General features: G+C 39.4%; 13 protein-coding genes, 3 long non-coding RNA genes and 1 pseudogene across 21 annotated transcripts in view; 8 read left to right on the plus strand and 9 right to left on the minus strand.

The window, feature by feature from the left end:
- LOC146476522 (uncharacterized) overlaps positions 1-669 on the plus strand; it is an 11,917-nt gene extending 11,248 nt beyond the window's left edge. The window contains exon 5 of the mRNA XM_085114393.1: positions 1-669. This exon is cut by the window's left edge and continues 3,966 nt beyond it. The gene's annotated coding sequence lies outside the window, so the exon portion shown is untranslated.
- A 10,705-nt stretch (positions 670-11,374) lies between these two features.
- Positions 11,375-17,151, minus strand: LOC146476523 (uncharacterized). Its single transcript, XR_014865594.1, has 2 exons — positions 16,946-17,151; positions 11,375-11,907 (listed from the first exon to the last, which is right to left on the minus strand). It is a non-coding gene; the product is annotated as an uncharacterized LOC146476523 (long non-coding RNA).
- A 172-nt stretch (positions 17,152-17,323) lies between these two features.
- LOC146476524 (ATPase MORC2-like) lies at positions 17,324-43,634 on the plus strand. Of its 2 annotated transcripts, XM_085114401.1 has the most exons (43): positions 17,324-17,376; positions 17,461-17,639; positions 18,147-18,200; positions 18,739-18,773; positions 24,582-24,650; positions 25,518-25,608; positions 26,508-26,552; positions 26,822-26,885; positions 26,965-27,039; positions 27,130-27,220; positions 27,296-27,354; positions 27,709-27,779; positions 28,691-28,769; positions 28,852-28,901; positions 29,695-29,774; positions 29,987-30,023; positions 30,117-30,159; positions 30,592-30,677; positions 31,110-31,202; positions 32,241-32,288; positions 32,425-32,444; positions 32,590-32,657; positions 33,306-33,375; positions 33,546-33,567; positions 33,732-33,835; positions 34,279-34,384; positions 34,957-35,089; positions 35,798-35,869; positions 36,290-36,346; positions 36,458-36,520; positions 36,827-36,868; positions 37,280-37,321; positions 37,498-37,542; positions 38,265-38,427; positions 38,880-38,925; positions 39,014-39,109; positions 39,798-39,834; positions 40,406-40,632; positions 40,933-41,026; positions 41,759-41,797; positions 41,951-41,992; positions 42,992-43,150; positions 43,253-43,634. In XM_085114401.1, exons 2-43 carry the CDS (start codon positions 17,569-17,571, stop codon positions 43,346-43,348), a joined length of 3,084 nt encoding a protein of 1,027 aa, XP_084970527.1. In that variant the 5' UTR covers positions 17,324-17,376; positions 17,461-17,568; the 3' UTR covers positions 43,349-43,634. The 2 variants fall into 2 exon arrangements, with proteins under 2 accessions (XP_084970527.1, XP_084970528.1); XM_085114402.1 differs by lacking the exon at positions 41,951-41,992.
- Positions 43,635-43,980: 346 nt separating this feature from the next.
- LOC146476525 (putative E3 ubiquitin-protein ligase HECTD4) lies at positions 43,981-91,721 on the minus strand. The gene is made up of 49 exons (XM_085114399.1): positions 90,514-91,721; positions 89,006-89,323; positions 87,714-87,852; positions 86,555-86,915; positions 85,945-86,082; positions 85,589-85,693; positions 85,213-85,353; positions 84,005-84,554; positions 83,167-83,287; positions 82,862-82,963; positions 80,142-80,213; positions 79,672-79,893; positions 78,982-79,203; positions 78,199-78,423; positions 76,368-76,528; positions 75,186-75,352; positions 74,486-74,817; positions 73,862-73,950; positions 73,211-73,425; positions 71,948-72,207; positions 71,515-71,687; positions 69,679-69,989; positions 69,213-69,372; positions 67,594-68,025; positions 66,508-66,786; positions 64,891-65,254; positions 63,924-64,079; positions 63,364-63,530; positions 62,129-62,504; positions 61,129-61,280; positions 60,333-60,558; positions 59,639-59,879; positions 58,988-59,242; positions 58,645-58,901; positions 57,898-58,159; positions 57,108-57,498; positions 55,550-56,351; positions 53,227-54,599; positions 52,444-52,634; positions 51,184-51,450; positions 50,308-50,463; positions 49,584-49,687; positions 49,148-49,216; positions 48,728-48,880; positions 48,084-48,211; positions 47,758-47,953; positions 47,142-47,225; positions 45,933-46,074; positions 43,981-44,680 (listed from the first exon to the last, which is right to left on the minus strand). The coding sequence occupies exons 1-49, from the start codon at positions 91,191-91,193 to the stop codon at positions 44,538-44,540; spliced, it is 12,630 nt and encodes a 4,209-aa protein (XP_084970525.1). The 5' UTR covers positions 91,194-91,721; the 3' UTR covers positions 43,981-44,537.
- A 133-nt stretch (positions 91,722-91,854) lies between these two features.
- LOC146476526 (general transcription factor IIH subunit 3-like) lies at positions 91,855-103,626 on the plus strand. Its single transcript, XM_085114416.1, has 13 exons — positions 91,855-91,899; positions 92,001-92,101; positions 93,575-93,681; positions 94,338-94,489; positions 95,054-95,116; positions 96,755-96,784; positions 97,177-97,205; positions 97,575-97,649; positions 98,433-98,486; positions 99,795-99,863; positions 101,005-101,140; positions 101,974-102,010; positions 103,517-103,626. The coding sequence occupies exons 1-13, from the start codon at positions 91,890-91,892 to the stop codon at positions 103,593-103,595; spliced, it is 942 nt and encodes a 313-aa protein (XP_084970542.1). The 5' UTR covers positions 91,855-91,889; the 3' UTR covers positions 103,596-103,626.
- On the minus strand, positions 103,583-112,626 carry LOC146476527 (uncharacterized). The gene is made up of 5 exons (XM_085114400.1): positions 111,499-112,626; positions 110,274-110,751; positions 108,632-109,111; positions 105,909-107,460; positions 103,583-105,325 (listed from the first exon to the last, which is right to left on the minus strand). The coding sequence occupies exons 1-5, from the start codon at positions 112,222-112,224 to the stop codon at positions 105,136-105,138; spliced, it is 3,426 nt and encodes a 1,141-aa protein (XP_084970526.1). The 5' UTR covers positions 112,225-112,626; the 3' UTR covers positions 103,583-105,135.
- Positions 112,627-113,573: 947 nt separating this feature from the next.
- On the minus strand, positions 113,574-117,836 carry LOC146476528 (vitamin K epoxide reductase complex subunit 1-like). Its single transcript, XM_085114395.1, has 4 exons — positions 117,767-117,836; positions 116,524-116,707; positions 115,664-115,773; positions 113,574-115,215 (listed from the first exon to the last, which is right to left on the minus strand). Exons 2-4 carry the CDS (start codon positions 116,685-116,687, stop codon positions 114,995-114,997), a joined length of 495 nt encoding a protein of 164 aa, XP_084970521.1. The 5' UTR covers positions 116,688-116,707; positions 117,767-117,836; the 3' UTR covers positions 113,574-114,994.
- Positions 117,837-117,880: 44 nt separating this feature from the next.
- LOC146476529 (NFATC2-interacting protein-like) lies at positions 117,881-126,567 on the plus strand. Its single transcript, XM_085114394.1, has 6 exons — positions 117,881-118,281; positions 120,685-120,846; positions 122,165-122,357; positions 122,866-123,010; positions 123,118-123,239; positions 124,581-126,567. Exons 1-6 carry the CDS (start codon positions 118,013-118,015, stop codon positions 124,740-124,742), a joined length of 1,053 nt encoding a protein of 350 aa, XP_084970520.1. The 5' UTR covers positions 117,881-118,012; the 3' UTR covers positions 124,743-126,567.
- A 691-nt stretch (positions 126,568-127,258) lies between these two features.
- Positions 127,259-128,814, minus strand: LOC146476530 (ectonucleotide pyrophosphatase/phosphodiesterase family member 5 pseudogene; annotated as a pseudogene).
- A 1,819-nt stretch (positions 128,815-130,633) lies between these two features.
- Positions 130,634-165,931, minus strand: LOC146476531 (heterogeneous nuclear ribonucleoprotein L-like). The gene is made up of 22 exons (XM_085114396.1): positions 165,498-165,931; positions 162,024-162,219; positions 155,286-155,334; positions 154,877-154,915; positions 152,947-153,014; positions 149,307-149,403; positions 148,180-148,267; positions 147,396-147,490; positions 146,331-146,406; positions 144,359-144,412; positions 143,855-143,923; positions 142,767-142,838; positions 142,631-142,690; positions 141,608-141,760; positions 141,273-141,373; positions 139,632-139,753; positions 138,685-138,792; positions 138,497-138,525; positions 137,684-137,757; positions 137,208-137,262; positions 136,650-136,748; positions 130,634-136,069 (listed from the first exon to the last, which is right to left on the minus strand). The coding sequence occupies exons 1-22, from the start codon at positions 165,841-165,843 to the stop codon at positions 135,804-135,806; spliced, it is 2,316 nt and encodes a 771-aa protein (XP_084970522.1). The 5' UTR covers positions 165,844-165,931; the 3' UTR covers positions 130,634-135,803.
- A 4-nt stretch (positions 165,932-165,935) lies between these two features.
- On the plus strand, positions 165,936-177,148 carry LOC146476532 (uncharacterized). The gene is made up of 8 exons (XM_085114397.1): positions 165,936-166,252; positions 166,396-166,446; positions 167,746-167,955; positions 170,120-170,436; positions 171,235-171,317; positions 171,794-172,008; positions 173,062-173,210; positions 173,636-177,148. The coding sequence occupies exons 1-8, from the start codon at positions 166,082-166,084 to the stop codon at positions 174,255-174,257; spliced, it is 1,818 nt and encodes a 605-aa protein (XP_084970523.1). The 5' UTR covers positions 165,936-166,081; the 3' UTR covers positions 174,258-177,148.
- LOC146476533 (ubiquitin-conjugating enzyme E2 G1-like) lies at positions 175,732-182,723 on the minus strand. The gene is made up of 5 exons (XM_085114398.1): positions 182,572-182,723; positions 182,365-182,467; positions 182,159-182,256; positions 180,498-180,676; positions 175,732-179,750 (listed from the first exon to the last, which is right to left on the minus strand). Exons 1-5 carry the CDS (start codon positions 182,618-182,620, stop codon positions 179,673-179,675), a joined length of 507 nt encoding a protein of 168 aa, XP_084970524.1. The 5' UTR covers positions 182,621-182,723; the 3' UTR covers positions 175,732-179,672.
- Positions 182,724-183,020: 297 nt separating this feature from the next.
- LOC146476534 (uncharacterized) lies at positions 183,021-200,052 on the plus strand. Of its 3 annotated transcripts, XR_014865593.1 has the most exons (22): positions 183,021-183,506; positions 186,831-186,914; positions 187,320-187,357; positions 187,883-187,917; positions 188,744-188,859; positions 189,379-189,464; positions 190,302-190,397; positions 191,253-191,366; positions 191,955-192,052; positions 192,533-192,573; positions 192,794-192,869; positions 193,379-193,435; positions 193,945-194,055; positions 194,649-194,697; positions 194,807-194,850; positions 195,150-195,229; positions 195,592-195,697; positions 195,981-196,068; positions 196,811-196,954; positions 197,685-197,804; positions 198,378-198,906; positions 198,962-200,052. XR_014865593.1 is itself a non-coding variant. In XM_085114403.1 (21 exons), the coding sequence occupies exons 1-21, from the start codon at positions 183,148-183,150 to the stop codon at positions 198,596-198,598; spliced, it is 2,163 nt and encodes a 720-aa protein (XP_084970529.1). In that variant the 5' UTR covers positions 183,021-183,147; the 3' UTR covers positions 198,599-200,052. The 3 variants fall into 3 exon arrangements, 2 of the variants coding, with proteins under 2 accessions (XP_084970529.1, XP_084970530.1); XM_085114403.1 differs by having other exon boundaries at positions 198,378-200,052; XM_085114404.1 differs by having other exon boundaries at positions 188,747-188,859; positions 198,378-200,052.
- Positions 199,698-206,237, minus strand: LOC146476535 (uncharacterized). Of its 3 annotated transcripts, none has more exons than XM_085114409.1 (3): positions 206,067-206,237; positions 205,916-205,990; positions 199,698-202,567 (listed from the first exon to the last, which is right to left on the minus strand). In XM_085114409.1, exon 3 carries the CDS (start codon positions 202,536-202,538, stop codon positions 201,411-201,413), a length of 1,128 nt encoding a protein of 375 aa, XP_084970535.1. In that variant the 5' UTR covers positions 202,539-202,567; positions 205,916-205,990; positions 206,067-206,237; the 3' UTR covers positions 199,698-201,410. The 3 variants fall into 3 exon arrangements, with proteins under 3 accessions (XP_084970535.1, XP_084970533.1, XP_084970534.1); XM_085114407.1 differs by having other exon boundaries at positions 205,916-205,994; XM_085114408.1 differs by having other exon boundaries at positions 205,916-206,237.
- A 5,611-nt stretch (positions 206,238-211,848) lies between these two features.
- Positions 211,849-215,131, minus strand: LOC146476536 (potassium channel, subfamily K, member 16-like). Its single transcript, XM_085114294.1, has 2 exons — positions 214,647-215,131; positions 211,849-213,300 (listed from the first exon to the last, which is right to left on the minus strand). Exons 1-2 carry the CDS (start codon positions 214,969-214,971, stop codon positions 212,597-212,599), a joined length of 1,029 nt encoding a protein of 342 aa, XP_084970420.1. The 5' UTR covers positions 214,972-215,131; the 3' UTR covers positions 211,849-212,596.
- A 2,964-nt stretch (positions 215,132-218,095) lies between these two features.
- LOC146476537 (uncharacterized) lies at positions 218,096-221,727 on the plus strand. The gene is made up of 3 exons (XR_014865556.1): positions 218,096-218,249; positions 218,385-218,555; positions 220,043-221,727. It is a non-coding gene; the product is annotated as an uncharacterized LOC146476537 (long non-coding RNA).
- Positions 221,728-229,217: 7,490 nt separating this feature from the next.
- On the plus strand, positions 229,218-233,420 carry LOC146476538 (uncharacterized). Its single transcript, XR_014865557.1, has 6 exons — positions 229,218-229,681; positions 230,047-230,162; positions 230,505-230,611; positions 231,812-231,897; positions 232,299-232,428; positions 232,723-233,420. It is a non-coding gene; the product is annotated as an uncharacterized LOC146476538 (long non-coding RNA).
- Positions 233,421-235,880: the final 2,460 nt, after the last annotated feature.

Genomic DNA, 235,880 nt, shown 5'->3' on the forward strand with positions numbered 1-235,880 from the left:
TTGTTTGTTTTCTACTGTGCTTCAAGGGTTTTTCTCTAGGGCCTGCAAGTCAACTTGAGCAGTTGTTAGACTTTTATTTCCCTGCGACTTTCCCTAAATGTTAAGGGTCGTGCGCAGTAAACGGAATTGCTTTATAAACCACAAAGTCAATTCCATCCAGTCTACAGCCTAACATGTTAGAAGTATCTCGCAGAGCATAAGCAGTACCACGGGAAAATACTACTCAGTTTAAACGTTCGTTTGAATGGTTCACCGGATTACTAAAACAATTGAACCTCCTCGTACAGAATTAAGAACAGTACCACAAGAATGAACTGAGCAGTAGCTTTCACGAAGCTTTCACGTAAACCATAGTTTTCTACAGATAGTTGAAGGCTTTACTAATAGAATCGCCAAATTTGAGTGGCACTATATATGGGCTAGTGTTGCATGTCCCAGGTTGTTGGTCAGACGGCCTTTTTGCATGGTGTAGCATCCAAAGGTCGTCGCATTTTGTAGACCATGCATGTATATCTGGGTTTGGTGTATTTATGCGATAGTATACGTTATTGTGTACGGTTCTCGTAAGAGCTAGAGAGACTAATAGTTGCTACTGTGTAGCTGTAAACAGATCGAGTGTTGTGAATAAAGGCGGTGTCGGTCTTGTCCATTTTTGGACAGAAAATTTAATGTGGAGTTGTATTGTCATTATGCACCAGTCAATTCCAGTAGCGCCTATCCCTAACCCGCCCCCCCCCCCCCCCTCCTCCGGTGTTAGTGCGGCATTTTTTCACATGTCTGGTTCCGGGGATCGGGCATCAGCCTACCCCCGGGGCTTTTGACAGCCTTGGGATTTTACGTTCCCAGGATCTCTCTTCTTCCCGCCCCTCAAGAGCTCTTGGGGGAGGGTTTTAAACCTTAAACACCTAATATCAAAGAACAAATTCTCCTATCTTGTCCCCATACTTTTCTTATAAAAGTACTGGGGAGACGTTATCCAGTAAAATAACAAGAAAATTCACCTTGGGTGATCATATCCTTAATTCTTATGACCTCTGGGATTGAATAAGCATTGATATTACCAGGAGAAATTTAATGCTGATCACTGTTAGGGCTTAAAGGGTTAATTGTACCCATACAACCGGGTCACACTTTTTCACATTGCCGTGATGGATTTGGAAAATGTTCGCCTCCCAATTGAACAGTTTTCTCCGACTATTTCACAAGTTGAATTTTTTTTTTTTATCCCAGAATCACGTTCTCTTAGCTTTATTAACGGCAATCACAATCTTCTCAAAAGTCATCTGTTCTTCATGCACCTTCCCCGTGGTAAACGTATCCGTTGTGGTTGAACAAGAATTTGGATGAAGGCGGACGAGCATCGCATGATTGGTTTTTTTAACCACTAATGAATTCATCGGACATGCCTACGCATACCGCAAATGGACGATAATTTGCAAAAATGACAGCGGTTTATAATCCCACTGTTTCAGCTATTTTGTCAACCTTTGTATATTGTCATGGGTAAAGCTAAAGAACAGGGTCAGGGTTTTGCTTAATTCGATTTCGTTCAAAAGTTACAGAACATTTTTAAAACAGCGAGAAAAACATGCGGAGTGAGCGCACAAAAATGGAGTTCAAGAAAAGAACGTTTTGAACTATCGAATTCTTGATGAAGTAATCCAAAAATGTACCGATTTGCACGGACTGCAATATAGTTGTGGCATTTGATTTCTCTTTTATCCGCCAGTTTTAATCCGCTTTCGACGTATTTTCTACACAGAGTGACTTCTTACATCTTTAATTTTCTTGCATTTAAATTTAGTGATTTTTAAAACAAAGCCTGAATCAACCCGTCCCTAGGGTTTTCCCCTTGTAAATTGGGGAGGGGCGCGTTTACAAGGGAATAACCCTCTTTTCGTATTTTGTATTTTTTATTTACTCCACATGATCGTTTTACATAAGGTTACAGTGCGTAAGAAAGGAGTGGAGAAGGGCATAATATAGTTAACTAATTGTATGCCCTTTAAAATTATGATACAATATTTGTTAAGATAAAAAAAAGAAAAAGAGAAAAAGGAAAACTAATTATAAATAGAGGAGAAGAAAGACAGAAAACGTTTTACAAGGTCGTGTATCAGTGATTAATACTGAGCAAAATAATACTGGAAGAGAGCTCGTTTAAACTGTTGTTTTATTGGTTTTTGACGAATCGATAAAGGAATATCATTCCAGTAATAGCATCCAATAATTGTTGGGCAAAATTTCCTAACATTTATTCTGAAAGGACTAGGATTGAGATGCTGTAGGGAAGCAATTCGAGTGGCGTAACCCTGGGAACGAGGTTGAGCTTGAATAAGTTAACGCTTGTTGTCAGTCAAGATTTATCGCAACAAATCCACTGAAGAGTTACAGATATTTTGACAATTTCTGGGAACAATGTGGGTTACCGGTTTTACAATAAACCGGTTTCTAAATATTTAGAACAATAGCAATTGTTTCAATAATAGAATTATCATACTAGTTTGTTTCAAAATTTCTCGTTTAGGCAATACCACGCCTATGCTGCAGTCAAACAATGCAAAGAGAGAACTAGTATGAAAACTTCATACAGAGTAAACCATTTTTCATTTGAAATTTTTGAAGAAAATAGTCTAGGTTAAGAAAGACCTCGAGAAAAAAACAAACCCGTTGAAGGTCGCGGGTTTTGAAATGTGAAGTGCATGTGTTAGGTCATGTAGCATACGTAAAGTGTTTCACATGTGAACGTAAAGTCGCCACGACTCGGATGCTCTAACTTAGACGAGGGGTGTGCCGCAGGTCAGGTGTTTACTCAACCCTCCGCTCAGTTCACCACGACTCGCCCTTCAGCTAAGTGGCCCAATAGGTGGTTTTCATTTCTTTACCGACTAGTGCGCGCAGTATATACTAGTCCAGTAATTTTCCACGGAAAGCCATCATGTAAAACATGACCTAGGCTTCCAGCCGGTAAGAAGTCTATTGTCCGCAGTAACACGCGCAAAAATGGAAAAGAACGAGGAGTAAGTTGGTCTTTTGTGGGATTGCGTCAGCTGTCGTCAAGACAAACCCGTATTCTTGCAAAAGGCATGCAACCGACGGGAGAAAATCGTATTTGTGGATGAGTACTGACAAATAATCATTTTCAACTTCAGCACACTCTTGAACACGAACAGGGAGTTATCACTATCTGAGGAATAGAATAGAATAGGAACTTTATTAGCGTGTCAGTGCCTTATAGCCTGGGAAAACCCATACTAATTTGGGGACACAAAATAAATGGCAATGTTAGCAATGTTAGTGCTTCCCAAATGGTCCTTGAAGGTATCTCTACCTCTCCAGTATTAACTGCACTGAAAGGCCTTATAGGTACCAGGAGCAGATCAGTGGAATTAACAGTAGATATCTAAACTGAAGAATAACTGGGGAACTATTGCAATAGCTGACCTGCTTTCATTGTAAACAGTGTTTACAAGAGAAATTTGAGATTGCCAATCACACGAAAGGTACTCCCTGGAAATAAATGTGGATTTCGAACAGGCAGGATTGCGAGTGTTCGCTTTCCATCATCTGCGCAAAAACAAAATGCCACGAGCATAACTGGGATCTGCACATGATGGTTTTTGATTGACTTCAATGAGGAAGCCTTTGACAGGTACGGAAAACCGGAATAGCCTCGAGAATATCCTTCAGTCACAAGTTGGTTGATTAACAAGCAGGTTTAGGAGTTGGGATATCATGTACATTGTAAACCATTTTATAGTCTATCGAATAAAATTTTATTTATACTGTAATATCATCGAAGTTTGGCAGCGAGACACAGCTTATACAGCAGTACGGTGTATCTCACTAGTTTTCTTTTTTGTTTCACCTAACAGCATGGTGGTTCCTATGTTATCCACAATGGTAAAGTAACCAATGCCTGACTGCCATATTTTTCTGAACATCGATCAACATGTCTCCTATGACACAAGTACTTCCAAATCCAGATCAAACAGCAGCAGCTAGCCCATCACCCTGAATGGAAACGATCTCATGCAGAGAAGAAGAAACGTTCACCTATCTGCAAAGTATTGTGTCTATCACTGAAGAAAAACAACTGAATAAAGATTGGTTAGCGGACTAGACGTTTGAGAGCTGTGAATGCCCTTAGCCTATTATGGGATTCTAAAGCTTTGTACTAACTGGCCAGAAACAAACTGAGGATCTTGAACAACAATGTCAAAGTCCCTCCGCCTTATGCTTCTGAGCCCCGAGATGTGTGCATTGCAACATTGCAACATACAACATAACTCCAAACCTTCCACAATAGATCATTGTTTGAATTTTTGAATAAACTTGTTTCACATAAATAAATGGAAATTGGCTATGCATTGGTTCAAACCTGTAAGGTCGTATTGGAACAATACATTTTGGTTTTGGTGGAGGAAGAAAACCTCAGTATCCAGAGAAAAACTCATGGAACGAAAACGAGAACCCCGTTGCGAGACGAGTGCAACTGCGCCATCCCCGCTACATGCAAAGATCTGGGCCCGGTTGTTCGACAGCCGATTAACGTTAATCCACGATTAAAAGTTAACCGAGGTTTTCTGTTCCAGCGCTCGTTAAAATTGTTTTTAACCTCTAATGTTAAGCTAGTGGCAAAGAATAGTCAACGTCAAAACTGAGAGACAAAAATATTTTTGAAAAATCTTTATGCAGTGTAATTAAACTCGAACCAAAGTTGTTGTTAATCCAGGATTAGCTTAATCGGGCTTTGAACAACGGGACCCTGGAGAGTGAACGTCGCAACATCCACCAAACATACTATGGGTTAGGTGGCCAGAGACCAACAGCAACGACAAAATTTGGGATAGGACTAACGCGGAGCCAATAATAGTACCAATTGCCGAAAGTAAATCCACTCTCAAACCCTATTTTTAAGGAATCTGGAATGCTGAAATTTCATGACATTCGCTTCATAGAATAAAGCAAATCAGTTCATGTATTCTCACAAGCACTCCATCCTACATTAAAGGTTTCATAAGTTATTTTTGCTAAACAGTACTGCTTTTGGATACAGTGGAAGAAATGCTCATACTTATAACTTACTCTTCATTAGAACAAATGCAAAACGATTTGCCATAACCTATCAAGAACCGAAGTATTTTAACTCTTTAGATGATTAATAGGTACTCGTCAGTCTAACAAAACTATGGAGTCGCGCTCCGGATGTTCAATCCGATACAGAGTCAGGCGTGGCTGGACAAGCCAATGCTCATGGCCCTCAGGTCTCTACTTGAAGACGTGCCAGTTCTTGTATCGGGGATGTCTCCAAGAGACTATGCGTCGATGCGTCACATTGAAGAATGTGCTGCTGATGTAGAGGCCATGATGGCAGCAGAATTCCAGTAGGCGTTGCCCGTTTTCATTCATTTTCCTAGTGCGGAACTGCCCTAAACAGATAGGGCAGGAGTTATGATCGACACCCACTCTGGCGTTGAAATCACCAAGGATGAACAATGGCCCTTTTGCGGGGATTCTTCTGATGGCAGTGCAGAGACGCATGCGCTGGCTTGGTTACCTGGTGAGAATGGATGACGGCCGGATCCCTGAGGATCTCCTCTACAGAGAATTGGTACAGGAGAAACGTCCCACAAGCAGACCCCAACTACGCTACTGAAGAGCCTACCCAGCATCAAGCTCACGCGCAGCTACCAGAGCGCTGATTGTGACACTGACCTCTCTTTGGTGTGCAGCAAGGTAAAACCAGGGAAAAGTGGAGGAATTTGCACGTGCGTTAGAGGATACTCTCTCAGGCTGGTCTAGTGCAAATGCCGGCGAAAGATGGGAAAACTTCAGGGAAGCTGTTTACAATGCCACCATGTCCACCTTAAGTAAGAAGGCTAGCAAGTCGACAGACTGGTTCGAGGCTCACTCGGTAGAATTGATACCTGTCACCGTGGAGAAGAGAAAAGCCCTGGCTGCATACAAACATGGTCTGCCCCAGTGAATGGAACCTGTAGGTTCAGATGATTACACCTTTAAATATTATCGAACTTCGCGTAACGTCCTTTATTAATTCCATAGTTAGTGTTATGTTACACGTTTGTAACGGGAACGGGGGACCCTAATTTCAACGTCATGGTTTCTTCTTACTCTTTCGTTAATGTCTATTTTTTGAAGGATCGCGAGGTGATTTCTAGAGACGTGGCCAGCTCGCGAAAGGAATTCCTTAAGAATTTTCGTCTTCGGCCATACGTCATAAATATTCTAGTCACTGAAGCTACCGCTGATTCTATGGGAAGTGGTCTTCGTTTGCAGGTGTTATTTCTTATCCGTTTTCAAGCCTCGACAGAGACCTTTGACTGTTCCTTTTGCATTCCTAGTTTGGTACTTTGGTAAATTTTACCAACATAGACCAACTGTTCAGAGTATTTTGGAAATGCAATGTAATTACAGCCGTTTTCGATTTGTGAGATTTGGGTACGAGATTAGTGACGTTTATCTCGATATGCTTGGATGTACTTATTGGAAAGCCGATAAGGAGATTTTCGTTCACCAGCTGGTGTATACCAATCAAATGAAGTGCCTCCCTTTTCTCACGTGTACAGAGAAAACTTTAAGTCCAATCAGGAGCTGCCTGCCTTGAGCTTGTGGTTTGAAGTCTTGAAATGGTTGTAGATCACCTTATTGTCAGTGTCCTTTCTTTTATACAAGAAGATGTTTGTTACCTTGGAGGTTCATTGTGATCTTAGCTGTCAGTTAGTGTGGCAAAACGAAAGACCGTGATTTTTCCCACAAGCGGCAAAGAAGGAATTCAAAACAAGTTGAAGAAATTATGTTAACCTTGATTTATCTCCTTAAATATCCAGGAAACGAAAACAAACGCTTTTAACCGCAAAACATGCAAATTTACTGCAAACAATATCACTAAGGTAAGTGCTTCAACCAGCTGAGGCAACAAATCTACTGCAATCAGCTACTTCAAACAATTCACTCCAACCAAAATACTGTAATCAATTCACTACAATCAACTGCACTGGAACCAAGTACTCCATCACATAAACGGTGAACGGAAGGTTTTTAGGTGAGGCGTGACACTTTAAAATGTATATCTAGTAGGACTGATATTAAAAGAATATCACAAGGTGTCAGTAATGGTTAAAAAAATCGCAGACGTTTCGGGTATAAGGGAAGAAAAGAAAAGAAGAAGAACCTTGCTTTGGGTCGGCAATATAAAGGGTGAAGATACTGCCAATCATACTGACTCAAGATCACGAAGAACGTACAATAAGGATAACCAAGTCTTGACAGCACCCTCCCCCTCCCCGCCCCCTGCTGAGCCCATCACGACTGCCAGCCTTGATGAGATCAACTAACGCATCGTATAGACCTATGGTCTGTTTCTTACATTCATCGGGAAACTATCTAAGCGCAAAAATGTTATCAATGGGGCCTCCGTTTGCGCAAATACCACAATAACGCTCTGGGAGTTTTTCCTCAGTCCACGAACACCCTGTACAAAAATGTTTCGTTAGTATAGGCACCTTGTATTTTTATCTGCTTTATTAGTATGTGGTTCATTTTAGGCGTCAATTTGTATTTTTATTTGAACGTACATTTCATTTTTATTTTCCCTTGATTTTCAGTTTTGAATGTTAATTTGTCAGATTTTTTCGTTTGCGTTGCTTTCGGCCGTATAAAAATGTCATAGTTATTTTGGGTGCCCTGCTACCAACTTTCTTGTTCAAATCAAAATTGATTGATTGTAATTCCTTTTTTTTGGTATAAATATATTGTTGTTGTTACGTTGCAAATCTCATTTACGAATGGAAAAGAAATAGAAGCGGAATCGTATGTGTGGTCTCTACCTCTGTTGGCCTTCATTTAGATCACTATAGCTGTTGGCTGTTGTTAAAACAGTCGGGGTTTACTATTTTAGCTGGTATATCAGGAAGCGATTACTGCATCTCGCCGGTCCTGGGGCACTGACATGTCTGTTAGTCTTATGGAAGTGGATTCCGCTGGGAATCAGCCACTGTAATTGACTACCCCAACTTATTACCTGTGACCAGTTCACTGCCACCAACCACCGCAACCAATCCAGTGCAGCAAAATGCTGCAATCTTTTAATTCATCCAATACAATCTAACCCACAAATGCAACAAATCCACTCCAACTGACTACTAGAACCAATTCACTGTAACCAACCCATTGCACGCAACCGAGCTATCGCATCCATAAATTGCAGCTCTCTACTCCAGTCAATTCACTGTCACCAACCACTACAACTCCTCCCCTTGTGCTGTTACCTTGCCGTGGTGGGGAGGCTTGTGTGCCTCTTTGACCCCTGTGAGCTATACCAGCGTGGCCTTTGCCCCTGGTAGCTCCAACCAAGAAAAAAAAAAAGGTTTCAGGTTAGAGGCCAGACAAAATTCAGTACCTGGTCCTCTAGGTTGGGGGTTGGGCGTGGTGCCAACGACTCCACCCCCGTTAAACGTCCATCAAGTTACGGAAACAACGACGAATACCAGTACCACGGACCCTGTAGTGGACGTAAGCTATTCGATTGGCAGTATGACTACTTATGATGAAAGCCTCCAACAGGAAGTCAGAGGTACGATGATAGTCTGCTCGGGCCCAAAAGTAAGATCCGCGTAGGAACGTGGAATGTCCGCACTATGACATGAAAAACAACGCAGGTCATTAGTGAGTTGAAGTATAGGTTGGACATTCTGGGGATTAGTGAATGCCGAAGGACAGGTTCTGGGCACCGAGTGAACAGCGATGGATCAGTCACCCTGCACTCTGGACACGGTATAGTCTCAAAAACTGTACAGAAAGACCAAGAGTCAGAGTGTGGTGCTGGACATCTCCCAAGCTTACGATGGCTTGGCATGCCTTCGGAATGGACCAGAACCGTATACCCAAGACAGCTCTGAGATGGACTCCACCTGGCAAACGCAAAAAAGGTCGTCCCAAAACAACCTGGCGATGAACTGTGACAACGGAGCTGAAGGAATGGATTGATTGATTGACTGATTCGAGTTTAATTACTAACCAATAAGCAATTTTCCAAAAGATTTTCGCCCTTCAGTTTTGTTTTAGACTTTTCTTTACCCTGAGCTTTTAAAAACATTTTTAACGAGCGAGATGAAAACCCCGGTTAACTTGTAAACGGGGATTAGCGTTAATCGGCTTTCGAAGAACTGGGCTCTAGCTTGTAGGAACAGCCTATGGACTGTACATCAGCGACATGTACCACTCCACAAATCCACATATCGTAATACCCAAAACCACGTTGCTTTTGAATTATGACTTAATTTTTGCAATAAAGACGTTTGCTAATAAAAAAACCTGTTAAGCAGGGTGTTAGAGGTTAAAAATTGTTTGAATGAAGATATTAAATACTGCTTTAAATGACTTCAAATGCGAAGAGGCCGAACGCTGAGAAAATAAAATGGCGGACAATCTTCAGCGCGACCTTACGCATTGAAAATCCAGGCGCCAGTTATTCAAAGAGCGGATAATTTTTATCCAGCGGATAAGTTGCTATCCAGCAGATAATAAAATATCATCCTGCGAAATCGCCCGATTCAACGGCCGAGTTGGCTAAAATCTGGGGATATTCCGCAAGATTGAGCAGAATAATTGTTTTTTTTTTTTATTCAACACATTGATAACAAAGCACAGTTCTATTTGCAGTAAAGCTGGAGACGATCTTTATTTTGCCATTTTTCTCCCTGACACACGAAATTACGTACATCGCAGGATATCTGTTGTGTACGGGCGACGAATATTGAGTACACCATGACCATATTTGGGCAGTGTTAACAAAATGTATTAATTGAAGCACATTTTATCCGCTGGAAAGTGATTTTTCTGCTGATCAGGTGTTTTGCCGAGAAAGATTTTTTTGTGTCGATCCTCGTTATTTTATACCCAGTTGACTTTTCATATCTCAGTGCGCGTTTTATGCCCGGTCCGTGTTTTACACTTACCGCATTAGCAACATCGCTTAACCCACCCCCGCTCCCCCGAAAAAGTCTGTACCTTCATCAGCGTTTTCTGCGCAAATTTTTTTTTGCCACAGGAGTTAGCGCAAAACATGTTTAACCGAAAATGTTTCGGGAGTTTAATGATGCCATGCAATAAAAATTTGGCAGCTTATAGTAAAACTAAAGGGAACACTCACAGCAAGTTTCCATTCTGAATTAGGGATTTACGGTATGATCGAGTTTACAACACAATGCGAACAAATTATCATACAAAATCATATAGAATATTGGCTATTCATGTAAGTCAATGATTTTAGCGGTCATTATACTGCATCTGTTCGGAACAAATGAAATCTCATTTTTTTTCGCGTTAATTGCCAAACGCCAGCGGCAAGAATCGTTGTTGCTCCGAACTAGTTAGTTAATGGATTTATATAACGTGGTATTTTGCTTGCGATTCACCGCGAGTGCACTAAAACTTCACAAGTGCCGTTATGCCACGAACAGGTGCAAACATCTTGGAGCTGGAGGAGGACCTACGTCATAACTGTTAAAAAGCAATTTGGGGGCAAAGATCTGTCAAATAGAACATATTACGTTTGATTGTGCGCAATAACAAATCAACAGATAAGGCGCCAACCAATCTGACATAATTCAACGCAATGACGCACAGACTCCTTAAAAGGTAAAATGACAGAGTGACAGCTGTTTATGCGAGAAGGCTGCTAACAGGTGATAAGTAAAGAATAGCAACGAAGCTCGTATGTAGCAGATGTTTTATGTTGGAAAATATCAAATTAAGGCCTTTATATTATAAAGGAAACGAGAAAACTAGCAACTTTAACGCTTTAAGAACAGATCCTCGTTATTCTTGTCGTTTGTTATTTTCACAATTAACGCTTAGTGTTTTCCCCCAGCCCTAAATTTCCAAAGTTAACGAGATAAGCAGTTTTCAAATTGCCGACGCTATTTCTATCGATTGTCCTCAAACAAATTGTCGTTTCATTGAAGGGGAAAACCGTTCAGCACAAAATAGACAATAGTCTTACCTTTATTACAAAGACTTCAATTAATGCGGCTTTTCATAATGTCCGTAATTAAAATGCGATCATAAACTTTCAAATTGCGAAACCGCAAGGCTGTAGTTAACAACTTTTAGCATGTTTTGAAAAAAAAACAAAGCAGAAGTGAACATTAAGTTTTCTCGATCCCAACTCACGTTTGAGAAGATTATCCATTAATATTAATAACAGAGACAAAAGAAAAACAAGAGAAGATACAACCGCCAGCGTAAGTATACAAGAAATCGAACAGAAACTCACGAAAACACTGGTCGCACAGTAAAGATGTGTTTCAGATAGATACAGGACCATCAGACATAACAAGTAGCAAAAAAATATGATAGATATAAGCGCCTTATTTTATTCACGGCGCACATAACATTTTAAGCAATACAAAGACGTCACTTGCACCAAAAGCTTTGGACGTCAACGATAACACTTAACGACCCATTATTTATCTTCACAACAGGCGGCCATCTTACCGGGGTATATGTTTTCTCTTTTTTCTTAATTTAGACGCAAAACCTTAAAAAATGGAAAGTAATAAAATTTCACCTCATTTATCGTACATGAAGTGGCATGAAAACCTCGATACAACTGACTTTTCTGCCAGCGATTCCGAACAGGAATCTTCAGTCAGCTCGACTGATAGCTAACAACACAGGTAATCATCCCACGGAGACAATACGCTATCCGCATTAAGGGGCATAGCGAAGCTTTATTAAGATGATTGACGTCTCTAAGAAGCAGGCAGGACGTTGACAGAGTGTAGAGGAGATCCACCTTTATCTGCCGCAAGTTGCCGTTTGGGGCTTGTCTTCCATAGTGCGACTCAGCTCTTGAAACTGTTGGTATTTTGTTCGCAAGAACTGGAAGGAAGAAAATGTAAGTCAGTCTTTTATTATTTTAACTCTCACTGCTTGGGATATACAGGTAATGTGGTAACAACTTGGCGTCTTGGTGAAATGCTTAGGTCTGGCAGTTTTAACTGTGAGAGACTATCGCCATACTTATCATTCGAAGCGTCAAAAAAGGAGACGAATTGGTCAGTGCGTAATATAGATCCTTGGGATGGTGGCTCTAAGCGAGTATAACACGCTACTTGTTGCGGCTTCCCTACTCAGGCAAACTACAATAACAAAATTTGTGACCAAACAACATGTGGCCGAGTTTGAAACTCGAAAGATTGTCAACTAACTCGTAAGTTGATTTATTATTTTAAATTTAAATTTCCTTTAACTAACACTGTTACCTTTGATAACTACAACTGAAAATTGAAAACAGGACGTGCTTAGTTAATTTTAAATCAGGTAGTTCTGGAAAAGTCAATTCTGTTTTAATCAACAATGAGGAGAAACGCTTGGAACGAGATAAGGTTATGGTAAAAGCTACTGGCAAAAGTCATACACTGATGAACTTACAGGTCACACCCTCTTCAACTAGCAGAAATGTGAAAGTGCTCGATTCGAGTGAGCACAAGAAACGTGGTGAACTGAATCCCGCGGAAAATCCCTATACAGTAGAAACAAACTATTTGACGATATAATGCCGTGCGGATGGATAAATCTATCCGCCGAGACATGATTTATTCACAGCATCGAGTAAATATTTTTCAAGGAAGACCAGAAACAGATCTAAGAATACCGAGTCACATCGAAGGTAATCGCTAATCTCATTTAATTTTCCGTGTTAACTGGGACCAGAAATCGAAACAAGAAACTATTTTGAAGACATTACAAACAAAGGTCGTGGTACTCCAACGCAGACGAGTTTATCCTTCTTACCATCTATGCCCTAGATTCTAAAACTTAACCGTTAATCTCGGATGATCCGTACAAAAGATAAAAGATAATAGACCGACTATGACAATCGACTGGTTCCCGTGCTTTGTCTTCCTTGGAGTATTCAAGTTTTCGCCATTTCCTGAACGTACTGCTTTTCCCACCATCGTCTCATTTGTTCGTTTGTCAGATGACGTTCGGCGCATTTATTCGTAAATGCGTCTCGGAAGCGTAATTGTTCAGGAAAACGTTTGTATGTTGCCCACATAATAAAGCAATTCATCTCCAAATATTTCAGAAAAATAAATTGAAATTTTAACTGCAAGGGGAAGAACTGAAAAACCAACAGTATGAAAATGAAACTACCAAGTGTTTTTAGTGGTCACACAGGCTCCAAAGTTGTGAGCTCCCTAATTGACACTAGGTTTGACTCCATAGGGGAAAGAGGTAGCAAAATGTACATTCTTCGAGTTTGGTAAGGCGGTGAAACTGATCTCAAACTAACCAAGACAAACGTAGAAACAAACAAAAAATACAATAAATATATAAACAAAAAAGTAAAATTTTCATATTACAGACCCTCATCTTTTGTGGGATGCAAGCAAGCAAATTAAATATGTAACTGGGAAACCAAAGATTCACTTTGTAAAACATTTGCTGTACATCGTCGGAATAACAATCGACGACAAGCTGCCCACTAATCTAGTGCCTAGCAAGTAATACGGACTTTTTTCAAACTGTTGTCACGGTTGGGCCGACATATTAAATTTTCTTTTGCATAAAAAGGCATGCAAACGAGGCGAAAAGGTCAATAGCATACACGGAGCCTCGTTTGCATGTCAAACCGCTGATGTACAACTTTTCGTCAGTCGTTCGGAAAAAGTGGCCATTCTGAACAAAGTTACAAAACCTACAACGCATAAACAGCTGACAAATGACATGGTTCCTTTTTGAGACCAGTATTAAATGAGAAAATCGTTCATTTTTTTATAAAACAGTTCGCTGAAACATTGAAAGGCTTAAATTTGGTTTGTAGCAAGGCATGGTTAGAAATCGAAATGTTGACATTGGCTTTAAAAACTATAACAGGACGTTTCGGTCGCAGCTGCAACCTTCTTCAGGCGTCCCTAGTGATATAAGAATAAAATTAAAAATATACAATAAATGTGACGTTCTTAGAAAAAACAATACATTTTAATTTTTGACGAGAGTTATGACGATAGCGTAACAATTTCGACGTGTTCTTAGAAATTCTTGAGGTTTTTTAAATACAAACTCCATATTGGCAAGGTGCATCAGGAGGCCTTGGAGCATATTTGATGGACAGGGCATTCGAGCCACAACACTGCTTCGCTGATGAACGTTTTAGTCTCTTTTCCACACTCCGAAGGTGTAAAACAGAGGTTCCATTCCTTTTATAGCGAAACGCCTTTTTGCACAAACCAATTTATCCCTTGGCTGTATTCAATACCTAACACGAGTAACACCTGCTGAGTGCCATATCTCGGTCATGATAAGAAAGTTTGAAAACGTTTAGTATACCTAAAACCACAATAGGGAAACCAAACTTTGGGTCAATGGTTGTCTTCAAAGAATTACTAAATATCAAGCAAAACACACAATCTACTCAGAAGCCCTCTGGTACATGCTAAGCCCAAATGGCGCAATAAGGTTGACTTAAATAAAAGGGTGCATCTGTTGTACAATTTACTATTACACAGTAATGGTTTCAACAAGGCGATCGTTTTCAACGCACTAATTCCAGGGAAACTGCTCTCAACGAGGGGTTGCCAACGAACGATTTTCTTTAAATTAATTAAACAGACGAAATCGCTCAAGGATGACCTTCGAGATAAAGGTATTAGCGGTAAAACTGATTTCTCTAACGCTTTGGCAGGAAATGTTTAAACTTATAAAAACTGACGAGAAGTCATGGCAGTTAACAAGAGTAAAGAATCAACTCAAAGTGAGATTTATTCTGTCTTGGCCTTTAATGAAATGGGTTTGAAAAACTATTCAACAATTCTTAGTCACCGCCTTCAATTAACCCTTGGCGCCACAATTCCACTAATAACAAGACACACTGAAACTGCAAAGGATGTATTGCTTTGTTAACAACGACTTCAACATGAAAGGGCAGATTAGATTTCATTAAAATTCGCAGAAACGAACGAAGCTTTTATCACCGATGACAAAAATCCACCATGGTAGTGAACGCGAACATAAACTTCACAACGACTCCTCCAAATTGAAAATAGTAAACATCAATGCATAACAGACATATCCATACCGCACAACCTAACGTCACCCTTAGGACTGATGATAACAAACTTAATCCCCTTTGGAGAAAAAAAAGATCCATTCAAAATTAACCACAACTTACAAGAAAAATATCAACTAAACATATTGGACACAAAAAAAGGTAATCTGCCTTTGCAAATCCCCATGGAAAGACCAGAAAAACCGGTTTTCTTTGCTCTTGGAACAGGAACTTCGTGCCTACTATTAAATTTCAAGAGGAAATGCTTCAACATTTAATAAGCCCTCAATCGGAGTAAGACGGAAATGTCACGATTTCCCCCGCCTGAGTAAGCACTAAACCTTAATTACTGTTAACACCACGCAACCGCTTTCACAAAGTTTTCATTTCACAAACTGTGTTTTAACGCTTTTACACTCCTACTTTGAACAAGTCGATGTGGCGCCAAGTTTTCCGAGGCTGTGAATTAAATCACTGAAGTGATGGCAATTGTCCAGCACTTTCTTGCAGTACATTTGTTGTATTGTACAGGGTGGATCTAATTTTTGAGCAAGAGTGAAATCCTGAAGTATGACCATTCACGGCTATTACGCAGTTCTTTACGGTAGAGGTGCTGTTTGTTGTATGTTACAGCATGGGTCCAACTTTTTGAGCTGTGGGTAAAATCTCAAACTGTGACCACTGAAATGAGAGCAAACAGGCAGTATATCTCGGCGGTACGGTTTATTATACTGTGGCGGACATGGTTGTTCTAACTTTTGAGTCTGTGGATGAATATTTTTCTGCGGTACCGTTACCTTATTTGTACAAGGTGGTTCTACATTTGGAGTCTACGGATGAAATCCTGAAGTGTGATCATTCAAATAACAGTTATTGACAAGTCCTTTGATACGGTAGTGTTCACTGTATAATGTGGTTTCAAGAGTCTCTGACTGACATCCATTCAAATGAAAGCCCTTCAGCAAGACGTTTTTTCTTTCCAGATTTTTCCAAAAACAAAATTAATTTTGTTTTCGCTTTCAGGAGTCAAAGGTTGACTCAGCTGTCAGACATGTGATTACCACGCACTGTGTAAGTGACCAACTCAAGGAGCTTTGGGATGACTCGGCAACAAATATCCAGACAAAACGAAAACGAAACCAACCATGGGGGATAGTGTTTTAACGATATTTTAATTACAGACATCTAGTCTCGAACATGAAAGGAACGATGACTTTATTTCAGTGAAAGAAAAATTGAGCCACTGTAAATCAATAAAAGCAAAGCTATATATATATTAAAGGCAATGTCAAAATTAATAACTTGCTTTGCAACAGACAATACCAATACCGTCAATTTAAGCAGGGGCTCGCTTTGTGTTGAAGGTTTATAAAGCTTAAAGTTTTTGTAGTTGAGGACTTTTGAATGGTGGCCCATAAACTAAGACAACAAACATCGTGCGACGAAAGTGAAAGCAATCGTATTAATATAAAGATGTCACAAAGTACGAAGTGAAAGGAAACAGATCGACACCAAGCAAAAACATGGCCGGAAAGAGGCGCTGCAAACTCGTAAACAAACAAGTTGGGAGCTATGCGCATTCGCTTTTGAAGGCCGCAATAAAAGGTTCCCTCGTTAAGCCAACAGCAGCTCATTAATATGCTAAACTAGACATGCATGTTTTGAACAATCAAGAAGGAATCCTTCGCTTTCGTCGTGGTCGCTTTCCACCGAGTTCAGCAGTTGATTTTCACCACAAAACCAATAACAAATTCTGTCCTGACATTTTCAATATAGTGTCATGACAAACATCGACACAAGAAACTGAAAATCTGTTCACAAAAGATATGACAACCAAACAAGAAGTGACGAACAATACAACCTTACCGTTTCATCTCGGATTTCAATCCGAGCGAATTCAAACGTTTATCCCGGCATAGCAAGCTCAAATTTTGGCTCCAACCGGTTCACCTCCTCGAGGATTATTATCTCGATGCTTTTTGTGGCTGGTGGGAGAAAAGAAATCGGGTTAAAAGCGACAATTTCTCACAACAATTCAATCTTTGTCCACCTAAGAACTGCCAACCGAGCGAAATATTTCCACAATAGAGGGTGCGGCAGGAAAACGCAATTGCGTCAGCCCCCTAAAAAGCCAATGAGAGCTCGAAAAAGACAATAGAGCTGTCAATTCTGGGTGTATTAGCCAATTAAATGGCGACAACTCTCTGCTTTCGCGCGCATAGGAGTCACGTTGGACTGGTTTGACACGGTATGTATTTCGGTACGCACGCATTTTTGCAGCGCCAACCTCCTTCGTTGTAAGTGTAAAATCTGGGCTTCAGTTTGCTATGCCGTTAGTAACGCTCTCCTTTCACAACCGCCCTAATTGTTTTCAATTATAGAGAAAAAGAGGAAATCTGTGGATGGGACCTCTTGTGGGGGATTGAACATTCGGCTCAAGTTTTGCTGACGAGAGCATCTAACTGTCCTGACTGCCGCGGCGACGAAGTATGTCAAGCGGGTCGAGTTATTCGTCTCTTCGCAGGGCGCAGCTGACGTACGACTATCTGCATACGAACAGGTAGTTAGCACAAAAGTCTGTTTTTAATTTATTGCTGGTAAGCTTTCAATAACTTCTCCTCCACAAATCGATAAAACCGCGCAGTGTAAGGGTATTTAGCATGGCATGGGTCGATTACAAGCACATGTTTGATCAGTACACTCCAAGGGAGAGAGACAGAGATTACTAATTGAGCTTTGCACGCATTAACGCTGAACAAAAGTTGAAAACTTCCTCAGTGAACCTAAGTTCCAAGATGTAGTGGGAGATTAGATATTTTTGGGTGCATTTCGGTTTTAGTGGACAAATGTTTTGTTATTAAAGGCAACACGTTTGACTTTACACGGTCGAACAGGCACAGTGACAACTCGGAAACTTCAGTGACTCGTGGTGCGTACAACTGTCCTTTATTCAAATGCTTTTCCCGCAGGGCTCGGCGTCCTGCTGCCGCTGCTAGGGTGAAAGCAATGATGTTATTAGCGGCAAGATCGAAATATTGACTGCTGTATTTCATTCTCTTTCTACTAGCACGACCCATGAGTTTCTCTTCGGAGCTCTTGCGGAGTTGGTGGATAACGCAAGGTGAGCTGAAGACTTTAATTTATTTGCTAGATGCACGGTGATGTTAAAAACTCATATTTCAAGTTTATAGCGGGGTCATTTTCTGAGAAAAGAGACTCACAAGGATGCACTTTGAGATTCTCAGTGGCATTTCATGTTGAGACACATCCCACAAAATCCCCTATTTAGAATTTTCAGCCCAGCTATGGACCGGCCGACGTATTTGGCAATTACAGCCGTAAAATGGCGTCGGCTTTAATCACTTCAATACGAAAATATACAATCGAGAGTACTAAACGAACGGAAATTACAGGTCCCGTTGTTTAGATTTGTTGTATGTTGCAGTTTAGCCCGTTATCAATATATGCTTCACCGGTTCGTGACATGATTATAATTACTAAGACTATAACTCGTGATGAACATATACCTGCTTTTACGAAATGAATGACATTGATCAACAATTATGTGCATATTAACTACTTCTATTCAAATACTATGATGCGTTTCGGTTTTGATACGAGCTAACTTCAACTGTATTTACATTTGTGTTTATTTTTAGAGATGCATCATCACAGAAGATTGACATCTATACAGGTTTGTGTCCAAGTGTTACAGGTTATAAGAAAAAAAAAACCTGTTCCCCACTTCGTAAGAGGTCATGTTCTAAGAACACAAATTCAGTTTTTATGGTGTTCCTTTCAAAGTCATGTTTGAAGTTCATATATTTCAAATATGGGGAAGTAACTGGGTGACATTACAGTCTATAATTTAATGGTGATAAGTAAGAAGAAAAACTATTTAAAACTTAGCTAATTAGGTATAGTACTGTAGCTGTTTTAGCCTGGTCTAAGACACTGATAAAATAGTAGTATTTTGTAAGGTGTATTGAAGTTTCATGTTGAAAACTTTACATGGTTAACCAAAAATTGTAATTCCAAAATCAGTGGTGAATCCAGAAATTTACGTAAGGTGAGTGTAGGTATTAAGGATGATACAGTCTGGAGTAAAAATGTTTGCACATGTATTTAAAAAAGATAGCGTAAATTGTACATATGGACCTTGTTTTCTTGACAGAAAATTTGTGGTCCAGGCCTTCTCCCCTGTGTCTTCCACTGGGCATTTACAGATAATTATAAAAAAGTTGTTACCATTGTATAAGGACTTTTATTTCTATTTCACAATACTGTCCACTTGTTTACATCTCATTACACATGGGGTTTTTTCACGTACATAAATTGCTTACAGCTAATTTTCACAATTTATTAGTTTACACTTCCAGGTATAATCGGGTCTAATTTCCCATCACACCCAACACTTTTCTTTTTATGGCTAAGAAACACCATCTGGTATTGCATCAATAAACACTTTGTTGTTTTGTTTATACATAAATTTTTGAAAATAACCTGGGGAATTATTGTTGTTGGTGACAACCCGTCAGTCCCACAGTGATGCAATCCCTGGTCAAAACTACTATTTCTTGCTGGTCAACCTCTTGGAGCTTGGATTGGGTTACATCCTGCTAAGAGAAGCTGTGTTTCATGACACCCCTCTAACCAGTTTGTTTGTCAGTTAGGCAGCATTTACATTGGAACTGAATGAGTCTCACCCCAGGGTGAAAATTCTTTCTTGTTGACATAAATGGTTTCATCCTGAGATCCCAGGATGAAGTAATCTTTCCCAACACCAACTGCTAAGTATTGTCTGATAAAGACCAGAATGACAATTTAAACAAGTTGAATATTGTGCAGTATTTTATCTGGCAACTGGAAATAAAATTATCTTTTTTTTTGAAGTTTCATCTCAGTATAGAGAAAATAATTGTTTTTAGAGGAATTTTTGACTATTTTTCATGCTGGTGCTGAAGTCATGCCGGGGTGAACACATTTCCAGAAATTATGTAAACACTAAGAAGCAAATTACCAAGAACCTGAGATGAAACTCGTCTCAGGACAAGATTACACATGTAAACATGCCCTTACTGATCCTGACCCTTTGTATTGGTCTTGTGGTTAGCTGGCAGCACTCAGGATTTGGACCACACTTCTACCCCAAACCTTACTCTTTACCTTTTTTGTTTTATGTTAAGTGAAGTAACAATTTCAATACAATAACTGTAAAGATAGAAATATATCGTGTTCACATGTTTGTTTTTGTTTTGTGCCATTTTCATGATGTCATCCCTTTACTGCAACTACTACAATTCTTAACTTTTTTGTTTTCTGATAAAGATGTTATTAATCATTAATAACATTATTATTGTTTAAACCTTTGTGGCATGACAGATTGAAATAACAATGAAAAATGCAATGAAAACTGGTAGTTGTTGCACAGCCCATTAGGAGATAAAAACATGTTTTGTTGAGGACTACAATGGATGGGTACATATGCTCTGTCATTCAGGTTGCCACTTAAGAGGTGTTATGAAAGAGAGTCCTGAATGTGTTCATAAGCAAATAAAGCTGCTGTAGTTTTGCAACAGCTGTTCACTTAGATATGGTTAGGTGTACTCAATCTTCTGTCCTGGAATGAAAGAACTGTGTGGTGTGACTCTGACAGTAGGGCCGGTCAGGCAGAAGTGTCAAGCTATTTTCCAGATTGCCTGGTCTATGCCGTGCAAATTATAGTCATGTGACTATTATTTGTTTCAGTAGTAGCAAAACATTGGCTTTCATTGGTTTATCCAACTTGGTTACTTCACATTTCATTTGCAGTCATATGCAGACACTAAATTGTTTCACTGTTTGTTGCTTTTGCTTTTGTGTGCTATCAGCTTTTTGCCTCACCCATCCACCCCTTGGTTTCTTCAATTGGGGTGGTTGGGACCTTCACTTCAACTTTACCTTCAACTATTTACCATTTCTCCATTGAGAAATAAGTGTGATAGGTGCCAGTTTTATTTATTATTATTCTTTTTCTGGGGGTGGGGGGTATGGAGAATTTGTTGCTGATCACAGAGGATAATGCTAAGCAGCGCTGCCCTGCCCTTGATTCTCATATTGCTTGCATTGACCTTGCACATTGGCTTCATGAATAAGGTAGAGCAGCAGTTAAAAACTTCACTACATAGTTCTTAGTCAAGTAACAACTTCACTCTTACAGTCAGTGTTTGTCCCTTGCTCTGTAATCCTTAATTGTAGACATGCTTACAAATGAAAGCCTTTGAGCAGAGTGCCAGCCACAGTAAAGGTACCACCAACAATCTCTGGTACTACTCAAGCTTTCATTAACATATGTCGCATAAAAACAAAGTCCAGACGTTGTGTGTTCAAACCTTTGAGAGGTTTAGTCGCCAGCCAGAAAAGGGCACCATGCCAGTTTCTTGGGTGTCCTGTGCTACCAGGCCCCTTTCAGGCTTGCAGGCGACAGCCTTGGGTACCTCTTTGGTGTTGTTTCTCTTGCAGTATTAATGCCTGTGTGGGATAAGTCGAGTCAAGGTTCACTTTATGAATGTTATGATCACATTAGATGATTAGATGAGAATGCACTTGGAATGTCCTTTATTGGACTAAGGTGGTTTAATATTGTTACAACTATTTTTTGAAGAGAATGCGTAAGAAAGAGAAATGTTCCCGTGTTGACTCAAGGTTTGAAATGAGGGTTGACAAAACTGATTGATTTTGGATGTTGAAACCTCAATCCTTTGTGATTGCTTGGGCTTGGTTAGCCATTTAGCTTAGCATTTCTTTACTTAATGCTTGAATGAGCTATTTTCGGCATTCACTGGTGTATTATTCAAGACCCAAACACCTCCTGAACCATTGGTTAATTCTTTATTCTCACTGGAAGTGGAGGCGTTTTCAAGTTCCTTTCGTTTAAAGACAACACACTTATTCTAAGCAATCGTTGAAGTTACCTAGGTCTAACCGTACCCCCGAGCTGGTTATACAGCATAGACGTCATCTTAATGTTGAAAAATGACAATCCTTAACAAGAACAATACTATACTTAACAACAGCAATGTAACAATATGCAGTGCTACTCCCCCTTATGAGCAACTTATTTATGTGATCACTGAAATCTCACCGTGGTGGATTGGAAAATGTTGACGTTTCGTTGTCGTATGTTAATACTGTCATACGAATAGCCTAGCTTCCTGTGTCAACTGTAGTACAAACATACAGTCCACACTCCGTCCCCTGCTCGCTCTGAAAGAACTATGAAGTAATGCACAGACTAGACAGAGACGAAAGACAGCGTCAAGGCGCTCTTACCCTAGGCCATTTTTTCTTGCAACTTGTCTCGCAATTTTGTTGTGACACAAGTTGCACGGATTGTTGACCAGTGTAAAACGCCCTGAAACGAACATGTCTCTCAGTTGTTTTGTTGCCGCAATCGTTGCAAGAAGTAGTAGTCGGTTCTACTTCGTGCAAAGGTGGCTGCAACAAAAACGTCGCTAGACATGTCCATTTCAGGTTATATTACACAAGGCAACGATCTGTGCAACTTGTGTCACAACGGCGCAACGCAATTGCGAGACAAGTTACAAGAAGTATTACCTAGTGTAACAGCGCCTTAAGTATATAGGTCTTTAAAGGCCAACTTGCTCCGAGTAGTCAAATGGACTACAATCTGGAGCTAAGTTGCTTGGAAGTTGTAAAAAGTCCGTATGAAATTGATACGTCTCTCCCATGCGGCGCCCATACCAAGGTAAATTACACTCTGAGCACGTTGTGTTTGAGAGTTGGAGCTTGGTCAACATGGGTACTAGTCACCGTAAATAAACACAAGTACGTACAGCTGGTAGTGAAACCTGTTAAAAAAACCTATTACGGGGAATTAGCTGGTGCTCGTCAACAAAAGGATTCAACTGTTTACAGTGACTCTACTTTATCCTCTATAAGACTTACACGAAGTCAGTTCACTCTGCTTTATACTCAATTCAGCGCCAAACCAGATTTCACCCATTTTTATACTGACTAAACAACCACCTGCTCAACACAAACCAAAGCTTACGTAATCCTTCTGCGATTGGCTACGGGGAGCTTATTTGCATCCACGCCTTCGATGTGTTAGCTGAGCCTACGACATTTTCTTAGTGAAAGTTCACCATGAAGCTTGGGTTGCCCAGTCAATACAAAACAGGGAGACCAATATAAAAATTACAAAGTTCAGACTTGTACAGTAAAGTTTCACAAAAATATTCTGAAAAACACTAAAAGTTGTTGTTTAAAAATTGTACAAGTAGGCGATTCGTTGAAGGTGTTAGCCTTCTTCATCGAAAATGATTGGCTAAACGTTTCCATAAATTAAATGAGTACGTGGCCATCAAAATCTTGAGCTCAAATTATATATTCAGTACGTGGCCGATGACAGAATTACAACAATGGGTATTTACCTTGACATTCACCCTAAAATCGTAAAATTTAAAAACACCTTAAAAGTACAGATATTGTTATTCAGATATCTTCCCCTTTAAAATGAACATCAACTGCCATGAATTCGGTAAAAGAACCCAAGAAAAACAACTAAAAAATGATTAAAAATAAGAGCAACAGTTTTTTTCTGGAAAGGACCGAAGAAAGGTCAAGTTGAGTAAAAACTCGTCAAAGTAAGGTAAACAAGGTGTTATCATTTGTGGGAAACTTAATTAAACATATCTTTGTGGTTGAAAGTGTTTCTGCGGAAACGAACGGCTGCTCAAACCGAATTCAGGACAAGATAATTTATACGTTTATCACACATTAAGAACAACCTAAGTCGAACTACAAGCTAGGTGAGACTAGGAATTGATTCGTATTGTTTTTAGAGAGCTGGGTAACGAAGGAAATGAGTCAACTGGTCTTTTTTTGTGATATTTCCCTTACCGAAATATAATTGGAAAGTCCCAACATCAAATAAAATTCCTTTAAGTAGTTAAACCCAAAATAATTGCGTTGTAAATATTTTTCACCACTGACAATTTTTATCATCTAACAAACCTATTTGTAAGACTACTTTGACACTCGAGGCATCAGATTTTCACATCCACCACAACGTTAACTGTGCGTATTCCTACCTATCGACCCGCATCTCTGTTGTTCTAGTAACGAACTACTAATTGTCTTATAACTGCAGTATCTTTTCGAGGTATTTACCGAAATTATCAAGAATTCCATTTGCTGTAATCAGACCCTTGAATATTTCCAGGGCTGAGTTGCTCGAAGCATGGTTAACGCTAACCATTGGTTAAGAGGTATTAAAACCTATAGGTTGTCATGGTATTTAACCCGGGTTAGTGCTAACCATGCTTCGAGCAACTGGGCCCAGGCTGTTACATTTTCTGGTATCGATCCATGTTCTAACGCTGTTGTAAACGGGAACTACTTCTTTTTCTTCTTTCTTTTTTGTACAAGTCCAGTGGAATGAACATTTCCGCACCAAATGTTTACATTAAAATAAATTCGTTTGCTTTCTACTTAACAGAGCCCTGTGAATCCTGCAGAGGGAAATTTATTTTATGTTTTCGCGATGATGGAGATGGCATGGATCCATGTAAGTGGCTATGAAATATAGACGTATTTTAAAGCGCGCGCCATATTATACTTTTAAAGACTTGTTTCACGAGCACAGTCGTTACATTACACTGGAGTCAGGCTAGACGCAAGGGTAAAAATCCAAATGCGGTCATTCAAGGGAAACTAAAGAAGTTGTCATTCCCCACTGCAGAAACTATGCCGGCGGAGACCGTAACGAGTGAGGGATTGTAGGATCGCTTGGATAGACGGAGGACTCGACGACGACGAGCAATGCATTTTCGGTGTTTTTACGGCTGGTAGAATAGCTCTCGTTTCATTTTGTTCATCTAAAACAAGTTTTCCTTCACAGCATTTTCCTCCAGTGCCATTTATAACTTTGCCGTGTTTCCCCAGACGATCAACACAATCCCTCAATCGCACCGCAGACCCCTCATAGTTTTTGGAGGTGGGACTACGGATGGGCGTTTTTAGAGTCAGTTTCTATTTTTCGAGCCCTTGACGAGCAAAAATACACAATGTTTCGCTGAATAAAATCCTTCTTCCTCTCTTCAAATCTTGGCTTTTACAGTGCTTGTTCCTGATGAGTAAAATACTGTCTCGTATTTCTACTCCTCTTGGTGCATTCTATGTCGTATTGTAAATTATTTTCTCGTGCTGTCTACATGTACGTTTCACTAGCCAAGTCGTGTGCTTGCGCTTGAAAAGCGGGGTGAAGTGATACAGTGAACGCTTTGTCGTTTTATTCACTGATCCCATTTCGTTGATAGGTTAGTGCTGCAGTGTGACAAGGAACGTTGTTTTCAAGCTAGTCTAAAACGATTAAAAAGCTCTCTCGTCGTCATTTGGTGTTTTAATAAATGGACTTCTTTGGGTCATTTTACAGCGGAAGTTGGGAATGTTGTGCAGTTTGGACGATCGGTCAAACGCAGCGTGGATTCGAGAATGATTGGACAATATGGCAATGGGCTGAAGTCGTAAGTATCAAAAGACTGCGATTGTGTCAAACCTTGCGTACAGAACAATGTAGCTTCCATTTGCAACTCGTTGCAAAACTTTAATGCAAAAGAAAAACAATATTATTTATACGATTAGTGTATTGCTTAACTTTACGCTAAACCAAAACACAAAAAATAATGTTTATTAAAAACACTGCAACGAATGTGAACAAGCGCACTTTCTAATCCACCGTACCGAGAAAGATGGCCACTGGTAAATTTACCCATAATTCTTAGTGTACGAAAACCCCGAAAACGCTCATAAAAAAGCACAGAAAAGTTCTAAAACTTCAAACCTAGCATACACAATGTTGTCAGTACAGAGACGAATTTTGCAAAAAAATGACTTTCTGTGTGTGCCTATTGGCTGTAATAGGCTCGAAACGTATTGTGGTAGAATGTTCAGTCGCCTTCTTTTCCGTATGGTGGATTAACTTCCTACTAAGAACGCGTTATTTGTAAAATATTGGAATGAATCGATGAGGAATCGAAACACAAACGTTCAAGCGCCTGGAGGCACTTCGGAAGCTTGCACGCAAATCAGTGTCGAAACCCACCTTGCGTCTCCTAAATTGTTGCGCGCAATCGTACGCTGCAACAATTTTGTTTTCACTGCGTGTTGGAGCTTTAACCACTGTCAGAAACATGATAATAGAAACGCAAGTCAGGTTCTCCATCAGGTTTACTGAAGGGTGACATCTTCGCTTCTTAGTTATCCGACGTGAAACCGAAGCGAACGTAACCGAAACTTTTGTATTCATCGAAAGAAATGGAACTATCTCTGAGCGTCAGTAAATATTTACGCCACGCTAATCGTGCCTCCTAGAAGTTCTGTGTATTAAAGTAAAGCAACTGCTTTTTTCCCCCTTGCATTACAGCGGCACGATGCGTATAGGAAAAGACATGATCCTGTTTACAAAAAAGTAAGTACTGCTTAAAAATGTGTTGTATTTCGTATTGTAGGTAAAGTCGCTCTCCCCGGCCCCACTTGATGAGCGCATAACTCGATTTTTGTAGCATGAGGCTACTAAGGGTGTTACTACTCTCCTTGGGTTACGCGCTGTGCGACCGATAATTTGACAAGGACTGACAATGATGATTTAAATAAAAAGTTCACAAACTCTTGACCAGAAAACGGGATAATTTCCATGATACTGTCGTTTAATAATTAATTATTAATTTTTTCCGGCAGAGGAAACACCATGAGCTGCCTGTTTCTTTCAAGAACGTTCCATGAACGAGAGAAGATTGAGGAAGTGAGTCATTTTTTTGTCAGTCTTCATTTTCATGCTTTAAAACAATAGTTGACGTTGTCGTTTTATCTCTTGTTCAAAGGTTGTAGTGCCTATGCCTTCTTGGGAGGTGTCCTCCAAAAAACCTCTGGCAAAATCCAAGCGTGAATTGGACAAAGTAAGCGTTGTTCCTTTTACTTTCATATTTTTATCTATTTCTGAGCATATCTATGCATTGTTAACGTCACTGTTGTTTCTGTATTTTTAGCACCAAGTCGAAGTTAACCTTATATTGAAATACTCCCCTTTCAAGAAAGAAGAGCAGTTATTTGAGCAGTTCAATAAAATCGGACCGAAAGGTAAAGACTGGATGCTCTGTTGATTGGTTTTTCTCGGGACAATACACTCAAGCTCTGACGTCTTTTATTTCCCAGGAACACTTGTTGTTGTGTATAACTTAAAGCTGATGGACAACGGCGAGCCGGAACTGGATGTAAGTGTTGGGTGACTTCCTTGCTAAAGATAATTTTACAGTAACTGTCAAAATTCCCTCGCGCTGATTGGCTTGTAGCCATTGTCTGTTAGAGTACAGCCAATAAAAATGACGTCAGATGTAACGCGCGCGCTTACTCAACGGAAAATAAAGCCAACTCCCCCCCCTTGTCTGATGCTGTTTGACGTTTTTGTCTCGTACTCCTAACAGGCATTCTTTGCCTGCTTTATGTAGGTTACATAAAGGGCGAAAATCGTGTCTTCGTTGTTTGAAAGGTTTTTGTCAATTTTGTAAAGCATTTTTCGTATTGTGTTCATCGAATAACTCGTAGCATCCTTGTGTTTACATACGCAGGTAGCGAGTGATCCATTTGATATCCAGATGGCGGATCCGTACGCCGGCGAGAATGTGGCGGATTATGACATGTACGTAATCCCCAACGGCAGCCTATTTACTTAGCTACCTTTAATCATTTTAAAGGGGCAGTGTCACCTATTTTTAGTGTCACTATTAATAGCCAGAAAACATTTGTTTCAATGGAATCGTTAAAATAATGGTTGAGGGTTAACAATAACGCTACTAGTGCACAGAAACTACAACTATTAATCATGTTTGCCTGCGGATGGCTAGGATGGAAGTGGATTACAACTTTTCAAGTTCTTCCTGTGTATTTTTTAAAGTTGATTATGGTATGTTCTTCCTACGAGAAAATTTTCATATTGTCTTCCCGATGTTGTAGGAGCAATGTCATGTTATAAAACAGGTTCTTTGTCAAATATTCGAGCAGTTTTGACCAAAATAAAGCAAAATCACCGTGACAGTCAGCTATCATAGTAGCGCAAACCTGTATTTGGTGCCCCTAACAACGGGCTGTTCGCCCAGGGAAAAGGTGTGGACGCTATGAGCAACTGTGATAAACACTGTAAGGCTACATGAACACGTGACTGTAGATGTCGCATGTTACGTTCTCGGTCAGTTTTAGCACCGTTGCAGTTTACCTCTACCTAGGCGTCCCAAGTGACTGAAGGTCGCGCATGGGCTCATTCGAAAGCTAGATGAACACAGAATGTGACTCAAGCATCAGCAAAGTCGACTGTGTGCGGCCTCTACACATTCTGAGAGGGCTGCTCTTCACCCATATATTTCACGTCGATTCGTAACAAGACGGATATCGGTCATGTGTGTGTGTGTTAGCACAGTACATTAAAAGTACACAGCTTGACGTGCTAGCAAAAGGGCCACTTTACGTTTTAGTTGTAACCATGATAATGGATTAAAACATTTTTTTGTTCTCGCTTGTAGTTACGTTTTCTGATCAACTGTCGTTGTTGTTTAGGATCATGCCTGAAAGAAAATCGTTTAGGGCCTACACTGCCATCATGTACTTGGATCCTCGAATGAAGATTTACATTCAGGTAGTAGAAGTGATAACCTCTTCTTTTGCTTACAAAAAGTCGCACCATTTCATTCACAGTTGTCATCAATCTCTTCGTTTAGAACAAAAAGGTCCAGACAAAGAGACTGACGACATGTCTATACAAGTCCAAGTAAGTGAACTTTTTATTTTTTACTCCGTTCCTGTTCGTCACTGGGTAATTTGAGAGAGATTTTTGGTAACCGATAACTCAGAGAAATATAAGCAAACTAGTTTACAAACTTCCCTATAACGTTGAACGACGGTTAAGGACGGTGCCTACTAATACCGAAGTATTTTTGTGCGGTTTATGACTATGCGGGAAAAGCAGATCTCAGCAAGGCCTATTGGAATCCAAAAAGAAAATTGGGGGTAACCACGCATTTTTCAGAGATAATTAAGCAATAATATCTCTAAAAAACGCCAAAATATAAAGCAATAAATGGGATTTTTCCTAAATTGAAGCTTAATTATCTCTGAAAAATGCATGGTTACCCCCAATTTTCTTTTGAGATACCAAAAGCATTTGGTAAGTTCTGCTTTCTCCGTATAGATTTAAACCGTGCAAAAATATTCCTGTATTAGTAGGCACCACCCATAGGAAACCCGAGTATCTCGCGATGCGCAGAACGTATGCGCAGTAACAATAGTAGGCACCGTCTTTAAGTGGTTCCAGCCACAGAGAAACCCCATTTTTAACAGAATTATGCGGACACCTAGAACTCATACGTGATGAGAAGGATGGTATTACGGGGGGGGGGGGGGGGGGAACTTGTTATAACATCGATGTTTGAAGTCTCTCTGATGCCTTATTTTATTTGGGGTTAACAAAGGTAGTATTGTAGTATTTTGTTAAATCCAGAGCAGACAAAGTTGTTTACTAGATGTGCAAGCTAAGGTTTACTCTTGTTCACCTATCTTTCAAGGTGTTACCATTTTACGTCCAAACGGTTCAAGACAAGATCGGAGAAGGAGGCCGAGAAAGCAGACCGTGAGGCTAAAATAGGTAAATATGATCAGGAGCTCCCGTTTATGAAAACAAGTAGTTTGATTGCGCGATAAGTAGCTGCATGTGTACAACAGACGCCTGCTATTTCTAACTAAAACCCCGTACCGAACGTTCAAGAAATGTCTGTTACCCTAAAAATATCGGAACAAATCACTGTTCAGTTCAATCTTCGTGCCGTGATTGGTCATCCATATTTCTTTCTGTTACAGCCGAAGAGAAAGCAAGGGAGCTAGAAACACAGGCCAGGTAACTACAGTCGAAAATTTACTCGAACGTGTTTCAATGCGTTGTAATCTCTTGCATTTCGTTACACTAAGAAGTTTTGCTATTCTTTCTCAGGGAAATCCAAGCACAGGCAGAACAGACGTCAAAGGATAAAAGGGTACAACTGTTTTCTATACACACTGTTGAAATAAAGATCAAGAATTCGTTTAAGTCTCTACAACATACTGACATACACTATCCATGGTCATTAATCTGGGAATCGTCGTTACACAACAGTCGTACTTCCGATGACAGCCATCTCGCATGATCGTGTTCCCAGCAACCTGCAAGCACTGTAGTTTTAACCTCCAAAAAGAGGACACCACACCCGAGTGAAAACTTGAAAGTGGTCCCAGGGATGACCATTTCAGTAGGTTCAACTGTGTAGGCATTGGGTACGCTATACAACGAAGAACGAAATTCAGTCAAAGAGTCGGCTAGACTAGAAGTCGCTCAACATTTTTACACAGTACACCAGTGCTCCATATATTCAATTATATTGACTTATCACCGTATTTCTTGGTTTCTGCGTTTATTTGCCATTCCTTAGGCAGAACTCAGGAAGGCACAAGGTTCTGCAGCAGAGGCACGGGCATCAGCCAATATGACAACAAAGATTGCCGATGCTAAGAAAAAGTAGGCATTTATTAGTTTTATCATTTCCTTCATTCTTAACAACCTCAGTTCGCCTTCGTTTTTAAGACACCTACACACGACAAGGTTAAGTCTACAAAGTCGTGTTACACACAACAAGTGTTGCCAAGAAGACAAACAGAACTAATCTCTGATCTTGCCAACTTTCTCAAAAACCTTTTTGGGCTTGGCAAACTTGCATTTGACGTTAGAACGTTTAATGTAACAAGTACTGTCTCCGCCCAACGTCAGAGAGAAGGGTTTACAAGCAGGAATTGCCATCCAACTCGGATTTAAGCACGGACATTTTGGAAGTTTGCTGTGTGAAGTTAACTCAATAACCGATTATTAAATTTATGGTATACCACCAACTTGATCGAGTCGTGGTTGAAGATCGAGTGATTAACGTTTCGCGCACTACATTACTTTCTGTAGGTCAATGAAGGAACCCAAAACACTCAACTTCACTTTTGGTTTTAGCATCGAGAACCGTCGGTGCTATGGAATGTTCATCTACAATTGTAGTCGGTAAGTCGTCGGAAATGGTATTTTTTCTGATGTCTTTGGTAGGTGGGTAATTGGAAAAAAGTTAAAGACGTTAACAGACTAACACAGAAAGTGGATTTATGACCCTATATTCGGAAGGTTTGGGAATGACTCAATACTCGTTGTTGTTGGTTATGCTTTTAAAAGTAAAGTCTGATTGCGAAGAGTTTGTCTGGTGAATAAAAACAGTTAAATATTTTCAAGAAGAGAACAACACTTTTGAATTTAAAATACTGTAATTACAGTTTCAAATGAGTACATTTTTCAGTTTGTAACTACTGATTTTCACGCTGTACGTACATAGTACTATTTTCTTTAACAATTATTCCACGAGCGCGCGTTGGATATGAGATGATAGCTAACGAAGCGCGAAGCGTCCAGTTGGCTATCTATCATGTCATATCCAACAATCTTGAGTGGAATATTTTTTTGTCAAAAACAACCAAGATCAGTACTATTTGTCGGGCATGGTATAATGGATGATATCTCATGGGCGCTAAGCCAATAAAACTCTGGAATTGCGTTATCTAATGATCCAGTCTTAAATAATCAGTTATTCCTACACTTCATGTAAAATATCAAACACGAGGAAGAGTGTTTCATCCGATTTTCAAACATCGAGAACTGGCGCCTCGTTTTGTAAACCAACTACGAGGTGTTAAGAAATCGGATGAAACACTCGAGTGTTTGATATAGCTTCTCAAACCATCAATAATTCTTGGGGAAGTTCAACGTAGAAGTTTTATAATAATTAAGATCACATTTCCAAACCTCCTTCACAGTAGTAATTTCCTTTCTTTTCTCTTCATGAATTATTAATGAGTTTGAAAAAAGCTTGTATGTTGTTTGGATTTGATTCATTTTTGTAGCTGACAATGAATGTTGGACATCCGAAACATGTTTTGTAAAATTATTTAAAAGTGTCGTTGTCCTTTTCAAAGTATTGCTTGTTGCTCCATCGCAATTTGATAATCACAGTTAAACAGTTTAAGTCAAAGTTCTTCTCAATTTATTCCGCAGGTTAATAAGGATGTACGAGAGAGTGGGACCTCAGCTAGAGGGAGGAGTGTAAGTGCTTAATTAACATCAATTTCATTTCCTTCTAGTTTTATTCTGTTTCCTCTATCTGGAGTGTTACTTTCTGAATAAAAGTATCGTCCATTGTTTTCCTCAATCCTGATTTTTAGCCTTTACTTTCTTGTAGGAAATGTTACGGAGTTATAGGTGAGTATTTATGGAAATGTTTGTGCGATCAGATAGAGGTAGTCCCTCTGGAGCCTCAGATTTTTTGTTTGTCCCATGATTAGTACAATTATCCAGTCTTGTAAAAAAACATCCTACATTTGTTTTCTGTTGTTATTTCCGCTAGGTGTTGTAGATGTTCCTTACCTTGTCCTGGAACCGACGCACAACAAACAAGATTTTGCTGATGGGAAGGTACAGCAGTCTAAACAGCCCCCTTTTACGCTGTTTCTTTCATTGCTGATAAGCAGATTTATTCTCATCTGATCAAGACGACCAATGCCAAGAATACAGAGAGTTTCCAGTGAATATTCAGGCCTTGTCCTGAGGTCGAGTTTGTTTCAGTGAAGGGCGTTAATCAAACGGACTCTTAAAAACGCTCTTTCTATGGTGTTCTAGTCTTGGTCGATTTTATTTTCGTTCTCATTTTGAAACTGAACAACCGTGATTCTAACAAGACGAATCAGTGTAATGCACGTTTATAGGATCATCCGTCCTACCTACTTACATGCTTGCTTAGTTACTTACTTACCTGTCAACCTACCTACCTAACTACGCACCTTCCTTCAACTTACTTCCATTTACTTACCTACCTACCTACCTACCTACCTACCTACCTACCTACCTACCTACCTACCTTCCTACCTACCTGCCTAAGTGCCTACCTACCTGCGTACCAACTTACCTACCTACGTACCTTCCTACTTACTTACCTGCATACCTACGAACCTTCCTACCAACCTACGTGCCTTCCTACCTACCTTCCTACCTACTTACTTACCTACCCACCTTTCCTACCTACCTACGTACTTACTTAGCTTCGTTGTTTTCTCTCTTCCACAGGAATTTAAACACTTAGTAAGAGCGTTAGGAGAACACCTCGAGCAGTATTGGAAGGATTCACAGATTGAATGTAAGTTAACAGCCTAATCCTTTTAACGAACGTAAACAGTGCTTTGACAAAATCATCCGTTTTGCTTTTTTGTTGAAAGTGACGAGAACAGATTCTAAACACAGAATACTTTAAAAGATGCAGCTTTCCTTTCATCGTTCTAACACACATCTTGTTTGTTTATTCAATAGCTCACGGCGTCACAAGGTTTTGGTAAGTTGCTCATTTGTGGTTATTGACTTTAAATAAATAGATCATTTTCTTTTGTGTCGTTATTGGCCTTGACTGTTTTAAATTTACATTCACCGCTTAAGCCTATACCCCTCAACTTTGAGGATTACTAGCCTTTCTCTTTATCGTACATCTATTTCTTCTAGGGAGAATTTCGGCTATGTCAGCAACAAATGGACAGATGGTCCTTCTACAGACCAGAAGTTTGTTAGAAAAAGAGCGATGCAGATACCCTTGAATGTGCAGTGTGGTACGTAAAGGACTTCAAGTTGCAGTTACAAGAACTTAATAGTCGGTATTGTGTGTGTTCTTATTAGTGCTTGGATAGGCCAGCACACAGTACAACCCTGAAACCCGGACATGTTATTTGCCGAACGTTTCTTCGCTTTACCTTCAGCAGAAATGCACGCTAATGAATGCATGAAGTGTATGATAAAGATCACAAGGTGTCTCCTAACCTTAACTCTTACTAAAACATAAATAATTCTGTCAAGCATGAAGTCATATGAAAATCACAAAAAGGTCTATCTTATATAAAGTACCCAAATTCAGGGTTAGGTGCATTTCTGGACAGAAGTGTATCGTCAGGCATAAATTGTCTGAGAGTTTCAGGAAAAGGTTTCCTTTTGGGAGCAAATACCGAACGAGAACTATCGAGTACGAGCTAATTGCACTTGTTTGGTATTTCTTCAGATGTATGTCTCAAGTGGCGGCAGTTGCCGTTCTCACAAAGAAACGTGGGCCGGGAATTGCCTGATGACTGGTGCTGTGCCATGAATCCGGACCCTACTTGTAACAGGTTTGCTTCCTAATGAATTACGATAGTTGAGGGCTTCGTGAGGTCAAACCAGAGTACATTGTACTCCTCGATAACTTAGGATTTCCTACTTTTTGCCGTGCAGGTTTATGAGCTTACGGGCTAAGCCTCGTACTTCTGATACATATTTTTGATATCAGCAGTGACCTCTCTAGGGATGGGGGCATCCAAATTTACAACTGTTCCACTCAGTGCGGTTTTGAAATACGTAAGGAAGTTAACACGTTCAGACTATTGTCCATAAAACCATCAGTTAAACGTAGTAGGTTAACGGCAAACGTATTCGCCAATCAACTGTATTTTGAACAGTCTATTTCTCAGTTGTGTGTTTGGTGACCTGTCCTTTGAGTAGAAGCGAGACTGGGGATGACTGTTTTGATACAAACGTCAGTACTTTTTTATATGTAAATGAAAACTAAATGTCATGAGAACGACACGATTCCATCTGAAAAGCAGCGAGGTTTACATTAAAACAAAGTTAACCCCAGTCTCGCTTCCACTCAAAGGCCTGGCCACCAGGTACAACTTAAAAGTGGGCTATGGTACTCTTTCAGCTGTAGTCGACCTGAGCAAAAGGTCGCAGTAGCCGTAGGGCAATTGCAGAAGCAGACGAAAAGTGCGGAAGAAAAACAGAAAGAGTTGCAAGAAGAGATCCGGAAAAAGCAAGAGGCGCTTGATCAAATGGAGGTACTGCTCCATATTTCTGACTTAATGATATCAAATACACGTTTGGAACAATATTGTTTGGAAAATTTCTTAAACAAGACGTTTGGAGTGAACGGGCCTGGTCTTGCTTTTGTAACTTCCACCATAGCATAGACAAGTGACAGAAACAAATATCATTACTGAACACGTTTGTCTAATTTTCGTACTATACTCATTCCAAAACAATTTGAAACTTGAATCTTGCAGTTTAGCAAAATTTCTTTCAGCGGAGGGCACCTGAGTCAACAACATACTATGACTGAAAGACGTCTAAATTTGCGTTCCCCACACCAAAGATGCGTTTAATAAGAAAGACGCTATCCCTTTCACAGCAGAACTATCTCGTTATTTTATTACAAATCGTGTAGTTAGAAACCCATAAAGAGGCTGTTCTTAATCTTTTGGCGTTTAACAAATTCAGCTCAGTGAAACGCGTGCCGGTTGTGGATTGTTCCCTCTGAAAGTTTTTGTGGCCAATCATTCCACGTTTGATTCTTTCAAAAGTTTTGTTTTCGCGCCATGTTTCAACGGTTACTTGCAACCGACTGTACGCAAGTACACGAGTCGCAGCCCATTTAAATTTCGGGAAATGCAGAGTTGTAATGGCACTGAGACATTGATACTTATCGCTCCCTCACAAGCGACGCCTGTGGGTAAAATCTTAAATGACCTTTGCGTTTGTTCCTTTAGCAACGCCAACGGACGACGCAAACCGCACCGGAAAGGAACAGAATACAACCGCAGGCAGCAGTGCACAAAAAGGTAGCTATCTTTTTTTGTTGACTGTTTCTGTTTCACCATTGCCTTATTTACTCTCTTTGGGTTTATTTATGTGCAAAATAAGTAAATTAATTAACCAAAGATGTGATTACATCTTTGAAGTTTTTTTTAGCCAACATTTGGTCACTGGCCCTACAGAAGGTTTGGTTAAGGCTGGCTCCACACTAGCAAGTTTTCCTTGTAATAATTTTTTTTTGATAGGTTTCACGTATTCGTGAGGTAAGGTTGATCAAGTGTCCATAATTTATCCGTGACAAGTTCAGTATAATTATTTGACTTTATTCAAAGTGTAATACTATTTGAAATAAAATATATTCGAACTTAGCTTGGTATTGTTATTGTAAAACGGAAGAGCTTCCATCATTGAGTTATTCACTGTGTACACATTTGGCTTTCGTGCAGGTTGAAAGGACATCTTCAGCGGAGAGCACCAACTCTACCAAGAGTGATACTTCCGAGGTAGGAAAGCTGTCATATTATAACAACAAATACATGACTCCGATCTTTGAAACGCCTTGACGAGGAATCTGCATATGTTTGAGACAAAATGCTTTGATTACATTTGTACAGAGGCGGCAGAGAACGGTAGTGGACAGTACCGAAGATAAAAGAAAGCAGAAAACTGCACACGAGGTCAGTCGAGATTGTGGTCATTCGCATATACAACTGGGCCCTGAAAATCTGTAAACTCAAGTGATGAAGTTTTCTTGAAGACATTGAGGAGCAGCCAGATGGGAAGATCCAACAAATTAAAAATACATCTAATGGTGTTATAGGTCCTGGAAAGCAAAAAAACTTTCCGAGGCTTGGAAAAGTTCTGGGAATTTTGTTTCTGAAAAAGGGTACGAACCCTGCGTATAGTAAGGCTGCTACGAAGTACGATAATTTAGTAGCCATCTAACGACCGTTCGAAAGTAACGTTCTTTCTTCCTTCCCCAGCCTACGAAGCGACGAAATGCAGAACCTCGACCTGCTGTAGAGGTAAATTGACTCATTTTGTTACTACGAATAAAAGGGATTTCAGTACTCTGTATCGTACTTAGACCAAGGGCAAGAAAGTGCTGTTCAATAGCTTTCATTTGACTGGCACAGAAAATTCACACACGTCGAGAGAGGTAGAACCACCTTGCATAGTGTAACAAAATATTACCACGCATCACAAGAAGAGCAAAATGAACGTTCTTATTGAGAGTACGGGCTGGAGTCTTTCAATGTGCATTACGGGTCCTGGAAAAAAAACTTTCCGAGGCCTGGAAAAGTTCTGGGCATTTGTTTCTGAAAAAGGCTACGAACCCTGTTTATAGTATGGCTCCTAGGAAGAACGACCAATCAAACAGTTTTAGTAGCCATCTCACGACCGTTCGAAAGTAACGTTCTTTCTTCCTTTCTCAGCCATTGAAGCGACGAAATGCAGAACCTCGACCTGCTGTAGAGGTAAATTGACTCATTTTGTTACTACAGATTAAACTGATGTCTAGTTTGATCCTCTGTGCACCTTGAGGAGTGTAGAGCCTCGACTCCTGATTACCAGCCATTCACTTGTTTGCACCAGAGATAACAAAACGCCCAAATGCTTGACTCTCATGTTAACAACGTAATTTCCCTTTTAGGAAGTACAACCCAAAAGGAAGAAGAACGATGTACAAACAACGAAGGTATGATTTAAAATATATTGCTCGCAGAAATATATGACCGCTCTCCAGTTAGTATGTGGCAAAACAAAAGATTTACTTCTTAGATTTCCAGTACTCTGTATCGTACCTGGACCAAGGACAAGAAATTGCTGTTCAATAGCTTTCATTTGACTGGCGCACAAAATTCACTAACGTCGAGAGGTAGAATCACCTTGTACAGTATAACAAAATAGCACCACGGATCACAAGAAGAGCAAAATGGACGTTCTTATTGAGAGTACGGGCTAAAGTCTTTCACTGAACGGATGATTAAAACTTGTTTTCATAAGACTGCAGTTTAGCACGTAAAACCTTTTTTCAACCAGAAGCCAGAATAACTTGAAGATCTCTGTTCTTCGCAAGATACAGCATCCATTCCTTCGATAACTAAAAAAAATATTGAGAATGATGTTTTATTCAATCAGTGACACAGGTATACTCGGAAGAAAGAATTCTGAATTCTTCCAACGGGAGTCGAACCTAAGACCTTCCTATTACTAGTTCAGATGCTCTACCATTGAGCTACAGGAGACTCGTGGGAGCTAAGGCCATTACACTAGGTTCATGAGACAAACATCCTGCATACTGCTAGGATTGGAATGTCAAGAATGTCAGTGTGGCACATGCGCAATAAAACAAATATGATGATATATTTTAATTCTCGGCTTGTGTTCATGTTACGGAACCCTTATTCACTCGCATAGGTCGTGGAGAAGAAAGAAAGCCAGGCAAAGAGACAAGAAGAAACGAAGGCGAGACAAGAACCAAAGGCGGAAGAATCTAAACAAGAGCTAACAGAATTACAGCAGATTCAACAAGAACAACTAATGGAGTGGAGCAGCGAGGGTGAAAGCGAGGGAGCAACACGTAAGGACAGCTTGGTCATTTTTAATCCTTTATATAACGAGAGATTTTGAATCGCGTTTACGGCAAACGTGTCATTCGCGTTTATGCTTAATTCCAAAAAAAAAAAAAAAGAATAATAAAAAAACAGTACACAGATGAGAACAGTGCAGCGGAAGGAAAGTGCTGGCAATGCATAAAATTGTCAATTTGGGATCGGCATATTGTAATAATTTACTGTTGATTGCAACATGCGTGAACCACAGCTGTTACAAACCGAACCTCCCCTAAGTGGACAACCTTCACCCTTGGGAGCGTCCTTGGGAGAAGTGTTGCTTTATAGTTTTGTATATAACGGGGACCATGACCAAGTATCCGCTAGGAAGATTAGTTGGCCTACCGAAGTGTCCATTAACTGAGGTTCGACTGAGTTAGGTAAATAGGGAACTTTAGAATTTTCCTTTTTCTCTTGTTAGTACCCAAGGGAACCAAAGTGGAAGCAAGGGTTGATAATTCGAAGTGGTAAGTTCTATGTTTCTTCAATTAGAATTCAATAGTCAACCAATGTGGATAATCTCGCGCTGAAATGGTCTCGTTTTGTGATCTTCAGGTATATCGGAACAGTATTTGCTGTTAAACCCAAGGGTTCATCGTGCAGGGTTCGCGTTAAGTTTGACATGTATCCCAAGGACAAGTATGATAAGTGGTAAGTACTTCAAAACTCATTAATAATTCATAAGCCCGTTAACCTATCAAATGGTCGATAAAACGTCACGTGCAGTGGTTTTAAAACCCGATAAAACCTCCTCCTTACTAGTATGCGGTGTTTTTCGTATGCTTATTCCTAACCTTCACAAAAGCATCATTGTTATGACCTCTCTAGTCTTGAAACGCTTTTCCCGGAATGTTTTTGACGCCGTTCAAAAAACTAGTAGCACGTATCGGGTCTAAAACCACTCGAAATCTCGATAAAACACTGCTGCTCGTGTTTTAAACATTACATAAATGTTTGTACCAGAAGAAAACAGTCGATGAATTTCCACTTTACCTACCTAAAATCAAAATGTACGGTACTAAAAGAAATTCATCTTCAGAAAAACTGAGAAACCAACGACAGAAGAGCGCTGCTCGAGAGCTTTTATTTGAATGTTTAAACTTCAGTATTTCGTTCCCAGAAGAAAGTGAGAGCCATATGAAGTGAGCCAAGAGGTCTGACTCTTGAAGGGAGAGGTTAATACCAAAAAACGTGTTTCTTGGCAGAGAAACTAATAGCTGAAATAAGCGAAAACAGCGAAACAAATAAGTGGAAAACCCGAAAGGGGATGGACTAGTATGCTAATTTTAATTCATTTGTTGTCATTAATCCGTTTGCCACAAATCTCTCCCATCTACAGGTTCGACCATCCCAGTGATGACTTGCGAGTTCTACAAGTAAGTATAAACTTAAAGACTTTCTCAAGGAGAATGACCTCAACCCGTGTTTATTGCTACCACGTTTTTATGAACTGTGGTACAGACCTGGAAATGCGTTTAAATAAACTGAACGCAAGCTACCCGGACTGTGAGGAAAATATTCATGTTGATGCTGATGTGTAAAGGATTTATTAATGCTGTTGCATCGTGTTTCCAACCGTTATATCAATCCTTGACAGATGGTCTCAGAACCTTTATTCCATAATATTGGAACTGATCTTGCGTTTTGTTGCCGCTGCATTGACTTTTTTTGTCAGTAAATAAAAGCAAATGGCAGGATATTTGAGTTTCCAAGGTAGTGCCCTCCTGAACTTTTGAATTTACTGAAGTCCATGCTTACGTAGAGTAGGCCATTTTCGAATTGCCTTCAACCTCCTTTCAAGGCGAAGTCTAGCGCAAGATATTTCCTTCACTTACAAGAAAATTAAACTTTTTTATGCAGTCTTGTACCAGGCATGGGTTGAAGGGTCTTTAAAATGGCCTATTGCTTGCTGCCGAGGGTGAAACGAGGTTTTCAATTTATTTACAGCCTGTGGAAACACCAGCTCCTAAGTCACCAAGTCCGTCACGAGAGGTGCCGACAAGTAGCACGCCGGCAAATGAAACACCAAGTGGCCAACAACAACAACAGCAGAAGAAAGAAAACCAGACTCCAGCAGCTGTTCAGTCCCCAGAGGACAACAGAGTGTCTTCTATGTCAGAAGAAAATAACTTGGAGGAAAATCCTGCTCTGCAACACTTTGTTAATATGTTTAGGTTTGACATCTTCCTTGTTTTCTTTTGTTTAAATCGCCCAGGAAGGAGCCAAATTTGTCTGTTGTCAAAATTAAGAATAATAATAATAATACTACTACTGATGACGGTAAAAAGGGCCCGTTAGTAAAGAAGGAGAACGAAGGTGGAAGAGAAGGGAAGAAAGAGTAGGAAGACGGAGAAAAAGACTCGTTGAAAGAAAAAGTGAAGGTCATAATATCAACTTATTCTGGACGGTTGGACCTGTCTGAGTACAATAGTATTGACCATATCCCTTATCAAATCGATTTCTTTTCATTTTAGACGTACTTTGTCTTACTTTGCCCCTCCTAAATTTCGCATCACAAAGGACGCTATAAAGCAGATGGGCAGTGACGAACTCAAGGAGTTTCCTTTGGTATGTAGTCTGTATCTTTAACCCTCCGCCGTTTTCATTACTACGCGACCTTTTGGTCAAAATACTCTCGGCAATAGCCTTCCATCAGTGATAACCAATATAGTAAACGGTTAGAATAGGGCAAATTGTGAATCGCTTCGATCGCGAGCGGTTGAGGATTTTTAACGCAAAAAAAACTAAAAAAGACAAGCAACCTAATACTCTACGATCTTTCCTCAGCATAATAGGAAGTACCTCTATTGCCGATTCCTTCCAAAAGAATTTAGCGGTTTATTGGTGATAAAATTATATGTTAATGCGTGCCTTAGTGTAGCAAACTTGGATTGTTTTGAAGCCTCCTTGTTGTCTTTCGCAGCCAGAAAGTCAAATTACCGCTAAGGTTTTGACACAAGCGCTTCAGAAAAGTAAAAAAAAAAAGTGGTTGTTTTTTTCATTCCTAAATAGGAAGCCACTTCGTGAACATTCCTTTGAAGATATTCCATTGGAAAAAGGCCATTTCCGAGTTACTTTGAACTTCATTAGGAAAGCGACGCTTAGTGCAAAGTTTTATTCATATGCAAACAAAACTAATTTTCGTATGAAAAGCTTTGCAGTCAGCATCGCTTTCATAATGAGGTGCACACCAACTCGCAAATGGCCCAATAATTGAACTTTTTCCAAATATCTGATAGGTCTCTAATGTAGGTAGTAGTAATATGCACATTGAGGCAAACCTGTTTTTATTGTTTCCAGGAGGACTTCTTCGATTGCTACGAGGAAGGCATTTCAAAGGTAAGTGGTCTCAGAACGATAGTGAATGAATGAAAACAAATAATACGCTATTTCCATTCCGTTTTCCTTTTCAAACTCAAATTTGCAATAGTAAGGATTGAATAACAATAGTTCCACTTAGCATAACAAACTGAAGGATTCTTGTTGTTGTAGTCAGATGACGCCACAATGAAGGTGTCCTACTCCAATTTGATGGTAAGGTCATGTCACACACAGTGATTGATGGACATTTGCATCTTGATTTGAAAAGAACTATCGCAAGATGACTTGCAGGGAAAGTAGAATCGTTTGATATTCTGCCTTCTCCCTTGCAAGTTTTCCCGAAAACGTTACTGTAGGAAAAAATGCCTTGTGTAACGGATGGTTCAAAATGTTACAGTGTATATGACCGATTTTTCTTATTTGATTGATCAAATCTTCATGTTATTCTTGCATAAGCGTCGAAAAAAAAATTTCCTTGTCAATTTTTCTTCCCCTTGTTTGAGGCGTATAATAGCGTCAACTTTCACTCCTCAACTGAGACTGGGGATAGCATAGCTGTGACGTCAATACAGGGTCACTACTTTCGCGGTTTCTCGATTCCTCAGTTGTTTCATTCTGACACAGTTTTCTTCCCCTGCACACGAAGACCATATAAGGAATGGAGAAACCGCGAAACTGGCGATCCTGTATTGACGTCACAGCCCTACTGTCCCTAGTCTCCCTTCTTGCGCGGTATTGTAACAAACCGGAACTTTTTTGTTTGAAAGATCTATCTGAAACCGAGTTAAAGCGCCTTTTTTGATCAAAATGAGATCCATATGAAGGATAGCCGGGAGAACAAGCCAAAGAAACAGGATAGTGTTCTACATCGATGAAATTAGTTTCGTTCGGGGACCGAACAAAATTCAAAATATTGATTCCAGACGCATGTGCAGAAACGTAACATAGTGGCTTTTACACAGTGACGAACATTCAGGTGATTATTTATTTTCCTCATCATTTCTTGGTACACTACTAACATCAGTTACATGTAAGTGGACGAACGTTTAGGTTATGATTTATTTTCCTCATCATTTCTTGGTACACTGCTAACATCAGTTACATGTTAGTGGACGAACGTTCAGGTTATGATTTATTTTCCTCATCATTTTTTTTCATGTCGGATTTCCCAGTACTCTACTAACATCAGTTACATGTTTCCTCTGATTTCAGTTGCTGGGCGGTTTTAAGGAAGAGAGGGACGAAGCCCTGAAAAAAGCCGAGGCTGCCGAGGAGCGTTTGAAGAAAGCGACTATCGAACAAGAAAGAATAACGTCCAAACTTCTAAATCTGAGAAGGAATTCAGCCAAACTGCTTCGTTGTATTCAGGAGGTTAGTTTTGATACCCATGTGTCAACTGTTGTGTTCTCAGGTTGTATTGTTCTTGTTGTATTTCCAGTGCGAATCTTCCAGCGGTTGTTGCTTTCTTTCCAGGATCCCAGTGAGTGTATAATAAGCGCGGACGATGTCTCGGAGAAAGTTGACGAAGCGATGAAAGAAATTGCCGATCAGGCTGAGGAGCGGTTGTAGCGAAGCAAGTTAATGGATTAAATTTCTTACGTGTCATTTCAAGTAAAGCATAATTTTGCTGTTCTTCGTTTTTTACAAGTCAGCTGATGTCCAAGATTTCGTGGACTCGACACTTTTGTATCATGGCGTTAATGTTCAGTTTTGTTTTTTTAAAAATGTACTCGCGCTGAGCGTGAAGTTATAAATTTGCATTCAGATAGAGATCCTTTTCTACGTGAGCTATTTAACATTGCAACGTGATAACATTTACTGTGAGTTGTAATTGTACAGTATAATGCTTTTTTTTTACAAAAAAATAACGAGAAAGCTTGTTTAGAAATTAAATTCTGGAGTACAAATGGCTGCGATGTTTGAGACGCCACTCCGGTATGAATCTCAGAAGAACAGAAGTCATTTCAAGAGACACTGTAACAAGAAAACGGATCCCCATTTTCACATAGCCACGTTACTTGGTAAAACCCGTTCAGCGCCTGGAAGGATGACGCCAATCTCCCCACGTTCGAAAGTAACAGGGGTTTACGTGGATGACTACACGGAATACACACAATTCATCGCGATAACAAAGACTTTAGCGAAATGATCAGACTAGTACGTTGCTATTAAAGAATATTTATCTTAGAAACGAGAGAGAGCTTTGTGCAAAAGATCCATTTTATTTCCCTATCATAATAATTGTAAAAATATTCATTGTTTTTGTTTTTCGGAGAAAATAGTACCACTTATTCAAAAGCTGTGGTGTATCATATTTAACCTTTAATTCCCAAATTAAGCATAAAAATCCTTAATTTTTTTAAATACATTTTTTACTATAATTCTCACAACTTCCAGTGCTTACGAATACCCAGTGCGGAAGGACTTGTTCAGAGAATTAAAGGATTAAAATGATAGACTAACGCTTTACATATAATTTATATATACACAACACAGTCATAACAGTTTGTACCGCTTTGCAAAGAATATCAACAACCTCGTTCACTCTGTAAGGCTTGACCAAGTAAAAATCTTCAAACAAAATGAAATTCGTACTTGTATTTGGTGTTCGCTCCAGCTAATAGGCTGGGATTGTGTCGAGTGACAACTGTCCTAGTATCAGCAATTGTGGTTAGCTGACAATTGTTTGGTGGCTGCTGCTTAACCTGAGTAGACACTAATGCTGTCTTTTCGTTTGGGATTTGTTCCCGTGATGACGTCATGTGATGTCTGTTAGTGGATCTTCACGGCAATTAATGGCGTATAAAAGTTTTTCCGTCATTTTTTCCTGGGTCGAGTACTGGGGAAGCTTCACCATGAACATGCACGTTTCCACGCGTATGTAGCGCGCATCTGACGGACCTGGAATTTGAAATACCCTGGATGTTGTAATGCCCTATTGTAATAATGTTTGAACAACAGAAAGCCAACGGGTGAAGTCAGTACATGAGCCAAGTGGCCGACATTGGTGGCGCTTATCTCTGTTTGTACAGACGGAAGCGACTAAACTGTTTCTCCCACTACCAGCATTGTGTCAGAATTTACCAACATTTTAAAGGTACCCAGTTAATCCCCTTGGTGGAGACATTTGTGGAGTAAAGTGAAAGTCGAAGAACGATAACATCTAAGTGATGTGTTCTCTGTGGGTCGTCGTTAACAGAACAAAAGCAGAAAGAAGCCCTTACCATGATAACTACAATCAAGGATCTACATATTACATGAAATAAAGCGAGCAAACAAACAATGCCAAAGAGACAAACGAGAGAACATAAGAGAACAAAAAAGATGAACATATTCAACACGCAGTTAATGGCCTGACTTGAAAGTATCCATAGATGCACAACTCATTGAAAAACACTTTCGAAGGTAAGTATCTCCCACACGGCCGGCCGGCGTTTAACCCGGTTTCTGTAGTATGAAGCAACTGGGAGTATTGCTACTCCCTCCTGGATAGCATGCTAGTCCATCACAGGGTTACCCCCAGCAGTATGTCGCCGGTACCTATTTATACACCTTGGCGAAGAGAGACAATGTAAGGCAACGTTTCTTTGCTAAGGAAACAACACAGCGATGAAGAGACCAACCTCGCCTCGAACCACCGACCCTACGATCTTCCGACCGAAAGCCCGATGCGTTGACCATACCACCACTGCGCCTCCTCCTCCTCTGTGAATGAAATCTCTTACAAATTTTCTGTCATAATAATAGACGGGTACTGGAAGTCCTGGACTTCCAGTACTTGAATTCTAGTCTGGTATTTCCTAGGACTGGAAAGTCCCTGAAAATGGTAGGAGGTCCTGAAAAATCCTGGAAATCTGCAAATTCGAGTAATAAAGTTTTCTTGAAAGACATCGAGGAGCAGCTAGATGGGAAGATCCAACAACTTAAAAATACTTAATGTACATTATGAACCCTGGAAAAAAATCTTTCTGAATCCTGGAAAAGTCCTGGAAATTTGTTTCTGTAAAAGGGTAAGAACCCTGTGAACAAGAGAGCGTGTTGAAAATCTACCGAGGAACCCACGTGACCGTCTCCACACCACCAGTACCACCAGGTACATGAAGGCTTACACTAATCACTGCAACTATTGGATGTTGTCAAACTACTTAGTTACCTCTTCCATCAGGCGGTCCAATCTTCATAGGGTATGGCGGCACATGGACATCAGCTGTATTGGGGTTGCCATCCTGACAAGTGCAACGGCTTGGTAATCGCTCCTGGTTACAGGCAAATTTCACAAATTTTCGTAGCTGATCCTGAAAACGAAAGCAGAACTTCGTGAAAATGACATTTTCCTTAATGCTGCAGTCAGACTTTGCTCAGTTGCTGTGGCTGAGAGTTGCAGTCTCCCAGCCTTGCCGTGCTTGACAAGTGGCCAGAGCATGACACCGGGAACAAAGGCAGCCATGTTTAAGTATTTCATTGACGATGAAGGCCATAGCTTCAATAGGGTCTTGAAGAAACCACGACGGCAACGCCAACAAAAACGTCGCTTGAAAATACAAGTTCGCGTCACTTTTCTACTTCGCGATTATTCCAATTCGTTTTACTTGTACAGTGTGACCTAACTATCCAGTAACAGAACCGGTGGGAACGGCGTTTAAGTTGAAACAGAAAATGAAAAATTTACCATCATGTGCTCACGTTCTCTTCAAAACCTTAAATTTGGTCATTTCACGTTGTTAAAATTATAACGGAAGTGTAGGGCTTTTGTTTTTCTCATTAAATCCTATTGTTTTGTAACGTTCTCGTTGCCGTCGCTGTAGTAGCTTCTAATCTATTGTTCTGAATGGCTAGGGCCCGGAGATAAGAGGCAGGAACAAGTTAGCCTATGTGGGTCCAGTTGTTCAAAGGCCGGATAACTTTATCCAGTGGATAAGTCGCTATCCGTCAGTTTCAATCTGTGCAAAGATTTCAGTATTTCCTCTTGCACAAGCGAATATGCACACTCTAACCACATTTAAGTTTGGGAGTGTACGAAAACCTTGGACAACGTTTTACGTGAAGTATATTTTAGACCCTGAATAGTGCCTTATCCAGCGGATAAAGTTATCCGGCCTCTGAACAACTGGGGCAAAGCTCTCGCCTTGCGGCCGTAAGTTTCCTCTTTTCCTCAACGATAAACCGCTTTTCTGGTGTGCGGATTCTAGATGTGACGTTGCTACGCCAAGACAGGGGAAATGCGAAGAACCTCCAGAAAGCAATCTCGACCTTGAGGGGTTACCATGGACATCTCGCTCACCACGACAGTTTACAATTCAAGGACGTCACTTTTTCGCGTTTTATCTGTGCTAATATGCTTTTAAAATCCAACAGTACATACCTGAGAAAAGCTTTCCATGGAGTTCCAGAAGTATTCGATGTGTACGTCTGTTTCTTTAACCCCAGCGACGTAAGCTGTGTGAGCCTGACGAAAAGACAAAGAAGGAAACGGACATTAGTTCGATTTATGCCGGTACAAAAACAAAGTGACAAATAATGTCCTTTTGTTTATTATTAAAAGAGCTTGAATGAACGAGGTTGAAAGAGAAGGAAGTTTCTCGAACAGTACTCGAAAGTGAGCAACACTGCTCACTATAAAAACACATACAACCCACACCTCCTTGACGAAGGGCTAATGCTTGAAATGTCAGCACTCGAATCTCTGTACGGTGGCCAATTTACCTTGAGTTATCAACTCTGTTGATAAACCAAACATTCGTTTCTACTCTCCACCAACGCAGCACCCCAGTTTCTTCAGAAACTAACCTCCTTATACAGATTAGTCCCTCCGCAATTGATAATGAGTACTACCTAGTCCGAATAAAGCTGTTATGAGGTCAGATACTCTTAGTAAAACTTGTACTGAACTAGACCCAAGTTCTATTTTTCTAGCTCTCCCGAGCTATACCCAGTCAATCGCGACTCAGGTGAAAACATGTGGGGTAAAAGGGACAAACCTTTAGGAACCCCAGGTCGAGAGAAGGAAGACCACAGGTACGAATCTCAATGTCCAGCGGTGTCATGACCGTGAGCACGTGCAGCGGAACCACTGAAGACAGACCACAACGCACGGCAGCCATACGGGACTCACACCGGAGCTCCTTCATTCGTAGCTCCCTGATGGCCTCTACGTACGATTTGTGATTTTCCCATCTGCAACAAAAGGAGACGAACTTTACAGAATATCACTCACCAAAAACCTACTTTACTGAATTGGGGTGGTGAACACCCTTAAAAGAAATTATATAAGCAAGGTCGCAGTTATAGAAAAAACAACACTTACGTTACAGGGATGTTAGCACCATCTTTACACAACTCCACTTCTTCGCCGTCAAGAGAGGTGTAAACAAATCGATACGGACAAAGATCCGCTTCAAAACACAATGTCTGAAACTCTTCTACGCTTTCCACCTACAACACAAGTAACTATTTTTAAATACTTGTGTATTAGGAGTGGAGAAACAAATAAATGAAATGAAATGAAACAGCTAACTCTGTGTGAGGCCAATGGAGGCCGCCCGGGCTCTCAACCGTAAAGTCCCAACTACTGTTGCCATCCTAGGTTGAAATAGAAGGGTGCACAACAAACTCATGCCACGGTGTTTCCTCCAAAAAATGACAAGGGCGCCTATTTCAAATTTCGTATTAAAAACTGGCTTAAGTTTCAAGCAAGCATTGTCCGTAGCAATAAACCGTTCTCACCTCTTGTATTATTGCTTACTTGTAACTGATGAATGTTCAGGGTATCCCAAACATTGCAGAAATAAAACGAACTTGTAACAGAAAAGGTTCTTATTAAAAAAGAGTACCAAGATGGGAGTGCACATAAAGGAACAGGAAATTCCAGATGGTTGTGTCTGTTATGATGTATCCCCCCCCCCACCCCCTCGCCTTTGTATTAGGAGGTGCCGTCCTTAACGATCTTACCTCGGAAAAGCGTCGTAAGTAGTTGTAGGTGAGCACATCAGATTCTCTGAGGTCTTCGTGTGTGTCTAGAGGAAGGTTCAACAGGCTTTTCCAGAAGGAAGGCAGCAAATCCAACGCGAGTGGAATGTCAGATCGCAGGGCAATTCCCAGTAACTGTAGAAAGATTGAAAGTCGTTAGACGACAACTGAAGTGAATTAACAGAGGGTGCTTTCCATATGTCAGAACTGACCGGGCAGTTTATTTATGTACTGCGCCATATTAACAGTACTGCCTCTAACCATTCTTCAAAATGGCACATTTTGAAAATAATATGCACCGTTTTGCCGTTAAAAAATCGTATAGCCAGCCGTTCAAATAAAGCATTCGTTTCACAATATGCAATAAATATGGAAGTTTAAAACCGAAATGAAAGCTTTTACCTGACCAAAAAAGATCAGCAATTTCTCCTCAGCGTACGTCATGGAACCAGGCTTCATGATAAATTTACCCTACAATTCACAAGCCACAAAGAAAAAAAAATAACATGAACCATACATAAAGCTTTTTTTAAAAAATAAAATTTACGTATAAGGTCCAATTTGGTCAGAAGACTTTCAAAGAATCACGCCAAGCAGACCACATGCTAGCACTGAGGGTGGTCACAGCCCGAGTTCCTACCGTCCTCAATGGTTCATGTGCATCACCGAATTGGAGACCGCCATTTCTATGTGGTCATCCGAGCCAAGTGAGGGTCTAACCATTTGAATATGACAGCACCTCTTCCTTCTCTAAGGTTTGTCCATCATGAGTACCATACAGCACACCACCCTTGTTACTAAAATCACGTTAACGCGTACTTGCAAAACACAGACAGACCTTATTCTTGTTTGCAGCAGAGCTGGGGCATGGAACGAGTAACCTCACGTGGGTACCCTGGAGTTCACGAGCCATCAGCCACATGAAGTGACGAAACGAGCCTCCTGAGGATGGAAAATATCACCACATTGAAAACAACACATATGAAATTAATATAACAGCGATAACGGCTGCGATCGCTGGCTCAAAGGTATATTTCCAGTAAAAGGGGTTTAGCCAGGCCATCCCAGTGTGTAGTTTTCCAACCACCACTGTAATGTAATCAACCACCTCTCGACTATTCCTTGAATCTCTACTAACTAGTATGATTGATGTGATAATTTGTTTTTCATGAGATTAAAGAAGCATGTTTTGTTTATAGAACACTTGGCTGATAGACCAAACTCGTTTATAAAATAAACAGGACCACATCCAGGATGGAATTACAAGAGCCGAGGACTGAATCTTGCCGGGGGAAGTGGTCAAAACTACCATATTCGAAAAGGGTCCACCACAAAATAGATGGTGGTACCTCAGTATGCAACCCCCCCCCCCCCCCCTCCTCTACCTCGAAAGATGGTGTCTTCATTGCATAGTCGCCCCTCTATCAGTGTTTTCGATAACCCCCCTACCCCAGGCAAGAACAAAGCTGTTCGGACCAGTTTCCTATGAATAAAAGGGAAAAGCTGCGTGAAACCCAGTATACAAAACTAAATTGCTGAGTTCCATTTACAAGCAGTATTACCTGAACCTAGGACCTGCTCTCCTCGCAGTTGAACCTTGAGCGGGAAGACTGGGTCCCCTCCGGTGGCGACCTTAACCCTGAGACCATTGGACGAAATATTGGCGATATGACGAGCGGCCTGACAGAATTGAGGTCCGGCTGATGACACCTTGTCAGCTGAAAACCACACACGTACAGAAAGTTCAGTTAACCCTTTAAGCCCTAACAGTGATCAGCATATCAATGCTTATTCAACCCCTGAAGTCATGAGGAGGGTATGATCACCCAAGTTAATTTTCTTGATATTTTAATAACTCCCCCCAGTACTTTTATATGAAAAGTATGGGGACAAGATAGGAGAATGTGTACTTTGCTAATAGGGGTTAAAGGGTTAATCATGTCTAAGGAAATTCACTGATAAGGGAATTTAACTTGTTTACACGTAAGCTTGAAATGTTAGGTTGTCACGCATTTCATTTAACCCTGTAGGGAACCTATGCACAGCGGCCCGCTCTCCTAAAAAATCGGAGAGGCCACTGTCCCCCATTCTGCTTTCTTCTTTATGGTGCCCATTTTAAAGCAAGAGGGGGCGAATGCATTTAAACGTCTTTCTGGAGAGCTAAAGGATCCCATGTCTAAATTTTGCAATGTCTCTCCCGCGAAAAGTTTGATTTTGAACAACAGACAAATATCTTGCAGTTCTTAATTGATCTTTTCGATGGAAGACATTGGGCAGCTTTGGCAAACGTTGGTGCTCACATTTGACGCGCCAACGTAAATTAAAATCCCGCTACGCCTGCTGTAGGATTTTTTTGACTCCCTTTTATCCATTTTATTGCCAGTATGTTCAGTTTGTGCGGAGAAATCACATGTTGATCGCACGCACAGTGGAGTTACCTTCTAGAGCTTCTAAAGGATCCAAAGAGACTTCAGGTGGCGAGTCTTCAGCTCCGCGGTGGGCCGTGTGGTTGAGAACGTGATTCAGCAGCGCTACCTTGGTGTGATAAAACAGGAGCCCGCGAGCTTCCCTCAGCAGAGTAGCAGTGCTTAGGTTGTAGGAGTCAGCGGATCGTAGGTCGGTCACTGGTAACAGTAGACGCTCCACATCTGAGTTTAACGACTTGAGGAAGGCAAACCGACTCCTGAGACTACGGAGTGATAGTCCTAAGGAATAATCCAAGATGTTAAAAACTGAATACAGTCGAACCTCCACTAACGGCGGCCACCTCTCTACAACGGCCACTTTTTTTTGTCCCGGCGGACAGTCCATACATTAGCTCTTGTTTAAACCTCTCTACAACGGCAACGGCCACTAAAGTGCGTCCCCAACTGCCAAAATAACCTCTCGACAATGGCCAGTACAGCACTTTTCTGTAAAAACCTTTATTTATAAACTGATGCAGTAATCGACATTTGTCTTTTGAACATTACGTTTCTGCATCCATTTTAACGATATACGTATTTTGATTGTGTTCCATTTATATGCTGCAGTAAGCATAAATTGTCTACAATAATATAGCGAACGTTGCGAACCTTGCTCGTTTCGCCTTGTTAACATTTTGATTCAAAACATTATTTACGTTTTATTGTGTATCTTATCTATATGTATTATTTAAGATTGGATTGCCATTATACGCTACAGTAAGCCTGAACTTGGCACAATAAACATGTTGTACTTCCCGAAAAAAAAGTGTCATATTACACCCCTACCTCTCCATAACGGCCACCTCTCCACAACGGCCACTTTCTACTGTCCCCAAGGTGGCCGTTGTGGAGAGGTTCAACTGTAATTGGATAATGTAATTCCAGGGTTTTGATTGGCCTAGCGGCCTTGGGATATCAGCCATTATACAATACCGAGAAACAGTGGCCATTAAATTGTCTTCAGGTCTTCCTTGGACAATGAAATTAGTAAGTCCTAGCAAAATGTCTTGGTTGTTTTTAATAAAACAATTATTCCACTCGCGCTGTTGAATATGGATGGAACACCTGTGCCCAGCAACTTTCACTGTTAACATATACAGCACAAACTAATGAAAAATGTTACTTGATTTGAACGGTTACACCGTAGGATTTCATTAAGCGGTCTGGTTGTGCGAGTAAAAGCGGTAATTCCAGTTCCATAGCTGTAAAGCTCGTATGAAACTGTAAGCTCACCTTGTAGCTGATGAAAGTCTTCACTGGTGAGATCCACCTCGGAGAGAAGAAGCTCGTCAGGCATCAGGCGGGATGGAGTGGTGGACCAGGCGCGACACAGGGTATCCACGTACAGGACAAGGGCGTGGTCTCGAGTCACAGGCCAGTCAGCATGGTCTGATTCCATATCCGACGGCAAGAAATGTGTACACCTAAAAAAGTTGTCTTTTAGACCCACACACGTTCTCAGAACGGATACTGTTGTAAATGAAACCTTGGCTAAGTATTTGAAGAAAAGGGTTTCCAGGGAACAGAACGTCCGTAATGTAAAGCAATAGGATAGACTGCAGGTCAGCTGTACAAAACCCATCTCAGAATCGCTTATAAACGATTGAAGTAAAACCAAGGCTTCCACCTGTCACTCGCAACCTAATTATAATCGAAAACCGCACTTGCTGTGAACATCATCATCCCCGGCTACGTGGTGCACAGGGCTTTATCAACATTTATAGCCAGTTGAAGTTGAAACTAATACAGTATTTCATTATGAAAATACAACTAACCACAACGCAACGGGTTTTTTTTGTGGCTAACGTATTTACGACAGTGAGACTGCAGTTGACTTGTTTCAATATAAACCTCAATACTGTTGATTTGTAAATCGTGTTGTTCTTATGCTAACTAATTGCATTTACATACGAAATACACTGAAGTTTGAACAAACAAAGTCAACTTCAGACTCACTTCCGGTCAAAGGCCAGCTCACTAAGCCCACAACTGTTAACATGTTACTGCAGCACGTACCTGTGAAACTGCAAGTCATATCCACAAGCTATAACCCCTTTCCAAATCGCGCGAACATCCTGACAGCCTCTAATTAAGGCCCACTTTAAAAACCCCTCCAGTCCAAGCACTCTGTCATCGCTTTTCCCACCAGAGATTCCGTGATCCCTTAAAAGTTGCGTGACTAGCTCCGAGGTTGATTCCTTTGCGTGACGCACCGCATTCAAAAACGACAACAAAAGGTTACCGGGCGCCAAACTACAGATATCGTCCTTTGTCAACATTGGTTCTGATAACGCACTTTCATCAGTTTGTCCTGATGTTGAATTGCGATCGGTATTGCTGCTGGTATAGGTCGCTGTGTCGCTGCGTAGTTCCGCCACGTTTTCAACTGGAGTTTTGACTTCCTCCGTTGTTAACTCTTTACCCTGTTTAGCAGGGTCAGAAGACTCTGAATCAGCATTGGACTGAACTTCTTTAAAACTGTCTGATTTAATTTCCTTGACATCAGTTTGCACAGCTCGAGCGCAACTTGAGAAAATCTCAGCCAGTGCCCTCTTAGCTGAATCAGATAGTGTATTCTCAGTTTCACCACTTAACATTCGCACGTTTAAAAATTCATCAAACACAGCGAAGGCGGCAAGCTCGTTAGTTCCTTCCATAAGAAGTTCAGAGTTGACTTTAGCAACGCCAACACTAGATTCAGCTGACGATGGATCCTTTAGAGTCTTACTGGATGCAATAGCTTGACGCACCAAATCAAGCTGACTTGCGCTCTTCAATTGAACCACAGCATAACCAAGGATTTTCTCGGGTTTATCTTGTTGCGCACTTGGTAAAAGCTCAGTCATTGACCTTACTCTAGAGTCCAATCCGTCACTGCCATCCGCTGGAGGCGTCTTCTCGGCAGTAACACGTGACTCGACCGCGGGGATGTAAACATCATCGCGAATCCCACCGCTTGGTCGACTGGCTTTTTTTATCGCATCCACGGCTTCTTTCTTGCTCAGAGTGGGAGCAATGTTCGTGATGACCAGAAGCCGCTGTAGAGCGGTGCTCTTTGTGGGAATAACCGAAGCTAAGCTGTCTTTGAGCTGCGATGATCCACGCGGGTCTCCATGAATAAGATTCCTCAACAACAGTGTCGTGTCCACGATTTTGTCAAACCAAGGCATGCTTTCAGTAGGGGAGGTCACGCCGTGCCCAAAACCCCGTTTCCTTCGCCGTACGCTGCCGCGCCTCTCACTAGCCTTGCACTTGGGTGACGGCGGACCAGAGGAGGAGACTCCCTCCGTGGAAGAAGGAGGAACGACTGCTTCGAAGTTAAACGTGTTGCCACCACTGGTTGGCGGCGCAGACCTCATCTCGTTGTTGGCTGAATCAGAGACAGCTGCCTGGAGGCAAAAGAGAATATACGACTGATGCGGCCACTTACATATAATTACCTTTATACAGAGGGCTTTGTGGAAGCGAGATGGTGTAGTTAGTTACGATGGATCAGAGAATTGACTTTGCAGTGTATGTTAAAGTCCTATATGAACCCATGAATTTCCCCACTGAGTGTGCGCCCTAGTAAGGAAATGTGAGATCGCACGAGAGCAAAGAAAAAAGTCGCCGACCTCGGCGGGATTCGAACCTAATACCTGCGGATTTGATCGTTCGTTGATCTACCGACTGAGCTATGAGGTAGGACAGGGACAAGTCGTGGAATATCACGGTAGTAACTGCGGCAATGTGAATGTGAAGGGTACAAATGAATGTTGTGCCGCTCGCTGACCAGGGACACAAATGATGGATCCGTCCTTAGTACAAGCGGCACAACATTCATGCTGTAAATAGTTAGTTCGACGTCAGGGTTCGCGGCCAAACCTCTGCCTGCGCGTTGGTTCAAAGAAACTTTACTCCACATTATCTCCCTTAAGCCTTTGCCCAGGTGTATAAATGGGTACCAGTGACATACTGCTGCGGGTAACCGTGCAATGAAATGGTATCCTATCCAGGAAAGAGTACTAATGTTCCTAGTTGCTGAATGGGCCTGTCGTTTTGACCAAACTCTTAAACAGCAGCTGAACTCGAAATTTACATGACAAAATTCCTTGAGAAAGAATTCCGCTACTCGAGATGCATCGTACTAGATAAAAATCCGCTACATTTAGACTTAATGTTCCAGAGTTAAGTTCCTAGTTGTCCCTCGAGAGTCACACTCAAATCCGAAAAATCACATTACAAATAATCACGTGCAATTTTGACTAGTTCCAGATCCTACTCGTTTACAACAGGGCCATCAGTGGCTCGTGTGACTGATTTAGAGAATACATGCTTTACTCCTTGCCTCTATACTTACTTGCAAGGCTTCTTGCATATCCTTAAGTGACAACCCTCTACCTGACTTGCCTCGGCTGGGAGAAACTTCATGAGCTGCTGATACAAGCCCAAGAAGGGCCTGCAGGTAGGATGAAAACTCGCTGTGTTCGAAATTACAGTTGAGAATAAAATCCAGAGCTGCAGTATTTGTGGCTGAAAGCTCTTTTTCTAAGAGCTTCTGCAGCTCACTGCGCAAGGGCCCCAATCTCGAGATAAACAAGTCAAATGTACCCCAGTGATCGGGAGTATGCGGCTGGGCAGCCTGTGACTCCACATGATGACAGGATCTTATCAGCTGGGCCAAGAGGTGGAAGATAATCTCCTTGATGACCGCGGGTAAGTTCGATTTCAGTAAATACGAACTGAGAATATCAGTCAAGTTAAACACCACTGTCTTGTGAATCAAAGCTCTTCTCTTCTCCTCGACGTCTTCAGCATTGTCTTCACAGGTCTTCTCCGAATTCCGTGAAAATTCTGCGGCGGTTTCCAAGTAGACTTGAATAAAAACCTCAATGAATACGAGCGAGAGGAAGAAGTCTGCAGAGAACGCGTTCAGGTGCACTACAAGCCCTTCAGTAGCCAAGGGAGAGAACTGCAAGTAGAGCCGATTGCAAGGTAGTATCATGTCAGGATACAGGTTAGTTTTACTTGACAAGTTCGAATCGGCGGTGTTAGGGTACTGAACAACTTTGTACCGCGCTTGTTGGCCATTCTTGTTTAGTTTCTGGTTTCCATGATAGCATGAAATCGTTACACAAGCTGACCGAGGATTGGACATACCCCTGAAAAGAAACAGCAGAACTGCATTGAGCCAATATTCATTTGTGCTGCATTATACTCTTTTCAGAGAGGAAATACAAGGATATAAAGTACCGAAAGCATAGACTATCGGACAATTTCATCCAACCTCAAGTTGGACGCCAAATAATTGGTTCATATTCAAACCACCTCTGCTTACAAGAGGGGAAAGAGACCCAGACAAAACAAAAAAAAAATAATAATAATAAAATAAATTTTTTTTAAAAATATGAATAATTTCATATAATAAAATATAAAAAATAAAAAAGGAAAAATCAATAAATATGTCCTCCTGCGAGGACATAACAGTTAATAAATTGGTAATAACATTGTACAGAATCACCTTGTGCGATGTTTGGTGAATGTTTGCTCGTAAAGCCACTGAACAACTTGGGCGACGAACAATACAGACAACTCTCGCCTTGCGGATACCTCGCTATTACGGACACCCCGATAATACGGACAGCAGCTAAGTCACCGCAAAAAATATATTACAGACGTTCGACTGAAATATAAAATCCCGTTATTACGGACTCTCGGGTCCCCGGGGGTGTCCGCAATAAAGGGAGTTGACTGTACTGGATATCAATGTTTAGTCGTTTGTAAAGTCAAGGAGCCCCTGCATGTTAGCCGAACACATGTGATACCGTGGTATAAGCCTTCTGGATTGTTAAAAGGATTTAACACTGAGGGGGGAAAAGTTATACTCGATATAACAAAGATCAAGCGTCTACACTCACCCAGCGCTAAGACATCCTGTATCTTCCCTGCAAGAGATCACGCTTACAGCGGCACCAGGTATAAGCACCTCTTCGTCCGTTTTTCCCGCGCTGACCGACACTTCCTGATGGTACCCCCCTCGGGGAGCTTCTTTCAACACCTCGCATACTGTATTCACTATCCTCAACACTTCTTCTTCGTCCTGTTCAATTGTAAGCGACAATAGGTAACGAAGCTGGGAGACGAGGCTCGCGGGGTCGCTGAAAAACAGTGCACTCGGCTGCAAGGTGTTGGCCGTGAGGCAATGACGGGGATCTGGGGCTGAGTGTGGTGACGTCATGGTGATCGTGCCATCATTCTGTGGTGGAGCCAATAGTTGAGTGGCAAGAGTTTGTAGGAGGGACAATATGTCTGTAAGGTAACAGAATTGAGGTTTATAAGTTGCCACATTAGCATCGTAAATGCTGTAGCGTCACAAGGCAAAAGCTTTTCCTTAGAGCAAAAAGTCGATAACTCGAACCAACGTTAACCTTAACTTCTTGTTGACTCGAGCCAAAAGTAGTCCCCCTTAAAAAAAAAAAACAAAAAAACAAAAACAAAAGATAGCCCCTTCATAAAGCAATTTAGAGCAGAATACACCGCGATTACCATGTTTATAGCATTAATGAATGGCACCGGTTTCTGCTTCGGTTGTGAAAATTTTCACAAGATCATAACTTTTTTTTCCGATTCGTATACCACGTACATCACTAGTATAGGCCACCTTTACGCTTCAGACGACTTCCTGTTGGGTTTCTTAGCCTTTCTTACCTGTTATCTGGTTGTGACTCTCAGCCTGCCTTGACAACAACCTGGTGTGCGCCTCTCTACAGTACATCCGGGTTAGACAAGCCTCGTTTCTGAGTAGTTCGCAATAAATGTCTACACGCATGCGGTCCTCGCTACACAGAGCCAGCGACGAGGAGCGTGCTAGGCCAGCAGTGGGCCGCTCCAAGGCCGTAATTGGATACCAGAATCTCATAAGTGTACCCTCCTCACGGTTATACGTTTCCACTTCGGCTAAACCTTTAGCCTGTACAAACAAATAAAGAAACCAACTCAACTTACTAACATGCCTTTTCTCGACATAAAAGTTTACCATAGCAACAGCATAACCTGTTAAAAACACCCCTAATTTTACCTTTAAGTGGTTATAACTCAAACACGAGCTCGATGACCCCCAATTTTTATTAAGGAATTTTAATTAGCATGTTGAGATACAACTTTCGCAAAGTTAAAAAAGATTCTATGAGGGGTTTCTGAACCCCTCTGAGCCATCAACTGGAAGTTTCCACCTGTACAAAAATAAAGTTCATTTCGGAGTAAGCCGAGGCCCTATCCTTAACGTTCGTAATAAGCGGTAACAGCTTCATGGACAAACTGTGGAATGAACTGGATGCAAGTAAACCCCTCAAATATTACCTACCATGTTCACTAAAAAAAGGTGAGCGAATCTCCTACCATCCAAGAAAAAAGTACGGAGACTTGGCAGTTAAAAAACGTTTATAAATAAATTACCTTGTCAACATTCTTTACCACTCCCGTGAGACCAAATGTCTTCTTCATGTCCGGCACTGCAAAGCCCGGTAGAGAGGAAGCCTGGTTCAGAGTGGTGCTGTTTATGATAACAGGCTGACCCGGTTTCAGGCCTCCTGCGCTCACTTTGTTGACGTCAGCTTTTACGTCATCAAGATTAGGAAACTGCAGGGATGACGGGATACCACCGTTGTCTTCGTATAAATCCGCCACTGTAGCAATAGCGATTTCTATCATGCCTAACAAACCGACACCATAAACAAAACTTTGAAACGATTCCTCACTACAGTGAAACAAACTCCACCTCACACCCAACCCCACCTACCTGCCAGGAGCGCCCCCCTGATTTGTTCGAGTCCTGACTGCCGGTCAGTATTTGAACGGAACCGTCTTCTGATAACTGGAAACACTTTGTCCTCCCAGGCTTTGACCAACAGACGGGAGGGGTCCATCGGTGGTGCCTCACCCGCCTGGCTGGTACCCTCCTCTGTGACACGCAGAGGCGCCGCAGGACCCACATCTGTCATCCTGTCATAACTGCTGGACAACTTGTACTGGAGGCACGACAGCGGGTCGTACTCTGTAATTATAAGAGGAAAGTTCTTGTTGGTTGTAATTTTTCAGTCGTAGACAAGTTGTAGCTTTGATTCACGTTAAACACTCCTTGTAGTGAGTAGGGCGTGAGCAATTTGATGGGACAAGTGAAAAGCCTTACAAAGGCCTAGCTAAATTAGGAAATAGTTGTTCCGGAAAACATTTTCTCCTCACGTGTGAAACACATTCCAAAAGTAACATATACATCCGAGAAGGGACAACCTTTTTTAACCTGACGCTACCTTCTTGCGTCTGAGAAGCACGATTTCCTTTAGGAAGTATAAGTTTCACGCCAACTTAAACCACGATACATTTATTTCTGCAAACCGAAAGAGTGCTCCTTTAATCCCCAGACCTTTATACTGCAGTTGGGTGCACGCACCTTTTCCTGCGTCTGTTGGTATGGTGAGAGGTGCTGGTTTAGCCGTTGAAGGTTTAGACACCACCTGACCATCCATCACGCTGTCGTCCATAACATCAGCCTCAAAAGCAAAAGGAAGTTCCTCAAATGCCTGTCTGAGATCCTCCATGGAGTCGCTCCACATGTCCGCCGCCGCGCGATGCTTGGAGCCTTCTGCATACAGGAACATGCGAGCACCGAAATTTACGCGAACGCGCACGTTCTGAAAGGAAGTGTAGGTAAAGTGAAAAACATAACCAGGGTAACTAAACAAATAGCACTGATCAAAGAGGAAAAATAACTGTGTGAATAAGAAAACCGTGAGCAGTAGAAGTTGACTTTGATATGTCCATTGCGTGGCTACCAATCATAGCACATTAATCCACAAGAAAAGTGAGGAATATATCTTCACAACTACAGACGCGGAGCTGCTTTCACCAGCTGTATTAGCTTTTCTTTATTGTCTGGTTTCATGTCGAATTAAGGTGCTCATGGTTTTGTTTTGGTTGTCATTCGAGTCACAGTTCCCTGTGCGGAGGGATCCGAATGTCCGGTCTTGTCAACTCAGCCACAACGTAGCGTCCCACAGTGCCCGAGGCGCTCTAACGTAATTCAGACTACTCTTTGCACAACCCTAACCTGTCAAGTTTTAGTATTTTGCACATGAAGTTTGTACCTTCTTCTGTATATGAACAACTGGCCATAGTCCAGACTGCACACCGTCCAGTTCCTCTGCCAGCCTGTCGCCGTTACAGGTGAAATAAACCAGTCCTTTATCAGATTGATCCTCGGCTCTTTTGTATCCACAACCAATCACATCCTTCTCTTTCATTACGATATTTAAGGACACAGTCTTCCACTGAAGGAAGCCTCCTGATCTGTAAAGCACTGCACGGCCATTACTGTTACAAGCAAAAATTATGACGTGAATATAACGTTGAAAGAAAGGTTCGTTACGTTGATAAAACGCTCTAATGCTAATGTGAACTCTCCTTCGAGAAGTGGAACAAATTTTGAATGTAATTCTGCCCGCTTTTACTGAAATCGGTTGATAATGCTCAACTGAAGAACAATCTAAAAGAAATGACTCATGAGTCCAATTGATACTTGGCAAGAAAAAAAAAAAACCGAATCCCGTGCCATACTGATTCAGTGTCTCGAGACATGTCAAGCAAAACAGGGCTCCTTACTTCTTAGCAGATGGCTCTATCACCGCAGGTCTTTCTTTGCTCTATGCTGTTTTTAACCGTTATGTGCACTGGCCCCCTTACTCATTGCCTGTATTCTACCTGGGATGGGCAACGTGTTTTTCACTTTTCTACGATTCTTCGAATTAAGTTTGCTGTTGTTGTTAAAGATTGTATTCCAGGAATATGATGCACAAATAGAACGCGTCCTTGGAACACGACTACCAGAAACAAGACTGAAGGAAAACACTTGAAAACAACAAACAAAATAGAAAAAAAAAAAACCTGTGTAGGAGACACGATCCAACAGGATTGATCCAACCACTGGCTAGCGGATCTGTCCATGGTGCAAACCCTATGGAAATACAAGGCCCCGGGTCTTGATCTTCCGGATCCCCCAGGGAACAAAGCTCCACTTCCCAGTAAAAGGATGGTGCCTTAGAAAAAAGAAATACACATTTAAAATACGCGCAAACACGATGGGCTTAAACTGAAAGAAGTATCTTTTTCTAGAACTGGAACTGTTGCCTTATGAACTGTGAGGACCATGTTGCAATAAAATGTTTACAAAACGTTACCTCTTCGCTGTCATGTGTACGTTAGTAAAGCCTGGTTTACACGTACGACGCAAGCATAAGAATAAGCACAAGCACAAGCACAAGGATGTTTACACGTGCGATAAGCATAAGCATAACGTGACATACGCAAGCGCAGAAGCAGCCGAGATTTGATTCCAACATGGCGGAAAATGGCAACGCATGAGTAACTAGACTGTACACTGACAACTTGTCACATTTTTTCAGTTTCCTTTCCTTGCGCTTATGCTTATGCTTGCGCCGTGCCGGTTTACACGTACGACGCAACGACGCAAGCATAAGCACAAGCACAAGAGAATGGAAATCGTTCCATTCTCTTGTGCTTGTGCTTATGCTTGCGTCGTTGCGTCGTACATGTAAACCGGGACGACGCAAGCATAAGCAAAAGCGCAAGCACAAGGCGCTTACGCTTGCGTCGCACCGATTTACACGTAGGTTTCTTGTGCTTATGCTTATGCTTGTGCTTATGCTTATGCTTGCGTCGTACGTGTAAACCAGGCTTAACATCATAATACACTTTCATCCTCCCCATGTTAACCGTCACCTTAATTCGGCCATTTGTTAAGAACTGTTCTTCCAAAACGGTAATTTTCAGGCGTGCAGGGGTTTAATGAGAAAGATATAAAGCTGGTCGGGGTACTTTTTATCAACTTCAAATTAAGCAATTATTGCGGTTTTGTATTTCCCACCTTTTGCGGCAAAGGGGAGCTAGCATACACGAATGTCCCCCTCGGAAGCCCGAAGCCTGCCGCAGGATCCGCCATGTAGTGAATACACGTATGCCCCTCGGTAAAAACACATCCCCGTACGGGAGGAAAAGAGCGGCTACCATCAAGCACTATCTTCTTGTTGGTCTTGGTTGTTTTCTTGGGTAGTTCAGCAGGTTTAACAAAGTCTTTGAAGAGTTTTCGTAGCTGTTGGCAGTGGGTCTCGATGACCGTTAATCTTTGGCCGGGATCGCACTCGCCCGCTAATTTAGAAATTAGCTCTAGTGATGGGTTTGCTGCCAGCAGTGTGTCACTGAAGGAGGCGTCTTGTACTTGGCAGGAAAGCACCATGCTTGCCCTGTAAAGAAAGGGAATAGTTTTGTCTGGTGCGATCGTCGGGTGAGAGTAGTCCTTCTAACAGTTAAACAACTAATACCAACGCTCCTGGCCGCTTAACCCTTTATGCCCTTACAGTGATCAGCATCAAATTTCTCCTTGTAATATCAATGTTTATTCAGCACCTGAGGTCATGAGAATTGAGGATATGATCACCCAATTTAATTATCTTGATGTATTAATAACTTCTCCACAGTACTTTTATAAGATTAGTATGGGGACAAGATAGGAGAAATTGTTCTTTGATATTAGGGGTTAAAGAGTTAAACCTGAACAATGACTTCAAGACTTACTAATTCAATGCTTCATCGTGGCTAACCTCAAATATTCTCCAAGTGGGTGATTTGCCTTTGTATGAAGAAAGTGATTTTCTATGCCAAGTTGTTTTTTTTTTTTTTTTTTTTTTTGCGGTAAGGGAATGTCGCGAATGCCCTATGGCCGAACTTCACGATATCACAGAATAAACTTGATTTTAGATGATTTACAGTTCACAGTTCTCAGGTACAGTACTCCTTCACTCTCTCTAGGCAACTAAACATGTCATACAATACAATGTTAAACTAACGATCTGTCAACAACGGCCTCCTGTTTCTAAGTTAGTCGATCAAGCTGTCAATCAATATGAAAATAATTAACGTGTCCATCCTTGATTTCTGACCGTGATTGACATATAATCTAAATATCCTATTATCGCATGTTTTAAAAGGTCTCGCTTGGAAAATTTATCTTGAAATGTAGGTATTAGTCACACAATCTCCGACAGGAAAATGAAAATGGATAACAACAGAAGCAAAGAGGTAGAAATTCCATTACAAACTTACCTTGTTTTGATTTCTGCCAGGATTCGTGCCGCTTCCGACGGTACAATAATCTGCTCACTCTGATCCACTGTAGAAGGCTGGTCTACAATTGTCTCGTTTGAATTTAAAATCGAAAGCAAAGCAGCCATAGCTTGATCACCCATGGATAACTCGCTTAGGAACACCACCTGCAAAATACCAAGACTATCTGATTAAATAAACTTGAAGGCTGCATCAAGCTTCTACCACACCCTTTCTCAGACACCTACAAATTGCTGTATGATCTAATCAAAAGGATTTTGCTTCCAAAATTCAAGAATTCGTGTTACAGCGAATATTATCACTTCAATGCTCATGCCTAGAGATCTTATATCACCGGTTAAGTGCGATGTACCCTGAGACCTTGTGCGAAATTTTGTAGCCTACCCTCCCCTCCATAGTCGTGCGATGTTGTGTGACGCCTGATCGTGCGAGGACTTAGTTGAGAACGACCAGTCAAAATAGTGAGTTCCGAGTTCTGAGTTTGGATTAAAACAGTGAAACTACAACGCAAAGTGTTATTTGTTCGGTTCAGCCTGTACCTGTGGATTAGCGACTTTCAGCCGTGCTAGTGGTATCTCTTGCACCCTGTCACTGTAGGTCTCCCCCTCTCTGTCCAGTAACACTGTAGCCACGCCCTGTCTCTCAGATACACTCACCACATCACCAGTGGTATAAACCATGTCCTCTCCACAGATCTGTGAAGTGAAATAACATCACACTGACAAGAGTGCTTTGGTAAAACGGACGACAATGACAACTAACTTCCAATTGTTCACGGAGTGCTTCGATAAATAACATGTTTGTGGCCAAAGATAAACAGAAATTTGACAGGTAAATTTGCATCACGAGCAAGTCACGATTGGTTTTGTTTTTGTTTTTTATTGGTTGAGAAAGTGCTGCGAGTTTTGCTAACCAATCACAGAGCGTAGTAAAGCAAAACGAAAACAAACACGAAATTACTTTCAACACTTAACTGAAAACTACTCTAAGAGCCAATTGCGTGCCTCTGTCAAAAAATTAACCGCATTTCAAACGAAATGCGGTAAATTTGGCTCGCTTCGGATGTAAAACATACATTATTGAAATGGGTGAATTGTGAATTTTTTAAAGGGAACCTCTACTGTTACAACAAATTGACGTTAAATTGTTGGAAATAGTGTCTTAATTACAAAACTTAGTTTAAAAAGTGGAGAGCATTTTAGTGTTATAAAAGTTGAATATGATTATGGCCCATTCCCGCGTTAAATTTCTCGCGCGCTTTTTTGACGTCATACGGTTGCCGCTATTGCCAGAAAGCAGTTATTTTGTGTAGAATGGTTTTTTTACAGTAAGCTTTGAAATTTAGATGTTATTTCCAACAATTTAACATCACTTTGTTGTAAGAGTGGAGGTTACCTTTGAATTAATTCTGGTCGTCAAGTGCAGCAATTTAAATCGACATCCTGCTTCTACTGAACTTCACTGAAAACCGCACGAAAGTGCGTTACAAATTATCAAAACAAATACCTGAACTGTGCATCCAGAGTGAACAATTTGATGAAAACCTCCCAAAGCACACAGAGATGCTACAACGTTCCTCGCTTTAAAATACCACTCATGTTCATTTGAAAATTGCCCATCCTCGTCGGGTTCTGGATCCTGAGTCAGCGTCTGGTCCCCTTTCTGCAAGGCCCTTCCCTTTGCTTCAAGGGTCTTCATCAGGTCAGGCACATTACCTAGCGCCTCACAAAGCACATCTCCCACGGCTGAGGCCCAAATCTTAGCGGTCTCAGAGGCTGAAGAGGCCAACAATCCATGCAACAAAGAAATCACTTCAGAGGCCATGGTGTGTGCCACTTGGCCGCTAATAAAAGGACGGCTGCTTTCAGTTCTGCAAAAGAAACAAAGCATAATTAAAGGAACTCTTGAGAGGAATTTCGGAAAATTTCTTTGTCAGAGGAAACGATGACGATCGTCCCTGAATTTCGCTTTTAAGGACGGTGCCTACTAATACAGAAGTATTTTTGCGAGAAAAACAGATTTTAGCAAGGGCTATTGGAATCCAAAAAGAAAATTGGAGGAAACCATGCATTTTTGAGAGATAATTAAGCAACAATATTTCAAAAAAGCAGTAAAATACAAACCAATGTATGGCGTTTTTTTGAAGCTTTATTATCTCTGAAAAATGCATGGCTACCCCCCAATTTTCTTTTTGGATACCAAGAGCACTTGGTAAGTTCTGTTTTCTCCGCATAGTTTAAGACCGTGCAAAAATATCCCTGTATTAGTAGGTACCACCCATAGGAAACCCGATTATCTCGAGATGCGCAGAACGTATGCGATGTCACAAAAGTAGGCACCGTCCTTAAATTTCCCGCGCGTCGCCATTTTGGATGGTATGACGTCATAGGATTCCCACTACTGTCAGGACGCACAATTTTGTATCAACCAAATGACGTCATAAAATCCAAAATGGCCACGCCCGGGAGGCTTGATAAGGCCAAGTAATCCGGGCAACATTTTCTTACAACTTGTCGCGCAACAAATGTTGCGTTAAAAGTTGCGATTGTTTGTTGCCCCGCGTGTTACCAACTCCGCGCGCAACAAATTTTCATGTTACAGAAAGTAGAGTTCGCTTCTATTTTTTGCAACATGAAAATTTGTTGCGCGCGTTCGGGGTTATACGAGGGGCTAGAAATAATCGCAACTTGTAACGTAACATTTGTAGCGCGGCAAGTTGCAAGAAAATGTTACACGTGTTACTTGGCCTTTAAGAGCGAAAATTGGCGATACTCGTACACATAGAGATGAAAAATGGCGATACAGTGGAACCCTGATTTTACGATTGTCGATCTAACGATATCCCCGATTTAACAATCAACATTTTGTGTCCCGGCAAAAGTTATTTATAAATCCGGAGTTCGTTTACAACGATATCCCGATTTAACGATATGATTTTGCTGTCTCTGCCGTATCGTAAAATCGAGATTCCACTGTAGTAAAATCGATTTTTTAAACCACTAAAATGTTACCTTCACATTTTTAAACTAATCTTTGAAATTTAGACGATAGTTGTATCCGGTTTTCTGTACGCAAAGCTGTGCTGTCTACTTGCACCTACTACACATAAATGAGTAAACAAACCTGGACAGACGGCTGTTCCTTGCTTTACAGACACTCTCTGGGTCTCCTGATCCCTCGGCTAATTTCTTCCCGTCCCCACCCCAGTCCAGCTGGTCTACAGGTCCCACACTCAGCACCAGTCCCGTCTGGGCCCACTCGGCGGCCTTTTTTAGACACGCTGATAGGGTATCAGTAAGGAGTACTCCTCGTCCGTACTCAGTCAGCTCTCGGTCAAGTTTGACTGCGCGTTCCATTTCGGAGCCTTGACCCACACGAAAGATGAATGGTGTTCCGTTGGTACTGGGTAGAGAAACGGAGTGACAAGTAATAATATTTTGAGGGCCAATGAATACTGTTGATATCCCGCTAAGAAATCAAATTATTAATTTATTGTGTTTAGCGGTACTGACACCACAAAAAGTAGGTTGTTGGTTGGTTCGTTCACTCGCTGATTCGTTCGTTCGTTCTCCATCTCTCTCTTTTGTTTGTGACTGAGATATGTCCAGAAACTTACGCTAATGAGATTTATGAACTGTATGGTAGACATCACAAGGTGTCCCCTAACCTTAATTCTTACTAAAACACAAATAATTCTGTCAAACATGAAGTCATATGAAAACGACAAAAAGGCCTGTTTTATATGAAGAACCCAAATTCAGGGTTAGGTGCATTTCTGGACATAAAGTGCTGGCTAGTGTACTCAATTGAGTCGCAAATTCATAATACTGCTAAGTTATAATACGACATAGTCATAACATTCTTTTGACGTGATACGTCAGAGAATTGGAATTGTTCTTCACCATAATATCAGATGGAAAAATGTTCTTCGTTTTAGCTGTCTACTTGTTAATTTAATGACGGTGCCGGCTAATACAAAGATACGTAGTTATAAACGGCGCAAAAATATCCCTGTATTAGTAGACGCCGCTCATAGGAAACCCGAGTATCTCGGACCATTCCGAGATGCGCAGAACGTATGCGCAGTAACAAAAGGAGGCACCGTCCTGAGTGTATTCACACAGTAGCCACCCGATGTAAGATGTAGCACAACAGCACAACACAAAACGGAAAAAACGGATGAAAGATCGCAGTTACTTCACACAATACCTCAGCACTTTCTGCACAACTTCATGCGCCGGTTGGTCATCTCGTTTGTGTAAATACAAACACATTGTGCTCTCGTTGCTGTTACTGAATCCATTCTCCTCATAATCCTCTGCTTCGTTCTCCAGATCGTTCTCGTCTCCGGCATCTACAGACGGCAGCACAAAATCTCCCAGCTTGGCAAGCAACAGGTTAGCCACTCTGACCACAGAACTCCCACCCTGATGGTGCTTGTGTTTTCCTCCTAAGTAGTGCCTGGCGGAGGAGGGCAAGGTCACTTGTTCACAGCTCTTGGCGCTCATCAGTGGTAGAGCTGAGCGGCACAGTTTGAGTACGATCAGCACCAGTTTGGGAGGGGCTCGTCTGTCCAGGAGCAGGGACAGGAGGGTGGAGATGGTGCGTGGCTCACGGAGGATTCCTTCGCCAAGCCTGCTCCTGATAATTAGAGGTAAGGGAAAGACACATCAAGTCCGGCACTACCCCCCTGACGTCAGCACCGTAATTACCTGCCTCTCCTTCCGTCCTTGGTTTTTCTCAGTACAACATAAACTAAAGGCTTCATTTTGATACCTGCTGTGTAATTTTTGATGTTATCGAGTAGCGAAGTGATTTTGGACGGTTTAGAATAGAATAAGTTTTGAGTATAATATTTACTTAGACACTTATTTTATTTGTCATAAGTACGTAAATTATGATCATCCGGGTGAGTGTAGTCCTGAGAAGGACTGTTTGTGGTGACTTTGACTGACGTTTCGACAACCTGAGCGGAAGTCATCTTCAGAGTCAAGAGTCAAGATGACTTCCGCTCAGGTTGTCGAAACGTCAGTCAAAGTCACCACAAACAGTCCTTCTCAGGACTACACTCACCCGGATGATCATAATTTACGTACTTATGACATGACTCCTGGGTTCAAGCCATTTACAATTATTTTATTTGGTTGTGATTTCATGGATATGAAAAAATTGCGAAACTTGCCCCTGCCCAGCCAATCAAACGGACATTTTTTTTTTACTGACAATCAAATTTGAAATCAAAGACGTTTGTGGTTCCGCGTGAGGCATTTCTGTTAGTTTTCACTGACTAATTTCTCACTTTCGTTCAGAGCTCTGAATTATTCATGACGCTTTTAGGAAGTGAACTGATTAACGTGGGGGTTTTTGAAGCTGTTTCATCTGATTATTGCGTTCGACGTAGAAAGAACGCACTCCTAATACAGATTGGAGTCGAGATTGTATGGGACAATCAATCAACCAATCTTGGGACGCATATCTGGTATCACCCGCGGATTTTGCAGGGGCGGATGACATCATCATCAACTTGACAAAGGAGAGAGTGCGTGGGCTCGAGATCATCGGACGCAGACCCTAATCTTTGATTATTTTTAGTCTACTTTTATGGACTTTGGATGACCTGATAGAAGTTTGAGTTTAAGTTACCCTGACTCAACACAAGTTCAACATCAAGCGCAAAACACTGCGTAAGCGACCTACAACTGTGAAGGGCACTATAACAGCAAAGTGAAACGCAACTTCCGAGGTTGCGTTGATAACAACTTAATATCAGTCCGCATGGCGAGAGGTTAAATTCAGTGAGTCATTGCACTCTGGGGAATAAACTTTACCTGCTGATACCATGCAGTAGTTCCATAACATACTGCAGGGCGTCTTTAGCTGTAACTCCATTATTACGGCTCTCCTCTAACACACACGTCAAGTAGTTTGATAAGAGACTGGACACCTGGTGAGCCAAACTGGACCATTCAATCGCATCGGCACGGAAATCTGATCAATAAACAGCAGAGAATTAACTGAGTAAAGGGATTAAACCATGAGTGTCAGTAGCCAGGGCGAGGTTCAGTGTTTGGTTGTTCGAAAGCCGAGTAGTGAAATCAGACCTGTTGCTAGCCACTGGGCTATTGAGCTAAAACGTTAGTCTCGAGCCCTTGGCAGGAGTTTTATTCAACAAATCGTAGAGAGTAGTACAGTGGAACACAAGCAAACGCAAAATTACTTCCGAAATTCATTCACTGCTCTAGGTGTGCATGACAATTTATTCACATCCGGACCATGGATCACTGATATTCTAACCTTTGTCATTCTCCCACTGTACTATACGGTCCAAGAGCACTTGAAAGCCGGCCCAGGCCATCGCTGATAGATTTACAGCTGTATCAGTCTTTTCACTCCTCAAACAACACAGCTTATCCAGTAGATACACAAGACTACTGCGCATGACACAACGTTCCTCATGCCAGGAGAACGGACAGACAGAAAGTACCAGCACACTGTCACGGTATACTGCAGGATCAACTGACGCCTGTTGAACCACGGCTGATACCACAGCTGAGAACATGTCGCGAACTTCACGGACCATGCCACCACACTTGAGCTCTTCCGTTCTGAGAGAGACATAAAGCAAAGGATAATCTTCCTTAAGGACGGTGCCTACTAATACCGAACTATTTTTGTGTGATTTATGATTATGCGAGAAAAGCAGATCTTAGAAAGGGCTATTGAAATCCAAAAAGAAAATTGGGGGGAACGAGGCATTTTTCAGAGATAATTAAGCAATAACATCTCTAAAAAGCGCCAAAATATAAAGCAATGTATGGGATTTTTTCCTAAACTGAAGCTGAATTATCTCTTAAAAAATGCATGGTTACCCCCAATTTTCTTTTGAGATACCAAAAGTACTTGCTAAGTTCTGCTTACTCCGTATAGTTTTAAACCGCGCAACAATATTCCTGTATTAGTAGGCACCACCCATAGGAAACCCAAGTATCTCCAGATGCGCAGAACGTATGCGCAGTAACAATAGTAGGCACCGTCCTTAAAGTTGATAATAGGGACCCTCAGATTTGACTACGAGTACGAGATTGAGTACAAGTACACCTTTTAAAATCTAGTTTGCATGTTTTAGATAACCACTTGTCACACCAATCTTGTTTCTAGGGTCTCCATATCAGTTGGTTAACAACGGGAAGGAGTGAGAGTTTTGGGGATTCGACAGGTTTGAAATTAAAAGTCGTACTCGTACTCAATCTCGTACTCTGATCTGAAGGTCCCTAATTGCTCTAGGGGTACTCCCTATATAAGCAAAATAAATAGGTATGTACGGCGCCAAAGGGCATGGTCTTTGAGCAGCTTTGGTTTGAAAATGGGTATGGATTTTAACGATTTGGGGTCTGAAAGTCTAAAAATGGGTATGAATTTTACAGAAATAGGTATGGACACTAGAGACCAGGTCTGGAAATGGGTATGAGAAAAGGGTACCAGAAAATGACGTAATCTGGTCTGAAAGAGGATCAGGGTTTGGAGAACCAAGCCCCACACCCCTACAAAAAAAATTCGAGGAATACCCCATAACTGCACAGTAACCGCTTAGAAATGTGAAAAATGTGCTTAGGCATGGAATTTGCAGCTACAGTTAATTAACCAGAATGTTCGTAAGTCAGCTCATAAATTATTTCAGTGGGTGATGGTAGACTTAGTACAAAACGAGTGGAGTGCCCTTCAAAACGTGGTGGGTTTGGGGAGAGTTAAAACTCTAGTTGCAAGCCAAACTACGCTCACAAAACAGGTCAAACGGAATCCAGCGTACGAAAAATATGGCGGCTGTACATTTTGCCACAATACCTTGCAAACCTTACACAGCCAATAGGTACGTAGAAAGCCATATTTTTTGGCGAGATTCGTCTTTGTACTAACAACATTGTGTATGCTAGGTTTGAAGTTATTAGAACTTTTCTGTCCATTTTAATAAGCGTTTTTAGGGTTTTCGTACGCAAAGAATTATGGGTAAATGTCCCAGTCGCTATCTTTTTCGGTATGGTGGATTTCAATGTATAAAAGGAGCAACTGAAAACCTTCTTAACTTGATAAACAGGAAATTAAATTCTATACATAGCAGTATCGGACACCAACCTTGGCCCTTGTGCGAGTAAAGATGCTACAGCAGACAACAGGTGAGGTACGTGATGAGTTCCAATCCGGGAACAGACTGTCACCAGTTCAATCATACATTGAAGAGCTTGTACTCGGTCCAGACCTCGCTCATTCCTTACACGAGCAGCAGACAGGAAACTGGAGCAAGTCACCTGTAAGAAAAGTTTTGTTTGGTAAAGGGAAAATAGTTGTTGTAAAGAATGCAGGTAGACACTTTTCATTTTGAACATGAACACTGTACCTACGTATTCATCTGCTACATAATTCTGTCGCACAGGGAAATTTGAACGAGTTGCAGTAACAGTGAGGTACTTTAAAGAGTGTAAACTTGTTATTTTGGAGGGAGATTTCTGATAGAAGGACGGGGCAGAATTTTCACTAGAGTTTCTTGTAGCATAAAATATCCACTCACAGCTTTATCAGGATCACCGACAATAAATGAGAATATTTCTGCAACAGTGGAAGAGAAAGTTTTGTTCACATCAGCATCTGTCTGATCTTCGGGAGATGACCGACTGTGTTTCTTCTGAACATTCGTTCTCCAACGCTGCAACCTACGCACGTCATGTATGCCTTCCTGAACTGACAAAGATCGATCCAGCTTGGGTGGTGCCGACAGAGAGCGATTGAGGAGCAGGGAAGGAGGAGACTGGAGCTGACTGTTGGTGCCGGCTGAAACATATGAGCAGGAGGTATTTTGTCAAAGACTAAAAGACTGCAGAATGCAATGAAATACTTTGGCACTGACATTTTAATTCCCAGAGCTGAACCTTAAAAACGGTGCCTACTAATAGAGAAGTATTTTTGCACAGTTTCTGACTATGCGGGGAAAGCAGATCTTAGCAAGGGCTATTGAAATCCACAAAGAAAATTGGGGGGAACCACGCATTTTTTTAGTTAAGCTAGTTAAGCAACAATTATTCTAAAAAGCAGTAAAATACAAAGCAATGCATGGCGATTTTTTTCTAAACTGAAGCTTTATTATCTCTGAAAAATGCATGGTTACCCCAAATTTTCTTTTTGCATAACAAGAGCACTTGCTTAGTTCTGCTTTCTCCGCATAATTATAAACCGCGCAAAAACATCCTTGTATTAGTAGGTACCACCCATGGGAAACCCAAGTATCTTGAGATGCGCAGAACGTGTGTGCAGTAATTAAAGTAGGCACCGTCCTAAGTCCGAAAATAAACTTCTGGGAATCTGTGGATGAAATCTTAAAGTGCCTGTGGCCATTTACGCGAAGCCTATTGAGAAATGCTCGCCTATGGTGCTGTTTATTATGCTGTACAAGGTGGCTCTAACATTTAATTAGTCTTAGAATAAAATCCTAAAACCTTGATCTTCAAGGGAAAGCAATCACGCAGTACTTTCCTGTGGTATTATGTACCACGCTATATGAACCATTCTAACTTTTGAGTCTGTGATACACATGAAGTCCTAGAGTGTGACTATTCAAATAGAAACCATCGAGTGGTAGCCATGGTTCTCTTCATTTTCAGTATTTTATAAATTGATTTTTTCTGTGACTTGAATTAGGTGTTCTTGAAAATGAAAGGAGTGAACAAAGGTTCATATTAATGGTAGCATGCTATGTAATGTATAATTCTAGCAAGACGGAGCTAGATTTGTATTTTTTTCCAATTTCAAATTTAGCCACTCCTTGGTAGATGCACACCTTGTTGTGTTTGGTGACCACAATCCACTGCAGAACTGCAGTGAGACACGCTCCTCTCTGGGGTGGGCTTGCTTCTGTTGGACTCGATTGTCACATTACACAACAGCTCTGCACAGTCCAAGATGGAAAACAGAAACTTCTTGGAGACTGGCATCAGGTCTAAGGTGTTGTCACTTTGTTGGCGTTCTCCTTTTGCTTCTATCTCCAGACGCTCTCTACGGAGAGTGAATAACCACGTGAACAGTGGAAATTATAGAAACCAGAATTACCAGGCATAACTGGATTCCAAAATAGAAAACATTGACAAAATAATGAGGACTAACAATATCAATTATGACTACAATCAGCATATTCACACAAGCACGTAATATTTTTAGAAACAACGATAAAATTTCCTAAGATTGTTGCCGGTATCTTTGAAAATGATCGATAACATCGCTACTCCATCAAGAAGCTAGCCTTGCTTTTCCAAGTTTGTCGGCTTAGATTCAGTTTAAACAATCTAAATGGCACAATATTATTTATGACAGCTTAAGACGTAAACTTTTTAAGCCATAGCTGAGGGTAAGACCTGTTTGATTTTCTATGTACATGTAGTTACGTTTTTGAAATAAATGCTCCAATTAAATGTCCAGCAAAGGCAATACTCACATGAGCTTCCCTATGGATTGTTCCTGCTCTATTGGGTCGAACTGGACATTTTTGAGGGAACATAGCAACTCAAGCTCCTTGCTTTTGGCCTACAAGACAAAAAAACAATGAAGTCACACTTCATACTGTATTATAGGAAATACTTCAAACATGATTTATGTTGACATAAAATATCTAACAAAGAAAGTTAACGTGAAATAGAAGGCTAAACTCGAACTTACGAAAATTAACGTGAGTGTGGAGGTCTCGTATTTCGTCAAGGAAGAGTATGTTGATGAGAGCGAAAATTAACTTATAAGAACAATTTATTCAAAGGTCTAAATATGATAAACATTGAGAGCCGCTGTTAACTGTGAAAATTTCTTTTGCCTAACGATAAAATGTAGAATTGGGGTAAAATGAAAGAAAAAGCATCGCAAAGACACCGGTAAAAGCTCCAAGAAATTAAGGTTTGTTAAATTACTAATACGAATTCTTTGAACCACGTTTATATTGTAGCGTTAACTTTGTACCAACGTGAAATAAAGAACCCAAATGAAACGGTATTCATAGCCAGCTAAACCCAAAAGTAAAGAGCCTTGATACTTTCCAAACTTCTCAGTTAACTTGTCAGTTTTAATGTACCTCTTGTAAGTGAAAATCATTGAAGAAGGCAGCACTTGGCTGTAGGACTCCTTCCTGTACGTCATTCAGCTCATGCGCCCATTTCTGCTCCATCTCAGCCATCGTCTGCAGTTGTCTGATCAGCCCATTCAGCCGACTAAATACATCCCTCATCACATCGCAGAGGTAATTATACTCTTCCCCCTCTGTCTCTGTTGCCTGAAGAAGCTCCAGCCCATGCACAGTCTTGGTGAGTCCCAAGTGTTTGATGACACACCGTACCACTACCTCCTCAATGGCGTCGGGTTGGAGGGCTTGACGTAGGCTTGGACGCAGTGTGGGGGCTGTCACACCTGAGTATAATAGTAAGATGGTTAATTGTAAGCTTGGTCATGAAATAAGAGAGATGCAGCATCCAGCATGTCACGATCATGAGACAAAGACAATCTGAGCCCAAAACGAAAGTCAAACCAACAGTTGGTTGCTCTCTGATAGAGATACAGGGTGAGCTGGGTTGGTTATTTATTTTATATGTGACAAACCCTGAATACTGCTAGGATCAGCAGCATCCAATTATGCTGGTGGACTTCATGCTCTCCATCTCCAAGTTGGCCGCAGCAGTTGCTGCCTCTTCCCAGGTTTTCACTCATGTCCAGCAGATCTTTCTCTAATACAAAATATGAACATATGTACAGAGCATGGCACTGGGAGGGATTATTACCTGATGCCTCTCTGAGACGTTTTAAAAGCTCAGGAGAAAGTTTCGAGCTTGATTTGGTCACAATGCTGTCAAAACTGGACACAGTATCCTTCTCTGATTCAATGGTAATGGCGATACCAGAAGACCCTAATGTTGACACTGTCTCAGCTGAGGTTGGCCATACACATCTAACAAAACAAAGAGAAGAAAAAATTAACCTTGTCAATGTAAAAGGCTAATACATCAGGCAATTCCAGCAGTGCCCAACCCCTCCATCGCTCCGGGGGGAGGGCATTTTTTCCTCCTTGTCTGTCTTGGGTACTAGACATTAGTCTACCCTTGGGCATTTGACAACCTTGTGACTGTCACCTCCTTTCAATGATACGTTCATTGGTAAAGACGATCAATTTGTGATTAACTTTGTCTCAGGAGGATGGAAGGAGTTACTTCTCACCAATGTGGCCCAGGTTCCAAATCCCTGACTGCGTTCATATGTGGGCTGATTTTTGTTGACACTCCCCTAGCTCTCAAGGTTTTTTAATTCTCAGTAGGTTTCCTTTACACTTTGATGTTTTTAAACCTTGTTGTCAAGAAGGAGCTGGAGGTGTCATCTCTTCAAAGGTCACACATTGAGATTTTGCTGACTGATTGAAAACTTAGAACCATATATTAACAAGTGCAGTGTTGATGTAATATATCCAACACGAGACACAGTGTTTCCCACACATCAAAGACCGAGAGGAAAGTTGAAAATACGATGCGTAGCGGTGTGTTTTTGACGAACTTCAAGTTTTTTGATATTGTGATGAAACACTGTGACGAGTGTTTGATATCACTTCTCAAACAAACTGATTCTGAAGGAGAAATTAAGGACGCAAAAACGAGGAGTTTTTCATCAGATATCCAAACACGTCACACTGCATGATTTCCTTTGTCTTTGACTTTTGGATTATTAATGAGTTTGAGAAGGTGACTTCCGTAAGGTTTTGTTGCCCTTTGTAGAATACTAAAACCATCAAGATCTTACAAGGAATGTTTGGTAGAGTGCTTAAATGACTTGTATCTTGTTTGTGGCACTTGAAGAACCCACAAACGAATGCAGAGAATTTAATCATAGGTTCTTTGCTGTATCCCCTTTCCTGCGACTCATAAGATATCAAAAACCTTTGCAAAGTCAAAACGAATAAATTAATAGTGTCATACCTTTGTAGAAGTTTGGAATCAAATAAATGTTGACAGGCATCTTCAGCTTCAGTGTTGCCTGGGCCCTGGTATCTAACATTTAGCAAGCTGTGTGTGAGCAGAGAGAGGCTTAGGCACAAGTCAGTGAAGAATGGCAATTTGGAAGGTTTTTCATCATGTTCCTGAAAAGGTAAGATAGTAATGTACAAAAAAACTATTTCCAACATGACTGCTATGACTATTGGCTCCTACGAGGCAAACAGTGACTATCAGTCTCTGTAGCACAAAGCATACATTGGTATCAATACTCCCTTTGACTGGAAACTACCCTCTCTCTTTAAGGCTACCCATAAGCAATTTTATTAGGTTTCTCTACAGTTCACTGACACCCAAATGCATGATTATTTGGGTAGTCAAACATCCTTCTGAAATTCATTAATAATTCATCAAGAGAAAACAAAGAAAATCACTACTGTGACCGTGGTTTGGATACGTGTTTCTAATTCCCATAAAATTTTGCCCACTTGAGCCTTGTATTTCTCCAAGAATTAATGATCATTTGAGAAGCCATATCAAATACTCGAAAGTGTGTTTCATCAGATAGCCAAACACCTCAAAGTCGTTTAAAAAAACTCGGCTGCACCTCGTGTTTTCAAGCTACTTCTCAGTGTTTGGATATCTGATGAAACATACCTCATGTTTGATATATTACTTCCAAAACATCACTAAGTACTTCAATTTAGGCCACGTTAATCAGGAGGCAGTGGTAGTTAGTGATTCTCCCTGTGGCCTGGCACATGGGGCAGTCCCATTGCTTTTTAGGGTAGTAGAGGGCATGTCCTTGGTAAGCACCCTTTTTCTTTTCAACTGATTATATCAGTCATGGCATAGCAGTGTCTAGACGTAGCTGTACATAGGGTTGCCATGGTTATGCGTTATGCTCACTTTAAATGTCCCACAGCTTTCCCGGCCTTTCCAGAACCAGCCCCCAAGTTTACTGATTTGGTGATGAGTGTAATCATTTTAAATTAGCATTGAAGTAAATATGACCCAACTTGGCATGAGGCTCCCTGTTGCTCAGTTGGCAGAGCATCCAACTGTGGTCAGAGTGTGGAGGATCAAGCATTTGACTAATCTACTCTTGACCCTTGCAATTCAATAATGCTTACTTAATACAGTTGAACCTCTCCACAATGGCCACCTTGGGGACAGAAGAAAGTGGCCCTTGTAGAGAGGTGGCCGTTATGGGGAGGTAGGAGTGTAATATGACACCTTTTTTTTCGGAAGTACAACATGTTTATTATAGCAATCCAATCTTAAATGATATATAGAGGTGAAATACACAATAAAACGTAAATAATGTTTCGAATCAAAATGTTAAAAAGACGAAACGAGCAAGGTTCGCAACATTCGCTATGTTATTGTAGACAATTTATGCTTACTGCAGCATATAAAGGGAACACAGTCAAAATACGTATATCATTAAAATGGATACAGAAACGTAATGTTCCGAAGACAAATGTGGATTACAGCATCGGTTTATAAAAAATGTGTTTTTGACCCGGTTTTTTGACAAAAAAGTACTGTACTGGCCTTTGTCGAGAGGTTATTTTGGCAGTTGGGGACGCAGTTTGGTGGCCGTTGCCATTGTAGAGAGGTGGCCGTTGTAGAGAGGTTTAAACAAGAGCTAATGTATGGACTGTCCGCCGGGACAAAAAAATGTGGCTGTTGTGGAGAGGTGGCTGTTAGTGGAGGTTCGACTGTATCTGACAATAAAAAACACTTGTAATGAAAAGAAACACAAGCCCATGTATTCTATTCCACACCAATACAACCAATGATTCTACCTTACCTTGGTGCTCACAATGCAGCTAAATCCCCACACTGCATTGTCAGGTGTGTTACGCTCTCGAGAACTCTTCACTTGAAAAGATATGGTCACCGAGTCACCCTCCACCTTGACAGCCTCCTTGGGCCAGCCTAGCCGCACCACGCCTCTCGCACCTACCCCATATGAGTTACCACCAAATTCTGCAACTTTACGACTGGTGGTGGTCTTACCAGCATAAATAATCACCTGACAGAGTCAAACAAACTGTTTCAGCTCTTTCCTCACCATAAATCAATTTCATGATTCATTTTTTTTTTGTCTGAAGTGAGCAAGAACCAGCTTTCGGCTTGGCCAAAATTTTTTGAGGATTTTTGACCAGTACCTTCAAATTCACAGAGGTACAAGCGATTTTCCCATTTTCCTGAAATGCGCTGTGTGAAGACCCTTTTGCCTAGCGTTTTTTGTATGACCTTGAATTTGCCATACTTTTCTTATAGCTTTTGGAAAAAAAAGAAAAAAAAAAAGATTTTTAAGTTTTTGAAATTGTTCAAAGCCTGAAAATAAAAGTAAACAAATAATTTTTTTGTCTGCCCTGGCCAGCACTTGAACTTGTGACCACCAGATCACCACTTTTTGACTGAGTTACACTTGGAGGTCTGGGGTTGGTGACCAATACAAAAATTACAGAAAACGGAAAAATAAGAGAAAGAGAAAGATAAAGATAGGGTATTACTAGAAGCAGCATGTCATGCAAGTAAGGACCATTTTTAACGAGACCATTTTCTAATGGCCTGACTGCCTCACCTTATCGTATTCATACTGAGTAGCACACCGGGGGTCAAACTTGAGGAACAGACACGAGGCCCCTGGCAGCACCATTGTCTTGCAGTACTGGTATTCATCCCGGACAGGATGGAGGCTCTCCACCCTGCGAGGGCTTGACCATGGTGAAGGTGCAACAGCAGAGGAGACTCCTTCAGCTTTATCCTCTCCAACAGATTTCAACTTAGATGTGAGGTATGCCACCTGAACAGTTCCAGTCAGAAAGGTAGTACACATTGTCAACAAATTAGAAATAATATTAATGTTACTCCTATGGGGCCACCGATTCGGGGGTTGGGGGGGGGGGGGGTGGAGTCTAGGGGTGGTTAAGTAAAAAATTTGCTTTGCTATTATTCTGCATTTGAAATTGCTTTCCAGCGTCAAGTCCACTTTTGTAAGCATTCTTAGGTGGGTATAACTTGCAGCACATCACTGGTTCAGGGTCATGTTGACAGGTGGTTACAGATGGGCTATGGCCAGGCTTCCATGGTGACTTACAGCCAAGTCAAAAGATTGGTACCCTGCTCTCTTTCTCAATGTACTTTCAGTGCAATGATAATACTGAAATGGCTTTAGCTTTTAAATATTACTTATACTTGTCAAACAATCTTGTAATTATACTTCTTCAGGACAAGACACGGTTTGTTGTTTGTTAATTACAGTTCTTCTTACCCTTGTTGCCATCACTGTTACATTTGTTACAGCAGGCAGAAAACGTTTGGCCACAGAAAGTTGAAGGCATTTTTCAGAAGACACAACAGATGCAAGTAGAGGTAGGGTCTGTCCCACAAGAGTAGCTTTCATCACATGCTCTAGGCCTTCAACTCTTGATCTAATATCTCCTTTGTATTCCGTTGAAAGCTTGGAAAGAACCTCTAGCACCACATCAAGAATCTGGACACAGGAAATCAAATACAAACATGCATTACTAAAATTTGAGGGTCCTTTATAATTGAACAAGGTTTAGAGGACAAGAATAACTTCAAGTACGTGTACATGTAAAGTTTAAGGAGGGAAATACTGATCTTAGCTAAACCAAAATAATGGAGATCTTTTGGATTATGCTGGACTTTCGATGAGGTATTGAAGAAACCTAGCAATATAATATGGAAGTAATTTCAGCAAATCTTTGGTGCACCCACCTGCTGGCAAGCCTCTATAATTTTTAGTGACAGCATTTGACTTTCAACATGTTTCACCACATCACTTACAACCTGATAACAACAAGAAAATCATTCTATTAATTTACAGCACGGCTGTAACAAAAGGCAATAAAACCTAAGATATGAAAGGGTTCCATACATGACCCAACTGTTGACTTGCAAATGACTTTGTTTTTCCATGGCAATTTATAACTCGAGGCATAACCAACTCATAGTAATTTTTTTCACTGCTTTTTGTCGTTTCAGCTCAGATTCACTGTTTTTTTTTTCCATGTGGCCTTTAACTCCTCCAGGAAATATTGCCTCAATGTTTTGTCTGCTGTTTTGTACTCTGTTTTCTAATAAAAAAAAAAATCTTGCCCGTAATAATAATAATAATAATAATAATTAATATTTGTATGGTGCAAATTAGTATGTGTATATGATCAAATGCGCCTAACAAATTGTATATGTAAAAAATAAAAAATAAAAATAAAAAATAGTTAATTAAAAATAGTTATTTACAATTCTTACAGTCCTTACATCGTATTGTAAGCAACTCTAAATAAAAATGTCTTCAATTTGGACTTAAAACATGTGAGATTATCCTCGTCCCTTATTGCGCTCGGCAGTTTATTCCACAGTGATGGTGCAGCAGCAGTAAAAGCCCTGTCACCGAGTGTCTTCTTCGTTTTCGTGGATGGTGGTACTAATAAAAGTTCAGAATTTGAGCGAAGACCATACGTGGAAAAATTCCTAACATTAACGAGATTACAAATGTAATCAGGTGCTTGGCCATGTATGGCTTTAAAAGTAATTATTAAAATCTTAAAATCAATTCTAAATTTGACTGGTAGCCAATGTAAAGAAAATAACACGGGAGTAACATGGCTAAAGCGCGGAGTTGAACAAATCAGCCTGGCAGCTGCATTTTGCACGCGTTGCAGCTTATTAATATGAGTGGTCGGTAAACCATAGAGGAGACTGTTACAGTAATCAATGCGTCCCATTATGAAGGCATGCACTAGCACCTTGGTAGACTCCATCGTAAGAAACTTCCTGATGCGTCTTATATTATGCAAATGGTAGAAAGCAGCTTTACATATGTTAGTGATGTGCGTCACTAAACTGAGGTTGGTGTCAAACCAAGTTCCAAGGTTTCTTGCAGAAATAACAGGAGCCGCGCTGACACCACCGACCGATAATTTCTCGATATGAACTTTGCTAAGCTGTTGTCGTGTACCAATTATTAAGAATTCAGTTTTGTCGTCATTTAACTTTAACTGGTCAGTAGTCATCCATGCTCTGATTGCCTTTATGCAAAGTTCCATTGCTTCAATTGCTTCAGATTGGCTTGATGAGGTGTCAGGATTGAATGACAAGTAGAGTTGTGTGTCATCTGCGTATGCGTGTGCTACAGGGAGATGATCTTTTATCACCTCAAATAACTTGCTAGAATAGATGGTAAATAGCAGGGGTCCCAAACATGAGCCTTGAGGGACACCATGTGGTAACTTGATACTGTCAGAGAGACAGCCCCCTGAAAACACGCGTTGTGATCGGTTGGAAAGGTACGATTCAAACCACTTCAGAGCCGTTCCTGTGATGCCAAGACTTGAATGTAGGCGATGAAGTAAGATTTTGTGGTCTACCGTGTCAAAAGCCGCACTGAGATCTAGAAGAACTAAAAGTGTCACATGTTGGCGGTTCATGTTCATTAGTATGTCATTTTGGACCCTTAGGAGTGCAGTCTCAGTTCTGTGGAATTTCCTATATGCAGACTGAAAAAGGGGAAACAGGCCAAAATTCATCATGTGATTACACGTCTGATCAAATACAGCGCGTTCTGTCAGTTTTGATAGAAATTGAAGATTACTAACAGGTCGTAGGTTCTTGAACACCGGATCAAGACCAAGGACAAGGTTTACAAGGACTACCTTCCACTCAACGGGGAAGTAGCCCGAGGACAGCGATGAATTAACTATGTGTGTGATGACAGGGAGGAGCACGTCGAGACAACCAACAACCAGTGAGGTTGGCATAGGATCCAGGGGGCAAGTCTTCTTCGCTGACTTCTGAATGAGAGCACATACATCACTCTCAGTGAGAGGGTGGAAGGCGCTGAATGTACTACCATCTCCCACTTCAGAGTCAATGGGTACTGCAGCATCCACATCGGTCGCATCGATATCTGCACGAATTCTGGTGATCTTACGTACAAAAAAGACATTGATGTCATTAGCCAGGACCATTTTATCATGATATTCAGGAAAAGATAATTCATCCTTTCTTGACAGGAGTTTCTTGGTAGCTTGAAATAGCCTTCCTTGATCAGCACTATTCTCATCAATAAAGTTAGTGTAAAACGCTTGTCTAGCCTGATTCATGAGATGAGTCACGTGGTTTTTCCTAGACTTAAAGATATTAAGATCAGACAGTAATTTAGATTTTTACTCCAAATGAACTGCAAAAAAGCAAAAAAATATTGGGGTAATGTTTCCTAATTACCGTAAAAGAAATTGAGAGCCAACTCCAAAGATCCGGCAAATCTGAGCTAAAACAACTGAAAACGATCTAAAAAGCACTAAAGGTTGGTTATGCCCCCAGCCCTTCAATATACTTTACAGAGCGTTTGATGTTATTGTAACCAAAGGTGACCTCCTTCCTCAAGTCAGAGGACTAAACCAAATTTGTTAATGTGACACTGTGAGGAAACCAACCTCATCAACAATGAGAGATGATTCCTGATTGTCAGACACGACAACTTCCTTCCAGCCAGTGACAAAGACAGCTGTAAGATACTGGAGCACTGGACACAGGTCCTGTTTCAGAGAAAAATACTTGTGAATATAAAAATTATACAATTTTTTCATTACATCATACATGTACATGTATGAGAACAATAAGAACAAGGCTTTATTTTTCCTGTTGGTGTTCACCTCAGGGCTTTGTGTGGTTCTTGGCCATACCAACAGGGTGCTATATTTACATTGTGAAAGGAATTGTTTTGGGATTGACAACTTACTGGATGTTTGGACACCAATGTACAAAAGACCTCATCATCCAAACTGCTACATTGGAGGATAGTGTTACAGGATTCTTTGATGCAAACCTTGAGAGCTGCAAACACTACATCTTCAGCTAACCTAAAAAGAATAAATTACATGAAAACAAAGGGTAAAGTCACTTGACATAATGAAAAAAGGTCAGTGTCAGAACTAACTCTTTCTCAAACTTACATCCTCTTTCCCACCCTTGCTTCAGGAAGTTCTAGCCTCTTTGTGCTTTGTCTTGTACAGCACATTAAACAATGAATAATTAAAAAATCGACCACAGTTTTCTATGGATTATACTCCCATAGACCATAAAATGACCTCACAAAATGTTCAAAACTCAAGTGGAACCATGAGCCACACTGTCTGGTGAGTGGTTTCACTGCCAAGTTTTGAACATTTTATGGTGTCATTTTATGGTTTAGAAAACTGCCCTCAATTTTTTTTACAATAACATGTAAAAAGTATCAGAAGAATTGGCTTTGTTTTCCATAGAGAAAGTGCATGCGTTACATCTGACGACATTTTAAATTTCTGTACTCTAACTTATAGATAATAGCTATGAGCCAATAAGCGAGTGGGAATTTTGAAATGTTATTGTAAAATGAGATGTAATTTGTTCTCTTATTTGTCGGAATTCTCATAACCTTGGAAATCCAGGGCCGCTTTCCACTTAGCCAAAATGTCCAGTTCAACGAGTTGAAAAATGAAATAATGGTATGGAAAGACACATCAGAAATTTTATAGAACAAGGAGTTGACCTTTATAGGTACTCCACTCTTAGCTTCAAAAGGTGTATTTATTTTTTACCTTCCTTTAAGAGATACCCCTGGGTCACTGTTCAAAATTGTGTCGGCTAAATGAATAAGTAATATATCCAAAAGCTGTGCCATTCCAGGAGTGGGATCCTGTTCAGACAGTAACAGCATAAGTAAAGCACTCCTGTCCACTGCAGTTGGATAAAACACTTCCAGGCCAGCCTTCAACACATTACAAGTCTCCAGTAGTACTTCGGCTCCAACAGAATCAGCAGGTGAGCAGATCAGTTTCCACAGCAAAAGTCTTGTCTTAGTAACATCACTCACATCTGGTTTGGCCCAACCTGCACATACACGCCTCATTAGAGTCTGTAGTGCAGCTAACATGGCCGCTGTCATGTCTTGATGCCCTTCTGTTATGGCAGTATTCAGCACACTGCAGATACGGCTCATGTCATGTGAATCGTCAGAAGGGCCAGACAAGGGAATCTCACCATTTTCTATTGAAGCCACCTGTATTTTGGCATCAAGTCGTTTGCAGAGGAATGTTATGTGGTGTGCTAATGAAGACATGGCATCCAGTGGATTGATGAGATCTTGACCTATTGAAATGTTAGGAGAAAGCATGAAAAAGAAAAGGAGACACAATTCTTCAAAAGCAGTAAAATCAACTTAAAGGGGAACATCAAGACATGATTGATCAAATAAAAGACACATTCAACAAACATAGACTTGCATCTTTGGTTAAGTGACCAAAGTGCACAGTCAAATACTTCTGTCCAGTGTGATTTTACTGCAAATTTTAATGCACACATCACTATTTTTTAGAACTAGCGTTGCAAAGGTTTTTGTTTTTACCAATTACAGGATAGATAAACTGCAAATGTTGAATCATAAATTTAAAAAAACAGATTACCAATTAAAACCAGCAAAAACATAAAACATAAAATACTAAAACAATCAAAAAGGAAAGGGTAAATGTAAGATATGCGTGTAGGGAGAAGGAACACAACAAGTATTATTTTGTTATTCAACAGAATGTTTTTCGACAGGAATACTGTAAAGCTGATGAAGGAAAAAATTAACTCAGCATCATACACATGAACAACTTTGTTTACTTTAAATTATAATTATAATTATTATTCACAATACATTATTTTGCATTATATGACTGTATAAATTTTTGTCAACATGACAGTCATTAGTGGTCAAGCAAGCATACAGGTACCAAGTAAATTATTTAAACAGACAGTCTCTAACCTGCTTCTTGAGATCCTGAAGGAGTTTTAAGAAGTTGGGATACTTGATTGTAAGATGGATATCCACCTGCAGCCCATTCCCTGATCATGTGATTACTATCATAACTCCACAATCTGCCATTGACAGAATCCTGGCACACAACTGGAAAGATGTAAAAAGGTGTCACTTTATTCAAGGGTTTAAAGAGTTTTGAAATCACTTGGTCACTACATGCAGTACTCGACAGAAAAAGTACAACCTAGAGGGAGGCTAGAAAATTCAGTTATACACGTAAGTCTTCTGAGTGAAAAAAGAACTTTCCTTAATTAAAATACACTACTTATTACTTCAAAGGGAAAATTATGATGGGAAAAAATCAAGAAAACAGTTTACTTACTAAGACCTGGAATGATTAGATCTTGCTTTGCCACAGCTGAATTGATTACATTTTCTTGTTTTACACAACAGCCATCCACAGTTGAAAAACAATAATTCATTGGACCTGCACCAGAAACATGTATAATATAATTATTATATTATTAACAAACAAATTTTATTACATGCTTCTTGTCTGTAATGCTGAGCGTGTAGTTATAATATTATTTTAGCAGGGATTGCTGCAACAGTTTACTGTACTGCTGTAAGTCTAAACTTAAAGAAATACAATGAAGACTTGAATCACCAACAAAACTGGTTATAAAGACATTGGCATATACTTAAGCTAGCAATAAACGTTATCAAAATGGAACATACTTTTAGGACCCCTTAATGACAGCAACAAAGGAGCAGTTGAGTTTGAAAGCTGTGGAACCACCATCACTAGCATGTCACCACTGATAAACATGGCTGTCTGTTTGAGAGTACTCATTGTCAATCCACAGCTTACCATCTCTGCAATTTAAAGGAAAACAGTTTCAGGTGCATGTGCTGCATAGTCACATTCTTCTGTCCACAAACTTTGAATGGCTTTAAATGAATTAAGAGAGCACAAAACAGAAAGTTCAAGACGTGAGGTTGGAGTGCTGCATATTCTACAAGTTGTCTTCACAAAGACCTTTGATAGCACATAGCTTTGCACTGATTCAAAATAGAGTTATATTTGGATTACCACTGTCGCTGACTCCTTTTGGTTCGAAAAGACGCTCAGAGGATCATTCATGTTTCATTATTTTAGTTCTTAGGCAAAATACACATGCTTATTTCATTTAATTGTCAAATTTATGCCTACAGATGTGCATTCTTTGAACACGCAAAATCTGTTCAGTTATTCCAGGACTATGTTTTTGGTTTAATAATTATTATTGTAAGAGGCAAGAACACACTCTGGCTCTATCTAGAACTTGACTGCACAACTCAGACATACCATCTGAGTCTTTCTGAGCCATTGGGGTTGTTGGTGAACGTCTGACTGGAAGAGGGGATGCAAAAGAGGATGGTAGCTCTTCCTTCTTCATCACAACAACTCCATCGCTACAAGGAGAAGCCAGCACATCCAGTTCATCATCGCTTGGTTCAAGTTTGAATTCTTGTAAGAACAAATCAATCTTTTTACTCTCTTGGCCAGGCCCAGAGACTTCATTCCCAGCAGGCTCGGAAGCTTTAACAAGCCAAAGCCAGTAGAGATGAACTCCATCACTTAACATCTGTAGGGTTTTGTGTTGTTGTGTTTGCAACCCATCAACCTCAGTTTTGATTGGGTTTCTTAACTTAATTGTTCGTGTGATCTAATTGAACAGAAAACACAATAGATGTTACGTTATTTATAAACATTCTAACTTTGGCAGCACTGAACTACTGGTTCTCCTAGTGTTATATTGGCCTGGAATTGATCTTGGCAAACCAACTTGTGTCAGCCAGGTTCATGTGATCTGCCCCTCCAACCACCAAAATGATATACCGAAGAGCTTGGTGAACACAAGGAGGGTGAGATGGCTAGTGACTTGTCAAGAATGTTGTGACTTAGAGTCTGCCCTACATGTTTCAAGCGCACACTTGTGTAAGTTGTAAGACGTTTTAAGCCAGTGAACTGTTGGTGAGTTGTGGGTTACCTGTTGGTGTTGTCTACCTTAATCATAATTTTTTTTCTTTCAGAAACCCAAGTAAAAATACAAAAAGTACTTTGAATTCATGACTTAGGTGGATTGGACAAGATGAGTTTTCTGGAAAAGCAAGCATACAAAAATTAATAATAATTATTACAGTTGGATGTTACTTTGCAAGCCCTCTGATTGTTGATTACATTTCAACTATGTTCTCCAAAAGTCAATTTGATTCCCTTGATAATTTTTTTTTACCAGTTGTCTGTCAGTAATCTGTTGGTGGGCTGTAAGTAATCTTTCAGCTAACTGTTGGTGGATATCGACAGTTCACCAACAGTCGGCCAACAGATTTGTGGGGAGTTGTTCTTCAATTTTATGCAAAATTCCAGCACCTTTTGAGGGTTCCTTAAAAATTAACAAAGATCAACCACATCACTTTTACCAAAAGGTTAGGAGTCCCTTTCTTCCTGGTGCATATATTACCTGCAGAGAAAGTGTGTCCAATACATAGCACATGTTTGTAGGTTCACTGTCAAACTCTTTTGGTCGAAATAATAACCGGCTTTGTACAAAGGCAAGCCATCCCTCCTTCAGATTGGTGTTTCTTTTGTACACAGCCCCTCTTAAAAACAACAGATTAAAGTCATTAATTCATTGTACAGAAACTGTCTTTCATTCATTTACAGTCAAACCTCCACTAACAGCCGCCTCTCCACAACGGCCACTTATCTACAACGGCCACTTTTTTTTGTCCCGGCAGACAGTCCGTACATTAGCTCTTGTTTAAACCTCTCTACAACAGCCACCTCTCTACAACAGTAACGGCCACTAAAGTGCGTCCCCAACTGCCAAAATAACCTCTCGACAACAGCCAGTACAGTTCTATTTTGTAAAAACCTTTTTTATAAACTGATGCAGTAATCGACATTTGTCTTCGGAACATTACGTTTCTGTATCCATTTTAATGATATACGTATTTTGATTGTGTTCCATTCATATGCTGCAGTAAGCATAAATTGTCTACAATAATATAGCAAATGTTGCGAACCTTGCTCGTTTCGTCTTGTTAACATTTTGATTCAAAACATTATTTACGTTTTATTATCTTTTTTAACTATGTATACTATTTAACATTGGATTGCCATTATAGGCTACAGTAAGCATGAACTTGGCACAATAAACATGTTTTACTTCCTGAAAAAAAGGTGTCATATTACACCCCTACCTCCCCATAACGGCCACTTTCTTCTGTCCCCAAGGTGGCCATTTTGGAGAGGTTCAACTGTAATGTCAAATGACAGTAACAGAAGACAGAAACAGTTGCCAGTAATGTCACATTCTATCCCTTCAAATCACCAATTGAAAGTTGGTCCTTCTTTCCTCTCCTCCTCCCACCCCTGTCACAGCCAAGAGAGCCTGCTCACAAGCCACTCCTACTGGGTTTTCGCCCGTTGCCTCACCAGTCTCTTTTAGTTTTTTTGTTATTGTTAACTTTCTTGCACGCGCAGCACACCCATTTACTCAACAATGTACAGAAGGACTGCTAGCGAGTTACACTGTAGCACTAGGGGATGGGGGTACTCCTTATGTTATCAACATGGGTATCTTCCACCCCAAAGGGAAAACTGCATGATATAGATTTTAAGCATTTTTTTAGCATTTTTTTAGTGTCTGGGTTTGAGAAAGGGTACTGGAAATTATACATTTTTGGTCTGAAATATGAGAGAAGACAACACATCCAGGTATGAATTACTAAACTGATTTTCAGATCTTACCTTATTGTTCCGTATTTACCAGTGCCAATTTTAAGCAGACCTTTACTAGCTCCACTGATAAGATAAAGGAACTTCCCATCACAAGCAAGACTACTAATGTGGCTACAGCTTGTAGAATCATCAGAGTCTGATAGGAAAGTTTCAAACTGCCAGCTGTTAATAAAACGAGAAGTCTGCAGGAGACTAAGATCGCTGAGTGAACCTTTCCTTTCGTACTCAAAAGTTCTCCTCAATACAGTGCCAACGGGAAGTTTGCCAAGCATTGTCCTTTGAATGAGAAGAACTTCAAGAACTTGAACAAACAGCTGAATAGAAAGTCTGCCAGAGAACACAAAAGTATATCATTATATAATATTATTATGATTAAAGGTGACACTGTGACATTAGAAAACAACTTGCACATAAGAAATTGTAAGATAGAGAGAACTGCAATCATTGAAATTTTTGTCATTTCATTTACACTTGGAGGATAAATAGCATGTCCATACATGTTTCCTTTGAGGTCCGTAACAAGAAGTGATCACAACATATGAAATCTTATGGTAATTATGTCATGCTTGCTAAAATGGTGGCTATCTTGGATTGCTGGATTTCCCCAAAACTTCAGGAGAGCAGCAAAGATTATTATTATTATTAAAAGTAACACTTACCTAGGAATCCTTAAAAGCATAAAAAATTACAGAAGAAAAGCAATTTTCCATTTTTTAAAAAACATGCCTGTCAAAAGTTTGGTTGCCATGGTAACATCCAAGTCAATAAACACTAACTGACCACATCAAATTGTTCCCAGATAAAAAGTCATAAGGTTTCATTGCAGTTGCTTATATATTAAAAATGTTATTCAGGTTCAAAGTCACTGTGGGCAGAGTCTGCCCCGCCTCCCCCCCACCCCCCACCCCCAGAACTGCATTGCACGTCAAAATCATTTGCAGAAACTTTTTCAAACCCCTTATATGGAGCCACAAGGACAAAATGATATTGTGACACCTTTTGAAGGTGCTTTTCATGTCCCCTCCCTGTCAAAAAAAAGAAATAAGTTTGTTTGCCATACCTACTTGTAGTTTCAGTTTTTCAGGGAATTTTGAAAACCAAAATTTAAGACATTAATTTTAACCTGCTCTTGAACAGTGCTCCATCAGTTATTAAATCTAGTACTGACTGCATCTTTCCCAGAATGGTGAAATAAAACAAAGGCAATTCTTTTCAGCAATAAGGATTCTTTGAATGTTTATTTTTATTAGTTTTAAGTGGCACCAATTAGCAGTTCACCATTATTTGTCTTATCAAAGTGATAAGTGTTGAGAACGAAAATCCAAAAATCCACACCTTTGTTTGCATAAAACAATATGCTACAGAGTATGTTTATAGTATTAAAGCCCATCAGAGCCCAGTATTATTATAATTAAGCCTAACATTAGCTTTTTAAGTACACAATTAGGCCTAAGTAATTTATGTAGGGTTTAATTCGGGACGTCCATGCATAATTTAACTTGATTATAATTTTTTACCTTCCGCAAGCTAGTGCGATAAGTGCTGCCACCAAATTCTCTCGTTTCACCACACATACACCTGCATTCTCTTCTCCACTGCTATTTTCTGCTTGCACTAGCCAACTGCAAAGCAAATCAGCTAAACCTTTGATGCCACTAACAGGTTCAACTGCAAGAGAGCTTGGAGGACAATTTTGAAGACATTGCAACAACACTTCTGAACACTGTCCAGCTAACGAAGGATCTATACGGCTTTGAGATTGCAAAATAGGAAGTAAGAGAAGAAGACTAACGTGCGACGAAAACGAAACATCCGTTTGTTGTCCTTTCGTTTTATCGCCCGTTGCGGATATAAATTTTGGAGCGACAGGAGGGCGAGAAATTTTCAACGACAACTTTGTTAACTTTGCTTTCTGTGAGTGCCAGAGGCCCAGCAAAGCACGTTGTCGATAGTTGAAGAATTTGTAGTAAGAGCCATGCTGCAGAGCACATGTATTCAAAAGGCGTTTACTGAGTTCCGCGTTTGAAGATGTATCAAACCTATGCTCTGAAATGCAGTCCATGAAAGCAGTGTGTTGAGTGGAGACGGGTGGTGGTTGAAGAACCTCGACGACAAATTTAAGGCCATCGTCAAGAAAAATGCTCTGCTCAGTAACAGAGGACCAGGCATCAGAGCCAGCTGTCGTGGCAGTCATCATCTCCTGTTCATTATATGTGGTGCAGGAAAGATCATCGTGAAGGTCAACATGGCACCCTTTTTGCTGAGCTTTGAATTTGCCTCGCTTCAATGTATATCGCGCGCCAATATGAATCGCGCGCGTGTACGTGTGACGTAGGACTCCTGCATGGAGTCACGCAAAATTTCAGTCTCGAACCACGGAAAGTGGTTTGGGTTTCATTTTTGCCTCTCATCGGCCTGTCCTGGACTGGTCAAGGACCGCACTTCTGAAGATCGAAAATGGACCAAACTGACCTGATCCTGAAGTCCTAAAAAAAAATCATGGAAATCGAAAAGCATTCCCATATATCAAACAAAGTTCCAAAGAATTAATAAAATTTTTATAATCAACTATTCATTCCACAATACAACCAATTATTTGCAAGGAGGTCGTCCAGTCCACTCCCCACCTCCACTCCTCCACCCCCTCAACAAATTAGGTTTAGGATGCAAGTTAGGTTGGAGATGAATACAGTGAGCCTTAAATCTTATTATTGAATTCTAATTTCATCTCTCTGAAGAGCCTCAAGGTTGTTGAGACAGGACAGTTGTTCGAGAAGAAAGAGACTAAAGAGGGGAAAAGCAACAAGGTGTCAATCTCTGGGGGTGGGGGACAGAGGCTAGAGGTGAGACGTAGCGTGACTTTTTACATGACATAGGGAATTAAAGATTCAATATGGCGGACGGTAAAGAGAAAAGTTGTTTCGAACTTCGTAATGACTTTACTGTATCTAATCACAAACGTTTCACTGAAATATTTGACACACAATATTCTTTTTTCCTTAAGAAAACATTGCCAATCTCCTAGTGGTTATTCTCGATGCCAATCCCGTGTGGTGGGGAAGAATTGCTAGCGAAGGAAATCAAGCACACGATGAACGTGACCAGGTCAGCTAGCTTATACTTGCGAAAAAATGTTTCATCCTGACAGGAAGATCTCCTTTTTACTTTTTTAATATTTTGCTATGTTCATTTAAGCTTAATGTCTGATGAATTTCTGTAGTTTTTAAACAGCTGTTTATATATATAATATCTGATCTTTGCAATGTTTAATAACAATGCCAGTGATTTATTTGCTTGTCATTGTATGCTTCCTTCTATGATGCATTGAAAATAGTGTAAGTGGAAGGTTAGTTGTTCTATCACAGCAACAGTAAGGACGGACAGAAAATCAATGTTAAGCCGCATTGGGGAAGGGGAGGGGAGGCTGTGCAGATGGGGTACGTTTGACTTTTCTGAGAAGTTCTACCCTCAAAATTCTCTTCTTGGAACCAACATGTGAGTCAAATCAGGTGAAATTATCTGATTTTTGGGACACTGATATAGTGACAGTGAATCTAACAATTTTTAATGCAACATAACATTGCTGTGTTAAAAATCATTCCTTCCTTTTTCTATCACCTTTAATTAATGGAGGTATACTTTTGGAGACAATAACAACACTGAAACAAAAACAAGGAAGGTGCAGACTCAGTACCCTGTGCCGTAGATGGATTATAACCCTCCAATAATAGTCCATCTAAGGTACAGATGCAGTAGCCTGTGCCGCAGATACACTATAAGCCCCTGTAATAGTCTGTGTATGGTGTAGGCTAAGATGCATTGCCTGATTTCATACCGTGGGGGTCTGGGTACGAGTCTGTGTATTATGGGTTATGGGACTCAACACCCACATAGCCGGAAAGAGCACATCGAACTTTACAACATCCTCAAGTTTGGTGTCAATCAAGCTAATATTAGGAAAGATACAGCCATTCAAAAACTCCAAATTTTACTAAGAAATGTATGGAACGCCGGACGTGTGTCCGGCGTTCCATACATTTCTTAGTAAATTTTTAAGTTTTTGAATGGCTGTATCTCGCCTAATATTAGCTTGATTAACACCAAACTTGGAAATGTTGTAAAGTGCGGTGTGCTCTTTCCGGCTATGTGGGTGTTGAGTCCCATAACCCATAATACACAGACTCGTACCCAGACCCCCACAGTATGAAATCAGGCAATAGGCCTTGCTTTCACTTTCTCAAACTCATTAATAATTCACGAAGAGAAAACAAAGGAAATCAAAACCGTGAAGGAGGTTTGAAATGTGATCTTAATTATCATAAAATTTTGTGAACTTTTGCTTCGAATTTCTCCAAGAATTATCAATAGTTTGAGAAGCTATATCTAACACTTGAAAGAGTGTTCCCTTCTATTTCCAAACACCTCGAAGTTGGTCAAAAAAAGTCGGCTGCGCCTCGTTTTTCCAACCTACTTCTCAGTGTTTGGAAATCGGAGGAAACACTCTTCCTCATGTTTGATCTATTACTTCTGGCACATGATCAAGAATCAAGAATTTATGGAAATATGTTCTATTTACAGATCAGTTTGACACAATGTGTAGACAGTCTTATGGTATTTTGTAATGCACATCTGATGATGAAACACAACAACTGTCTCTCTTTCATCATATCTCACACAAGCACAAGGTAAGATCTTTTATAAGAGAAGCATCAAAGTGTCAATAGGCCATTTTCATGATGGCGTCATTTAACTACAACTACCAGAATTCATTTCATTTTCCTTTTCAAATTCAAATTTTGTAATCCCAGTGGACAGCAAAGAACAATAGCTCTGATATTAGCATGAGAAAACAAAAACCAGAAGGATTCTGGTAGTTATAGTAAAATGATGCAGTAGTGAAAATGTCCTATTAGAGAGTTTTTCCTATTTCATTATTCCATTCTGTCATTTAATTGTGATGGCCCATATGTTTATTTATTCCTTGGGCAGGGGGGTCTGAACTTTCAGTTTCCTATACCCACCCTGTACCCCTGGCTATCACCCATTCCTTGGTGGATCTCTCCTGTGCACTTTTTCTGTGGGAAAATATATTTTTTTGTAAAACTCTTTCACATTTCTTCGAGTTCCCATCCCCTCACAATTACCACATTATCCCATGTTCCTGCTTCTATGCCCCTTCCACTTGTTCATTCATTCACTTCCTCCATCCCTTCTTCCTTCCTTTACTCATTCGCTCTTTGTCAGTCAGTCAGTCAGTCAGTCAGTCAGTTGATCAGTCAATCTTTCAGTAGCCATCCACACCTTGATTAAACACTGGTGTATTTTTTCATGTTTAAAACAGCAAGTTTGTTTTTCCAAAAGAAGACACTGACATTGTTACAGATGCTGGCCAAAAAGATCTTCCTGCAGATGGCAAATATGAAGGCTTTGCTGAGGTCAATGATGCTATCATTGCGGAACTAAAAACTTTGTTGTCTGCAGATGCTTCAGTAGGTCAGTAAAACTATTTCATGTATTCGTGCCTTCTTACATTGTCATTCTGCTCTTTCCACAAGACTGAGTAAATTTTAGAAACAACTTAGTACTAATAAAATGCTTTCCCTCATTTTTACTCAATCACAGAATTAATATAAGTATTCACTCCACCACAGGGGTCATAATTTTCCCTTCTTATTTTAAGGATTTTTATTTCAAGAAATTCTAACATGTCCTACTAAGCCCCAGTTGTTGAAAGAGCAGATAACTTTATCCATTGGGTAAGTCGCTGTTGAGTGGATTAATGTACTCTATCAAATACTTTTTATCTGCTGCATAGCGATTTATCCACTGGATAAAGTTACCTGTTCTTTGAACTTGGTGGCATTTGGCATTTTAGTACATAACATGGAAATTAAGTGAGTGAAATTTTGTTATTTTGGTTAGAGCACTGTCCCTTTAAATATAGAAGATTCAACAATTTAGAAAAGGGTTTATATGGAGCAGAGCTTGGCAAATGACAGGAACCTTTATGATGTAGAAATGATCAAAATCAAAATAACCCCATCTTAATCTCTGTAGATGACCACAGTTCAGAACTTCCTCCAACTCTTCTTGCAAGTGCCTTAACCATGGCTTTGTGCTGTATCCTTTGTCATGATAGTTCTTTACCATAGAAACTGCATACATCTGTGTATTTTACTTATGCACATTACTTGTCTGTTCAGATTCTTTGGCTAAAATATCTATTAATTAAAAAATTTTAGGTATCAGAATCCTAGCTGCCCTTATTACTTGGGCCGTAAGGCAGACCGAGTTAAGATTTCAGTAGCATTATCAAATTCTTTTTTCTTTTTGGGGCCACGATGGGCCGAGAGATAAGACTTCGGGCCGCGAGTTAATGTTCTCGGTCTCGTTTTTTGTACTCGGCTGTTACGAGTTACATTTTCTGTTGTCTTATCAAATTCTTTAAATTCCCGGTCGCATTCTTTGTTTTCGGGCCGTGAGGAGTGTTTACAATATGCGAGCCAGACGTGCGAGGCATGAACAAAACATGCGAGGCATGCGAGGCATGAACAACCCCAACATAAACTGCTAACCGTTAAGCTAAGCGGGGAGCTATTTAAGCTAACCTAAGTGCTATTTAGGCTAACTGGAGTGCTCTTTAGGCTAACCGTAGTGTTTTTTAGGTTAACCTGAGTGCCTCAAAATTAGTTTTGTTTAACCGAAAATTTGGCAACTAAATCAGTCTATGACCTCGCGGGCCAAGATAGATAAAGATGTCTCACGTCTACTATAGAAAAACAATCGATGTAGAAATAGTTTCTGCCTTCAAATGAAAGGTGAATAACAAATGCTTTCCCCTGAATTTCATTTAAAAATATAAACAGCGAAACATTGAAAAACGTACAAGGATATAAACGTATGCGTGATGCGTAACGTATTTTAATGCATTGGCAATCACAATCTGTTTAAGCCATTAGGTCATATAGGGATACCATGTTTAAGACAGAAAGTGATGAAATAGATACCCCGTTCAAGACAAAACACTCTGAAAACCATACCCTATCGGGCCACACGTCCCCGTTAAGGTCACATAAGGGAGTACCCCCCCCCCCGGTCTAGATCATACTGAAAATAACAATCCGTCATCAACCCGGCGTCACATACATATTAGGACCGTACAAATGGTTTCTGTCTCTAAACGAAAGGTGAAAACGTAAGGATTAAAGCCTGGGGATTATAAAAAGCATTTGTATGACAAATGTCGTTTTCCCTGGTATTTCATTCTGACTGCAAGAAATGCAATTCTATCTGGTGGTTACTTATTGCCTCACTATATCTCTGTATCTATCTATTTGGTAGCCTGTGAGAAAAGTAGCCTGTGGGGGGCGGAAGGGGGAAAGAGGATCCACCCCCAAGAGAGCTTGCCCGCCGCAGGCTATCTATTTGGGGGAATTGGTGTTGCTGAAGGTTATCACTGTTAAAAGATTGTAGGCTTTACGAACCACACAGTCAAATATGGCCCGAGTATAAGCTGGAAACAGCTTCTTGTTTTAAAATCAAAAGGACATATTCGTCCCTTCCAAAAACAAGTTTGAGATGACATCCCACTGAAAGAAACTCATAAAAACTTTTTCATTATTATTAAATCTAGATCTAGGCATTGGTGATGATTAAAGCCTGCTGGAAAGATGTTTAATCAAAAAAAATACATGTGATTTTTTGCTCCCTTTATACTATGTTTGCAAAGGTGCCTACCTGACTTAACACTTGGTTTAGATATTCACAGAGCAGAAAAAGAATGCCCAGGTAATAGGCATGTATTGTGCCCTTGCATCAGATGTAGCCTCGTCCCCAGTTGTTCTTGGAGAGCAGCTGAATGTGAAGTAGAATGGGAAGAGTGCTCAGTCCCAACCCCAGACAGGCAGCTTGGCCTGCTCGATAAGTGCGATTAGGCCTGGGAACGAGGTTGGGTCAGATGCAGATTCCTATAGTACTGCATTCACACATAATCATGTTAGATGTTTAATAATTAACTGTATTATGGCTAACATAACGAAACCATGTGATATGGGCTTTGTCTTGGCTCTGAGAGAACAAGGGTTATAGAATGATCCTTATATTTATGGAATCATCTGTGGTTTATTTATTACCTGTAATTGTTCAGTTTTGGAAATAACTCTTCCTATTTTCTCTTTTAGTTGGACAGAAACTCAAATCTCGTATATTGGTAAGTGTAAGAGCTGGATTAAGATATATAGGGAGCAGGGATGGCGCAGTGGTGAGAGCACTCGCCTCCCACCAATGTGGCCCGGGTTCGATTCCCGGTCTCTGTGTCATATGTGGGTTGAGTTTGTTCTTGGTTCTCGTCCCTGCTCCGAGGGTTTTTCTCCGGGTACTCCGGTTTTTATCCCTCCACAAAAACCAACATTTCCAAATTCCAATTCGACCTGGAAACAGTGGAGAGAAGAGCCACTCTGTGGATTCCACTGAAATTCCTATTTATTTTATTTATTTTATTTTATTTATTTTTTATTTATATATGGTCCTTTGTTAACTATCATTTTGTTCTTGAGTGACAAAATTTGTTCTACCACAGATACTGAAAGCTGCACCAGATGTCTCAACTCAATATATGCCAATAATGAACTGTATATTTGCTGCTCAAAAAAGTGTAAGTGAAACGTTACTAAGTTGCCGCTGCTTCATCTTTGTTCTTTCTTGGTTTGTTTTTGTTTCTTGCTTTCTTTCCTTTTAATTTTTTTTTTTTATAAAAAAGCCTGGTTCACACTAGTTAGGAACATAATGAAATCCAGATGAAGTCACGCAAAAGCAAAACAAAAATTTAGGTCAATGTTTTATGTCACAAGTTTGAACAATTTAATGTAATGACATAACCACGATGACATTCATGAACAAAAAACTGATCTTTCCTTTATGTCGTTATGTCACTATGTCGATAATGAGAACCAGGCCAAAGGCATAGCCTAAGACAATTGGCAGCCTGTTGTGTGTTCAGTCAAGGGGTCCATCAGTCCAATCAGTTTGTGAAATGATTAATTCATTTTCAAGGGCTTGTTCACAGTAGCACATTCTGGTTTACGGTGAGATCATTCCACAATAAAGTCAGATTGTTCCACGAATAAGTCTGATCGTTACCCAATATAGTCAGTTCGTTCCACTTAGAAAGAGTCAAGAAAACATTCTTACTCGATGAAAATGTAAAGAAAAATGTCCTGCTCGATGTTTATTTGACAGAAAGGGTTAATATACTGAAACGCGTCACCATCTTCACAAAAAGGTGTGCATCATTTTAAGGGAATTTGAAGGCGGACTTCAAGTTGGTGCACTCCACTTGTAAACTGACCGGTAAGTTGTGCAGTGCTAAGAAATGGAGGGACTGCACTCACTGCAAAGAATTCGTTTCTCACATTGGCTCATTGATCTTCCTTTGCAGAATACTGTGATTGACGCTTGTGTACTGGATGAACACTCAGGCTTCTTGCAACAGGTGTGATGAAATAGGTTGACAGAGATTTTTTGAAAGCGCGTTTAACTTAGCAACATTTGTGCAAGAAATACGTCATGTCTTAAAATACTTGACTACCTCTACTGACGAGTATAGCTTAGACAAGACATGAAAAGTTCCTTTCAAGTCTTGTATAAGACGTTGCAACCCACCTGCACCAAATGAAATTCAAGCCAAAACTGCGTAAAATCGCACTAAATCAGTCCTGCAGTGAATAAATTCACAAGAACAACAACTGCTACACTCTTTGGAGAGATGAAGGAAATTAAAGTCGAGCAGAGCACAGCGTCGCTTCTTATCCACACTGAGAGTCGATTCTTGTCCACAAGAATGGTATGGGGAGCAGGGATGGCGCAGTGGTGAGAGCACTCGCCTCTCACCAATGTAGCGTCATGTGTAGGTTGAGTTTGTTGTTGGTTCTCGTCCTTGCTCCAAGAGGTTTTTCTCCGGTTACTCCGGTTTTCCCTTCTCCTCAAAAACCAACATTTCCAAATTCCAATTCGATATGGAGAGAGTTCCCAATTAGTGCTCTGCATTAAATACATTGACACTTGAATAAAGTGATTTTATTCATTTTCTCTGGAACTCGGAACTCCCTGTGTTTTGAGGTCCATTCCCCATTAAATAAGTATTTTTAAGACCAAGGCGACATATTTTTTTTATGCATCTTATATCTTTTATCGTAGTATTTTATATTTTAAACGTCGTGCTACTGCCGTGCCGAACTTAAATCAGTTTGACCCGGCAGTAGCACGGCAGTGGTTTTAAACGTCGAATTTAATTTAGTCGCGCCAAATTCTAAAATATAGAAATGCGTAGAACGAGCAAATTAACCCAAAATACATTAAAAAGTAATTTATGAATTTAGTTCGGCACGCAGTTTGAAACGAAGTCGCGCGCGCTACTGCCGGGCAGTACGACAGGGCCTGCCGTGCTACTGCCGTGCTAAATAGTCGTGCCGAACTTAATCCAGCCTGCCGAACTAAATGGTTTCAAACGTCGTGCTACTGCCGTGTTTAAGTCGAATTAAATTCTTGAATTTAGTTCCGCACGGCAGTAGCGCGACGTTTGGAACAGGCCTAACATACTGTCATTTTTTCTTGTATATATAGTGTATTTCATATCAAAGGTTAGTTCAGTAGTAGGCGATCTGTCTTAAGATGGGGCTTTTGCTCTTTTACAGATCATCCTTATGGTCCTTTCAATTACTTGTCATCCTTTCTTTTTCTTATTTTTTCTTATCTGTCACTTGAATTGCATCGGTATTATAGAACTTACATCTGTTTTCAGGCAGCGGATATAACAGGTGGAATGTACCTTAAAGTCCCCCAGACTCCTGCGTTGCTTCAGTATCTATTGGTGAGCGATTTTGTTTCGTATACAACATAACATGCCTCTATTTTTGAAGCCGAAAGCCTACCCAATGCTTTTCTCCCTCAAGAAACAAGATTACTGTGTCATTTACTAAATACTACATCATTCTCATTTATTTACCAGGCTTAACGTATTCCATCACATTATTTATATTGCGCATATGCCACACATTGACATTCCAATCCTAGCAGTATGCAGGATGTTTGTCCTATGAACCTAGTTTAATGGCCTTAGCTCCCACGAGTCTCCTGTAGCTCAGTGGAAGAGCATCCGAACTAGTAATCGGAAGGGCTTAGGTACGACTCCTGATAGGAGCACTCGGATTTTTTTCCGAGTATGCCTGTGTCATTTACTGATTAATATACCATTCTCAACGTTTAATTGTAAATTAGTTCGGCATACAAACGCGATTGTAAGACGAAGGTTTTGAAGCAATCGGTAACGAAAAAGCCTGTGCGCAATCAGTGGCTTGAAGCACCTTCCCAAACAAAATATACTTTCGGAATTGGTTATGCCGAGTTGCATTTTCCAAATGTTTCCCGTTTCCTTACAAACGTAATACTCGAGTTTGCGTATCTTTTTTGTTTTTGAACTCCTACAAACAGTGACAATTAACTGTTCCGCCGGTTTGCACAGAACAGTGGAAAAAATAGGAAACAATGCAGACAATGTCAGCGTTTGGAAAGTTGGTTTGAACGTCCCGTACCCTCTTCTTCTAGTTAAGTCCTCGTTTTTGTGTTAAAGGAACACTGTCACGGAGATTTTGCGGTATTTTGACCAAAACTACTCAAATATTTAACGTATAACCGTTTTCTCTAACATGAAATTGTTCATAGAGCACCGGGAGGAAAATATTAACTGATTTCTCCGATGAAGAACAAACTATAAACCTGTTTTTAGCAATTTCTCCAAAATACACAGGAAGAACTTGAAAAAAATGGTTGTAATCCATTTCCATCCAAGCCATCCGCGGCAAAAGATAACAAATACTAGCTTATCTATACTTGTAAGGCAATTGTTAACAATACTGAACCATTATGTTAACATTCGCATCAATACAAATGTTTTTACTTTATTCAAAGGCACACTAAACACACATGGGATTTTTTTGTACTGATCATTTCAGTGGGTATTTCTGCCGGAGCCCTCTGTCCGTGAGCAGCTTGTTCTTCCTTCATCCATGCACATTGACTACAGAGCAGCGTGCTTCTGCCACAGACGGCTGGTGGATATAGGATTTGTGTGCTCAGTGTGTTTATCAAGTATGTATCGACCATTGTTATAGTTGTGTAGGTATTCCATGCACTCGTCTGCGTGTGTCGCAGGGCACGTGCGGCCACATAGATCATGTACACCGTATCATCTTCTTGATTGACAAGAGACCACTATATTTAAACTGACAATACACCTTCACCCACTCACCCCACCCCTGCAACGATCAGTTGCGGAATTCGTGCAACCTGGAATGCAGTTTACATCGTTGCAAGGCACTGAAATCGCGACATTTTATCGCGTCAGTTACATTTCTGTATACATGTATATAGTTTGTTTTTCAAATCCGTCTTTAACGGTTTATTCCAAACTTGCTCAATGCATTCCATAAATTCCAATAGAATTCAACTTTCAAAATCACTGATAAAACTCGATATCTGCTGAGCAGTATTCTGTGCATCAAACAGTTTTCCGCTGTGCGTTTCTGAAGACCTTTCGTGCCTGAAAGGAATTGTTTTTATCCTTTTTCTACAGATCGGCGGTAATTTCTCCTATATACTAACTCAATGTGTTTCTTAATCTTGGAAAACTTAAAATGTTTTTGCTTTCAAAATTTACCAAAAATTGAATTTTTTGATAATGAATTTTGGATTTTTTCCGGGAGCTTGAGAAGCCGCCCGCGCACGCCAGGTCCAGTAATTTATCGCGATTTTCGAGAAACGGGCCTCGGGCTCAGATGTGCAAGTATGGTCAGCTCTGAAATTTGTTGGCTGGCAAGAAGTTTCTGCGTTCAAATTAGACGAGTCATTTGTGTTATTCAGTTCGTTACACGTATCTAAAGACATTCCGTAATGGTTTTCCTTTTAATTTATTTTTGTTGCAGTTTATTGCCAGTTCATTCCACTCTGCCTCACTTGCCAGTAAGTGTATTTTTATCCCAAGGTTTTGTGTTCTAAAACTCTCTTAATAAACTTTTACAAAATGATGGATCAGAGAACTAACTCTCCAGGGTTTATTGAAGTGCTAAGGTGAACCCGTGAATTTCCTTCTGAGCATTAGCCCTAGTAAGGAAATGCGAGACCGCATGAGGCAAAGAAAAAATCTTTGACCTCGGCGGGAATCGAATTTGAATTTGATCAACCGTTGCTCTACCGGCCGAGCTACGAGGCCAGACGGGAGCAAGTCGTGGATGATAGAGCGGTTTCCAATTGAGTGTCGTAAAACTAAAACCAATTGAAAGTAATTACTCTGGCCATTCGCAGCAGATGTAAACAACACAACGAGCCAATCCAATCAGAATTCGAAACAAATACATGTAACTGGCGCCAAGCGCGGGAAAACGCGTGCGGCGAAAACACGATTGGTTTTGGTTTGGATTCCCATTGGTTGAGAAAGTGGCGCGAGTTTTATTAACCAATCACAGAGCGTAGTAATACAAAACCAAAGCAAACGCGAATTACCTTCGACACTCAATTGAAAACCGTTCTAATGGTGGCAGTTGCGGCAATGTGAATATGAACAATCATTGTACCCTCAATAAACTATTAACCAATCAAATGCCCTACTGAGTTTTGGTGTCACTACATCTTTGAACCTGCCCAGAAATGCAACTAACCCTGATTTTGGGTACTTCACATAAAACAGGCCTTTTTGTCATTTTCATATGACTACATGTTTGACAGAATTATATATGTTTTAGTGAGAATTAAGGTTAGGGGACATCTTGTGATGTCAATCATACAGTTCATGAATCTCATTAGCGTTCATTTCTGGACATATAGACAGTCACTGAGAGTCCTTTCCTTCGCACTGAATTTACGCTTCAACTTCAAGGACTTTTCCAACTTTTAAGAACTCCATTGTTGACTTTGTCTTCACTAGATTAGTGATGTACAATCTTAAGTGATCTATACGTACTAGTGTCCTCAATTAGTGCTGCTTCAGCGCTAGAGTTTGATAAAGGTTCATTCATTGGACGCGTACGAATGCAAACGACGTTTGATGGGAGTTCAAAATTCCATTCTCGTTTTGCCTTAAACCGTTTTCGTATTTGCGCAGTGGTGAGAGCACTCGCCTCCCACCAATGTGGCTCGGTTTCGATTTCCGAACTCGGCTTCATATGTGGGTTGAGTTTGTTGTTGGTTCTCGTCCTTGCTCCAAGAGGTTTTTCTCCGGGTACTCTGGTTTCCCCTCTCCGCAAATACCATCATTTCCAAATTCTGTTTCGATCTGTAAAGCCAGTGTCTCCAATTAGTGCTCTGCGCTAAATACATTGACACTTACACTTTTATTTTTAAGTAAGAACTCTCCAAAAAATGGCTTCTTCTCCCGAAAAGTGTCTATTATTAAGTAAAACGATGGTTGGTACTGACTACTCGTAAAATGTTATTGCGTCGTAAATAATAATTTTGCTTCCTCTTTTGCAGGACACGATTTAAACTTCCAGCGCTTCCGATGGCGAGACCAAAGAAGAAAAAGAAAGAAAACACAGCTCCTACAAAATAACTTTTAATTACCATTGACACTTTTTGTACAATTTCATTATTTTTAAAACATTAAATGTTATTTGGAAAATACAGACTATTTTATTTAAAGCCGAACTGACATTTATATTTTGATTACACCTGTGGGAAAAGAAACTGCTATCCTCCATCCCAGAAGCTCTAGAAGAAAATGTTTACACAATAGTCTGCAAGAAGTTTCTTTTTCTCTTGTGAATCACTCAAGATGAAAAAAATGTTTCCTTTCCAAGTACTTTTTTTTATGACTTGACAATACACGGCCATTAGGACAATTTTCACTTTACTACACCCTCCTCTCCACCCCTCCCCCCTCCCTCTAGTGGAGTAGGTTTGGTGCAGTGCTGAATCGAAGGCACTTGCCTCCCAGGTTTAATTTTCTTGTCAGCGTTGAGTTTCTCGTTGGGTCCTGCCCTGCGTTGAGCGCTTTCTCTGGTTCTTAGTTTTTCTTCACCAGAAAAACCAAGATGTAAAATTCAAATTGGAATTGAATAAATAGGATCTGCACTATCAAGAAGTGTGTAATTTACATTATGGCATGTGTATCATACAAAACCAGTTTCGGTTGAAATTGCTGGCCCAGCGTTTGTAGTAAAACTGCAGAACAGTTTATCCTCGAAATCATGCTTTTGAAGCTGTAATCAATCATCAAAAATTACACGGATTGGTTTATCTACAGGATAATAATGTCCACAGATAACTTTGTCTACAGTCACAGTTTTGGCATAGTTCGCTGAAGATTGTATTCTGGCTGCATAACATGACAAGTTGTTTTATTGAGTATTATGAATAGTGCTTTTAGATGATTTAGGCAAAGGGTTGTTTTTTCTTCAACTCTGTTTCTCTGAGTGATAAACTTCTAATCTCTCCTTGCCATATATTAACATAATCTGGAGAAAAAAAATTTGTGTTCACCAGAGCCCGGTTAGTTGAAAGTCGATTAATGCTCCTCCCCAACTAAAATTTAACCAAAGTTTTCCTCTTGCTCCTTAAAAAATGTTTTCAAAAGCCAATTTTAAGTTAATGAAAAGAAAAGTCTACATGAAAACTAAGAGACAAAACTCATTTGGAAGAATCTTTTTACATAAGTAATTAAACTTGAATCAAAGTTCACGTTAACCCAGGATTAGCTTAATTGGGCTTTGAACAAGTGGGCCCAATTGTCTTGATGACAAAAACAACTTCTCTCAACCAGTATACTAAGAAGTATAATGGAGTCTAATAAGGAGAATTTACATGCTGATATTGAAACTTAATGGGTCGCCTGTTCTCCATATATTTCTCATGGTACTAGCTTTCCCAAACTACTGACCGAGTTGAAAAATAAAATGTTTTATCAGCACCATGCTTGTTTTTCTCAGCTGACATGTATCATCAGCTTTCACTGCAGAGCGCGTGCAAAAATCTCTGTTCAGCCACCTTAATTTGCAAGTTTGACTGCACAGAATAACAGAGTACACACTAGCCCATTGTAGGCTCTCAAGTCACTCTTAGAGCATCGTGTTGTCTTTGTAGAAATTAACATCCTATGTATCATCCATCCCTTGAAAGAGTTCCAACACAGAGTTGGACTCCAGCTCTTTCTGTAATTCATCCATGTCAGTAGGAAGCATATCTTTACCATCCAGCCAATCAGATAGCAGTGATGCTGACAGGGATGGGCTGTTTGGTAAGCTGGCAGGAAGTGTGATGCAAGGGTCTTTGAAAGGGCTAGACCTGAATGAATACAAAACAGAAGAATGATCAGAATGTATACATTTATGCAATCGATGTGTTTTCAAGCAGACAACCAGCCCTTGGTCTATTAACTCTAATGTTGTGTTGAGGAGTGGAGGGGAAGGGGTGTCAATTTGAAGGGGTGTGGGTTGCAACCTAGAAGAAAGGAAGGGAGCAAATAATATTAGGAATAGGGCAGAAGGTATTGGGATGAAGCCTGAGATAACATTGAAGGGAAAGAAAAAGAAAAAGATCCCCAACACTGCATTAGTATGAAATTAGGGGGGAGTGGCTGGATTTTCTGTCAAGGCTTGAGAACTAGTAATAAAAGGTACTGGAAGTTAAGCATGCCCACACCAAATCCAAAATTCTGATCATCCCCCAGCCCCACCCTGGGTCCAAAATTCTGATCATTCTGCACCACCCATCTCAGGTTCTAAACCCGATAGAAGAAGAGTTTTGGCTTGAGCCATTGGTACACTATAGAGTTCTTAGGCATGGTGCTTTTAAATAACTCTTAGCACATTAAAAGCATAATTACACTTGGTCACCATATGGGGTAATGCAAAGACCTGATACTCACGGATTAAAGGCATCTTGTACAATTCCAACATCATTAAGAAGTTCATTAATGTTGATTCCTAAACCATAGCCACTGCCAGCTCCTTTTGCTTTGGAAGATAACATGGCAGAGAAAATCACTTCCTCTGCTAACCTATCTTGCTCAGAGACTTGCGGAACGTTGAGGTCACTGAAAGCATCTTGGATGCTATCAGAAATCATGTCAGCATTTGTCTCTGTTGATTCACTTTGCTGTGCAATTTGATGCGTTTGCTGTGATGCAAACTGGTCTGATCTTTGTTCAACAGGAGATGTCTTGGGATGGGAATTTGTTACTGTACATGTTGTTGTGGCAGTGCTGTTGGATGAGTCGGCCAGTTTAAAAATTGGAGACGTCATCATTGGTGAGCTCAGCATTGTATTCCAAAGCAACTGAGCATCTGCCTGGCTGAGCATTGACTGTAACATGGACTGAAGACTTTGTGGGCTCATCAGTGATGGTGCTGTTGTGTCGTATGTCATTGCATTGATATCCAGACTTGCATCTACTGGAGCTGTTGATGTGACCGCGTCTACCAACGACATGGATGAGCAAGCAAGTGCTGAAGTTGTATCGAAATTTGAAGCTGAAGGAAAGTTAAGGTCCATTGACTGTACTGCAGTTGATTGAATTGTACATTGTGTCTGTGATGGTGAAACATTAGCATTTGTTGATGTCTGTAACATTGTACTCCAAGGAATATTCACTCCCATGTTTGTGGTAGAAAGAACAGAGCTGCTTGGTGATTGTGAAACTTGAGTAGACACATTTAATGATGAGGTTGGTAGTGATGCATTATTTACAATCATGGGTAAGGGCAGTGATGGGTTTGGTGGGAGGTTGTTTGAAGCTGTGTTGTGTATAGCATTTAATGAAAGAGATGATGATCCATTAGGTAACTGATTTTTGCTACCAGTTGCTGCATTTATGACGCTGCTGACTGATGGGACTTGTTGCTGAGGGACTAAAATGTTTAATGAAGAGTTTGTTAGATCGCTAAATGGTTTACTAGTCATTGGTGCAGTAATTGCTATGCTCCTGCTAAACGAAACTGAAGGTTGAGTGAGTTGAGTTGCAACAGTAGAGGAAGACATCTGTGGTGCATTGCTGGGAGACTTCTGTGAAGACAGCATGGAAATGGACGCAGTTGAATTTGTTTGCACTGGCAATGAGGGAGCGGTAGTCATGGAACTTGTTTGCAGCGGCATTGATGAAACAGCAGCACAAGTTGATTCTGCTGTTTTATTGCTTGCAATACAGCTAGTAGAATTTTGAACACCCACGTTCACAGCAGTTGAAACAAGTGGCAACCTAACAGAACTTCCTACAGTCTTGTTAGCACATGTCACTTTTTCTTGAGAATCTTGATTACTTGTGCTAGTGATCATGCTTTGTGGAACTGGGGTTTGAGATGTCGAAGCTTGAGGGGTAAGAACCAGATGTGCTGTTGCCATTGGAACAGACAAGTTTGTTAACATGGAGCGAGGCAGTGAAAGAAGCTGGTTTGGTGCCAGAAGAACAACTTTCCCTGCAACTAATAAAAACACAGGAGAGTGACAGATTAATAATATCTATAAAAAACCTATCATTCATAGTTTGGTTAAAATGCCCCTATTAGGACCATATATTTGGGAAATTTGATTCAGAATTGCTGAATTCACAGATTGTTTTGGTGTTGTAGTCTATTCTTCCAGCCAACAAAATGTCTTGCTGTAAAACATTTTTAATTTTGGTGTCAATAACTACAACTACAAGAATCCTTCAGTTTTTGTTTTCTCAAGCTAACAAGCACTATTTTTCTTTTCTTCCCACTACGACTACAAATTTGAAATTTTGAAAAGGAAAACAAATGAATTCTGGTAGTTGTTGCCAAATGATACTATCATGAAAATGGCCTTTTCTCTAGTCACAGGGCTTCTGATATTTCGCGCGGTCGCGGAGCCGTGAAATTCAGGTATATCCGCGGAATCCCGCGAAATTCACAAAAAAAAACGCGTAATACCACGAAATTCGTTGAAAATCCTACCGAATACACGTCAGTACAACATATTTGAAACTTTATCTTGGCTACTGGGGCTGTTTACTTTCCATAAATGCAAATTTATCTTGAAATTTCGTCACTGCCTCGAGTAAACATAACAAACCATAACTACCAGGCGTTCTTAGATTAATGTTGCGAAAAACTGGGCACAAGAAATGAGAAGACTTTTCGGTGACACTATACGGATTGGGAAAGGAAACTGCTGTCTGTAGTAATGCAGGCACATGTTTAATCGTACGTGCAGGACATGCGCGAGACACAACAATGTTTTGACTTCACAAATGGATTTGAACCTTCGATCACGAACAATCTTGCCTTGTAAACTGCAAAGTAACACAAGAGACCGGCCGGGCGTTTCGGTACAGCTTATGTTTTTCTTGTAGCTTGAAACAAGCACAATTGCCTTGAGAACTGTGTTGGATAAACTTTTGTGTTTTCTTTCTTGCCCTGAATTTGACATCCTTCCAATATATCTTTTTTTTTCTGGAATCTTTCTTCTTGGCTTTCTTCTTTGTTTTTCGGCGAAAATTTGCCCCGAAAATTCCCGCAAAATTCCCGCGAAATCGGCCGTTTTCTCCGCGAATTTGTCTCCAAAAATCCCGCGAATTATCAGAAGCCCTGTAGTCAGAAAAATACCATTAATGAAGTTGACATACATATGTACCTGTCTGTGCAATAGTACATTCCCCCTGTGGAGTCTGCGTCACCACTGGCACTGCGTTACTTGGCACTTTAACAGCCTTCAATCCTGTCACATTCCCATTCTGGTTTTGAGGAACAAACTGTGTAAACTGGAACTGTTGTGGAATCTGACTCCCAGGAGGCAGGAGTGGCTGTGAAGACACCACACCAGATGTTGAACCTTCATTCAAAACCTCCTCTTTCAATTCATGAAGCTCTTTCATGTACTTTCTAATTGGATGTATGAAAGGCTTTGTTTGTTTTCTCATTTTCTCCCATCTTTCCAACATCTGTCTGTCACTGTCACTCAAACCTGTGGATTTATTTGGTTCTGTTTCCTTGTTTTCTGATTGTCGTCTGGGTGCTTTGGTCTTCTTGCTTTTGCAATCAGCTTTTTCCTTTTTTCTTTTCAAGTTCTGCTCCATTTTCTGCCGAACATCTACCAGAGTTAATGACGACACCACTAAAAGTGAAAAAAAACAAGTTACTAGGTGAATAAAATTTCTGCATGAGGGGAGGGGGGGGGGGAATATGGAACCTGTGCATTTACCACCAATCTCCCACCAATCCCAAGTTTGTTTACATGCATATATAGAAAAATAGTACTGAAGAACCAAACTTCTTTCCTATTTTGAACCAATTTTCACTCATCGCTCGCAATTTCCTGTGCCCCATACCCACCACACATGAGGGTTGCTGGTTTGAGGCCCGGCCTATGCCACTGTGTTGTTTTGGTAGAGACGAAACTTTGTTCCACATTGTCTCTCTTCACCTAGGGACAAATATGGCTACCAACAACATGGTAGGGAGTTTTAGCAATGCGACGGCAAGGGCAACAAGAATGTCAAAAAGGCAATAGGTTTTGTAGCCAAAACAACAACTCTGCACATGCATTACACTTTTTGGTACATTTCTTTGCCGTCACTGCGTGACTAGGCCATAAAATTTCCTGATGGCACCTTTTATGGAGGACGTAAACACATGACAAAGGATTTTTCTCTCTCTTTCTAAACTTGGGCACGGTCTCCAAGAATTCATCTCCAGTTGGAATAATTACAATGTTTGAAAAAAAGTGAATTCATTTTGATAGTGATGCTCTTGCTGACGTCGCGTTGCTAAATTTCCCTAGTGCTGGGAGTAACCCTCCAATTGACTAGCATCCCATGCAAGGTGGGAGCAATACTCCCAGTTACTTCATGTCACAGGAACATCAGGTTAAGCTCCAGCCATGTGGCTTGTGTGCAAAACAAATTTACCTACCCTCTTGTTTTTTCTAATCCTGTTTTTCTTATTTCCTCTCTTTCTCCACCTGGTAAGGACTCCTCCCCCTAGGTTCCCAGGCCCCCCCTGTTCTCATTGACATTTCCATTATTTTCAGGTAACCAGAAAACTGCACCAATTGTAATATCTTATTAGTTTGTTAAAATTTTGAGCTCAAAGTACCTGCTCATTCACATGGAAAAAAAAGATGGCACTGTCAGAACACTGTCCAATCACATTTCTAAAAGTCTGGGGTTAATTCTATTATACAAGGTGTCTGTACCAGAAAGATGACCTGGGATTTGTCCTCAAAAATCTGTTAACTGGTCACATTCACAAAAACAACTTTTACAAATTTAAGGTACCTTTCTTCGAAGAGGCTGAGCCCTTTTCACTGCTTGAGTTTAACTGGGTAGATGAAACTTGACTCGATTGTACTTCATTCTGAGAGCTACGAACGGGAGACAAAATTAAAACCTTATCTTTGTGAAACTGTTCTATCTCTTTTAGTATCCTTGCTTTTAGGTCATCTTTGGTGAAAGGAATGTCCTCAAAGTCAAATTCAAAAGGTGGAAAACACAGGGGTTCATCGTCAACATCATGGTATTTTTCCAAATACTTGTGAGCCAATGCCTCTTCCACTGATATTCGTTCCTTTGGATCAAGTTTTAACATTTTTCCCAAGAGGTCTAATGCACGTGGATGTAAATTGTCTTTGGGATAAAGTTTGTCCAATGGGACAGGCTCTTTCTTTGGTAGTCGTCTGAGGTACGTCTTTACTCGCTCTGCACCCATACGCTCAATGAATGCTTCTGATGGGGTACCAACCACACTAAGAATAAGCTGAAAAAGAAGTATTTGGAAGAACAAATGAATGTTGTGCTGCCGGCAGAGACGCAAATGGTGGATCAGAGAATTGTAAAATTATTTACTCGAAGAACAGAATGATTTGACTCAATTATTAAAATTTACGTGGAAATCTCCCCCTCCTGCTCTGACCCCAGACCATGAAGTTGTGACCGACTTCACCTATAGAGGAAGATCTTATAGTTGGTGTGTTTGGAACCTTGAGTGCTGTTGATGTTACAGTGGGTTTCTTTGTCCCTCAATAGCCTCTAACATACTTTCTTGGGGAAAGGGTGGCACTCAAATTTTAGTAAGGGAGGCTCTGTGCTGAGATTTCAATATATTTCTACAGTAGGAACTAAAACAAGCTTGTAATACAGGGAGAATTTCCATTCATTTTTCACCCGATCCATTACGTTTACACAAACCACAGGAAACAAGTCAATTGATTTTGTTGAAAAACGGGGATGGGGGTGTGAGTTGATTTAGTCTAAATGGTTGAATTTTTTTTTTTTGTTTTTTTTTTTTTTGGGGGGGGGGGGGGTCATCTGTGGGTTGAGCATTGGGCTGTGTTGATGACTGGGGGGAGGAGGGGAACAATAGAAAAAACCCTCCAGATTTCAGAACTCCAGCATGTTTACATCAACAGAAAGGGAGGGAAAACTAAGCTTTTGTGTTGAAATAAACTGCTGGACCAAGCAAACAGTACATGCATTACTTTGTATACGCTATCATGAACTGTACCTGCAACTGGTTCAGATAGTTTGTTCCTGGGAATAGATGTTTTCTGCCCAGCATTTCGGCAAAAATACAACCTACAGACCACATATCGATCGCTTCAGAGTATTCGTTGAGCGACAGCATTAATTCAGGCGCCCTGTACCATCTAGTGGCCACGTACTCGGTCATCACCCTCTTCTGTTCCGAAGGTGAGCTCGACAAGCCGCGAGCCATTCCAAAATCTCCAATCTTCAACTCGCAGTCTTCGTTGACTAGCAAATTGCTCGGTTTGAGATCTCTGTGCAGAACTTTCGCAGAATGGATGTACTTTAATCCACGAAGGATCTGATAGAGAAAATACCTAACGTGTTCGTCTGTGAGCGGTTGTTGTGAATGAATGATGTGATGCAAGTCAGTTTCCATCAAGTCAAGCACGACGTAAACATCATTAAATTGTTCCAGGTCGGCTGGAGGCTTCAGAATATTCTTAATGGAGATGATGTTGTCGTGCTTGAAATGTTTCAAGATCTTGAGCTCTCTGTACGTTCGTTTCGCAGTGGTTACCACGTCGAAAGCTCGGGGAATTTTCTTGATAGCAACTTTGTTACCATTTTTCGTGTCAATGGCGGAGCAAACAACTCCATAAGCTCCATTGCCTATATTCGCTAACAGCTTGTAGCGGGTGTCTAATTCAAACTTAACCTCGAAATTTTTGTCCTTGATTTTGTATGTACGCTTCCCCGTTGCCATGTTGGACCGTTCTTCACCGGACTTCGCAAAACTAACTCATCTTTCTGCATTTTTGCTGAATAAAACAGTTCTTCAAGGAGGCCATAAAGTTTGAGCGGTTACCAAGCTCTCACGTCCGTCATTTATATGGAAGGCGGACGACGATAAAAATAGTAACAGATGATGTAATTAACAGCCAATCAGAATTCAACTGGAAAGGAACAACAGTGAGGGAAAACCCCGAAACTATAATAGCAAGTCATCAAATTTACAGAAACTGGGTCAAGAACAATGAGATTGCATTTAGGACTTCCTGTTCCTGCAATATAAATTTGAGTTGCTGGGAGACGTTACATGCACAAACAGTTACATTGTCATGTACTGATGGGCATCAGCTAGTTGTATCATTGCAATAAAGAGCTCTAATGATGATACTGAAGATGACTTATTCTGCATGAAGAGAAAATGACTTGAAACACAAATGAAAGGAGGGCTAAATTACATGGGACAAATGACCCAGGCCACCCTCAGAACAATAATTGAAGGGGTGCGTGGAATAAGGCCCTAAGTGACTTTTGATGTAAGGTCAAATTCTCCTTTTGTTTCACAAGTGAATACAATGAAATTTGAAGGAGAATCTAGCTTTTTATCAGAAGTCACACAGGGCTTTTTTCCAGGCACCCCTTCAATTAGGAGTTAAGCCCCAAATGTAACTTCACAAAGTCTGCCTTAAATTTTTACTAAAATTCCCAATTTATTTTACACGTTTATGGTAACAATATTGCAGGGTTACTCTTCGAGTATTTTAATCTCTGACACAGCGACTATTACAAGCCAAAGAATGGGAATAGGAAGCAAGAATACTCTAAGATGCCAGTAGTGGATTATGGGTTGGGGGCTGGGGGAGTAACCCTCAGGGGTACTATACAGGTATGTGCGGCCACTGTGAAAAGTATGTTTTTCCAATGGTTTAGTCTGGGAAAGGTTATAGAAATCAGAGAGGTTTGGTCTAGAATAGGGTATCATTGACTAGAATTAAGTCTACGATAGGATATGGCAAACTGCAGCTGAACATGGTCTGGCACCCTGCAACCCAAAACTCCACTGTGCACCCCCAGGGTCTTTTAGAAAGGCTGAGAAGGAAACAAGATACCCTATAATGTTAGTAGCCGATTAGAGGTGGGGCTGGAGGGGGGGGGGGGGGGTGGCAACCCCTCATTTTATCAGTAAAAAACAACAGGGCTCAGAGAAATTTTTTTATTAAACTTCTGACACGTCCCTTTTTCTATAGCCCCTTCCCCAACTCATCATGATGAGTGCAGGCTTGGCAAGTTCAATGGATTCACAACTGCACAGTGAAACAACATAGCTTCCAAAAAACACATTTCATTTATTAATTTAAACCAACATAAAGGTCTCATTACTTAATTTATCCATTTTGTTTTACTTGGATGAACTCATCCAATGAAAAACGTAGTATGAGATAAACAATATCAGATACCATAAAACATATTACTTGTAATCTGAACAGTCTATCACTTCCTTTGACCATGCTAGGAGTGATGCTCAAATCTCAAATGATGAAAATTCACCATTATAGTCCACAAAATGGCTCAGGCCGATGCCACAGACTTTAACAGCAACACTGGTCTTATTTAGTATCAGAGGAATTTGTTTTTATAGTTTAATGCCATGATTTGTCAGCCTGATAGAACCAGCTACCTGTGAGTGCAGATTGTAGATGTATATTGACAATGATAACAGCTTTGCTGATTACTGTAGTAAGTAATTAGGGAGGATCTTTACAATAAGCTCAGCAGAGAGCTCTTGCTTAACATCTCCCAATCTGATATAATTGAGTCTGTCAAAACCTTTAAATACATGATGTAAAGCAAGTAAGGCAATAAAAAAACTTCACTTTCCTTACTAATAAAAAGGGCTGACCAATCACGCTGACAAATTGCAGGGGCACCCAACGGATCGTTTTGGTAAATTATCTGTTTGGAAGGCCCTTAAACCCCTACAATTTTCTAAAAATAATTTTCGCCTCGGACTTTCGTGATATGAGAAATTTAAGGCCTGGTGTCTTCGGATTGATAAAAATGTCGTTTCGGGTACCGAAAAAAGGTCAGCTAAAATTTTCGGAAAGGAAATAAGACCTAAGTTTTTTGGGAAATGGACAAAAATGCCCTAGTTAATTTCGAAAAGACTCAAGTTCCCCTAGAATGACTGAACAGATAAAAATATTACAGCGCAGCTTTAAGTGAATCTACAGAGCTTTAAAGGCACTCCAGATAGCCTAAAATAGCGTTTCAAAGGATCTGAGAGAAAACTCCCCTTGGGTGCCCCTGAAATTGTAGCATGTAAAACAGGCTTTAAGATAGCTGGCCTATTTATAAGGACCTTTAGAGAAATTATAAAAGTTACTAAAACCTGCTTCCAAAAGATGACGGTAATTTATTTGATTGATAAGACTAGAACACACAACAGTGACTGTGTATGGGAAAGTTGTCTTCACATCATCAAAACAGCTTATCTTGATGATTTCCAAGAACTATATGAAGGGTTTTGTGCCAAGAGGGCACATGCTGAGGCTAATTTACTAGGACGTTCGCCTCTGCTTTGACACAGTGGCAGGTTCATGTGATCAAATCCTTCTAAATTCAGCCTTCAAGGAAAACGCAAATATGGATCCACATTTAACATGCAAAATCTGAGGGGCATACTAAAACTGGGTAAGTTCATATGTTCAAGTAAATATCATAGGGTGTTTGGGATCAACAGTCACTATTTATTCTTTCTTCTTTTTGACATCGGCCGCAGCAAGTGCACGATTCAGGGTTATAAAGTTAATGATTAACAAACAAGCATTAACAATATAAGTTGATATACACACAACACATGTGTCATGTAGGACGTAAAACAGAATATAACCAAGATATACAGAGCCAACACAGGATAACAGAGAAAACAGGAACATTATCCATGCTGCAAATTTGCCTTTGAGTACACCTACAACAAAATTAAACAGTTTAATACTCGTCAGTAAGCAAGCAAGCAAGTAACCTTTATTTTAATAAGCATGTGATATTGATGAGCAACCAATAGGTTTATTACAGAAATGTATGCGCATAATAAGAACTACTAACTAGAAACTTATAGGCTCCTTTTGAAATACTAAAATGCAACTTGATTTCGAGGTCCAGGGGACATAAACAACAGAAACAAATAAACTTGATTATCTAATATTTCCTTTGTTTGTGTCCTTTTAGCCTCATTATCAAGATAAATATTGGATGTGGAAGGTCTGTTCTCGAACGCTCAAGTTGCTTCTCTTTGTGAAATGAAATATCCTAGCAACTTAGTCCCACAGGCCTTGGTTTGGTCTAAGAAATAAGGGGTGGGGCCCTCGCCTAGATCTGCCACTGCAACAATGAAAAACATTAATTTTTTGACATACCTAGTAGCACAATTGAGGAGTAGAAGAGAATTCCAAAGATACTGTTGGGTACATTGAGAGGTGAGGTTTCTCCCAGCACTGGTTCAACTAATCCAAACCCAGTGCCATACCTGGTAAACAACAACAACAACAACAAACTGGGTATTATAATAAATAAATAAATAAATAAATAAATAAATAAATAAATAAAATAAATGGGAATTTCAGTGGCTTCTACAGAGTGGCTCTTTCATCCACCGTTTCCAGGTCAAATTGGAATTTGGGAATGTTGGTTTTTGTGGAAAGAGGAAAACCTGATAACCCAGAGGAAAGCCCTTGGAGCAGGGAAGAGAAAACAACAACAAACTCAACCCACATATGGCGTCAACACGGCGAATTGAATCCAGGCAACATTTGTAAGAGGCAAGTGCTCTCACCACTGCGCCATCCCTGCTCCCTACTGTTCAAGCTACAAGCAGTTGCAAAAAGTTGAGATACTCACAGCATTTTTCCTATTTCCTGCACATAATGCACTCTAAAAGGGCAATAAACAATGTACTGCACTTCAAGCCCGCCCTCCCCCTTTCAATGTTGAGGCTTGCTTTGTTGAATGTCATTGCAAATTTTGTTCAACATTAATAAGGGGAGGGAGGAGGTGAATAAGTAAAACAATACTCAGTGTCTAAAAAGTATCAAAGTAACAGAGACTGTCTCAACTCTTTTTTGCTTGTAGAAGTGTCATAGCTTGAACAAGGTGGGTACCCTACACCTTCCCCTTCTTCTCTCAGCTACCTTCTTTTCCATGTCGGGTGTGAATAGTGACTGTTATACATTTTGGGTGTGGAACATCAACCAAGACACAAAAAACTGTGTATACCTACTTTGACGTAAATACCTTTGAACAGCTCATGTGTTCATTGATGTCGCAAAGAGCTTTGTATTCTTTATTGTGTGCCTTGGATAATTCCACGTGAAGGGCATATACTGACAAAGCAATCCCGACAAGACAGACCATAAAACGGCTTATGTTGACACAGTCCACCATGATTCTGCACCCTGGATAGACTAAATGCAATAGAATTGATATATGTAAATATTAACACCACCAAGCTGGGTGGTTGCAGTATATGCAAATAATTTCTGTTGTTACCACTCTGATCACATTCCATTCACTGCATTCACTGTAGAAATGAGAAATTTTTGGACATTTTAATTTGGTTTTGATTTACAGTGTGACAGACAGATCAAATGTCTGATCAAACAACAAGGACAATAATTACATAAATATTGAAAGGGCCAGTGGAAATACCAATTAGTGACTTTTGAGAATTATAAGAGTACAAATGGTCAGTGCGTGATTTGACCAGGCATTGAGTTTGTATTCCACAGTGAGTTGAGTGGGTGACTGAACAAATGAAATGGTTTTGGTTCCCGTTTACACTGTAAACAGACAATGGCAGTCCACAATTGAGAAGCTGAATAAGCTTTCTTTAATTTACTTATTAATTCACATAATCATGCAGCAGTCCTTTCAGTCATTTATAAAATCAATCATTCACCAGCCCATCTCCCACAAAACTACCCCCCACCCTTCCACCTAACCATCTGTCCATCAATTCATCCATCATCATCATCATCATCATGTGTCAAGAGTTCTACTTATCTGTCAAGAGGATCTAGCCCCCTGTAAAAGGAACACAAACTGACGTCCATCCATTCATCGATAATAATTATCCCTCCTCCCTTCTACCCCTCTGATAAATCCTTTCTTTGACCAAGCTAGCACGAAGTACGTGTGCACCACATGCAGTACAGAAAATTCCCATTTGTGGAGTTCCCATTTGTCGAAATTTGAGAATTCATACAACCCGATATCACAAATAATATGTGAAATTTCCTTACTTTAACTTAATAGGCATATTAGAGTTAAATTTTAAATGCTTGAGCTGGACTCGAATGCGTGACTCACACGATCTGTAACAGATGATCAAGAGGGAGTAGCAGAGACTTTACTACGCTTTATATATAGCCGCGTAGCCACAATTTTGGGGGGAAGAACTTTAGACTAGTGGCGTAATTCTGCAGTTACTCCTAAACTTCTTAACAGGCGTAGCGTGTACTCACCAGCCAGCCGGTTTCTTTGATGAAAATGTAAACTTTGCAGTGAATGAAAATACGGTACAACCTTGAAGCCTTTCAGGAGTATAGGGACGTGGTTACTAAGATCATTGCGTGGTCACTAAGCACGTTCACAATCGATGAACAAAATCTTATTTCCGCGCGTTTTTTGAGTTGAGATTTTCCACAATCGATCGTTTGGTATTCAAGCTTAAATTGTCAAATTTCTATTACCGGTTATTATTTTGCACGATGACAGACAATACGGAGGAAAATGCGCAGCCTGTTTCTCGCCCAGCTAAGCGCAAACTGTTGAGGAAACGACAGGATCGTGATGACATCTTTTCGTACCGCAATCAAATACCGTTGTCTTTCAGAGCAAAACAGGTTAGAATTGATCGTGATCCGGACAGCTCTGATTCGGAAGATGATGATGATGCCTTTCACAGGGTGCAAGCAGAAGAAATGGAAGGGAAGGACTCAAAGACAAGGGAGAGTGATAGCGACGGTGAAGAAGACATGTAAGTTTTCTATGGGCATGATGCATGATCGCCTTTGTTATTGATAACTCTTTATTAATTTACATATTCAGTGTACATGTATAAGCTTATTTTTTATTGCTTGCAAAAATTTGGAAATTAATAAGAGCACGTAGCTTTCATTTTAATGATCACACTGGTTTCATCAGCAGATAAGCTTATATACGTACATAGTAAAAAGTAGAAGAATATTACTTGGATAAAGAGGATTCAATTTACACAGCTGCGGGAGAGAAACGTGTTTACTTTGTAGATAAAGCCAATATTTTAAAGTTAATCCCCCTTTTAATTTAATCTTGTTGTTCCATCCGATCCTTAAAGATAACAATCAGTGAATTATTTCATGTTTTCGTTCTTCCTTAGTCTCAAGATAAAGTTAAATACATGTATATCCCTTACTTTTGTTAACTAGAAGACGCAGAGATAATGAAAAATATATATGATCTTTGGAAAGCAGCTGTAAAATTTTCAGGAAATATTTTCATTCGGGTATTAAAAAATAAAGAGGCAAAATTTCTGCACAGCCCTATGCATTACTTATTCCATGCCAGTCAAACTCTATTCATGCTCACTGTTTTTGAAGAGGGTTAGTATGACACCGGGGGGGGGGTCCTCCCATATATGGGCTATATAGGTATGTGCCGCGAGATAGGGTATGGTTATTGAGGTTCTCAGTCCTTAAATAGGGTATCATTTTTTTCCTCATTTAGCAACGCATCCCTGTACTCCTTAGATAGAGTACCTAAATTGAATCAGTTAAATTGAAGCTTGTAAGCACCACATTTTATGAAAAAAATGGCTTTTTAAAACTAAAGTGTCCGCTGAAGTATTAGACAAGCGATTTTCATAGAAATTTGTGCCACATTAGCCGTTGTTTGGGTCCCTTGAATAGGGTGTCATTTTTCGGGTTCGGTCCTTAAAAAGGGTATCCATTTTCCCTTCCTTTACCCTTAAATATGGTCAGGGTTCGAGAACCTTCACGGCACACCCCTATCGAAAATTTTTGGGAGTACCCCCCCCCCCCCCGCCCCGGGTATGACAGTGGCTCAGTTGTGCATGTATAATTACTACATGGGGCTGTACACAACAACAGCAACAACTTTATTACTCTTTATTATTATGTGCGGTAATCTTGCCAAAATGAATATAAAATAGCTAAGCCACATTCTTGCAACATTTCCGCCCAGCCCCATATATTATGTATACATTTTGCAACTCAACCTCCATTTATTTAAGACATGGGGCTGTACGGAAATCTTTTTCAGATTTCTTACTCTTAATGGCCCATTGTTGCCTTTTTCATTGGCTGATATAATGCATCTGTCATTGTTAAGCCACTCTGGGGAATGAAAGAATGAAAGGCTGGGTAAAGGTGGGTATTTGAACTCAGCTGAGATTTTTGTTCAAATGCCCCATTGCAGGGCATTTGTGGAATGGATGGTGATAAGCATCACTAAATGTCTTTGAAAATTTGTTAGAAAGTCCACTAACAAGTCAACCCTGTTATAGACAGATAATTACTGCTAAATGCCAATACCCTTCCCCCCCCCCCCCCCAGTACCTATGCTACACTTAGTGTACAGCGGAGAAACCACTCCTCTCAGGGTCATTTTCGAGGGATCAGCTTTAACACTTATTTAACTTTTCCTTTAACTTTGAGTAATTCACACAAAAGAGGAGTTGATGCTCTCTTGCTTCAGTAGCTATGGTTTTGGGTAAAAGTAATGGGCTAATTCTTCTTGTAAAAGCCTAAAGGTCAAAAACGAAATATGAAAATGGAAGAAAGACCCTCGCAGTTATGTACGCAACTTAAGCAGTTGTGAAAAGAAAGTCTGAAAAAAATTCAAGCTTGAGCAGGATTCAAACCCATGACCTCTGCGACGCCGGTACAGTGCTCTACCAACTGAGATATCAAGCCAACTGGGAGCTGGTCATATTGTGAGTTTGCAATATACCCTTGGAGGATGAATAAATGAATATGAATATATGAAACATATATGACAATGTAATAAGTTATTGCATCAATTTGAAACTTGGAAAAAAATCAGAGCTCCAGATGGGCAGATGATTGTCGTGGGTTCAAATCCCATCTGGAGCTCAAATTTTTTTCCAAGTTTCCAATTGATGGAAAAACTTATCATGTTGTTATTTCTACAAAAGACTCACTTTGGTGGTTGAAACATATATGTTTCATATATTCATATTCATTTGGAACTATGTTTCTTACTAATAGATGATATTTAGTTGGGGTAAAGTGTTAATTTTTTGTATTCAACTGACACTTAGTTTATGCTAAATTTTATATTGTAGAAAGGAGTGAATAATTAATTATTGCTGATTGCCATATGGCATGTGTTTAATGTTATGACTGGTTGAAATCACCAGCTGGGTAACGAATGTGAAATCTTCTGAAGAAGTGGACAGCTCAACAAATGACATCAAAGAAGTTAGCTTCAACAGGTCACCATCACCACCTCCCTGCCCCACACTCCCAGTTGATACTCTTATGAGGATTAATCAACGCCAAACAAGAAATCCAAAGCTTAGGTAAGTATTACAACAGTTACCAATAGCAACAACAATGTAATCTTTATTTGTACTCTTGCCTTATGTAAAGTTCATTGCAAAATATTAGAAATAAAATAAGAGTACTGGCTGCCTGGAATAACCATAGTTAATTGAAAGCAATGGTTATGAAACCTGACATACTTCTTTGTTATATGTTTTTGTTTGCCTTTTTGGCCTTGACCCTGCACAAACAACAATGGAATTTGGAATGTATTGGAGCAACTGACCAATCGAAACGTTTTTGTTAAGATATTCAACTGTGGTGTGAACGTTAAAACAAAGGATTGTGCAGGGTCGTAGCCCTTCCAACATAAATTGCAGCACCATTGTTTTCTTGAAAGGTTTCACAACCAGTCCCTCAAGTAACTAAGGAATAACCATAGGGGCTACTGACCAATCCCTTGAGTTCAAAAGAGTTGGATAAAGTTACGTTTTACTGGAAGTCAATCAAAGAAAAGCTAAGAGAAGTAAAACATTTAAATTAATTTCCAAGCCCATCAAGCTAATAGAAAAGGTATTTTTGAATTAAAAATTTTAAGTTCATTGCATGAAATAGTTTGCTAGCTTGCATGCATTGCAGATTTTGCAAATTGTCATGTGCAACGATTTAAAATTTTTAATTAAAAAATATGGTATCCTCTAAATAATGCCTGTCTTTCAGTTAAAGGTTAGAGGTCATGTGTTATTGGAAACCACTGTAATAAAAATCTAATAGTGAAGTGAACATCATTGGCCATTTTCAAATTGCATATTTATAAAGTGAAACAAATGGAATTGAGTTTTTTGCACATGTAAATAAAATTGTATATACTGCTAGCTGTCCCTTTCCGAATAATCATAAGGAAGAGTTGAATTTGACAAGCCTGGGGAGAGCAAAAGAACCAAGAAGAGACTGGCGGAGAGGCCTCTCTCCCAGTTCCCTATCAGCTTATTTGTTCACTCCTGGCTTTAGTTCTTTCACTCACCTGCATGATAGCAAACCAGCCTGACTCTTTAGAAAGATAATTTATAACATAGTGCTTGTTCTTCCCTATCTAATTCCTATTGGCGTCTGTGAACAAAACTTTGCTTGCTGCTTTTAACACCTCAACCAATGTTTTCAATAAAAAGACCATATCTAAGTTAACTATCCTGCCCAGGTCCACTAACCTCTTGCCCAACTGTTCAAAATCTTAATGAAACCCCTGTTGGCATTGCACTGATTTCTCTGAAAGGCTTCTGAGGGAATGAGATCACCACCTTGTATGTAGTCCAAGTCAGCAGAAACAGCATTTGCTGAATTAAATTTCTTTTGTAGGGAACTTGACAATGTTCTGGACAACCTGAAAAAATCAGCTACCAGCTGGTCGTCACCAGACAGCTGTAGGCCTCCCAGTGTGATTAGTGTTGATAGTCTTGATGATAGCTTTGGACTGCCCAGTCCATCAGAGAGAAATGTTGTCGTGAAAGTTAGAACAAGATCTGGGATTAGGAGATTCACTATGAAGGCTGTAAGTACTGTAATCCAGTTGACTTTCTTGTTATCTTTTTCTCAGATGTTAGAGGAAACAAAAAAACAAGATGTTTGAGAAAACAGGAGTGAGAGATGCAGTAAGCATGATTTAAGGTGGACATCCTCAGGACCAACTCTGTGTGCTTTAGATTGGTGCCTACCTTAAAGAGAGCTAAGTTATTCGGATTCTCATCAAGTGCCAGCAGCCAGCTAAAAAATGCTACTTTAGATTCTAAGTTACCTATTTTTTTATGAAAATACTTACCTGTTTAATAAACCTTCAGAAAACAAAATTATCTTTCAGTCATTTAATAAGATTTTGGTCATGAAGTGCTTGCTTTCCCTGATTGAAAGGTGACATGTTTTCCATCAAGAATTCATTTTCAGTCTTTATTTAAAATTAATATGTTTGTCACTATTTCAGATGCTTTCAGCATTACTGTTCCTTGTCTTCAGAGTGAAAGATAATGATGACTTCAATAACATTTGCATGGTTTTTCTCACAGGCTGAACAATTTGGAAAGATTATATCACAGCTCGCAGAGCAGGAAGGTGTGACAGAAGATAAGATCATGTTAAGCCTTTCAGATATCAACATCCTGGGTTTTGACACACCTATTTCTGTTAAACTTAATGTAGCAGATATCATTGGTGAGTTTGAAATAAGTCACCTTTTTTAACCATTTAATTTTTTAAAGTTTAGATGATGAGAGGTGAAAGTTTCAAAAATACTTAAAATATATGATTTTGTCTTCTAGAATGTGTTGTTGTAAATACACCTGTGATGACAGACAAAATAGATGAGGAAGACACAGACAAAATCAATATAAAAGTACAAGGAAATGATGCCGACTCAAAGAAAACATTTACAGTATCAAAGGTAAAAATATTTGATGATGGGATGGGTGTTATGGGGGTGTTATAAGAGGTCAAATCAGTGGATAGCTTGTTTACAAATGTTTACTGCAATTAACCAAATATTCACCAAGTTATGTTTTGGGGACCATCTTTAGTGGGTCTCTTGAAGGACAGGTTAAAACCCTTTAAGCCCCAGTAGTGACCAGCATCAAATTTCTCCTTACATTATTACTAGAGTCAACTCTCTCATAGTGACCACTTCTCGTAAGCGACCACCTCCCGTAAGCGACCACTTCATAAACAACCGTTTTGTTTCTCAGTTAAATACTTTTTCAAGAGCTCTCTCGTAAGCGACCACCACTCAAATTTCTTAAGAGACCACGACCACCTTTTAGGCCAGAAATTACACATATTCTTTTGTTTTCCACCCAACATAATCACGTATGATCGTTAGTAAATCATTACTTAAAAGTGACAAAAGTTCAATTTTTAATGACGCTACCCCGGACTGCTGACAGATAACAACAGTTTACAGACAAAGAAGATGGCTATAATTAGATCTGTAGGTAAATGGGACAGATCTGTTCCGAAATGATATACAAAGTTTCATCAGAAGAATGAATAGATGTGAAAAAATCAAAGAAATTAGTTTCTATTTGCCTAATTTTAGCTGCTAAGGTAATATTTTTATGTAATTAACTAATCAATCCAGTATTACACTTATTTTGTTGATCTTTCCCGTAAGCGACCACCTCCCGTAAGCGACCACTTGGTCGTGCACCAAGAGTGGTCGCTCACGAGAGAGTTGACTGTATTTGATCAAACATACAGGTCATGAGAATAAAGAAAGTGATCACCAGAGATGAATAAAATTCTCCCAACAAGTCCCATAAGAATATGTGGATCTAACAGTAAGGAGAATTTGCATATTCAACTCACAATATGACCAGCTCCCAGTTGGCTTGATAGCTTAGTTGGTAGAGCACTGCACCAGCATCGCAGAGGTCCCCGTTCAAGCCTGAATTTTTTTCAGGCTTTCTTTTCGAAACTGCTTTAGTTGCGTACTAACTGCGAGGATCTTTCTTCTATTTGAATTTGCATATTGATGTTGGGGCTCAAAAGGGTGAATACTCTTGATAGGTGTTATGGGTAATCTTGACTGTTGCAGGTTCATTCTACTCACAAAGCATCAAGCTTGTACACACGTGGGAGGCTCAATGCAACGTGTGGCTCAAAAATTATCGACGGCTGTTACTCGGTTGGAGTTGGCTGCGGGGAAAAGTTGCATCTTCATTCACTTGACCGTTTCTTTTCTCAAATGCGCCACACACTTAAGGTTTATTTCCTTTAATCCATTTCCTAGACCGACCCCTTAGAGAAGCTCATGACAGCATATTGTGAATTTCGAAAACTTCCGCGTTCAAGACTCAAGTTCCTCTTCGACGGAGAAGTGCTTCAAGGAAGTGAAAGTCCAGCTGACTTAGATATGGAAGAAGAAGATGTCATTGATGTCAGAGTCAAATAGATTAACAAGGGTAACGTCAGAGGCGGCGAAAATATGTAATAACTATGCAAGTTTACGGGGCAACCAGTGTGTACAGACATGTCTTGATTTCTGTAGACAAGAGCTTCCCTATCCATGCGTTTTGTTCCTCACTGGACAGATTCTGTAGATACCGCATATAGATGTAAATAGACCAATTCTGCTCAGTACACAAGTTTAGTTACAGAAAAAGGTTTGTTGTCAGGTACAGATAGATAATCGCTCCCCTTTTTGGTGGATGGCACGTAAGCTTCAGTCGAGTCCCGATCGAATCGTTAGAAGCTCACGACTCTTTTAGTTCACAATAACTGCCAGTTATCCAAGCTTCATTACTGCAAATTCATGTCCAATTTACTAACCGCGAGAAACTTACAGTAACGGGCGGCAACTTTTAGCCATAAGTTGTGTGCACTTGTATTTGCTGGGCAAGGTTTGCGTTTAGCTTGATTGAACTCAAAGTAGCACGCAAGTCAACTCACGTTTTTCACCGTTAAGTTATCCGTAAGCTTTCTTTGGAGACCCCCCCTGGAGACAGAGAGAAGCAAAGGAAACTGCGTTTGGCTTGACAGGAACCTCGTTCCCAAGGAGGGGATTACATGACCAGACCAGCCTAGGGGGTCTCTTTCTTTCGCGTCAGGGGACGGGGAGAAGAACGGGGTTGGGTGCCCTCTGCCAGCGACTACCCGGCGATGCTTTATTAAAGATTGTAAATTACATTGTTTGACAGAGAGCAGATTCTTGAAGATGATCGCTAAAGGAAGAGTAAGCGTTTCTTGTAGATTGTAAATACAGTGTTTAACTGAAAACTGATTTAAACAGGATTTCACAGAGGTGACCGCTAAAGGAATAATTGTTGCTTGTTGTAGAAAATTCTAAATACGGTGTTTAATTAGAGTTCAATTGGTCTTTCTTCTTTCCCCGTGACCAAGCTTTTTCTGTTTGCCTACAACTGAAAAACAAATTTCACGAACAACCTAAGGAATACAAAATCACACGTCTTGAAAGCTCTGCTGGCAGAGCGAAAAACATGCTATTTTTTGGAGGGCTAAGTTCTGCATATTTTTTGTATTTACCACTGCTGAAAATTAGTTCGGCATATATAAACACGATCTGGTCTGAAGCAGGCGTAAAATTCTAAACTTACTTTGCTCTTCCCTTGCCAGCGAGCATGATTATATGCGCTTCGGGCCTTCATACGCACCCTTTTATCCATAAGAATTAGAAGAGCAAAATATACTCTCTTTCCTGTTCGTTCACAACGCCTTTCTTTTCGCCCTGCTTCCTGAGGCCACTGTAAAGCAACACTCAGGCTGGAACATCCAGTCTTATTTTTTTGTAAGATCGCGCGCGTTAAGTGCGCGCAGGAAGCGAAAACACGCGGAGCGTGAAAGAGTGCGAGAAATTTTTTTTATCGCTTGATGACTTAGAGAAAAAGAGATGGCTGTAGATAGACCACACGCACTTTAATTCAAAAGAATTCTTCCATTCGGTGGCAATTTAACATTAATCTGCGTGGCAGGTGCCGGTTAGCGGTAGAGAAGTGGGGAGTCGGACGCGCGCGGGAAGTACGTGGGGATCGCGCAGGGCGCGCGTGTGGTTCCCCACTGCAGCGCCTGTATACAGGATAATTGAACTTTTGTGTTGATTGTGACTCGAGTTTGTGTATACAGTGCTCTTTTCATGGTGGTTAGTTTTGATTGAAGATTTTCAGGGCAATTGTTGTGTTGAATAGCTTGTAAGTAGTTTTCTTGGAGTTACTGAGAGAGTTATCACGAAATACGACAAAAGATTTTAAAAATAACATTGACTGATTTGTTGTTGTTTTCCTTTGATTTTGGCTTTGATCACCTTTGATTCGAGGCGTGACAAAGGTGCCCGAAACAAGCGCTTTTGACATGTCTTCAATGGTAGTAGCTCATGAACAGGTTCCCAAGTGGGATTTAGGGCGCCTCCATACCGCGCTCCACTCGTCCGGCTCGCCAATTTTCCTTTTCGCCCCATTCCCCACTTGGGTGCTTGTTCACAGGCTAATCTACATTAACTTTGACGTAATATATCAAACATGAGACACAGTGTTTCATCACATATCAAACACCGAGAGGAGAGTTGAAAATACGACGCGTAGCGGAGTATTTTTGACGAACTTCGAGGTTTTTGATATTGCGATGAAACACTGTGACAAGTGTTTGATATAGCCTCTCAAACAAACTGATTTGAAGGGGAAATTAAGGATGCAAAAACGAGGAGTTTTCATCAGATATCCCAACACCTCACGGTGCATGATTTCCTTTGCCTTTGGCTTTTGAATTATTAATGAGTTTGAGAAAGTCCCTTACCGTGCATGAAAGGTGTTGTATCTTTGGTACACGTGAAAGGTACCTTTGTACAAGTCAAACCACTATTTGACAACACTTTTACCCTGCCTTTAATGTCCACAAAAAGCGCGTTAGCTTTGACTGGGCCTTTGCTTCGAGTTCTGATTGGTTCATTGTGCTGTATGTCTGTTGTGATTGGTCAGAGCAATTACTTTGGTTTTGCTTTACGACACTCAATAGAAAACCTCTGTAAGTAGGAACATACAACGATATAATTATTATTTTAACAGGTCTTAAATTATTCCATGTTATGCACGCAATTTTTCGCAACTTTTTTTTTTTGTGTCAAAGTTTTGTTCTTAGTTTTAGCATAAAAACGTCAGCCGATTTTTTCACATTTTTCATCTCGAAATATTCCGACCATGATTTAAAAGAAATTTTAATTATCGGGCACCAACAGATCCTCAGTGGCGGACAAACTGCCGTTGTTTGACAGAGGATTAATTCCTAAAACTTTACACATTAATGGATACAAACTAACAGATTCAAAAGGTTTCCCTACAAAGTGTTCTTTGAATGCGGGACCGCGCGCGATGAACGCAGTGGACATCGATTTGCACTTGCAGCTCAAACCGTGAGCAAGGTCTAATGTTTGAACTTCGGTATTCTTAACGCGCCGACCGTTAACTGAACTCACGACCCAACCTTCAGATGGAACTAGTACAAGCGGAGAAATGCGCCTGTTGTTTCTAAAGTGCAAACACTCAGGAACTTCCTTCTTGCGATAAACGTGCAAATGGGGAACATTTTTGAGGCGTTTGTACACATATTCTTCTCTTCCTGGTTTTGGTGCAAGCATCATATTAAACCACGAATCCCAGAAGTCGAAGGCTTTTGGGTACACGTATTTATCGATGTCGATGACTTTGTTGCAAGTTGCCATGCCATGATCCGAAGTGATGATGATGTTAATTTTGTCCAGGAGCTCACTGCGTTTCAGGCCTTCCACAAACAAACCGATCGTCTTGTCCACACGCTCGACAACTTTGGACACGCCGCACGTCCCCTTGGTGTGGCAGGCGTGATCTGGCTCTTCAAAGTAGACGGCGACAAAGTTAGGCGGATTTCGACCTGTCAACCAACCAATTACCTTCTCAACGCGTTTCTTAAAGGGCAGAACCCTCCCTGTTTTATTTTTAAGGTCAACGTTGGGCGAAGGGGACCATTCTCTGTATCTCGGGTACATTCCTTTAATTTTGACATTGTACCCTGGCCAATACAAGACAGCACTTCTACCTTTTTGCCGTTGGTTTGTCACCCATATTGGTTCAGCACCGTTCCACCATCGCGGATCTGTATTAGCGCCCCCAAACTTCGCCTTAAGATCAGGGTCGTACATGGTGTTGCCTACAATGCCGTGGCTCTCTGGGTAGAGTCCTGTGACCATGGTGTAATGTCCTGGATAGGTTACTGTGGGGAATACGGATCGTACGTATGGCACAGTCACCCCTGTTTTCGCAAGGAAATCCAAGTAAGGAGTGTGTGCCTTACTGGCGAAATCCCACCGGAAGCCATCTAGGGAAATTACAAGAAGAGTTTGGGGATCGCAGTTTACCCCATGAATGAAAAATATACTTGAGACAGCAACAAAGATCGCGAGGGTCATTGATGAAACAAAGAACAACGGGGAAGCGTGTCGGTTAATTAAGAAAAAAGAATAACATAGATTGTCTGCTCACAAAACCAATCCACCTGTCACCAGACTACCCGTTTTTTTTTTTACACGTTTACAAATTATTGTTGTAAGTTTTAACCAAGTTCTTCTCTTGTCTTCCATTTCACAGTTTAATTCGGAAACTTGAATACATATTTAATGTGGTTGTGGTAAATCAGTGACAGTAATATATTATGAAAACGGTTTTAGATTCAATCGCTGCTATCAGGGTGTAACCCGTTAATCTACGCTGCCAAGGTACCCGCTGATTTGTTTGGAGACCCTAGCTTGGCAAAAGCGTGAGAGAGGACTGGAGACAAGCAAAGTCCGTACAATGGTGAGACAATGGATCAAAGGGTTAACCATGTGGGCAATGTTCTAAAACAATAGTTTGACCGGATGATATTGTCTGGTCGAGCGAATTCACTACGTACATTTAATAATTATTGTATTGTGCTCGAGATGAATTGCAGATGTTTCTGCTCAAACTCATCAAATTGCTCGATATATCACAATCTTTGATTTTCAGGTGAATTTTCGGACAATGTTTTAAAAGCAATACGTTTGGCCTAGCGGAGTTTGAAGAATTAAAAAAAAAAATACAAGCAATGGTTCGAAAAATTATGATCTGGCCGAGTAAAAAATGCAGTAAAATATGGGAGGTCCCGGGTAAGTACAAAAAATCGTACAGTAGTATTACACGGCAAAAATTACCCTTACGGTAGTAAAAGAAAAACGAAAACAAGTTGGATGAGTAAACTGAAAAAGATATACTTATAGAAATGTGACCAATATTTCGGTTTGGCAAAGAAACCTTCTTCAGACGCTTAAGCAACAAAATGGATAAATACGTACGGGACTACAAAATATTATAACCTATAAAAATGGTGGCTACAGGTCGTGTCTATTTTATTTCAAAAAGTACCCACCCCGCTATCGGGTTACAATGAACAAACCTGAACCCTAAACACACGATTTCAAGGAACACCCACCCCACCCTTCCCATAACCCTCTGAAGGATTAACAACAAACTTCCGAGTTTAGCCCGAAATCCGACTTTTCTTCCTTTGGAATCTCGAAGATCACCGAAAACATACGAAAGCTCACGGAAAAAACCAGAAGAATGTGCTGACGTTGCGGGGCGACCTGCACTGTTTCCAAAGTCTCACACTATTGGTGGAGAGAACAAAAGAACGAACAACAAAACAATGCGCCCAACTCTAAAAACAGTGTCCAGCGAAAACAGAGCTTAGAATAGGTACAGGCCTACTGGAAGTTGCGTCCCAAATGTCGGAAACAAAATATCAGTGTTGCTATGATAACTGGGGTAAAACTAAAAACGACAGGGTTTTTTTACTTTCACAGACTAGGCGCTGGGCACTAGTCAGTCCGGGGAAAATTCTCGGCACCATGCCCGGGTGGCACGGGCACTACTCAGGCACGTTCTAAACGATTTTGTCAGTTCCCGCGCCTCCCTCTGATACAGTGAACAAAATGGTGGCCACTAAATGGGCTCGAATGTAAACATGCTCGGTCCAGGGCCCTTTTCAGTGCCCGAGTACATAGTCTGAACAGAGCCTTAGTTAATTGTTATGATCTTTTTTGTCATTTCAACTCTATTTATCGTTTAGGTTGTACTGTTATCCCTAAATGCCCCTCCTTATTCCGATAGGATAACCAACAACAAACTCAACCCACATATGGCGTCAACTCCGGAAATCAAACCCGGGTCACAATGGTGGGAGGCGAGTGCTCACTGGGGCCATCCCTGCCCCCCTCGGGGAATGAGAAAGGGTCGAGGGAGGTCATCTCACTCCAATAACATGACGCCGGACACTTAAAAATTTGATGTAAGAGGAACTTTATTGAGACTCAAGACCGCTTAAAGCAGTCATTATAATGAACTAGTACTTGTAGTAGGATTAAAACATTTAAAAGCCTGGCTTTCATTTGTACGATGTACGAGTTTTTAGTGATAATTGCTTGGTCAACGTTCTTAGAAGCAAACGCTTTAAATTACCACCGGAGTCTGTTGACTTCACAGACTAGCTAAACAATGCTTTGCAAATTATTCAAAAAAATCAAACGATCAAACGAGACGCTTTTCAAGCTAAGTTATCTTGATGTTTTGTAATTCATTCGCAAACAAATGAAACGAAAACGCCGAACGAAAATTCTTGACAGCCAACTACGTCCGCGACAGACACGGCCATGAAGTTTAGCCTGCTCTCTTTATTGTTAACTTCATAACATCGAGAAACGCAGTTTATGGTTTATCGCAAAAAGTCCGTATTGTGTGGGCGGTAAAAACCGCTCTTCCAGACTGGCCGTCCTCTTTTCCGAACGGACAATAAGCATTAGAAATTGTTCGGTTACGACTGCGAAGATTCATCGATTCCCAACTGCACAAACAGAAATTGCCTTTTAGACCACATTTTGCAATGAGCAAAGCGATTATATAAAACCTCAGTTAGTTGAAAAGCGTCATCGTTCTGGCTTGACATGCATACTCCGAAAAACGTCTAATTAAGCCAAGAGCCAGTAATAATCAGAGGCAAACGACAAAATGAAAAAGTGTGCAGCCTGCGTAAACATTTCAGAATTCTAACTGACCGGAACTAATTCATTAAACCGCGACGGAGTATTCTGTCAGAAAATACTAAGCTTTTCCGTCGGGCAAACGCAAAGCGACTGGTATTCTGTTGTCTCTCACACAGGAACACCATACGCAGGTACAACCCTGGTATTCCTGTGCCTCGATGCCGGGTCTTCTACATTCTCGGTTTTCTAACGAATTAAACCAATCATTTAACAAATGTTTTTTCTTTGGCTTCCACTACTACTAGCGACCAGCGCCACGAGTCAAGCGTGTTACCAACAACAAACGTCTCTGAAAGTCACAGTGCTCTTTGATGTTGTGTGACGTGACGAAGTTGCACACTCTTCCATTTTGCCGTATTTTTAAGCACCAGATTTCATTTTATACTACTTATGCTACGACGATGCTTACAAGCAGACCTTTGCAGATTAAGTTTGGACAAAAAGGGCTAGGGTTTCACCTTCATGATGACTACTACAAAATAACAGAATTGGGAAGACCTTGTTGTCAAGGCTGTTGTCAAATGACAACCTACACCACTCTGTTAACGAGTTTCCGTCTAACGAAACTAAACATAGCTTGAGGAAAGAGCGGCTTTACGCTGACTTTCGATCATAATCACCTGTTTTTTTCCCTCACACACAGGCAAAATGCTTTAACCAATCAAAGCGATGGTACAATACTTCCCCAGCCAATCAGATACAAAACAAAACCTAACGTGCTTTCCACAGGTTACAAGTTTTTCCCGCGCTTGACGCTCGCTACATGTTTTCCCGCGGTTGGCACCCGTTACATGTTTCCCGCGCTTGGCAGCCGTCCCATGTTAACACGTGCTTGACAGTGCTCACGCTTCGTTCTGATCGATTCATTACACTTTTTCCCCCGCCAAAATAAAAACAGTTTTTTAATATTATGATTTCAGTTTTCTGTCAGTCAGCAGAAAACCGCTCTCAATTACAAAAAGAAACTACGTCAGTATGAAAACAAAACCCAACACCACAATCCAATTTTTCATTTTTTTTTTTTTTTAGAACGAATTTAAAATTAACAAAATTTAAACTTTAGATGCTCTGTAAAATTGCTGATTCTATAGAAAGGGTTTGTTTTAATTAAAAAATTCACGCTGCTAGTATTACTAAGCGATAAACTAGGACAACTGAATCGTACAAGTTGAAAGAGTGTCACAACTTAAGTTCTCGAAAAACCTTGTGGTTCTATAAAGTTTAAGTCCAAAAATATTGTTGAAAAATTCAAAACCATTTAATTTTTTGGTGAAATCAACGCAAAAACCCTAGCGTAAGCTTATAAAACAAGTGTGCTACTTGTGAATAAAGAATTAAATTAAGTGCGTACGATGATTGAAAATACCTTGTTTAACGGTGAACACAAATGACCTGAGACGTTACAATTAATTTAACGACTGAAAGAGCAACTTGTAATCTCCGTAAGAAAAATTTGAACAAAAGTAAAGTTAATAATTAATACCGACGTCTTGTATATTTTTTTCGGCGTTTGTAACTTATCTTTGAATACAAATGAATCAAATAACTATTCCTCCACCAAATTCCATTAAAATATGTTTCTGACAAATTTTAACTTCATAATATTTCTTCTACTTTGTGGTGTTGATTTAAGGAGACATTGAATTTCCTATGTTATTTCTATAACCTATAGTATGTACAATGTAATTTACGCACTGCAAGTCGATGATTTCTGTGTCAAATTTCACTTGTACATGAATTATTATATTAAAAACCTCTTTGTAATTCATGCATTTAATTTCTTTTAAAATTATTTGCGTCTTGAACCAGCTGAAGCAAGTCCACGAGAGCAAAAATCCGATGTAGGATTTCACAATTCTATATAAGTATCTGTTGATTCTGTAAATTGCACACGGGTGTGTTATTTGAAATACTTTGACCTAAATCTAAAAATTGGAACAATCCCTTCACTTTTTGTTTCAATCGATAGGCAAAAAGATGTATGCTAATTGTTTCCTTTGGGAAGATAAATGATATTTCTTTCGGATATGTGGTTTCTTTATTTCTTCATTGAAAGAGTTTATTAAAGTGGCTCACTGTTCTTGGTTACTAAGAGACACGTCGGGTCGTTAACAAACAACTTAACATCAAATCATAACACCTCTCTTCTCCATTATTATTATTACCTCTTTTTTTTGGAAAATAATTTCGAACAAATCAAGCAATTATAAAAACAAAATATCAATCAGGTATAGCTTCTATAAAATTTATTCATCTGGGACAATGCTGTTAGTTTAATTTGTTGAAGTTCATGCTAGAGAGATAACACAACTTCTTGTCATTTCCAACGAAGGCAGTTTGGCGAAACTGCGGAGAGGAACTGCTCCTATGGAAAGCTCTGTTTCAGAAAATTTCGCGTCAATACCCTAGCCTTGCTTTCAAAAGCGACAAAGCTGAGGAGCGCAGACTGGGGAGTGCAGACCGAGTCCCTAGTGCAGAGACTGCGGACTAGCAGTGCTCCCCCAGTCTCATGTACACACAGCATGTGAGAAACGAATTCCAAATTCAAAACCATGTCTGAATTCAATGGACATTTTATCAGCAAACAGATTTTAAATCCGTTAAGAAAACTTGGACGATGTCCGAAACAGAGCCTTCAAACTACCGAAGCATCATATAAGCCAAAGACGAATTAGTGCTTCATTTCCCCAACGACACAGAATGAACCTTTTTTAGCCACAAAGGAGGACAGGAAAATTTAGTGATCATCGCAGAAAGAAATTCTCGGATTCGTAAACTCTCCTAACCAGTGCTATAAAAAATGTATGGAGACAAGTTAGGAGAATTCCTATGTTAACTCTTTCACTCCCTAGAATACGTGCTTGTATCTTTGGTTGAAATTCTAAAGAACACATACCACCCAGTACAAAGATGCTCTATCACCAGAGTCAGTGGGTGAGATCCTCAAGTGGGACCATTCAAATGAAAGATACTGAGCACTATTTTTTAAGGTATTGTTTATTATGCCGTGCAAGGTAGTTATAAATTTTTGGATCTGTGGATGCAATCCTTACGTGTGATCATTCGTTTTATTAGAAGCTACTGAGCAAGCTCTTTTCTGTGGCGCGGTCTATTATGCTGTACGAGGTTGTTCTTATTTTTGAGTCTGTGGATGAAATCCTAAAGTAAGACTATTCAAAGAGAGCTATCAGCACTACTTTCCTGCGGTGCTGTTTGTTATGCTTTATAAGATGTTCCTAGATTCTGAGTCTCTCAATGAAATCCTCAAGTGTGACCATTTAAATCAACCTTTTTCCCCTCTAGTCCTGTTTTCCTGAACATTTTCCAAAACAAAACATGGGATTTGTTTTTCCAGAAGCCAATTTGAAAGTTAGTGGGAGTGAAAGAGTTAAAACCAAAACGAACAAAGAGGTGTGAAATTTTTGGAGAAAACATCTCGAATTATATAAATACCGAATTTGTGTGTTATTGTATTGTTTATGAAAACAAGAAAATTTTTTACCTTATATAATATATATTTATAACGCTTTTGTGTTAAATGTAAAATAAGTGAACAAAATTGTATCTGGTGTACATAAGATTACGCCTTTTAACGGTAACAATTGCTCGGGAGAAATTGAAGTTTAACTTCCCTCCACGATTTATGAATTAATATAATATTTATAATAATGAAAAACGTTTACGTTACTGAAAAAAAATCTTCGTTTATACTCAATTCACATTCGGTGAGTATTGAGAAAATTACCAGTCCAATTTTTGTGAACATGTATATATATGTCTATATATTTTTGCAGCCGTTTTGCTGCTCTGCATTAATTTAAATGTTATCCAACCCAAACTTGCTCCAAATTCAACCATGCCAAAATGTTTGAAAATTATTAATCTAGTGTAATATCATTAACTATGCTAACTAAAATTAACCAAACACCGAACCCAACTATACCTATAAAATATGCACTGAAAGTAGAGTGCTTTTACTCAAACTGTGAAAATACCAGTGACGAAAAATTCCGAAGACCTCCGAGAAGTTTCCGAGGACAAACGAGTATTTCCGACTACAGAAAAGCATCACAGGAAAGATTTGAGATATTTTCGTACACACCCTAGCGCAGTAATCTACTCATAACTCAACCTTGCACTTCAGAGATTAAGTAAAATCACTCTAAACATTGATTACCTCTATACAATGACAAAGTTACGAAGGAATGCAAACCTCTCTCACGATTTGAATATTTAAAGACTAAATAATGTACTATGGAAGCGTCAGAAGACGCCTAAGTTGATTCTTTGGATACTACTGACTATTAGTTACCTGGTAGGGCATATTTTCTGTATGTTTACTTGAAGCATTTTCCAGACATTAAGTTGCCTGCTGTGCATAATAAACTTGTGCTCTGCTCTGTCCCAGTCTCGTTAGGGACTTGTACTGGCCAGGTTTTCAGGACTCAGCCCATTCCTTTCCGCGTCACCGTTTAGTTCTTTGACGCCGTTTGTAACAATGCTGATGGGGCTTCCCGCTATGCACCTTGGGTGCACTGGTGAGCCGATGGGACCCAGGGGATTGGCGCCATTGCTGACTGCAACTGCTGCTGCAGCAACTGCGGGCGCAACTGTTGGAGCCGTTGGGGATATAGAGGAGCTTGGAGAGAAGGCGAGTTTCAGAGTATAGGAACCGCCGCCTGAAATAAACCAAGCTTAAGTCAAATTCGTAAAAACAGACTAGTTCTCACTTCACCTAACTTCAATGTGCAACATTATCTGAATGCACAGATAGCTTTTATAATGTCTACAAACTGTGACAATGCCGCTAACTACTCGCCAAAATGTTTTCCGAGGCGCAGTTTCTAAACAGTCGAACGGGCGAGGGTAGGAACCGAATAGGACTAACGTTGGCTAACCTTTTCCTCCGATACTCTGGGCAAAGTCATAAACGACCTAAAAAGGCGTGTTTAAGATAGCAGGTTCCGCATTTTTGTTTTGCTTGCCACATGTTTAACAAAGTTTCGGCGAGAAGCACGCATGCGCCACAGATTTGAAACCCAGTGTGAAGGCTGCTTTGTATTCGTTTCCTATTGTCATTAGTGAACTTCTCTTGTGGACATGTTAACCTTATAAGCCCCGATAGTGATCAGCAGCAAACTTCTCCTTACATTATTACCGGGAATGATGTTGAACTTAATTCTCTCAACTAGTATCATAAGAAACTGGTAAGAAAAGTGAAGAGAATATGTTTGTTGATATTAGGCATGCTGCTGTTACCTGGTGGGTTGATGGTGAAGTGGTTGGTGAGAGTGAGCGCCTCCATGGCTGAACGGATATCTGGCATCTCAAGCAATCCTGCTGAAGACTTCGCATTTGCTGAAATACAACACAAGTCCTCTCAGTATTAGCCCACGGGCAGCAGTAGTGTAGCAGCTCTTGCAAGCTTTAGTTGTTTTAATTGTGTAGTAGCTGCTATTGTTTTTAGGGTTGGGGGTATTGTTCTGTTGTTTGTTCTATTGTTTTCTACAAGGGTTGTAAGCCAATCACGTGAGACCTTATGAGAGCTGCTTCATCGTCTGTGGACAGGCTCTCAAAGGAGATTAAAGCGAAAAGAAACTCGGCGAGCGGAGCGGGGACTAGGCTGGTCGACTCCACTAAGACATAACTCAGTAGGCATGTTACATTTCAATTCTTGTTATCTAAATAACATCTTGGCAATTCCTTGCAAAACCCGCTTGTTGAGTGATGGCAAACCGTTCGGTAAAACTTCTTACCGCTGGGAATTCATCCTCCAAGTTCCAAACACCAACGGAAAAGCTAGCCACCATGTCTTACCTTTAGAAAAGAACGTTCCTTTCAAGGGAGACAAAGATCCCGCTGTCATAAACACCTGAAAGAAGAAAGCATTTGCATCAAGTTCAGATCAAGTTCAGTGCTTTTTTCCGTTTAATACATGGGATATAATAACACGCTCTGCCTTGTCCACAGGCCTTCGCATTTGAAAGAGCGCGCTGTTTGTCCTTCCCATCGTCCTTTGCGTGTTAATTTATATAATAAGAGAGACGTCCTGATGCGAGGCAGCTAACATACGCTGCGTCCAGGAGAAATCTTTTTTCCAAAAAGTTCCACGGGTTAAGTTTGATGTTGGTGGATTGCGAAGGCAGCTTTCGGGCAGAATACACATTAACTTAGAAAGAATACACAATGACTTGACAAGATTGATATTGACCCAGACAACCCCAAATTCACTTGGATAAAATGGGTATTAACTCAGGTAAAATTCATACTATCTACTCTATACTAAGGCTTACCTCCTTCAAGGTTTCCACAGTACAGTTTGGTGGAGCATTAAAGAAGTGAAGCATTCTTGTAGGCGGTTGGTATCCTGTAAGTCGGTTAAGAAACATGACTACAAGGACTCCCTTCCCCAAAGTTCTGCCCCTCTATTTATGGCTTACAATACAGAAACTGCAAGAAAAGTTCAACTTCCGATTTAGAGACGCCCAGCTGAATTTCCAAAATAATTCATGTTTTTCCTCTGGTTTTGCATTTGCAGGGCTGACCAAAGTGGTTCACAAAGCTCTCGCAATGTGTGCTAATCCCAACAAACATGCTGCCTTTTCAGACCATCGGGAGGAAAACCAATCTTGACTTGGTTCAAGCGCACTCTTTAGCTTTGCGCTTTGGTTGACAAAATGTCTTATGGCCTTATGGCTGTGAACAACTGCTACAATCTTGGACAGATCAAATTGAAAATTAAGACCACCCCTTCTTCACCCCCCCCCCCCCCCCATTTCAATTATGGGAAAATGGCGCGTTTTGATTGGCGCGCGAATTCATCAGCGATTTTTTTTTGGGGGGGAGGGGTGAGGAGGGGGTTTAATTTTTCATTTTAATTTGTCCAAGATTGCAATTTTTGGACAGATCAAATAAAAAAATTTAGACCACCCCTCCCCCCTTTCAATGATGGAAATATGGCGCGTTTTGCTTTGCGCGCAAATTCATCATTGATTTTGGGGGAGGGGGGTTTAATTTTTCATTTTAATCTGTCCAAGATTTTAGAAGAATAACTAAAACTCTACTTATTTCCAAAGGTAACTTGCTTCTATCAAACTAAAGGATACTGTTCTTGAGACTCTGACCCTCGGGAAGACTGAAAGAAAAAAGGAAGAAAATGAGCAACTTCCTTTAGAACACATATATTAAGCAGGGTGTTTATCCCAGAAACTCACTCGTGTCAAGACGGATTCAAAATCCGTTTTTTTTTTAAAAAAACATTCTTGCTACATCCACCACAAAGTCTTTAACTTACTACTTAAAGCGGTTGTTTCTGTTATCTGCAAAGTTCATGGATGATGGTGTGCCGTCAGGTAAAGCTGTAACCACAGATGAATCTGCTATAAACGGATGCTTGGAAAACCTGCAAGAAAAAATGCAGTTGGTCTCAGCTGGAACTTACAGAGTAGGATACGTTTGTTTTTACTCTTAAAGGGGAAGTGCCACGAGAATTTTGACCTTTTTTGGATGAAAATGGTCGGCAATACCTCAATTCACTTAGTTACAAACTGATCCTGGAACACAGAGAGAAAGGAATCAACTGAATTCTTGAAACGAATATTAAGTCATGACCTTATCTAACGCATTTCGAAAATCAAAAATTTGAGAACTTAAAAAAGTTAGAAACCAGGAACACTCACCAACAGTTTTAGTATACTAGGGTCAGTGGTAATAATATATTTGTAACAAAACTGGACCATTAGTTTTAGGTTTCTGTTGATAGAATAACGTTTTGGGTTTGTGAAATGACACCAACTCCTTATCACACCATTTAACTCTTTAAGCCTCAATACCAAAATGCTTTTTCTTAAGTACCAGTTGGGAGAATTTGTGTAAAGACATTTTGTCTTTTGTGATCATTTCATATTTTCTCATGACCTGTATGTTTTGATCAAGGGATGTTGTAGGAGAAAATGGATGTTAATCACTAATCGGGCTTAACTCTTTGAGTCAAAACTCTACTTGTGAAAGTCGGGTTTGCAACCACCTGTGAAGTAACAGGCTTAAAGTGTACATAACGTCCTTGTTATTGACAGGTAAGTCACAAAGGAGTAGGGAAATGCCTGTCAGAGTGAAGTACAATGGGACATGTGTCCTGAGGCCACTGCAGCAGCTTTGAAGGCCTGGCAGGGAAACCAAACAAGATGTCTAATACGGGTCTTGACTCAGATGCATCTCTTGAGCACAGAAACCAAAACTTACATGACGTTAATTTTGGAATCAAATAGGATGGCACCACTCAAGTTCCTGATTATCATCTCGGAAGCAACTTTGTCCGACATCTGCACCATGGCTGCCCCAAGCTTGTTTGTGAGGAACTTGACCTGCATATAACAAAAATAACATGAATTTTACTGTTCCACATAATCATTGACTACAGTACACTGTATCAGGCACCTGACTGATTGATTAGGGTAATGGGGGGCGAGGGGCACCATAGAAAACTGCCATTGCAGGGCACGAAATTAACTTTTTTCTTAAGGAGACATTTGGCTCCTAAATATTCCAAAGTGGTCGCCAAGTCCAAAAAGTTAGTAACCATTTTTTTCCAAAACGAAAACAAAAAATATTGAAAATGCGTTATCATGGATGACAATATCAAATCGATTGTAAGTTTTCCTAGCATTAGGAATGCCTGGACGGTTTTGTTGATGTCTAAAGAATAGCAAACGACAATTCTGGTCACAGTAAAAAACGAACATCACCAACATTTCATCACATGGTAAGTTTTTACTTTTATTTTTGGAAATTATTCAAAATTTACAGTTCAAAATGAGTTCAACAGCCATGAGCAAACGCAAGACTCATTTTCGTCTCATCGCCCACCAAAACCAACGAAACAACATTGAAAAGACAGTTTCCATCAGCAGAAGTAATTGTAGCTGCTATTTCTTGTCGTAAAGGAATATCCTCTAGCACCAGGGACATTGCCAATTTGTCTTTCGGTAATCCCACGTGGCCATGGAGCGGCAAGGTGCGAAAAAACTTTTTCTTGTCAGCATATTTTTCTTCCATGACCCGTGCGAATTCCAAAACCTCATCCTCGGTCCCGGTTGTACGCGCACCAATATTTGAAATAAATTTTCCCAATCCTCGTCGACGCTCATTTTAAATTTAAATCACTTTCATCATGAAAGTCCGAGCAACGGAATCCGCCATCTTGGATTTTCAGAGGTCTCGTGCGGTCATGTTCTGAGCCCGCAATATGTACTGTTAGCAAAAGGGACATTTGAATGCACAATATACCACGTAGCGTCTAAATTATCCAAGATGGCGGATGTTGACGGAGAGTTCGTGACGGTTTGGCTACAAATAAACCTCGCCATTCGCACCGATGTTTTTTCGAGCTTTATTTTATTGCACAATACATAAAAGTAGGATAAAGCAAAGGGCTCTGGTCGCCAATGTGGCGACTAACTTTCGAATCTTGGTCGCCAACACGGAAAACTTAGGCGCATTGGCGACTGTATCAGGCGCAATTTCGTGCCCTGCATTGATAAAATTTGTTTTTTTACAGTAACACAGAAAAACCACGAGATGTTGAGAAAGCACGCATGTTACATCTGACGTCATTTCTATTGTCTGTACTCTTACAGACAATACCTACGAGCTAATCAACATGCAGGAATTTTAACAGTTATTGTAAAACTAAAGATATTGCACACAACGCGTAGGAAAATGTTCCTTGAATAGGATTTGAACTCATGACTTCTTCAATTCTTTGTAATAGTTCTGTAATATAAACATTTCATGTTTAGCTCTAGTAGTTCCTTCTGATTTCTGCAATTACATGGTTTAAAATTTTATTACAATCAGTTGCGTAATCAAAGCATCTGTGATTACCTTGACAACATTTCCATACAGGCAAAACAAGTTGAAAATTCTCTCACAGTTCATCTTTTCTGCATTCAGTCCATAAACCATAAGCACACAACCAGTGCCACCTACACAATGAGGCAATTAAATAAATGTCACAGAAAAGCAGTGTATCAGAGGGGTAACATGAACTACATGACAAGTCTATCATCATCATTGTGATTTTTTGCAAGCAGTATACTCAAATCGTCGGCAAAACAGTTTACAAAATCTTTTTTTTTTTGTCAGACATCTGCTAACTATAAAGGTCAAATGTGCTGCAAAATTACATCAATAATTACAATTATTACAGGCTCACTAACCTGCATTCAAAGCATGCGAAATGCCATTCAGCTGTTGCTGTTGCTGTGACAGCCCAGGAAGAGCACCTAATATTCCACTCTGTGGCAACTGGTAAGGTGAACTTCCCAGAATACCCAGTTTTTTGACAACATTTTCCACTGGTGAGGTACTGCCTGTTGACAATAAGAAAGATTTGACAAGGTTAACACACCCTACAAATCATTATCACTGGGGCTGATTGGCCACAGTATGAAAACAATGACGACTGAGGGCAAACATTGTTCAGAACACAACAGAATTTCTTAAGTAGTGAACACCATGGTAACTAGACAGACAGCTCTCTAACGTGGAAACCAACTATTCCAACTAACATATTCCATATTCATATTATTTCCATTGCGCATCCAAACTAGTAATCAGAAGGTCTTGAGTTCGAAACCTGATAGAAGCACTCGGATTTTTCCTAGTATGCCTGTGTCATTTACTGATTAATACATTATTCTCATTCATTCACCAGGTTTAATTAACATATCCCATCACATTATTTCCATTACGCATATGCCACACATTGAAATTCTAATCCCAGCAGCATGCAGGATGTTTGTCCAATGAACCTAGTTTAATGGCCTCAGCACCCACGATTCTCCTGCAGCTTAGTGGTAGAGCATCCAAACTAGTAATCGGAAGGTCTTAGCATTGACTCCTGATAGGAGCACTCGGATTTTGCCTATGTCATTTACTGATTAATACATCATTCTCATATGCCAGGTTAGTTGGTCACAGCCAGATTTCTGTCGTTGTCTGTACCCAAATTCTCTTTAATGTGGTAAGCTCTGTAAGGTGGATACTAACTACACCAGGTTAGTTGGTCACAACCAAATTTCACTTGTTTGCCTGTAACTAAAGTCTCTTCAAGGAAGACCCTCCCTAAGAAGGGCAGATAGATATGTCTACTGTTCAGGGAGTTGACTGCAGGAAGAAGTTTTGCCTATTTTCTTTGAACAAGTTTAGGGGGTTAGATCTGTAAAGTGGAATTTTTGTACCTGATGTTGGGCTTTTAGGTGGTGTAGTACCATGGAAAGAAGCAACTTTAGCAAGAATACCTGCAACGAAAACACACAGAGAAAGACATGTTAAATCCACTACCTACACGCCATAACACAAATTAGTCACACTTACTCTGTACAGTGGGAAACTGTGCCGCTCTTGCAATAGCTTCATTGGAGATGGAAAGAGGTGATCCATTTACACCTACAAAAGATGAAACTTATAAGCAAGGGTTTGGTAATACATACATGTAAGCAAGTAAAAATCAATGATAAAATCAAACAATGTTACAGAGTCATCATGACACCATTTTTAAAACCAAGTATTGATTTTAAAACATCTCTAAACTGCCTGTAGTACAAGTCACACAGTGCCAGATCCAAAACTTTGAGTAAGGTGGGGACTGATGTAAAAAAACACAGAAGGAAAACATTTTTGCTTGAGCCTCCTTATTCAAACACCGGCATGAACTTGTCATGGAAACAATTGACAGATTTTGTTGAAAACATAACAAAAAAAATTATTTGCTTGGTTGACTATGCTGCAACCAATCTAAGTAAGCTAGAGATTTCATTACAGTCAATCCATGTCGTGCCTGACTGGTATATTTGAAATTTGAACTGAATTCTGAAACTTGTGTGTCTCACCAACAAGATTTCAGAGTTCCCGTAGAAATTTCCCTAGTTTATTGGCGGCATAAAGCTATGAATTTTTCTTTACATTACAGCATTAATGAAGAAATGAGAAGTGTTCAACATTCCATTCAAATGACGGACATTACATAGAGGAATTTCGAATGATCATTTCATTCTCGAAAATACTGGTCACATGTGACGTGGATTGGCTGTAACATTTTGAACAGTTCCAAGGTAAGAGGTTACTGCACCTGGGCAGGATAGTCAATTTGGATATAATGTTCTTTTATTGAAAATATTGGTTGAGAAGTTACAAGCAGCTGGGCAAAGTTGTGTTCACAGACGGTCAATTTGCCCGGTGGCTGACCCTTAATGAGACCCCTGGTAAGCACTGTGTAATAGAGTTCTCCTTGTTCCTTTGCCAATTGATGCCAATGATACTGTATTTTGCCAGAAAAGCTAGGAATGCTCATTCTTTATTCATGATTGTTTTAAGCTTTGACTAAACATATACAGGCATAGGTGTTAGATTACATCTTAGTTAAAACAGAGGCAAACTAATGGTCATGTTAAGTTGTCACTCACTCATTTTTCCATTTAGTAAAATGCTGTCTGGTGGTGAACTTGACAGAGGAGATTCACTTGCATCATTTCCTGGAATGAATAATCACTAAATGTTTTAATTGTCCACAGACAACAAGAAAGGAAGAAACATCTAAACTTCAACTACCAATTTAGAGAAATGGTATCCTAAAAGGTTCACATTCTTGATTCATGCGAGATACATATCAGAGGTTTATAATGATGGCATACTTGTAGTTTAGTTAGGTACGTTTAAGTCACACACAAGCCACAGCCAGGTGGTCCACACGATTGATACTATGGTTAGGGTTAGCGTTATCAACCAAAGTTTCAACCCACATGGTTGAAACTTTGGTTGATAACTCAGTTGCTAGAGCACTACACTTGTCTAGTATATCAAAAATCATGGGCTTGGTTCCCATTCAAACCTGAACTTTTTCAGGCTTTTTTATGCCACTTCTCAAGTTGTGTGCATAACTGTGACACTCTTCCTTGTACTAAAAATACCTGAAATTGCTGACAGGAGACCAGATCCCAAAAGCGCTGTCTTGCTTGGAATCCCTTTAGAAAGAAAATTTTTTAACTTGATATTGCACACTGATTTGCCTCCCATCAGTTGGGATTTTTAACAATGTTGGTTTATAGTATCCCCAATTATCGCTGCAGCGCTACATACTTCAACACTTAAATAAAGTCGTTTATTTGTTTTATTTATTTTACATGAATGTAAATTCATGCTTTACTCTTCCAGAACTGTGTTTGCAGTAGATCTAAAGGAGCTTACAGTTTCACAGTAAGAATTTCTCTAGCCTTGGTAAATCTTTAGGCAGACCTGTAAATTTAACAACGGTACACTTTTTTCTCTTTTGTGACATGAAATACCTGGCATTAAAGAGAAAAACGATTTACTATACTTTGCAATGTAACTAAAGATATTGCATGAAACATTGCACAGTTTAGGAAAGTGGAAGGGATTTGTCTAAAACCTATGCTCTGACCTGGAGTGCATAGAATAGGCTTAACTTTAAATTCAAGAATTAGCTTTAAAAATATTACTTCTTCTTTAATTTGTGCAATTCACACAAAAGAGGACTTGATGCTTGTTTTTTCCTCAAAAGGAGAACAATACAAAATTAATTCTAACTGCCTCGCTTCAGTAAGTTAGGTTTTTAGAAAAACAAAATGAGCTAATTCTTCCAAGTTTAAAGCCAAAATGCACTTAGTATACATTTCTCATGCCAAGCCATGCCCCCCTCCGATCCCCCGTCATGCTAATGCAATCATGACAACTTCGCGCCGATTTAAGTGTGTCATTCAGAAATGGGAAAAACCGCTGGATTTTGTAGCTTGAAGTTCGGTTTCATTCCTTTGGAAAAAGGTGAGATCTTTTGGATGAGGACCTAAAGCGACTTCAAAGGAATGGAATAATAGCGCAATTATGCGACCACGAGCGGCAGAGTTTATTATCGTACCCTTTTGTTCTTGATGTGTGAATAAACTGCATAGAATGACTTGGGACTTTACATGCATTTAGTTTTTTTCGCAACACATTTCCAAGTTTGATTTGTATTTATGAAAATAGAGCATTTTGAGAGCTTCAAAAAGAGATCTTGAACGAGGCTTTTTGGTCAATGTAGGCCGAAGTTCGATGTTTGTTTGTTGATCAGCAGTTCGAACTGCAAAGTTAATTTATGCAAAGCCGTCTTCCTCCGAAGCGTGTGTGAATTCCCGGAGGTACATGTATTATTGCAGAGAGTCCTGAACGAAATTTTATCCCGAAAACGTTTCTTTTTTATTTGTATTTTTTTAACGAGAAGGTCGATTTGAAGGCTGTAAAATGTGGTCTGAATGAGTTTCTGTGGTCGAGATTTCTCAACAACGTGCCGTCTGACAGTTCCGCAGCCGACTGCTCCTTCTCGTTTTGATTTTGAATTATTGAAGTTATTCCCTACAAAGTAAAAAAGTTCTTTGGTGAATTTCACTTTCTTCTTAAATAAATGAGGCCTGGATTTTTTATATTACTGCAAACGCTGAGCATCCTGAGTTCTTGATATTAACAGCCGTGTTTACGTTTGATATTCGAGATCGTTCCGATAAGCGTGTCCTTGATCATAAGCATAAAATAAACTTTAAAAGTTTAGAGATTATCAAAGAAAAGTTGCAGTCCGACAGCTTTAAAAAGTTTTTTTTTGTGAATCGAACTGAGCTATTGTTCGTTCTCAGATGATAAACAAAAGGAAATTGTCACACATTTCCTCAAAGGGCCTTCCGATTTCTTTCGTTGTCTTACATTCCCGAGTGACATCCGACGTGAACACCGATGAATCGGCAATGAGTCTAAACAATAGCATGAATATATGAATACTTAACCACTCACAAAACGTGGGTACACACTTAAATCGACGTGAAGTTGTCATGTAAACTGATCCACTGCAAGTCAAGCTACATGAAACACTTAACACAGTAAAACCATACAAACCTGAGTTGTTGTTCAGTGCTCCAGTGTAATCCCATGTTTCATCATCATTTTTAAAAACATTTAACTTCTTAGCTTTCTGGAAACAAAACAATGCAACAACAAAAGCTTAGTTTACGCATACCTTTTAATTTTAAACTGGATATAGGTGCCTTATGGCAAGATTTTTATCTTGAATGTAAAAGTTCAAAACGGGATGTTGCTAAGGGCCAGCTACTGGCAAACTTCACTGTCTGAAAGAGAAATTGGGTGCTTACCATTTACATGGAAAACCCGGAAATTCCAGTTGGAAAATCAAATGGTACACATCATTCCATTTTGGAGTACTTCTGAAATTATGGGCTTAAAGTGATGCATTTTTATAGCTCCTTTTGGGATTTACAGCTGATGTTCACACATTTTGCATGTTATCCATCTTCTGTTAAGACAAGCTAAATCATTTTGTATTTAGGTGGTTTGCATTAATGGTAAGCACCCCTTATCACCAACCGAAATTTTAATCAAAAACAAATACTTGAGGCTAAGTGTAGAGGTGCAAAGTGCAAACAGCCAGCTGGGTTTTTAAATGAGTCTGCTGAGGTTTTTCTTAGCTACATCCCTGTCAAAGGAATCTTGATGAGGACTAGTAATCCTAAACCACTCAAGGGTAGAGTCAAACCTATGGTGATGTGCTTCTAACTACTATGTTAATGAACAAAACCTTAAAGTGCAATCACTCGCTCACGAAATGAAAAGAACTGAGCTGTACTTAGGCCTGATGCTGTTTGGGATAGTAATTATAGTGGTGGAAGCACTTGCCTCCCATCATTAAGGCTCTGGTTCTATGAATTCCCAGACTGGGCATCACATACATGTGAGTTAAGTTTGTTGTTGCTTGTCATCCTTACTCTGAGAATTTTTACTCCGGGTAGTCCAGTTTTCTCCTTTCCTCTAAAAGCAACATTACCAAATTCCAATTCGATCCCAAATCCGAGGGCCACAGGTTATTTATTGCCAACCTCATCAAAAAGTTGATGTATTCCCTAAGAGTTCCCTTTGGCAATCTAACATAGTTATCATTGTAAATACCTTTGAATAGTCAATTTTTAGGGTACAACACCCAGCATAGATGTCCTGTCCATTGAGTGTTGCTAGAGCTTGTTGTGCTGCCTGAACATTGTCAAATGTAGTGATGATTAAGGAGAAATTTGTTTCAGGTGTCAGAAAAGTCAGTTGTTAGTTACTGGAACTCAAGGATAGTCACACTATACCAGAAAAACAACTGGAGTTCACTTGTGACCTTAACCGTCTGAGTTCCGATAGCGACCAGCATCTAATTTCTCCTTACAGTACAGTACTTAAGCTGCCATTACACGTTGAAACTTGTAGCTGAAACTTGTGTACAACGGCACTGCGAAACAAGTTTCAGCAGGCGTTGAACCATGTAACATGGTTGGTTTCATGAAACTTTTTCGAACTTCCGTTGTGAGACAAGTTTCATGAAAAAGTAGAACCGCTTTCTACTTCTGTAACAGCTTGCAATGGTCGTAGTGGAGAAAAAACAAGAGTTTCACCTTGTAACAACAATTCATGAAACATGTTTCGCAGCGCCATTGCACACAATTTTCAATGTGTACACATGTATGCAAGTTAATAAGAAGTCATCAATCACAGGGTTTTCCTTGGCATCTCCATGCTTATCCCACAAAGCCAATTTCACTTGAAATGACACTTTCCCTTATTTCTCCTCTTATCTCACAGGTTCCTGCCCCCTCCCCCTACCCCCTATCTCCTATCCAAACCACTTCAGAGGCCTTCTATATTTAACAATATTTCATATCCTTAATTCAAACCAAACTTGTTTGGAAAGGATATTCAACCAAAGCTTGTAATCCATTCTTGTGAAAAATCACAATTCTTAAGACTTTCCCATGGGGGCTGCATATTTTATGAAGCACTTTCTGCAAAATAAAATACAAAAGTTTAAAGGTTCGAACTCTGTTGAAACAAGTCTATGCTACTGTCTCCTATCTCCTATTCTTCACACCATCTGTGAAGTTCAACGGAAAACTGTCCAACTCATAACATGGTCAATAGTACTAGAGACATGGTATACATATAGAAGCCACTGGCATGTTGGCCTTGAATTCAAGTGATCAAAATCAATTCTCTTTTGGTAGACAGATTCTGACAAAAACAGACTGATTCTGACAAAAACAGACTGTATTTTATTTAAGGTTTTGAGTAAGGAGTTTAAGAAGCTATTATGGTGACGTCAACGAGAACGTCACAAAAAATAGGATTCAATGAGAAAAACAATGGCCTTGCAAGTGTGTTCTTAATTTTGGTACATCTCTTTGCTGTGCTCGGCCAAACAACAATGTGAAATGACCAAATTCAAGATTTAGTGGAGAATGTGAGCACATGACAACAAATTTTACATTCTCTGTCTCAACTTGAACACCATGCCCACCCGTTCTGTTAATGGATTTGTTCGGCCACATTGTAGAAGTTGAATGATTTGGAATAATCACGAAGTAGCACAAGTAATGCGAACTTGTATTTTCAAGTGATGTTTAAGCTGCAGGGCTGTCAACTCTCCCGGATAATCCAGGGGTCTCCAGATTTTGAACCGTGTCTCCCAGTCTCCAGATTTATGTCTGTAATCTCCAGATTTTGAGCCGTATCTTCTGGTCTCCAGATTTATGTCTGTAATCTCCCGGATAATTGACGAAGTTTGCTATTTGTCGTCCATTCGACTTTCTGACAAGAAAATCTGAAATGTGTAGCGTTGTTTGTACTATTTAATGTACATCTCTCCCCTCCCCCCTCACCCATGAACCCGTGTATTTGGCCTTGATGTGACGCCCCTGTGAGGCGCTTTGTTGTTGCTGGCCGGGGAAGTCATATTCTCCATATTTCAAGACGTGCGAGGTTGACAGCCCTGAAGCTGTTGTCGCAGTTGTGGTTTCTTAACTCCCTAACTAATACCCTACTTACCACAGTGATTGGATGTAAAGGATTGATTATTGTAAGAAGAAGAATATTGCTAGCTTCAGAGCTTGCTCCACTGCTGTCCCCATTAAGGACTTTATCCCTGAAAAAGACGCTTGTTTGGATCAATAAATAATTTTAAACAAAATGATTACAAACCACAGACTGCTGTTAGTATAACTTTCTTTTAATGTTGTTCAAAGTAAGTTACATGTATATCATGGGGCAGTTGTTCGAAAGATGAAAACACTAATTCACAAATTATAGTAAAAGTTAAACTTGAATCAAGGTGCATGTTATGTTAGGATAAGCTTAATCCGACTTTGACAATTGGACCCTTGTGTTAAGAGTCTAATGTGCGGTTCCAGAAAATATCCATACCCCCCCCCCCCCCCAACCACGGAAGGTCAATGGAAATTCCAAGGGGGAGGGGGGCTAATAGACGAAAATTTCCGAGGGGTTGAGAGGGGGGGGGGGGGTGTTCCTATGAAGAATTTCTCCGGAGGGTAAGGAAATTCACGAAAAAATCGTAAGCGAGGCACAAAGTTGGCTGACAAGAATTTTCAGTCACCACCAGTTGCAGAAAAATAATTATAATCCAGCACAAAAGCAGCGTAAACGATGAATCATTCTGGAAAAAGTCATTTTGGTAGAAGTGTTGTTTGGTTAATCCTTCTGACAAGCAAAAGTGGCGCGTGACAGGTATTTTTCTTTGAAGTTCGACTTCACGCGTGGCGCGATCAATCAGCCTCGTATCATGCCGTGCAGAGCTGTGACTTCACAATCATTTGATCGAAGTTTGAGTTTTGAATTAAATAAAGGCCCTCTTTACTCGTATTGTAGCATCAATTGAGGAGATTAACAGGTTTCTGAACAAAGCAACTATTTTGATGAGCAGGGCCTTCTTGTAGTTCCACAGGCTAGTTTGTGGTTGAAATCTATTTCTGACACAACGAAATGTACAACGGCGTGCTGTCAGCGCTGTCATGTTCGATGAATTTATTTGCCACGGAAAATTATTTTACCGCAGCCACAGAACGTGTAATTTCTCCAATGCAATCTTTCACAAAAAAGATTTCTGGAAGAAAGGGAAAAGATTCTGCAGAGATATTTCCATCCAGTGAATATTGATGGACATTGGAGTTGAAATTTGATCCTGTGGCACCAAATATGAAACTTTCCCGATGTATGCAAATTTTGCTCAAGATTGAATTCCGTTGGACGTGAAACAGCGACGTTTATTTCATAAAAACCTGACATAAAATGTTGTAAACACAAACTTCTTTTCTTTCTCAAATTCATTTCATTCACGATCACAGTGCCGAGACTCACCGTGTGAATCCACAGACTAATCAATTTTGAAGTTCTTTTGAAACTGTTCACAAAGGCGGCTTTCACGTGCATGCAGCCAGTTTTCAACTGGGTTTTCAAAGTTCTTGAAAATTCTACTTGATAAATTAAAATCCAGCATCGTATATTCAAGTGCAACTTATATTCATAGCGGTTTCTTCGCGGTAATAGCAAACGTTTTTTCTGCGGAGGTCATTACGAAAATGGAATTTGCAAAGGTTGGTCGTTTTTAGGTGAAAAAGAAAAGTTGTAACATGATAGAGATAATTTCTTAAGCGCTCCAGAAAGTTATAAACGTAAACTACGCAACAACAAAGAATTAAGCCTTGTTTTATTGACGTAAAAAATCGACCATTTTAGAGTTTTTTCCAATTTTTCCGGATATAATTTTAGCAAAAGGATAAACAAGTAAAATAGCGAAGTGTTGTAAATAGCTGAACTAGAGTAGTCGACGTTGCTTCAATAATAAAAAAAATTGATCGCAATAGTGTGTGTCATCAATTTTCTTAGTCTAAATGGATTTTGAACTTCTTAGGGGTTCAGGGAGGAGGGTTTTAAGAAACCTGGAAATTCCAGAGGGGTGGGGGGTGGGGGGTCATCATAAACCCTCTGGAATGGAAATTCTGAGGGGGTGGGGGGTTAAAATAAGAAAACCTTCTGTGGGGGGGGGGTATGGATATTTTCTGGAACTGCACAATGCACACAAATTTCAGATAAAACACATTTTTCTTTGACTCATGTTGATGACGAGAAAATTTGCCATTTTGTATGACAAGTGTCCTTGCAAATATTTTCTTGTGCATGCCCCTGAGCAATATGCATTCAGTCGTGAAAGAGAGTAGCAGCGATGTCTTCGTAAATTTAAGCGATCAAGTCGGCGGCTTAGTTCTCAAAGAGGGACAGAAGCTAGCAGTGGAAGCGCTCTTGTCGGGAAAAGATGCAATGGCCGTTCTTCCCACTGGTTTCGGGAAATCCATTATATATCAAAGCTTTGCAATAGCGAAAAACTTTGCCACCACGGCTTCGATCGTGGTTGTTGTTCCGCTTTGCAGTATTATCGAAGACCAGTTGCAGTCAAATGACTTTGGTTTAAAACCAGTTGCCTTCAACAAGATCCCAAAATTATTAAAAGACATCGGTGCCAACTAGTACAATGTAATTTTTGCATCCACGGAACAAGCTTTTTTGGCAGAATTCACCGCAGGATGTTACTTTAAATGTTAAAATATCCTCAGTTAATTTACCTTGCTAAGGACCCCTCTGAAAACCACATTTGTGGACAGGCTTCCTTATTCAATATTAGTTAATAAATGGTTTAGTCCTCAAGGCTCACAGCTTTTTTCTCTGACTTCCCTTTCAGAAAGCTGTTTGCTTCTCCAAACAGGTGATGTTTACAAACTTCTAAACATGCAAGCATAATGTGCCAAAATGTAATTTAGGCAGTCAAACATGAAACAATACTGGGCAGTGGTGCCCCACACAGCCAAGGCATGTGACGCAGCCCAGGCTTGCAGGATACTTGATGCCTTAAACAGTTTGCCAGTTTCTGCCAATCATTTTGTCTGCATTTAGCTTTCTCTTAGTGCTTCTAGTGCCCCTCCCCCCACACCCCGGTAGGTAGTTGTCTCCCTAACAACTGTTGTTAAATTCCAAATATTTGATCAGATGACAGTGCTGGGTGGTTGCCAATCACAGGGTTGCCATAGGTACACACTCACTCAACTAGAAATTCATGTGGCCCCACCATGCTTTCAAGCACCAACCCTGATGCTTAGCTGTTGGTGACGAGTAAACCCTATTTGCACAGTTAAACTTTTAGGGCAATGCAGATGGGTGTTTCCAAATATCTACATGATTTAGTGATATTCCTCTGTGGATATGAGCCTCCACTGCAAGCTAGGTCCAGTACAGTTAAGCCTCAATATCAACAATGATGCATATCTCCCTGACTGTTCCCCACATAGCTGTTACTAAAATACGTTGCTGGGTTCAAACTTTCTTTGCACGCTAAAGACATTTTATTCAATTTATCCATTGTATTGATGAACGGTGATTATTCCTTTACTTTCACAACCTGGTATGATCAAGCAGTCATTTTGTAAGCAGAAAGAAACAAGATGCAGGATTAAAGATTAACAGTAAATGACGAAAATACAAAATATCGTCAATCTGTGCTTTGAAACCTTGCCAAGTGATTGCTGCTGTCCAATTTAGTACATTCTCTTTTGCTAACAAAGATATCTCTACTGACAATACATGTGTCTGGCATTAAATTATTTCTTTTCCCCTTTCTTACCTTTTAATTTCTTGACTTTTAGAGTAATTCACAAACATTTGTCTACCAAGAACAGTGAGTGTATTTGACTGGAACAAAAGCAACATTGAAATAATGTTCATAATAATAATATTTCAATATGTGTATCTTTAAATAATCTGATAGCTATATATGGTGTACCACAGTTGAATATCTTTAATGGCACTGACATCACGATCACTCCTGAGCTGCTGTGTCTACAGTGCATAATGCAAACAGCTGAGTAAATTATTTAGGGAAAACTACAAGCTCGACGTCTGTGTACAGACTCTTGCATGCAGCTCAACTTCACAAAAAAATCTGGCTTCTCAAAAACCCAATGCAATATACTTTTGCATCAGGCATTTACATGTAAATAATTATGCATGCATGCATGTATTGCTTACTGAACTATCTGTCATAATTATTGATATTTACTTTTTGCACCATTATTGATATAACAACAAAGCCATATGACACCTTTATTTCGCCAATGTGTTTAAGTCAAATTAAAAGAGCAATATTTGCAAATGAGCAAAACTACTGACAGCAAATATAGACCCCCAGGAATCTTAAAAGCTTGGCTGACCACAAATACGTTGGAGAAGTATTCAATATATGAGCTGAGAGAGATAATCACCAAGGGGACCAGTACTGCAAAGGTAGAATTATTTTATAAAAGGAGATCAATGAGTGGCAGTTACTCTAAATTCATGAACTATGGGATGAATATTATTATAAAAAAAATGCAGCATTCTGAATGTACCTATACTTAGTACCAATAATTATTAATACAGCTATAAAGGGTGACACGCGTAACCTATATTAACTACGATCAGTTAGTGCTATGCAGCTAAAACTAAATATAAAACCTAGGTACAGTACTTTTATTACAACTATTAATAAGTATTATTATCATCAACTGTACTGTGCACCATTGCTTTCATACAGAAAGGCAAAACATAGAATAACAATTATTCTAACGATTTAAAATATTATCAACACTAAAAATTGAGAATGAGGTTGTCATAATTTTGTTGTACATGTACCACTGCTCTTGTAATGAGTGAGTTTTAGCCAGTTGCGGCCATCCTCATACCTTTCCTTCTTAATTTAATGTATCTGTTACTAGCAAAGACAGAAATGTCTTTCAAGCAAAGGTATGATTCATGCCTTCTTCTACAGCCAAACCTGTGTAAGTGGGCCCCATATTAAGCAGACAGCAGCACAAGTCCTGTGACTTGGGACACCTTAAACTTGACTTTTATGGTGATTTCTATTGTTAAAAACCTGTATTAAACGGACACTGCAAAAAGGATGCATGTTTTTGTCCATGTTTTAATAGATCAGTTTGCTTTGGAACATGCCCAACTACTACCATAAGATCTGTTATTTCATTTGGGTGTTCAGTAGGTTTTTCGGCTGATGAATAAACCCGATCTTTTTGATCTACCAAACACCTTTCTGTTCACAGGAGTGGTATTTTACCTTTTCAAGGCCTTTTAATGCCGAGGAATATTAATATGACCCTTTTAAGATTCTAAGGGATCCTATTTTCAGCGGACACCCTGTATTAAGTCGACACTAACAAGAGTCCCAGGGGTGTTCGCTTAATACAGGTTGGACTGTAGAACAGATGGTGTTGGGCTACTTCACTTCCTTGTTTTACATTCCTCCTTCCCTCTAATTCACAGTTGTTTTTACCCCAGCCAATCAACCAAAAATTTTGAAACTGCAACATTTACATTTAACTGCGAAAAAGAGGGAATGGTCATCAGAGGCAACCATGAATTGAAATTCATTCATAATATTTGCAAGTCAGTAAAATTAAAGGCACTATGACTATATTTTTTAGCCCTAGAGTGAAGCAACAGTGAGTGTAAAATGAGATAGAATCCAAGTAATTCCAACAGACTTTAGCAGCAAACCTCACCTGTGAATATGACACTAAGGCTATGGCAGAGTCAATATCCTGTGGAAAATGAAAGGAAAATATTAAATACTTTTCATGACCTGTATGTATACTGACCTCTTAATTATTTTTTTCAAAATGATATTGCCCACAAGGAAGTGAAATTTAAATTCATCAAATGACAGTTCTCCACTTTCAGGATGCATAATTGTCTCATCAAAAACATTTATTTTGAAGCTTGATAAGACATATTAAAACATGTTAACCCAATGTACATAACTCAGACAGTTTGTAATGTGAAATTGTCATGAATTCCTTATGAAAAAAGCTAATAATCATTTCCTGTAAAATTTTCATGCTATAGAGTAAAAGAATGCAGTACATTTATAATCAATTTTAGAATTGCTGGTTTTAGGTAGTGTCAACTTACTTCAAATTCAACCAATGCTTGTCTAATTTTTGGCAATAATGTCACGTACCTGTCAAGGAAAGTAAAGACATTTAACTGAAGCATTAAAAAAGCTAGACATGTTATAGAATTGTCTCGAAAACAACATTGTTCAAAGTACATTTTTGTTTCCCAGAATGTTTCCCACTGTGTAAGAAAGACTAGGATTAATGCCATATTCCTCTTTTTATCTCTTCCACTACATGTATAAGTTTTGTTGCACACTTCCCCTGTTTAAATTAATTTCCTTTTTAATGAGTCAGATTTCATTTAATATGTGAAATTGGTCTGACTCCATTTAATCTCTTTTATCAGCTCCTATCTGTTTCACCGTGTACAAATAATATTCAAAGCTTCCAAAGCTTGGGTTTCAGAAGTTTCATTTTACTTGAAAATATTTATTATTCAGACAAGGGTTATTCTTAAGCTGCAGACAAACTGGATTCTAAATTGAAACCCAACCAGACAAAGCTTCTACAGTGGATCATAAGTCTACGTATCTGGTCTCAGATGTCGACAGCCGGCTGGATTTTAAAGGAACTGAATGTTTTAATAACTGTCAGTATGGAAAATGATCATCCAGGAGGATTAAACCCAAACATTTTTTTCCAATTTTGGGTAACAAAGTTAACCTATTTGGCAGTAAGGGGATGAATATATTTATTGCCAAGCAAATGGGACAATCAAAATGACACCGGCTACTGTTTTCCATTATTCTAATGGTTTATTGTATCTGTTCATCAGTTGTTATCAAAAGGATGTTATGCAGGAAGAACATAATACCGAACTAATACTTGATGGAATGCGACAACAAAAATGGATAAAAACAGGAACTAAACACTGACGTCATCACAACTGACCTTTCTACACTGTTTTCTCAAGACTATCACATTACAATACAAAAATTCTAAATTTTATGAAATTGTTAAGAGCTGAGAAATAAACAGCACCAGTGGCAACTACTGTTAAAAATCTTTCACAGATTCAAAGTTAGTACATACAAGAACTACTTTGCTTAGCATACATGTACATGTAACAAGCAGCACCCAGGGAAGTACAATACCTTTATTAACCTACTCCTAAGTCCTGACCTTTCAAGATTAATTTACAAAAGCTACTACAGCTACTACTACCGTCCTTCCATTTCAGCCAAAGACTGGACCTTGTATGGCAAAATACACAACACTGCAGGAAAGTACAGTTCAGTAACTTTCATTTGAATGGTTGCACTTTAGGATTTCACCCAGACTCAAATCATATTGTTACTGGTTATTACTAGGTCTTATTACACTCTAGAAATTCAGTTCTAATCAGTAGTTTTCATTTGAACGGTTGCACTTTAGGATTTCACCCAGACTCAAATAATTTGAAATCATATTGTTACTGGTTATTGTTTACTACATGTAGGTCTTATTACACTCCAGAAATTCACGACAAAACAAAATAAGCATCTCTCCTAATAATTATAAATGCCCTGATTCCAATTAAGCAACTTCCCTTCACCCTACATGTATATATCAAGTCCTTACTAACATCAACCTGCATTTTCTCCTCACCGTTCTCCATACATTTCTTACAGTACAAGTTGGGAGAATTTTTATTCCCATCACCTGTATGTTTGATTAAGCAGTGAAATTGCAAGGATAAATTGTATACTCGTCACTGCTGAGGCTAAAAGGGCGCTAAATTAGTGCTTGCATGTTTAATTAAGGTAAAAACAAAATAACATTTGTTTCCTATTTGACATGACCTTTTAAATTTAAACACATGCTATCTATTTATCAACATGACATCTGGAAGTAACACTCTGTTCCAAATATTAAATGTGTACATCAACCCATTTGCACAGGCTAAATAAACCAAAACAACAAAAAAAGGTTATCTGTACCATTGCAGCTTGTTGCTTTCACAACATAAAGCTTGTAAAATTACCCTCCAGTGGCCATTTAACAAAAATTTAAGCAGGAATGTTTTTAAATGACAGGTCATCAGGTCAAAAATGAGAGCAACACACAAGTTGAACATACTTTGTACTTTTCAGATGAAAGATGTTCAATTTTCTAAGAGTATTTAACATTAGTCAGAGCCATCTGTCAATCCATGAAATCAGTCCATTAAGCAATTACCCACCCACATGAAAATCCATCAAGGGTTTGCAACTCTGTGTTCTTTGAAACTGACGCACATTGATCAAATACCTGAGCACTGAGACATCATTTTAAGTCCTGAACATGCAAGCCACACTCAAGATAAAATCAGTTTTTGTCTCCAGTAAACAAATGCAATGGAAAAACAATCAGAGCCACTATAAACAAAGTTCTAAATTTTTCTCTTACAAATACTGCTCAAAAGCAGACTGTACATGACTGTATAAAATACAATCTTGATCTTTCAGAATATTTTAACTCTTGGATTTAAAGCCCAAATCAAAGAGAGAATTCAAACTACCACAAAATATTGAAGCACGGAAAAAACACGACAGTGAAGTACTACTCAAGGCTGTGTTCAAATGGCCACACTTTAACCAGCTTGTACAGTGTAATACAGGCATCATGTGAAAAGTACGTTTAGTAGCTTTTAATTTGAAAGTTTCCAAATCAGTGAGAGTTTCATTGGACGATTGAAGTGATACGAATTGCAGAAAACCTGTTGTTCAAATCAAATTTCAATGTACTAAATGAACGCTGTGTTCACTAATGATGAGTTGCCTTCCAGTGCAGTAAGAAATTCAACCTGACCCAAAAATAACCTGACATGTTGATCTATTAGCAACTGTAAAATGGGTGCTAAAGGATCAGTCCTGGCCTTGATTAAAATCAGACAAACTTGCAAGGATTAGTTTGTTTCTCTGAATCTGATAAGAAGGTAATTTTATCCAATCTTGACAGCTTTCTAATTCATTGCAGCTGTTGTCAGTGGTTTTTGCACAACAACCTCCAGGTTAATGCAGTGAACAGTTGTTACCCAACATAAAATATTTACTTCCTTCACTTCCAATAAATGCTGAGAAAACCAGGTACAAACAAAAACTAGACTATCACTTGGAGGCTTTCATTTGAACGTCACACATTGTGAATTCCGTCAACAGAATCAAATGCTTAACGAACTTTCACAGCAAAATAAACAGAAGCAGGGGGAAAGGGCTGCTCAGTAGCTTTCATTACATGTAGAATGTCACACTTCAGGAAACTCACAACAAAGAACCCACTTAATAATAAACAGCACCACATGAAAGTACTACTCCCTAGCTTTCATTAGAATGTCAGGAAATTTTATCCACAAACTCAAATGTTTGAACCACATTGGATAGAGAAAAATAAAAAGTACCACAAGAAAGAACAGCTTCTTGATAACTTTCTCTTGAATAGGATTTCATCTACAGCCTCAAAGGACAGAACCATCTTCTACAGTGTAACAAACAGTACCAGAGTTAAGTGAGCACTGCTTAATTAATAGTTTTCAATTCAACCATCACACTTTAGGATTTCATCCCCAGACCCAAAAGTTAGAGCCAATTTAAAGAACCAAGGGCAACAGTACCACAGGAAAGTACATGTACTGGTCAGTAGCTTTCATTTGAATGGTCACAGTTCATGATTTCATCCACTAACACAAAAGTTGAATCCCCTTGTACACCATAATGAACAATGCAAATTTAATTGTTTCACTTTAGGTTTTCATAAACTGTGCTGCATAGCTTAAACAAACAGAAAGTATTTACCCATTGCAAAGTTTTCTCTTCAGTCTCAAAAGTAATGACCAATTTAAATGACTCAAGGTTTGAATTTGAGAAATGATTAATTTGAAAAATATTTGACTCTGATCTGTTCCACCAGGAAGTGACGGAATGAAGAGATACACCCATTGCACAGTGTGCTTGTGTTAGTAAGGCAACATAACAGGAGTAGTAAGCAGAAAGAGTCCAAAGGGGTTGTGAAGAAACTTTGTATTAACTAAGCTGCAAATTGTCATCAATAGGTAGAAAACTCACTGGATGTTGGTATTTTGGAGAAATAATTATTTGGAGACAACGTGAATGGAAATCTTTTAAGAGGATTAATTATAACTGAATGCTGCAAAATATCCAATTTTTGATTGCACGATAATAAAGTGGTGAAAAATCATAAACCCATAATCAGTTTACGGTCAAACTATGTCCTGTAGTACCAAAATTCAGTTGCTTTATGATACAAGACCTTTAGATGGACTTCAATGGACTTGTGATAAACAGAGGAAAAAAATCAAACAATTCTTTTGGTTTTTTTTTTTGGTTCCTGGTTCCAGTTCACATCATGTGGTAAACATGTGACACTTGAAGTGCTATTTTTGTTCAAAATAATCTGTAAACTGCCAAGTAATAGTATGAGCAGATAATACGTGAATTTGCACAATGAAATTGGAATTATCATATAAGAGGATTAAACAAAGCTCACACAATGTTGCAAGATGTTCTGTATTTAACAAGCTAAAAGCTTACTAGAAACCTCCAATGTCTTTCAAAATGAATAGTACATTACAGTCAAACATTTCTGTTGAATTTGTTTACCAAGGCCTTCATAAAGAAGTAAACAGACTTGCTTAGTACACAGATTTGACCATATTTGTTCCAGTTCACATAGCAAGCAAGTGATGCTTGAGTGATTTCTCCATGCGCTCACAGATATAAAAAGAACTAATCCAAGAGAACAGCTTCCAACCATGAGCAATATCAAGAAACATTACAACACTCAAATACCTTATTTTCTAGTACCTAAACCAAAATCTGTTTCATTATCCATTCTTAGTTGTAAACACTTTCCAAGAAAATCTGCCATTTATTCCCAATGATCTCCGGAAGGTTTTTAAATTCTTCAATGACAGCACCCTCAGCTTTCTGTTTCACTACTAACAATAGGCTATAAATAATCCAAATTTTAGGATTAACCTCAATTAAGAAAATGTAACTGTCTGTGTGCCCCACCCAGGTGTGACATTTATTCCAGGCTGCACCCATCTCCAGAGATTTCTTACTAATACATGGTTAATTTTCCTTATTTTCTAAGACATCACGTGATGGAAAATATTTGCCATTTTTATTATTAGCTACTGACTGCCATTAAAAATGACCCAACGTTTTCCACGAAAATGCAGCATTTTGCGTATTCTGAGCTAATATATATACTTACACTTTGTTATTAAGAATGGAAAATGTACAGCAATATTATAGCGATGCATTGCCATTTTTTTGAAGAGGTCTAATGCAAACACAGTTAAAAGTTATAAAAAATAAATTATTTCAAAGAAGGCGCACCCATCAAAACAACAAACAGTGGCCCTTAAATGAAGTTCACAACTGCCCAAAGAAACATTTAATTTATGACTCGAAACTGCCATTTGGCTTTGTAGAAGCTGGCATTACAAAGAAAGTGACACCAGTACCTGTTTGTACACTAAGGCCGGTTGTTTGAAAGCTGATTAACGCTAATCCCCAAATAAAAAAAAAACTGAATTTTCATCTTACAAATTAAAAATTTTTTTAAAGCTAATTTTAAACTGGCAGTAAAGAGAAGTCTAAATCAAAACTGAGGAATCAAATTCTCTTTGAAGAGTCTTCATTGATTACTAATTAAGCTCAAATCAAAGTTCATGTTAACCCAGGATTAGCTTAGTCGGGCTTTGAACTACTGGGCCCTTGTGACAAAGACACAACCTGGAATAAAGTTTCTAACCTGAGGAAACAACATGACATACAGAGACCAAACTAGTTTCAAACCACTCATTAAACCTTTGATCTTCCAACTAAAAGTCCAGTGTGCTAACCCTGACCACACCACCACGGCTTGGAAAGAAGGTGATTATAAACTGAGGTCTTCCAAGCCTATCATGTTTTGCACTTTTACACACAGGCCAGATTTTTCAAACATGGTTTCACTAACTACAATTCACAGTTGTGAGTCAAATGAGAACAGCAATAAAGTTGCTTATGAGTATACATATACTTACACGTATGCTCTAACAACAGTGGGAAGAAATTCATGTTACATGTACAAGTAGAGTAATGAGAGCATTTACATTTAAATTTCTGCATCATTCAATAACAAGGCTCTTTAATTTTGGAAGTTCAGGGTTGCGACTGACAATTTCTCAGTCCAATCAAAACATTTGCCGTAAATCATAGCTGGTAAATCATTAAAAAAAAAAAAAACAATGAAATCAGTTGCAAGCAGTCACCTGTTCTGCTGGTTGTACTGACAAACAGGAAATTTACAAAATGTAGATCACTAAACTTGGTGTACATGTACAATGCTAATTAAGTAATGTTTCCCACATAGCTAAACCATTTCGTCAGTCTGGCCGGTGTGCCGAAGGTTACGGCGTTACTTCTCATCTGGTATTGATAATTTTTCTGTGTTATCCCATGCTAACGAAAAACTGAACACAGCTCACCAACTTCTAACATAAACAAGCATCACACAATCGCACACAGCAACATTCTCTCATCAATAAAAAATTAGAATGCTTGCAAGTATTACCAGATATACATGTACTTGTAGTATAAATGTACATTGTTATCTCATCTCGCCTCTTCTATAAATTTTGGCTTTCATAAAATTATTGTCTCCCTGAGAACACCATTTTGAAGAGAGAATCAAACTGAATGCCAAAATTTTCTCCATACTAGCCATTTATTTGACAGTAACCTTAGTCAACATGAAACAACTAATAATTATTTCTACTCACGTTATTTTCCCGAAAGGCTTGAGAACACATATTAAATCTGTTTCCTTACAACCATCTGCAACTGCTCGACAGTGGATGACCCGCGAAGGAGGTGTATTGTGATGTGCAGTAGAATTGAGAGTCACTGACTGTGGAATGGAGAGACTTGAACTCGATGTTAATGTGGAGATGGAGGAGCTTGGAGACAACGAATAACCTGAAAAAATAAACAGCAGTGCCATTAGTTGATTTATAAGCTCAAACGATGTAAACTAAGCACAGAGATCTTTCCTGCACAATTTATCTCTTCTGAAACCACACTTATTTAGAATTAAATTCCCATATCAATCTGCCTAAGCAATAAAAAGGAATTGATCAACAACTTGACAATCTCAAAATTTTGTACCACAAATACAATTCACCTAAAAAAATTTAAGGAAAAGCTGGCTACTGTTGAAAGGATCTACAGCTTGCAACTCAACAATCTTAGTTGGAAAGGACTCAACAGATTTTCTAAATATCAACAGTTTTTGTAATTAAACCCTCCTTGAATTCATGTACACCATGATACGCAGGTGTGAATCTGTATTGTAATTCACTATCAAGCCCCCACTTCATGTTGATATAGCATCCAGCTCACTGCAGGTTACTCAAGACAACATTAAATTTTAAGCAATGTAAAGCAGAAGAAAAACATTGATTTCACATTTTATTTTGAATGTTTTTGACTTGAGGCACTTTCTAATGAGACATGCATGCCTTGTATTTTCATTTCCATCCATTAAAATTTTGCTCAAGATGAAATACAAAGATGAACAATCAGACGGTTGTAAATCAAACCAAGACCATGATATTTTTTTGAGAAACATCTGCCCCCGAAAGCAATCAATTTTTACAGTGCTGAGTTTTGTCTGGCTACAAAAGATACCTGGATAAAATGACGGAAGCCCTTGGAAACAATTTACAGTAAAACTGTAATATGTAATTTCACCACAAGGTTCTGGTTTAATAACAAAAAACAAAGGTGGATGGTATATAAAAGTAGATGATTGAAAGAATCAGAATTTCAATTTCTACCTTCAGTGAACTAAAATTGTACTGGGTTCAATGGTATCCTGCATTGATTTACAGTCAAGGCATATACGTGTTGCTAAATACACATATTTGCTCAACACTGACTGCAAGACATAGATTTCTAGTAATAAATGGAAAGTATACTATGATAAAAATAATTGAGCGAAATCAAGAACAGCTGAATTCAATATAAACACACCCAGTTGCTAATGACCTTGACAATTTTTCTCCTCATTACAGATTCAACTTCATTGAACTAAATCAGAATAACAAACAGTTCTATTGAAAAATGAAAGGCTATCATAAAGAGGGAAACTTCAATACTGAGAGACTTTTCTTTTAGTTGATTCTCTAGTAGAGAGATTCAAAGAACTTCTTGAGTAAAGTCTCTTGGCCAAGTAGGCACTACTGAATGAAAAAATATTGATTTTCTTTGAAAGGTATAAACAATAGTATAAACACAAAATTACTACATTTCTGAGCAGATGAATGGAGAGTCTGAATCTGATGCAAATTTGGCAAAGTCTACAACAAAAGTGGCATCTCATTGGTTGTTAAACATTTGATTATTTAATAATACCCATTGGCTATCCCAGTTACACAGCAAGTGTTTTCTTGAGACTGAATAATTGAAGCTACCCCAAGCTTAATTTTATGGTCCAAAAGCAACTCTTCAAATACTTATTTTAATACAACATTGTTTTTAAAATGCATCCCTTGTGGTCATGACATTATATTGAGAATTTAAAATATGCAATTATCCTGGGTGTCAATTTAACCCTCTGGGAAGGAAGTACTCCAAGTTGGTCCAAAAAAATACTTCAGTCACAACCATTTTTTACGAAGGTCTTGTGACACAAAAGCAAGATGCTATTTCTAATAATTATGTCATGTTTAACATTTTAGTAAACCATTTTCTCACATCTGCCCTAAGCATCCATAAGTAAAAAAATTACTACAAAACTATTCTGTAATCTAATGGTGCCATAGTCTGCTTCTCAAAAATATTCCGGACTTAAGTTCTGATGGAATCTGACATACTTATAAAGAAATTTAATGAGGCAGGATCAACATGTTATGTTCAAGCAACCTTGCTGTGTGTTGCACAGTATATCCATGAGGCAATTTTATTTTGACATTGCATGAGCCGTAACAGGACCAAAGGTAAATAGCATTACATGGCCTAATCAGCCTCGGTCATATGGACTTAAATAATTTTAGTATTCATGAATTCAAGTGCTACATTCCAAGAACCAAATATAGGGTTAAAGTCACTGATTAGGACGATGAGGTCGAGCGACTTTCAATCCTGTAACGGATCAAAATAACAAAAGACTTCACGGTCTGTTGTGTTCTCTGAAGTGTATGAAAACACAAGATTTAGCAATTATCTGCTCCACTAACAATAACAATTGCGGCCAATGATCGGCGAAGAGTGTTTCTTTATATTTTAATAAAAAAGCCAGTGAGTACGAAAATTAATGTCAATTGAAAAATGCGTTTATCAGGGTGTTACTATCACTTAAAATTAAGAGGCTATCCATTTGAAGGAAAGAGCACGTTCGGGAAAAATAACTTTGCAGATGAAAAATACTGATAGCACGGCCAGAAAAGACTGCATGACTCCCAAGAAAAAGTCAACAAGATATTGCGCTAAGCTTATTTTCATTAACATTTTTATTCCTATCACCAAGGCCGAAGAAATGTACCGCGCACATTCACGCATATTAAACGACGCTCCGTAGCCGACTGTATTTTAGACAACATTTTTGACACAAATTGAAAAGGTCGATTCTCAGAAAATAAACAGACAAATTCCACGTTCTGCACAGCTATGCCGGAACTCAAGCATCAACTGAGATATGTCCTTCTTTCATTCTTTCAGGAAGAGGGTTTCCAGACATTGCGTGGTCAATGAGCACACAAGTAAATGACAAGCACAATAATACGACATTCAATAACATTTCCTTGCGCGGATCTATAACACACGCACTCTGCTCATATGCGCCCGGTGCTGGCAAGCGCGTTGATTCCTTTTTGAGGCCAAGCCACACAACATTCATGGTTTATTGACTAAACGTGACAGTCATTTAAAAATAGATGAATTTCAAAGTTAAACAACAATATTAAGGCAACAGACATGGGAGCAGCAGACGCACAGCAATAGAGCCCCTAAGAACATTAGCGCATTGCGTGCACGCCCAACTCGCGACTGCATTTCAGCGCTAATTCTTACACACGATTTCCCCTTTTCACTCCAAATCCTCTTTTTTGTGTACAAAAATGACGTTCCTCAACAGATTACCCTGCTTTTACAATGAAACTTAGTACGCCAGCTGAAATATTTATGATCTCTCAAGTAACGCATTAAGCGATATGAGTCGCAGAAGTCGACAAGAAGCTAAGCGCATATATGCATACCTGTCGCGGTGGAATATTCCGAACTGAAACCATTCAGCGTATTGTAGTGAACGCCGTAAGATGCTGGGTATGTGTACATAGCTGCTGCGTCGGCCTGTCCACAAGGATACGTGTATGAAGAGAAAGAATTCGACGAGAAAGTGTACGGGTATGAATAAAATGCTGATGAATCACTAGCGACTGGCGAGGAATGTGAGCTTGTGGGCGAGCTGACTGTGTCCGTTCTGTAATATCTGGCGAATTTTGATTCATCGAAGTTGGTTGCTGTCAATCCGCTATCCATTTTGGCCCTTTTGTTGGGGCTTTCTATGCCCGAGACGGCTATCATACCGCCAACATCAGCCATGTTTTCAATGAAAAGTTTCCGTCTAATGACCGCGAATTACGAGCCAGCGGGTAATATCAACAACCGTGTCTCGTTCCAGGCTCTCACCTGGACCTTGTACCACAATTATGATTGGTTGAACTTCCCTCGAAAATATTGACCAATCAGAAGCCGTAATTTCTCGCAGAGCCAGCCAGCCATTTTGCTCTGCCGAAAAGGGCGCCATTTTGAAAAAGAGAAATTCGTAAATAGATAAGCGATGTCTCGGTTGAAGAAAGGCGGAAAACACACAGAACCTACAAAACGTGTCCCTGATCACGATGATGAGCCTTCCAACTGTATTATTTGTTTGGAAAGAGTTTCTTGCCGCGGAAAATTGAGTGTCTGCAATCACTGGTTTTGTTTCCCTTGTATTTTGGAATGGGCTGAGGTCAGTAGACATCGTCATTCTGTTGAATTTATTCAATTTTATGCTTTGTAGTATCAGTAAATATCTCATTTACGAGATTCATGGATAAATGAAAATCAATTATTTAAGTTGTCTCTAACGCAAAGCATGTTTTCATTCTACAGAATACAAATACCTGCCCGATCTGCAAGGCTCGATTTCGTTGCATAACAAAGGTACAATCTTGAAAGGCGACACGTATATGCAAAAATTATGATTCTATTAATTAAAAATAAGTTTACATGTTTTTGTGCTATTAAGATTTCGCTTGATGGAAGCTTTAGTTGAAATCCAAGGATGTACGACTGAAAGATTCCAAGTTGCGTTTACTATATATATAAAACTTACACTTAATAAACCTTGTAAACCATACTTCTATGCGATTTTAATTTTAAAACGAAGATCAATTTCATTTCGCTCTTTCCATTATATCGGATTACTAATTAGTACCTGTCAAAATACGCTTTAGCTCATAAAATCTAACAGATGCGACGCCATGCAGGTGCAAAAGAATTAAGAAAGATAGTAAGACTTACTGAACTGACAGCGGAAAGTTAAGCTTGATTACTGAGATTACCAAAGTGTCACTTTAAAATACCAAACATCTTTACTATTTTTGTATGTTTTTGGTTTTTAAGTGATGTACTTTATTAAGAGACTATTTTGAGACTTTTTATATCCTGCTTTGACTTTTTTAAAAATGTATTTGATTGTAACCATTTTTGTTGCTTATAGGAATAAATTTTGTTTATTAAATTGTATTAATCCCACGGGCACAAAAGCCATGTATTTTGAATGAGTGTAACAGCAGGCAGATGTCTCCTCTATTTTATTTGTCCTGAATATTTAAATTCATAATTTCTGATTTTTCAAGTGTCGTTCATCCATTTTGTGTTCAATATTACACCATCAATTCTTTGCCACAAACAGTGTTCATGACATTTTCAAGTGTGTTTGTTGTCAACTTTTAAAGCTTTGGTCAGCTTGGGCAGATCTTTAAATGGCCAGTTAACATTTACTTCATTAGTGAATGATTCAGTGGCATTGCAAAAGGGCTTGAGTACTGATTTTTGTCCTTTTTTGAATCCAAATTTCTCCAAATTAATTCTAATTTGGAAAAAAAGACTGATTATGATGTTGTAAGCATAGTTTGGTATTTATTGTTTGGTCAAAAGGCTTGGATATGAAGCATTAACTTATGACTTTTGCCAAATGACTGAAGAAACTCAAGCCTAGAGTAGTGTTGTTTTTTGTTCCCTGTTTGCAACAAAACAAAAGGATAAGTCGTTCGTTTTGTTTCAGGTTCCTGAGTTTGTAGAGTTGTGAGCAAATCAATCAAATTCAGTATGTAAGGCGGAAGAAAAATAAAAGAGGGAAGTACATTTCTCTACATGGCAAATAGTCAACTCGTGAGAGTAGAGCTACATTCTAAGGCCCCTTTTTATTTACCTCACTGAGTTCTTCAATTCTCTTAGGTTCATGTGAGCCCCTTCAAATCTCCACCAACCAAAGTACGTGTGGGAGACAAAGATCAGAGGGTTTGGAATGATGACGATGATTTAGTAGAAGAAGATGTTGTTGATGCAATTGACTCAGATGATCTTGATGACGATTATGAACCACCTACTCATGTGGATAATCCTTGGACCAGAAGTTTGCAAAACAGAGGAATACGGCAAGGACCAGTATGTATTCGTGAAAACGATACCACGAAAGCGATGATTATGTATTATGATAAGCTTTTCCCAAGAGTTATCTACTAATTGAGGTTTGATCACGATTTCAATTTTGTATGACTGAACAACTTTGACCATTTATCAGTTAGCACTTGCTTTGACTAGGCATCTCACTAATTGATTTGTGGGAAATTGGTTGGTTGTAAATCACAGTCCAGATGGAGTCATTCCTTCTTCTGAAACATGATTCTTGAAATTCAAAAACTATTCTTGTGTGCTATAGAAAAGCACCTTTAGAAATAGTAAGAATATTATTGTTTCCAGAATGTGATTTCTTACATAACAGATTTCAATAAAATTTGAAGAAGGTGAAGTTTGCCCTAGGATACATGTAGTGCATCTTCAAGAATCGCAGTTATTTAGGATGAAAGCTCCCTTCCCTCTTTTGAGAGAATTTGTTTCGAAAATAGCAATTTGAACAAAAAAATTTATCGAAAATGATGGTATTCACTGATAATTCTTTATTTTACAGTTAATAATTTTAAATTGTAATAGTTGCATTTGATCTTTTTTGAAAACTTTAAGTTAACCATAATAGAAGTGTTATCACACTGAACAGTAGGATTGATATCCACTGTTTCACGGCAGATACCTGTATGAGCTCTGGTGGGTACAGCATGAGTACTCCAGTAGTTTCAAATTCAACAGTGCAGCCTTCTTAACTTGTGCTTGCATTTACAGGGATGTCATTAAATTTTTAAAGCAGGCGTGACATGTAGATTTTCACCTGCAACAGTCCCCAATACATGGCCAATTGCCAATGACGAACACCTGTATAGTGGGCCTAAGCTTCTAAGGCTGTCTGGGGGCATGCATCCCCAGAAAAGTTTTAAAATTAGACCCTAAAATAATAGAAGTACATTTTCCTGCACATTGGGGCAGTGTTTATTATAAGTATTTTTCTCAATTTGCTTTGTTTCATGCGTATGTTTATTAATTTGGGGACTAAGCATCACCTGTAACATCGAGTGAGCTCAGCCATGTGCTCATTCTTGTGTCATGGGTAATGGCTGTTAATGAGAGCTCTGATTTATACTAATGCTGCATGTGTGGACCTAATGGTTGATGCTCAAGCATGGCAGGTTGGCTTTAGAGGAGAACAGAGGGAGTCACGATACCATTAGTCTTTTCATGTTTACTTAAAAGCCCATCCTGGACCTGTGGTCTTTGGAAGGAACTAATCCCTACAATGTTCACCTCTCTACAATGTCCATGCTCTTTTGTCCCGTAACCATTTCATTCATGCATTAAAATACAGTTGAACCTCCCATAAGCAACCACCCAAATGTCAAGCCTTGAACAAAAATTATTCACTGTCATGTCACAGTTACGTTATCCAACAAGTTGCCGCAAGCTTTCTTGTGGAGGATAAAAACAGCAGAAAATTTCAAAACATTACCCCTAAGCGTAGAAGTGGTCTGACTCTAGTGATTAAAGTGGGATAATCTTGGTAGTTTGGAAAACGATACTTACCGGGGGACTGGTCACATAGGATAGCTGTTTATTTTACTCTTGCTGAAATCTCCTTGTAATGGCCAATCAATCCTGTTGGGGGATGGGTGTTGTAGAAAGGTTAAATACTGTAAGTCTCTAAGGCTTTTATCAGATGGAGGTACAGCGGGGTACTGGGGTATAAACGTGACGGGGGGGGGGGGTCCGACGGAGCCTAATATTTTGCACCCCCCAAAAAAATACAGGGACCTTATATTGTGCACCCAAAAAAATACAAGACTGGAAATTTTAGACCAAAAAAATTCATGACTTTTATACCCTAAAAATACTGCCTTTCTGCCTCTCGGATCTTGCAGGAACTTTGGCTTGAATTGCGTAAGAACTATTAGCCTGGAAGAAATTCGAACCCAAAAAAATACGCGCAGATTTTTCAGACCCAAAAAAATACAGGAGTGAAAATTTTAGACCCACAAAAATACGTCGGACCCCCCCCCCCCCCCTCCCCCATCACGTTTATACCCGAGTATCCCCCCTGGGGAGGGGGGTATTATTAAAAATCTATGATAAATACCAGGTGATTGTTGCAAGATGCATGGAACAAACTGAATCCGCAGTAATAGTTGATAAAATAAGTTAGAAGAAATTTTCCTTTTATTTCTAGAATGCCAGAAGAGAGTTCTCACATGTATCCAGACAGCTACAGCTTGATCAATATGACTTGGAAGACTCCTTCATTGATGACACTGACGAAGCACTGCAAGCATATCTTTATTCCACTTACATTAGGGATGATGATGTTGATGGTGGTGAAGGTAATGGTGATGACAGACGCATTGTTGTTGATGATGATGATGATGAAAGTGACACTGGAGAAAGTAATGATGAAATTCCACTACAGAGAGATAGCCCATATACATTACGTAACAGTCACACAGCTCACACAAGATCCTCAAGAGGTACCATGAACGGTATCGACAGGTATGTGTCTAAGCCTTCTCCAATAGGAGATGCCGATTTTGTGAGCGCTCAAAGTTGAGCTATTTTGCACTCAAAAATGGTATTCGAATCGCGCGGTCAAAAAGCCACATGACAATAACCGCTGACATCATATTGGTGCCAAGAATTGCAATTCATCATGGCAGAAGAGAAGAAAGGATATTTCTTCATCGTTGCTGCTTGATATGTCTGAGAAGCTGCTCATTTCAGAATCGCTAGACATGCTTTTCCCTTTTTACAATCCTCTTTGGCGGCAAGAACGGAATGAGAGTAAACAAACTTTTGGCACCAAAGTGACGTCACTTGACCCAGTCCTCTGACCATTTTTGAGAGCAAAATAGCCCAACTTTGAAAGTTCGCAAAATCCGCAATTCTTACCCCAGCACTCTAAAACTTCGGAATCATATTTTTCAAAGTGCAAATTTTATAACTACACAAAAGCAATTTTCGCTTCAAAGGCACTTTAATCTGTCAATATAAAGCCCTCTGTAGATAAGCCCATTATCCGTTAAAGTTAAGTTGTTTTACTGTTATCGTTAGTTAGTCTTTCAACCAATTTTCAAACTAATGCAAAGTTTCCTCTAATAATAATATAGGTATCCTTTGCTGTGCCTCTTTTTTCAATATCAACTTGATTGATTGATTGATTGATTGATTGATTGATTGATTGATTGATTGATTGTTGCTGTGTTTCAATATCAACTTGATTGATTGATTGATTGATTGATTGATTGATTGATTGATTGATTGATTGATTGATTGATTGTTGCTGTGTTTCAGTCTGCCTCAAATGATTGAAGAACAATCATGTGCTTCACCTGCGAGTACCAACAGCTTTATTGTTAGTGACGATGAGTCAGCTGGTGAGTTATTCCTCACAAGCGAGAGTTTTAAACTTAAGGTTTCTGCTTCATTAGGCTCTGAAAGTTGGACTAAAAAAGGATCCTTACTTTACGTTATTAGATGTTCACAGTAAAATAGGTAATGAGGGAACGAAAAATATTGTTTTCCCTCTTACCTGAGCATGCTCTCACTTTATGCTTGATGTCTTGTACTTTGTGCTTGGCTAAACAATTGCCTGTTATACAGGCAATACCCCTTTCATGATCAAACATACAAGTTATGAGAATGAAGGAACTGATCATCAGAGATAAATTGTCTTGATATTTAAACAAAATGTCCCAACCACTAATATAGAGAACACTGGGGGAAAATGTACTGTACGTTCTGGAATCTGTGAACTGCCCCCCTCCCACCCCCAGACTTGTGAGAACTTTGCCATGGTATCTCTGAGTATTATTCAAATGCATTCATTGGAACTACCATTTTGTTTTCTCAGATGAGCTAAACAGTGAGTGGGTACCGTTTGGTAATCACAGTAAAAATTCCCGGAATAAGAGCAGGAACCAAGTTAAAGCAAGAAAACAAGATTCAAAGAGGACAAGCAGGTTAGAAAAGGCTGGACCAAGCACTAGGAACTCTCGGCAATCACAGAGACTCATAAAACAACAGAAACCTGAGCAGAGACGAACCAACAGTAAACGAAAAAGACAGGTTAGGAAAAAATACACTGACTGATTGTTAAACAAACATGATATTTAAAGGGCTGGGTGCATATTATTAGACCTATTGCAAATGACTTTTCAGATCACTTTTTGTTGTTTAAGCTCGGATTCAGTGGAGTTTTTCATGTGGTCTTGAATTTGTTTGGGAAACATTGCTTCAATGTTTTATCCACTGTTTTTCCCTTCATTTTGTAATAAATTGAATCTTGCCCATAGTGTTAGGTTTTTATGCAAACAAAGAGCAAAGCAGCAGATAGAACATTGGTCGGAGTAACATTCCCTGAAGGAATTCAAGGCCATATGCAAAACCTCCGGTGAACCTGAGCTGAATCAACAAAAAACAATCTGAAATGTCATTTAGATCATTTATGCTCTCAGCTCTTTAATTGTCCAATGCCAAATTTCAGGCATTTTTCCTTTTTGGTTAAATTTGCTTGTCTATGAGTTTTTGCTTTTGTCCTGCAGTTTATATTCACAAAAGATTGCCCCATATCCTCTATGTAAAATTGCTCTTTTGGCCGGCCATCATTCTCAAGAAAAATTCTGTGAGAAAGCCTGAATGGGGTCTCATTTGACAAAAGGTTTTATTATTTTGTAAGTGTATATGAGGTTTTACCATAGAGGGAGTATACATGTCTAATTCACCAGCAACCATCAAGGCTACCCCAGCTGGGCTTTGACTATAGAGAGCTAAATCCATACATGTCTCTAGCACATACATTTACATCAATAGATGTCTCCCTCTGCCATAGTGGCCATGTGTGGGATTCTGGCTAGCTAAAGGCTTGGAGCATCATCTGCAATACCCTGCTGCATCTGGGTGAAGCCTTCTTCTTGCAACCTGGTCTACAACTTTTGGCAGACCATTGTGGAGCTTGAGATTCCACATAATTGTATGTTCTCCCTCCAAATCATATAATCATGAACATACTGGGCAGCTCTCAGCATCCTTTAAAGTAATGTTATTTTACATGGAACATGCCCCAAGACATAGCATAAGTGTGAAAATGACCCCATTGATTTGTTTCTACTAATGGTTTAGCAAAACTCCATGAGTGATGATGAATTCCAGGAGTCAACATCTTCCAGAAAAGAAAACAATCAGTCTGCAAATGGCTGGATCAACATAGCTGAGAAACGAGCTAAAGCCAGTGCTTCAACTTCAACATCATCTGCTCACCCAAGAACGAGGTATCAGTCTTGTATGTGTACCATTGTTTGCCATGTGCAACTTGCTAACAGGTAGATGATTTGTACAATAATTGTAGAAGGATGTGCCAGAGGGTTGAAATTGTCGCAGAATACAGGATACAGATTAAAACTTTTTTTTCTTAATACTGGAAAGGGAAGGGCTTTTTTGTAGGTGGAGGTCTTCTTCAACAGTTAATCTAACTTGTGACTCCAGTCTTTTTACATAAAGCTCAAGTGGGATAGTGACGAGGCAGCCTCCTTTCGATGCATTTATCAACTGGAGTGAGTTTAACACCAATATTTATTGGGTTCTTTCAGTCTTCCATGTCCATCTTGAACACACCCAGTATATTTTAAAATTTCTGATCAATTTGATTTCTTTATTGTTCATTTTACGACAGTTCAAGCTATTATTTATCTTTCAGGCAGAGGGTCTCCATTAACAAGGCGACAAAAAATGTAAAGTGTAAAGTGAAGAAACCTCTTGAACATAAAGACAGCGTGGATTATGACAGTAGCAGTGATTCAGATGTGGAGGTGCTGGGAGATTGCAGTAACCACTACAGAAAGCCATGCCACAGCAGAGCATCTCAAACAACAAAGAACATTAGAAAAACATGCACCAACAGGTTTAGCCTGAGACTAAAGCAGAACCAACATCTCACTCCATCAGCCTCGATAGCTATACGGGTTGAAACACGTGAACGTACACCCAGTGACTCCTCAGAGAATGAAAGCGATGAAAGCACGATTATACAACCTACACCTTGTTCTAAGACAACAAGATCCATCTTCACAAAAAGGAGACACAGGTCCCCTATAGCTACCTTTGACCATTCAGAAGATGCGAATATTTCAATGCTTTCCAGATCTAAAGCACAGTCTAAAATAAGTGGCTTTCCAAGCTACCGGGGTAAAACTGCAGTTACTTATACAGACACTCGTTTGCCACACAAAAGTAGTCTTCAAATTGAGTCATCTCCCTTGATAAAAAAGAGAAAACAAAAGTGGAAGAGGATTACGTCACTGAATAGTGATAGTGATTAATGTGTTGCTGTGACATTTTCGTGTTTCACTGTTCCATGCATTATTACTATAATTATTATGTCCAATCTTAGCTAGGCCAAAAATAATCATTTTGAGACGATCTAAATAATCAATTCATCATCTTTACATAAATTTACATATACAATAAAGCATTTCATTACCAATATTTGCATAAATTTATTTGAGAGGAATAACACTCAATACAAGTTATGAATTTATCATATTAACTACATTTGCATAAATTTGCACTGAGAAGAAATGAGCTACAACTTTTTTTTTATTTATTAATATGTAATTTACAAATAAACTGGAGTTGTTCTCACTTGCCTTCCATTATACATAATGCTTACTGGTTTGTGTACTGTTCAGGGAAGTTACTTCATGTTAGGCTCAGTATCTTTTTGTTTGCCTTTATTATATAGTGTACAGGTGTAATGAATGTCTTTTAAGGACTTTTTGTATGCTACACATGATTTATGCAAACACGACAGGCTGTACAACTCTAAAAGCTCTCTACAGGCTCTTGGTGATTAAAATGTTTTTTGAGTCCGGGTTTGTTTTGTCTACTTTGTTACTTTTATAATGTAAGCTAAAAAAACATCTTTAACTTCATTATTTAAAATCTGCTTCAACACACTTCTGTGTTTTCTTTAAGAAATGGTAAAGTTTCCTCGTTTCTGTAGGCAAAGGCTATAGAAATGATTATAAGTTTGGGAGACGCAAGTCATGAGCAAGCATTTCCCCCACTGTAACAAGTTATCCAAAGTTCTAGAGAAGTCTGCTCCACAAGCAAAGTAGCCCAGAGGGTGGAGGGGGGGGGGGGGTAGGGATACTTCCCTATAAAAGGCACGTAGGTATGTACGGCGCCAAAGGGTTTTGTTTTTAAGCTGTTTTGGTCTGAAATAGGATATAGACTTTTAGTCTGAAAATGGGTAAGGATTCTAGAAACCAGGACTGAAAATGGATAAAGTAACTTTCAATTATTGAGGCCTGGTCTGAAAAAGGATACCGGAAAATTTTAGTTTTGGTCTGAAATAGGGTCAGGGTTTGCAGAAGCGAGCTGTACACCCCTACCAAAAATTCTGAGGAGTACCCCCACCCCCCCAATAAACCAAAATAAACTCGCCCAATCGTCTTTTAATCAAACTATTAGGGCCAGACAGTAATTTAAAGACAGGAGAGCTTGGACTGTGGTTTCTGGAACAAAATGACCTAATGTATGCATTTGTTTAAAAGTGAGTCATTTTAATGATGTGTCTAGTTGTCCTCCAAATACCTTCTTACTCTGACAACAGCTGTTATACCAAACAGGGTTTTCACAGTGGGAAATGTTGATTTCAATAATATTGAATTGGTTAAGCTACACTAGGCTGTCAAATAAATTAAAGTTGATGTAACATAATTCGACCATTTTAATGTTACAGGTAAAGTCAAAAGGTTAGCAAACAGGAGATGTTCATCTATGATACCAGTATTTCCCTAAAAATTCCTTTATTTGTGCAATAAACATACTCTACAGTTCACACATAATATCAAATATACAGTCATTTAGGTTATGCAAATTTGTTGATACAGACAACACACTTCAGTAATTAATGTTTATTACTTAATCCAGCTTACCCTTAATAAGCTTAATTAATAAAACTGCATTCATTTGGCTTTGAGCAAAGCCTTCTTTTCAACGGCCATTTTACTTCGTCACCAAACACTGCCTTGTCATGAAATGTTAATTTGGTCTGTAATTGCAGGAAAGAAGACTTAGAAATCATTTGTACTGTACACTGAAGTTTGTGTATTGGAGGCAAGACTCTAGCAACATTCCCACTCTTTTCTGCTAACTCACTACTACTGCAACCTCATCTGTGCTTAAGCAGAACATGCCACCGATCAAAATACTAAAAGATAAATAACTATTATTACCCTTAAATGCCTTTATTCGCATATGAGTTTTTAATTTTCAAGTTTTCGTCTATTGTTGATAGCTCGCAAAAATCAAACCAGTGAAAATTACTGTAATTATCCTCAAAAAAGAGATGTAAAGGTGGTCCTTGGCTCCACACCAAAACACAAAATATTAATGTAAGGTACTAGTGTACTCCACAGAAAGTCAATCATGATTAATTTGTTTCTGATGTTTGAGTTTCTGGATGTTTTGTATTTTTCCCAGTTTTTGAATGATTATAAAATGAATGAAGATCAAGAACATCTTACCAAATCAATAAAAGCTGCAAAATTTTCACTTTTTTTGGAAATTCTAAATCCTCCGAAACAAAAAGCATGTAGGGTAATTTCAACACCATATATGCTTGAAATATTGGTGAGTTATTAAAGCAACACAATAATTGTTTATCATTATTTATTACAAGAAAAAAGATCACTATGCATGGTTTGAAAGAAAGAAAGTTCACTGATCCAGTCAAGAACGTTAAAAGTAATCATTACAAAAGCCTCGCAAGAAAAAGCAAATCACAGATCACGTGGAAAACCAGCCACAAGTTTAAACTACAAAAAAATTATCACAAAACAAATGATAAAAGATAAGTTGACGAAGAAGTCTTAATTTTTTGTCTTGGATGTAGCCTGGGTACAAACGTTTCTGTAGGGTTTTGTGCTCACTAAAAGCATTTTCCACGTACTGGCTCAACAAAGTTGGGACAAGCGTTTTGCTCTCTTTCCAACTTGTTTACAACCAAGAAGTGACAAAGGCTTTTTTCTAGTAACACACAAATCCAAGGAAGTACTTGCTGTGCAAGCTGTTTTAGGCCATGATATTGCCGGTAAGCTCAAGGGTACAACAGTATATCCTCACAACTGAAGTCCTGGCTGATCAACTTGACCTCTGACTCAACAAACCTTCAGCCAACACTCTCTTTAACCCTTCCCACCATGAATTATATATATAAGGTTTTTTTACAAACTAGTAAACAAACACAGTAGCGGTGTATACCATTTTTATCAGTCTTGATGATTGCATCAATATTGCAGGTTTCGGGGCATAACCCATCTTGGCTCGCTTTTTGTTCTTTTGGCTCAAATTTGGTGGAAGTTTTGCATGTGTTTGACCTCAAGCCCCACGATTCACATCTCAAATAAGCAAAAGAAAGAGGAGGAAAGAAATCAAGTCAATTCTTGAAAGGAACAGCTCGTGATCTGTTCTAGCGCATTTTGGAAACAAAAATGCGAGAATTTATAAAAACAGCCTAACATTTTTCAATCCCTACTGGCCTACTCTGTCTCTGGCCAGAGGCACTCATCAACAGTTTTATTGCACTGGGGTGATAATTTATAACAAACTTGACAATATTATTTTGTTGAGCCTTTGACCTAAAATATAGGCCATTCTTCTGCTCTTAAATGCAGAGAATAGCACAAGATACATCTCGGAACACAAATTCATTCAACAAAAAATTCAAACTTGTTGGGGTGGTGAACCAAACCATACCCTATTTACATGGCAGGTATAATGCACACTTTTTTCCTGTTATATATCAGAAGGGTACAATATAATTTTTTTTTCTTTCTTAAAATAATGAACTGCTCTTTTCAAAAGCATTTTGGTTGCAAAATGTCATTGACAATGACCAAAGTAATCTTGACCATATTACAACGTATGATCAGGGCACTATCACATTAGGTCTCATGGTGGAAAGGGTTAAGACTGTACTACCGTATGAAATCCTTACTTTTTCCTGTGGCAGAATATCCCTTTAAATTTACCATTCCACAATAGATTAATTTATTCATTTGACTTTGTCAATATAAAATAACTAGGCAATATTTATTTTATTTAAGTTATGATCACAGAAATGTAAAATCTGGGTTGTCATAGGCTGTCACGCAGTCATTTTTTAGGGCATCATATTACTCTCCATGGCACCCTAATAATGTCTGTGTGGGACACTTAAGTTGTTGGTGTCTGCATTTGACTTTGCACAAATAATAGAGTTATTTGTTATTTTGGAAGTCAGCCAGTATGTTGGAATCCAAAGCCGAACTTCCCGGCTTCTTTGAAGTTTGATTTGTTATAAAAAAACAAAAAAAAAACAAAATCAGACACATTTTGACAAAGGGATGATCAAACTTGCTTTGGCTATAATTTTCACTGCAAAACATGTCCCAAGTGCAAATTATCTGAGGTTGAGATTAAAAAAATATTTTTAGAAATATCTAGTATGCTTTTTAATAGTACATAGATTCTGAAGGTCACAGCTTTAGCAGAGGTTAAATGGTTAAGTTCTAATTAATGATGTCAATAGTTGGGTTTTAAACATCAAAATGTGTGAGTTCAGTTAAATATGTACCACCAATACAACAAGTACAAATGACAATATTAAATAGGTATGAAACCTTTCATATGCATTTATTTTCCTAAATCTGATAATAAGAAAAGCTTCTCAAATAACTATAATCATGGTTCTAACCATAAATCCTGGAATAAGCATCCTCTTCTGAATAAGCATCCCCTTTGAGTAAGCAACCCCATGTGTCCCCTGTACTTACATACAATAACTTTTAAGGTACCCGGGAATACTGAAGGAGGGTAAAGATATTCTCTTAGTCTCTACGATGTACGGAATTTTAAAGAGAAAAATAATCATCAAATTCAAATAAGAGCCCCTAGTGCTCCAGTCTGCAGAGTATGGCAGAACTCAACGAAATCTTGTTTTTGCAGAGGCATTTTCTGAAAACTCATGCCTGCACTTGCCATGCTTTGCAGACTGGCAGGTATTTATTCAAGGATTTATGGTAATCTTGATTCAAAACAGTGCAGACTTAAGGACTTGAGGATCTTGGCAGCATGAAACCTTTCATGTAAACAAAAAGCATCTCAAAAAGTTGCTATAAGGTATACTTTGCGGAGTACCTTGTTTTGCTATTGTCTATTAAGCTAATTTCTATGATTAGACTACCTTGTTAAATACACCATTAGGATATGTACCATTCCAAAAACGAGTCAAGTAGCTACAAGCAAAGCAGGAAGTATATTACAAAATGAGTAGCAAGATGCCAATTTGCAATCACAGGGGTTTCAAATAATTTATAGCTTAATGCTGACCATTGCACAACTAACAGTCAGTACTGGTAACAAGCATCCATTTCGGTAAATAAATGGTCTTTCAATGCCATGGGAAATAACATTTAGAAATTCAATGACAGTCATAACTTTGGAAAATAATGGAAATCTTGTCATCTAGAAATAAAATGGTTGGTTACATTTTGCCGATGAAATACTGTCAAAGAAATCGCTGGCAATGAACCATCAAATAACACACCAGATGCAAAAGTTACCAGTAATAACACGCTTAGTAATTTGAAAACCCTGTTATCAATATTTGAGAACATACTAGTATAAACTTAACATAATTCTGTATTTTAAAGACATCTATAAATCGCAAAAGCATACAGACTGTACAATCAAAATTCCTGACTCTTTCTCACACATTGCTTCACTTTCTTCTTGAATTCCCCATGGTAATCTTCCCGCCAGTCTTTCTGTGAAGTGAAAAACAAAAGACATACTTAGAAAAAGCAAAAGTGTACATGATGTAAATATAAAGAAAAGAAAAAAACGGGAACAATGTTTTGTAATCATCAACATCTAAATTGGCAGACATCTCTCTGTAGTTCAATATTAATAGCATCCAGCCTATGTGCTAATAAAAGGTCATCGCTTTCACTTTCCATGGGCAAGGTTCTTGTTAGGAGCCGGCAACTGTTTTTTTTTTGTTTACTGTCTACTCACATAAATGTTACCAGCTATTGTGAAAATAAAAATGTTTCCAAAATTACTGAAACCACTTTCAAAATTCATCATTTTTTTTAAAAACTTGTCCTTCCTTGCCATAAATAATGTAAAAACATCCAGCAGATAATATCATGTTGAAAATCCATCGCCTAGAGGTAAAGAAATTGCTCTTGGTTTGGACATATTCCTTTGTCAAAAGCAATGCTGACTTCCAGCTCTTCCATATTATTTTGGTTTCCATTCTTTCTGCAAACATCACACTCCCATCATTCCCTGCTTGACATTTATTTACAAGATGGCGTTCACCTGCTATTGCAAATTTATTACCTCCTTTTACAAAGTAATCTTAACAAGAACCCTGCATGGAGGGATCCAAATTTTTTTCTTCGCTTTGTAATCCTCTGAAGAATGTTTTTGATTGAGCACAAATAAACAAACAGGCATGTTAAGGAATGGCAGTAAAATGTGGTTGACGAGTTTAGAAATGAACTTACAGCAGCATCCACATTAGCTGGAGACTCGTCATTTGGATCAGAAATCATGGAAATAACACTCATCAAAATTGTTTCAACAGTGTGTACAGGAAGCCACCGTTCTGATGCATGTTCATAACCATACTTGTCTTCACCTGGCTCGTGAAGGATAGAGATACAAACTTCACCATCTTTGTGTACTGTAAAGAAAGAGCAGTACTTTGGATTAATTCTATTGAAGTGTGTGGTACAAAACTATAGCCATAAACAACCAAGTACTGAAGACAATTTACAGGCAGAATATACTGAATGATTGTACAACATACAGTCAACTCTCGCCTTGCAGACAATTTGCTATTATGGACACCTCGATGATATTGGCAGGAGCTAAATCCCCGGCAATAATAGAGTGCAGATGTTTGACTTAAATAAATTCCTCTTAATACAGACTCTCGCACTTAAGGACACTAGCTCACGGTCCCGGGGGTGTCTGCAATAAAGGGAGTTACTGTACACGCAGCAAAATGTGCAGTGTAGTCACTATTAAGTCTGACTGGTAAAATGATAAGGTGAACCCACACAAACTGAAGGCTAGCACCAAAATTTGACCCATTTAAACTTGACCTCCACCTCTCACCAACCACACCTCACAAAACTGAAGACAAGCTGGCCACATATGTCGTGTTATGTAACTCCACATTTCACCCCCCAAAATTTAACCAACTTTGACTTGACCCCTCCCCTCACCCTTGCAATTTGCCACACCAAACTACACTCCTGGACCCGGTTGTTCGAAACCAATCAACTCTAATCCTTGATTAAAAGTTAACTAAGGTCTTCATTTTGCCCGTTAAAACTGTTTATAACAGATATTTTCAGCGACACTGGTAAAGAAAGTCTAAGTAAAAACTGATGGACAAAATTCTTTTGGAAGAACAATTTATTGATTAGTAGTTAAACCCAATCAAAGTTCACATTAACCCAGTATTACTTTAATTGGGCTTTAAACAACTGGGCCCTGGTGAAAGACCTAACTACCCCTATCCTCAGCATTAATGTCCAGCCTTGCGAGCTCTCATTAATTGACATGCATCCTCGTTGGTTGAAAGCCTTCCTATGGAAACATGTCAGATTTTCATGGTTTATTTTCAAAAGGAAATGGGAAACATTTGTCTGTGTTCCTTGTATGGTCTACGAGTTTCCATGAAAATCATGATTTATGTATCAATTTCTTCAAGAATTTAACATGTACATATTCAGTAACCATTTCACATTAACTTTAATGGTTGGCAAAGAAAAACCATTATTAGTTGAAATTTATACCCTTGTTTAACGTTTGGTTTCTAGCCGATAAGGTGAATCGTCAACAAAATGATTTAATTTGTCCATTTAACCTGACAGGTTTACTTATTGCCAAAACTTTTTGTACATCTATGAAAAGAATTGCAAAGACGCTCTGAAGAATAGTTGGGTTATTCATCAAAGATTGAAAGGAGTTTCATCAATCGAGGGATTGCTTTTTACATCCTCAACGTTTCACTGTTGATAGTTACGGAAATAGCTCGACGAAACAAGTAGTTTTTCGAAATAACAAAATTACGACACAAAACAAAGAGCCAAACAACGTGCTGAGGAAATGGTCCACGTAATGAAGAAATCATGCCAAATCGTCACATACTCACCGTTGGGGTGCCAAAACTCGGAGATAAATGTCATTTTCGGTGGTCTCTGAGGATATTCTTTGGGAAAATACAAATGTGCTTTGAACAAGCCTCCCTCGCTAGGGAAAACAGAAACAAATTAAAATTAAACTTTGTCGTCGAAGACTGGTCGAAATGATATTACTATATGTTGCGATTACAACACTTATTCTGATAAGTATACTTACTAGAAGGTGTCCGGGGGTCCAACTATCATTAATTCCCATTTGAAAAGATTATCGTCGTCTATAAGGCCAGCAGAAAACCCGTCCGCGCCATTCTTGTTGAGATCTATAGCGAAACAAAACGACGCCATCGAATTAGCATTCATCAAAATAGATTGTACAAACTATAAGGGTCGAATTTTGTGTCAGAAACGAGGGAATCTCACACACCTGCAAGCTGTTTCTTGAGTAGAAGAGCACCTTGCTTTTCTCCACTCATCTAGATCGAAACCCGTTCAAAATTCGTCGTTTAAAAGCTAAGACCAACAACTACAGACGATCACCGAGAATTTTTGGAACTTCTCACGCATACTCTGTGAACAATCCGCCCTCGTTTTCATGCTTTACACAACCGGAAGTAGTTTAAATTTCCGGTGGTTTTATGTTTTTAGGTGAGGTTTCTGCTTGTTCCGGTTTCGACGAATGAAAACATTTTTGAGGAAATAGAATACAAACGTAAGAACACGCTGTTCAGGTAGCCAACCTTTCTCTAAAATTATACTACTTTTGTTTTCCTAAATAAACCAAAGTAATAGATTGTCTTATCACAGCTCTGGGAAATTACACAGAGTAATTTGCTTGAAACGTTGATACTGCTGAACGAAAACGTGATTATACTGTCTGCTCAGAAATAGTCGCCATCTTGTTTCGTTTCTTGAAGCAAAGTCTACAAAAATCTGTTTCCAGCCGTCTGAGCTAACAGGTTGACAAGACGGCCGTTATTGCTAAGCACGTCTTCGTACGCAGATGAGTAGACTTTCTCCAAACGTGAACAAACTAAAGGCACTCCATCACCTTAAACGTGACAATGGCCTCATAGCTGCCATAACAGATGACACTGTCGTTGACTTAGAAATTCCCCTAACACCTGTTTTAGATACGAACTGTCACAATTGTGCGACAAGCCCTGTACAATCTGGAGCATTGCTACAGAGAGCGGAAGAATTTTGTCGGAAAACACGCGTGATTGCAAATAAATGTAAAGTGTTTGTTGGCAACGTGAGCTACAGAGTGAAGTCAAGAGAATTGAAGGAATTTTTCAGCACTTTTGGTAAAGTCGTTTATGCTGAAATCATCACGGATCACAAGACAAAACGTTCTCGAGGGTAAGTAGGTAATATAAGTTAAGATGTTCGATCTAAAATAGGCTTAGGAAAAGCATTTTAAGAAAAACAAGAAGCTGTTTCCAGCTTATACTCGGGCCATATTTGACTGTGTGATGCGTAAAGCCTACAATCTTTAACAGTGATAACCTCCAGCATCGCCAATTCCCCCAAATAGATAGCCTGCAAGCAAGCTCTCTTGGGGGTGGATCCTCTTTCCCCGTCGCACCCCCCACCCCCAAGAGAGCTTGCTCGCAGGTTACCAAATAGATAGATACAGAGATATAGTGAGGCAATAAGCAACCACCAGATAGAATTGCATTTCTTGCAGTCAGAATGAAATACAGAGGAAAACAACATTTGTCATACGAATGCTTTTTATAATCCTGGGCTTTAATTCTTACGTTTTTACCTTTCTTTTAGAGACAGAAACCATTTGTACGGTCCTAATATGAATGTGATGCCGGGTCAATGACGGATCGTAATTTTCGGTATGATCTAGACCCGGGGAGGTACTCCCTTATGTGACATTAACGGGGACGTGCGGCCCAATAGGGTATGGTTTTCAGGGTGTTATGTCTTGAACGGGGTATCTATTTCATCACTTTCTCTCTTAAGACACAATTCTCCGATTTCCTTATCCCGTTTAAGACAGAATTCAAAATTTTCAGGCCCTTTCTAAGACATTTAAGACTAGAATGAAATAAGAATACACTAGTTTCTTACTGTATTTTAATGCATTGTTAAACAGGGTCAGGGTTTGAGTGCCCGGGCCGCACCTCCCTACCCAAGCATCTGTTGAGTCCCCCCCCCCCCCCCCCCCGGGATCTAGAGTAACGTTACGCATCACGCGTATGTTTATATCCTTGTACGTTTTTCAATGTTTCGCTGTTTATATTTTTAAATGAAATTCAGGGGAAAGCATTTGTTATTCACCTTTCATTTGAAGACAGAAACTGTTTCTACATTGATTGTTTTTCTATGGTAAACGTGAGACATCTTTACCTATCGTGGCCCGCGAAGTCATAGACTGATTTAGTTGCCAAATTTTCGGTTAAACAAAACTAACCTTGAGGCACTCAGGTTAGCCTAAAAATCACTCCGGTTAGCCTAAAGAGCACTCCAGTTAGTCTAAATAGCACTTAGGTTAGCTTAAATAGCTCCCCGGTTAGCTTAACGGTTAGCAGTTTATGTTGGGGTTGCTCATGCCTCGCATGCCTTGCATGTTTTGTTCATGCCTCGCACGTCTGGCTCGCATATTGTAAACACTCCTCTCGGCCCGAAAACAAAGAATGCGACCAAGAATTTAAAGAATTTGATAACACGACAGAAAACGTAACTCGTACCAGCCGAGTACAAAAAACGAGACCAAGAACAATAACTCGTGGCCCGAAGTCTTATCTCTCGGCCCATCGCGACCCAAAAAGAGAAAAGAATTTGATAATGCTACCGAAACTTTAACTCGGTCTGCCTTACAGCCCGAGTAAAAATTGGAGGGATGTAGCTGTGCCAGAAAGCGTCCATGTATTTTTTCCCACAAACTATTGTTAGTAACAGTTCACCTCTGGTTAGGGTCTGTCGGATTATGCTCATAAAATAGAGTATTATGCTTTCGGGCCTCACCCCTGAAAGCAGGGTATTATGCTCAAAATTATGCTCGGCTGGAGGTATAATGCTCAAATTATGCCGGACTAAAATGATACTTCCACCCCACCCCCCCATAGGACCGTACCTATTATTAAACATTCCTAGTCTGTCTGAATTCTATCTGTCATCAGTCCTACGTCACTACAGAGTACCATGAGAAGCATGCGTCTTGCTTATTGAGCCATTGTACGCTATGCTTTCATAGCCGAACAAACTCCAGCGATTCACTTACTCATCAAAATTGCAATGAAAACCGTGATAAGGCAGGCCTATTTCTGCATACAGCATAGTGCCACTGATGGTGGAATATTGTGAACTCTTGTACACTACAGTTGTACATAGAAGGAATAGATAAGAGAGTTATTTTCTAAAGAAACTGTGGTGCCGCGTCAGTGGGGAGTAGAAACGAATGTTTGGTTTATCAACAGAGTTGATGACTTAAGGTAAATTGGCCACCGTAAAGAGGTTATGAAGTTTCAAGCGTTAGCCCGTCGTCATAGCAGCCACAAAGGGCTAAAATAAATAAATAAATAAATTCAATTTTAATGTCAATAGCACGGGGAGTGCTTGTACATTCTCCTGAGCCAGAGGCTCATGATAAAGTGCTCGACAATAATCCAGATCGAATTGGAATTTGAAAATGTTGGTTCTCGAGGAGAGGGGAAATCTGGAGTACCCAGAGAAAAACCTGTCGGAGCAAGGACAAGAACCAACAACAAACTCAACCCACAAATGACACCAAGTCCGGGAATTGAACCCAGGCCAAATTGGTAGGAGGCAAGTGCTCTCACCACTGTGTCATACCCCTCCCCCCTCCCCCCCCCTGCTATGATGAAGGACTAATGCTTGAAATTTCAGCGTTCAAATCTCCGACATTTGTTAGTTTCTAAAGAAACTGTGGTGAGTTGTGGTGGTGTGGTGAGGGGAGGGGAGGCAGTGTGTCTGAGCAGTTGGAGTACCAGCGTTGAAATCCAGCGGTCCTAGGTTCAAGTCCAACTCTGGCCACCAGATGGTGTTATTTCTTGGTAGTCCCGAGATTAACTCCTCAGCCGTGTGTGTAAATAGCCAGCTGGTGAAGCTGGTGTAGGGTCAACGCTCCAAACGTCAGCACTCGACTGTCTTTATGGTGGTCAAATGGCCAGGTCAACTCTGTTGATAAAACTGAACAAATATAAGGCCTGTTTGTTCTAAAGGTGGACTAACATACTATACCCAATGGACAGGGATTTATCTGTTCAATAAATCTTTGCATCCTTTGAACTACTGGACCCAGCTGAACTCCATTTTATTTTCCCTCTTACCCTTCTTCCTGAGTTTCCCCTTTTATAGATACATATAGTGCATAAGAATTGAGGATGTAAAGGGTTTGATATTCAAGATCTCTGAGCTAAAGAAATCTTGGCTCATCAGGAACAGGGCAGCATCCCCAGACATTAGTCTAACACTTTCAAATAACAGTTTACAATCTTGAATAATATAACTGCCACCACCCTACTGCACAATACTGTACAAAGGCTTGATTATCCCAAATGCTTTGCACAACATCATCAGCATCATTTGCTCCTGAGAGAATTCGAAGCTTGCTTGCAAACTGTGGCTAAAGTAAAAGGTCACTTTGATCACTGATCCCTGAGTTTCCTGTGAATCATTTAATTCAAAGTCATTTTTTGTCTACTTTAGCTTTGGATTTGTAACATTTAGTAATGAGTGGGAAGCACAGAGAGCCAAGGATTCCTCTGATGAAGAACGAACTCTGGAAGGAAGGTTAAAAGACACTGTCTTTTAAATTAGTGAATAGTGAAAGCATTTATAGCAAAGTATTCATTCATTTTATTTTTAGTTATAATTTTTCAGTGGTTTACGGTATTGTCTAAACATTAATTGACAGAAATGACTAAAAATTGCTGCTTTTTAGTTACTTGTGCAAATGTTGTTGTGTCATTTTTTCAGAGACCTCCTTTCCATTAATGCATCTTCATGAAATAAAGCCTTTTACAAAACCTCTAACCAGCCATTCAAAATATGTGCTATACACCGCTGAAATTTATACATTCATTTATGTTATAATAATATCAGACAAAAAGTGGCCTTTTTGCATTACCCATTCATGCTGTATCACTTGCAAGCAGACTCCTTCTGAACCAATTTGCTTATTCTTTTACACATTAGAATCATGAAAGTCTGTTCTCCCGAGAGAAAGAAAAAAGGTATGTTCCATGTTTTAATATTTATTGTTTATCATACATTTATCTGTACTTTGCAACTTTCTGAAATTTGTACTTTATTTTTATGTAGACAAGTAAAAATTAAAAAAAAAAAAAAAACTATTAAAAAAAAACCATTACAAAAAAATATGCTAACTGAGAAGGCCTTGAAATTTTGATATATTTCTACTTGCATCAATGCTAAGAAATAGCTCTGAATTTAGAAATGTTTACACACATATCTTTCTATGATGTGACCAATTGTAAGCAAAAATGAATCATTTATAATAAATGAAAAATAAATTGACACCTTTTGCATACTTGTAGTATGCTCATCTTTTGACTGACCTGACAAGATTAATAATGCTATTTGTGGATCAGTCCCATTGTTATCATATTTTGTGTTAGAATAATGCATTGTTGTTGTTGTTGTTGTTGTTGTTGTTGTTGTTGTTGTTGTTGTTGAAGTCATTCTGGTCTTATTCCAAATGATTAAACATTCCTTGGTTATTGTACTTTTCACTTCAGGAAGGAAAGTGTTCAGTCAGGAAACCTCTCTGGAGGTGAGCAAATCTAGCACTGTTAAGGACAGTGAAACATAATACAGAAGTATTTTGCTTGGCTTATGACTGTGTGGAAAAAGCTGATCTTAGCAAGGGCTAAGATCAGTAATAATAATAATAATAAACAATAAACTAATTGGGGGTTAACCATGCATTTTTCAGAGATAATTGAGCAACAATAAAATATTATTCTAAAAAGCTTCAAAATACAAACTTGATACCTAATTATTTCTGAAAAATGCATGGTTACCCCTAATTTTCATTTTGGATTTCAATAACGCTTGCTAAGTTCTTCTTTTCCCGCATAGTCATAAACCGCACAAAAATACCTTTGAATTATGAGGCACCATCCTTAAGAAATCAGACTTTCTCAAACCATCCCAAGATGCGCAGGATGTATGCGCAGTAGCAAAGGCGACACTGTCCTTAAATTAGTTATGTTTTAGGTTCCACAATGATCACCTGTTATGACAGGTAAAAGGTGAAGTTGCACATCAAGCCTCTTCCAATAATTATTTTTTATTTATAAGCTTCATCAAGAGTCCAATTTATTACCCATTAAACGCCTATGTCATGCTGATGATGTTACGGACCTTACTTCCTGGTTTCAAACTTATCTTCTCCTTTTTAAAACTTGTGTTTTTTACTCTTTTAATTAAAAGGGATTTACTGAAGCAAAGACATGTCGAACCTTAAATCTCTTTGTAATTTTTGCATGTTTTTTACTCTAACCATTGAAATCACACAATGATGGTAAATAGAGAAAAGAAAGGAGGATGACAATTTATCAAAAGAATGTTTCTTGTCTTTGACCTTGTATTGTTAGAAGGCTCTGGAATACTACACTGAGAATGGCAGCAGCAACAAGGAAACAGCTGATGTTGCAATGGAAGATGAATCTAATGGCAGTGATGTTAACAAGCTCAATTCTGAGAGTGAGAGGTTTGTATCCCTTGCCGCCGCCCCCCCCCCCCCCTTCATACATACACACACCCCTCCCACTCTGCTGTAATAGTCAGTTGTAGCCTTGTTTGCACATTTTTCCTTTTGTGAAGATTTTGTCAAGGTAACCAAATTGCTGGATGTGATGTTGGTCCGTAGCCAGGGTTTGTTGCATCATCAATGGTTCTTTTCCACATTTGGACAAGGCACCACTGTTTGTGGTCATTTGAGCTTCATTGAGCTTCAAACTTCCAACAGAATGTCTGAGAGGCCATCTTGATTAAGATTTTCTTTCTGTTGCGCTAATCCGCACTGACATTTGTCATTCTTGGGGGTCAAGACCCCCTTTTCAAATCTGAATATGGCCATATAATTTTCAAGTAATTTAACATGCAGTAATGTCCAAAATTGTATTGAAAGGTCATTAGTTCTTTGATAAGCTGAAACTTAATTCACCGATGCCTAAGTGTTGTGGGCCATAACTTATTTGTCTGTTTTCCTTTTTTTTTTTTTCTATAGGCCACCAATTTTTCTTCTTAATGAATATACCATCCTTCACGTTTTCTCATATTTAAGTGCAAAGGATAGGATACGGATTGAGAGGGGTAGGTAAACAGAACTGTCTTTTTTCTTGGAATCCCACCTCTACAAGTACTGTAAGTCTCTTATCACCCAGACAAAGAAGACTGCACTTGTGACAAAAGTCTGGAGTTCTGCTTTCTTCAAAAAGTAATGAGCCAGTGTGGAAACTCTATTCCTATTTTGCCTTGTCTATTTCTTTCTTTCCAAGTTTCCTCCTTAGAATTTTCATCTTCATTTACGTCTGAGAGATACAGAAGTGTGTCTTTTCCCTATGTTGGCTCTGGTTCTTTCGAGCTACTGAACTCCAAAAAAAGGCATTATAGCTGACACTTCTGGGGGCATACATGTAATTATATCTTTTGGACTGAAGTCGAGCGTAAGTTTTATTTCAATGTCTTTTCTACAAAATCCAGGGGGTGGGTGTACACCCCTATATAAGCCATATCAGGAGCCCAGATATGGGTACATGTGTGGCAGCAATAAGGACAAAACAGCTTTCTATGGCTGTCACTCCACAGGAAATAGCCTATGGATTTGACCATTGTTTGCTTGGTAATGTAGCCTTTTTATTGAAAGTAGGGCTGGAGTCGTCTATGTTGTGATACAAACCTTCAAACTTTTACTGCAAGTTGTTCATATGCTAACTAGTTTCTGATCAGAATCATTTGGGATTTAAAAAAGGAATGGGCCAGAACACCAAGAACATACTGTAAAATGGTCTATTTGGCTGTCGACATGCATCCACGCTCTGGCCAAAGCTGGCAAATGTTTAACAATGGCTCCCTGCATTTAGTTTCTTGCATTGCATAATACTCAAAGAAAACACTTGTTTACAATAACACTTATTCTTCATACTTTAGTTTGCAGGAGGTGGAGATTGTTAGCCATTAAGTCGTGGAACCATACCAGCCATCTTGACTTCCAAGGAGCCTTTACATCATTTAAAGGGCTTGGAGGTGAATATCTATAAATTATAACATTACTATTTTTTTTGTTTTTTTAAAATTCACTGAACACAGCAAACAATGCTACATATAGAAAATGGCAGATTACTGGAAAATACACAAGTATGATCATTAGAAAGTCTATCATCAACACAAGGAGTTATTGAAGTCATGGCACCACCCCACCAATCTTGACTTCCATGGAGTTTTTGTGCTTTATGTGCAAATAGCTTGTTAGTAAAACGATGTTTAATAGTGTTAGATGTTTGTTCCATAAGGTCATTGGTCATTCCTGCATCTCCAAGAGCAAAATTTTCACCAGCCTTTGCGTTAATCACTTTGCCATTACTCCTCCTCTACAAAGGAGTGGAAATTAAATACTCCTAGTGACTTCATGCTGTAGGAACTGTGGTTACTGACAATAACCATGGTTAGCCAGATGAGGCACTAAGCTCATAAACACCTCACCTTTAAGGACGGTGCCTACTTTTGTTACTGCGCATACATTCTGCATATCTCAAGATACTCGGGTTTCCTATGGGTTGTGCCTGCTAACACAGGGATATTTTGCGTGGTTTAAAACTATGCGGAGAAAGCAGACCTTACCAAGTGCTCTTGGTACACAAAAAGAAAATTCGGGGTAACCATGCATTTTTCAGAGATAATAGAGCTTCACTTTGGAAAAAAAAAAACATACATTGCCTTGTATTTTACTGCTTAAAAAAATACCGCACTCCCCCCAATTTTCTTTCTGGATTCCAGTAGCCCATAGTAAGATCTGCTTCTTTCACATATAGTCCTGAACTGTGCAAAAATACTTCTATATTAGGAGGCATCATCCTTAACACTAATCTTTGATTATTTCAGGTTTAACTGATGACATTCTATGGTCCATTTTAAGACGAGGTTGCCAAAACCTCAAGTCCTTGGATTTGTCGCTCTCACCACACTTCTTGACCTATTTTGCAGTTATGTGTATTGGTAAGCATGACACTTAAATTGCATTGTTCAGGGTTTTCAGGTTTTTCCATTTTCCATAAAATGGTGGAAAACTTTCTGGATCCACACCTGAATTCCCCAGGTTTACTGTTATTATATTTTAAAATAAATGTTGCAAATTTGAATCTCACAAGTTAGTTTCCACTGCAACAAGAGTTAGGTCATGATTGACCATATTCCAGAAATAAGAATAAGTGGAATAGCTGTTAAATTTCTCTTTTTAAGTACATTTGGGAACTCCAGACATTTCTGCAAACTTTCACTGACAGGATAATTTTAAAGCAATCTTGTACTCCACTAACTCCAAAAACCTCTTATGAGGGATTTGTTGTCATCATTGTATGTATTCCCATTCCAGAATAGGGTCGCTCTAACGCACCCTTAAATAGACTTGATTTTTTTAAAAGTTAGATTCGAAACATTTTTCACACCTTGTCACACTTTTGGATTAGACTTATCTTCACCTTTACAGTTTCAGTCAAAGGATCCTTGGCAGCCTTTAATTACTGTTAGTTAATCAATGGGCTCAGGTTAATAAGAGAAGTAAAATTTATTTTTTCTTGTTAACAGCCAAACAATGCAAGTACCTGAAGGAGCTTAAAATCAGTGGAATTGATGTTAATACAACAACATTAAAAAGTTTGTCCAAAGGCTGTCCACACCTGGAGGTACCTTAACCCTTTAACCCCTAATATCAACGAACAAATTCTCCTATCTTGCCCCATACTTTTTTTATAACATTACTGGGAAGAAGTTATTAAAATATCAAGAAATTCACCTTATGCTTAATTTTCCTGGCCTAAGGGGTTGAATAAGCATTGATATCACAAGGAGAAATTTGATGCTGATCACTGTTAGGGCTTAAACTGTTAACATTAAAAGATTTGACTGATGCTTTACTTCAGCAAATGCAACTTTCAATAAATAGTGAAATAGCGATACCTCTCCCACAGGTTGTTTAGTTTTGAGCCTCTTCCACTCTGGAAATTCCAGTTTAGCTTCTTGCTTTTCTTTCGTGAAGTTTGGTTTTTGAGATCTCCCATTCATTTTCTTGAAAATTCCAATGAGCTTTCCATGGGGTGGGGTGGGGGGAGACCATGCATTAGTTGTTTGTGTTGTAGTCTGATCAAGTTATTTCTCTTTTACAGAAAATAACCCTTCAGAAGTGTTACAGATTAGGCGAAAAAGCGTAAGTCCTCTCAACTAGCTTTCAGTAATTAAAGGAGCCTGTTCTCATTTGAAAAAATTGGTAAATCTAAACCAGTGTTTGTCAACATCAGCTGAGGGAAAGACGTTTTGTCAACATGTTGGTCAAACTTTCACAAGGAGTGAAAATGTGTTAGATGTTCATATTGTTTGTTCTTAGTCTGGTGCTCTTTTATGAAGTAGATATTTCTGTCATTTTTTAGGCTCTGGTGGCTTTTCAAGGACTGCAAGAAACTGACTCATATTAATTTAGAAGCAAACAAAAGTCTTAAGGGACAGGTAAGTACATTACTTATTTTTTTTTTAATTTATAATTAAAAGATTGTTTAAGTATAGTTTTTTTTTACTGGCTTGAGTTGCTGAAAATAGTTTTGACCCAGCACCTTTTATACTGTATTCCATAATGACTGCAGTGCTAGGATTTATCTGAATAGACCTATTCAAAAATGATACATAATCATATAATATTATTATTGTTTTTTGTTATAAAGAGTGATTTACCATTTGAGACATGCAAACTTCAAGTCTGAAAATGGTCATGGATTTTAGAGCTTAGTTATGAAAACAGGTTTCAAAAATGACATAGTTTAGTCCAATTGGAGAATGTGTGGGCACATCCCCACCCAAAATTCTAAGGGCTACCCACTGCATCATCAACATCCTCATCATCAGTTGTCATCGTCATCATGATCATCATCATCGTCATCATCATCATCATCATCATCATCATCATGATCTATATTGTTGGTGTTTAATTTCTAATTTGATTTAATTTGTTAATTCCACAGTGTTTCTTTATGTTGCCGCCAACCTGTGAGAATCTAAACATAGAGGAATGTGTTCAGGTGAACTGTACATTGCTGCATATTGCTACTAACTGCTTTAGTTCCCAAGAACAAGCCATTTTATTAAGATACTCTGGCACCCACCTGCTCTGTTTGGCTCTATCAGGTCTAATAAATAGCTTGCTGGGAAGGAACTAAGTCAACTCCTGGTGGGTTTCAAGCCCATACATAAGCAATATACATGATATGTGTCACTGTTGAGGGTATAGAATAGGATATAGAAAGCAGACAGATTTAATCTCCTGAAAACAGGGTTTCATTTACTGAGAGACCAATCAGAGGAATGAGGAAACAGGAATTGGAAAATTTTAAGTCTCAGGATAGCGGAGGAATTTTTGATGTGTAGTCTAGAAAAGAGTTGCAATATGCCGCTGAGCACTGCCTGGTATAGGGTAAGGGTTTCAGTGTCACAGCGACATACACCCACCTAAACATTCATTCCACCCCCATGGATCACCTCCTTACAGTGTTCAATTTCAAAACATAGTGTCTTGTTTTGCTTTGTTCAGTTCACAGATAAAGGAATGGCTCATCTTGGTGATAAATGTAAAAACTTGAAAACCATTAACATCTCAGGGTGTATAATGTTGACTGATGAAGGCATCCGTCAACTCACACAGGTCAGTAATGATTAATAGTATTGTTCAGAGTTGTTTTATTTAACAAACCTCCATGTGCGACCACCTCCCGTAAGCGACCAACTATCCAAAACACCAAATTTTTCCCAGTCAAAGCCCTATAAAAAAAATTATTGGAACCTCTCCTAACTGGCCACCTCTCGTAAGCAACCACGACCACTTTTCGAGCTGACATAATTTTTCATTGTTTTTAACCTCTTGTAAGCGACCACTTGACACATGGTCTGATCTCCATGTCCTCTGTATGAGCTACTCAGAGTTTATGAGGAACCTATAGTGACAACCTAGCACTGCTCGTATTGGAACTAGGAAAATGTGTGCAATCAACTCTCTTCGAATAAGTAGATATGTCAGACCCGTTCCCACAGGAGTCCCCATCTGGTTCGACTCTCGTAAGCGACCACTAAATGTTGGCATTTTGGGTGGTCACTTATGGGAGGTTCGACTTTTTAAACGCCCTGTGTGCTTGATTAAATTATGCTAAACAAGAGTAAGCATCAGAAACCGATCTCCCTCAATGAAGACTCCCCTAAAATGGCTGATACTGAGTTGTTGTTTGTTTTTTTTTGTTACAGCGTTGTTGTATGATTGAGTCAGTGGTATTTTCACAAGCTGGACACAATGGTAAATAACTGTTGTATCTGTGATAACAGAAAAAAGCAAGACTAACCACCTAGTCTTTGCTGTTCATTAAATATTTCATGCTTAATAATTTCCTGATTATGTGTCCTAGTAACCAGTCAAGGTTTACAAAGCATTGGAAATTTGACATTACTGGTAAGTAATGGTTGATAGAGCACGAATTTCCTTTATGGTATTATTTTTAACGACTTTAAAGAGGCAGTGTCAGAAAAAAAAAATGTTGGTAGAGACCAGACTCATCCCACCAACCTTCAATTGAACATACACAGCTATGACTAACAATGTCTCGTTCAAACCATTATTTGCAGGGCTTGGTAAATTCTAATGAGAATTGTGGCTTTTGTTTCTCCTCACAGGGATGATCTCCAACTAAGAGGTAATGGGAAGTAGAAACTTAAAAACAGTTAATCCCATTATTTTTGTGTTCCGTATAGAGAGAGTTGGATCTATCCAAGAATTCTGTGGTGAATGACCTGGTCCTGTATAGCATTGGAAGAAGCTGTATTCATCTAAGGTAAGTTTGCTTCCTCTAGTTTTCATTTGACTTTTCATCTCAAGCATTTCTCCTGCCAAGAATTGATAAATGAACGCCTGGGTACTACAGGAAAGTACTGCTCATTTGAATAGTCACACTTCAGGATTTCATCCACAGGCTCAACAGTTAGAACCATCTTGCACAGGATCATAAACAGCACCACAGGAAAGTACTGCTCACTAGCTTTCATGGTCACACTTAAGGATTTCATTCACAAATTTGGTGGCTGAAATTTCCTTTTGCCACCGCATCAACAATTCCGCTTGCTAGTAACATGACATTTGTTTCCTGTAAGCGTTGACAGCCTCTAAAATGAAGATGTTGTGTCCTTGTCCTTTCAGGTCTCTGAACCTGGACTCTTGTCAAGATGGAGTAACAGATGCAGGATTACAGTGTCTGGTGTCCTGTTATCAGCTTTCTTCCCTTGATATTAGCTACCTAGACAAGGTGAGTACCCTGTTATACAAACCATTCGCCTGCAGCTCATCGTTACACCTGAGTTTTGAACATTTTATGATTGAAAACTGCCATGGATTTGTTAAAAGTAACTGTTCTAGATGATTGCCGGGATCCCTAAAAGAAAAGTTGTTTTTTGCCTTCTCTTTGAAAACGCCAGAGAGTCGCACTGTCTCAGATTTTAAGGCAGAGTGTTCAATAGAACGGCTCCACTATAGAAGAAACTTGTTTCAGACTCCGTTCTAGGCTTACTCAGTTTTCCCTTTCTTCCCAGATAACTGACGAGAGCGTTATACAGCTGGCCGCGAACGGGACCCTGGAGCGATTAGTGGCTCGAGGGTGCGCTGGACTTACTGATAAGTGTAAGTGACATCTGCCTTGTCCGTCTGATAACTGGCAAGCTTATCTCTTCACCACCGCCACCTAGGTGAAGGTGCTAAAAAGAAAAAGAAACAGCTCAATACTGAACTTTTTGGACATTTTACAATGTGCCTTTTTGGTTGCAGATGGAAAGAGGAGATTTAATAAAACCTTTGCACCTGTCTTGACCTGTAGCTACAGTCTGAGGTCTTGTTATTACACGCTGATGCAGACATTGAGTTCAATGAACATTATTAGAAGTCTTTAACGATGATTATTGAACTCGGTTTTCAACTTTTGACTCAGTTTGTTTTAGTGTGCGTATATCAAACAGCTCAGCTTGTAAACTACAAGTGTAAAGGCTTTATTAATTTGGCCCCTGGCGATTTAGAAAGGAAAAGTACCATCACATTTATTCCATTGCTTATATGCCACACATTGACATTGAAATCCCAGCAGTATGTAGGATGTTTGTCTCATGAACCTAGTTTAATGTTCTTAGCTCCAACAAGTGAAGTCTCCTGTAGCTTGGTGGTAGAGCGTCCGTACTAGTTATCGGAAACTCTTGGGTTCGACACCTGATAGGAGCACTCGGACGTCCTTTTTCCGAGTTTGCCTGTGTCACTCACTGAATAACACACCATTGTCAGGAAAAGTATACTTCCACAGGCTCAAAAGTCAGGACGGACTCAAAACCATACTGGCAGTCAAATCCCTCACGTTGTGCTTTTTATGTTTTCACAGCAATCGAGAGTCTATTAAAACACTGCCGTGACTTGACGGCCCTGGATGTTAGCGGCTGCACTGGCATTACAAACACCTGTCTTGAACTATTTACCTTGTATTGTATATCAGAGGATCGACCCAGGCTCACCTGCACGCTTGGAGGTATGGATCTGTTGCTTTAACTTGACAGGAAAACTTGGTTTATTGTCAGATCCGACCGACAAGCGGGTTTCGGTTGCAGATAGCATGCAGCTCTCTAGACCCTCTAATTTTGTTGGACCTGTATATCACATAGCTGTATTGTTTCAAGGCTAGGGTCCATTGTTTCTGTTTTTTGTGCATTGCTCCGCTATTGTTTTTGCAGCTAATCTTGTCAACTGTTTTAAGAGCTGCGTGGTGCTTCTTTAGTTGAGTGTCTAATGTGGTTCGCGTTCTCTTTGTTTCCTTTTGTGTGTGGTGTTTTTGCCATACTCAAGTCTGTGATTAGTTAAAAAAATATATATTTATGATCACCACCAGTTGCATGTAAGCTTAGCCCAAATCAAATGTCACTAAGGAGTGGTTTTCGCATGCGACGTCGTAAGCACGATTGCAAGCAGAGGTGCTACTACAGGTCGATACAAACTCTTTAAAACGGAACTGTAAGCCAGCAAGAATCAAAACAGTTTGTTCGTTGTGCTTGCTCTTCTGCTTCTCAGTATTTGCATGGACTGTTGTGGTTACGCTTAAGCTTATGCTCGCTTCGCTTTTCGGCGAATACCAGGCCTCGTTGTGCACGTGTTTCTGGTTATATGCATTTGCCTCCAGTTCTGATTGGTTCAATGTGTTGGTGATTGGCAAGAGTGATTGCATTGGTTAAAGTTTAGGCAATGGGTCTCAATTGACTTTTCAGGTACAGCCATCGACGATGAAGAAATATCTCGAGTACAGCCCACGTTGTGTCAGTGTCAACTACTCCGCGAGGACTACTCCGTCCGTGAGAGGACTGATGCCGTCCCTTCGTATGGCTCTGGTATGACAATTGTATTTGGAGGAAGGGAGGGGTCCATACAAGACAGGGGTCTGAGCTACCTACTTCTCGTCCCCTCCCACCCCAAAGTGCAAAGCTTTTCATATGAAAATTAGTTTTGTTTGCATATGAATGAAAAATATGTTTTTATCATGAAAATTAGTTTTCATTCATATGCAAACAAATTTACGGTGCAACGAACTCACCCGGGACCACTGAAAAAACTGACACTTTAAAACTTTCTCGTTTTTGATTGGTTTACGAACTACCAAAGCCAGACTCCTTTGTTGTAAATGTGACCTGTGATTGGCTGATCAAAGTTAGGTGGCCCCGGTTGAGTTCGTTGCACTGTAATTTTCACATGAAAAGCTTTGCACTTAGCCTCGTTTTGATAATGAGGTTCAAAGCCACTCGGAAATAGCCCATTTGGGTCAGTTACACGGCGAAACGACGTCCGTTTACTCGGACTATAATTTTGTTTCCTTTACCTTCAAGAATTCATTTGATATCTTCTGCTAGGTGTTCAAGGAGCATTTGTGCTGTGAGCATTCACTCAATGATTCTTAATGTTCATAGGTGCCTTCTATCATGAGGAAGACGACGATGATGGTGAGTTTGACGATGACTTCGAGGATTTCATTGATGAAGATGGCGATGATGAACACCTTCATAACGCACTTGATGACGAGGAGACCTGGATGGCTGAGGACTCATTATGGTGGCGACCAGACGATGCAGTGGATTTCCTCGAGGCTGATTATCCGTCTTTGTTGGCAGAGCAGCTGTATAGATCGTGATAGAGTGAATTGTAATGAAAACGCTCACCCTCAATCAAGTCCCGGTCGTAATTATGACTTCCTTCGGTTGAGGATTGAGGCGTGGTGTAAAGAACGTTTGCGATTTGGCTCACGGATTTGCTTGAAAAAAGGTTGAGTAATAATTTTGCGTGCCAGAAAGTCAGCCAAATGCATAAGGCTGTTTAAGTAAAAAAGGTGACACACCATCGTAAAGATTGGTTCGTTCGTTCACACATTGATCGGGCCCAAAGTCAGAAATCTCCGGCGGTTTCAAAACATTGCCACACGTTCATACAGTTGTGTGGCCTGTGGGTTTACGTGATGCAAGGATTTGTGTGACCCTATAAAGTGCGACTCAAAAAGGTTTTTTGTGTACTTTAACGCGACCATGCCGTTTTACGTACATGACTTCATTCAGAAATACGAATAGTATGACACCGGAATTCCACAAAACATAACGTAACAACTGAGAAATTACATCCACAGCGGAGTGCGAGGAGTTTTGTGGGGTTAAAATTGACTACACTGGCTTTTTGCTTTCTGTAGACGAAAATGCTCCCTCATAACGTGCTTTATTCTGTTTTACTTTACGCTCGCGAAAAAAAAAAGCCCTATATCCCTCATCTGCTTTATCAGTGGATTGCCAAGCAGGCAATACCGCGGTTTTCTGTTGATTTGTTTAAAGCTTGTGTAGCTTTGCCTTAGTTATCTCCCCTAATGTGCTTACTGAGCCAATCAGATTAAGAGTGTTCTTTTAACCAATCAGGAGCAAATTCTCTCTGATTTATGATTTGATTTTTCCATTTTGCTTTATGTTTATATGTAATCTAGTGTAGACGAGTGTGTAGTGTTAATGTAGTAATGTCATCTTGTAGTTATTATTGAGTTGTAATTAGTAGTGTAATTGTATCCTAGTTGTGGTAGTGTTAAGTAATTTGTAATTCCTGTAATTAATAAAAATCAGTAAATTACAAAACATAAGTTGTGGTTAGGCTGAAGCCGGGAAATTTCCTTCGTCTGCCATTAGATTTTGGTGTTTTCCCGCGCTTGACACCAGCAGGACACTGTTTTTTTTTTTGTTTTTTTTTTCTTTACGGTATTCTGATTGGTCAAGAGTCATGGGTTGGCTCACGTTACTTGTGTTTATACCCTTTGACAAACTGTCAATTTAACTTCGCTAATTCCTTTCATTTTCTTCGGGGTTTTGCTTTTTTTTTAACCAATACAAAAACACAAAACTGAATTAAACGGAGAAAACTAATCCACAGGAAGGCATTTTAAAGCTTTCACCCACTTGCATGCCATAACACAACCGTAGGGTAGTAATGTGGTGTTTTCTTAGCTGATTTGGGACATTGTGTGTTTTTGAAGGTGAGACTATAACTTTGTACTTTTACTGTTGTCAGTTTATGAGTGTTGTGAAGATTTTAATGCTAGTAAAACTCTGCCTCGTCCCCAAGCGTATCTCTTCAAACAAACGTGTTACGCATGGTGTTGTGGGATTGTTCCGTCCCATCAAGCCCTTCACCCCTGTTATCCCGCTCTTTTTACAAAATACGTTGGCCCTGAGGTCTGCCACGGAATGCGCGTGGATTGAGGAAGAAAATTTAACCGGGCAATATTGCACGATTTTCGTTTAATTGGAGGCATTTAAAAAGTACACAATTTGGTCAGAATTTTTCTTTTTGCCCGGTTTACTTTCGATATAAGTTTCGCCGTGTGTACTTATCTTTTGATAAAATATAAACTGCAACTCTCAAATATATATTTATTTAGTTTTTCAGTACATTCGATTTCCTCTTAGTTTATTTTTTCTAAACGGAATTGTTACGAAAGCTTCCATGACTTGTCTTGGTTCATCAGAAATGAATGCAGTGATACCCGTAGAGGTAGCCTGCGAGCAAGCAGGCTACCGTAGAGGGACACAAAGGGAGCCCATAGGCGTTACTATTTTAGGCAAACAGAAAGACATTCATGATTTCGTAGCAATATGAGCGATTTCTTGCAGGCAGCCCAGTTTTTATCCGATAAATGTTTTAACAAGGGGTTGATTCCCAAAACCACCTCAATGGGTTGCAGATCACCAAACTTGCGTAATCTTACGTGACATGGAAATGGGACACAAATTAGACAAAATTGATTCGGTGTTTACTTAACTTCTGTCTTCTTGTTTGTAATGTCAAGACTAGAATACTGTTTCCTTGACGCCAGTGGTAGCGGTAATCTACTCTGTTCGAAATGGGGAGGAGGGGTGAAGAAAGGGAGCTGAAGGGGCGGGAAGTCTACGAGAGGTGGGATAAGGGGAAGGGGGAGAAAAATTGGGGACCAGCCATGAGTATGACGGGAACCGGGAATAAAGGGCATTAAACTTGGGAACTTCAACTCCGCCCCTCTACCCATTTGCCGTGCTCTCCCTCACATATTACTCTTTTATATCCGGATTTAGGTAATCTTGGATGTGACGAAAGACTAGGGTTCTCTTTAAAGCAACATCACCTCAAAATCCCCTTCAAGAGACAACAAATTCCCGTGGTTTTTCGAAAGATTAGAATGCCGTTTCTCCCATTTGAGTAAACAAAAAGACGAGCTCCGACTTTTAGGAAAAGCAACCACAGTTCGAAAATTCGGACAGGAATTAGATTACATTACCTTCAAATTTCTGCCACTTAAATACAAACAATTTTATCTGTGGTTAAATATCCCTTTAAATAAAGCCACCCCTACACAGAAGGCCGACATTCTCAGTATCTGGACAGTTTGTCAAGACTCTTCACTGACTTCATTTTCATTTACAATTCTCACCACCAAGTAATTACGCAGCACTATCTCGTACATAACTTGTCAAATGTTTCTCGCTGCTTCCGGCGTCGTTCGAGAAATCAGGTTTTTGAGATCCGGATCTTTCTAGCACGTGTCGACAACAAACAAAACAGCGCATGAGCGGATGACTTTTTCGGCTGATTTGTCGCGGGCCCACATAAGCCAAGGTACACCCTGCAACGAACTCCGCGGCGCGATATAACGATTGAAATATCAGCCAAGGCCAGGGTTTGGGTGGAGACATTTCTCCCTCCTTGTACATGTGATGGACACCAAACATCGAGTATAATTGTAGTGCGCAGCTTGCAAATCCCAGAAAAACTGTAATATAGGTTATCTTGACAAGCTTGGACACGTTCGGTCGATAGCGTCGGGTACTTGATTTTCCCGCGTTTTTTGTATCGTTGGAGCATCCGTTAGAACTCTGAGTGCGCATGCTCGTCTCCCCGACACGAGTCACGTACGTATGGTTGCGTGTGACGTAAGTTACAATTTTCGTGCCACTGTATATGAAGCTAACTGAGATTGTAAAGTAGAACACGATGAAAAATGATTGACAGAAGATGCTGAGGGTTTTCATGTCAGCAAATAGAGATATCATCACTTCCGTGAGAAGCGCAAGTCCAAAATGAAACGCAATGATTGATGACAAGAACTTGCTGCTCTGGAGTTTTTCTGGATACAGCTTGAGTTTCATCACTTGAAGGAACGCCAAATGGACCAATGAGAACGAAGCTGTGGTGCATGGCAGGGCAATAGCGAACAGTATCCGAGAGAGCATTACCGGACACGAGGGCAATAAGTTGCACTGCTCAGACTCGTAAGGATTAATGAAGAGATATAAGGCCCTTGAGATACCCAGAATGAACAGGAGGGTCGTGATAACAATCGCCAAATGCCCTCGTTTTGTTTTCGATTTTATCTTGATAACGTCTATTAATGAAATCATAGAGTACAGAGCAAAAACTGTGAAGAGCGTCCCAAAACCAATCCAGTGGAATTCCCAGGCCCATTGCCAGGCTTGTAGAGCAGGGCCCCACTCTGGGATGGGCTCAGCGGCAACGGGGCTGTCTCCAGTGAGGCTTTTCAAAGTAACCGGATTAGATTCCCTTTCTGCCATTTTTCGCCAATTCTTCTTCTCAATTTGACCTGGAAAAAAACAGTTGTTAATATTGTTAGGCAGTGCAAGACAAAATGATTGTGTTGACCAGACTTGAGAAAGAAGCATAAATCGACCTTACTGTATTCTCGCTTCACGGAATAGTCATGATGAGACAATGACCGCGAAACGTGCACACTTATATTAATCTCGTACCATTCGCGTCAGCGAAAGGTGCGAGGAATGCACAATTCTCGCGATAATATTCATATTTTCAAACGTCTTGTGCAACAAAGTACTCATAAATATCGAATATTTAATTTTCCTACAAACACAAAACACAAAAACACAAAACATTTAATAGAAGGAACATCTTCGCAATTAGTACTCAACTTAAGGGGGCAATTCACCTAAACGCCATTTTTCTGCCACTTGACACGGCTTTAATGGCAATTTCTCATTCACGTTTCAAGCAATCCAAAAACCCTATCATTATCCCGTGAATCTGTGTTGTGGGGTATTTTGTAAATTTTTGGGTGATTTTTGGATATATTTGGGAGGAGTAGTTTTTTTAGAAGGATTGGTTAAATTAAGAGAAATAAGAAATATTGAAGATTAAGTGAAGTTTTAAAATTAGAATTTGTATTTAATAATTAATAGACGGATACCAAGTTAGTCCACGAACAACCCGGGGTGCTCTTGCGTGGGTATCAACTGTCTGTTGATGTTCCAAAAATCATTTTCTTTCTTCTATCCCTTCTTAAAACCTCTTTAAATTTCATTCAAATTTAGGTAAATTGCCCCCTTAAGCAGTTGCGAAAAAATAGCCTGAAAAAATTCAGGCTTGAACGGGATACGAACCCATGGCCTCTGCGATGCCGATGCAGTGCTCTACCAACTGAACTATCAAGCCAACTAGGAGCTTTAAACACTGAAGACGAAAGTCTATGTCTTTATTTAGACTCGAATCATTTGGAGCTTGTTAGGCCCCTAGCGCAGGGCAGTCGCAAGTGTCGAGGGACATACTACGAATTTTCGAGACAAATTCTGTGACAGTGGCTGCGGTTCGTAGCTAGCTCATTGATTAAGCGGGTGTCTTAAGTGTTTAGCATATCTCCCCAGGCAATGGTTATTGTTTTGATTTTAGAATAAAGATTGCAAGGCGGCAGTCATGGTTAAATATTTCTTGCTGCTTGGGATTGTTATCTCGAGCTCTTATGCAAACATGATTTCTTCTACAGTTCGTTAGGACCTTTATATATGGTTGTTCTGCTCTTTTAGGGTAATAATGTTATTGCAAATTGTAAAAAAAAAAGGACAATAAGAGTTTGACGTCTGTTACCGTCTGCCGGGAATAGTCTGACGACTATTTCAGTAGCCTTAAGGCAAAGGAAGTCTATGGCATTTTTCTTCTATTTTAACCGTTTCAATACTTTGCTTCGTACTCAAGGCCAATATTGTCATAAAAGGCAATCAAGGCAAATGGATCACTTTTCAGTTTTTTGCTGATTAGAAATTTTACAATTAAAGAGATAAATGTTTTGCAGTAGCTTCCATTGTTTTCGTTGTTTACTTTTGTTACAAAGTGAATATTGCCCTTTGACCAGCATTTTGTTTTGAAATTTAAAAAAAAATTGCATATTAAGATAAACTGACTTCTTTCCACATAAAACATAATTAACGATTGAAAAAAATGTGCGTGGGAGTCGTAAAGGTTTTTCAAATCATTTCTACAATAAAATCGTCCACACAGTTTTGACGAATAATGTAGTTATTAAGAGCTGCACAAGACCACTTTCTGAGGACCTTACTCAGTTAACGATTAGTTCTATGATTCCTTCCGATCCCAAAACGGCTTTTTGTTTTGAAATAAAGATATAACAAAAATAAACTCTTAACAACACGGAAAAACATGATTAATGACTGTGAAAAGTGCGTGGGAGTCGTACATGTCTCTCGACTCAGAGGAACTGTTAAGTCATTTCCAGAATAAAATTGCCGGTACGTCCAGTTTTCAGTGAACGGCTAGTTATCAACCGCCTGCACACGACTACGTTGTGAGGACTTTAGTACGTTCACTATTCGTTCTAAGTCAGATCAGTTGCTCTGAAATGCCAGCTACTCGCCTGGACTGTTCAGTAAGGCCTATACCTCAATGTGCAGAAGTGTTCGTGTGTTAAGGTTAAAATGACAAAGTCTGTGATACAAAAATTCATAAACATTAGTGCTGTGTTTCAGTTAGTTTTTTAGAAGCTAATTTAGTTTGTTCAAGAACTATGATTTGAATTAAATTGTCCTCCCCCTCACTATTAATCCTCCTCCTCTTGCATGAGGCCTTGAGGCATGAAGGATGGGGGGAGGGGGGGGGGGCTTTTACGGTATGTTATAATATAAGTGCTTAAAATAAGTTATAGTTTAACCCCGGGGGTATCCCCTTATATAAATTACGCTATATAGATATGTGCCTCGATTCCCAGAGGTATGGTGTTTGAGCCGTTTTGGTCTGAAAATGAGTAAAGAGAGTAGCCATTTTAACCTGTAGATATGAAAACGGTTCTGAAAAGTTATATATTTTGGTCTGCAACAGGATCGAATGGTCGGAGGTGTTGGGATGTTTGGGGGGGGGGGGGGAGAGAAGGAGGTTTGAGGGACTGGGCACATTTCCACCAAAACTTCGGAGTGGTACCCGGGGTACGAAGTCACATGCATCTCGAAAGCCAAATACTGTTACTTCACAGTAAAACTGAAAGCCACAAAACTGAAAACCTAAGAGACATGTGGTCACACCCTGATAATAAGAAAAAAAAGATAGGAACAAAGCACGTTGTGTCAGGTGACTTAAAATCACTCAAACAAACAAGTGTTCTCCGGTTGTTACAAAATTAGCCACGATTAGCCCCGAGCCCTTGCTCTTATCTGTTGCTGGTACAATATTCTAAAGCATGTGCACTCGGTTTGAAAAGTCGTAAAGAGCTCTGAGAGTTCGGTAGATAAGGTTTGCTTCGCTAAAATTACTGAATTTTCTGCCACTTGAATTTTCAGCTTAAAAATCAAAACATATCAAATTGCGTTAGCTCTTCCAACGGCCATTATGAAGCCACTATCTTGGAAAAGAAGGCTGAAATTTCTGCGTTGGGTGCTCCCTGTTACTTAGTGAGAAATACAATCAGTCTAGGAAAAGGAACGAAGGTCTCGTAGGAAAACTCTGGCATACGTCTACGTGGACGTAGAATTGATTGAATCATAATGTATTTAAAATGTATACAACATCACGTAAACGGTCCTTGCATCTCAAATCACACAAAATACGCCACTTGAAACTGAATGGTTGTTGGCGTATAGTTAAACTGTCTATCTTTTACTCAGGCAATATAATTTGGAAAGGGATTCGATCTTACCTTTTCTCGAGTGAAACAGTCATTACATAATCAGTGCCAGATTTGCATCTATCTCTGCATCTCTCTGCATGCAATCTTTCTGAAGACAATGAATTAAATCAGAAATGTTTGTAAACTTCAAACTGAGCGTCCTGAAAACAGGTTCACTTACACGGCAGGCATTAAACTTTTAAAAATGAACTTCCATTCTTGCCCCTGCCTCAAACGAAATCATCTATAACTGCAGGACGGTACTGAGACGCTTGTCGAATATCAATGACGTTTAGAAATCGGCCGGCTTTTAGTTATGCAAAAGAAAGAGCTGTGACGAGCCCACGTCCATTAATGCTTGTTTCAGTTTCTGCACCGATGCTCAGTGACAATGCAAAAATTATCAAGTATTTGCACGACAGAATCAAAGCATTAAGGCAATAATTGACACGCCTATATTCTTTGTGAAGTTGACACTATAGCATATTTCTAAAGTTTTTGTATTTTTTCGAATGTGAAGGAATGTGTCCCGTTATGGTTGTTGAACCTTTTCACTCAAGGGATGACCAAATAAATTCATAAAATTTTAACATAATTTCCGTACCAAAAATACATTGAAAAACAACAGCATCGTGTCAAATTCCTGCTCGAGAGCTTTCAATAAAGTAGTCACCCTCGAAAGTTTGCTCTTTTGTGTTTTGTTAATACTGTTACGTGTGCAGCCTAATAAACGAAACCACGAATTGCTCTGCTCAACAACCTTCCACCATTTCACATTTTAAGCCTTTATTCACAAGCTCAAACCCAAGAACAACCTTGTGCAATAAACAACATATATGGCAAAGTACTACTCGGAGCTACCTGGTATAGGTTCTATTTTAATCTAAGTTTTTTTTCTCAGTAGGATTTTCATCCACAGACTCAAACGTTAAAAGCCACTAAACACACGAAAGATGTTATTACATTTAATTAGTAGCACAATACAATACAATGTAAATTTATGTTGATTTTCCCGTGGTATTTATAAACAATGATATTCTTCTCTTCATGATAACTAATGGCTGGGCAAGCACATGGCAGGCGATTAAGTTACAATGCATCTACTCCCGCTTTTTATACCAATAGACTGGTTAACTGGATCGGCACTCCACACAAACAATTGGTTCATTTACACCTCGACAGAGCGGAATAGTTATTGTTATATAGACAACCCCTGGAAATGTTTTCAGCTTAACAAAAGAGAAAAATTCTGTTAAAAGCATCTGAAATAATCTTTTCTAAAATACAAGCAGTGAAATAATTTTCTAGCTTGTTATAATACTCCCTTTTGTGATCTAAAACCAGACAATATTCCGTGAAATACCAGAGTCCGAAATTGTCAGATAAGTTGACGTTAAGTTCTCGATCCCAGAGCTGATTAGCTGTTGGAATCACCAGAAATAATTAGCCTTTTTCAGTCTCTATTTTGGGTTTTTCAAGCGAAACGGAAATAGAGCTTGATCGCTTTTTAGGTTTCTGTCTGGGTTTTCTTGCCGCGTACCATTTTTTGTACATATAAAACAGTATTTTATAATAGGTAAATTAAAGAAATGTTGAATGTGAAATAGTGGACCGAATGGAAAAGGGATAAAAGGGGTCCCGGTTCAGCCATATTACACTGACTTCTTGGTACCCCCCATCCCCTTCTCCGCGGGGTTAGCGTATCTGCTCATGGTTTTTGAGCCATTTTGTGAAATAGGATATAGATCATAACCATTTTGGTCTGATAGTCTCGAAACGGGTGTGGATTTTACAGACCGAAACGGGTGTGGATTCTAGAGACCAGGTCTGAAAATGGGTATGAATTTTAGAGGCCAAATCTCTAATTGGGTACAGGAAAAACATATTTTGGTCTGAAATAGGGCCATAGTTTGGAGAACCGAGTTGCACACGGGTTGTTAGTCTCCCGCATTTTGCTTTTGTGCAGGCTTTATCTGAGACCTTACAGGCATTATCTGAGACCAGATAAGGGCGTGTTGGGTTATCCCCTAAAATCATCAAGCTTGTAACTATTCTTAAAACTCCTGGTCATTCGAACACTTGATTATATCTTAAAAGCTTTAAAGTCTTTTTTTAACTATCCTTTTTCCCTGGCATTCTTTTGTAAGTTATTCCTTATCCCTAAATCACCAAGTTTTTGAGCAGTAGACCTGCACCTTTCAAAAGCTCTATTTTCACTTATAACCTGCAACTGCATTGGTTTTAGGGTTGGAAGCATTGTTCTGTTGTTCGTTCTTTTGTCCTATCGACCAACCATGTAAGACGTTGCAAACGGTGCAGGTTGTCCCTTTTGAACACTTGATTATCCCTTATCCTTTAAATTATTTTCGTAGTTATCGTTTATATCTAAAATGCTTTTGTAATTTATTTCTTATCCTCAAAAACTAAACCCTAGCTGGGCTTCTTATCTCCATCAATTTTGCGCATCGCTGAGTCAAAGTTAGCTTTAATTAATACTACGCTCTGTGATTGGTTAACAAAACTCGCGCCACTTTCTCAACCGATGGGAATCCAAACCAAAACCAATCGTGTTTTGGCCGCACGCGTTTTCCCGCGCTTGGCGCCAGTTACATGTATTTGCTTCGAATTTTGATTGGCTCGTTCTGTAGCTTACATCTGTTGCGATTGGCCAGAGTAACCGCTCTAATTCACAGAAAGGAAACTGTATTACAATGTAGAGTGATAATAGGTCTGTTAGTGTACGAGAGAAAAAAGGCGCTTCTTAGCTACGTTTTTTGTAAGCTGCGAACATGCCGTATAAATCCGTCAAAGAATGAAATGACAATTTTTCATGGCGACAACAAAGCTAAGCCACCACTAAGGTAAGCATAAACAGTGCATTTTCAGTATTCTTCGCGCCTTAGGCTTAATTTCCTTCGCCGTATAAACAGCAATGTTTCCGCAAAATGCGTGGTTGATACCAAAATTACTTGGGGCGGTTTAGCTTATGAACAAGGCTTTAATGGGGGATATTTAACAACATTATTACTCACCGAAGTGGAGGAGGATGGTGGTGGATCCGAGTTAATTGTCTACCACTTTTGATCGACACTGAGGTACATAAAACTGTATTAGTACATACCAGACCAGTGAATAGCCAACGCCCCATCTTGTAAGCTACAAAAGTAAAGGCTTTGTTAAACTGGCCCCATGAAGAATATAAAATGGTAATTTTGGGAACTTTCTTCATCGTCTACTCACCTCACAAACCTGAGTCATCTATCTTCGAACGCTCGAGAATTCGTCTTTTTATCGTCACTGTTGAGGCTTTCACAATTTTAACATATCCACAAGGCTTTGGCTTGGCAGTGAAAAACACTGCTACGGATTAGGGACAACGCTTTGCACGTGCTTCTGCATGTGCAATGCTTTGTACGTGCAGAAACATTACTTAAGTGTCGGTATTTTAACAGCTTACACAGGTGCGAGTTCTGTGTTTACGGAAAGAGGCAGCGCTTTGGCAAGGAAATAAAATGTTTTGCAAAAAAAAAAAAAACACTTTCTTTTCTTTCCAAAAATACATCCTTGGAAAGTTCTGCATATTTTCATTTGATAATCATTCGCAAAAGCTAGAACCAACCTAAGCCACCAAGTCATCAGCCAAGCTTTTTACCACTTTAAGGGTAATTGGCGCTTGTTGTGGTCCATGGTAATTTATCAAGGTAAATCTCTCTAGATATAGAACTTTCATATGTACGACGTGGAGTGGATAAATATTATCGATCATTTCTTCACCGCGTAACCGTCTTTCACTCGTCTCTATGCAGACCTGATTCTTTTCAAACATGATTCACCGGCCATGATTGGCAAGTCATCTTGATTTTTAAACGATAAGAGAAGAGAGTAAAAACTCTCTTTCTCAAATTCAAACATCCACACATATTTCACTGCAGTGCTGGTACAGAGCCGAGTTTTTGAAAAAATGACTTGCCGACCTTGATTCGCCTGTTAGCCCCAAATCCTCAAAGGAAATTACAGATTTTTTTCTTTTTTAATGTTTGTGTTAAGTACGTTTATGCACATCATAGTAAATGGAATTTTTCGTGGTAAATCATTGTCACATTGTCCCTTGCAACTGAACCTACTAATTGGGGGGACTTGCATCATTTGCAACGTCTTACATGGTTGGTCCAGAGGACGAAAGAACGAACAACAGAACAATGCTCACAACCTAAGAAATAATGCAGCTGCAGGTTATAAGGGTTCAGTGAAGGATACGTGCAAATTAACCTTTAGATCTAAACGTGTCTTCAAAACACTTTCCTGTTCTTCAAAAATAGAATGGAGGTTATAATTCTTTAGCGGTCAGTTGTTAAACAAACCACGCCCCTAGGCTAATTAAAGGGCTGAACCGTCTTATGTCGAATGTTAGGCTGATTATTCGTTTTGCTCAAAAGTGTGTGAAATTCTACACGCGGCTTTCAATTTCATCATATAACATGGCTCTGTGTTTTGTTGGCTGGTTTACGCATACGTTTTCGGGATACGCGAGGCCAAAATATCGAGTCAACGAAAGGAATCAAAGAAGGGAGTGGAACAACAGACACTTTTGAGCAAAAAATGGAAAAAAAAAAGCAGTGTTGTTTGATTAAATTGAAAGCCACATGCAAAAATTCAGGCAAGTTTTAGCGAAGCGAAAAATCGACGTAAAATTCGACATGAGACCTTCCATTTTTCTCTCTCTTGAAGCTTTTAGAAACGTCAAAACATGAGCTGAAGTCTTGAAGGAGAAAATAGACAAATCGGAAGGAAAAGAACCTTTAATAGTTTCTAAAACCCCAGACTTCCTCAGCTTGCTTTGTGGTTATTAAAGGGTTTACTTGAAAATTTCCGGGCCACCAGACGAGGCTATTTTAGGACAATACTTCAAATATCGTTTTCTAGGGCGTTTCCCATTAGCCAATTTTTTTCTGTTGGAGATTTCGGAAATGTTCCGTGTCAAATGGAAAGACTTTTTTCCAGTAGTTCCAAACTAGCAATCTCATTGGCAGATCAAAAAACGTACATGATGGCGCAAGAAGACTACAAAATGGAAATAGTAATTTTAATTTCCGTTCCGATCGGTTGGAACGGAAGAAGCGGAGAACCTTCAAAGATCGTCCATTTGTTCCGGAAATTTCCGATTAATCTGCGCGTTCCATTTGTATTTCAACCGGTTATACCGGAATTTTGGTAAATTGGCCATTTCCGAGTTGCTTTGAACCTCATTATGAAAGCGATGCTAAGTGCAAAGTTTTTTAATGAAGATTAGTTTTTAGTCATATGCAAACAAAACTAATTTTCATATGAAAAGATTTGCACTTAACCTCGCTTTTATAATGAGGTTCACAGCAACTCGGAAATGTCCTATCGATGGTTTGCATGTGACGCCATGGCGGCCATGTTGGTGGACAGGAACAATAAGATTTTTTCTCCTCTGGGAGTTAACTGTCATTTTTATGCAAAGTTCGTGAACCAATGTTCTTTCGTTTTGTCCACCAACATGGCGGCAATACAAACCACCTATATGGAAAGCGCCCCTGTTTTCCAAAGTCGTTTCCGGACCTTTAATAACAGAGAAGTCTGTGTCACCCCAAACAATCTCATTAGCTGAATATATTAAATTCTCATAACTTTAATCAGATAAACTTAAGTTTTACGCTTGTGGATTACAATAAAAATGAACGACGTTTTGCTAACATTGCAGCATCATTATCAAGTTTAAGACGTCGGACAAAGTTGCGTATAAGAATTGAATACATAGGTAGTTCTGCCACTGTGGTCTAACCGCTAAAATGATTAAAAACTGGATCGTTGGATAAAATCCAAGTCCAGACTTTTGATTGCCTTAGCGGCCATGGGATATAGGCTATTAGCGAAACAGATTGGAGCAATGCCATAGGCTATTCGATGACAACAATGGATTCACATTTTTCCTCGGAAAGTGAAATTTCCGTTTTGATTTCATTTTTAGTAAATACGAACTAACTGTCACCGTTTTCTGATTGCAATCATTTAGCCTTAAGCCTAACAAAGGTGATCACTTGTTTGAGTTTATTATGAAAGAGTACTGAACGAGGCAACTCGAGTTGACTATTTGCTCTTGGTATTAACTTATCTCTGAATGTGATTGGTTTAAATTGATCACGTGATGTGATGGTGTTTATTCGTGGAAGGTACATTATCAGGTGGTAGATTCCATTGGTGAAAATGCCTGGCTGGGTAGAACTTATCAGCCAAATTAAATTAGCGAACTAGTTCCGGTAACATTCGACGGGAGAAATTTTTGCTGTGAGCAATGAAAAATATACAGTGCAATTCCGTTGCCTGGGGGCTATTGGATTCATACCTTCCCTTGGCAACTGATGTGTTTAAAACTACTGAGTAAATAAGACAGATAAGTTCTCAACACTTCGCTTTTCTGAGTGATATTTGCTTTAAAAACGTCAAATTCAGTCCCCAGGCAGTTATCAGCAGATAGTCCCTCGACAGATGAACCGTTTAAAATAAAATAATAATAAAAAAAACACTTCCTTGACGTCAAATTTCTTTATCAAATATAATGATGTCAGATACGAGTACCAGAAAATTGCAATGGGTTCAAATCAAGAGAGACTTTCATCCTCTCTTGGTTCAAATACCTCTTAGCAATGTTAAGTCTTTGGGTGAAATCCCAGCTTTCAAGCAAGCAGGCTAGTTTATGGAAACTTGTACCGGGGTTACCTCGTTAACTTTAATCAATTCCACCTCACCATTTTGTTTACTGCTTTCGCCATCTTCGAATTCCGCTTCCTTGAAGCTTTTACCGTTAAACCTTGTGGATAATCTCAAGGGTAAATTACTAGTAACCGTGCTAAAGGCTAAATTAGCTGCATTTATAGCACTGGTAGCTGAACTGGGAATACGCACGCGCATTCGCCTCTGTCTCTCTTCGATGACGGCGCTGACTGAGCAGAGGACACTGGACACCACACACAGACCCAAGGTGATGAGCACGATGGTGAAATTAACAGCGATCGTTTTGCTGTGATCCGAAGATTTGAGCTCGCCGTCATTGACGACGTAATCTCCGAAACCGATTGTGGAAACACTGATAAAGAAGAAGTATGTTCCTTCAATAAACGACCAGTTATCGGTGTGGGAAGTCAAAATGGCGCCAAAAATAATCATGAGGATCATCAGCACGAAGGTGACCACGGTACTTTTGAATTCCGCGCTCCCCGACACCACCCCACTAGAGCAGTTTTTCTCCATGAAGCGGATGAAGACCCGGATGGCCAAGCTCACGTGATTTCCGACGCTAAGTAGCATGATGCCTGCCACTGGTATGGCGATGAGACTGAAGAATATACAGAATAACTGGCCTTGCCAGGTGTGGGGTGACATGTGACCATAACCTAAAAGAAGAGAGGGAATGGGGAATAGAGATACATGAGGATGCAGACTCGTACCCAGTCGCTACGTATTTGTTTGTGGGGCGAGAAAAGACTGGATACGAGAAGGGATTGAGGCGCGCGGGGTGTCATGGAACAAATGATAATCCCTTGGTTTTTGTTTGCTAAACTTTAAACTGTCTTAAAAGAATCGTGTTAGGTGATTTGACCAATAGTAGCAAACGTCCGCTTTTCTTTTATCTCATTTAAAGTTAATCCAATCGTGACTTTACTTCTTTACTTTTAGGTATATTCGTTTCCCCGCTCGTGCGTGGCACCGGTTTTTCTCTGCTTCGACGTACGGTTTTTTATTTTTAATTTTCCAAAGAATATTTTTTTGACAGTTGGGTTTTAAGAATATTATTTTCTTTTCTTTCCCAGTTTGTAATGGTGCTCACGCAAGCAGCGTCGTGGTTTTGTTTCTTCCAAAGTCAACCTTTTTCAAAACAGTGAAACCACGCTGTGTAGCGCTCGCGCGGTGTAAATGAGTCTTAATAAAAGTCTAAAACGTATGACCACTCTCTAGTGAAAATTAGAAAAGTTTCTCAACGATGTGTGCTAAAGCTCTCTTGTCAAGACAGGCTTAATTATATTAAGTATGCAGAGTGGATTTACGGCAGTACTAAAAAGTAATCAGGTAAAACCAGAATTTCTGATGACTGAGGTCAAGGGCACTAGTAACACGAAGCAGGTGTTGTATTGAGTTTCGTGCAGTTAAAAATGACATACCGGTAGCTATTTAACAACAATGTGATACCGAACAGCTTGGAAACCAAAATAAATCATTAAAACAGCGAAACGTCTATCTATAACTCATTCTGGATTTTGTTACTTTTAAATTATTTTACGTTACTAGGCAATGTATGGCTTCCCCAGGTCGACATAAAAGCCACGACTTCGTGTTTTTCGGAACATGAACATGATCAATTCAACTGAGACTCGGCAATTTTCGTTCCCCAATCCATCCAAAAACTCAAACCATAGTTAATACACGACTAATGCTATTTCGCCTTTTTATACGTCACATAATATATGGAATATTCTATATGAAGATAGATTGTTTTATATTGTTCTACAGAAAATTGTCCATAAAAGCAGGTTTTATAATGGCTGACACTGGAAAGTAACAAAATCTTTATTATTTGGGCCATTAATTTTCAACTGAAATTCCCGTTATTCCACTTTCTTTACTTGTAAAACCAACTATTTTTCTAGCATTCTATGGCCGAACGTTTTACCTGATAACTTATTTATAAAGTCCTCGTTAGCTCCCAGTATGAGTAGTAATCCCAGTTATTCACACTACTCACCAATGGTTGTCATAATCGTGAAAGCAAAGAAAACAGAGTTGCTGTACGTCCAACGACTCAGCCTTTCTTGCTCCTCCTTGTCGCTTGCTTGTTGTCCAAACGCCTCTTCTAATGTCTTTAAGTCTGTCAAACTTATGTTGTATTTCTCTACCAGACTGTCCTTGATCTTCGTTGCCTGTGATATTCCTGAAGCGTTGTCATTCTTTGCTCGTTCCATCTGCATGAACACTGCTGCTCCCACAAGCATGACTAGCACGTAGATGGCTATTTTAATGCAGAGCGATTTGGGTTCAAACTTGACTATCGTCTCATCAGCGTCTGCCATTTTTGCAGGTGGTTTTGGCTCGAGCTAAAAATGTAACGGCATCATTAGATTGAAGTTCTCAATACAATTCGCCGGGCTTCCCACTTGGCCCACGTTCAATTTATTATTAAGTAGTTTGCATGATTGGTAATGTGAGTGTATGCAGTAAGATTTAATTAAGCTTCAGTCGCTTTCCTTGGTACCTGCTGTATTTACAAATTATGCCCGTGGCAAGTCGAATTCATTTTAAAGTACATAATACAGTTCATTAGAATGCGACATAAATCAGTCAAAAAATTATTCATATGGCATAAAAGATATGAAGTGTTTAATTCTAGAAGTTTTTGAAGAGGAAAAACAAGTAATTTTTGAACTAACCACAAAATTGTGATAATTCTAAACAAAGTTTGATTTGCATTCTCAAGCCAACAGTGTTTTTCGTGTCAAAACATGTTTTTAAAGAAAAATGTTATCAGTATCTAATTGCTTCTGAAACTTCCTGCCGTAACTACGACATAATTCAAGCTGTTTTATTTCAACTACATTGAACCTGGTGTGCCTACGGGCTAGATTTGGTTTTAAAAGTGAACTAAATTACTTGAATCCTGGAAAGAGGATTATGTGTTGAATTATTAACGTTGTTATGGCGGCTATACAGTGTGTGGTCTGGTTAGTTGTTGCGATGGATAATGGATGCTTGAAAGACTTGTTTCCAGGTCTACGGCGCGCTTATAAAGTGAGCCGAGCTGCCTCTCTGCGGCTTAGAGCCGAAGAGCCGAGCTCAATTAATAACTCATTGGGTGACATCACGTTCAACCACGTGCAAAGGACAACCGGGAAGGAGGCAGGATATTTAAGATATTTCTTAGCAGGTTTTTAGGGATTGTGACCTTAAAGCCGCTGTTACTGAGATAATCCGCCGTGAAATCCAGATTCCGGAACGATGGGAAACCGTAATCCGGAATCCAGGATTTTGGAATCAGACTCCAGCTAGTTCTCCAATTCCGAATCGAACCATAGAAATCTGGATTCCAGATTATTGGAATCCGAATCCGGAATCTTGAAACTCTTGAACTCAGTATGGAATCCTTGGAAGCGGCATCCGACATTAATACTCTGGAATCTGGAATCTGGAATCTGGAATCCAATCCGAATCCAGGATCTTGAGACTTGTGAAATCTGGAGTCAGTAAAGCCAGTTATTGAACTCCAATCTGTTGTCAGTAGAGCCACAAGTGTGGACAAAACTTGTTAAGAAAACTGCGACTTTTGTGCATATATTTCAATGTACCTTTAACGAAAGACTGCCTAGAGAGTAACAAACCTTCACTCCTCCCCTCCCCTAATTCAATATTACTTTGAAGGCCGGACGATGTCCCAGCCTCTTTTTCAGCGGCAGAGCAACCATGATTAGAGGGAGGGGGGGGGGGGGGGCTATGTTGTTGACGTGTCATTGCAGCGGTCGAATTTAGAGATCTACTAAAAGTTTGTTAACAGTTTTGTTCGACGATTGCAGTTATTGAACTCCAAAATCCAAGACATATCGGATGAATTTACACAGGGCGATCAAAACTCTCGAAGTGTATCTGATCAAAGTGCATATTTGATCCTAGTACTACTCGATCGTCTGCATCAGAAGGATTGTGGGATGAGACAGACAATGAATTGACGAGGCGGGAAGCCCACTATCCTATTCTGTCTTAGTGAATACCAGACTCATATCCACTATCACTTATCAGCACATGTCTGAACTAAACTGTGTAGTCATGTGACATACTGGTTGTTGTCGTGTCCCAGAGTTACAGTCACACTCAGTCATGGTGTCTGATGATAAAGTTAGCGATGTCGGTTGGCGCTTTATATAAATTCAAATATTATATAGAAAGGAGCGTTTTACTGGAAAATACACCACTCGTTAATTCATATGAAGCTACATCCGGGACCAGAGTGGCGTATTTTCCATATTTTCACTAGTGAGGATATTGATGACGCCATTTCCCCCTTTTCACGGTTGCCTGTGCAAACAGTCGGTGACAAATGGCGAGCAATAGATTTGTCTATATAATAATAATAATAATAATAATAATAATAATAATAATAATAATAATAAAAAAAAAAAAAACAACACTTTACTCACTCGCTGCGCTCGTTTCATAAAATATTGTTTTACACTTGAAAATAAAATAATTAATTCATATCTTCGTGCCACCGTGTAATATTCTCTATAAATGCGCATTTTTTCAACTACATTACAACTAGGTCACATTAAGTTTTGGAAGAATGTATACGACCCTAGTCAACTCGTACCACTGCAACGTAGGATTCGGATAAGGATTGTACCTGGCGCGTGATGACAGACGTGAACGGGAAAAAAATTATCGCCAGAAGCCTCAAATGAAATGCTAAATTTTCCCTTATCTTCAGAACGAAAATTTTACAATATTCCACAATAGCGGGTCGATTAAGTTCAGGCCCCAGTTGTTCAAAGAGCGGATAACTTTATCCACTGGATAAGTCATTATCCGGCAGTTTCAATCTGTGCAAAGATTTTAGAATTTTCTCTTGTACAACCGAATATGCACACTCTAACCACAGTTAAGTTAGGGACTGTACGAAAACCTTGGACAACGTTTAACGTGAAGTAAATTTTAAACCCCGAATAGTGCCTTATCCAGCGGATAAAGTTATCCGGCCTTTGAACAACTGGGGCCAGAGCAAATGTACTCCAACTAACGCTTTTGGCAAGTTTTCCACTCAATCCAATACTTAAATTTGTCATATGCTTCTACTCTTTTCACAAATCATAGGACTATCGGGATAATCTTGCACCCATTTTATCTGCCGGATCGCGACCTATCCAGTGAATAAAGTTATCCACTCTTTGAACAACCGGGTCCTGATTGTCATTATTCAATTGCTGCAAGAAAATTTATTTGTTTCAATTACTCTGATTATCAAAAATCCCACGTGAATTTAAATCCTGTGATGAACAATGAGTGTCACCAGCCAGCCAATAGGGCTCGCCAAATTTTTCTTCTAGCCAATCAGAAAGAAAGAACGAGCTTCATACGGCGAGCCGTCAAGCACGCCTGCAAAATTCGCGCCCTTTTGTTCAAAATTTTCACCTTGTTCAGCGCAGTTTGTTCACACTTCTGACAAGCGAGCGCCGAGTAAACTCCGATTTTCGAGCTAATTATTTCTTAACTGTACTGCAAAAATTTCACCAAGAACCATACAAAAGTAGTGCACTAAACAAGGAGAAGTAAGAGTTAATGTTGGAGACTTGTTTTGCGTCACAAGGTAAGAAATTATCAAGAAACTATAAACGTTCAATGCGCATGTTGGCGTTTGCAAAGTTTCAATGTGTTCTTTGAAGTTGATCTAGTTGTTTCAATTTGTGTCATTTAATTTTTTCTCAACATTTTACATGACCAGGAAGAAAGCTCCAACCTCCAAGGCTACGATCACATTGCGTTGAAAGTTGCAAAAACGAAGCAAAATGTTTTATGAAGAAGACACACAACAACTTTACGCGTGGAAACTCGACGCGGGAGTATTCATGGAAAACTGAGAGTTTGACAACAACTTTTGACATAAAAAGCGATGGTAAGCCATTACATTTAACTCTATTCAATAAAAGTGGCAATAAATTAACAAGTTTATTTCCCTTCCTAATTTTTTCCTAAGACTGCAAAAGTTTGCTTTAAACTTTAGTTTGTGCGTTTAGTTGAAACAGCGCGAAAGCTATCAAAGTTTCAATTGCGAGACGAACAAAATATTTACACCACGAAACATAACATTAATTATTTAGTCAAAATACTCTCGGAAACACTTTGTAGCTTGCCATTTTTCAAGTGAGTTTATTTTTTTTCTGTCAGAAGGACTTGACTCTGAACAAAAGTAGCGTAGGTAGTAAGTTTCCATTCAAGGTGACAAACATGTTTGTTGGAAATTTTCGCGGAATTTTATTCCCTTTGTTCGAGCCGCAGAAACGTTTTAAGGGTTTTTTTTTTACACATAAACACACTTGAAAGAATAAATGGTGAAATTTCACGTCCATAAATATTCTTAAAAATTCAATTCTCCTTTTTTGTCTTAAAATTGTGTCTAAATTTTAAAAGGCCGCGGTTGCAACAACAACAACAACAACAATAACTTTATTTAACCACGGTAAAAATCATCAGGCAATTGAAAAAAATGATCAAGAATTAACTAATACTAATAACAAACCTATAAATATAGAAGAAATTATGATAATAAAAGGTGCCTGGTTTCCATGAATGCATGTTTCTTCTTGCGTTTGACAAAAAATATATATCATAACCTCAAATATGGGAGGAAACTCCGTGAATTTAACTCAAAAGATTAATTATAGTGTTCAACAGAAAAATTGCTCTGGGTGAAAATATGTTTTTCAAAGCTTTTGTTTCGATGTTTTCCTTTCTCGTTCATTCGCCTTTTTCAGACAGATTACGTACTTCTTTTCTTATAAGGAGGTATTGATCCTCTTCTTTAATAAAGTACATAAGAAATAAAATCAAACGCATCCTGAATTCGCTAGACTTCAGTTTTAATCTAAAATCCTGAATTTCAGGCCGGTTGATTTTGTGTAAATAAAAGTGTTTTGGACTGCTTTTTGGTTGTGAAGCTCTGTACATCCTAGGGTCCTACCTTGCTACATCAGTTCGATGAAGGATTTGGAGAGTATCTGAATTTCTTTTTTTTAATTCAGTGAAGACCGTAACAGTTATATACGCAACTTGAACAGTTGCGAAACAAAAGTCTGAAAAAAAAAAATGTTTTGGGAGGATTCAAGCCCGTTCGCGGACCTTGAGCACTGAATTTTTTGTCCAGGCTTTCTTTTTGCAACTGCGCGCTTAAGTTTAGTACATGACTATCATAGTCTCCAAATAAAATTATTCACCCACTGGTAAAACATATGATATTTCATGACTCGAATTTATTTGAATTACTTTAAGTAATTTTTTAAACCGAACTTTAAGGTGCTTCATCATTCTCTAAACAAACTCAGTGTCATTTGTAAAATTTATTCACAGTCGTGTTTCTAAACTCCTCTTTTGTTTTGTTTTCAGGAAAATGATTCATTCTTGTTCACAAGAAATTGCCCCGTCTGCTATGGACAGCCTACACAACTTCTACAAGCTGGTAGAACTTCTCTATGGACACAAAATGAACTATCTGATATATGAATGGAAACTTCAAGCAGCAAGACAAAGACAAAGTCCGTCGAAGACCTTTTATGGTCTTGGTATCGTACCTTTTTCAGATTTGTTTTTCACTGGGGAAGGGTTAATTAAGGGGGTAATTAAGTTTGCTCTGAATGGAACCCAGCTCGTTTTTACGACGTCTGAAATGCGTCCATCGTCTTCGATCTTTTTATGGGTATCTTTACTCACAACTTTTTTTCGGCTCTTTTTTCTTCAGTTATTGGCTGTGCGGCAAATGGTCCTGCTCTTCAACTACTTCGACTTTTTAACCGTCCGCATGATTCGCAATTGGGTTTTGTTTCGCTTTTTCGTTTGACTGACATTTTGAGGGAAACTGACATTTAATTGGCATACTTTAGTTGATTGGCATCTCGACTGATTGGCTTTTCGGCTTTCGACTTTTTTCGCTTTTGAAGAGATTGGCGTTTCGACTTAAATGGCTTTTTAATCGATTTTTGTTTTGTTTTCGTGTTTCCTCCGTTATCAGCTTTGCCGCTATTTGACGTTCGCCGTGTTTTTCCGACTTCTACATGTGTCAGTGGCCTCAGCTCAGTAGCAGAATTCTCTCTGAAACTGAGGCGAGCCAGCCTGGGTCCATTCAGATTGCATGTGCTTAAACGCTGTTCACTGGGCACTTCAAGCCAATTGGTACACTGCCTAACTGGTTTGAGTGTCAAGTGTTGGGATATAAATGGGCTTAAGACTTATTCTATACTTAAGTGAAGGTGTCTTTCACGAGGCACTTTTAGACTTGAAGGTAACTTTAGTTTAAAAGTGTGTTTCGTGAGATATGCCTTAAATCTAAGGTAAGAGTTAACATTCTTTTTGCTCTCCAGCGTTTAAGCATTATTCACCACAATAGCATGAGGTCGAATTTACTTCGGCATTCATGCACAACTGCCGACGTCTGCGATGAGCAGTTCATGGCTCGTCATGAGGTCGAATTCACTTCGACATTCATGCACAACTGCCAACGACTGCGATGCGCAGTTTAAGGCTCGACGAATTGTTTTTCCGTGAAGTCCATTTCCCTTAGGTTTTGGCTTGTGAACAATCAGTTTTAGGACGGAAATTTCGTTTCGATCCGGTGTTGTAGGTGTTTCCTTTCTTACAGATGATTATTCGTGTCCGCTTTGTTCCTTTGTTTTGCGACGTTTTCTTCCACGGTTGGCTTTTCGATTCGCTTTTTTTCCTGTGAAGGCCTAGCTTTGCCACAGAATTTCGATCCGTTACCGTAGGCTTGTAGTTTTCTTTCCACTCTTGAAGTTAATTGTTCGTGTTCACTTCGGTCTTGTGATACATTTTCATTGCGACGTCGTTTTCGCCATTGGCTTTTCGATTCGCCTTTTCTTCTTCTTACTGTAGGCTCATAGCTTTCCTGTTACTGTAAGCTCGTAGCTTTTCCGTTATTTTAGGCTCATAGCTTCCATCTGATGATTCGTTCCACTGCTGTCTTTATAAACAATTTTACCACGTAAGAGCATAGCGTGCGTATTTTTGTTGGTCCAGTATTAATAGCGTATCAGAGGTCTCTTATTTAGGTTCTTTATTCTTTTCTTTTTCCCCGGGGTGGGTAGTTGGGTTACGTTGGGGTGGGGAGGTTAAAGTAACAATAAATGCAAATGATCTTTAATTTAGACGCGGGAGCTCATGTGATGTTAGACATCACATGGGCTGGTCGCGTGCATTGCATACAAACTTTTAGCATAAGTAAATACTCTTAGATAGCAAAACTATTTTAAGGAAGATTTAAAACGTTTTTTGTGGCGTGGTAGTTCTTGGGATGGCTAGCTTCCCGTAAGCTGGCTGCGCGTTTTATCTAGTTTAATCTGTTCGACAAAAAGATCGCAAGATTCAGGAGCAAGAAAGAACAACGGTAAACAAACCGTTACCAATAAACAAAACCAAAGAACTGAAGAGAGTATTCTGAAGAGGAAGACGAAGGGGAAGAGGGTAAGGAAGAACTGAAGAAGAAGAAGAAGAAGAAGAAGAAGAAGAAGAAGAAGAAGAAGAAGAAGAAGAAGAAGAAGAAGAAGAAGAAGAAGAAGAAGAAGAAGAAGAAGAAGAAGAAGAAGAAGAAGAAGAAGAAGAAAAGAAGAAGAAAAGAAGAAGAAGAAAAGAAGAAGAAGAAGAAGAAGAAGAAGAAGAAGAAGAAGAAAAGAAGAAGAAGAAGAAGAAGAAGAAGAAGAAGAAGAAGAAGAAGAAGAAGAAGAAGAAGAAGAAGGAGAAGAAGATGAGTGAAGGAATCTGTTTACTTTTTGAGCTTAGTACACCTAGCTATTTCTCTTTATGCTCTGTTCACCTAGTTATTGGTCCGTTTGTTCTGAAGGGCTCAGGGAGTTTTCTATTATCTTTGCTACTGGGATGCTCTTGTGTATCTCGATTTCTTCTGTAATTCTGCGTGACCAAAAAAGATACGGAGACGACTGAGCAAGAATCTCAGTACGAAAGATGAAGGAAGAAATCAGGAGGAAGAAAACCGCAGTGGAAAAGTCAAGACCTTAAACATCGAAGCAATTCAAGGAGAATATCAGCAACACGAAATTAAGACAGCGCCGGAATGAATGAAAATTGAAGAACAGAGAGAGGAAGTGGACACGGAGTTCTTGGTGTGGTGAAAATTATATTGGCTTTAAAATGCGTTTCCTTGGTTGTTTTTATAAGTAGTGCGGTGACTTAAGGAATTCTTTGTTGTTTTCTTCGGCTTTCAAGTTTGTGGAAGCTTTCAAATATCTCTACCACCCTTCTCTCTTTTGACAACTTTTGATAAGCCCTTAGTTCGTGTTCTTGGATTTTTTCCGTCTGGAGTCCAAATAACAGCGACATTGGCGAAGTCTGGCGGAGTAAAACATGGAAACAGTAAGACAAACGCACAGAAGAGCGTCAGAAACACGAAGAAAAAAATCAAAAAAGTAAGAACTGCAGAAACGCAGACGACAATAAGAAGAACTTTCTGAAGATAAATCGAGAGCAAGAGAGTCGGAAGAAGCCAAACAGTTTGTCCTGGAGTTTACAAGTTGTCCTGGAGTTTACTTTTAAAGATTGTCAGTTTCCGTGTTAAGATTTTGCAACGGTGGTGCGGGGGTTCATGGAATTTTTTTCGTTCCATGGGTTGGTCGCGTACTGTTTGCCTTTTATTGATAAATTGTTTAATGTAGGTAACCAGGCTCTAAAAATGGATCAGAAACCAAGATCAAGAAATATCTACAAGAAGGTGACAATGGAAGCTGTGCACAGATGATCAAAAAGTCGTCGCATCTGTGGACGCGGACAACACTGGGGAAGAGTGAAACACTGGCAGAGAAGATCTGTTAAGACAGCAAGGAAGGATACGACAAAGCAAGAAGTGTTGACAGAAAGAAAAAGAGGACTTTAGAAATATTTGTTATTTTCCATTATAATCAACATAATTTTAATTTAAGTAAAACGGGTGGAGCGGGGATTCATGGGATATCATGAGTCCCATGGGTCGGCCGCGCACTCAGGTTGCATGTAGGGAAAATTCATTATAGATTAAGAATGCTGGCAAGGAAGAGCTGTTCGTGGAAGTGGAGGGCAAGCCATGGAAATCAAGACAATTTCAGGAAGACATAAGAAGAACGTTGGAAGCAAGAAAAAATCTAAAGGAGCCACCCTCGTGAGAAGATTCAGCAAAAGAAACGCCTGGACTCAAACGCAGGGAACACCAGAAGATTCAATCTTAGCCTAATTTAAATTTTAACTTTATTAAACAGAGTGGTGCGGGGGTTCATGGGGCACCTTGCGTCCCATGGACTGGTCGCGTACTCTTTTACCGAGCAGTTATTTTAGTAAACGGAGAATAACTTATAAACACCGCTTTGAACAAGATGGAATCTGGAAGCTGTAGCACAAGACCACAAGGAAAGACGCAAAGGACTTCGAAAGAATTGTGAAGATGTGTGAAGAAATACTCCAGAAGAACAGAAGACCAGCAAACATATTAACTGACCTGAGAGAAAGAGAAGAAACAAGCTAAAAAGGAAGTGGACTCTTCACCGGATGTATTTATGCATACTTCAGATTATACTTGCTGTGGTCTCTTCTGCATTTGTGACGTGGATCTGGTGCCACTTGCGGTCTACAATAAACTTTTTTACTTCAGCTTTCTCTCACTAAAAGCTGCCTGGTCAAACCCTTTTCAAAGCCCACCTTACATTTCTTAGCTGTACACGCCTTGAGCCCTTTCATTGGTTTTTTTTTCACCTTTAAGGCTTTGCTTTTGACAGCATTCGGCCTGCTCCTTCCCTTTCTTCTCGTCCCTTCTCTCCTCTTTTTCTTTATGTTATAGTCTTCCCATTTTACCTTTTCCTTCCACTGTGTTTACCCTTCTTTAACGGCATTTTTGAAGCCTTGAAACCTCCTCTGATTCAAATGCTTCACTACTCTGTACATTGGTCTATCTACGATTCGATTGACTTTCCGTTTTCTTTGCCGCTCCTTCTCTCATCAGTATTCTTTCACTGAGCGTTTCACCTTGATAATGTTGTGGCCCTGGAGATCTGGCTTTGAAGGTCAAACTTTCTGTGCCCTTTTAAATTTCTATCCCCATCCAAAGGGTGACTTCTCTCAGATTCTTAATTGTTACTGTTAATGCTCCTGTTTGCCTTCTTTGTTGAGTTGTGTAACTTCTCACTACTTCCTGGAAAATGATCTTTGCCTAAAATTTTTTTCCTGATGTTGTCAAAGTATTCTAGCTGACCTGAGAGTGTTTCCTTATCAGCCCTTGTTGGTTTTTGGCTCTATTTTTTCAAGTTCATCTTGAAGTTCCTTCTTCAGTTCTAAGGTTACTGCACTGCTAAAACGGGAAGACAACAGCTTTCTTGTTCTATCCTCTTACAACTTACTTTGAACTTGAGTGCTTTTTTCTTTTTTTGTAAATCTTTATTTCTTAAATATGTCCCTTACTTAAAAGGGTCTTACATTCTTTTCTTCTTAATAACGGAAGTGCTTGATTTCAAAGTTCTTTAAGTGCTCTAACTCAGCTCAATCCTCTTCATCCCCTGTCGAACATAAGGTCAAAAAGTATTACCTGGTGTGTGTTCTGTAACGTGAATGTTTTTACGAGGTAGCCAAAGTGGTTAGCAGCATGACCAAGCCCCAAGCCTGGAAAACCAGGTTCTGTTTTTTGTCAGGTCTCTCAATTGAAAGCTGTTTGGCTGACTTTTAAAAATCTTCCATGAATGAATGCCACGAATGAATACGCTTGTCTTTAATCCTTTCTTTTCTTCACTGCTATAGGCTTGAGTGATAGTCCTATTCCTGTTCTATGTTTAGCTTACATACAATCATTACACTGAGTTACTCTTATGCCTTAGGGAGTGAATAAGGCTATTATGGCCTTCAAAGGAAACCAAACTGATTTACAATGTACGGTGGAACTGCTCTCCGTTTCACTGAGATCTCTATTGAAACTACGCGGGTGTTTTGGTTAAACGCCTGCCCAGTTTGGTTGAAATCACACCTAAGGGGTTTGAGCTGAGTGCTTGTGCTTTCACAAGTTTTCCCCTGTAGGCCTGACTGTAAATTTCAGCCTCATCATCATCATCATCATCGTCGTCGTCATCATCATCATCATCATCATCATCATCATCATCATCATCATCATCACCATCATCATCATCATCATTTTGTACTAACTGTTTTGTTACAGGTAGATTGCAAGAAACTGATGTTTCCAAGTTCCAAGATGTCTAATACAAAGCTCCGAGGGATCAAACCGTAACTGTGACCTACGTGGAGTTCACTGTCTTTCCCCATGGTACCTCAATTGGTTGGCTGTGTCAGACGTGCTACTAATTTCCTCTTCAGCCAAGTTGATCAACAACCAGCAACGCTTCATCTCTGTCCGGCCTAAGGATACTGAGTAATGTCACAGTCCAGATATGAAACGCCTCAGCCGGCTACATATATAGACTACCGTAAATTCATTTACTACTTCATTTCGTAATCGTTGTGCAGCTTTGTGCCATCCCATATTCAACCTCAGTCATCATCATCTTCGATTTCTCCTTCGATGTTTCGCCGGCATCATCACATGTACACTTGCAATCTATCAATAACTCGAAATTTCGATCAACTTTGCTACCTCATGCCCCAAATCCGAGCTTTCAATCTCGTCAACATTCAAGTTTATCAACTCATCTATATCGTAAGGCGTCTCCTACGCAATTTACTTGCATGCGTTAACTTTTATAGGCTACAGACGGTTCAGTGACGGTTGCGCGCTTGTTTTATGCACAACTACACGAACTGTGATTCTTTTACCGCTTTCAGTTGTGCAATTCATTTTCGAAATAAATCCGCACAAATGCGCGTGCCTTCTTCCGTTATACATTTGTCTCTTATTCTCAAAATGGCTGCCTAACTTCCATCCATTCTTATGGAGTTTGATCCACCTACTCTATCCATCTTGTCTTGTTCACTCTTCATGCGTGAAACATATCTTGCAAGCAATAAACAATTGCGTTGTTTCCATGTTTTCGATATAACCTATAACTAACCAGACGCATGATTTTCGTCTTTGCAATTCAATCCGGTGCCTATATCTGTTAAAAACTGTGGGCACTCATCATTTCGCACGCACTGGTCAGCTACCTGTATCATCATCTTCTGTAAATCGTAAACGGCTTCGTTCTCTGCCACATTTCCATTATTCCCTCAATTTGGGTAAGTTATAAACAAAACTGGGAGCTTAACGTCATCGTGATGCAAGTGGCGTGATTGCCTGTTTTTCCACCGAATTTCCTATGCGACCTGCAATTCATCGTTTTGTTCCGTAGATCATTTCGATACCCGCCTTATCTACGCCGACCCGTATTTGTAGTCCTTCGCAAATTAGCCGTCTATCTTACATCTATCGTTTTGTATAGTTTGGTCCGTTTACGCCATCCGTAATCTCTTATGCGATCTATCTACACGCGTTGCCTTGTACAATCGATGTTGGTGCCGTAAAATGTACATAAATACGCTCCGTGTTTCTTCAAAATATTGCGGTCCATCATTCATCGTCTTCTGCAATCTTGTTGTCTCTCATGCGATCTATCTACACGCGTTGCTTTGTGCAATCGATTTTGGTACCGTAAACTCTATAAATACGCCCCATATTTCTTCAAAATACTGTGGTCCATCATCCATCGTCTTCTACAATCTTATAGTCTCTGATGCGATCTATCTACACGCGTTGCTTTGTGCAATCGATGTTGGTGCCGTAAACTGTTTATAAATGCGCTCAGTATTTCTTCAAAATATTGCGGTCCATCATCCATCGTCTTCTGCAATCTTGTAGTCTCTTATGCGATCTATCTACACGCGTTGCTTTGTGCAATCGATGTTGGTGCCGTAAACTGTTCATAAATGCGCTCAGTATTTCTTCAAAATATTGCGGTCCATCATCCATCGTCTTCTGCAATCTTGTAGTCTCTTATGCGATGTATCCACAAGCGTTGCTTTGTGCAATCGATGCTGGTGCCGTAAACTCTTCAGAAATGCGCTCCACCAGGTGTTTCTTTAAAATATTGCGTTCCATCATCCATCGTCTTCTCAGTGCAATATTGTAGTCTCTTATGCGATCTATCAGTACACGCGTTGCTTTGTACAATTGATGTCGGTGTCGTAAATTGTACATAAATACGCTCCGTGTTTCTTCAAAATATTGTTGTCCATCATCCATCATCCTTTGAAATCTTGTAGTCTCTCATGCGATCTATCTACACGAGTTGCTTTCTGCAATCGACGCTGTTGCCGTAAACTCAGTCTTCAGAAATGCGCTCCGCCAGATGTTTCTTTAAAATATTGCGGTCCATCATCCATCGTTTTCTGCAATCTTGTAGTCTCTTATGACATCTATCGACACGCAATGCTTTCTGCAATCGTTGTTGGTGCCATAAACTGTTCATTAATGCGCTTCGTGTTTCTTCAACATATTGCGGTCCATCGTCTTCTGCGATCTTTTTCGATACCTTATCATGCCCTACCGTGTGCAAATGCATGCTCGTCGACTCGTTATGCAAACCATCGACATACCGGTAACCGCGCGCAACCGTCGTTACCATCTTTTGCAATCTTTTTACCATCATTGTCTTCTCACTGCATTCACTCTTCTTATTGCGCAACCTATTTTGGTGCCTTTTCGTCGTCGTGTAACTAATTCAATTTTTACCAACACACGAAGCACCAAGTAGAAGTCACGTGACAGATGTTTTGACCATGCTGCAAGTTAGCACTCTCATAAATGCTTCACGCTTTTCCTCTTTTAGTACAGCTCACTTGCTAATCAAAAGGTACAATTGAAATACTTGTAAGCGTCATGGACTGCGACTTTAAAAAGGTGCATTGCCTTCCAAATTTACTTAGAAGCACATCAGATTCTACTTCATTGACGCATATGGATCAAGAGACTTCATAGAAGCAACATAGTTACAACATGTGCGGAGGAAGCTAATTGCAATGGCAGGCATTACTGTTCTCCTTTTCTCCGCCTTTGTTGTTGTTTTGTCGGAGTGATTCACAGAAGATGAATACTGCCGTCTAGACACATTGCTCCTGGATGCACTATACAATCCCTTTACTTAATCAACATTGTACCACTTCAGACTTGCTCATCCTCCACATTATATCTTTTAGAGTTCCAACTAAATGGAATTCCTCCCCTCTATCAATATGATTTTGTTTTATTCACTCTGAGTTTTCTCAGATTCTAATTATTCCCTCCCCCATATATGTAGTGTTTGTGGTATTTGTTGTACTTGTTGTTTGTGTCAGTAGTTGTGTGTGTCTGTGAAGTGAGTGCGCGAGAGTGTGAGAGAGAGTGAACACGCGCGACGCCTGCAACTGCGCAAGCACATACGGGGCGCAACTGACACGCGCGCGATAATTGCGTTCGACGTAGAAAGAAAGCACTCCTAATTTCGTTTGGCGTCGTGATTGTATGGGACAATCAACGAATCAACGGATCTTGGAACGCGTATCTGGTATCCCCCTGCAGATTTTGCAGGAGAGGTTGTCATCATCACTGACCAACTTGGCAAAGGAGAGAGAGCCTGGGATTGAGAAAATCGAACACACTCCCTAATCTTTGATTATTACTAATTAAATTAATTTTTACAGGCTTAATAATTGTACTGATTTGCGGCCGTGTTTAATTGTCAATGTTATTATTTCATTTATATGCTGCCCCATTATCTTGTAAACAGTTTTATTTACAGATAGATTGTTGCAGATGATTGTTCAGTGAAGAAAAGAAGTTGCGAGTCTACATGTTGTTCACAAGGTTAATAGGTGAAACGTTTAAGAAGAAAGAGATAGAGGAGGGTTCAACTGACTTTCCTGCTCGCAGTCCAAACTCTACACATTGAACAGAAACAACAGAAGCTAGCAAATAATATTCCTGTTCTTGAACTTCCACTTACCTAACGTACAAAAGGTCTTTTCTAGGAATCAGACAATAGGATGGCTGGATGAGAGAAGACGACATAGGAATCACAGGTACATTAACCCTAAAGAATTGAAATCGCTTAAGATTTTTTCATGGGAGAACCCAATTGTTACATTACCTTTACCTGATCTAGAACAAACACTTGAAATGTTATTGAGATTTATGTGAACCTATGAAATTTGTACACGTAAGAGGGTTTTTGTCAACGCACTGCTTCATTTGACACTAACATTTAGTCTCCGTGTAAATAGAATTCGTCGATCTTTTGAAATTTACTTTCTTTTCATGTTATGATTAGGAAAATGCTCGTTAAAACTAATCCGCTTTGCATCGAGTCCGTCCTTCCCTGGAAGTGGGATGGGGGAGTTTTTGCAGCAACTAATTGAAAATGACTCAACAAACTTTATTCTTACAGTTCGACGCAGATGAAGACGACAAGCTTCACTTCAAGGACAGCCAGTTTGGATGTTAAAAGGATAATTCCTCAATACAAGAGTGACTCAAACTCGCATCCATGCATACTAATTACAGGTACGAGTCAGCGGTCATCAAATCCAAGAAGGGTTGACATGCGTGGCACTTTGTAAAAGTAGATTCCCGTTGTTGCATTTAATTATCATTACATGATCTGCAAATGGTTGAAACGTAAAATGACGACTGTCTGAATCTATGAACTTGTGCACACAAGAGAAGAATTTTCAATGCGCTTCTTCAATTTTTCAAATGAAATTCGATCTTTCCAAGTTTGTATAAGTCTCATGTTATGATCAGTGAAATGCTCGTTTTAAAGTCTGGGAGGGGTGAGAGAGTTTTGTTAGAGCCAGAGCAACTGAGAATGGGAAAAACGATGACTCTGTAGCTTTATTCTTACAGTTCAACGCGGCCTGAGATGAGAACGACCAGCTTCAGGGTCCTTCAGTTTGTGGACAGCAAGTTCGGATGATAAAAGGATAATAACTCAATATGATAGTGACACACAGGTACTGTACTGATTTCAAGACTCAAACTCGTACCCATGCGCCACAAAGGAGGCGTGCGTTCCCCAAGGATTCTCAACACTGAAATGGAAGTTTTAAAAACGGCGCATCGGAGATTATTTGTTGAGAACCAGAGCTGTGAGACATTTTTTTAAGTCGAAAACGACGAAAACGTACTTACACTTGCTATGAAGTAACAAAATTCAAGTAAAAGAGCCCTAGAAAGACGCAAGACGCGAATTTACAGGTGCGTCATGAGCAGAAGAAAGCGCTGATTAAAACGTTTTTAATCCGCTTTTGTTTGCAATCGTTGAGCATGGCCTCTGCATGTCAAGGAACTAAATGATCAACACTTTATATCATTCAAAATTACTCGGTATTTCCTTTTTTCTTTTTAAGTTCAACGGTCCTTCGAATTCACTTCTAAATTATGATAATTTAAATCTGTTAAAGTAGAAATGAAATGATCAAAATGTATGTAAAGAGGAGATACGAATTGCAGAACTGAAATTCAAGGTGCGCGTAAATCATGGACCCGCGGTGTGGACTAGTGCTGGGCGTCTCTAACCAATCAGAGCAAAGATCAGCTTTTTCCAGCCAATCAAGTTAAAAAACAAAACTTACGGTGTTTTATATTTCCCTTTTTTCAAGTTCAGGTGCTCATGCTTGCGTGAATCGAATAAGTTATGACGATACATTTTGCTGGAAGATAACTGTTACAGATTAGCATTAGGTCCGAGTGTATTACTTTTTTCGCTGAAATCCTTCCTCGTGATTCGAAAAATAGTCTACCTGCTCGGTGACCCAAGGCCACTACAGCGATTTGTTCGGATACTCGTAAAGAATTTAGTAAGCATCGACAGTAAACGTTGCCGAGTCTGCATGCCCAAGCAAAGCTGTTTCTGATGTTTCTGCAACACAATTCCTTTCATCATGTTGGCCGTGGTTAATGTCAGTTACATCAGTTACCTTGCTTAAATTCATGTTGGAGAAGTCAGAACTCTAGACTGCAAGCAGTCCCTTTCTGGATAGTCGAGGTCGCGCGGAATAGCCGAGCGCGAAAAAACTGGAGCGAACGAGCGGAGGGGGGGCTTGGGGAGAGGCGGGAAATATCTCCTCGCACCAGTCTCGCTGCGCTCGACTGACCAGAAAGGGACTGCTTGCAGTCTATCAGAACTCCACCAATGATCATTGTTGTTACAGCTTTATAGAGACCGGATTCCATCTGGAACTGACAGCTGTGATGACGTAATGGTAGTTGCTTAAACAAGAGAAGAAGTGACTCAAAGGTACCTATTCCAGACTGATATAGGTAATCCCATTTGAAAATTAAAATAACCCCCTCCCCCAAAACAAAAAGCCCACCAAATCTCGGATCCCAGTATCCTCTCGATGACAAACCCTCGCGGACCGTTAACATACTGAGTTAGCTCAGTGTTGTACGATCTTGGCTTGGTGTTTCAAGCCGGCCGTATTTTTATTGTCAAACTCAACCCATATTCAAATGAAAATACCTTCCAGCAATAATCCCGTGCGAAAGTAATCCCTCAAGAAAAATACGCTCTAAAAACTAATTGCACAAATATAAGCCTAAGTCTTATGTTCCGAATTTCTTTTTACTTTGACGGTGTGGATAATTTTCGCTGCTCAGTAATGGAGCTATTTAAATTCCCTTTCTATCAAATTTCAGGTGATTTTTGAGGGGAGAGAGGAGGGATGACTTCAAGAAACAAACTACATCAAACGATCTACTTAAACTTACAAGTTAGCAGAACAAACGCCGCATTCACGGAAAATGCTGCTGTGGTATTGGTTTACAGGTATGAGGACTTCGGTGTTGGTATGTACAATATATTTCATGGGGATTTTGTTGTTTAGTGTGTATACTGGACACCTTTATCACGATTCTGTGTGTAAGAGACCTGTCTATGAATAATCAACTAGATAAATCGTTTATTAAAAAAAAAAAAACACAACTTGCAGCTATAATAACTGAACGTTTTTCTCTCGGTTTATACAAACTATGACTGTTTCTGATGGGCATTCTCTCACAAACTATATTCAAAACAAATCCCAGCTTGCAGGCTAATTCTTAAATTTACCATTATATGCAGCTATGACACAGGAGACTTTGAAAACTCAGCATATGGAAGAATCGTCGGCCGGCCTCACCAGATGAGAAGCTCTCTCAGCTCATACAAAGGCATAACACAAGATCACGATGATGGGCCAGACGCTGTTCTTGTTTCCTTATAAAGTAACAATTGCTTTGCATTGTACTCAGTAAAATCGCTTATTATATAAACACCAATGAAATACCAGTTGAGCTTTCGCGCGAAAACATGATAACTTCACACGTGAAATTCATACGTGTAAAGATCACCGTTGCTATGGTTACATAACAAATCACGCCTCTTGCAATGATTTGGTGTTTTATTGGTGTTTATATAATAAACAGAACATTAAATGGCCGCTTGGAGATACAAAATTTCTCTTCCCGTCTTAAAAATATATTTCACTAGTTCGCTGCGCAAACTCTAGAAATATTTTTCAACACTCGAAGAGAAATTTCGTATCTCGGCGCTTATATCCAGGGAGAATTTTGATTCTGAGATGAATGCGTGTGTTGCTAAACAACTGATAAATGAACCAAGAAGGGATGGTCTAGCTGTATAAGAGTAATAGGAATGCGTGTGTTGCTAAACAACTGATAAATGAACCAAGAAGGGATGGTCTAGCTGTATAAGAGTAATAGGAATGCGTGTGTTGCTAAACAACTGATAAATGAACCAAGAAGGGATGGTCTAGCTGTATAAGAGTAATAGGAATGCGTGTGTTGCTAAACAACTGATAAATGAACCAAGAAGGGATGGTCTAGCTGTATAAGAGTAATAGGAATGCGTGTGTTGCTAAACAACTGATAAATGAACCAAGAAGGGATGGTCTAGCTGTATAAGAGTAATAGGAATGCGTGTGTTGCTAAACAAGTGATAAATAAAATAAGAATGTTGGTGTTTTTAAGATTAGTAGAGTGCATGCGCATGTCAGCAAACAACTTTTAATTGAATCGAGAAAGGATGGTAATCAATAAATGATTAATAGTGCGTGTGTGTTAGCAAACAACGTATAATTTGAAATAAGAAGGGAGAGTGATGTTGATATAATATTAACAGATTGTGCGTGTCAGCAAAAATCTTATAATAGAGTTAAGAAGGAATGGAGATGTTTAAATAATATTAATAGATTGCACGTGTTAGCAAACAACTTATAATCGAATTAAGAAGGGATGATGATGGTTATATTAATAGATTGCGCGTGTTAGCAAACAATAATATTAATAGATTGCGCGTGTTAGCAAACAGCCTATAATTGAATTAAGAAGGGATGGTGATGTTTAAATGATATTAATAGATTGCGCGTGTTAGCAGACAATAATATTAATAGATTGCGCGTGTTAGCAAACAACTTATAATTGAGTTAAGGAGGGATTGTGATGTTTAAATAATATTAAAAGAGTGCGTGTGTTAGAAAACAACCTATATTCCAATTAAGAAAGGATGTTTAAATAATGTTAAAAGATTGCGCGTGTTAGCAAACAACCTATATTTAATTAAGAAGGGATGGTGATGTTTAAATAATACTAATAGATTGCATGTGTTTGCAAACAATAATATTTATAGATTGCGTGTGTTAGCAAACTTTTTATAATTGAATTAAAAAGGGATGATAATGTTTATATAATATTAATAGAGTGCGCGTGTTAGCAGGCAATAATATTAATAGATTGTGCGTGTTAGCAAACAACTTATAATTGAATTAAGAAAGGATGGTGATGTCTAAATAATATTAATAGACTGCGCGTGTTAGCAAACAATAATATTAAATAATAGATTGCGCGTATTAGCGAATAACTTATAAATATTGAATTAAGAAGGGGTGGTGATGTTTAAATAATATTAATAGAGTGCGTGTTAGCAAACAACCTATGTTCGAATTAAGAAAGGAAGATGTAACTTATGATTGAATTAAGAAGGGATGGTGATGATTTTATATGTAGAGTGCGTGTGTTAGCAAACAACTTATAATTGATTATGAAGGGATGACAAGGCTTTTTATAAAATATATAAAATAAGTAAAGTGCGTGTAACTTATAATTGAATTAAGAAGGGACGATGATGTTTATTTAACATTAGAAGTGTGTGTGTTAGTAAATAGCTGATGTCATTAAGATAGAATAATGTGATAATAATTATGCAAGATTTAAGGCTGCGCGCGTGGTCGTAAACTAGTTAAAGTAAGTTTTACGATACTGAACTGTATGCGTGCGATAGGAAATATACATATGGTATTTTAAAAATTTAAATGAAAGGTTCGTTAATTATAAAACTACACGTCTAATTGCGAGAAAAAATTCAGTGTGAGACGTGTGGTAAGACTTGTTGGCCAGAGTCAAAATTCTCCCTTTTACTTTTCATAATATGAGAAAAACTAACAAGAGGTAACGGAATATTAATGTTTAAATTAGGATGATTTTCACCTTCACAAGTTGTCTGTGGCTCATAGGGAGTAGGCGTTTTATGCATATTACGTCACTGACTTAATTGTACTTCCAATCCTCGCTTAAACACGTTCTTAGTTGTTAACCTTTCGCGAGATAGCGTTTTTGCGTGTTCCTTTTTAACTTTTCTGCTTCTAGAATTCGTTAGACTGACAAACTTTACAGCTTTGTGTTTCAGAAGTGAGGCTTGCATGGTTTAAGACCAACTTGTTTGACGTGGATATAGATTCACACCAGTTCTCCGTGCATTTAACTCTTTCACTTCCGGGTTCAAGAACAGAACTGTTTGATGTCGTAATTTTTGAGTCTGTAGATGAAATCCTTAAGTGTGACCGTTCAAATTAAATCTACTGATCAGCACTTTTCTGTTAGTTGGTGCTGTCTATTATAGTGTACAAGGTGGCTTTTAACATTGGAGCTCGTGACTGAAATCCCACAGAGTGATGACTCCAATGAAGGCTAATGTATAACTGGTTTTAAATTCAGAAAACAAAATTATAGATTTTTCCAGTTTCGAACTCCAGAGTGAAAGAGTTAAAGGTTTTCACCACGGGAATACGGCGCTGCAGCTGGTCGTCAGGGTTGCCACAGTCAGGAAAAGAAAGATTTTTTCAAGGTTAGGGAAAACTCAGGGAAGTTTGCAACAAGTCAGGAAAATTCTAAAAAGTGAGGGGATTTATTTTTCTCTATCCAGAAGGTTTGCCAAAGAGTTGG

Source organism: Pavona decussata, unplaced genomic scaffold, assembly GCF_977016875.1.
Source record: "Pavona decussata unplaced genomic scaffold, jaPavDecu1.1 SCAFFOLD_76, whole genome shotgun sequence".
Lineage (NCBI taxonomy): Eukaryota > Metazoa > Cnidaria > Anthozoa > Scleractinia > Agariciidae > Pavona > Pavona decussata.

What these genes read in the sequence shown, in the direction of transcription:
- LOC146476524 (XM_085114401.1), top strand. Translation starts at nt 17,569, where the DNA reads ATGTCAAGCGGGTCGAGTTATTCGTCTCTTCGCAGGGCGCAGCTGACG. An exon ending in AGACGTCAAAGGATAAAAGG is followed by an intron (nt 30,160 to 30,591) that starts GTACAACTGTTT and finishes GCCATTCCTTAG; the next exon opens with GCAGAACTCAGGAAGGCACA. An exon ending in CCAAGAGTGATACTTCCGAG is followed by an intron (nt 36,347 to 36,457) that starts GTAGGAAAGCTG and finishes ACATTTGTACAG; the next exon opens with AGGCGGCAGAGAACGGTAGT.
- LOC146476525 (XM_085114399.1), bottom strand. Translation starts at nt 91,193, where the DNA reads ATGATGACTGCCACGACAGCTGGCTCTGATGCCTGGTCCTCTGTTACT. An exon ending in GATTCCAAACTTCTACAAAG is followed by an intron (nt 75,353 to 76,367) that starts GTATGACACTAT and finishes TTGTTTTGTTAG; the next exon opens with ATGTGTATGGCCAACCTCAG. An exon ending in TTACTCGCACAAGGGCCAAG is followed by an intron (nt 69,990 to 71,514) that starts GTTGGTGTCCGA and finishes TGTCTCTCTCAG; the next exon opens with AACGGAAGAGCTCAAGTGTG.
- LOC146476526 (XM_085114416.1), top strand. An exon ending in CGTTGCTTCAGTATCTATTG is followed by an intron (nt 99,864 to 101,004) that starts GTGAGCGATTTT and finishes TGATCATTTCAG; the next exon opens with TGGGTATTTCTGCCGGAGCC. An exon ending in CCACTCTGCCTCACTTGCCA is followed by an intron (nt 102,011 to 103,516) that starts GTAAGTGTATTT and finishes CCTCTTTTGCAG; the next exon opens with GACACGATTTAAACTTCCAG.
- LOC146476527 (XM_085114400.1), bottom strand. Translation starts at nt 112,224, where the DNA reads ATGGCAACGGGGAAGCGTACATACAAAATCAAGGACAAAAATTTCGAG. An exon ending in CTCAGCCTCTTCGAAGAAAG is followed by an intron (nt 109,112 to 110,273) that starts GTACCTTAAATT and finishes TTTCACTTTTAG; the next exon opens with TGGTGTCGTCATTAACTCTG. An exon ending in GTACAAGATGCCTTTAATCC is followed by an intron (nt 105,326 to 105,908) that starts GTGAGTATCAGG and finishes GTATTCATTCAG; the next exon opens with GTCTAGCCCTTTCAAAGACC.
- LOC146476528 (XM_085114395.1), bottom strand. Translation starts at nt 116,687, where the DNA reads ATGGTGGACTGTGTCAACATAAGCCGTTTTATGGTCTGTCTTGTCGGG. An exon ending in TCAAAGGTATTTACGTCAAA is followed by an intron (nt 115,774 to 116,523) that starts GTAGGTATACAC and finishes GTTGTTTACCAG; the next exon opens with GTATGGCACTGGGTTTGGAT. An exon ending in CTCCTCAATTGTGCTACTAG is followed by an intron (nt 115,216 to 115,663) that starts GTATGTCAAAAA and finishes ATTTTGTTGTAG; the next exon opens with GTGTACTCAAAGGCAAATTT.
- LOC146476529 (XM_085114394.1), top strand. Translation starts at nt 118,013, where the DNA reads ATGACAGACAATACGGAGGAAAATGCGCAGCCTGTTTCTCGCCCAGCT. An exon ending in AGCGACGGTGAAGAAGACAT is followed by an intron (nt 118,282 to 120,684) that starts GTAAGTTTTCTA and finishes TGAAATCACCAG; the next exon opens with CTGGGTAACGAATGTGAAAT. An exon ending in AAACATTTACAGTATCAAAG is followed by an intron (nt 123,240 to 124,580) that starts GTAAAAATATTT and finishes TCCATTTCCTAG; the next exon opens with ACCGACCCCTTAGAGAAGCT.
- LOC146476531 (XM_085114396.1), bottom strand. Translation starts at nt 165,843, where the DNA reads ATGGCTGATGTTGGCGGTATGATAGCCGTCTCGGGCATAGAAAGCCCC. An exon ending in AAAAGTCAAGAAATTAAAAG is followed by an intron (nt 149,404 to 152,946) that starts GTAAGAAAGGGG and finishes CGTCTTTTTCAG; the next exon opens with GGATAAAGTCCTTAATGGGG. An exon ending in ATTACAAGCTTTGGTTGAAT is followed by an intron (nt 147,491 to 148,179) that starts ATCCTTTCCAAA and finishes TCATCACTACAT; the next exon opens with TTGACAATGTTCAGGCAGCA.
- LOC146476532 (XM_085114397.1), top strand. Translation starts at nt 166,082, where the DNA reads ATGTCTCGGTTGAAGAAAGGCGGAAAACACACAGAACCTACAAAACGT. An exon ending in GATTTCGTTGCATAACAAAG is followed by an intron (nt 166,447 to 167,745) that starts GTACAATCTTGA and finishes CAATTCTCTTAG; the next exon opens with GTTCATGTGAGCCCCTTCAA. An exon ending in ACAGTAAACGAAAAAGACAG is followed by an intron (nt 172,009 to 173,061) that starts GTTAGGAAAAAA and finishes CTAATGGTTTAG; the next exon opens with CAAAACTCCATGAGTGATGA.
- LOC146476533 (XM_085114398.1), bottom strand. Translation starts at nt 182,620, where the DNA reads ATGAGTGGAGAAAAGCAAGGTGCTCTTCTACTCAAGAAACAGCTTGCA. An exon ending in ACTCAAGAAACAGCTTGCAG is followed by an intron (nt 182,468 to 182,571) that starts GTGTGTGAGATT and finishes GTTTCGCTATAG; the next exon opens with ATCTCAACAAGAATGGCGCG. An exon ending in CAGCTAATGTGGATGCTGCT is followed by an intron (nt 179,751 to 180,497) that starts GTAAGTTCATTT and finishes TTCACTTCACAG; the next exon opens with AAAGACTGGCGGGAAGATTA.
- LOC146476534 (XM_085114403.1), top strand. Translation starts at nt 183,148, where the DNA reads ATGAGTAGACTTTCTCCAAACGTGAACAAACTAAAGGCACTCCATCAC. An exon ending in GAACGAACTCTGGAAGGAAG is followed by an intron (nt 186,915 to 187,319) that starts GTTAAAAGACAC and finishes TTTACACATTAG; the next exon opens with AATCATGAAAGTCTGTTCTC. An exon ending in AAGGCTGTCCACACCTGGAG is followed by an intron (nt 192,053 to 192,532) that starts GTACCTTAACCC and finishes TCTCTTTTACAG; the next exon opens with AAAATAACCCTTCAGAAGTG.
- LOC146476535 (XM_085114409.1), bottom strand. Translation starts at nt 202,538, where the DNA reads ATGGCAGAAAGGGAATCTAATCCGGTTACTTTGAAAAGCCTCACTGGA.
- LOC146476536 (XM_085114294.1), bottom strand. Translation starts at nt 214,971, where the DNA reads ATGGCAGACGCTGATGAGACGATAGTCAAGTTTGAACCCAAATCGCTC. An exon ending in CACGATTATGACAACCATTG is followed by an intron (nt 213,301 to 214,646) that starts GTGAGTAGTGTG and finishes CTCTTCTTTTAG; the next exon opens with GTTATGGTCACATGTCACCC.